We start from the raw sequence: 229,970 nt of genomic DNA, 5'->3' as shown, positions 1-229,970 counted from the left end.
ACCGGTGTGGACGCGAGTCTAGAAACGTGTGGACTAGAGGCTTGGTACCGGTGTGGAGTAGAGGATAGGAACTGGTGTGGACTAGATTCTGGATTAGTGGTGCTGGAAGAGCACAGCAGTTCAGGCAGCATCCAAGGAGCTTCAAAATCGACGTTTCGGGCAAAAGCCCTTCATCAGGAATAAAGGCAGTGAGCCTGAAGTGTGGAGAGATAAGCTAGAGGAGGGTGGGGGTGGGGAGAAAGTAGCATAGAGTACAATGGGTGAGTGGGGGGAGGGGATGAAGGTGATAGGTCAGGGAGGAGAGGGTGGAGTGGATAGATGGAAAAGGAGATAGGCAGGTCGGACAAGTCCGGACAAGTCATGGGGCCAGTGCTGAGCTGGAAGTTTAGAACTAGGGTGAGGTGGGGGAAGGGGAAATGAGGAAACTGCTGACGTCCACATTGATGTCCTGGGGTTGAAGTGTTCCGAGGCGGAAGATGAGGCGTTCTTCCTCCAGGCGTCTGGTGGTGAGGGAGCGGCGGTGAAGGAGGCCCAGGACCTCCATGTCCTCAACAGAGTGGGAGGGGGAGTTAAAATGTTGGGCCACTGGACGGTGTGGTTAATTGGTGTGGGTGTCCCGGAGATGTTCCCTAAAGCGCTCTGCTAGGAGGCGTCCAGTCTCCCCAATGTAGTGGAGACCGCATCGGGAGCAATGGATACAATAAATGATATTAGTGGATGTGCAAGTAAAACTTGGATGGATGTGGAAGGCTCCTTTAGGGCCTTGGATGGAGATTGAGGGAGGAGGTGTGGGCACAGGTTTTACAGTTCCTGCAGTGGCAGGGGAAAGTGCCAGGATTGGAGGGTGGGTTGTTTGGGGGCGTGGACCTGACCAGGTAGTCGCGGAGGGAACGGTCTTTGTGGAAGGCGGAAAGGGGTGGGGAGGGAAATATATCCCTGGTAGTGGGGTCTGTTTGGAGGTGGCGGAAATGTTGGCGGATGATTTGGTTTATTACCTCGGTGTGGTCTAGAGGCTAGGCACTGGTGTGGGCTAGAGGCTAGGTACCGGTGTGGGTTAGAGGCTAGGCACCGGTGTGGAGGAGAGGCTAAGTACTGGAGTAGGCTAGAGACTAGGTACCGGTGTGGACTAAAGGCTAGGTACTGGTGTGGCGTAGAGAATAGGTACCGGTGTGGAGTAGAGGCTAAGTACCGGTGTGGAGGAGAGACTAGGTACCGGTGTGGACTAGAGGCTAGGTACCGGTGTGGGCTAGAGGCCAGGTACTGGTGTGGTCTAGAGGCTAGGTACCGGTGTGGAGTAGAGGCTAGGTTCTGGTGTGGAGTAGAGGCTAGGTACTGGTGTGGACTAGAGGCTAGGTACCGGTGTGGAGTAGAGGCTAGGTTCTGGTGTGGAGTAGAGGCTAGGTACTGGTGTGGACTAGATGCTAGGTACTAGTGTGGAGTAGAGGCTAAGTACCAGTGTGTAGTAGAGGATAGATACCAGTGTGGACTAGAGTCTAGGTACTGGTGTGGGGTAGAGGCTATGTACCGGTGTTGGAGTAGAGAATAGGTACTGGTATGGTCTAGAGTCTAGGTACTGGTGTGGACTAGAGGCTAGTACTGGTGTGGACTAGAGGCTAAGTACCGGTATGGGCTAAAGGCTAAGTACCGGTGTGGGTTAGAGGCTAGGCACCGGTGTGGAGTAAGGGCTAAGTACCGGTGTGGAGTAGAGACTAGGTACTGGCGTGGACTGGAGGCTAGTACTGGTGTGGACTAGAGGCGAGATACCTGTGTGGAGTAGAGGCCAGGTACCGAAGTGGACCAGAGGCTAGGTACCGGTGTGGACTAGAGGCTAAGTACCGGTATGGGCTAGAGGCTAGGTACCAGTGTGGGTTAGAGGCTAGGCAGTGGTGTGGAGTAGAGGCTAGGTATCGGTGTGGACAAGAGGCAAGGTACCGGTGTGGGTTAGAGGCTGGCCACCAGTGTGGAGTAGAGGCTAAGTACCAGTTTGGAGTAGCGCCTAGGTACTGGTGTGGGCTAGAGGCTAGGTACCGGTGTGGAGTAGAGGCTAGGTATCGGTGTGGGCTAGAGGCTAGGTATCGGTGTGGAGTAGAGGCTAGGTACCGGTGTGGGCTAGAGGCTAGGTACCGGTGTGGAGTAGAGGCTAGGTATCGGTGTGGAGTAGAGGCTAGGTACCGGTGTGGGCTAGAGGCTAGGTACCGGTGTGGAGTAGAGGCTAGGTATCGGTGTGGAGTAGAGGCTAAGTACCGGTGTGGGCTAGAGGCTAGGTACCGGTGTGGAGTAGAGGCTAGGTACTGGCGTGGACTAGAGGCTAGGCACCGTTGTGGAGTAGAGGCCAGGTACCGGTGTGGGCTAAAGGCTAGGTACCGTTATGGAGTAGAGGCTAGGTACCAGTGTGGAGTAGAGGATAGATACCAGTGTGGACTAGAGTCTAGTTACTGTTGTGGAGTAGAGGCCAGGCACCAGTGTGGACTAGAGGCTAGGTACCAGTATGGGCTAGAAGCTATGTACTGGTGTTGGAGTAGAGAATAGGTACTGGTATGGTCTAGAGTCTAGGTACTGGTGTGGACTAGAGGTTAAGTACCGGTGTGGGCTAGAGGCTAAGTACCGGTGTGGAGTAGAGACTAGGTACTGGTGTGGTCTAAAGGCTAGGTGCTGGTGTGGACTAGAGGCTAGGTGCTGGTGTGGAGTAGTGGTGAGGTACCTATGTGGAGTAGAGGCCAGATGCCTGTGTGGGTTAGAGGCTAAGCACCGGTGTGGGCTAGAGGCTAAGTACCGGTGTGGGCTAGAGGCTAGGTATCGGTGTGGACTAGAGACTAGGTACCAGTGTGGAGTATAGGATAGATACTGGTGTCGGCTAGAGGCTAAGTACGGGTGTGAAGTAGAGGCTATTTACCAGTGAGGAGTAGACTCTAGGTTCTGGTGTGGAGTCGAGGCTAGGTACCATTGTGGGCTAGAGGCTAGGTACTGGTGTGGGTGAGAAGCTAGGTACCGGTGTGTGTGAGAGGCTAGTTACCAGTGTGGGTGAGAGGCTAGGTACTGGTTTGGGCTAGTGGCTTGGTACTGGTGTGGGCTCGAGTCTACACACTGGTGTGGAGTAGAGGCTAAGTACTGGTGTGGACTAAAGGCTAGGTACCAGTGTGGAGTAGAGGGTAGGTACCGGTGTGAGCTAGAGGCTAGGTTCCGGTGTGGAGTAGAGGATAGGTACCGGTGTGGGCTAGAGGCTAGATACTGGTGTGGAGTAGAGGCTAGGCACCGGTGAGGAGTAGTGGCTAGGAACCGGTGTGGACTAGAGGCTAGGTACTGGTGTGGGCTTAAGCCTAGTAGCAGTGTGGAATAGAGGATAGATACCGGTGTGGACTAGAGGCTAGGTACCAGTATGGAGTAGAGGATAGGTACCGGTGTGGGCTAGAGGTTAGATATTGGTGTGGGCTAGAGGCTAGGTACCGGTGTGGAGTAGAGGCTTGGTATCGGTGTGGACTAGAGTCTAGGTACTGGTATGGGCTAGAGGCTAGGTACTGGTGTGGGCTAGAGTCTAGGTACCGGTGTGGGCTAGAGGCTATGTACTGGTGTGGGCTAGAGGCTTGGTATCGGTGTGGACTAGAGTCTAGGTACTGGTGTGGGCTTGAGGCTAAGTACCGGTATGGGCTAGAGGCTATGTGCTGGTGTGGGCTAGAGGCTTGGTATCGGTGTGGACTAGAGTCTAGGTACTGGTGTGGGCTTGAGGCTAAGTACCGGTATGGGCTAGAGGCTATGTGCTGGTGTGGGCTAGAGGCTATGTGCTGGTGTGGGCTAGAGGCTAGCTAGTGGTGTGGACTAGAGGCTAGGAACCGGTGTGGAGTAGAGGATAGATACCGGTGTGGGCTAGAGGCTAGGTACCGGTGTGAACTAGAGGCTATTTACGAGTGTGGAGCAGATGCTAGGTACCAGTGTGGAGTAGAAGCTAGGTACCAGTTTGGAGTAGCGCCTAGGTACTGGTGTGGGCTAGAGGCTAGGTACCGGTGTGGAGTAGAGGCTAGGTTCTGATGTGGAGTAGAGGCTAGGTACTGGTTTCCTAAAGCAGGGTGACCAGAAATGTTTGCAGTTTTCTAAAAGTGGCCTCACCAATGTCCTGTCCTGATGTTGGTGTTTCGGGCGATGGGCCAATGAGAAACAGTAATGGCCATTCTGGAGCTTGCTCCACCATTCAGTTTGAACTTGGCTGATTTACACCACATTTCGGGCGGCACGGTGGCACAGTGGTTAGCACTGCTGCCTCACAGCGCCAGAGACCTGGGTTCAATTCCCGGCTCGGGCGACTGACTGTGTGGAGTTTGCACATTCTCCCCGTGTCTGCGTAGGTTTCCTCTGGGTGCTCCGGTTTCCTCCCATGGTCCAAAGATGTGCAGGTCAGGTGAATTGGCCATGCTAAATTGCCTGTAGTGTTAGGTAAGGGGTAAATGTAGGGGTATGGGTGGGTTGCGCTTTGGCGGGGCGGTGTGGACTTGTTGGGCTGAAGGGCCTGTTTCCACACTGTAATGTAATCTTAAAAAAAAACAGCTCCTATCCCCTCCTGTTCAGTACATCCTGAATCTGTTCCTGAATGGTCTAAGTGCTAATTCAAAGATTCTTGCTGAGAGGGAGATACATTGCCACAACTGTTTGTCCTGCACTCACCAGTATCAACAAAAGACACCTGAATTTCAAAGAACAGCCACCATTTATAGCACTGGATAAAAAAAAATGGTGCTGGTTAATCTGTCAGTATGCCCTGACTGACCTGCAGGATTGCCATGCAGAAAGCAATGGGCCATAAGAGGATCCCCAAGATAACTCAAGTTCCAATTTTCATTCACTCAGCAATGTTTTCTCTTGCAGTTTAAATTGTTGGGGTCATGTGAAAATTGGCACTCTTGCATGTGTCCTGATGGGTACAAAATGAAAAGCCTCAGTCCTACCAAATGACAGTTACAACCGATCAAATCCAAAATCGCTTGATCTAGATTCATTATTTGATGGAAATAATTTATCAGTGTCTTTGTTGTGAATTCTGTTGAAGATCTTAAGCACTCTGAAGTGATCGATGGATCTTTGATACCTGGGGAGTAGAAGGTTACATTTGTACAACCTTCCTCAGATAACAAGACGCTAAAACATAGTTAGCTATATTTAATTGATAATTCAACTAATGATCGGATCATAGAAAATTGTAGTTCAGAAGGAGGCCATTCCACCCATTGTACTGGTTCCTGAAAGAGTCACCCATCTACTCCCATTCTCCAGCCCGATCTCCATCACCTTCAAAATTCATTATTTCCAAATCCACATCCAGCTCTGTTCTGAATCCTGCAGAATTCAGCTCCACCTCTCTCCCAGGCAGTGCATTCTGGTCCTGTTTCCATCACATTTCCAGGCAGTACATTCCAGACCCTGACTACTCCCTGAGTGATAACTTTTTTCTACATATCGCCCTTACTTTGGTCGCACATCTCTTCAAGTTCTGTCATTTCTCCCCTCGAGCTCTGATTGACGGGTGTGGCTTTAATAATTGAGCAATTATTTGGCAATTATTTTTACCAGAAGCTAAACGTTAGCCCCCTAAGAAAGGTCTTCACATCGCTGTTATCTGAGTGGAAAGTTCCAGCTGTAAGAATCCTTGGGATTTACTGGGATCAAGTGATGAGCCTGAAATGAGTATTCCATCAATGGAAAAACAAACCAGAACAAGAAGCAGTGAACTACAGCCGAGTTGGATACATGAAAGCTGACTGATTACAGCCTGGAGTTGCATCCGCACTTGGAATTAATGCTTTGGGAGGCCGTTAGGTGCTGCCAATTTACTGAAATAAACATGCCCTTGTAACCACAAGCAACATCCCCAACAACAGCACTGCCACGCCAAATAGTGATGCCTGTGTTCTTCATTATGTTCTAACGAAGTAATTGAAAGATAATAACATGCGCCTCTATTTCAGCACTCCAAGTATAGAATGAGTTCCTTACCTTCTGCAATGTTTCTTTGCGGACGGACTGGGTGGTCCAAGATGAGCTAGTCCCCACTGTGTGCCAACTCCCCGGCGGGCTGGTCAGTGGTCAACCCCATAGACGTGGAGCCCACTGTTAGGAAGGGTGTTTCAGCCACAGGAGTAAGAGCCAGATTAAAGGCAGTTCAGTTCCCACTCAGGATAGTGCTGAGATGGCACAGGCAGACGGACTGGGATGTTATCTCCTGCAGTCTATTTTCGGAACGTTGTCCCACTGATCACAGCTGCTATCAGAAGCTGTGGCTTATTGTGATTGGAAAGCTCATGTGGGGAAAAAGTGACAGCAGCAATGAGTCAGATACAAGAGTTAAAGGCTCTCCCACATGCTCAATTATTAAAGCCACACCCGTCAATCATAGCTCGAGGGGAGAAAGGACAGAATTTAAAATGTGTGCAACCGAACTAAGGGCGATGTGTGAAAAAACATTATCACTCGGGGAGTAGTCAGGGTCTGGAATGTACTGCCTGGAAATGCGGTGGAGGCAGGTACAACTGGGTATTCAAGAGGTGTGTGATGCTGGAAAAGCACAGCAGGTCAGGCAGCATCCGAGGAGCAGGAGAGTCGATGTTTTGAGCATAGATCAGGAATACCATTCCTGATGAAGAGCTCACACTCAAAACATTGACTCTCCTGTTCCACGGATGCTGCCTGACCTGTTGCGCTTTTCCAGCACCACACTTTTTGACTCTGATCTCCAGCATCTGCAGTCCTCACTTTCTCCCTGGGTATTCAAGAGGGTATTGGATGGCTATTTGGATCAAAATGATGTGCAGAGGTATGGAGAAAAGGCAGAAGATTGGCACTAGGAGATAGAATGGTGCAGGCACAATGGGCTAAATGGCCTCCTTGTGCGCTATAATAATTCTGTGATTATTGTTATTAAGTTGAAAGCATAGACTGTACCTTTAAGAGAGAGTGAATGCTGTTCTGAACTGAGAGATTACAAGCACCTGTGTATATGACTAGATGGCCGTCCCAGAGTGTACTGGAAAATTGAAAATATGTAACATTTGGCTGTGAAATGGATACCTGAGTTTTGGATGCTGTTTTGACAACAATTCAAATTTAATCAGTTTAAATTATGCCCCAGAAACTAAAATCCAATCAAGTTTGAATAAATTGTTTTGCCAACATTGAACCAATGAGACGATTTGATGCTGGGGAGTATAATAATGTGAATGTTTTGAAAATTGGCCAGAGAGCAACTGCCAAAAGAGAGAGAAACTGCTGGAAAGCTAATTGTCCATCTAACAACTTGCTTTCCAAGAAATTAGAAAACACTTGCAATCAAAAGGACCTTTTCATGTGAAACATCCGCGCAGTAAAAAGAAAGAAGACAACTCAAGGAGACCAGCAGCCAGAAAAGTGAAGACACAGAAGAAAACAGAGACTGTGTTGTTTTCAAGATTGAGCTAATTTTAATAAGTGTCTTATTGGAACAACATATCGTTACAGACGTGGAGTCAGAGAGTGAGCAGTTTAGAGAAAGAGAGGCTTAGATTTGTGAATAGTTTTTTTTGTTTAATGTTCACTTTTGGAGTTAGAAAACAAATTGATGTTATTTTCTTTAAATAGTGGAATTTGGTAGTTCTCTGGGTGAGCTTTTCTGGGTGTTTGGTTTAATTAACCGAGGGGGTTTGCTACTGTGTCGTAACATCAGGTTAAAGATCCAGGTTTGAGATCAGCTGTTTCTCCCATTTAGTCTTTATTGAAGTGTCATTTTTACAGAATTATCCTTGGGATTTTAAGGAATGTTGTGCTTTCTTAAATCTGATGCTCCCTCATTGTTGCTTTCTGAGTTGTGCTGTAAGGTGGGGAGAATGGGGCAGTGGTCATGTCTCTCGCCTGGTAACTCTGAAGCATTGGCTACTGCCCAGGGGGTGTGGGTTCAAAGGATTCCATGGCATAATTTTGAAATGACTAAGGGCGTTCTCTCCTGAAGCCTAACCAATCCTAAGGCAGATTTTTTTTATTATTCAGACTCAGGATCAGGGCATTTCTAGTTAGGCCTGCACTTATACCCAGAGGGCCAGTAAGCATCAACCACATTGCTGTGGGTTTGGAGTCACATGTAGGCCAGACTGGGTAAGGAGGGCAGATTTCCTTCCCTGAAGAACATTAGTGACCCAAGTGGGGTTTTCTCAACAATCAATGATGGATTAGTGGTCATCGGTCGACTCTTAATACCAGGCTTCATTTTCAAATCAGTTTCAAATTCCACCACTTCCCATGGCAGGATTCAAACCCAAATCCCCAGAACACTTCAGAGGAAGGGCCACTGGATCTGAAACATTAACTCTTGATTTCTCTTTCCAAAATGCTGCCAGACCGACTTCCAACAATTTCTGCTTTTGTTTCTGATTTCCAGCATCTGTAGTTCTTTCGGATTTTGTTTCTCCAGAATACTACTTGAGTCTCTGGACTGACCAGTCTAGCAATGATGCCACTAGGCTATCCCCACTCTGTCACCTCTTCTTGTTGCCTGTGGGAGTTTGCTGTGCAGACGTCGGCTGTCATGGTCCCAGTATTACACGGTGATGACTTTAGAACAGTACTTTGGGACGCTGGAAAGTGTTTTGGCACATCTCCGATGTTGTGAAATGTGCTATATAAATGTAAAGCCTTTCTTTGAAACCTCAGTTTGATGTCCTTGGCCTGGGACTTTAATGGCCTGGAAAGCTCTCCTTTTTGTGACTCAGGGATCTTTTCCTGTGTCCTGACTCAGTCTCACATTACATCAGCAGGTGCTGCAAGATTCTTGCCTCTTGTCCACACAACCCTTAATCAAAATCAATATGGTGAAGCTGCTTAGACTGATGAGGACCTTGTGCTCAACCACAATAGAAAAAAAACCTTTCAGACAAGACCAGACCGAATGGAAAATGATGCAGAGTCTATAGCCCGGAAATTGGTCATTGGGCTTTTTGGTCCATGATGGTGCTGGCATGACCCTTCTCTCCTACTTTATCAATGTACCCCATTGGCCCAACCTTGTACTTTCCTCTTCTCTGGTTGTTTATCTGTCTTCCACTTAAAAGATGTCTTCCACAATGTTTAATGTTCTAACCCTCCTCTTGGTAAAGATGTTTTCCTAATCTCCCCATTGGATTTATCAATGAGATGCTTATGGCCCTTAATTTTGCTCTCCCTCAGTAGTTGGAACATCCTCTCTGCATCTGTAGTGATTGTAATGGGATGAGGCAAGTGGACCTCAGAGGGTTAGATAGGGTGGACAGGGAGAGCCTTTTTCCAAGTATGGGGACAGCAAACACGAGGGGGTATAGCTTTAAATTGAGGGGTGATAGATATAGGACAGATGTCAGAGGTAGTTTCTTTACTCAGAGAGTAGTAAGGGTATGGAATGCTTTGCCTGCAACAGAAGTAGATTCGCAAACTTTAAGTGCATTTAAGTCGTCATTGGACAGGCATGTGGACGTACATGGAATAGTGTAGGTGGGATGGGCTTCAGATTAGTATGACAGGGCGGTGCAACATTAAGGGTCGCAGGGCCTGAACTGCACTGTAATGTTCTATGTTCTATGAATATGAGTTCCCCGATTGGGGCTGTTAATCTGGTCCAATCAGGGAGCCCTGGCTGACAGACATGAACAGAGGTGTCAGGGGATCTGTTCACTCAGAGCTGGCTCTGAAGAAGCTGGATTGGTGTCAAGGGATTTCCACGCGTGAATAAAGGGTGACTGAGTGTGGAGTTATTTCCTTACCTATCCTTTCAAAATCCTTTGTGATCTTAAAGACCTCGAATAGGTCATGCCCAAGTATTTCTCTGGTGGAAGGAAGACTAGCCGACTGAGTCTTTCCTGATTGCCCCAAACTCTCAGGTCTGGCATCATCTGCTTGCGTTAACGTTTTCACTGTCTCGACATTATAACACCAAGGCCAGAACTCTTTGTCAAAACCCCTACGTTGTTTGGCACGTGGATAAAGTTGTCATCTAATTGGCACACTCAACGTAGCCACACTTCCACCGACTAGAGTCCACTTGCTAACTAAAATCAGAAGATTTTGCTGGCTGAGAGGTATTATGGCTGGACTATTCATCAGGTGGTGTTCTGGGGCCATGTTTGAATCCCGCCATGGCAGATGGAGAAACTTTAATTCAGTAAAAATCAGGAATTGAGAGTTTAATGGGGACCACGAAACCTGTCGACTGTCAGGAAAAACCCTTCTGGGTCACTAATGCCCTTTAGGGAAGGAAACTGCCATCCTTACCTGATCTGGGCCTACAAGTGACTCCAGACCCACAGCAATGTGGTTGACCTTTAACTGCCCTCTGGGCAATAAATGCTGGCCTGGTCAGTGATGCCCTCATCCTGTGAATGTATAAAGAAAATCAATGGTCAGGTTGTTCTCACACACGACTGGAAAATGTTGCTTCCTATGACACTGGTATTTCTTACAAATGTCTTAATGAGTGCAAGATGGAAAGCATCGTCAAACAAGCAATAGTCTACACCCACGTATGAGTCATGTTTAGAGTACCTGCTCTGTTGTTCAATCCTGTCCCTTTAAAAATAAATCCAAGCAGCCTTTAGCCTTCACTCACGTAGTCTCATCATGTGCGGCACTGTTGCCTCACAGCGCCAGGGGCCTGGGTTCAATTCCCGCCTCAGGCAACTGTCTGTGTGGAGTTTGCACATTCTCCCCGTGTCTGCGTGGGTTTCCTCCGGGTGCTTCGGTTTCCTCCCATGGTCCAAAGATGTGCAGGTCAGGTGGATCGGCCATGCTAAATTGCCCGTGGTGTTAGGTGAAGGGGTAAATGTAGGGGAATTGGTCTGGATGGGTTGCGCTTCGGCGGATCGGTGTGGACTTGTTGGGCCAAAGGGCCTGTTTCCACACTGTAAGTAATCTAATCTAAATTAATATGCATTGGTAACCTTCGCAACGGTTTCATTGGAAACTTCACCGATAGAACCAGAGAGAGGTGAACCTGGAGTTGATGGCAATGTCTCTCTCTCTCTCCTGCCATGCTGCACCACACCTCAAAATAACTCTGGCTTGCAAGCAACAGGTCTCACTCATGTCAACGTCAACGTTTTTAGACTGAATTTCACAAAGTCGACTTTGAGGGGCGTGTTATCTCCAAGGGACTGAGGTGCAAGCATGACTTAGGCTGAAGAGAAATCCAAGATCGATCATTGTGAAGGAATAAATTAAAACAAAATAAATAATTCATATCAATTATAACACGACTCAACTGCAGGTTCCCCTCCAAGTTGTGCGCTATCCTGATGTGGAACCGTATACATAGAACATAGAACATTACAGTGCAGTACAGGCCCTTCGGCCCTCGATGTTGCACTGCCCTGTCATACCAATCTGAAGCCCATCCCACCTACACTATTCCATGTACGTCCATTGCCTGTCCAATGATGACTTAAATGCACTTAAACTTGGCGAATCTACTACCGATGCAGGCAAAGCATTCCATACCCTTACTACTCTCTGAGTAAAGAAACTACCTCTGACATCTGTCTTATACCTATCTCTCCTCACTTTAAAGTTGTGTCCCCTCATGTTTGCTGTCCCCATACTTAGAAAAAGGCTCTCCCTATCCACCCTATCTAACCCTCTGATTATCTTGTATTATCTGATTGTCTCTATTAAGTCACCTCTCAACCTTCTTCTCTCTAACAAGAACAGCCTCAAGACCCTCAGCCTTTCCTTGTAAGACATTCCTCCCATACCAGGCAACATCCTAGTAAATCTCCTCTGCACCCTTGCCAAAGCTTCCACATCCTTCTTATAATGCGGTGACCAGAACTGTACACAATACCCCAAGTGTGGCTGTACCAGAGCTTTGTACAGCTGCAGCATAACCTCCTGGTTCCGGAACTCAATCCCTCTATTGATAAAGGCCAAAACACTGTATGCCTTCTTAACAACCCTGTCAACCTGGATGGCACCTTTCAGGGATCTGTGTACATGGACACCGAGATCTCTCTGCTCATCTGCACTCCCAAGAATCTTACCATTAGCCCAGTACTTTGCATTCTGATTACTCCGTCCAAAGTGTATCACCTCACACTTGTCCACATTAAACTCCATTTGCCACCTCTCAGCCCAGCTCTGCATCCTATCTATGTCTCTCTGCAACCTACTACATCCTTCGTCACTATCCACAACTCCATCGACCTTAGTGTCGTCTGCAAATTTACTAACCTACCCTTCTAAACCCTCATCCAGGTCATTTATAAAAATGATAAACAGTAGTGGACCCAACACCGACCCTTGCGGGACGCCGCTATTTACTGGACACCAAGATGAACATGCTCCATCAACTACAACCCTCTGTTTTCTTTCAGCAAACAATCCCATTCCTCTGCATTTTGTATAATAGCCTACTGTGGGGAACCTTATCGAATGCCTTGCTGAAATCCATATACACCACATCAACCGGTTTACTCTCATCTACCTGTTTGGTCACTTTGTCAAAAAAGTAAATAAGATTCGTTAGGCACGACCTACCCTTCACAAAACTGTGCTGACTGTCCCTGATCAGATTATTCTTGTCTAGATGGTTATAAATCCTATCTCTTATAACCTTTTCCAACACCTTACCAACAACTGAAGTGAGACTCACTGGTCTGTAATTACCAGGGTTGTCTCTACTACCCTTTTTGAACAAGGGAACCACATTTGCTATCCTCCAATACTCTGGCACTATTCCTGTAGACAATGATGATGATTTGAAGATCAATGCCAAAGGCTGGGCAATCTCTTCCCTTGCTTCCCAGAGGATCCGAGGATAGATCCCATCCGGCCCAGGGGACTTGTCTATTTTCACACTCTGCAGTATATCTAATACCTCTTCCTTGTGAACCTCAATCTCTTCTAGTCTCGATGCAAGTATCTCTGTATCTTCCTCACCAACATTTTCATTTTCTATAATGAACACTGTCGAAAAATATTTATTTAGTGCTTCCCCTATCTCCTCTGACTCCACACACAACTTCCCACTATTATCATTGATTAGCCCTAATTTAACTCTCGCCATTCTTTTATTCCTGACATACCTATGAAAAGTCTTAGGGTTAACCCTGATCCTATCCGCCAACAACTTCTCATGTCTCCTCCTCGGTATTCTGAGCTTTCTTTTTAGGTCTTTCCTGACTTCCTTGTAACCCTCAAGCGCCCTAACTGAGTTTCCACATTTTGTCCTAACATAAGCCACCTTCTTCTTCCTTGACCATGGATTCCACTTCCTTAGTAAACCACGGCTCCCACATTCTATATCTTCCTCCCTGCCTGACAGGTACATACTTATCTAGGACAGACGGGAGCTTTTCATTGAATAAGCTCCACATTTTTAATGTGCTCATCGCCTGCAGTTTCCTTCCCCATTCTACACTTCCTAAATCTTTCCTAATTGCATCATAACTTCCCTTCCCCCAGCTGTAAGTCTTGCTCGGTGGAGTACACCTATCTCTTTCCATCACTAAAGTAAACCTGACAGAATTGTGATCGCTGTCTCCAAAGTGCTCACCTACTTCTAAATCTAACACCTGGCCAGGCTCGTTACCCAGTACTAAATCTAACGTGGCTTCGCCCCTTGTAGGCCTGTCTACATACTGTGTCAGGAAGCCCTCCTGCACACAATGGACAACAACTGACCCATCTATAGTACTCGTACTGTAGTGATCCCAGTCAATATTTGGATAGTTGAAGTCCCCCATGGCAACTACTCTGCCTCTCTCACTCCTATCGAGAATCATCTTTGCTATCCTTTCCTCTACATCTCTGGGACTATTCGGAGGCCTATAGAAAACTCCCAGCATGGTGACTTCTCCTTTCCTGTTTCTAACCTCAGCCCATACTACCTCAGTTAACGAGTCCCAAACATCCTTTCTACAACTGTAATATTGTCCCTGGTCAACAATGCCACACCTCCCCCTCTTTTACCATCTTCCCTGTTCTTACTGAAACATCTGAATCCCGGAACCTGCAACAGCCATTCCTGTCCCTGCTCTATCCATGTCTCCGTAATGGCCACAACATCGAAGTCCCAGGTGCCAACCCACGCTGCCAGTTCACCCACTTTATTTCGGATGCTCCTCGCGTTGAAGTACACAAACTTCAATCCAGGTTCTCACTTGCCAGTATCAGATACTTGATTTGGGAACTCTCTCCTCTCATCCTCTTCTGTACCTGTCCTACAATTTTGATTCCCATCCCCCTGCTGTATTAGTTTAAATCCACCTTAATAGCTTTATTGAATTTCCCCCCCAGGATATTGGTACCCCTCTGGTTTAGATGAAGACCATCCTGCTTGTAGAGGTCCCACCTACCCCAGAAAGAGCTCCAATTGTCCAAAAACCCAAAACCCTCCCTCCTGCACCATCCCTGTAGCCGCGTGTTCAGAGGAACCTTGATTATCCATCAGTAAATTATCCAAATATTGGAGAATCCAGCAAGATCGCAAGGTCCTGATCCTTGGTTAAACTATGCCATCCGGCACGATTATCTGGAATTTGATTAACCGAATGAAATACTCCCTCCTGTGTCTGACTCAGTCTCACATTACGACAGCAGGTGTTGCATAGTCAATGTCCTTGCCTGTCGTCCACACAACCCTTAATCAAAATCAAAATGGTGAAGCCGCTTAGACTGATCAGAACCTTGTGCTCAACCACAATAGAAAGAATTGAGGTTCCTTTGTAACTATTCATTCATTGGGTCAAAGTCCTGGAACTGTCATCCTGTCAGCACTGAGGGTATACCAGAGCGAAATGCAGTGGATCCAGAAGTCAGCTCACCCCCACCTTTGCCCCGGTGACCAGGGATGGTCGATGAATACCAGCCTCAGTGTACGTAAATAGTGTCTGGAGGTGGACCGAAGGGTCTGTTTTCCATCACTTTGTCTCTCCAATGCCTTTGGTTCCTGCAGCTGCAGGGAATGACAAATTCCAATGTTTGTTCATGACACCCAAGTACTGTACGGAACAGCTTTAGTACGTGTGAATGTAGGTAAAGATTCTTTTATGAATAAAATCGATTTTTGTGAAGAAGAACAATGAAGGCTGGCCAAGGCGCTGTCAGCAACATCCTGGGAGTGAATTTAAAAAGATCCTAACCTGGTAACGTGAATGACTTGCAAAATTAAATACAAACACCCAAATGGATGACATTTTTTACCTTATTCATTGAAGAGATGATGCCATCACTTGTGCAACATTTCATCAGCTGTTACTTGGTGTAACTCACTCAAGCCATTGTTCAATGGATTTGCCATAGAAGCATGTATTACTGTGAGGTTTAATTTCTCAAGAACTGTATACAATATGCCAAATGGGCCTAAGTAAAGTTAGATACTGTATATGACTGCAATGTGACTTGTCATTTGTACACTCTATGCCCCAACTGTTGAAGATGAACATGCCATATGGCTTCTTAACCACCTTATCCACTTGTGTTGCCACGATCAGGAAACTGTGGACCTGTATGCCTAGATCCCTCTGTATGTTGATGCTTCTGTCATCGACTGTATACCTCCTTCCTGGATTAGCCTTCAAAAATGCATCACTTCCCATCTGGCTGGATTAAATTCCATCTGCCCAAGTCTCCAGCCCTATCTACATCCTGCTGTATCCTATGGTTGCCCTCTTCACTATCTGTAGCTCTTCTAATCTTTGTGTCATCCACAAACCTACTAATCAGACTAGCTCCATGCTCCTCCAAATCATTTATGTATTTATTACAAACAACAAGGGCCCCAACACTGATCCTGTTCTGCCCACTGTTCTGCATTCATCAATCATCTTTGATTTTATTAAGTCGTAAGATTTGATGTTGATGACTGGCCAGCATTTATTGCCCCGTCCCTAGTTGTCCCCTGGAGAAGGTGGGGGTGAGCTGCCTACTTGAACCGCTGCAGTCCACCTGCTGTGGGTTGACCCACAATGCCATTAGGGAGGGAATTCCAGGATTGTGAGCGAGCGACGCTGAAGGAACAATGATATTTTTCTAAGTCAGGATGATGAGTGACTTAGAAGGGATCCTGCAGGTGGTGGTGTTTCCGTATATCTGCTGCCCCTGACCTTCTCAATGGTGGAGGCTGTGGATTTAGAAGTCTGCCTAAGATCCTTTGGTGACTTTCCTCAGTGCTTCTTGGAGATTGCACACACTGCTGCTCCTGAATGTCAATGGTCAAAGGAGCGAGTGTTTGTGAATCTGGCGCCAATTAAATGGGTTGCTTAGTCCTGGATGGTGTCAAGCTTCTTGAGTGTTCTTGGAGCTGCACCCATCCAGGCAAGTGGGGAGTATTCCATCCCACTCTTGACTTGTGCCTTGTAGATGGTGGGTAGGCTTTGGGAAGGCAGGAGGTGAGTTACTTGCTGTGGTTTTACTAGTCTCTGACCTGCTCTTGTAGCCACTGCGTTTATGTGGTGAGTCCAGCTGAGGTTCTGGTCAATGTTGATTGGAATGTTTGCTTTGAATAAAATCCCTACAGTGTGGAAACAGGCCATTCAGCCCAACAAGTCCACACCAAGTCTCCGATGAGCATCCCACCCAAACTCACCCCTCTGCACCCTATCCATGTAATACTGCCAACACACCAAACCTGCGCAGTCCTGGACACTATGGGATAAGTTAGCTTGGCCAATCCACCTAACTTGCACATATTTGGGCTGTGGGAGGAAACCCATACAGACATAGGGAGAAATGTGAAAACTCCACCCACACAGTTGCCCGAGGTTGGAATTGAACCAGATTCTGGGTGCTGGAGGTAGCAGTCCTAACCACTGAGCCACCATGCTGCCCTCAGGATCGTAACCTCAGGATGCTGATAGTGGAGGATTTAGTCATGAATGGCAAGGGAGTGGCACAGTGGCTCAGTGGTTAGCGCTGCTGCCTCACAGCACCAGGGACCCAGGTCCGATTCCAGCCTTGGGCAACTATCTGTGTAGAGATTGCACATTCTCCGTGTGCCTGTGTGTGTGTCTGTCCTCTGTTTCAGTTTCCTTCCACAGTCCAAAGATGTGCAGGTTAGATGGATTGGCTATGCTAAATTGCCTATCATTTCTAAGGATGTATAGGTTAGGTGGATCATTTGTGGGGTTACAGGAATATGGTAGGGAGGTGGGTCTGGGTGGGATGCTCTTGGAAGGGGTTAGCATGGCCTTGAATGGCCTGCTTCCACACTTTTGGAATTTTATGACAGTTTGATTCAATCTCATTGGAATGTTGTGACCATATAACTGCTGCCCTTGTCTTTCTTGATAGTTATGTCCTTCAATGAAAGCAGGTGGATCTTTTGTATCTTTTGCCCCTATTTCTGTCCTCGTTGTCTAGGTCTCCAAATAACAATTCTGCCAATTGACCCTTCACACAGTTTCTGTCGAGTTCAATCCAGTTAATTAGCTCCTGAGATATTCAAAGGCCAATTTAAGTCTTCAGCCATAAACACAATACTTTCTTGATGTTCATCCTTATCATCTTCACTCTCGAGTTCCTTCATCTCCCCTCATCCCAGATCCAATCTTCCAACTCAACACTGCCCTCTTGATCTTTCCTACCTGTCCATCTTCCCCTCCGATCTATCACAATTACCCCCCCACCTACACCTACCTATTGCCTTCCCAGCTACCTTCTCCCCAGCCCCACCCCCACCCTCCTATTTATATCAGCCTCCTCATACCCCCCCCCCCCCCGCTCCAACATTCCTAATGAAGAGCTAATGCTTGAAATGTTGACTCTGCTGCTCCTCGGATGCTGCCTGACTGGCTGTGCTATTCAACTCACAACCATCTGTTTTATGAGTTGCTTCAAATACATGACCCTGTGTCCTAAGCTAATTCCTGATATTGAAAAAGTATAGTCATAGTCCCAGAGGAGAGAGGGAGAGAGAGAGACACACACACAGATGACTGGTGTTAGTGTAGCCTGAAGATGAGGGGAGAGATTGAGAACAAAGAACAAAGAAAATTTACAGCCCAGGAACAGGCCCTTCGGCCCTCCAAGCCTGAGCCGATCCAAATCTACTGTCTAAACCTATTGCCCAATTCCTAAGCATCTGTATCCCTCTGCTCCCCAATCACTCATGCATCTGTCTAGACGCATCTTAAATGAATCTACTGTGCCTGCCTCTACCACCTCTGCTGACAATGTGTTCTAGATGCCCACCACCCTCTGTGTGAAGTACTTATCACATGTATCCCCCTTAAACTTTCCACCTCTCACCTTGAAAGCGTGACCTCTCGTTATTGAACCCTTCATCCTGGGAAAAAGCTTGTCTCTATCCACTCTGTCTATACTCATCATGATTTTATAAACCTCAATCAGGTCCCCCCTCAATCTCCTTTTTGCTAATGAAAATAAACTTAACCTACTAAACCTTTCTTCATAGCTGGCACCTTCCATACCAGGCAACATCCTCATAAACCTTCTCTGCACCCTCTCCAAAGCGTCCACATCCTTTTGGTAATGTGGCGACCAGAACTGTACACAGTTCAGGAGAATCTTTTGTGGTAATCTCAGCCAGTGCAGGAATCGAACCCACACTGTTGGTGCTACTCTGTGTTGCAAACCAGCTGTGCTGCCACCTGAGCTCCTGATACAGTGAGCTGTTCCCTGGGGATTTCACTCATTGTCAGCCATCACCCCAATTCTGCACTTTCCGCTGACTCAGAGATGTATCGAAATGTATGCCACTGTGTTTTGGGCGACTGTCTGTGTGGAGTCTGCATATCCTCCCCATATCTGCATGGGTTTCCTCCCACAGTCCAAAAATGTATAGGTCAGATGGATTGGCCATGTTAAATTGTCCATAATATTAGGTGTGTTAGTCAGAGGGAATTGGGCCTGGGTAGATTACTCTTCAGAGGCTCGGTGTGGACTTGCTGGGCCCAATGGCCTGTATTCAAACTGTAGGGAAATTAAGGAGAACAGCTGCTTTCTTTTCACCCTGCTTTGCCTCTCATAATCTTAAACATCTCTCTAAGGTGCCTCTTCAACATTTTCAGCTCTGAAGAAAACAACATGAACTTATTCAGCCTCCCTCCAGAGCTGGTATACCAGGTGAAGTCTGTGCCACAATCCAATTGCTTGAATACCAGCCCAGAATTGCAGAATCATATAGTACAGAAAAGGCTCTTCCACCTTTGTGTTTGGCCATGTTTGGGTTTGTGCTGCTAAAATATATCAACACTCGTCCTACTTTCCAGCACTTGGTGAATCTCCTCTGCACTCCCTCCAGTACAATCACATCCTTTCCTTACTGTGCGACCGGATTTACACACACTACTCCAGCCTGTGGCCTCACCAAAATTCTGTGCCGCTCCCACATAATCTCCTTGCTCTTGTAATCTATGCCACGACTGAAAAAAGGCAAGTATTCCTTCTTAGTGACCCAGTTCAGGAGAACTTTTATATAAACCAGTCAAACTCTGTTGTAATGTTAAAAGATTAAATTGGAATATCTCTCTCGACATTAATGTAATATTAGAGGGTTAAACTGCACTGACTGAACATTCTGGAAGTGGGTGCAGATGACATTCATGCAGGAATGCGGATGACTCCCACTCCATTTAGACAGATGGATCAGTCCGTGTCCCCTCTGTAAGGAACGCAGATAGATCAGTCCATGTCCCCTCTACAGATGCGATGGATCGAATGGCCTCCTTCTGTATTGTAAAATTCAACGATTCCCTTCCACGCCCAATGATTGTATATATGTGCTGTATGTGCATGTGTCTGTGTTTCTCTGGGTGTTGTATGTAGAATGCATATGTGTGTGTCTGTATGAGTGTGTACACTGTGTGTGTGTTGTACATGTGTGTATGTGTCTCTGTGTGAGTGCCTAATGTGAGTATATTTGTGGTCTGAGTGCTCTATGTGTGTCTGTGTGTGTATATTCTGTCTGTCTGTGTGTTGGTGTTCCTCTGTGGTGAGTGAATAATGTATGCATGTGTGTGTGTCTATTTGTGTGTGTATGTGTATGAGTCTGTGTGTATGTGTGGTGATAAACTTCTGGAAGAGTGTGTGTGAATAAATAGCACTATCAGATTAATAATCTAAGAACGCTTGTAGTTTATGACTCTGCAAAAGTTGACAAAAGCCAACCAGGAGTTTGGGAACACATGCCAGCCTTATTGAAAATGAGTGACCCTGGTGACAGACTAAAGGAGAAGGAATCTCTGCCTTTGTGCCGGACTCAGTCCCCTGTCTGCTCTGGATCGATTTGAACAAAAGCAAAGGGTGGTGTCCTGACTTGAACCTGGATAAACAGAAACTGACATCAGTTCCTGGGAGAATCTGGAATTATTTCAAACTTAATGACAACAAATTCTTGAGTCACGATACCATCTAGTGCCCAAACTGTAAATATCAGCTCCATGTGTTAGAACCTGCAACATCAGAACAGCAAAGAGCACTGTCCTGGCTATTGACTGGGAGCTTCCTCTTTCATTTCATTTCCGTAACCTTTTCCCATATTTCATATGATGATTATAGACCAGGAAAGGTTCAACTTCCCTTCAGTCCCCTGTAACTGATTCAAAACCTCAGAGTGCTTTACTTTTCACAGGGCGACAGAATTGTTACTGTACAAAAGGAGACTCTTCAGCCCATCTTGCCTCTCCTGGCTCTTCAAATAGATATCCATGACTTAGTGCCAATCTCCTGCTTTATCCCAAACCTTGCACAGTATTTCTATCTAACTTATCATCCAATGCTCTTTTGAATGCCTCAATTGAACCTGTATCCACCACATCTCCAGGCACACTTTAGAGACTGAACAGGCTGGGGTTATTTTCCCTGAAGCATCAGAGGCTGAGGGCTGACCTTGTAGAGATTTATAAAATCGTGAGGGGCATGGATAGGATGAATAGACAAGGTCTTTTCCCCAGCGTAGCGGAGTCCAAAATGAGAGGACATAAGTTTAAGGTGAAAGGGGAAAGACTTAAACCGGACCTAAGGGGTAACTTTTTCACACACACGATGGTGTACATATGGACTGAGCTGCCAGAGAAAGTGGCGGAAGCTGGTACAATTACAACATTTGAAAGGCATCTGGATGGGTATATGAATACGAAAGGTTTAGAGAGATGAATGGCAATGGGACTAGATTAATTTAGGATATCTGGTTGGTATAAAAAATCAACGGTTAGACAATGACCCAATGATTAGATAAGTTGCTAGTCTTAATGTTTCCATTTCAAAAGGGATTTGGGCATTTTTACCTAAGTGTTATAATTCAAGAGTGATTAAGGGGTGGCACGGTAGCTCAGTAGTTAGCACTGCTGCCTCATAGCTCCAGGGTTCCAGATTCGATTTCAACCTCGGGCAACTGTCTGTGTGGAGTTTGCACATTCTCCGCCTATCTGCCTGGGTTTCCTTCCATAGTCCAACGATGTGCCGGTCAGGTGAATTGGCCATGCTGAATTGCCCATAGTGTTAGGTGCATTAGTCAGAGGGAAATGGGTCTGGGTGGGTTACTCTTTGGAGGGTCGGTGTGGACTGGTTGGGCCAAAGGGCCTGTTTTCACACTGTAGCGAATCTAATCTAATGCACTGTCACAGAGTTCTGTTTAAAAAAGGACATATTGGATCAGGTGTGATAATGTAACTATTTATCAGCTAAACAGCAAGTGCTTGATCAGAGGATTGAACTGCGTAAATACCCTACAGTTGACCAGATGACATCAAGGTGGCAACAAAGTGAGCCAGCTAACGGTAAGGTCAAAGTTTGTTAAAACCCAGAGATTAGCCTCTCTTTCCAGGGAGGCATAAACAACTCCTAATGAGTAATTGACCAAATTGGCCATGATACAGTCAGCCTGATCAAATCACTGGACAGTGTTAAAGCTGAATGCACAGCCTGAGAATGTGGAAGCAGGGAATATACGAAAGCTTGTCTCACAGCACAGTTAGCCAGCTCAGGAAGATGTCTGATCAACGGCCAGAGGGTGACCACCTGTTTCTGTCTGATCCCTGGACAAATCCCAATGAACCACTTTGTTTTTGATTGCAAGTATTGCATGGGTAAGCATGAGACATTACTGCTCTTGCAGTATTTTATCACGCACTTTAATGAAGAACGTTGGGTGTATCTCATTGTTAGAACAGACTTGGGTTACTGATATTCAAGGTAAACTTGACAGATCATGGAAAGTAGCAGTAAAAGCTGACAATACCAAGACTATTTGCTGTGCAAAAATGTTTTCCTCATCTTGCATATGCTTCTTTTGCAAAACACTTTAAATACTTCTGGTCCTCAATTCTTTTACAAGGTGGAACTGAAGAACTTATAAAGAAGGGTTTTACGACACAAGGCAAACCCGTCCGCTAATTCAAACCAGCAACACAGAAAAGATTCACCCCGTGTTGTAATCTGTTAAAATTTGAGAGACAAAGCACTATCCCAAAGGTCACTATTTAAAGTAAACACAAACAACTTTTATTCTTTAAGTTTAACAGAGAATACTTAGTAACAACTATTTACAACTCCTTCCTCTTAAAGCTATCTTTTCTCTCCCACTCTCCAATACTAGTCAGATTTTAAAAATCCCGATTATGATTTATAAAAAGACACGTTTCAAAACCAGTCAGCTTTGCCAAATCGTCTTTGCAGATTCTCTCCAGGTTGGTTTCAATGTTTTGCTGTGCAAGCGTCTTCCACAGACAGGTACCTCTCAGAGAACTCTTAAACTAGCAGCCTACATCTGTTGGTCTTTTGAAAGTTCTCTCTCAACTGTTCAAAAATGTCCAATATGTATGCCCCAAAACATCAGGTAGTTTAATTGGTTTTAATATTATCAAAATACTAAATTCAAACGCGATTGGAGTTTGGTATCTTGGGGCATAATTTTAACTGATTGCCTGAATTTGAATTTGTTTTTGTTTCATGGCAACCCATCTACTGCTAGCTGTTTCAACCAAATATTACATTGTTATCTTGTTCAGAACACTTTGTGCTGTGTCCGTCAGGCCTTGCTAGCTTTTCAATTCTCTTAGAAGTACAGGACCTGTATACTTTCATACCAAGGGTCATACAGTCAGAGAGATGTATAGCACAGAAACAGACCGTTCAGTCCAACTCCATGCCAACCGGATATCCCAATGTAGTCCCATCTTTCAGCATTTGGTCCATTTTCCTCTAAACCCTTCCTATTCATATACCCATCCAGGTCCATTTTAAATGTTGTAATTGTACCAGCCTCCACCACTTCCTCTGGCAGCTCATTTTATACACTACCATCCTCTGCATGAAGAAGATGCCCCTTAGGTCCCTTTTATATCGTAACCCTCTCACCCTAAACCTATGTCCTCTAGTTCTGGACTCCCTCATCCCAAAGGAAAGATTTTGTATACATACCCTATCCATGCCCCTCATGATTTTATAAACCTCTATAAGGTCACCCCTCAGCCTCCAATGCTCCAGGGAAAACAGCCCCAGCCTATTTAGCCTCTCCTTGTAGCTCAAATCCTCCAACCCTGGCAACATCCTTGTACATTTTGCTGAACCCTTTGAAGTTTAACAACATCCTTCCTATTGGAGGGAGTCCAGAATTGCACACAATATTCCAAAGTGGTCTAACCAATGTCCTGTATAGCCGCAACATGACATCCCAACCCTGATACTTGATACTCTGACCAACTGGACCTGAAATGTTAACTCTGTTTCTCTTCTGCTCATTGACTTCAGCTCCACCTTCAATGCCATTATCTCTTCCAGACTGACCTCAAAACTCCAAGACCTAGATCTCGCTCCGCCGTCTGTATCTGGATCCTTAGCTTCCTGACAGGCAGACTGCACTCAGTGAAGGTAAGGAACTGCACCTCCTCTTTGATAATACTCAACACTGGGATGCCCGCCAGGCTGTGGTCTCAGTCCCCCACGGTACTCCCTGTACACCCGTGTAGCCAAAGTCCAAACAAACACCATCTGCAACACCACCCTGGTAGGATGGATATCAAATAACGATGAGTCACAATACAGAGAGGTGATAGACGGCTGGGTGTCGTGGTGCAATGCTAACAGCCTCCCTGAACGTCGGCTGACCAAAAGAACCGATCGTTGACTTCAGAAAGAAAGGTGGAGAACACGTCTCCATCTATATCAATGGAGCTGAGCTTGAGAGGGTGGGCAGCATCAGGTTCCTCAGAGTGACGATCACAGACAACCTGCCCTGGACTTCTCATGTTGAAGTGAAGGTCAAGAAGGCACAACGACACCTCTCCTTCCTCAGGCAACTCAAGAAATTTGACATGTCCATAAGGACCCTCACCAACCCTTACAGATACACCACTGAAAGTATACACCCGGGTGCATAACAGCCTGGTATGACAACTGCTCTGCCCAGGGCCGTAAGAAACTATAGAAGGTTGTGTGCACAGCCCAGACCATCACAGAAGCCAACCTCCCATCCATGGACTCCATCTACACTTCTCGTTGCTATGGAAAGGCTGCCAACACCATCAAAGACCCCTTCCACCCTGGTAATGCTCTCCTGCAACCTCTTCCATAAGACAGAAAGTACAGAAGCCTGAACACTCGCACCAACAGATTCAGGATCAGCTCCTTCCCAGCCGCTATTTGACCTCTCTAACTTCAAATAATGTCGATCTTGCCTCGCATCCTTCCTGTGTGGTGTAACTTGCATACCTCACTCTATTCCAAGGATGTTTTCACCTTATGATCAAAATGTCCTTGATTACTATGATCTGCTGTACTGCACATTAACAAAGCTTTTCACTGTATATAGGTACATATGACAATAAATCAAATCAATCAACCAATCAATCTCTCCAACAATACTGCCAGACCTGCTGAGTTTCTCCAGGAATTACACACTGCTGATACTGGGCTCGGTGGTGGAGGGAGTGAATTGCTTGTGGATGTGCCTGCTTTGACCTGGATGGTGTCAAGTTACTTGGGTGTTGTTGGAGCTGCACCCATCCAGGCAAGTGAATTGAATTGAATTCATTGTCACGTGTACCAGGGCACAGTGAAAAGCTTTGTCTTGTGAGCAATACAGGTAGATCACAGAGTCAAATAGCATAGATAAGTAAATAATAGGTAAACAGCAGCAAAAACAAAAGCACAGATATAGGCGAATGTTAAGAGTTTGTGAGTCCATTCAGTATTCTAACAACAGTAGATTAGATTAGATTACTTACGGTGTGGAAAGAGGCTCTTCGGCCCAACAAGTCCACACTGACCTGCAACCCATTCCCCTACACCTAACACTACAGGCAGTTTAGCATGGCCAATTCAGCTAACCTGAATATTTTTGGACTGTAGGAAGAAACCGGAGCAAACCCACGCAGACAGGGGGAGAACGTGCAAACTCCACACAGTCAGTCGCCTGAGGCGGGAATTGAACCCAGGTCTCTGGCGCTGTGAGGCAGCAGTGCTAACCACTGTGCCACCATGCCGCCCACTAAGTAGGGCCAAAACTGTTACAAAACCAGCTAGTGTGTGTTCAGGCTTCTGTACCTTCTCCCCGATGGTAGAGGTTGTAGAAAAACATTGTCAGGGTGGGATGGATCTTTGAGAATGCTGGCGGCCTTTCCTTGACAGTGGGCCTGGTAGATGGATTCTCTAGATGGGAGGTTGGCCTTTGTGATTGTCCAGGCTGAGTTCACCACTCTCTGTAACTGTCTCTGATCTTGAATGGTACAGTTGCCATACCAGGTAGTGATACATCTAGACTGAATGCTGTCGATGGCGCACCTATAAAAGTTAGTAAGGGTGTTCGCCATCATGCCAGGTTTCCTCAGCTACCTGAGGAAGAAGAGACGTTGTTGGGCCTTTGTAACCAGTGCATCCACATGAAGAGTCCAAGAAAGCTTGTGGTGGCTAACCACTCAAGAGGGGAGTATTCCATCACACTCCTGACTTTTGCCTTGTAGATGGTGGATGGGCTTTGAGGAGTCAAGAGGTGAGTTACTTGTTGCAGGATTCCCTGTCTCTGACCTGCTCTTGTAGCCATTGTGTGTTTATGATGTGAGTCCAGCAGAGTTTCGTGTCAATGGTAACTCCACCTCTTCTGTGCTAGAGGTATTGTGGCATCATCTAGCTGTCTTAAATAGTGCCTTTCTGAGATTTGATACAAGTTGTAATAAAACACTACAAGTCTGGAATAAATTTCAAAGACCTTGGTCATGTCACTGCCCTCGGACTTCCCTTTTCCAGTGAAAAGTGCCCCAGTCCATTCCTGCTCATTGTTGTTGAAGCCTGACTCAGTTTGTCTCGCCATCCAGGAAGGCCATAGTCAACCTGATTGTTACCCCTAACTCCATTTCCCAGCTCCTCCCCTATCCCAACAATCCCTGACTCTCTTATATATCATAAATCTTTATAACACACCATGACTTAATGGAGGTACAGTTCTGTTGGGAAATGTTCGTGGACTGGTAACCCAAATGTTGAGATTAATGGTATGGAGTGTTGGATTCAAATCCCACCCAAGGCTAGAGGAAATTAATTTCAATAGGTAATTTCAATAGGCTGGACAGGACATTGGTTAGACCAATTCTGGAATACTGCATTCAATTCTGGTCTCCCTGCTGCAGGAAAAAAATATTGTTAAACTTAGATGGGTTCAGAAAAGATTTACAAGCATGTTACCAGGGTTGGAGGGTTTGAGCTATAGGGAGAGGCTGAATTGACTGGAGCTGTTTTCCCTGGAGCCTCAGAAGTTGAGTGGTGACCTTCCAGAGCTTTGTAAAATCATGAGGGGCATGGGTAGGGTGAATAGCCAAGGTCTTTTCCCTGGAGTGGGGGAATCCAGAAGTAAGGGTCATAGGTATAAAGAGAGAGGGGAAAGATTTAAAAGGGACCTAAGGGCCAACTTTTTCACACAGAGGGTGGTGTGTGCATGGAATGAGCTGCCAGAGGAAATGATGGAGGCTGGTACAATTACAGCATTTAAAAGGCATATGGATGGGTATATGAATAGGAAGGGTTTGGAGGGATACGGGCCAAATGCTGGCAAATGGGACTAGATTAAGTCTGCATAATTAGTAGTCATTGGGATCACAAATGGCTTTTATGGATGCATATCTGTTATCCTTACCTGGGTGATCAGTGATGGTAGTTGGCATGGTAACCATCAACAAGACTAGCATGACCTTTCAGGCTGCTCATTCACTGAATTCAACTTCAGGTTGCTGTGCCAATGGGATTTGTACACATGCCAACAAGGCAATCTCTGGATTATTGTCCCAGTCGATTTACTGCTCTGCTACCATTTCTATCTGGATGCAGACGGATTGCTACGGCAACTGCTCTGCCCAGGACCATAAAAAAAACCTACAGAGTTATGAACACAGTCCAGTCCATCATGCAAGCCAACCTTCCCTCCACTGACTCCATCGACACTTTTCACTGCTTCAGAAAGGCAGCCAACATCATCAAAGGCCCCTCCCATCCCTGTTATAGTCTCTTCCAGTCTTTTCAATCAGGCAGAAGATATAAAAATTTAAACACATGCACCAACAGGTTCAGGAACTCCTTCTCTGCTATTATTAGACTTCTGAATGGACATCTTACATTTCAAACTTAATATTGATGTCGCTGTTTGTGCAACCTCTCTGCAGCTCTGTATTGTATTCCTCGCTCTGTTCTATTACCCTCATGCACTTTGTATGGTAAGATCTGCTTGAACTGCAAGCAAAACAAAACTTTTCACTGTACCTAACATTGAAAAGTTGGTGTTTGTAAAATTGTAAAGTGGGGAAAGCATTGCATGGTCCCGTTAAACGATGGTGTGTCTTTTCCTGTGTTTTGAGATTTGGAAGGGGATATTTGTGAGCAGCAGCTTGGGGCTTTGCAGGTGGACAGAGAGCCCGAACTGAAACATATGTGTCAAAAAGCCGTACAGTTAGCAGCCCGAGCAGCATTTTTTGAATTTAGCCAATCTATTTGAATCAGGCCCTCAGCTACCAAAACCTATTAAATGTAAATCTGACGGTTTTGACAACATAGGATCAATGCTATTGTTAGAAATTGATATATCATCAGGGGTGTAAAAGAAGGGGCAGTTGCACAGAGCCCTAGAGCTAACTGTCATCTGTTAAGAGATAACAGCTCTCCGCTCTTAGAGAAAGCACCATGTATTTATCATGATACCGTAACACACCAGCTAAACTCCTGACAGAAGAATCTGCAGAGAATATACTTCTGACAGACAGTTCAACAGAGAAGACGCAGAAAGGCTGCAATTTCGAGAGACTAAATTCTATTGTTTTGTTATATAAGTGGGACTTGTATTTATTGGAACAGCATATTAGAATCTTAACTATTAGAATCTTACGTTATTCAGGGCTAGTTAGTAGTTAGAGAGGAGAATTGTTCGGTCTGTTAAAAGTTTAGTTAATTTGATCTCTGTCAGAGTTAGATAAATAAGTTGTTACTTGTGAATTGTAAAGTGAGTGTCAGGGATTTCTTTTACTCAACCACTCGACGTTGCTGAAAAACCAGATTATGTCCCTTCTCACACTCCTTTTTGGATGATAGGGCATGGTGCTCCCGTTTGAGTGAGTCGGTTTTAGTTCACGGGGCAAGGGGGGGGGCGGGATCAACTTCCGATTTATAACACCAGGTACATACGACGATAATAAATCAAATGAAAATCTTCTTGCAACGTATGCGGCCTGAGATTGAATGAAATGGGTGATTCCCTCATACAAAAGGTGAGCAATATATGCACGGAACAGAATTGGAGGCTGAGCTGCCAGACGAGTTTTAACTAGTACCTTGGGTTTATCTCCCTCTAGGAGTTGCTATGTGTTCTTTTTTGGATGGGGTGGAGTGTGTACACTGTGAAAGAGGAGGTAGTGTAATTTATGGGGTCGATTGTACCTAAAGTGCCTTTTATTGTCCTGAGATTGTTTGTCCTGAGACACTTTATTAGTTGCAAAACTGCAGTTATCGTACAAAGAGAAGATAATTAAAGATACAAGCAGGAGCTGAGTGAAAGTCTGGGATTTGCGAATGAGAGAAAGTGAAAATTCCACATGCAGCAACAAAAGTAAGTTATGGGGCAATGTAAAAGGTTGTTTTGGCACAGTTTCAAACAGGCTGCTCATATTGCAATTGCTCCCCTGTGCTCCTTTAACATTATCACAGCCGGGGATCGGATTGGAAGACCTTTATAAGAAACAAAGTCACTAAATGGATCTTAATCTATGCAAGGTCTTTTGGCTTGGCTGTGAAACTCTATGGTTAACTCTTGCTCCAGCACGAGTTGCCTGCAATGGGGATGTTCATAAGAGCATAAGAACTAAAAGCAGGAGTAGGCCATTCAGCCCCTCGAGCCTCCTCCGCCATTTAATACAATCATGGCTGATCTCACTTTGGTCTCAACTTCACTTTCACACCCATTCAGCATCTTGCTTCACCCAGTTACTAATTAAAAACCTGTCTATATCCTCCATAATCAGAATCTCTGTCCCAACATTCAACACATTCTCTACCTTTTGAGAGAAATTATTCCTCTTCAGCTCCCTTTGAAATCTGACATCCCTTATCCTAAAACTATGGTCTCCCATTCCAGATCGTCCCACTTGACAACATTGTCTTGACGCCTACCTTGGCAATCTCCTTTGGCATCTTAGATACCTCAATGAACTCTCCGCTCACCCTTCTAATCTACAATGAGTATTGGCCTAAACTGTCCAATCTCTCCTCATAAGAGGAAGATGATTGATAAAGGTAGGGCAGTGGGTGTTGTCTATTTGGATGTTACTAAAGCATTTAACAAGGTCCCTTATGGTTCAGAAGATGAAGTCACATGGGATCCATGGTGAGCTGGTAAATTGGACACAAATTTGGTTTAGTCATGGAGACAGAGAGTAGTTGTGGAGAGGTTTTTTCTGTTTGGGAGCCTGGGACCAGTGATGTTGCACAAAGATCAGTGCTGGTGTCTCTGCTGTTTGTAATATATCTGTTTATGTATATATAAATAATTTGGATGAAAATATCAGATCTGTAAGTTTGAAAAGTTGATGCAGTTGTGGGTAGTGAGGAAAGTTGTCAAAGGATGTAGTGAGATACAGATCAGTTAGGAAGCTAGACAAACGTATGATGGCTGAATGGGTAGCACTGCTACCTCACAGCGCCAGGGACCTGGGTTCAATTCCCACCTCAGGTGACTGTGTGTGGAGTTTGCACATTCTTCCTGTGTCTGCGTGGGCTTCCTCTGGATGCTCCGGTTTCCTCTCACAATCCAAAGATTGGCCGGTCAGGTGAATTGGCCATGCTAAATTGCCCAAAATGTTAGATTAGATTACTTACAGTGTGGAAACAGGCCCTTCGGCCCAACAAGTCCACACCGCCCCGCCGAAGCGCAACCCACCCATACCCCTACGTCTACCCCTTGCCTACACTATGGACAATTTAGGATGGCCAATTCACCTGGCCTGCACATCTTTGGACTGTGGGAGGAAACCGGAGCACCCGGAGGAAACCCACGCAGACACGGGGAGAATGTGCAAACTCCACACAGTCAGTCGCCTGAGGCGGGAATTGAACCTGGGTCTCTGGCGCTGTGAGGCAGCAGTGCTAACCACTGTGCCACCGTGCCACCCACAATGATCTGTTAGGTGCAATAGTCAGGGGTAAATATAGGGTAGGGGGAATGGGTCTGGGTGAGTTACTCTTTGGAAGGTTGGTGTGGACTTGTTGGGTGAAGGGCCTATTTCCATACTGTAGGGAATCTAGACGTGTGAGGTGATGCATTTTGGGAGGTCAAGTGCGAGGGGAAGGTGTACAGTAAAAGGCAATACTCTTCGGGGCATTGATATACAGAGGGATCATTGTGCCAATACAAGTGGATAAGGTGGTAAAGAAGGCACAAGTACACCATGTACTTGTCTTTATCAGTCAGGCCACTGAGTATAAAGGTTGGCAAATCATATTGCAGCTGCATAAACCTTTAGTTAGGCCACATTTGGAGTATTGTGTGTAGTTCTGTGCATTGTGTGCAGGTGGGAAGGATATGGAGGCTTTACCAGGATATTATCTTGGTTGGAATGTATTAGCTACGGGGAGAGGTTGGATAAACTTGGATTGTTTTTTGCAAGAGGTTTGAGGGGTGGTCTGATAGAAGGATATAATATTATAAGAGGCATAGGCAGGGTGGATAGTCAGAGTCTTTCTCCCCAGGGTGGAAAGGTCAAATACTAAAGTGAGGGGCGGGGGGGGACGAAGTTTCAAGTTGATGTGCGAGGGATGTTTTTGACACAGAGGGTGATAGGTGCCTGGAACACATTGCCAGGGGAGGAAATAGAAGCATATATATTCCTTATACACTCATGACTGTGTGGCCAAATTCTGCCCCAACTCCTTTTCCAACTTCGCTGACGACACCACCATTGTAGGTGGGAATTCAAACAACCATGAGACAGAGTACAGGAAAGATTGAGTGCTTGGTGACATGATGTCAAGACAACAATCTCTCCATCAACATCAGCAAAACAAAAGAGTTGGTCATTAACTTTTGCAAGCAGGGTTGAGGGCATGCCATGGTGCTGGGGGAAGGTGCTGAGGTGGAGGTGGTTGACAGCATCAAGTTCCTGGGAATAACTATCACCAACAATCTGTCCTGGGTCATCCATGTCAATGCAACAGTCAAGAAAGCACAACAGCGCCTCCACTTCCTCAGGAGACAAAGGAATTTGGTGTGTCTACAAAGACTCTGAACAATTTTTATAGATGCCCCATAGGAAGCATTCTTTCTGGATGCACCATGGCTTGGTTTGGCAACTGCTTTGCCAAAGACCACAAGAAACTACAGAAAGTGTGAACACAGCCCAGTGTATCACACAGAGTAGCCTTCCGTCCATTGACTCCATCTACACCTCCCACTGCCTTGGGAAAGAAACCAACATAATCAAAGACCCCTCCCACCCCAGTTATACTCTTTTCCACCCTCTTCCACTGAGCAGAAAATGTAAAAGTTTGGATACACAAATGAACAGATTCAAGAACAGCTTCTTCCCCATTGTTACCAGACATTTGAATGGACTTCGCAAATGTTAATGTTGATCTCTCTCTCTCTGTCTGTCTCTCTGTACCTTCTCTGTGGCTATAACACTGTGTTCTGCAGGCTGTTCTGCTACCCTGATGCACTTTGTATGGTATGATCTGCCTGTAGATTATGCACAATAACACTTTTTCACTGTGGCTCAATTCACATGACAACAATAAATCAAACATGATAGCAACATTTAAAGAAGCATTTAAACAGATACAGTGAACAGGCAGGGAATCGAGGGAGACAGACCATGTGCAGGCAGCTAGGATTGGTTAAAAATGACATCATGGTTGACATGGACATGTTTAGGCATGTTCTATAGTCTAAGACAATCAAGAACTCAATTCAGTGAAGCTTCTCTGAACTGCCTCAAATAAAACTTCATTCCTCCTCAAGTAAAGGGATGGAAATTGTGTGCAATACTTAAGATACAGTCTCACTTATGTGTTATGCAATTGCATTAATACTTCCTTCCTTTTGTACTCTATTCCTTGAGCAATAAATGCTAAAATTTGATCTGACTTCCCAATTGCTCCGTACTTACACACTAGGTTTCTGTGAGGACACTCCAATCTGTTATGGACCAGGCCAAACCCCTCCCCCCCCACCCACTTAAAACATATCAAGAAAGCAAGGTGGACCCTAACTTTGCTTATTGTTTTAAGCATGTGTAGAGTGGATGATCTAGGAGGGATACAGCCAGCCCAATGACTTAATTCTAAAAAAAAACAGAATTTATTTGCAAGATTACTGTATGAACCACAAACAAAAGAGAACAGAGTACTGAATAACTTAACCTATCCGAAAACCCAATAGACTATCCTAATTTAATGATGCTGTTCCAAATGCTTGCAACAATCCCAAAAAGCACCCCTTTGCAAACAAAGGTAAAATCAAACACAGGTTCTTATCGGATAGATGTCCGAGAGACAGGGTATCAGCACGAATCTGCCTCTTTGGGTCACAACTGACTGACAGCTTTCAGTGAACAGCCAGACCGCTAAAACCAAACCAAACCAAACCAGAGTGAAGCTGAGCTGGGAGAACTGGCCACTCTCCTTTCACGGTACCAGTGTCTGTTTTTAACCTTGAAAGCCTTTTTTCTCAGGCAGTATCTGTTAGCTGTAATCAAACTGACCCTAAAACCCTTCACTTTCAGAATCGTTGCATTTATCACCTCTCTGAAAAAAAAACCCAAGGGCAGTATAGTCTTGTTAAAGGATCAGCATTGTCACATCACCACCCCCTTAAAAAAATGAACCATCACTATCCAAAGACAGCTTCATTTTAAAACCCCTTAATTTTAAATTGTTAGCACACTCCAACACCAATATACATTATGCTGACAACAATCATGCCAACATGCACTATTATATTTTGTTTCAGTCTGTTTAATTCCTGCCCCTGAATGCCTCAGTTCCTTTCTCAACACTGCGTCGGCAATCACGTTTTCTCAACCTGCCACATGCATAATTGCCAAAGTGAAAGACTGTAACAACAAGCTCCATCTAAACAGGCTGGCATTTTGTCCTTAAATTTCTCCACAAACTTCAATGGTCAGTGTATATGATCAGTGTATATACACTTATGATCAGTGTATATGATTTTCTCAAATATACTGCTGGTAACATAAACTTTGAAATGTTGCAATGCCAACACCAAGCTCAAAGTCTCCTTAACTGTTGAATATTTTTTCTGATGAATGTTCAATTTCCTGGAGAAATACTCAATAGGTCTTTCCATCTTGTCGTTCCTGTAAGAGAACAGCACCAATACCTACATCATTTACATCAAAAGAATAGCTTTGCATAATTAAGTGTAGCTAACACTGGGGAAGTGGTTAACACAGCTTTCAGGCTGTCTAATACCTTCTGACAGTCTGCTGTCCACTGACACTTCTTGCCTTTCTTTAGCAATTCAGTGAGTGGAGCAATCATACTGCTAAAACTTGGTACGAATTTTCAATACAATCCACTCAATCTCAGGAATCGGAGTACCGCTCTTTTTGTTGATGGTGTGGGGAATCCTCAGTTGCTTTTGTTTTCACATCCCATGGGGCCATTTGTCCATGTCGAATACCAGGGCCCAGGAAGGTGAGTTGAACTTTAGCAATTTCACTTTTAGCCAGGTTTATCACCAAGCCTGCCTTCCGAAGTCGATTGAATAGTTCTGATAAATGTTGTAACTATTCCTTCCATGTGTGACTGAAAAGGTCATCCATATAAACAACACAGTCGGGTAATCTGGAAATGACTTTATTGGATTAGTCTCTGAAATGTGGCTGGTGCACTTTTCATGTTAAATGGCATGATTTTAAACTGATACAGTCCACTTGGCGTTATGAAAGCCAAAGTTGTCTTTGCTCTTTCAGATAAAGATACCTGCCAGTACCCTCCAACTGAGTAAGTCCAACTTAGAAATGTAAGTTTCTTGTCCCCTCTCTTCAATACAATCTTCCAACCGTGGAATTGGATATGCATCAGTCTTCGTAATTGCATTGACTTTGTGATAGTCCATATAACCACTGGGTACCATCTAGTTTTGACACCATTACAATGGTTGAGCTTCAGTCACTATAACTCACTATGGTTACGTAGTCTTGGAGCATGCATTCAATTTCCTTCTGAACCAGTACCAACTTTAAAGGGTTATGCACATAAAGATGTTGCTTAATCAGAAAAACACTTCCTTTCTCTACATCATGCATAATTATTTGAGAATGTGGTGCTGGAAAAGCACAGCAGCTCAGGCAGTATCCGAGAAGCAGGAGAATCGATGTATCGGGCATAAGCCCTTTGTCATGCATAATTAGGTTAGCACTGCATGGATAATTTCCAAATATCTCCCCATGTGACAGTAATAACTCTTTCAGATCATTTTGATTTTTCTCTGGAAGGTAACTCCATAATTATCCTAATTTTTGACAGCCTCCTCATTGTCCAATTTAATTTGAGGAATGCCTGATTCAGAATCCTCTGAACTTGGTTCTTCCACCTGTGTTGTAGTTATTAGCATCTCCTCCTCTTGCTTTCCATCCCTGTCATAATACCTTTTGAGCATATTCACACCTTGAGATTTCTTTCTGTCTGGAGTCCTTATCAAATAGATCACCTTACTTAATTCCCTTTCAACTTGATAAGGTCAACTAAAGCTTGTTTTGAAAGGCTCACCCATCACTGGAAATAACACTGACACCTTTTATCCGATCGCAAAATTGCGAGTTTTTGATTTCTTGTTTGCTTCCTGTTTCATTGTATGCTGTGATACTTTTAAATGCTGCCTAGCCAACTCCCCAGCTCCATTTAATTGTTTTTAAAAATTAGACACATAGTCCAAATGTGTGGTCTCTGAATTCAGACTTACCAATTTCTCCTTTATCAATTTTAATGGTTCCCTTACTTCATGCCAAAAACTAATTCAAATGGACTGAATTTGGGTCAATTCATTTGGTGCATCTCTAATGACAGAAAGTACAAATGGAATTTCCTTATCCCAATCATCTGGACAGATTTGGCTATAAGCCCTCAACATGATCTTTGATGTCAGATGATACCTTTCTAGCATGCCCCACAACTCTGGATGGTATACTCCAGATTAGAATTGTTTTATTCCTGAGCTGTCCATAACTTCCTGGAATAATTTCAATGTGAAGCTTGGCCTTTGATCTGGTTGTGTTTCTGTGGGTAGTCTGTATCTAGTGAAAGGTTTGAGTAATTCCTCTACAACCCCTTGAGCTATGATATTGTGTAATGGAACGGTCTCTGGAAATCTAGTCGATATATCCATTATTATTAACAAATACTGATTCCCACTTCTTGTTTTAGGTAGGGGTCCTAAGCAATCAATTAAGACTCTTGTGAAAGGTTCCTCAAATGCAGGAACAGGTATCAAAGGTGCAGGTTTTATTACTGCCTACGGTTTTCCGATTACCTGAAATGAATGACATTTCTGGTAAAATTCTATTACATCCTCGTGTAATCCAGGCCAGTAAAAATGTTTTTGTATTTTAGCTTGAGTTTTTCTCACTCCTAAGTAACCCCCTACCACTTGCACCACTTGCAACACTTCCATTCTATAACCCACTGGCAAAACAACTTGATGAATTTCTGCCCATTTCTCATCTGTCTGAATATGTGATGGTCTCCATTTCCTCATTGATACATCATTTTAAAGATAGTAGCATTCAAGGATACATTTGGATTCTTTTCCCATGTATGCCTTTTGATACAAATGCTTTAAATTTTCATCTTTCTACTATAACTCAGTTAATTTATCTGAGCTGAAGATGTCTGCTGTGTCATCTATTTGCTCCTGGTTTCTATCAACCATCTGATCAAACAGGGTCTCTGCTAATTCCCATTCAACTTTCTGTACTCTTTGATCTCTCCTGTTTCAACTTTGTGACCTTGTTACCAAACATCAAGAAAATTCTCAGGGTCTGTGTCTTGCAATAGTTCAGTTGCCTGAGTTTCCACTGGCTTTTCAACCACAGTAGGCAGCACTCCTTCCTGTGAACTAGCTATATCATTAGCAAGGGCAAATTGTAACCCTGGAATTGAGAGTTTTTTCCAGTACTCCTACCAGGACTTCTCCACTCTTCACTGAACACTCTAACCTCACTTTACATAACTGAGCACTTCTTGTCTCACCGTGAATTCCCATTATTAGTACCTTTTCTGGCAATAGTCCTTCTGAAGTACATATATCCTCATCTTTCAACATCACAGATTGAGAGGATCCTGTGTGTCTTAATATTGTAACCTCTTCACTTGCTGCTCTTCTTTACCTTTGCAGGTGTAGGTTTTAAGAAGATCTGACACATCCTCTTAACCAACCTCTGACCAGGTTGTATATTCTGGTGCAGCTTTCTAGCCTCCACTGTGCTTTCTGTTACCACTCCAACAAAATTCACTGGTTTATCCTGTTTTCCAACGTTTGGCTTCCCAGTGCTTTTCCTAATCCACCAGCACTGTGATTTCATGTGGCCTACCTTATTGCAGTGAAAACACCACAGCTTTTTAACTTCTCTGTCCCCTTCAAGGGTTTCCTTTTTTTGTCCTGTGGTGAGTTATCCTCACGACCTTCACTGAGATCTACCTTTCCCTTTCCACATGAAGATTTCTCTTTGCCCCAGTTTCTATCCCTCATGAGTTGAGATTGATTCTGGGAGCCAATCTTTGCTTTATGGACCAGCTCAGAATCATGAGCCATTCCAGCTGCTAACCTTGTTGTTTTGACCTACTGTTCTCCCACATGAGTTCTCACTAATTCAGGAAGTGAAGTTTTGAACTCCTCCAAAATAATCGTCTCTCTAAAAGCGTCATTGGTTTGCTCTATTTTTAATGCCCTTATCCACCTACCAAAATTACTATGTTTCAAACTCAGTGTAGGTTTGACTCAGTTCCCTCCTTAGATTCCTGAAATATTGTCTGTAGGCTTCTGGGACAAGCTCCTATGCAGTTAAGATGGCTTTCACCTCCACATGCACCCCAGATACCTCCTCTGATAATGATGCAAATACCTCACTCACTCGACCTACAAGTTTTGTTTGGATCAACAAAACCCACATGGTCATTGGCCACTGCATTTGTTTAGCCATTTTTTTCAAAAGAGATGAAGAAGGGTTCCACATCCTTCTCATCAAATTTGGGCAATGCTTGAATATATTTAAGCAGTTCCTCACTAGGCCTTTGGGTACGATGGGTTTGCTCATCCTCACTCTCTTCCTCACTCAGCTTACCTTCAGCCTTCATCTCCATCCTTTAAGTTGACTGTCCTGTCTAAGCACCAATTTCCGAAGTTCAAACTCCCTCTCTTTCTTTCTTCCCTTCCTCTCTCTTTCTCTATTTTTTCTTTTTGTTCTGCTAGAGCGATTTGTTCTTTTTCTCTCTCCTCTGCTTTTAATCATAACTCATACTGTTTCGTTTCTGTTGCCCTTTCCTTTTCTTTTGCTTTTAACTCAAGTTGTTTCATTCGCAGTTTAATTTTAGCCATCTCTAAAAACTCTGGTGGCGTTTCCAGCAAATTTAAATGCTGAGCTATTGATGGAATTATCTCTCCTTTCCTCACGGAAGGAGGAAGCTCAAACCCCAGCTTATCTGTTTATTCCAGCAGCTTGGCATTAATGTTTTGTTAAACCCCAAAGTCACTTCTTCCACACCCAGGAAACTTTTGGTGACTGAAAAAGCCATTGCTATCCCAAGCACCGTTTAAACCAACCGAAATCAACACCTGGAATAAAAGAGGCAAACACCTACCACTTGCCGCTTTCAAGTCCAGCAAGTCTAATACCCAAATTGGAACTAGAGAACAAATCCCGATGAACCCCAATCTGTTATGGAGCAGGCCAGACCCCCTCAAAACATTTCAAAAGAGTAGCCCAGACCCTAACTTTGTTAGTTGGTTTAAGCAAGTGTAATGTGAATATTCCAGGAGGGAGACATCTGGCCCAACCACTTAGTGTTATACAAAACAACTTATTTGGGGAGGAGATCCAAGATGGCGGTAACTCAGCAAGTCTGAGTCTATAGTGCTCCTATGGAGATGAAGGCTGAAGGTAAGCTGAGTGAGGAAGAGAGTGAGGATGAGCAAAGCCATCGTACCCGAAGGCCTGGTGAGGAACTGAGAACCTAGGCAAAGTGGACCACCTTACCCCACTACACTCACCAAATCAACTAAAAATAGTTTTTATTTAATGTAATTAGTGGCTTAGTACTAAATTTATACAGTTCAGTCTCCTGTAAATGACTAGGGGGAAAGGAGCCCCTCCCCCACCCTCCCCAGTTGCAGCAGAGGTGTCCGCAGCCACCCTGGGGGACTTACCTACGATGGTGAGCCTCGCGGAAATAATCTCCAATCTCAACGCGAAGATTGATTCTTTCATAGAAGAGTCCTGAAGTCGGTGGAATTCACTCTCGGCCGCGCTACATAAGCACGGCCGAGACATCGAAGAAATTGAATGCCGAGTCGGAGGGGCAGAGCTAAAGGCCGCGACCTCCGAGGCCATTGCAGAATCGGCCGTGGATCAGGTTCGGACTCTCTTCCTGCAAGCCCAGATCTTAGAGAACCGCATTGACGACCTCGAGAATCAAGGTCGTTGAAAAAAAATATTCGTTTGCTGGGCCTTCCCGAACAGGAAGAAGAAAGCCAGTTTACAAGGTTCCTTGAATAGTGGCTTCCACAGTTATTGAATCTGGAGGCTGGATCAGGCCAGGTAAGGGTAGAATGGGCCTACTGGGTCGTAATACGCGGGCCCGGCTCGAACCAGCGCCCATGGCCCGTCCTGCTCCGGCTGCAGAGCTATAAGGTGAGGCAAATGCTTTTGGAAGCCTCCAGAAATCTTGGGAAAGATCCACAAGCCATGACTCATAAAGGTTCCAAGATTATGTTATTTCAGGACTTTTTCCCAGCTTTGGTTCGAAAGAGGAAGGCGTTTGATGAAGCAAAGAAGTGTTTAAGGGATGTAAACATTCAATACTCCTTGCGCTATCCAGCAATACTATGCTTTAGCCATGAAGGGTCCGTGTATAACTTCGAATCACCGGAGAAGGCCAAGGAACTTTTGGACTCTCTTAGACAAACTATAAGAGTTAATTGATATTGTTTTGCCCTACCCCCACCCCGGTCTACCCCCTCCCCCCTTTTTTTCCTTTCATTATCTTACTGTTTAAAATTATCTCGGGGGCGGGGGTGGGAAGAAGGGCTTATTTATTCATCCTTTACTTCGTGATTTTCTTTTCTCCCCTTTTTTTATATATAGGCCAGGGGGTGTCTAGTTAATGTAGATGGGGGGAAAGTGGCTACCTTATTTTATTTTATCTTTGTCCTTGGGAGCGGGGTTGTTTTCCCCTGTTATTTTGTATTAATATAAGTATTATTTGCTGAGACTGTAATTTTATAGTCATATATGTTCATATATGGTATTAACATTACCAAATATATCCAGGTGTTGGTGTGGGTGGGGGAATAGTTCTAGTTCAGCAGTGTACTTGAATTTTCTTTATTCTATTGTGGAGTGTCTGGGTCAAGGGGGGGGGGCACTGTTTGGGAGAGTTTATGATGGTTTTTTTGGAAAGGAAGTGATGCCCCCTGGGAATAAGGGGGAAGATCTCCACTTAAATACATTTTATACTTTTTTTTACTATTTAGAAATGGGTTTTTTTATTACATTGATCTGAATGTACTAAAGAGCTTTTATTTTTGTGAATTTTATATGCTCTATGCTCGGGATGTTTTGTTGTGATCTGATGTTAACACATTTTGAGCATGTATATCACTGCTCAATTTATGTGTTAACCATTGGATTTTTCTTTCTCTTGAATAATGTAAGAATTTTAATGATACACTCTGGTTAGTTGTAAGTTAGATGAGTAGTTAGTTGAGTTTTGTCTTTTTTTTTCTCTTGGTATTTCTGTTTTCTTGTTTGATAGATTTTGGTTATCATTTATTTAAGATTTAACTGTATATCAATGTTTATACTTGGGTCTTTTGTTTTAGTTTTCTTTTGTAAACTTGTGGAAAAAAAAGAAAAAAATCAACTTATTTGCAAGATTATTAAATGAAACACAAACAAAAGAGACCAGGATATAAAATAGTTGAATCTATCTGAAAACCCAATAGACTATCCTAACTTTATAATGCTGTTCCGACTACTTGCAACAATCCCAATAAGCATCCCTTCACAAAAAGAAAATGAAAAATCAAAAACAGTGTCTTACAGGAGAGATGTCAGAGAGAGGGAGGGTCAGCATGGACCTGCTTCTCTGCGTCCATCAGCTTCACAACTGCCTGCCTGCTAAAACCAAACCAAACCAGAGAAAAGTTGAGCTGCAAGAACTGGCCACTCCCTTTTCATTGCACAAGTGGATTCTGGGTAACCCAAGATGGAGGATGAGAACAATTTCTGGCTGTAACAGCCGCTCCTTCTTTGAGGTATTTTAGGCATTGGAGGTGATTTCCTTGAATTCCAGAAGCAGCAAATACTGTTTTATAGGCTGTTGTTTTGTTTTGGAACCTTGGAGAGAAAGAAAGTCAAAATAATGGCACTTTTAAAAGGGAGAAGGACAGACAAAGGCAGCACATGGTCAGTGAAGGGGAGAGAGAGAGAGAGAGAGAGAGAGAGAGAAACCCACACTGCTAACTGACACAGCAGTGATCCTGCACAGTTACTGCCTTTGCTGTTTGAATTCATGTATCTCCGGATATCGGAATGTGTCTAGGAATATTTAACAAACAGTGGAATTCACAACTGATCTTGGAGGAAACTGTTTGGGAGAGGTCACAGCACAGAAACAGATAAATGCATAATTTTAAGTGTAGGCTTTCTGTAAATGTGTAATAGAGAGTAGAGTGAGTTATCTTCTGATTACATGTTTTATTGAGATCTGTCCCTTGATTAAATTTTAAAAGTATAAGCCATAATTATTAAGTTACCCTGGAGCAGTGTTTTGTAGAGCAATAAGACGGTGCTATTTTCTGGGTCTGTAGATTGTGAAGGAGCAAAATGGCCATTGGTAGAGTAATATGCTCTTATTGTTGGATGTGGGAGTTTTGGGAGAGTTTATGTGTTACTGAGGATTACGTCTGCAATAAATGTTGTTGGTTGTGAATCCTATCAGATCAAATGGATTAGTTGAAGTGACAGTTAGAGGCAATGAGGAATTTACAAGACCAAGGGGGTGTGATGGATGACAGTTATAAGAAGGGAGAAAAGCCGCAGATACAGTCACAGAGATGAGTTAACTCCAAGAAAGGTAGGAGAGGTAGGCTATCCCCATTTCAAACAAAATGTTGTTTTGGAAAATGTAGGGGATGATGGATTCTCAGGGGAATGTAGCAAGAACAGCCAAGTTTCTGGTATAGAGACTGACTCTAATGTAAGGAGGAGTACGTTGGGTTCTAAGCGATCGATTGTGTTAGGGAGCACTCTAGTCAGGGGCACAAACAGAGGATCTGCGGCCAGCAGCGAAAAATCAGAATGATGTGTTGCCTCCCTGGTTAGGAACATGGGACTGGGATATCATAGCAATTATAGAAACGTGTCTCAGGGATGGACAGGACTAGCAGCTTTATGTTCCAGGATAGAAATACTACAGGATGGACAGAAAGGGAGGCAAGACAGGAGAGGGAGTGGTGTTTTTGATAAGGCATAGCATTACCACTGTACTGAGGGAGGATATTCCTGGAAATACATCCAGGGAAGTTATTTGGGTGAAACTAAGAACTAAGAAAGGGATGATCACCTTATTGGGATTGTATTATAGACCCCCCAATAGTCAGAGGGAAATTGAGAAACAAATATGTAAGGAGATTTAAGTGATCTATAAGAATAACAGGGTGGTTATGGTAGAGGATTTCTGCTCCTGAAATAGTTCCAGATTGCAATAAACAGTCTGCTATCCTCACAACCACATCAACAATGCATTTTGAGACAAACAAGCAAGGGTGATGTTGAACAAAAAAAGATTGGTGCTTCAGTTTGTCTGTCCTTAAGACTTTTGGACATTTACCCATGTGGTTACAGTTCTGTATTAGCTGGTGAAGTGAAACGAAACTTAAGAAGATCATGCATTATGTAAACAGCTTCAGTTTCGATTTCCTGAGTGTGTTTAACTCCTGCTGTAACCCTCACACTGTACTCACCAACGTCAGTGTTTGCATAATCAGGATTAGTAGTCAGCAAAGAAGGAAGGAGGGTGTAGTCTGGGGCTATTGCTGACTGCTTTACAGTGGAGAATCAAGGCAATTTTGTGCAATCTGTCCTTGCTGCAATTAATAAGGAGGTGAGGCAGTTAGAAAGGGGGAGTCTTGGACAGGGTTGGGGGTCTGAGTCTCCAAGTGACATTCGTGTTGAGGAAGAGGACTGACGGGGGGGTCTGGAAACTGACTGAAACATCCCCCCAGGTCAGAACCCTCCATCATGCGCAGGAGGGGTAAGGCTCAACAATGGCGGGGCCCCGTTGAGGCGACGGACCATTCTGACGAGGAAGCCAATGTCAGCTTCAGTGAGGAAGACAGTCTGGATGAGGATGAGGCAGAACCCTTGGATGAGGAGGCCATGGTGAAGATGAAGTTGAGGCAGCTGAGTGATGCTGGAGAGGAGGCGAGGATGGATGAGCTACTCCACAGGACCATGACTGGAGAGCGTGACCCTTCACAGAAGGGAGGTAAGGGCTTCAGAGAGCACGCCAATGTTTCTTCGGGTAAACAAGGCACTGTTTCACTTCGTAGGTGTGGGTTGGTTATTCTATCCCTTCCTTGGTGAATATACAACAGTAAGGTGCAAATAACAGGACACATGGACCCCAGTGTGTTTAACTCTGAGCATTGAAACTGTGTTTTGACTCATCATAGGCAGGGCAGATGACTGAGGTTTCAGTGGGGGAGCACTTTGGGGCCAGCGACCGTAATTCTATTAGATTTAAAATAGTGATGGGAAAGGATAAACCAGATGTAAAAGTTGAAGTTCTAAATTGGAGAAAGGCCAATTTTGACGGTATTAGGCAAGAACTTTCAAAAGCTGATTGAGGGCAGAGGTTCGCAGGTAAAGTGACGGCTGGAAAATGGGAAGCCTTCAGAAATGAGATAACAAGAATCCAGAGAAAGTATATTCCTGTCAGGGTGAAAGGAAAGGCTGGTAGATATAGGGAATGCTGGATGACTAAAGAAATTGAGGATTTGGTTAAGAAAAAGAAGGAAGCATATGTCATGTATAGACAGGATAGATCGAGTGAATCCTTAGAAGAGTATAAAGGCAGTAGGAGTATACTTAAGAGGGAAATCAGGAGGGCAAAAAGGGGACATGAGATAGCTTTGGCAAATAGAATTAAGGAGAATCCAAAGGGTTTTTACAGATATATTAAGGACGAAAGGGTAATTAGGAAGAGAATAGGGCCCCTCAAAGATCATATACTGGATTAGTGGTGCTGGAAGAGCACAGCAGTTCAGGCAGCATCCAACGAGCTGCTCGTTGGATGCTGCCTGAACTGCTGTGCTCTTCCAGCACCACTAATCCAGTTTTTACCCCTCAAAGATCAGCAAGGCGGCCTTTGTGTGGAGCCGCAGAAAATGGGGGAAATACTAAATGAATATTTTGCATCAGGATTTACTGTGGAAAAGGATATGGAAGATATAGACTGTAGGGAAATAGATGGTGACATCTTGCAAAATGTCCAGATTACAGAGGAGGAAGGGCTGGATGTCTTGAAACGCATAAAGGTGGATAAATCCCCAGGACCTGATCAGGTGTACCTGAGAACTCTGTGGGAAGCGAGAGAAGTGATTGCTGGGCCTCTTGGTGAGATATTTGTATCATCGATAGTCACAGGTGAGGTGCCAGAAGACTGGAGGTTGGCTAACGTGGTGCCACTGTTTCGGAAGGGTGGTAAGGACAAGCCAAGGAACAATAGACCGGTGAGCCTGACGATGGTGGTGGGCTAGTTGTTGGAGGGAATCTTGAGGGACAGGATGTACATGTATTTGGAAAGGCAAGGGCTGATTAGGGACAGTCAACATGGCTTTGTGTATGGGAAATCATGTCTCACAAACTTGATTGAGTTTTTTGAAGTAACAAAGAAGATTGATGAGGGCAGAGCAGTAAATGTGATCTATATGGACTTCAGTAAGGCGTTTGACAAGGTTACCCATGGGAGACTGATTAGCAAGGTTAGATCTCATGGAATAGAGGGAGAACTAGCCATTTGGATACAGAACTGTCTCAAAGGTAGAAGACAGAGGGTGGTGGTGGAGGGTTTTTTTTAGACTGGAGGCCTGTGACCAGTGGAGTGCCACAAGGATTGGTGCTGGGTCCTCTACTTTTTGTCATTTACATAAATGATTTGGATGAGAATATAAGAGATACAGTTAGGCAAGTTTGCAGATGACACCAAAATTGGAGGTGTAGTGGACAGCGAAGAGGGTTACCTCAGATTACAACAGGATCTGGACCAGATGGGCCAATGGGCTGAGAAGTGGCAGATGGAGTTTAATTCAGATAAATGTGAGGTGCTGCATTTTGGGAAAGCAAATCTTAGCAGGACTTATATATTTAATGGTAAGGTTCTAGGGAGTGTTACTGAACAAAGAGACCTTGGAGTACAGGCTCAGAGCTCCTTGAAAGTGGAGTCGCAGCTGATAGGATAGTGAAGGCGGCGTTTGGTATGCTTTCCTCTATTGGTCAGAGTATTGAGTACAGGAGTTGGGAGGTCATGTTGCGGCTGTACAGGACATTGGTTAGGCCACTGTTGGAATATTGTGTGCAATTCTGGTCTCCTTCTTATTGGAAAGATGTTGTGAAACTTGAAAGGGTTCAGAAAAGATTTATAAGGATGTTGCCAGAGTTGGAAGGTTTGAGCTATGGGGAGAGGCTGAACAAGCTGGGGCTGTTTTCCCTGGAGTGTCAGAGGCTGAGGGGTGACCTTATAGAGGTTTACAAAATTATGAGGGGCATGGATAGGGGAAATAGACAATGTCTTTTCCCTGGAGTCAGGGAGTCCACAACTTGAGGGCATAGGTTTAGAGTGAGAGGGGAAAGATATAAAAGCGACCTAAGGGGCAACTTTTTCACACAGAGGGTGGTACGTGTATGGAATGAGCTGCCAGAGGATGTGGTGGAGGCTGGTACAATTGCAACATTTAAAAGGTATTTGGATGGGTATGTGAATAGGAAGGGTTTGGAGGGTTATGGGACGGGTGCTGGCAGGTGGGACTCGATTGGGTTGGGATACCTGGTCGGCATGGACGGGTTGGACTGAAGGGTCTGTTTCCATGTTGTACATCTCTATGACTCTGTGACTCTACCATAATGCAAAACAATAATATTTATTTATTTGTCACAATTAATACTTTAACAACAAAATACACTATAAACTAACAATTTACACTATGTATCTAATTAACTATCTTGTGCTTTAACTTCACTCTGGATGGTCATATCCCATCATACCGGATCTTCTTTGTGATCCACGTGGCGATGATTATCTGGCTATCTTCTCCTGGTGGTCCCAGGGGTGTCTTCACTTCTCGGTGGTTGTTAACTGAATTTCAACTTCTTTGTCTTTCCCTTTAGCCTTTCTCTTCTCTCTGTGACTAATGATAGTGGGATCTTGATATTACACCATCTGGAAATATTCCTAGGTATTTTTCTTTTAAGTCCTCAGTTCCCTGGTCTTCCTTTGGCTTCTCCACAGCAAGGGGTGTCACTCCCACTTTGGATCCTGCTAAATCGTTCCCAAGAACAAAGTGCATTCCTGGAACTGACACTCTGTCAATCACTCCCACTGTTAGTTCCCTAGCCTTGATCTTCCATGGGGAAATGCTAAATTTCGGTCCGTCTATTCCACAAGTTACCACTCTCTCGGGTAACACATCAGAAAGAGTGCAAATCTTTCAATATTAAAGACTGATTAGATCCTGCATCTCTTAAAATTATAATTTGTTCTTCACCCTGTTCTTCCTGAGTAAATTTTACCCACAGAGGCAAAGTCTTTACAGAGATTTGGCACTAACTCAATACCCAGCCCCTGCCTAGGCTGTGCATTCTCCTGCAGCTCCTTGACTTTTCTTGGAGTTTCCTTTACTACTTGCACTATTGCTAGGGGCTTAGCCTCTTTTACCATATCTTTTCCCATAATGCCTTTCTTTCACGACCAGCACTGTGACTTTACGTGTCGCAGGAGAAAGTGAGGACTGCAGATGCTGGAGATCAGAGTCGAGAGTGTTGTGCTGGAAAAGGAGGAGCAGGAGAGTCAACGATTCGGGCAAAAGCCCTTCATCAGCGTCGTCAATTCTCCTTTATGTGTCCCACCTTACCACAATGAAAACACCTGAGGCCTTTCACCTCCTTTTCACCTTGTTGGGCTTTTTCATTCAGCTGTGGTAAACTATTACCAGTGTTCTCTACTCTTTGTTTTGTAGTGTAGGATCTCCCCTTCTCCCAGTTTCTATCCCTCACAGGACAAATTTCTTGCCAGAAGCTAAACTTTGCCTTATGCACCAATGAATATGCACCAATCTGTCATCTCTGCTGTTCTTCTCACTTCTTAAACTTTCTGTTCATCCACATGAATTATTCTCATCTCTGGAAGTAAGTTTTTAAACAGCAGAAAAATTTCTCTTAGAGCCTCACAGGTCTTAACTATTTTTAAGGCCCGCACCCATCTATCAAAATTGCTATGTTTAGTATTTTCGAACACAACATAAGTCTGACCTGATTCCTTCTTTATGTTTCTGAACTGCTGTCCATATGCTTGTGGTGCCAATTCATAAGCACTTAAAATAGCCTGTTTAACATCTTCATAATCTCTTGATCCCTCATCCAACAGCGTTGCAAATACCTCACTCGCTCTGCCAACCAGCTTAGTCTGAACTAGCATACCCACAAGTCCTCTGACCAGTTCATCTGCCTAGCCAATTTTTCAAACAAAATAAAGACAGCTTTGACATCATTCTCATCAAAATGTGGCAATATTGTAACATATTTGTGTACATTACTACCTTCTCTCTTCATCTCCATCTTGTTAACTTGAGTTTCCTGACGGATTTGCAACTTCTGAAGTTCAAATTCTCTCTTCCTTTCTCTTTCTTCTCTCTCTCTTTGCTCAGCTAAGAACCTTCTCTCCGTTTTTCCTCTCTTTCTTTCTCTCTTTCTCCTGTCACGGCTCTTCTTTCCCTTTCTTTATCTTCTAACTCCATTTGTCTCAATTGCAGTGTACATTTTTCTAACTCTGCTGCACCTGTCTGTTTCTCTGACAAACCTAAGTGCATGACCAACGCCATTACAATTTCAGCATTCCTTTTGTCCCTGGTTAAACCCAATTCTAAACTATTTGCTAATTCTAAAAGTATATCCTTCCTCTGTCTTTCTAAACTTTCTTGGCAAATTTGGGAAACATCTTCCAACCCTAGAACCTCTAGCAATCTTAAGAGCCATTTCACTGACTTTCGGTTTAATCAACCACAAGTAACCAAAATTAAACAAAATTGTGTCACCTACATTTTATTTAATGATCTAGGGCACTAATCGACAAGTGTATAAATCTACTGGACCTTTCATACCCCAAATCTGTTCAAACCTGTCTAAGTCACGGACCCAAGCTCCCAAACTGTTATGACATCGTGGTATCCATTCTGTTAATTAAACTGAGCATCCAGAAAAGCTCACCTCGCATTGTAATCTGTTAAGATATGTGTGACAGAGAACTTGAAAATTCCACTATTTAAAGAAAATATCAAGTTACTCTTTAACTCTAAAAGTGAACATTAAACAACAACCATTCACAGTTTGAAGCCCCCTTTCTCTTAACTGCTTATTATCTGTCTCCAACTCTATAACAATATACTGTTCCAATAAAACACTTATTAAAATAACATCAACATAATTCAAAATCGTATAGTGACTGTCATCTTCAAAGTCTTGCTTCTTCCAGCTGAAGATCTCTCTGGATCATCTTCTTTCTTTTTACTGGGAATATATTTCATATGAAAAGGTACCTTTGATAGAGAGTGTTTCCTAATTTCTTGGCTCTATGCTGATGGCAGTTGCTCTGTCTGATTTTCAAAATGCCTGCCGTTTTTATATCCCCAAAATTGGATCATCTCATTGGTTTGATGTTCGCAAAACAATAAATTCAAACTTGGTTGGGTTTTAGAATCCTGAGGCATAGTGTAAACTGATTAGTTACATTTGAATTGTTGTCAAAACAGCAACCCACTCAGGTATCCAATTTACAGCCAAATGTTAGGTATTTTCAATTTTCCACTACACTCTGAGTTTGCTAGCTAGTCATTTGACAGGTCATGTAAGCTCTTAGTGAGAAACAGTATTCACTCTGTTTTCAAGGTACAATACATGCCATCAACTTCATAATACTCCTCACTTTAAGAAATTCCTCCTCACTGGAGTTCTAAAAGGCCTACCCTTTATCCTTAGATTGTAATCCCCTGGTTTCAGAGCCCTCAACCAATACTAGAACGTAGGCCCAGAGATCCTGATAATGCCATTATAGCTCATCCCACCAACAACTCCACCACCTCCACCCCCCCACCCCCATACTGCACAAGTAAACAAAGATCAAACCAGGTTGGTCAAAGAGATCTGTTCATCTGGACTGAAAGGAACACAGGGCAAGAAGGCAATAGGTTCTGAGCTTAATTTTTTTTTTAACCAAGTTCTGAGTTAGAAATTGGAGATCAATAGTGTTTCCAAATTGGGGTAAAAGAGGCACCAATGGCACCAATAGCATTATCATCAGACCCTGCCAATGATCTGGTGAGCTGAGTTCAACTCCTGCCATGGCAGAGTGTGAACTTGGAATTCAAATAAAATTCTGGAATTAAGAGTCTAATGATGGCCATATTGACTCTCTGTATCTGGTTCACTCATGTCCTTTAGGGAAGGAAATCTGCTATCATTACCTGGTCTGGCTGACATGTGAACTCCAGACCCACAGCAACGTGATTAACTCTTAGCTGCCCTCTGGGCAATTAGGGATGAGTAATAAAGGCTGGCCTAGCCAGGACATCCTTATCCCGTGAATGAATGAGAAACAAGGGCTCGGGTTCAATCTGACAAACTGTACACTTGAAGACAGCTGAGGGCAGATCTGATAGGGATATCAAAATCATGGGTGGGCTGGATAGATAGGGAGAAAGTGTTCCCGGCTGGAAAAGCAACAAGAACGGGATGACATCGATCTAACGTGATGTGCATGCGAAGCAAGTGTGATGTGAGAAAAACATTCTCACAACATGGGTAGGCTGTGTCTAGACTCTACTGCCTGGAAACGTGATGAGGCAGGTTCAGTTAAAGCATTCAAGAGGGGCATTGGAAGCTAATTTGGGTAGAACTAGCATGCAGGGAGGTGGGGAAAGGCAGGAAATTGGTGCTGGGGAATAGCAGGCACAATAGCCTCAATGGCATTCTGCTGTGCCATAACAATTTGGTGACCCGATGTGATTTCAAATCAAATGAGCCAAACCAATTGAGACAGAAAAGTATATGGATAGAGTTGATAAGCACCCTTTCCATTGGCAGTAAGATAAAGACAAGAAGGATGTTAATGATACGAGACTGGCAAAAGCAGTAATGGGGACCTGAGGAAATCTCCCTCTTGCAACAGTTTGAATCTGGGTTGCACGATCTGCATTTTCTGCCTTCAAAAATTAATTGGATGAGCTTTATTGTCACATGTACTCAAATCAGTACAGTGAAAAGTTTACGATTGCAGCATCACAACATTATCTTAGGTACAAAGGTACCTGGATACAGACACTTAAAATCAAATGCTTAGGAAACAAAGTAAGATTAGGAAAGTAAAGAAATAAATACAGTCAGTTCTTCCAGAATACGTTCCTGTGAGACCCCGCGTGATACAAACATTGTGCAATACAAATATACTTAAAGTGTTGGTGATGTAATCGCATTAGCCAACACACACTTTAAAAGTTCATGCTTTAGAAATGTGTTCTCTATTCACCCAATTGCGTTACATCCAATTTGCATTAATGAAAGACGTATTGTAGCAGAGCTGATGTAGTCCAGCATGATAGATCATGGGAATAAGTTAATAAATAAAGAAACAAAAAGTTCAGAATATCAGTCTTTTTGATCCAGCCCATGCCAGCACCTAGCCCTGAAGAGAGACCTCCACCACCTCACTGTTACCTGCCTCCGACCCACCAATATAGAAGCCCACCCACTTTAGGTGCCATCTCTTTGCCAATGCGCCTACTTGGCTGATGCTGCTGAATCTACACTCAGCCCACAACCAAGAGTCCCAGGCTGCATCGCCAGGCCAGGCCAGGCCAGGCCACCAGCAGCCGGCCCACGAGCCCCACTGCAGCTGCACATGTCACTTTGCCAGTGCCGCCATCTTGAAAAGGCCCCAGCTACCCCACCCAGGCGCCCCAGTCCTCGATCTCTGGAGGACTTTCGTTGTCGCTGCTGTAGGCCCCGTGAGAATGCCAGGAAAAGGATCTCATTGCCCCCCATCTGCGATCACCAGGAGGAGCCATGTCTGCCACTCTGGGTGGCACGCTCTCACTGCTATGTCCGTGCTGCCAACGCACCCACCACAGAAACAAAGAAACAACACCAAAAGGAAAGGAAAATAAAGCACAAGAAAGGAATAGGGGCAAAGGTAAAATCAAGGGAGGCAGGTGGGAACAGCCAGGCCTGGCCAACATCCCACATGCAGCCCAGTTACCTGCCACCGTCTTGCACCAGAATTGGATGATTATCTGAATTGGAAAAGAACGGTGATGGGAAGGTGAGCAAATGGAATGAGGTAAAAGAGAGCCGGCAAGGATATGATGGACCAAATGGCCTCATTGAGTGTTGAAATTTTCATCTAAAATGAGAGGCCATTGTTTGGTAGATATATAGCGGTGAGGAGGAGGAATTTCCTGAAAGGCTCTGTGGAATTTATCTGCCTGGAGTGTGGTGAATGTTGGGACATTGAGTCAATTTTAGGAAGAAGGTAGGCAGGCTTTTAATTAGTGATGGATTCAAGAGTTATGGAGAGCTGGGCAGGAAAGTGGAGTTGAGATGGAGAGGAGATCAGCCATGGTCGTATTAAATGGTGGAGCAGGCTCAATGGGCTGAATGGCCCTCTCCTAGTCCTTACCTTTGATGATTCTATTGGAGTTGACACACTGGAAATGTAGCCTGTCCACCTTCTTACTCAGCTATCAGCTCCACCCTTCCCATTGACCAATCACAACCACCCTCTACCTGCATTCACCTATCACCATCCCACCTACCCTTCCCCAGCCCCACTCCTCTCCCTTTCTATTTCACTGCTGGGCTCCTTTACCCTCCCCTGTCCTGGTGAAGGTTTTCGACCTGGGACATTGACTATCCTGCTCCTCGGATGCTGGCTGACCCGCTGCGCTTTTCCAGCCTCACATCTGTTGACTCTGGAAACATAGTTTTGTTCTACCCTTTGGTTTCTCTCCAGCCAGGAACTGCTCCGGTGTGACTTTTCCACATTTGTTTCTAACGGACTTATTGGTCGGGTTGGCTTGCTTGGGCAGGTAATAAACTGTCCGAGAGTTTGGCGCCTGCTCCAAGGGTCATGTTTGTTTTCCAAACCATTATGGTCCAAATCGATTAGACTTCCACAGTGAATCTGATAAGCAGAGCCCTTTCAACAAGCTTGAACATGCGATATCAGATATCCAATTAATGTCTTGTTGCATTGTGCAACCCATGGTCCACATCGTTCAGGCCTTATCAGGTAGCACAAATATTTATTGTGCATTTGCGGTGCCTATAACCATTGAATCAAGGTCTTTGCTAGGAGGTGTACCAACAAGTTTCTTCTTCCTAAAGTCATTCTTGAGGTTGTGGATGCCTACTCTATTGCCCACAGGGTGATTTAAATATATCTCAGATCATTAGGTTTGCTTTATTTGCCCAGAAGCAGATCCATCATGCTATTGCAGATTTTTATTTTAATTAACCAAGTCAGGGATGTTAAGATACATTACTAGAGGGGGTGGGACTTGAACCTAGCCTCTGCAGGTGGTTAGGGACACAGTCACAAGAGTCCTGTTATGTCGACATATTCCTTCTTAATGGCATCTGTCTGGTCAGTCACCTCATGCAGCTACAAGATTCCATCTCCAATGGTCCAGTTGCTGGGAGCACAGAGTCATAGAGTCATACAGCACAGAAACAGACCCCTTAGTCCAACCAGCCCACGCCGACCATAATCCCAAACTAAACTAGTCACGCCTGTCTGCTCCTGGTCCCTATCCCTCCAAACCTCTCCTACTCACGTACTTATCTCAGTGTCTTTTAAACATTGCAACTGTGACCGCATCCACCAAATCCTCAGGAAGTTCATTCCACACATGAACCACCCTCTGTGGGAAAAATTTGCGCCTCCTGTCTTTCTTAAATCTCTCTCCAGTACCTAGGTAGAGTGAAAAGTTTAGTTTTGCATGCAATGTGCACTATGCAAAGTGCATCAGGGTAATAGAACAGAGTGAGGAATACAATGTTACGCTGAGAGGCAACGTGCACAAACAGCCAGATCAACATTCAATTTAAAATTTGAGAGGTCCATTCAGAAGTCCAATAACAGTGAGGAAGAAGCTGTTCTTGAATCTGTTTGTATGAGTACAAACTTTTGTATCTTCTACCTGATGGAAGAGGATGGAAAGGAAGGGCTTTAAGTATGTTGGCTGCTTTCCCGAGGCAGTGGGAATTATAGATGGAGCCAATGGATGGAACGTTGGTTTGTGTGATGGACTGGGCTGTGTTCACAACTCTCCATTGTTTCTTGTGGTCTTGGGAACAGCAGTTGCCATACTATGCTGTGATGAAGGAATGAGATTTGTTGGGCTATGCTAATTGATCTGGTGAATGGGACTGACCGGATTGCCCTACGGAAGCTGACGTATTCCCAGCAGGAGGAATGACAAAGGCCCTGAATTTTGTCTGAGCCAACCTGGGGGGGGTGGGGGGGGGAGGGGGTCAGTTAGCTTGGATGGTTTATAATGCAGAATGATGCCAACGGAGTGGGTGTAGTTCCCATAACACATGAGCTTATCATGAAAATCCTGGTGTTGAAGTCTCACCCCTTGCCTGAGGATTGGTCACCCTCAGGTCAAACGCATCACCAGTCATGTCTCTTGAATAAGATGGTCCTCTGGGACAATGGTAACTTGCCCTTTACCATTGCAATATTAGTTGCTTTGACCGGTGGAGGCATAGAATGATGGAATGATGCTGCTCAGAAGATCACCATTTTGCCCAATATGTCAGTGTGGGGTCTTTCGGAAGTGCTCTCCAATCAGACGCATCCTCCTGTAAACTATTCCCCTTTAAGTGTTTATCCAGTCTGATGTTGGAAGTTCCTTTCAAACCTTTCCTCCATAATTTGGTGGTTTTGAACATTCCCATTGACCTGTCCCACAGGCTCTCACATAACTCAGGCCCCTCCTAGTGCGAATAACACTGGGACCTGTAACATGCAAACCCGGGATATGGTAAAGGCAACTGGTAAAATTCCAATTCCATTAATAAAAAAAAACATCTGGGACCAAAGTTTGCCACAGATTCAATGATGAACGGACTAGCCATGACGAAGTGATGATCTAGTTGCATAGTTGCTGGACTGTTAATCTATTGAGATGAAAATAAGAACTGCAGATGCTGGAGATTAGAGTCGAGAGTGTTGTGCTGGAAAAGTACAGTATGTTAGGCAGTATCTGAAGAGCAGGAGAATCGTCGTTTCGGGCAAAAGCCCTTCATCAGACTCTTGACTGTTAATCCATCGATCCAGAGGATGATTTGGGGACCTGGATTTGAATCCAGCCCATGGCAAAATGTCGGAATTTGAATTCAAAAGACAAAAATATGGAGTTGAGTCTCATGATGACCAAGACACCACTGTCAGAAAAATCCATCTGGTTTACTGATGCCCCTACCTGGTCTGGCCTCCATGTGACTCCAGACCGACAGAAATGTGATTGGCTTTTTAACTGTCCTCTGGGCATTAGGAGTGGGCAATAAATGCTGGCCTGGCCAACACAGCCACATCCCATTAATAAATTTTAAAAAGTGCAGGGGGATCCAAGATGGCGGCGATCTAGGAGGTTCGTGTTGCAGAGCTCTGCACTGCAGCAGAAGCTGGATAAATTCCTAACCCGCCCATCCCAGAACATCTCAATATCCTGGGGCTCTCGAAAGGTCATGGAGTCCCAGGAAACTGTGAAAGATTGACTTACCTGTGTTTTGCCATCCAGAGATGCTGAAGAAGGGAGGAGGAGAGTCCGAGGTCTGGCCCACGGCCCAGCCTGCTGGATCCTTGGACTCGATTACCTACCAGGTCCTGGTGAAGGAGCTCGTGAAATCTCGCGAGATGTTGCGTAAACAGATAGAGGAGAAGCTGGCCCTGATCTCCATCTTGCTGCAGAAGCATGAACAGCAGCTGGGAGACCTGGAAAAGAGGACGGATGAGGTGGTGCATAGGGTCATAGTGGTAGAAGTTGATCCCAGTTCCTCCAAGGATAGGATCCAAGCTCTGGAGGTCTGTAGTTTGCATGACCAAGCGGATGATTTTGAGAACAGAGGCAGAAGAAAAAATATTCAGATTGTCGGTCTGCTAGAGGGTTAGGAAGGTGAGCAGCCAGTAGAATTTATTGAGGACTGGTTGCCAAAATTCCTTAACATGGAGGCTGGCATGAGAGGCTTGAAGTTTGAGAGGGCTCACCAGATCATGGCATGGAGATCAGGTCTTGGTCAATGTCCTTGTCCTCTCCTGGTGCTGTTCCATCACTACAGAGGAAAGGAGAGAATCGTGCATGCTTCCAGAATCCAGGGGAAGGATCGAAGCCCCTAATTTACAAGGGCTGTAGGATCATGTTCTTCCAGGACCTCTCAGCAGTGGTGATTCAGAAAAGAAAATCTTATGATGATGTCAAGAGAAGACTGAGGGAACTTGGGACCCAGTATCTGAGGTATCCAGTGGTACACTGGATCACCTTAGATAGATCCATACATCTCTTTGATATGTCGGAGAAGGCAAGAGACTTTGTGGACAAACTAACCTAATCTGATCCATTTAGTATGTACAAATAGTAGTGTTGTTGGGTATGTCTTTGTTTTTATTAAAACAGGAAGTCTGGTTGGGGCTTTCTTTTCCTTTTTTTATTATTAGTAGTAATTTGGTTTGGTGGCAGTTGAGATGTTTACTTTCAATTTCTAAGTTAAGTTATACCAGAGGATGGGTGGGGTATTTACCCCTTTTCTCTTTAAAAATATTTTTGTTATTCATATTGCTATTCCATGGTGTATTAACTTTCTTTGTTGCTTGTATTTGTGGTGCGGCTCTAGCTAGGAGGAGGGAAAATGGTTGGAATGGCTAGATGCCTACTTACAGACAGTTTGGGATGGGTAGTTGCCCCCTTTGGGTAGGGAGTGAGTTCCTGTATTCAGCGCTGTTGGTGTTTTATTTGTTGGTTTGTTTTTTTGGTTTTTGTTGCTTTTAATCTTTGATTGTTTTGTAGGTTTGTTAAATGTAATGGTTTTAGTTTATGTAGTTTTTATATTCAATGGATCATATGACACTAAGGCTCAGCAATTTGTGGTTTGAGTTCCTCCTCTCTGGAATTTAAATGTTACTGGAGAAGATTATGGCTAATGACTTGATTAATTGGTGTAACTGGAACATCAAGGGGAGTCACTCACCAATTAAGAGGAAGAAAGTACTTTTGAGTGTTAGAAAGGAGAAGGTGGATATTGCTTTGTTACAGGAGACACACTTGGATGATAGGGAGCATTTGAAACTATAAATGCCGGAGAAAACAGCACAGAAGCGCTTCACAGGAGGCTCCCAAGTACTGAGGATGTCACCTAGACAGGGGACGAAACGTTTGCAAGACAAATTCCCAGCTTGGCGAACAGAGCCACAGCAACGAGCACCCGAGCTACAAATCTTCTCCCAAAATTTGACACTACAGCAGAATGGCATTGGTCGGGTTTGCTTTTCATAGTTTAATACCAGTAGTAATGGAGTGGCTATATTGGTTAGGAGGAATCTTCCATTTAAGTTAATGGAGTCTGTTAAAGACACACTCGGGAGGTTTGTACTTCTTTAAGCTCTGATAAATGGGGAAAGAACATGATGTTATAACTACTTATTGCCCTCCAGCTCATCCCCTCAAGTTTTTGGTCGATGCATTTTCAAAACTGATAAGTCTCAAGTCCCGGCACATCATTACAGGGGGAGGTTTTAACTGTCTCATGGATCCCACAGTAGACAGGTTGCCCAAAGGCCCTCTGATACCCTCTGTACAAATTAAACAATTAGTGGATTTGTGCGTGGAGTTAGGATTGGTTGATGTCTGGAGGCGTCTCCACCTTACAGGCAGAGATTTTACATTTTTCTCCAATCCGCACAGATGTCACACCAGGACTGATTTTTTTCTGACCCCTGTGGCAACCCTGGACTGGGTGACATCTTGTATGATTGTTAATATTACCATCTCTGATCACACTCCAGTGTACCTGTTGGTTAAGATTAAGGACGTTACAGTGGGTTTGAGGTACTGGAAAATGGATCCCTCTATCCTCAAGGATAATAAGTTTGTGAAGTATTTCTGTCGGGAATTTCAGGTGTGCAGAGACATGAACTCAGACTCGGTTAGTAGCCCATCTGTCCTTTGGGAAACTGCCAAAGCCTAGGCCAGGGGGTTAGTTATTTCCTACTCTGTCAGTAGGAAGCAGCAGAATGGTAAGCAGCAAGGTCTCCTCGAAGCACAGTTGAAGGCAGCCAAGAAGGCTTACTTTAACAGGCCCTTGTTGGTCAATCTACAGAGGATTACAGTGCTGTGGTCTGCATTGAATTCCGTGCTCACACAGACATCAAAGAAGGAGCTTACTCTTGCAAAGCAAAGGTTATATGAGCATCGTGACAGGCCAGGCAAATACCTAGCATATCTCACCAGGAAAAGGAGTGGCCCTCAAGCCATTACGGTGATTAGGGAACCTAACATGTGACTCCAAAAAGATTAATGTGGTATTCCAGAGATTGTACTCTCAGTTATACCAATCTGAGGGCTGTGAGGAGAAATAGGCCAAAATTAAATTATTTTTTAAGGATCTGGAGCTCCTTGGGCATGACCCCTGAACAAGAGTCTTTTCTCAATGCCCCAAGAGGTGCAGGAGGCTGTGAAGCAGCTTCAGAGTGGAAAGACATCCAGTCCTGATGGACCTCCCAGCGAATTCTATACAGAATTTATAAGTGTATTGTCAGGCCTGATGCTCAATATGTTTAATGACTCATACAGCCATGATTGTCTTCCGCCATCTCTGAGAGGCCAATATTTTGCTTATTTTTTAAAAAGGGAGGGTCCCGGAGGACTGTGCTTAATACAGGCCCATTTCACTCTTAAATGTGGACTTTAAAATCCTCTCTAAGACTGTCGCGTTAAGGCTGGAGACTGCATTACCTCTATTGTTCAAGAGGACCAGACAGGCTTTACAGGGCGGCACAGTGGCTTAGTGGTTAGCACTGCTGTCTTAGTGTACCAGGGTCCCAGGTTCAATTCCAGCCTCGGGCAACAGTCTGTGTGGAATTTGCACATTTTCCCCGAGTCTGTGCAGGTTTCCTCTGGGTGCTTGCAATCCAAAGATGTGCAGGTCAGGTGAATTGGCCATGCTAAATTGCCCATAGCGTTAGATGCATTAGTCAGAGGAAAAGGGGTCTGGGTGGGTTACTCTTCGGAGGGTCGGTGTGGACTGGTTGGGTCAAAGGGTCTGTTTCCACACCGTAAGGAATCTAATCTAATCTAAAAGGGCTGCAGATCCTCCAGTCATGTTAGGAGGCAGCTTAATGTAATTCAAACGGGTTGATACAGGGATTGGTGATTTCTCTTGATGTATTTGACAGAGTTGAGTGGCCATACCTATTTTATACTCTGAAGCAGTTTGGCTTGGGCGAAGTCTTTATAAGATGGGTAAATGTTCTCTATGGTGGCCGTCTCACAGTGGTTATCACCAATAGGGTACGATCAAGCAGTTTTAACATTTTCAGGGACTGCCGGCAGGGCTGTCTCCTTTCACCACTGTTTTTTACGTTGGTGATTGAACTATTGGCAGAGGCCATTCGGAGGGATCTCAATATATCAGCTCCAAAAGTGGGATCAAAATTACATAAGATTTCGTTGTATGCAGACGATGTCCTAACTTTTTTGTCAAACCCAGCAGTTTCGATGCCTCAATGTACAATGTATCTGCACGTTTGACACCTTTTCAGGGTATAAGATTAATCGTGCAAAATCAGAGTCTATGCCAATGGTGGTCTTACGAAGGAGCTAGGTCTTGAGGGCGAATACCGATTCCCATTTTGATGGTCACAGGGGGATTTTGTGTATTTGGGCACATTCATTATTACAGTTCCGGATTGGCTGTTCGAGGCCAATTTTGTTTAATTATTTGACAAAATCAAACAAGACTTTCAAAGGTGGGAGGCGTTTCCGATCTCGTGGTTGGGTCGGACATCGCTTATTAAGATGAATATTCACCCTCGTTTGCTATACTCTGTACGGATGCTCCCCTGATTTTCAATAAGCAAATATTCTGGAGACTGAACAGCTAGTTCAGCTCCTTTATTTGGCATCGTAAGCGGCCCCTCATTAAATTAGTTCAACTGTAATTGCCTCACAGATTGGGGGGAGTGAATCTTCTGGACATTAAAAGCTACCAAACAAGTTTGCTTTTGTCCTACGTGAGTGATCGGGCCTGTGGTTAGATAGCAAAACCTCCCAGGCAAGGTGCCCCCCTCCTAGTTTGCTGTTTCTGGACAATATGAGGACAGTAAGGGAACATTATCATAAGCCAATTGTTATCAATACTGTTAAAGCATGGAGGGCAGTTGCACAGAGGGAAGGCAGTATTGGCAAAACAGCTTCCTTTACACCTGTAGTCGGTAGAGCAGATTTTCAACCGGGGATGATAGATTCAGGATTTAAACGTTGGGCAGCTAGGGGTGTGTCTTGCATGGGCGATTTATTTGAGGGAGACACAATGACGTTCCTCGATCAGTTAGCACGGAAATACGAGCTAACAGGGACCACTTTCGTTTTTTTTCCATGTTAGGGATTTTATTTTTAAAAAATTACACTTTTGACTGATCCCCCCAAATCCGACACAGAGAGGAGGGTGCTCAGTGCTAAGATGTATTTGTTGTATTATTTAAAAACAATTTTTTAAAATAAAAATACGTTTAAGCAAAAAGTGCAGACTACAGGGATGGGGCTGGAGTTGAAATGGGAGGGATGCCCTTCAGAGGATCGCTGCGGACTCAATGGGCTGAATGGCCAGCATCCAGCATCCACACTGTAGGGATTCTATGATTCTAATGGTGACAATGAATGAAACTAAAAACCCATCTGGTTCACTAAAGCCTTTGAAAGGCAGAATTCTGCATCCTTACCTGGTTTGGCCATATGGTTGACTCTGGTGAGACCATACCTGAACTGAAGGATGTTGTGAAACTTGAAAGGGTTTGGAAAAGATTTACAAGCACGTTGCCAGGGAGAGGCTGAACAGGCTGGGGCTGTTTTCCCTGGAGCATTGGACGCTGAGGGGTGACTTTATAGAGGTTTACAAAATTATGAGGGGCATGGATAGGGTAAATAGGCAAAGTCTTTTCCCTGGGGTGGGGGAGTCCACAACTGGGGGGCGTAGGTTTAGGGTGAGAGGGGAAAGATATAAAAGACACCTAACGGGCAACATTTTCGCACAGAGGGTGGTACGGGTATGGAATGAGCTGCCAGAGGATGTGGTGGAGGTTGGTACAATTACAACATTTAAAAGACATCTGGATGGGTATCTGAGTAGGAAGGGAATGAAGGGATATGGGCCAAGTGCTGGCAAATAGGACTTGATAAATTTAGGATATCTGGTCAGCATGGACGAGTTGGACTGAAAGGTATGTTTCTGTGCTGAAAACCTCTATGACTCAGAGTATTGAGTGCGGTTTTGGTACCTTCTTACCCAAGGAAGGATGTTCTGGTGATGGAGGGGTTGCAACAGTGGGCTACCAGACTGATTCCAAATGGAGGGACTGCCGAATGTAAAAAGAGATTGGATCAGTAAGGATTACCTTCGCAGGTGTTTTGAAGAATGGGGTGGGTGGTCACCTCATTGAAACCTATAAAACTCTAACAGGATGTGATAGAGTAAACACAGGAAGGATGTTGCTGATGACAGAGCCTCCAGAGCCACTGTTTAAGGATAGAGGGGAGCTCTCTGATGAGGAGAAATTTCTTCACCCAGAGAGTGGTGAACCTGTGGCATTCACTGCTACCAAAAACAGTTGAGGACAAACCATGGAATGTTTTCAGGAAGGAGTTTAATATCGATCTTAGGGCTAAAGGGATCAAAGGGTGTCGGGGGAGGGGAGGGGAACGTGATAACAGGGAACTGAGTTGGATGATCAGCCATGATCAAATTGAACGGTGGAGCAGCCTCAAAGGGCCGAATGGCCTACTCCTGCTCTTATTTTCAATGTTTCACTGTCCCCTGAAACAGCTGAGCAAGCCACTCAGATTAAGGGCAATTGTGGGTGGACTATTAATGCTGAGTTTGCCAGTTGTCCACTGTGCCCCCTGAGCAGGGTGGCCATGCGCGCAGTCAATCCTACATTTCAAGAGTGGTGTTTGACAGCAGCATTGACATCCAGTACCAGGAATCACTGCCTTCACCAGTCTCAGAGCTCCCAGCGGGTACATAGATGAGAGAGAACGCTGCGGTTCATACGCACAGCCCATGAAAGAGTTATATTTTCTTAAAAGATCCCAGGAGTCATTTTAGAAACTCTCCTCTGAACTGTCCCTATGGCCTGGATATTCTTTCTAAAATGCAGCAGCCTGAAGTGAAAACGCCAATCTATTCCAAAGCAGCGATTGATGGTTTCTTATAAAAGCCATTTTTACAATGTGGGTGATGCTGGCTGGGCCAGCATTTATTGCCCATCCTTAGGTGCCTCAAGAAGATGGGGGTGAACTGCCTTCTCAAACCGCTGCAGTCCATGTGCCTTGTAGGTTGTGGATAGGATTTGGGGAGTCAGGACCTTAAAGGCCAGGAGCACGTCAGGTAAGCGTCTCTTCTTTTTGACTTTGTGACAAGGGGACTAGCAGGGATGGCAGTGCAGGGCAAGCAATGTTCCTCCTGCATGATGTTTGAGGGGAGGGACGCCATTAGTATCCCGTCCAAGTACATCTGCAGGAAGTGCACTCAACTCTCGCTCCTCCGAGACTGTGTTAGGGAACTGGAGCGGGAGCTGGATGAACTTCGGATCATTCGGGAGGCAGAGGCTGTGATAGATAAGCATTACAGGGAAGTAGTCACTCTTAGGCAGGAAGAAAGGTGGGTGACTGTTTGAAGGGGGAGAAAACAGTCAGTGGAGGGATCCCCTGTAGTCATTCCCCTGAAAAACATGTATACCATTTTGTATACTGTTGGGGGGAATGACTTACCAGGGGTATGCAGTGGGGTGCAGGTCTCTGGCACAGAGCCTGTCCCTGATGCACAGAAGGGAAGGAGGGAAAGGAGGAGAGTGTTAGTCATTGGGGACTCAATAGTTAGAGGGTCAGATAGAAGGTTTGTTGGGAACGAATGAGACTCACAGTTGGTGTGTTGCCTCCCAGGTACCAGGTTAGGCAGCATCCAAGGAACAGGAGAATCGACGTTTCGGGCATCAGCCCTTCTTCAGGAATACCCGAAACGTCAATTCTCCTGTTCCTTGGATGCTGCCTGACCTGCTGCGCTTTTCCAGCTCTGATCTCCAGCATCTGCAGTCCTCACTTTCTCCTCTCAGGTACCAGGGTCCGTGATGTCTCGGGTTGTATTTTTGGGGTCCTGAAGGAAGAGGGTGACCGGCCTCAAATCGTGGTCCATGTAGGTACCAACGACATTGGTTGGAAAGAGGGATAGGGATGTAAGGCAGGATTTCAGGGAGTTAGGGTGGAAGCTGAGAGCTAGAACAAACAGAGTTGTTATCTCTGGTTTGTTACCCGTGCCACGTGATAGCGAGGAGAGGAACAGGGAGCACATGTGGCTGCAGGGATGGTGCAGGAGGGAGGGTTTCAGGTATATGGATAATTGGGGCTCATTCTGGGAAAGGTGGGACCTCTACAAACAGGATGGTCTTCACTTGAACCAGAGGGGTACTAATATCCTGAATGGGAAATTTGCAAGTGCTATTCGGGTGGGTTTAAACGAGCTCAGCAGAGGGATGGGAACCCGTGGTGCAGTCCCAGTGTACAGGAGAAGGATGTGGAAACATTGGAAACAGAGGAGATTTACCAGGATGTTGCCTGGTCTGGAGGGAAGGTCTTATGAGGAAAGGCTGAGAGACTTGGGTCTGTTCTCATTGGAAAGAAGAAGGCTAAGAGGGGATTTGATAGAGACATACAAGATGATCAGAGGATAGACAGTGAAGGTCTTTTTCCTGGGATGATGACATCAGCGTGTATGAGGGGGCATAACTACAATTTGAGGGGTGATACAATTTAAAATTACAATTTATAGAACATAGAACATAGATAGAACATAGAACAATACAGCACAGAACAGGCCCTTCGGCCCACGATGTTGTGCCGAACTTCTATCCTAGATTAAGCACCCATCCATGTACCTATCCAAATGCCGCTTAAAGGTCGCCAATGAATCTGACTCTACCACTCCCACGGGCAGCGCATTCCATGCCCCCACCACTCTCTGGGTGAAGAACCCACCCCTGACATCTCCCCTATACCTTCCACCCTTCACCTTAAATTTATGTCCCCTTGTAACACTCTGTTGTACCCGGGGAAAAAGTTTCTGACTGTCTACTCTATCTATTCCTCTGATCATCTTATAAACCTCTATCAAGTCACCCCTCATCCTTCGCCGTTCCAACGAGAAAAGGCCGAGAACTCTCAACCTATCCTCGTATGACCTACTCTCCATTCCAGGCAACATCCTGGTAAATCTTCTCTGCACCCTCTCCAAAGCTTCCACATCTTTCCTAAAGTGAGGCGACCAGAACTGCACACAGTACTCCAAATGTGGCCTAACCAAAGTCCTGTACAGCTGCAACATCACCTCACGACTCTTGAATTCAATCCCTCTGCTAATGAACGATAATACTCCATAGGCCTTCTTACAAACTCTATCCACCTGAGTGGCAACCTTCAAAGATCTATGTACATAGACCCCAAGATCCCTCTGTTCCTCCACCTGACCAAGAACCCTACCATTAACCCTGTATTCCGCATTCTTATTTGTTCTTCCAAAATGGACAACCTCACACTTGGCAGGGTTGAACTCCATCTGCCACTCCTCAGCCCAGCTCTGCATCATATCTAAGTCCCTCTGCAGCCGACAACAGCCCTCCTCACTGTCCACAACTCCACCTATCTTTGTATCATCTGCAAAACAGATATCAGAGGCAGGTTCTTTACTCAGAGAGTGATAAAGGGGTGGAATGCCCTACCTGCTAATGTAGTTAACTCAGCCTCATTCGGGATATTTAAACAATCCTTGGATAAGTAGGATTCTGGGTAATCCAAGATGGAAGACGGGAAAAATTTCTGGCTGTAAGAGCTGCTCCTTTTTTTTGAAGTTTTTTAGGTGTTGGAGGTGATTTCCTCGAATTCCAGGAGCAGCAATTACTGTTTTATAAGCTGTTGCATTGTTTTGGAACTTTGGGGAAAAAAAGTCAAAACAACAGCCATTTAAAAGGGAGAAGAGCAGACAAAGGAAGCACATGGTGAGGTCAGTGCAGGAGAGAGAGAGAGAGAGAGAGAGAGAGAGAGACAAAGAGACAAAGAGACAGAGAAAGAACCTGCACAGTTATCGCCTTTGCTGTTTGAATTCGTGTATCGCTGGACATCGGAGTGTGTCTGGGAAAATTAACAAACAGTGAAATTCACAACGAATCTTGGAGAAACTGTTGGGCAAAGTTCACAGCACAGAATCAGAGAAGTTAATTGTTTTAAGTCTGTCCAAAAGAAAGGCTGCAGTAGTGAGTGTAGTGGATTCTTTCTTGATTATATGTTTTTGGAGATAAGTTTCTTGATTAAACTTAAAATATAAGCCATAGCTATTAATTTAACCTGGGGCAGTGTTTGTAGAGGAATAAGACGGTGTTATTTTCTGGGTCTGTAGATTGTGAAGGAGCAAAAATGGCCTTTGCAGTGAGATGTACTTCTTGTCAGATGTGGGAGTTTAAAGAGAGTTTAAGGGTTACTGCGGATTATATCTGCCATAAATGCTGTTGGATGCGAATCTTATCAGATCGAGTGGATCGGTTGGAGAGACAGATAGAAGCGATGAGGAATTTGCAACAGCAACAGTATGTGATGGATGGCAGTTATAGGAAGGGGGAAAGTCTCAGATACAGTCACATAGATGGGTTAACTCCAGGAAGGGTAAGAGAGGTAGGCAGGTATTGCAGGAGTCTTTTGTGGATATACCCATTTCAAACAGGTTTGCTGTTTTGGAAAATGTAGGGGTTGATGGATTCTCAGGGGAACGTAGCACGAACAGCCAAGTTTCTGGTATTGAGACTGGCTCTAACGCAATGAGGGGTACATCGGCTTCCAAGAGATCGATTGTGTTAGGGGATTCTATAGTCCGAGGTACAGACAGACGTTTCTGTGGCCAGCAGAGAAAAAGCAAAATGGTGTGTTGTTTCCCTGGTGCCAGGATCAAGGATGTCTCAGAGAGGGTGCAGAATGTTCTCACGGGGGAGGGGAGCCAGCAGGAGGTCATTGTACACATTGGAACCAATGACATTGGATGGGAAAAGGTTGAGACTCTGAAGGGAGATTACAGAGAGTTAGGCAGAAATTTAAAAAGGAGGTCCTCAAGGGTAGTAATATCTGGATTACTCCCAGTGCTATGAGCTAGTGAGGGCAGGAATAGGAGGATAGAGCAGATGAATGCATGGCTGAGGAGCTGGTGTATGGGAGAAGGATTCACATTTTTGGATCATTGGAATCTCTTTTGGGGTAGAAGTGACCTGTACAAGAAGGACGGATTGCACCTAAATTGGAAGGGGACTAATATACTGGCAGGAAAATTTGCTGGAACTGCTTGGGAGAATTTAAACGAGTAAGATGGGGTGGGTGGGACCCGGGAGATAGTCAGGAAAGGGATCGGTCTGAGACGGGTACAGTTGAGAACAGAAGTGAGTCAAACAGTCAGGGCAGGCAGGGTCAAGGTAGGACTAATAAATTAAAATGCATTTATTTCAATGCAAGGGGCTGAACAGGGAAGGCAGATGAACTCAGGGCATGGTTAGGAAGATGGGACTGGCATATCATAGCAATTACAGAAACATGACTCAGGGATGGGCAGGACTGGCAGCTTAATGTTCCAGGATACAAATGCTACAGGAAGGATAGAAAGGGAGGCAAGTGAGGAGGGGGAGTGGTGTTTTTGATAAGGGATAGCATTACAGCTGTGCTGAGGGAGGATATTCCCGGAAATACATCCAGGGAAGTTATTTGGGTGAAACTAAGAACTAAGAAAGGGATGATCACATTATTGGGGATTGTATTATAGACCCCCCCCCCCAATAGTTAGAGGGAAATTGAGAAACAAACTTGTAAGGAGATCTCAGCTACCTGTTAGAATAATAGTGTAGTTATAGTAGGGGATTTTAACTTTCCAAACATCGACTGGGACTGCCATAGTTTAAAGGTTTAAAGGAATTTCTTCAGTGTGTACAAGACAATTTTCTGATTCAGTGTGTGGATGTACCTACTAGAGAAGGTGCAAGACTTGGCCTACTCTTGGGAAATAAGGCAGGGCAGGTGACTGAGGTGTCAGTGGGGGGGCACTTTGGGGCCAGCAACCATAATTCTATTAGTTTTAAAATAGTAATGGGAAAGGATAAACCAGATCTAAAAGTTGAAGTTCCAAATCGGAGGAAGATCAATTTTGATGATATTAGGCAAGAAACTTCGAAAGATGATTGGGGGCAGATGTTCGCAGGTAAAGGGACGGCTGGAAAATGGGAAGCCTTCAGAAATGAGATAACAAGAATCCAGAGAAAGTATATTCCTGTCAGGGTGAAAGGGAAGGATGGCAGGTATAGGGAATGCTGGATGACTAAAGAAATTGAGGGTTTGGTTAAGAAAAAGAAGGAAGCATATGTCAGGTATGGACAGGATAGATTGAGTGAATCCTTAGAAGAGTATAAAGGTAGTAGGAGTATACTTAAGAGGGAAATCAGGAGGGCAAAAAGGGAATATGAGATAGCTTTGACAAATAGAATTCAGGAGAATCCAAAGGGTTTTTACAAATATATTAAGGACAAAAGGGTAACTAGGGAGAGAATAGGGCCCCTCAAAGATCAGCAAGGCGGCCTTTGTGTAGAGCCACAGAAAATGGGGGAGATAGTAAATGAATATTTTGCATCAGTATTTACTGTGGAAAAGGATATGGAAGATGTAGACTGTAGGGAAATAGATGGTGACATCTTGCAAAATATCCAGATTACAGAGGAGGAAGTGCTGGATGTCTTGAAATGGTTAAAAGTGGATAAATCCCCAGGGTCTGAACAGGTGTACCCGAGAACTCTGTGGGAAGCTAGAGAAGTGATTGCTGGGCCTCTTGGTGAGATATTTGTATCATCGATAGTCACAGGTGAGGTGCCGGAAGACTGGAGGTTGGCAAACATGGTGCCACTGTTTAAGAAGGGCGGTAAAGACAAGCCAGGGAACTATAGACTGGTGAGCCTGACCTCAGTGGTGGATAAGTTGTTGGAGGGAATCCTGAGGGACAGGATGTACATGTATTTGGAAAGGCAAGGACTGATTAGGGATAGTCAACATGGCTTTGTGTGTGGGAAATCATGTCTCTCAAACTTGATTGAGTTTTTTGAAGAAGTAACAAAGAGGATTGATGAGGGCAGAGTGGTAGATGTGATCTATATGGACTTCAGTAAGGCATTCGACAAGGCTCGCCATTGGAGACTGATTAACAAGGTTAGATCTCACGGAATACAGGGAGAACTAGCCATTTGGATACTGAACTGGCTCAAAGGTAGAAGACAGAGGGTGCTGGTGGAGGGTTGTTTTTCAGACTGGAGGCCTGTGACCAGTGGAGTGCCACAAGGATTGGTGCTGGGTTCACTACTTTTTGTCATTTACATAAATGATTTGGATGTGAGCATAAGAGGTACAGTTAGTAAGTTTGCAGATGACACCAAAATTATAGGTGTAGTGGACAGCGAAGAGGGTTACCTCAGATTACAATGGGATCTGGACCAGATGGGCCAATGGGCTGAGAAGTGCCAGATGGAGTTTAATTCAGATAAATGCGAGGTGCTGCATTTTGGGAAAGCAAATCTTAGCAGGACTTATTCACTTAATGGTAAGGTCCTAGGGAGTGTTGTTGAACAAAGAGACCTTGGAGTGCAGGTTCATAACTCCTTGAAAGTGGAGTCACAGGTAGATAGGATAGTGAAGAAGGTGTTTGATATGCTTTCCTTTATTGGCTAGAGTATTGAGTACAGGAGTTGGGAGGTCATGTTGTGGCTGTACAGGACATTGGTTAGGCCACTATTGGGATATTGCGTGCAATTCTAGTCTCCTTCCTATCAGAAAGATGTTGTGAAACTTGAAAGGGTTCAGAAAAGATTTACAAGGATGTTGTCAGGGTTGGAGGATTTGAGCTACAGGGAGAGGCTGAACAGGTTGAGGCTGTTATCCCAGGAGTGTTGGAGGCTGAGGTGTGACTTTATAGAGGTTTACAAAAATATGAGGGGCATGAATGGGATAAATAGGCAAAGTCTTTTCCCTGGGGTCGGGGAGTCCAGAACTAGAGGGCATAGGTTTAGGGTGAGAGGGGAAAGATATAAAAGAGACCGAAGGGGCAACTTTTTCACATAGAGGGTGGTACGTGTATGGAATGAGCTGCCAGAGGATGTGGTGGAGGCTGGTACAATTGCAACATTTAAAAGGCATCTGGATGGGTATATGAATAGGAAGGGTTTGGAGGGATATGGGTTGGGTGCTGGCAGGTGGGACTAGATTGTGTTGGGATATTTGGTCGGCATGGACGGATTGGACCGAAGGATCTGTTTCCATGCTGTACATCTCTATGACTCTGTGACTTTAAGTACATGGATGATGATGGGATAGTGTAGGGGGATGAGCTGAGGATAGTTCACAGGTCGGCACAACATCGAGGGCCAAAGGGCCTGTTCTGCCCTGTATTGTTCTATGTTCTCTGTTACTTGCTGCAGTATTCCTAACCTCTGACCTACTGTTGTAGCCATTATGTTTTTGGTTGAAGTTCCGGTCAATGGTAACCCCCAGAATGTTGACAGTGGGGGATTCAGCGGTGACGTAGCAATCAAATGTCAAGGAGCAGATTGGAGGTAGTCATTATCTGGCATTTGTGTGGCACGACTGTTACTTGCCAATAGTCAGCCCAAGCTTGGATATTGTCCAGACCTTGTTGCATTTGAATATGGACTGTTTCAGTGTCTGAGGTGTAACGAATGGTGCTAAACATTGTGCAATCATCAGCAAACATCCCCAGTTCAGACCTTTGGATGGAGGGAAGATCACTGATAAAGCAGCTGAAGATGTTTGGGTCGAGGACGTTACCCTGAGGAACTCCTGCAGAGATGTCCTGGAGCTGAGATGACTGACCTCCAACAACTACGGCCATCTTCCTTTGTATCAGCTATACCTCCACATGTGGCAAGTCCTGGAGCACATGTCTTCAGCACCATTGCTGGAATTCTGTCAGGGCCTGTAGCCTTTTCCAGTTCCTCCAGCTGTTTCTTGACATCACATGGAGTGAATCAAATCGGTCGATGCCTGGTCTCCACTGGAGGAGACAGTCCTGTCTGACGATTGTTGCGAATGGTTCAGCCTTTTCTTTTGCACTAATCCGTTGGTCTCTGGCATCGTTGAGGATGGGGATGTTTATGAAACACCCTCTTCCTCAGCTTTCCTGCTTTTGTACTTTCTCCAGGCAAATTTGTACATAAATACTTTAACACACGCACATATTTTAACTTCTCGACTTGTTTGTCTTGGCACCTCTTGAAGATTCTGGAATTGCACTCACGGTCCCTCTCTGTTTCTACAATCCCTTGAAAATTGTAACCATTATTTAATATTGTCTAATCTCATTCAATTGTCCTACCAAACTTCTGAGAGGCGCCAACAGAGTAGATCATGAGAATCTTTTCTTGGCTGACTTGTTGAAGACGAGAGGACGCATGATGAGGTGTGAGTGGTCTGGAGATGATCTGAGGTAATATTCTTTCACCAAGAGGTTAGTGGATATATGGACCATGCTGTCTGAGACCAGGGTGGGGGTAGGTACTCTTGCCACTCTGGATGAGCCGTTAAAATACCAGGGCACGGTAGGCTATGGAGCAAGTGTAAGTAAATAGGATTAGTGTAGTTTGATGTTTGTTGGGCGATGTAGACATGGTGGGCCGAAGGGCATGTTTCTTTGCTATATGACTCTGGCTATGTCACTCTTCAGTATGAGCTCAGACTCTTTTCATTGGAGAAAAGGAGGAGGAGAGAGGACCTAATTGAGGTGTACAAGATAATGAGAGGCATAGATAGAGTCGATAGCCAGAGACTATTTCCCAGGGCAAAATTGTTCACACAAGGGGTCATAGTTTTAAGCTGGTTGGAGGAAAGTATGGAGGGGATGTCAGAGGTGGGTTCTTTACACAGAGAGTTGTGAGAGCATGGAATGCGTTGCCAGCAGCAGTTGTGGAAGTGAGGTCATTGGGGACATTTAAGAGACTGCTGGACATGCATATGGTCACAGAAATTTGAGGGTGCATACATGAGGATCAGTGGTCGGCACAACATCGTGGGCTGAAGGGCCTGCTCTGTGCTGTACTGTTCTATGTTCTATGTTCCAAAATAAAATAAAGAGCTGCCAACCTGAAAAAAACAGAGATTGCTGGAGAAACTTGGAAGGTGTGTAAGGGGAGAGACAGTCCAATGATTCAATCGAAGACTGTCAGTGCCCTGTTAAAATGTGTTACTATCCTCCTCATTGCTTACCATATTTATTTTGAAAAGATACCCTGCATTCTTGAATCAGGATTATTTATATATGTGAGCAAACTTTCAGCCATCTCCTCTCATACATCCCTATGTGGCTCAGTTAAAAGGTGAATTGAATGGGCTCTCAATGCGCAGCAGTAATGTCCCTATCTACAGGCAAATGGGAGCAGTTTAATTGTGACAACTAGATGGTATGGACAAGTTGGGGCGAAGGGTCCGTTTTTATTCTAAGACTCTATCCCTGCCCTGAAAGTTTTGGGTTCAAGCCCCAGCTGCAACAGACGTGTGTGGTAACATGTCTTGAACAGGTGATAACATCATAGAATTAGAGTCGATTGAAAACAGATTAAAAGTTGCTTGAATTAGGTTCATTCAATAATAGAAATCAGTAAAGTTTAGTTCTGTTAATATTTGTATTCCTCCATAAGTACTTAAGTCGTAATTTGGGGAGTTACATTAACTCTGATTCTGAATTTGACTGAATGCATGTCTGAAGATAACCACCATCATTCTTTAATTACTTTTCAGAAGTATCAAAACCTCAGAAGACTTTACATTATTTGTCACAGTTATTGCTCATCAGCTTTACAAAAAGCCAGTAAGTGAAACGTTGGTTATATTCAAAGGCCAGTTGCACATTTATGAAGAAGTCTTATACTGAAAACGATTGGAGATGCAATTGTTTATAGGGCAAGCCAGTCTGTGTGTGAATGGCACTGCACAGCAGTATGGGAGTGGAGACCGCACGTACATGTGTTTGTGATAATAATGGTTGTGTAAAGTTGGGTGTGGAAGTATAAGGTTGGATATGTGTGTGTGCGTGCGTGTGTATATTAATGGTAGTGTACAATTGTATGTGTGTGTGTGTGTTTGAGTGTATTAATGATTGTGTGCCTGTGTATATTAATAGCAGTGTACAGTTGAGTGTATATTAATGACAGTATAAGATAAATCTGTAAGTTAGCTCGCTGAGCTTGAAGGTTTGTTTTCAGACGTTTCATCACCATAGCCAGGTAACATCACCAGTGAGAGTCTCTGGTGAGGCACTGGTGGTATGTCCCACCTCTCTATTTATAGGTCTTAGTTTCTTAAGGTGGGTGATGTCATTTTCAGTTCTGTTTTTCAAGGGAAGGCAGATAGGATCTAAATCGATATGTTTATTGAGGGAGATCTGGTTAGAATGCCATGCCTCTAAGAATTCTCATGCGTGTCTTTGTTTCACCTGTTCTAGGGTGTGTGTGATGTCCCAGTCCAAGTGGTGTCCTTCTTTGTCTGTATGTATGGAAACCAGTGAGAGTGAGTCATGTCTTTTGTGGCTAGTTGGTGTTTGTGTATCCTGGTGGCAAGTTTCCTGTTAGTTTGTCCAAGGAGTGTTTTTTACAGTTCTTGCATGGTATTTTGTAAATGATGTTAGTTTTGCAGGTGGATCCTTTAGGTTCATTAGTCACTGTTTAGGTGTGTTGGTAGATTTGTGAGCTACCATAATGCCAAAGGGTCTGAGTAGTCAACAAGTCATTTCTGATTTGTCATTGATATAAGGTAATGTGGCTATAGTTTTGGGTTGCGTTGTGTCTGCTTGTTCAGGTTTGTTTCTGAGGTATCGGCGGATTATGTTTATTGGGTACCTGTTTTTCTTGAAAATGTTCCATAGATAGTTTTCTTCTGCTGTTTGCAGTTCTTGGGTGCTGCAGTGTGATTTAGCTCTTTGAAATAATGTCTTGATGCAGCTCTGTTTGTGGGTGTTGAGATGATTGCTTCTGAAGTTAAGTATTTAGTCTGTTTGTTGTTTTTCTGTAGACGTTGGTTTGAAGCTCTCCATTAACTGTACGTCCAACTGTCACATCTCAGAATGGGAGTCCGTTGTCAGTTCTCCTCCTCTTGTGAATTTAATGCCTGTCAGGATATTGTTGATGGTGTTATTTGTTTCTTCTAACTTGTTCCGTTTTGCAATGACAAAGGTGTCATCCACTTTGCGGACCCAAAGTTTGGGTTGGGTAGATGGGAGGGCAGTTTGTTCAAGTCTCTGCATTACTGCTTCTGCTCTGAGCCCCGATATTGGTGACCCCATGGGTGTTCTGTTGACTTGTTTGTAGATTTTGCTATTGAATGTGAAGTGGGTATAGAGGCACAGGTCCACTAGCTTCAGGATGTTGTCTTTGTTGATGTCTGGTGTTCACCTGGTGTATGTGGTCCCGGTTTTCCTATTAGTGAAGCTGAAGGTCTCAAACCCCGAGAAGGGGTCTCTCGGTTCTGCGATCAGTCATGGTCTGCTTTAGCAAGATTTCACACTTTAACAGCTGGGCACAGGTTTGTCCAGCAACACAGAGGTTAAAAGCTTCTGTGTTCCTTGAAGAAACTACGCAATTCATTTGGAACAAAGGCAATTTTTATATGTTTCTTAAGAAATAGTACAGCCGTAATTGTAGAGTATAACCAATAAAATGACATAACAGACAGTGGGTTAACCCAATGATACTTCCTGGGAAACAGCATTGTTTCCTACACATTATCTCAGTGTACTGTATCTGCTTTTCAAGATTAGCTAAGATGGTTAGTAATGTCCTATCGAGCTTAGTTAATTCCATACTGTGAAGGCTCCATTGTCTGCTTTTTCTTTTGTTTCAGTTGGCTCAGCAAGGCAGGAATGCAGCTTTTCGCAGGGTGAGAAGCCATTTTAAACACAGTGTTAATTTGCAGTCTGAAACCATTTTGTTATGTTACTCTGCACTGAGAAGCCATTTTGTGGTTAATAAAAGCACGCTTAAAATGGTTACTCCTGACAACAGTCTAATTCCTGATTTTGGATCCTTATCGCCAGTGTTTCTTTGGCCAGGTCGATGTTAATTGATGTGAAAAGGGCTGTAACATCAAAGAGGACCATTATTTCATCCTCTTCTATCTTGGTGGAGTGGCATGAATCTTTAGTTAGGTGTTTTAGTTTTTGGTGGAGTTCCTTGGCTTGTCTGTGTGTTGGTGTACCAAGTAGGGAGACTATGGCTCTGAGGGGGGCCCCAGGTTTGTGTATGTTTGGGTCTGGGGTGGGGTGGGGGGGGGGGTGTGTGTGCAGGGCAGGTTTGATTACATTACAGTGTGAAAACAGGCCCTTCGGCCCAACAAGTCCACACCGACCCTCCGAAGCGCAACCCACCCATATCCCTAATCCAACATTACGGGCAATTTAGCATGTCCAATTCACCTGACCTGCACATCTTTGGACTGTGGGAGGAAACCCACGCAGACACGGGGAGAATGTGAAAAGTCCACACTGTCAGTCGCCTGAGGTGGAAATTGAACGCGGGTCTCTGGCGCTGTGAGGCAGCAGTGCTAACCACTGTGCCACTTTACCGCCCATGCGTTTGTGTATGTTTGGGTCTGAGGGGGGGCCCCAGGTTTGTGTATGTTTGGTAATCCGCAGAAGCGTGGTGTCTTGGACCCATCTGGTGTCATATTTTGGAAGTCTGTCCTGTTTAATTCTCCTGAGTTTTGAAGTCCTGTTAGAAAGGATGAGGTTCTGTTTAGTAGTTGTGGGGTCTGGTCTATTGCCACCTGCTGGTAAGTGTCAGTATCTGCAAGCAGAGCATTTGCCCTTTTAAGATAGTCGGGTTTGTTTAAAATAACGGTCATGTGTCCCTTGTTCTGCAGGAATTATTTCATGTTTTTATCATTTTTAAGCATTCCTGAGGTGTTATTTTCTTGAGCAATAAGTGTGTTTCCTTCCTTTTTTATTCAATGAGCTACATCATTTGTGGGCGGCACGGTGGCACAGTGGTTAGCACTGTTGCCTCACAGCGCCAGAGATCCGGGTTCAATTCCCGCCTCAGGCGACTAACTGTGTGGAGTTTGCACGTTCTCCCCGTGTCTGCGTGGGTTTCCTCCGGGTACTCCGGTTTCCTCCCACAATCCAAAGATGTGCAGGCCAGGTGAATTGGCCATGCTAAATTGCCCGTAGTGTTCGGTAAGGGGTAAATGTAGGGGTAGGGGTATGGGTGGGTTGTGCTTCGGCGGGGCGGTGTGGACTTGTTGGGCCGAAGGGCCTGTTTCCACACTGTAAGTAATCTAATCGCTCTGCAGCACTCAAGAACTACGAAAGCAGAATATATAAATACAACGTTTCCAAGAAAAATGGGTACCCAATGAACATAATCCACTGATTCCTCAGAAGTGAACCCAAATCAGCAGACACAATGCAACCAAATCTATAGCCACATTTCCTTACATCAAAGACATATCAGAAATGACTTCCAGACTATTCAGACTCTTTGGCATCATGGTAGGCCACAAACCTACCAACACGCTTAAACAGTGACCAATGAACCTAAAGCATCCATGAGATAATATGCGAAAACTAACATCATTTACAAGATACCATGCAAGAACTTTAAATAAACACTACATTGGACAAACTAACAGGAAACTAGCCACCGCGATACATGAACACCAACTGGCCACCAAAAGACACGACCCACTCTCACTAGTTTCCATATATACAGACAAAGAAGGACACCACTTAGACTGGGATAACACACACATCCTAGGACAGATGAAACAAAAACACGCATGAGAATTCGTAGAGGCATGGCATTCTAACCTGAACTCCATCAATAAGCACATCGATTTAGATCCGATTTACCTTGAAATGACATCACCCACCTTAAGTAACCAAGACCTGTAAATAGAGAGGCGGGGCATGCCACCAGCACTTCACCAGAGACTCTCACTGATGGTGTTACCTGGCTATGGTGATGAAACGTCTGAAAAGAAACCTTCCAGCACAGCGAGCTAACTTACATGCTTATCAACCTGAGCTACAAATCTTCTCCAGAATCACTAATAGTATAAGATAGTGTCTGTGTGTGTGTGTGTGTGTTTACGTTAATGGCAGTGTAAGATTGTGTGAGTGTGTGTTAGTGGCACTGTAAGATTGTGAGCGTTTGTGACTATGTGCTAATGCAGTGTAAGGTTGTGTGTGTGTACGTGTGTGTGTGTTAGTGACAGTGTAAGAAGGTGGTGTGATCAGATTTCATGTTGAAACCAAACTGAGAGAGGATGTGATATCAGGGCAAGCAGCTGGTGAGCAGTTCAGTTTCCATTCACAGGATATGATCGTCTGCTCTTTCCCATCCTTGGTTACCCTGGTGAAGGTGGTGACAAGGCTCTTTCTTCAAATGTTAGGCAGTCTTTGGACTGTAGGGATGCCCTTACTGCTGTTAGTTACCCATGTTCATTCTTTTATTTGGACTTTGTAATTGCAACTGAATTGGTTGCTAGGAAATTTCAGAGAGTAGTTAAGAATTAACCATACTCATGTCAGGAATCACATGTGGGCCAGACCAGGGAGGGATATATGATTTCCTTCACTCAAGCCCAAGTAATTTTAGAAGATGGTTAAGGCATGAAGATGGGAAACTAAACACATTGAAAAGGAGAAGGAAACATATCAGGAATGATGCTGAAACTAAACTCTTTTGGGTACATTTGGAATAAAATGTCCTACATTTTGAGCTTATTCCTTTATTGTTGACAGTGCAGGTTTCAGTGTGATGTACTTTACAACAAAGCTTTGTCAGATAATCACACAAAACCTGGTCGTTAATATTAGGCAACTGTCATTGCTTCAGGAGACACTGCACATAGAAAATGTTTATCTATCAGAGGCAGAGCAGAGAGAACTCATGGAACTGGATCTCTGACTTTAAGGGGCTTAAATAATGTGGAAAATGGGGATATCTGGCCTCTGCTGTATAGAAGAGAAAGCCTTAGAGACGAGCTTATAGCAAAGAAAACGTTTGTCAACAGTATTCCACTGATTGGTCCTGAAAAATGTTTATTCCAATTTGTTGGACAAATAATTTCAGAATTAAATTAGAGAAAAAAAAATGTAACCGATGAAAGAGATCTCTTCTTTACACAGAGCCATCAAGATTTGGATCAGACTTACTGATACAGTAGGCAACAAGACCACAGTTTGGGGTGCCTCAGAAAGGACCAGGAAAGACAGCGGGAGAATTTTATTGCCTCCTTTTCCCTGGTGCAGGGCACATCAAATTCTTCCCATCTTTCAGAAGGGAATATGAGAAAGGAGGATTTTGACAGGCTACAGGGAAGAGGGTGGGGAATTAGCATAGCTCTTGGACAGAATGGCCTCCCTGCTGTAGCATTCAGTCCTGAGATGTTGTGACTGTGAGTGTGATGATGGATGCAAGACGGTACAGATCATTCATTCTCTGCTCTTGTGTGGAGCTCTAACAAGTGGATTCCATGTTGCTATCTCTTCTGACCAGGAACGTGAGCTTGCTCCGTGACTTTGTGGAGTCTGAGTTCTTTGTCATTGACGGTGACTCCTTAATGATGGCATACATTCATGAGACTACCCTCGTCCCTGGGCAAAATTTACATTTCTTTTATCTGGTGGAGAGCTTCTTGTTTGACCTGACACAGAAGAAGGCAAAGTTTATCATTACGTTCTTTAAGGTAAGAAATGTGTACTTGTGTGGTTTTATATAAATAAGTGTGGACACAGTTCTGGGAACCGTATGAAGGATTTGCACAGGATTAGAATCTTACAGAATGAGGCCACTCAGCCCATCGTGCCTCGGCGACTGCTTTGCCTGCTCCCTTTCCTTAGGGTTGTAAAGGTTCACTTCAAAATATTCAAATGTTTCAGCTGCCCTCACAGGAAGGTAGCTTTTGAAAGAGTGCAAGGTTTAAAAAACTAGCCTTGAAAAAGGCATTAAGAAAAAGCTTTCAGCAATTTACAGGGGTTTAATCGGGAGTTTAGCACAACAGGAGGAACCTTTCCAAGTTCAGAAGCTGCCATTTGAGAGGAAGAATACAGGCCAAGTGCAGGGAAATGGGGTTGGTGTGGATGGATATTATGGTCAGCACGGACCAGTTTGGGCCAAAGAGCCTGACTCCGTGCTGTAGGATTCTTTGACTCTATAACCCAGCTCTTTTCCCATATGCAGTGTTGACAGGAATGTGTTCACTGATGTCATTTGCAATGCCTAGGTCAATGGCAAGTGGTCCACTCAGTTTCATTTCTTTCTTGAGACTTTCGAGTGATTGAGCAGCCTTGCTGGACCAGGTCAGATGGTAATTAATGACATTCCTGATGAAGGGCTTATGTCCGAAATGTTGACTCTCCTGCTCCTCGGATGCTGCCTGACCTGCTGCGCTTTTCCAGCACCGCACTCTCCACTCTGATCTCCAGCATCTGCCGTCCTCACTTTCACCTAACAAATGTTGGCGCAGCCAATGACACTGAGTAAATAGCAAAAGGAAAAGAATCCTGATTTAACTAATTTTGGTTTTCCCCACTGTATCTTTATAGGATGCTGAATGCATGTGGAATCAAAGTTGCCTTTGCCTCTCTGTAAGGACTGCACTGATTCTCCACCTTCAACACAACACCAACATCCCAGTCGTGACAGACTTCTCGAACTGCTTTGATCCGAAATGGAAGGACTTTTTGGTTGAGAACCATCCGTATTTCGTGGTGATGTCAGACAAAGCTTTCACCAGCGGTTGGAGTAGCAAGTGTGCATCTGGAATGTTCCACATATTTATGCTCCACACGCTAGGGGCAGGAATAAACATCGTCCTCTCTTCTGGAATGAGCTGGGACATTCTCCGAGTTTATGGGTATCATATTTGCAGCAGTTCATACCTGAGATCGAGTTTTCAGACGGTAAACAACAATTGCATTGAAATCTGGTCTTCTTGAAAGGGTTCAGAAAAGGGTGCTGCCAGGGTTGGAAGGTTTGAGCTATAGGGAGAGGTTGAATAGACTGGGGCTTTTCTCTCTGGTGTGTACGAGGCTGAGGGGTGACCTTATAAAGGTTTATAAAATCGTTAGCGGCATTGGCAGCCAAGGTTTTGTTCCTAGGGTGGGTGAGTCCAAAACAAGGTGGCATATGTTGAAGGTGAGAGGGAAATGATTTAAAAAAGAACTGAGGAACAACTTTTTCCTCAGAGGGTGGTACATGTATGGAATGAGCTGCCAGAGGAAGTGGTGGGGGCTGGTACAATTATAACATTTAAAAGGCATCTGGATGGGTATATGAGTGGGAAGGGTTTGGAGGGATATGGGCCAAATACTGGCAAATGGGACTAGATTAGGTTAGGCGATCTGGTTGGCATGGATAAGTTGGACCAAAGGGTCTGTTTCTGTGCTGTACATCTCTGTGACTCGATATATACTTAACTTTCTTTCTGTTAATTACTAAGGGGATTGATAAATAAATAGGTCCATAACTAAATTAAGTTGTAAAGCCAAATGTGTACATATTTTTCATATGACCATAAGACATAGGAGTGGAAGTAAGGCCATTTGGCCCATCGAGTCCACTCCGCCATTCAATCATGGCTGATGGGCATTTCAACGCCACTTACCCGCACTCTCCCCATATCCCTTAATTCCTTGCGAGATTAAGAATTTTTCAATCTCTACCTTGAAGGCATTTAATGTCCCGGCCTCCACTGCGCTCCGAGCCAGAGAATTCCACAGGCCCACCACTCTCTGGCTGAAGAAATGTCTCCTCATTTTCATTTTAAGTTGATCCCCTCTAGTTCTAAGGCTGTGCCCATGGGTCCCAGTCTCCCTGCCTAACAGAAACAACTTCCCAGCGTCCACCCTTTCTAAGCCATGCATTATCTTGTAAGTTTCTATTATATCTTCCCTCAACCTTCTAAACTCGAACGAATACAATCCCAGGATCCTCAGCTGTTCATTGTATGTTAGGCCTACCATTCCAGGATCATCCATGTGAATCTCCACTGGACACGCTCCAGTGCTAGTATGTCCTTCCTGAGGTGCGGGGCCTAAAACTGGACACGGTATTCTAAATGGGGCCGAACCAACACTCACATCGCTGTTCTCATTTTTCGACAATAGCCCAATTCCCTCTTCACCACACTCTCTGGCTGCACGTTTCAGATCCTAACCACACACCCTGCTGTGTGAACAGGTTTCTGCTTGTGCCATCGTTATTTCTTTTGATAAGGACTTTCAATCTCTGACTTTACGTCCTCAAGCCTTCTGTTGGAGTTGTTCCTTTGTAGAAAGCTAGGGTATGCCACATGATGAAGCAATGCTCACGTTACCTCTTGTGAAATAAGAAACTAGTTGTAGATAATGTGGTATTAAAAGATCCAGTTGGGTGGCATAGTGGTTCAATTATTATCACATAGCGCTAGGAACCAGGTTCAATTCCACCCTTGGGCAACTGTCTGTGTGGAGTTTGCAAATCCTTCATGGATCTCCTCTAGGAGTGCTGGTTTCCTACCACAGTCCAAACTTGTGCAGGTTAAGTGGAATGGCCATGGGAAATTGCCCATAGCATCCAGGGATATATGCAGGCTAGGTGGATTTGCCAGGGGAAATGCAAGGATGGGATGGGTCTGTGTGGGATGTTCTTTGGAGGGTTGATGGGCTGAATGGCCAGCTTCTACACTGCAGGGATTCTTTTATGGTTAGCTACTACATTCACAGGTACATCAGTGTCTGAGTTGAAATTAGTCTATTAAGTCACTGCAGGAGAGCATGTTTCTCATAACAGGTCATGCTTCAAGTTATCCCAGTTAAGATGGAGTCTGAGACCTTTAGGTCTATATGTGGTGATGACCTTATGAAGATGTCTCTGAAAGGCATACTGTATTACTGACCATTAGGAATGAATTTCCCTATCTATTCTATCATGACCCCTCATGATTTTGAATACCTCCAGTCAATATCTCCTTTGTATATGGGAGTCTGGATGAAGGATCCTGCCTGAAACGTTGACTCTGCTGCTCCTCGGATGGCGCCTGACCGGTGTGCTTTTTCCATGTTTTATCAACTCTGGCTGTCCAGCATCTGCAGTCCTCACTATCTCCTATCACCTTTGTATATATTTGTTCTTAGGATGCAGACATCAATGGCTCGGCCAGCATTCAATACCTACCCCTCATTAGGAGAAAGTGAGGACTGCAGATGCTGGGGATCAGAGTCAAAAAGTGTGACGCTAGAAAAGCACAGGTCGGCATCCAAGGAGGATAAGCCCTTCATCAGGAATTCCAGATATCTTAAGAAATTGGCGGTGATGTCTTCCTCTTCAGTTGATGGAGCAGTCTGAGAGAATTCGGTGACTGGTTTGGACTTCAGGAAGTCAATGATTACTTAGTATAGAAAAAGGAAAATGTCAAATATCCTGAAATATTTTTGCCTTTCCTTCTGCCTACCAGCCATTAAAGGACGATTGAATTATGTCAAGAGTGCGGTGCTGCAAAAGCACAACAGGTCAGGCAGCATCCGAGGGGCAGGAAAATCGACGGTTCGGGCAAAAGCCCTTCATCAGGAATGCCAGATAAAGGCTTTTGCCTGAAACGCAGATTCTCCTGCTCCTCGGATGCTGCCTGACCTGCTGTGCTTTTCCAGCACCGCCCTCTTGACTCTGATCTCCAGCATCTGCAGTCCTCACTTTCTCCCAGCTGATTTAATTATGTACCTGTTTGTTTATTAACCTGATGGATTATACATTTTCCACCAGGATGGTGTCGGACTGAACTCACAGGAAGGGGAGGAAGGCAAATGGGAATGTTCACCTTTATCGGAAGAGGACTTGAGTACAGGAGTAGTGGCTTCTTCCTCCAGTTGTATAGGAGCTTGGTTAGACCGAATCTATGTGTAGTATTAAACTCCTTATTTCAGGAAAGATATAATTGCCATAGAGGGAGTGTAGCAAAGATCCACCAGACTTGAAGAGAAACTAGGCATGTTGTCCCTACAGTTTCGAAGAATGTGAGATTAAAAATTCAAAATAAATAAACAGAGTAGATACAGGCAAGATATTTCTTCCTTTTGTGGTTCTGTTCGCTGAGCTGGGAATTTGTGTTGCAGACATTTCGTCCCCTGTCTAGGTGACATCCTCAGTGCTTGGGAGCCTCCTGTGAAGCGCTTCTGTGATGTTTCCTCCGGTATTTATGGAGCCGTTTGGGAACCAGGGGACACAATTTTAAACTAATGTAATTTAGTTCTGAGAGAAGGAGAATTGTTCTTACTCAGAGTTGTGAAAGTTTGGAATTCTCTCCCACTGAGGACTGTGGAGCTTCAGTCTTCGATTGTGTTTAAGGTTAGATAGGTTTCTGCTTATTAGTGGCATGCAGTGGATTGGATGAGTAAAAGACGTCAAAATGTGAGATCAACCATTATCTTACTGAATGACAGGATACGCTGTATAAGCTGAATGACCTACTCCTGTTCCTATCTTCATATGAAAACTCTGATTAGGAAAGTAAATTTTGTTTTATGTTTCACAGTTATCACGCAGTGTACCTTCAAGAGACATGTTCATGAACTTATCACCATATCTGTGCATGTGACCTAAGGGAGTAAAGGTCTCAGACCCCATCATAACCTGAAGCATGACACACTGAACTGCTCCTGTCTGTAACTGAACAGCTCAGTATTTACCCAGATGTTGAAGTGTCTGTGTGTATAATATCTGTATATACCAGGACCTGTACTAAGTGCCTGTTGAATCTTTCAGTAACATGTTACCCATGCATATTTTAATGTTATGGGAGCTAACAGAGGCATTGCCAATCAGGAAGTAAAACCTGGGTGGCAGCCCAAAATGGCAGGCTACTTTCCTTAAAGAAGGCCATAAGACATAGGCAAAGGAACAGGGGTAGGCCATTCAGCCCATTGAAACAATCTAACAGCTTCATGGACAATTTTTTTTTTCAGATATTAACATTCATTTCCAGCTTTGTTCATTCATGTTTTCAAGCTGGTGTTAAATCTGCCCACCCTGGGTCCATATCCCTATCTTCCTTGCATATTCATGTACTGATCTGAAAGCCCCTTAAATGCCTTTATTGTATTGCCTCCAGCGCCAGACTCCTACCACACGCTGTATAAAAAAACTTGCCCCTCACATCTCCTTCCCCCTCTCACTTTAAACAGACATTTCAACTCTTGGGGAAAAAAAAGTTCTGACCGTCAACCCTATCTGTGCATCTCATAATTTTGTTGACTTCTATCAAGACTCCCCTCAGCCTCCGCCACTCCAGAGAAAACAACCTGAGTTTTTCTTGTCTCTCGGGCTCAAGTAAATTGTCTCCTCTTTCTCTGCACCGCAGTGTTGTGTTGTTCAGAATGTACATGCTTCAAGTGAACGTGTTTTTCATTGCCGAGCTGTCAAGTTGACTGGAGTTTTTCTTTGTTCCCTAATGCTGCAGCACGCAGTCGATTTAAAAAGTGCCCAGAAGTGGCTCGTGCAAGTTGCTCCTTCCATCTACAATCAAGTGTTTCATATCCCAAATAAAGAAAAACTGGCAAAACAAATGCAGAAAGAGGTAGGATTGCTCTCTGTCTAACTGGGAAACATTGACTGAAGCATGAAAATTATGTTATTTAAAACTAAGATCTTTTGCATCTGAGAAAAGGCTATTTTTTTTCCCATATACTCTACGGTTGCTCCCTTTCTTCTTCATCATTATCTACTTGTTTCTTCATAACTTGCCTCAAATTTCTCTTAGGTGATCTTCGGGATATCCGAAGATCCTCATATGTATGACGCAAGTCCAAGTCTTTCTTTATAATTCTCTGTCAAGTTACATTCCTTCAATGGGGGGTGGCTTGGTGTCTCACCAGTTACCACTGCTGCCTCAAGGAAGCTGGGTTCGATCCCACTGTCAGACAATTATCTGTGTGGAGTTTGCACGTTCTCCCCGTGTCTGCGTGGGTTTCCTCCGGGTGCTCCGGTTTCCTCCCACAGTCCAAAGGTGTGCAGGTCAGGCGAACTGGCCGTGCTAAATTGCGCATAGTGTCACGTGCAATAGTCAGAGGGAAAAGGGTCAGGGTGGGTTACTCTTTGGAGGGTCGATGTGGACTGGTTGGGCCGAAGGGCCTGTTTCCACACTGTAGGGAATCTAATATAATCTAAATTGTCAACTGCATCCAGGGTTCTGCAGGTTAGGTGGATTGGGCATGGGAAATGCAGGGAGGGGGTGGGTCTGGGTGGGATTGTGTTTGGAGGGTGAGTGTAGACTTGATGGGCTGAATGGCCTGTTTCTGCACTGTAGGGATTCTATGAATTATCTTTCTGCATCTTTCAGTCTGTGTTTTGCTCTCATTTTCACATTTTACCTATTCCTTCATGGGAAATGTGTTGCCCATTCCTAATTGCCCATGAACTGAATATCTTTCTAGGGTCATTTCAGGGGGCAGTTAAGGAGCAGCCACATTCCTGTGGGTTTGGAGTCACATGTAGGCCAGACTGGGTAAGGATGGCAGATTTCCTTCCCTGAAGGGCATTAGTGAACCAGATGGGTTTTCCCAGTTATTGGTGATGTGCAGAGTTATGAGAGGTTATCTGTGGTAGACAAGAGTGTGGAGTTAAGGTTAGAATCAGATCAACCATGATCTTATTGAACTTGTGAAGCAGTCTGAAGGGGGGCTGAATGGCTTACTAATTTGCACAAATGACAGAGCCATGGTAAAATCACTGAGGTGGGCTTTTCAAGCAATTTGAACACGTGGTTGTCAAAACATTAGCCTGGGCACCTCAACTACTCGCCCTGGGTCAATGCAGCAATGCCAATGGCACTCCGTCTGGTGGTCAGGCCAGTGTTTGTTGGCGGTTCTCAGAAAGTGCAGGTGTCAGTCAGGATTGGTAAACCTTTCTGTCGAACCTTTGTAGGGATATTCCAGCTGAGCTTGCAAGGTGACTTCAAGCAGCAGCTTAGATGGAGGGATAAAGAGGAATTTCTTCCCCTTGAATATAATTGAGTCTGAATCGTACAGACTGCTGATTGAGAAGGCATTGCAGGGTTATGGGCGGCTGGGCCAGGCAAGTGGAGTTTAGGCGCGAGTATATCGGGTGTGGTCCAACTGGTTGGCGGAGCAGGTTTGAGGGGCTGAGTGGCCTGTTTCCATTCCTTATTGGTTTGTGTTCAGACTGGCTGGACTCATGCTCAGAACCAGCAGATTGCCTTCTGAGGAAAGTCTGGACAGGTTCAGCCACAGCGATAGCCGAAGGTACAGGGAGTGTTGAGGGTGCGGGGGAAGGGGCTGCAGGAGCACTTGGAGGTTAGCAGCGTGGGCAAGCATGTGTCAGGTGGATCACAGTGTGGGAAAGTGTGAGGTTATGTACTTTGATAGGAAGATGGGCAGCACGCTGGCTCAGTGGTTAGCACTGGTGCCTCACAGCGCCAGGGGACCCGGGTTCAGACCAACCTCCTCCAAGTCCTGTGCAAGTGCCCAAGGGCTGTCAACCTTGCCAGGTGAGAAACACAGCACAGCAAGATCCGACGAACAGAGACTTGACTGATCTCTCTTGGTGACTTTGTTGCAGGGATAAATGTTGAGAGCACTGTGCAAGGACTCCCTTTCACTCCTTCGAGGCAATGTCTCGGCATCTTTGATGTTCCCCACAGGACATGAGGTGAATTTTGTCACCAAACTGGGTGAGGGGAATTGGTGGTGGTGGGGGTGTGGGGTGGGGGTGGTGGCAGGTGGGAATACCCTGGAATGTTTTGCCCGATTTCTTGAATTGGGAGCTTGAACCCGGAAGCATCTGATTCATTGTGGGGGCAGGAGCCTGGAGATAAAGCAGTCATCTCATTGGAATATTGCCCAGGAAAGACAAGTGGCTGTGTGAGACAGACAGGAAAGTATGATCAGGCTGGACACTTCATGTGGAGAAATAGATAAGGTGAATGTTCTGTTTCCTTGATGCATTATTTATTTATTTAATTTGTTTAAAACTAGAGGGCTTGGTTTAGGGTGAGAGGGGACAAATATAAAAGGAATCCAAGGGGCAACGTTTTCACACAGAGGGTGGTACATGTATGGAATGAGCTGCCAGAGGAAGTGGTGGAGGCTGGTACAATTGCAACATTTAAAAGGCATCTGGATGGATATATGAATAGGAAGGGTTTGGAGGGATAGGGGCCGGGGTGCTGGTACATGGGACTAGATTGTTTCGGGATATCTGGTTGGCGTGGATGAGTTGGACTGAAGGTTCAGTTTCTGTTCTGTACATCTCTATGACTGTGACTGTAATCTAACTTACTGCATTTGACTAACAGTGGGAGCACAATCTCTTTCACGCACATCAGTCAGAAACCGACACTCTGTATTCTTTCAGATTCAGCACAGCCTCTCCAAGCTGAAAGGTGTATGGCCCCAGGGATCCGACATCAGCAGAATACTTTGCATTGTGTCCTGCTCAGTGGCTCTGAAGATGTACGCTCAGGAGTTGGCGATGGTTGGGTCTGCAGGCAAAAAAGATGGAAAGGCAGAACCTCACAAGGTAACTCTGCCTTTCGAGACCTGTAATTATTGAGAAATATTTTTGGACCGAGAAGTTCCTCAAGGAGTGGTTGGCTTCCTGGATGGATAACTTGCTTTAACAGGTTGAAACCGCATTCACCTGTTAGTGGAAAATGTCATTCATTCAATTAATTCATGGAACATGGGCATCCCAGGCTGGGCCAGCATTTATTGCCCATCCCTAGCTGCTCAGAAGCATCCATTTTGGTCTGGAGTCACATGTAGACCACATCCTGGTAAGGATAGCAGACTTCCTTCCATAAAGGACCTTAGCGATCCAGATTGAATTCCAATTTCATTACCGCGATGGGATTCAATCCGCACAGGGAATACTGATCCTAGTGCTGGTCACCCGTAGAATGATGAGTCAGAACCAGTGCAGACAAGGATGTCTAGACTAATACTCGGAACCAGCAGATTGCCTTCTGAGGAAAGGTTAGACAGGTTTGGCCTTAGTGACAGGCGAAGGTAGAGGTACTGCTGAGGGTGCGGGGGAGGGGCTGCAGGAGGACGTGGAGGTTAGGAGAGTGGGCAAAAAGGTGTCAGGTGGGTTACAGTGTGGGATAGTGTTAGGTTATGCACTTTGATGGGAAGATGGGCGCCAAGGTGGCTCAGTGGTTAGCACTGCTGCCTCATAGCACCAGGGGACCTGGGTTCGATTCCAGCCTCAGGCGGCTGTCTGTGTGGAGTTTGCACATTCTCCCCGTGTCTGTGTGGGTTTCCTCCGGGTGCTCCGGTTTCCTCCCACAGTCCAAAGATGTGCAGGTTAGGATGGATTGGCCATGGGAAATTGCCCATTGTGTCCAGGGATGTGCAGGTTAGGTGGGTTAACCATGGGAAATATAGGTTAGGGGGATGGGTCTGAGTTGGATGCTGTTCGGGGTTGGTATGAGCCAGATGGGCCGAATGGCCTGTTTCAAAAAGTGTGGTGCTGGAAAAGCACAGCCGGTCAGGCAGCATCTGAGGGGCAGGAAGGTTGACATTTCAAGCATAAGCTCTTCATCAGGAACATTCCTGTGCTTTTCCAGCACCACAGTTTTTGACTCTGATCTCCAGCATCTGCCGTCCTCACGTTCTCCCCAATTGGCCTGCTTCCCACGCAGTTGGGATTCTATTGTTGCTGTGAATTGAGGCATAGTCTATTTTCTAAATGGGGAAAGGCTTTGGAAATCTGAAGCCCAAAGGGACTTGGGATTTCCAGTTCAGGACTCTCTTAAGAGTTAACATATAGGTTCACTTGGCAATTAGGAAGGCAAATGCGATATTAGCATTCAGTCCGAGAGGGCTGGAATACAAAATCAGGGATGTACAAAATCTGAGGCTATGTCGGGCTGTGGTCAGACCGCATTCGGAATATCATGAATAGTTTTGGGCCCCATATCTAAGAAAGGATTTGCTGTGCTTGGATTTGAATTGGATTGAATTGAATTTATTGTCACATGTACCGAAGCACAGTGAAAAGCTTTGTCTTGTGAGCAATACAGGCAGGTCACAGAGTTAAGTAGCATGGATAAGGAAATAATAGGTAAACAGCAGCAAAAGCAAAAACACAGATACAGGCGACTGTTAAGAGTTTGTGAGCCCATTCAGTATTCTAACAGTAGGGTAGAAACTGTTACAAAACCGGCTGGTGCATGTGTACAGGCTTCTGTACCTTCTCTGCTGGAGCGGATCCAGAGGAAGTTTACAAGAATAAGCTCAAAAATGAAGGGCTTGTCATATACAGGGCGTTTGAGGATTCTGTGTCTGTACTCAATGGAGTTTAGAAAGATGACAAGGATCTGATTGAAACGCATAGAACACTGAGAGGCCTGGATAGAGCGGACATGGAGAAGATGCTTCCACCAAGAGGAGACATTAGGACCCCAGGGCATAGCCTCAGGGTAAAGGGATGACCCTTTCGAACTGAGATAAGGAGGAATTTCTTCAGCCAGAGGGTGGTAAATCTGTGGAAACTATTGCCACAGAGAGCTGTGGAGGCCAAGTCATTGAATGTCCTTAAGACAGACGTAGGTAAGTTCTTGATTGGTAACAATTCTTAATGGTTATAGGGAGGAAGCAGGAGAATGGGGTTCAGAAACATATCAGGAGAAAGTGAGGACTGCAGATGCTGGAGATCAGAGCTGAGAATGTGTTGCTGGAAAAGCGCAGCAGGTCAGGCAGCATCCAAGGAACAGGAGAATCGATGTTTCGGGCATGAGCCCTTCTTCAGGAACCTGATTCCTGAAGAAGGGCTCATGTCCGAAACGTCAATTCTCTTGCTCCTTGGATGCTGCCTGACCTGCTGTGCTTTTTCAGCAACACATTTTCAGTTCAGGAACATATCAACCATGATTGCATGGTGGAGTGGACTCGACAGGCCGAACGGTTTAATTCTGCTCCTTCATCGCAAAGACCATTCCCTCTGTGACTACCTGGTCAGGTCCACACCCCCCCAACAACCCACCCTCCCATCCTGGCACCTTCCCCTGCCACCGCAGGAATTGCAAAACCTGCGCCCACACCTCCTCCCTCACCTCTATCCAAGGCCCTAAAGGAGCCTTGCACATCCATCAAAGTTTTACCTGCACATCCACTAATATCATTTATTGTATCCGTTGCTCCCGATGCAGTCTCCTCTACATTGGGGAGACTGGTCGCCTCCTAGCAGAGAGCTTTAGGGAACATCTCTGCGACACCCACACCAATCAACCACATCGCTCTGTGGCCCAACATTTCAACTCCCCCTCCCACTCTGTTGAGGACATGGAGGTCCTGGGCCTCCTTCACCGCCGCTCCCTCACCGCCAGACGCCTGGAGGAAGAACGCCTCATCTTCTGCCTCAGAACACTTCAACCCCAGGGCATCAATGTGGACTTCAACAGCTTCCTCATTTCCCCTTCCCCCACCTCACCCTAGTTCCAAACTTCCAGCTCAGCACTGTCCCCATGACTTGTCCGGAGTTGTCCTACCTGCCTATCTTCTTTTCCATCTATCCACTCCACCCTCTCCTCCCTGACCTATCACCTTCATCCCCTCCCCCACTCACCCATTGTACTCTCTGCTACTTTCTTCCCACCCCCACCCTCCTCTAGCTTATCTCTCCATGCTTCAGGCTCACTGCCTGTATTCCTGATGAAGGGCTTTTGCCCGAAACGTCGATTTTCCTGCTCCTCGGATGCTGCCTGAACTGCTGTGCTTTTCCAGCACCACTCTAATCTAGAATCCTTCATTTTATGGTCTTACAGAGTTTCGAAAAGTCAGAGGTGATCTAATTGAAACATCCAGCACCCTGTGGGGACTTGACTGGCTGGATGTAATCTTCTGAGGAGGGGTCACTGGACCTGAAATGATAACTTTGATTTCTCTCCACAGATGCTGCCAGACCTCCTGAGTTGTTCCAGCAATTTCTGTTTTTGTTTCTGAAGGAACGATGCTGTTTCCTCCTGCAGCAGAATCTAGAAATAGGTGTCGGAGATAAAAAAAAAGAGAGGACAACCCATTTAAAACAGTGGTGTGGAAATACATTTAATTGCTATCCTCAAAAGGCACTGGATAAAGAATTTTTAAACATTTTCACGGTAGCGGTGGATGGATTCTTGATTGCCAGTCTCTGTCCAAGGGGTCTCCATAGCAGACCAGCATAGGTGACCTCAATGTGGTCTAACCACTGGAGCCCCTGCTCTGCACTAGACCACCACCCTGCACTCCACACCGGACCACCACCCTCCATTCCGCACTGGAGCACGATACCCCCCACTCCACACCGGACCACCACCCTCCATACTGCACTGGAACAGTGCACCCCCCCACTCCACACCGGACCACCACCCTCCATACTGCACTGGGACATTACAGCCCCCCACTCCACATCGGACCACCACCCTCCATTCTGCACTGGAACAGTGCACCCCCACACTCCTCACCGGACCACCACCCTCCATACTGCACTGGGACATTACAGCCCCCCACTCCAAACCGGACCACTACCCTCCATTCAGCACTTGGACACTACAACCCCCCACTCCACATCGGACCACTACCAGCAATTCTGCACTGGAACAATACACACCCCCCACTGCACACCGGACCACTAACCTCCATTCCGCACTGGAACACTACACCCCCCACCCCCAACCCCAGCCACTCCACACTGGACCATTACCCTCCATTCTGCTCTGGAACACTACACCCTCCCACTCCACACCGGACCACTACCCTCCATTTTGCTCCGGAAAATTACACCCTCCCACTCCAAACCCGACCACTACCCTCCATTCTGCACTGGAACACTACACCCCCACACTCCACACCGGACCACTACCAGCAATTCTGCACTGGAACAATACACACCCCCCACTCCACACCGGACCACTACACTTCATTCTGCACTGGAACAGTACACCCCCAACTCCACACTGGACCACTCCCCTCCATTCTGCACTGGAACACTACACCCCCCACTCCACTCCACACCAGACCAATACCCTCCATTCTACACTGGAACACTACACCCCCCCCCCAATCTACACAGGACCATTCCCCTCCATTCTGCACTGGAACACTGGCATTCCTATGTCTTGCTGCTGTCCCCACTTCAGAGGCTGGCAGTGGGAGTACAGGGCTGGGTAGTCCGAAGGCTGAGAATGAAGACAAAAAAGCAAGGAGAAGAGGAACGGGCGGAGTAGTGGAGCTCTGGATGGTGCGTCCTACATTCCCACCATCTTACCGCATGGCCACCATCCAACTATCAACCCCACCGCCCTGCTCCTCATTTTCAAATCCTCCCACCTACTCATTCACAAAACATGTTGCGCGAGCATTTACTCCCTGGAGGGCACTAAGTGCTTCCTCCACAGCCCCACGGCACCTTCCCCTGCCACCGCTGGGGCGGTAACACCTGCGCATTTACTTCCTCCCTGCTCAGTGTGCAATGGCCCAAACACACCGTCCAGGTGGAGCAGCACATGGGCTTTTGCCCGAAACGTCGACTTCGAAGCTACTTGGATGCTGCCTGAACTGCTGTGCTCTTCCAGCACCACTAATCCAGAATCTGGTTTCCAGCATCTGCAGTCACTGTTTTTACCAGCACGTAACACAGTCTAGTCTACTACAATCGCTGCTCCCAATGCTGTCCATCTCTATGACTCTATGACTCTCTGTGGCCTGCTTTCCATTGGGGAAGTGAAGTTTAGATTGGGTGACCGCTTTGCAGAACATCAATGCTCTGCCTTCAACAAAGACGCTGAGCTTCCAGTTGCTGACACTTTAACACAGCACCCTGGTCCCCGGCAACATCTATGTCTTCGGCTCGCTGCAGTGCTCTAATGAAGCTCAGCGCAAGGTGGGAGAACAACACCTTATTTCCCACTTGGGAACCCTGCAGCCTCTTGGATTCAATATCGAGTTCAATAACTTGGGGCTTGAACTCCCCCATGTATTAGCTTCCTACCCCACACACCAAGCCTTGTTATTACACACAGTCTGCCATTACACACTACCTATTATTAGTCACTAACAATCCCCATTAACAGTTATTCACCATCCCAACCAGATCGTTATCCACTCCTTTGTCTGTCCGACACTTCCTCTCTCTCTTCGGGCTCTATCCCCACCTTACTGTTATTCCTTACTAATCCCCTGCCTATAAACTGACACTTTCTGAGCTACCATCAATTCTGAGGAAGGGTCACCAGACCTGAAACGTTAACTTTGATTTCTCTCCAGAGATGCTGCCAGACCTGCTGAGCTTTTCCAGTAATTAAGAAGGCATACAGTGTGTTAGGTTTCATTGGCAGAAGGATTGAGTTCCAGAACCGCAATATCATGCTGTAACTATACAAAACGCTCGTGCGGCCACACTTGGGAATATTGTGTGCAGTTCTAGTTGCCCCATTACAGGAAGGATGTGGAAGCATTGGAAAAGTTGCAGAGGAGATTTACCAGGATGTTGCCTGGTCTGGAGGGAAGGTCTTGTGAGGAAAGGCTGAGAGACTTGGGTCTGTTCTCATTGGAAAGAAGAAGGCTAAGGGGGGATTTGATAGAGACATAAAAGATGATTAGAGATTAGATAGGGTAGACAGTGAAAGACTTTTTCCTGGGATTATGACGTCAGCTTGTACGAGGGAGCATGACTACAAATTGAGGGGTGTCAGATTTAAGATAGACATCAGGGGCATGTTCTTTACTCAGAGAATGGTAAGGGTGTGGAATGCCCTACCTGCTAATGTAGTCAACTCAGCCTCATTAGGGAGATTTAAACAATCCTGAGATAGGCACATGGATGATGATGGGAGAGGGGAACGAGCTGAGAATAGTTCACAGGTCGGTGCAACATCGAGGGCCGAAGGGCCTCTTCTGTGCTGTATTGTTTTCTGTTCTATGTTCTGTTTTTGTTTCTGATTTGCGGCATCCACATTTCTTTTATTCAAGTCAACCACATTGGTGGGTCAGGAGTCACATGTAGGCCAGGCCAGATAATGATGGCAGATTTCCTTCCCTTAAGGACATTAGTGACTCAGATTAGTAGTGATCACATGATCACCATTTTATTCCAGGGTATTATCTGTATTAAAGTCTCCTAGTGTCCTCAACTTCATAGAGACCATCCTCTTCCAATTATCTTGAAGAAGTTCTCCTCTGGTGTCAATAAGGATCTCAATATCTCCCCCACTGCACCCCACCCCACCCCCCCAAGTCATCTCTTCTGCCCTGTAGCACCACCCTCATGACCTGTCCCACTTGTCAATTTTCTTTTCCACCAATCTGCTCCATCCTCCTCCCTGACCTTTACCCCCACCTCCATCCACATGCTGCACTCTCAGCTACCTTCCCCCCCCAGCCCCATCCACCCTCCCATTTATCTCTCTCCCCCCAATCCGAGGATCCCAGCCTCATTCCTGATTAAGGGTTTTTGCCTGAAACGTCGATTCTCCTGCTCCTCGGATGCTGCCTGACCTGTTGTGCTTTTCCAGCACCACACTAATCTTGACTTAGATGGATCCTGGCCAAGTAATTCCCATGTTCCTAATAAAAAAACTTCCCCTGCCACCACCTTCTGAAAGCAACTGAGGGTTGGCAATTTTGGTCACCTTTTCCAGTGATGTCCGTGTCTAAGACGACATAAAGGTGGTGGCTTCAAAATAAATGATTAGGCTGGCATGGATGTGATGGGCTGAATGGTTTGCTTGCCTCCCACAAGATCTCCAGTGAATTCCATTTGACACCTGCGCAGTTCTTCCCACAGAGCGCCCCCTTGTGAAACTGAGTTGACCGAGCGGAAAGTTGGTGGGACTTGGAACTGCTGTGTGTGTGGGGGGGGGGTGAGACTTTTCCAAGAAACATGAGGCGGAGATCAAGTGGTCAGTCCCTGCAAAGCCGCAGAATATCTCCAGGAATGTGTCTTTCAGCTCGGTCCTTTGTATCCAGGCGGATTGCAATAGAGGTATCACTTGTGGGTTTCACTTTAACATCGGATAATGGCAATGTGTGAGCCGAGGGAGTGGTCAGATTGCATCTCTTTCATTGTTAATGGTGGATGGACAGGAACATTTACAGTGGAACCATCTTCTATAAAGGGTGAGGTGGACATTGAACTCAGTTTCAACTGCTCTTGCTTGTGTGTTCGAAACAGGAAGGACGCAACGAATTGACTGTTCAGTCGGCAGCAGACCTATGCAGGATATACTGCCTCCATGTGACACTGCTACGTAATCTACCCTTATCCAGCAGAGCCCTCCAAAAAGATTTTTCGTGGATTGATTTTGCTGACCGCTTCTTATTGCTGGTAAGTGCTGGCACTGGACAAAACACAGTAATGGGGTAAATAGCATCTCCCCTTACTTTTAAATTGTTCTCCCTTGTTCTCAACTTCCAGCTGAACTGTATCTGACCTGTCTATCGCTTTCATATTTTGTTGGTTTCAATCAGATCTTTGAACCTCGATGTTAACAACATCTTTCCTGAGATAACAGAACGGCGAGTTATTGGCACGTGTATTTTTCCAAAAAAAACAATGAAATCTTTTATATGTCACCACAGTGCGGTACCCAAGCTAATGGTAGAAGTAATAAATAAAAAGGAAAAGAGGTAACTTCACAGATCAATTAACGGCCCCAGGGATCGGGCTACGCTAGAAAACGAGGCTTAGACAGCCATGCAGAGCCAAGAACTCCACGCCAGGACAGCAGCTCCACGCCAGGACAGTAGCTCCATGCCAGGACAAGAGCTCTGTGCCAGGACTAGAGATTCGTGCCAGTCCTAGAGCACCGTGCCAGGACTAGAGCACCATCGCATGACTAGACGTCTGTGCCAGAACAAGAACTCTGTGCCAGGACTACAGCTCTGTGCCAGGACAATAGCTCCACGCCAGGACAAGAACTCCATGCCAGAAAAACAGCACTACGCCAGGACTAGAGCTCCATGCCAGGACAAGACCTCTGTGCCAGGACTAGAGCTCCGTGCCAGGACTAGAGCTCCACACCGGGACCAGAGCTCCACGCCAGGACGAGAGCTCCGTGCCAGGACTAGAGCTCCACGCCGGGACAAGAGCTCCATGCCAGGACAAGAGCTCCATGCCAGGACAAGAGCTCCATGCCAGGACTAGAGCTCCACGCCAGGACGAGAGCTCCGTGCCAGGACTAGAGCTCCACGCCGGGACAAGAGCTCCATGCCGGGACAAGAGCTCCACGCCGGGACAAGAGCTCCATGCCAGGACAAGAGCTCCATGCCAGGACAAGAGCTCCACGCCAGGACAAGAGCTCCGTGCCAGGAGTAGAACTCCATGCCAGGACTAGAGCTCCGTGCCAGGAGTAGAGCTCCACACCAGTACTAGAGCTCCCTGCCAGGACAAGAGCTCCGTGCCAAGACTAGAGCTCCGTGCCAGGACAAGACCTCCGTGCCAGGACAAGACCTCCGTGCCATACTCGAGCTCCATGCCAGGACTAGAGTTCCATGCCAGGACAAGAGCTCCGTGCCAGGACTAGAGCTCTGTGCCAGAAGTAGAGCTCCGTGCCAGGGCTAGAGCTCTCTTCCAGAACTAGAGCTCCACACCAGGACTAGAGCTCCGTGCCAGGACTAGAGCTCCGTGCCAGGGCTAGAGCTCTGTGCCAGGACTAGAGCTCCGTGCCAGGACTAGAGCTCCATGCCAGGACTAGAGCTCCATGCCAGGACAAGAGCTCCGTGCCAGGTCTAGAGCTCCACACCAGGACAAGAACTCCGTGCCAGTACTAGAGCTCCATGCCAGGACTAGAGCTCTGTGCCAGGACAAGACCTCTGTGCCAGGACTAGAGCTCCGTGCCAGGACTAGAGCTCCACACCGGGACCAGAGCACCATGCCAGGACTAGAGCTCCACACCAGGACGAGAGCTCTATGCCAGGACTAGAGCTCCGTGCCAGGACTAGAGCTCCATGCCAGGACAACAGCTCCATGCCAGGTCAACAGCTCCATGCCAGGACTAGAGCTCTGTGCCAGGACTCGTGCTCTGTGCCCGGACTAGAGTTCCACACCAGGACAACAGCCCCGAGCCAGGACTAGAGCTCCGTTCCAGGACTAGAGCACCATGCCAGGACTAGAGCACCATGCCAGGACAAGAGCTCCATGCCAGGACAAGAGTTCCATGCCAGGACTAGAGCACCATGCCAGGACAAGAGCTCCATGCCAGGACTAGAGCTCCTCACCAGTTCGAGAGGTCCGTGCCAGGACGAGAGCTCCACACCAGGATGAGAGCTCCATGCCAGGACTAGAGCTCCATGCCAGGAGTCGAGCTCCGTGCCAGGACAAGAGCTCCACACCAGGACAATAGCTCCATGCCAGGACTAGAACTCCGTGCCAGGACGAGAGCTCCATGCCATACATCAACTCCACGCCAGGACAACAGCTCCATGCTAGGACTAGAGCTCCACACCAGGACGAGAGCTCCATGCCAGGAGTAGAGCTCCACTCCAAGACAAGAACTCCATGCCAAGACAAGAGTTCTGAGCCAGGGCAAGAGCTCCATGCCAGGACAAGAGCTCCACACGAGGACTAGAGCTCCGTGCCAGGACTAGAGCTCCATGTCAGGACTAGAGCTCCATGCCAGGACTAGAGCTCCACACCAGGACTAGAGCTCCGTACCAGGACTAGAGCTCCACGCCAGGACAAGAGCTCCGTGCCAGGAGTAGAACTCCATGCCAGGACTAGAGCTCCGAGCCAGGACTAGAGCTCCACACCAGGACAAGAACTCCACGCCAGGACTAGATCTCCATGCCAGGACTAGAGCTCCGTGCCAGGACAAGAGCTCAATGCCAGGACTAGAGCTCCATGCCAGGACAAGAGCTCAATGCCAGGACAAGAGCTCAATGCCAGGACTAGAGCTCCATGCCAGGACTAGAGCTCCATGCCAGGACAAGAGCTCCACGCCAGAACAATAGCTCCACGCCAGGACTAGAGCTCCACACCAGGACAACAGCTCCGTGCCAGGACTAGAGCTCCACGCCAGGACTAGAGCTCCACGCCAGGACAAGAGCTCCGTGCCAGGACAAGAGCTCCACGCCAGGAGAAGAGCACCATGCCAGGACAAGAGCTCCGTGCCAAGAATAGAGCTCCGTGCCAGGACTAGTGCTCCATGCCAGTACTAGAACTCCATGCCAGGACAAGAGCTCAATGCCAGGACTAGAGCTCTGTGCCAGGACAAGAGCTCCGTGCCAGTACTAGAGCTCCGTGCCAGGACGAGAGCTCAACACCAGGACGAGAGCTACGTGCCAGGACTAGAGCTCCATGCCAGGACTCGAGCTCCGTGCTAGGACTTGAGCTCTGTGCCAGGACTAGAGCTCCACACCAGGACAATAGCTCCACGCCAGGACTAGAACTCCGTGCCAGGACTAGAGCTCCATGCCATACATCAACTCCACGCCAGGACAACAGCTCCATGCTAGGACTAGAGCTCCACGCCAGGACTAGAGCTCCACACCAGGACGAGAGCTCCATGCCAGGACTAGAGCTCCACGCCAGGAGAAGAGCACCATGCCAGGACAAGAGCTCCGTGCCAAGAATAGAGCTCCGTGCCAGGACTAGTGCTCCATGCCAGTACTAGAACTCCATGCCAGGACAAGAGCTCAATGCCAGGACTAGAGCTCTGTGCCAGGACAAGAGCTCCGTGCCAGTACTAGAGCTCCGTGCCAGGACGAGAGCTCAACACCAGGACGAGAGCTACGTGCCAGGACTAGAGCTCCATGCCAGGACTCGAGCTCCGTGCTAGGACTTGAGCTCTGTGCCAGGACTAGAGCTCCACACCAGGACAATAGCTCCACGCCAGGACTAGAACTCCGTGCCAGGACTAGAGCTCCATGCCATACATCAACTCCACGCCAGGACAACAGCTCCATGCTAGGACTAGAGCTCCACGCCAGGACTAGAGCTCCACACCAGGACGAGAGCTCCATGCCAGGACTAGAGCTCCACGCCAGGACTAGAGCTCCGTGCCAGGACTAGAGCTCCATGCCAGGACAAGAGTTCTGAGCCAGGACTAGAGCTCCACGCCAGGACTAGAGCTCCGTGCCAGGACTAGAGCTCCGTGCCAGGACAAGAGCTCCGTGCCAGGACAAGAGCTCCACACCGGGACCAGAGCTCCGTGCCAGGACTAGAGCTCCACACGAGGACAAGAGCTCCGTGCCAGGACTAGAGCTCCATGCCAGGACTAGAGCTCCGTGCCAGGACTAGAGCTCCACACCAGGACAAGAGCTCCGTACCAGGAGTAGAACTCCATGCCAGGACTAGAGCTCTGTGCCAGGAGTAGAGCTCCACTCCAAGACAAGAACTCCATGCCAAGACAAGAGTTCCGAGCCAGGACTAGAGCTCCACACCAGGACAACAGCTCCATGCCAGGACAACAGCTCCATGCCAGGACTAGAGCTCCATGCCAGGACTAGAGCTCCACGCCAGGACAAGAGCTCCGTGCCAGGACTAGTGCTCCATGCCAGGACTAGAACTCCATGCCAGGACAAGAGCTCAATGCCAGGACTAGAGCTCCATGCCAGTACTAGAGCACCACGCCAGGACTAGAGCTCCGTGCCAGGACTAGAGCTCCGTGCCAGGACTAGAGCTCCATGCCAGTACTAGAGCACCACGCCAGGACGAGAGCTCCGTGCCAGGACTAGAGCTCCACACGAGGACAAGAGCTCCGTGCCAGGACTAGAGCTCCATGCCAGGACTAGAGCTCTGTGCCAGGACTAGAGCTCCACACCAGGACAAGAGCTCCGTGCCAGGAGTAGAACTCCATGCCAGGACTAGAGCTCCGTGCCAGGAGTAGAGCTCCACTCCAAGACAAGAACTCCATGCCAAGACAAGAGTTCCGAGCCAGGACTAGAGCTCCACACCAGGACAACAGCTCCATGCCAGGACAAGAGCTCCATGCCAGAACAATAGCTCCCCGCCAGGACTAGAGCTCCACACCAGGACAAGAGCTCCATGCCAGCACTAGAGCTCCATGCCAGGACTAGAGCTCCACGCCAGGACAAGAGCTCCGTGCCAGGACTAGTGCTCCATGCCAGGACTAGAACTCCATGCCAGGACAAGAGCTCAATGCCAGGACTAGAGCTCCATGCCAGTACTAGAGCACCACGCCAGGACTAGAGCTCCACACCAGGACAACAGCTCCGTGCCAGGACTAGAGCTCCACGCCAGGACAAGAGCTCCGTGCCAGGACAAGAGCTCCACGCCAGGAGAAGAGCACCATGCCAGGACAAGAGCTCCGTGCCAAGAATAGAGCTCCGTGCCAGGACTAGTGCTCCATGCCAGTACTAGAACTCCATGCCAGGACAAGAGCTCAATGCCAGGACTAGAGCTCTGTGCCAGGACTTGAGCTCTGTGCCAGGACTAGAGCTCCACACCAGGACAATAGCTCCATGCCAGGACTAGAACTCCGTGCCAGGACTAGAGCTCCATGCCATACATCAACTCCACGCCAGGACAACAGCTCCATGCTAGGACTAGAGCTCCACACCAGGACGAGAGCTCCATGCCAGGTCTAGAGCTCCAAACGAGGACAAGAGCTCCGTGCCAGGACTAGAGCTCCATGCCAGGACTAGAGCTCCATGCCAGGACTAGAGCTCCACACCAGGACAAGAGCTCCGCGCCAGGACTAGAGCTCCACACCAGGACGAGAGCTCCGTGCCAGGACTAGAGCTCCACACGAGGACAAGAGCTCTGTGCCAGAACTAGAGCTCCACACCAGGACAAGAGCTCCATGCCAGGACTAGAGCTCCATGCCAGGACCAGAGCTCCACACCAGGACAAGAGCTCCATGCCAGGACTAGAGCTCCATGCCAGGACTAGAGCTCCACACCAGGACAAGAGCTCCATGCCAGGACAAGAGCTCTGTGCCAGAACTAGAGCTCCATGCCAGAACTAGAGCTCCGTGCCAGGACTAGAGCTCCATGCCAGGACTAGAGCTCCACACCAGGACAAGAGCTCCGTGCCAGGACTAGAGCTCCATGCCAGGACTAGAGCTCCACGCCAGGACGAGAGCTCCGTGCCAGGTCTAGAGCTCCACACGAGGACAAGAGCTCCGTGCCAGGTCTAGAGCTCCACACGAGGACAAGAGCTCCGTGCCAGGACTAGAGCTCCATGCCAGGACTAGAGCACCATGCCAGGACTAGAGCTCCATGCCAGGACTAGAGCTCCACACCAGGACAAGAGCTCCGTGCCAGGACTAGAGCTCCATGCCAGGACTAGAGCTCCATGCCAGGGCTAGAGCTCCACACCAGGACAAGAGCTCCGTGCCAGGACTAGAGCTCCACACCAGGACAAGAGCTCCATGCCAGGACTAGAGCTCCATGCCAGGACCAGAGCTCCACACCAGGACAAGAGCTCCATGCCAGGACTAGAGCTCCATGCCAGGACTAGAGCTCCACACCAGGACAAGAGCTCCATGCCAGGACAAGAGCTCCGTGCCAGGACTAGAGCTCCATGCCAGGAGTAGAACTCCATGCCAGGACTAGAGCTCCGTGCCAGGAGTAGAGCTCCACGCCAAGACAAGAACTCCATGCCAAGACAAGAGTTCCGTGCCAGGACAACAGCTCCACACCAGGACAACAGCTCCATGCCAGGACTAGAGCTCCATGCCAGAACAATAGCTCCATGCCAGGACAAGAGCTCCATGCCAGGACTAGAACTCCATGCCAGGACAAGAGCTCAATGCCAGGGCTAGAGCTCTGTGCCAGGACAAGAGTTCCGTGCCAGTACACGAGCTCCACACCAGGACTAGAGCTCCACACCAGGACAACAGCTCCGTGCCAGGACTAGAGCTCCTCGTCAGCATTAGAGCTCCATGCCAGGACTAGAGCTCCACACCGGGACTAGAGCTTCGTGCCAGGACAAGATCTCCGTGCCAGTACACGAGCTCCACGCCAGGACTAGAGCTCCATGCCAGGACTAGAGCTGCGTGCCAGGACTACAGCTCCACACCAGGACAAGAGCTCCGTGCCAGGAGTAGAGCTCCACTCCAAGACAAGAACTCCATGCCAAGACAAGAGTTCCAAGCCAGGACTAGAGCTCCGCACCAGGACAACAGCTCCGTGCCAGGACTAGAGCTCCATGCTAGAACAACAGCTCCATGCCAGGACAAGAGCTCCATGCAAGGACTAGAGCTCCGTGCCAGGACTAGAGCTCCGTGCCAGGACTAGAGCTCCATGCCAGTACTAGAGCTCCATGCGAGGACTAGAGCTCCGTGCCAGGACTAGAGCTCCGTGCCAGGACTAGAGCTCCACGCCAGGACTAGAGCTCCATGCCAGGACTAGAGCTCCACGCCAGGACTAGAGCTCCATGCCAGGACTAGAGCTCCGTGCCAGGACTAGAGTTCCACGCCAGGACAAGAGCTCCGTGCCAGTACTCGAGCTCCACGCCAGGACTGGAGCTCCAGGCCAAGACAAGAGCTTTGTGCCAGGTCTAGAGCTTTGTGCCAGGACAAGATCTCCATGTCAGGACTAGAGCTCCATGCCAGTACTAGAGCTCCACGCCAGAACTACAGCTCCGCACCCGGACTAGTGCTCCGTGCCAGGACTAGAGTTCCGTGCCAGGACAACAGCTCCGTGCCACGACTAGAGCTCCATGCTAGAACAACAGCTCCATGCCAGGACAAGAGCTCCATGCAAGGACTAGAGCTCCGTGCCAGGACTAGAGCTCCGTGCCAGGACTAGAGCTCCATGCCAGTACTAGAGCTCCATGCAAGGACTAGAGCTCCGTGCCAGGACTAGAGCTCCGTGCCAGGACTAGAGCTCCATGCCAGGACTAGAGCTCCACGCCAGGACTAGAGCTCCACGCCAGGACTAGAGCTCCACGCCAGGACTAGAGCTCCACGCCAGGACTAGAGCTCCGTGCCAGGACTAGAGTTCCACGCCAGGACAAAAGCTCCGTGCCAGTACTCGAGCTCCACGCCAGGACTGGAGCTCCAGGCCAAGACAAGAGCTTTGTGCCAGGTCTAGAGCTTTGTGCCAGGACAAGATCTCCATGTCAGGACTAGAGCTCCATGCCAGTACTAGAGCTCCACGCCAGAACTACAGCTCCGCACCCGGACTAGTGCTCCGTGCCAGGACTAGAGTTCCGTGCCAGGACGAGTGCTCCATGCCAGGACTAGAGCTCCATGCCAGGACAAGTGCTCCATGCCAGGACAAGAGCTCCGTGCCAGGACTAGAGCTTCGTGCCAGGACTAGAGCTCCACACCAGGACAAGAGCTCCGTGCCAGGAGTAGAGCTCCACTCCAAGACAAGAACTCCATGCCAAGACAAGAGTTCCGAGCCAGGACTAGAGCTTCACACCAGGACAACAGCACCGTGCCAGGACTAGAGCTCGATGCCAGAACAACAGCTCCGTGCCAGGACTAGAGCTCCATGCCAGTACTAGAGCTCCATGCCAGGACTAGAGCTCCACACCAGGACAAGAGCTCCACACCAGGACAAGAGCTCCATGCCAGGACTAGAGCTCCATGCCAGTACTAGAGCTCCATGCCAGGACTAGAGCTCCATGCCAGGACTAGAGCTCCGTGCCAGGACTAGAGCTCCACACCAGTACTAGAACTCCCTGCCAGGACAAGAGCTCCGTGCCAAGACTAGAGCTCCGTGCCAGGACAAGACCTCCGTGCCATACTCGAGCTCCATGCCAGGACTAGAGTTCCATGCCAGGACAAGAGCTCCGTGCCAGGACTAGAGCTCTGTGCCAGAAGTAGAGCTCCGTGCCAGGGCTAGAGCTCTGTTCCAGAACTAGAGCTCCACACCAGGACAAGAGCTCCGTGCCAGGACAAGAGCTCCGTGCCAGGACAAGAGCTCCGTGCCAGGACAAGAGCTCCGTACCAGGACAAGAGCTCCGTGCCAGGACTAGAGCTCTGTGCCAGAACTAGAGCTCCGTGCCAGGAGTAGAGCTCTGTTCCAGAACTAGAGCTCCACACCAGGACAAGACCTCCGTGCCAGGACTAGAGCTCCGTGCCAGGACAAGAGCTCCGCGCCAGGACAAGACCTCTGTGCCAGAACTAGAGCTCCATGCCAGGATGAGCTCTGTGCCAGAACTAGAGCTCCATGCCAGGACTAGAGCTCCATGCCAGGACTAGAGCTCCGTGCCAGTACTAGAGCTCCGTGCCAGGACTAGAGCTCCGTGCCAGGACAAGAGCTCCGTGCCAGTACTAGAGCTCCGTGCCAGGACTAGAGCTCTGTGCCAGGACCAGAGCTCCATGTTAGGACAAGAGCTCCCTGCCAGGACAACAGCTCCGTGCCAGGTCGAGAGCTCCGTGCCAGAACTAGAGCTCCATGCCAGGACAACAGCTCCATGCCAGGACAACAGCTCCATGCCAGGACTAGAGCTCCACACCAGGACGAGAGCTCCATGCCAGGACTAGAGCTCCACACCAGGACTAGAGCTCCATGCCAGGACTAGAGCTCCATGCCAAGACAACAGCTCCATGCCAGGACAAGAGCTCCATGCCAGGACTAGAGCTCTGTGCCAGGACTCGTGCTTTGTGCCCGGACTAGAGCTCCACACCAGGACAACTGCCCCGAGCCAGGACTAGAGCTCCGTGCCACGACAAGAGTTCCATGCCAGGACTAGAGCACCATGCCAGGACAAGAGCTCCATGCCAGGACTAGAGCTCCTCACCAGTTCGAGGGGTCCGTGCCAGGACTAGAGCTCCATGCCAGGAGTCGAGCTCCGTGCTAGGACTTGAGCTCTGTGCCAGGACTAGAGCTCCACACCAGGACAATAGCTCCATGCCAGGACTAGAACTCCACGCCAGGACAACAGCTCCATGCTAGGACTAGAGCTCCACACCAGGACGAGAGCTCCATGCCTGGACTAGAGCTTCATGGCAGGACTCGAGCTTCATGGCAGGACTCGAGCTCCGTGCCAGGACAAGAGCTCCATGCCAGGACAAGAGCTCTGTGCCAGGATGAATGCCACTCCAGTCCAAGACTATTCCTGGTGGACAAAATCGCCTCAACGGGTGAGCACCATACTGGGAGAGCACCACACCAGGAGACCACCACTCCAGGAGAGCACTCCACCAGGAGAACACCACACCGGGAGCGCACCACACCAGGAGATGACCACACCAGGAGATGACCACACCAGGAGAGCACTCCACCCGGAGACCACCACACCGGGAGACCACCACACCGGGAGCGCACCACACCAGGAGATGACCACACCAGGAGAGCACTCCACCAGGAGACCACCACTCCGGGAGCACACCACACCAGGAGATGACCACACCAGGAGAGCACTCCACCAGGAGACCACCACTCCGGGAGCGCACCACACCAGGAGATGACAACACCAGGAGAGCACTCCACCAGGAGACCACCACTCCGGGAGCGCACCACACCAGGAGATGACCATACCAGGAGAGCACCACACCGGGAGTGCACCACACCGGGAGTGCACCACACTGGGACAGCATAACACCAGGACAGCACCACACTGGAGCACACCACACCAGGACAGCACCATACTGGGAGACCACCACACCAGATGCCAAGCCTATACCGCCATTCTGGGCCATTGGAAACCATCTTGTCGCTGGACCTGGGTTGAGAAAAGATATAGAATCAAATAAAATCCCTACAGTGTGGAAACAGACCATTTGGCCCAACAAGTCCACACCAACCTCTGAAGAGTAACCCACCCCGACCCATTCCCCTACTGTATTACTCTACATTTCCCCTGACTAATGCACCAAACCAATACATCCCTGAACACTATGGGCAATTTAGCATGGCCAATTCACCTGACCTGCACATCTTTGGATTATGGGAGGAAACCGGAGCACCCGGAGGAAACCCACACAGACAAAGGAAGAATGTGCAAACTCCACACCGACGGTCGCCCGAAGCTGGAATCGAACCCGGGTCCCTGGCACTGTGAGTCAGCAGTGCTAACCACTGAGTCACCATGCCACCCTTAGATGGAGTCGTTAAAATAGGGAAGGTACCACAATAAATGGAAACATTAAAAGAAAAGCGTAGGAAGAAAGAAAAAAGTTAAGTGGACAGAGACCAAAACAGCACACAGTACTCTGGGGGCAGTCTAACCAAGCTCCCATCCAAGGGGACCAAGACCTCACTACTCCTGTACTCAATTCCTTTTGTGATAATGCCTAACAGTCCATCAACTTCCCAGGAGCCTTCTGCACTGACGTATTAATCTTCGATGGTTTATTGACAATGAAATGTTTTGCACACCTACATTTTCCAAGCTCTCACCATTTAAGAAATACGAGTGTTCCTCAGAACAAAGTTGATAACCTCATCTTTGCACATGGAATATAATGTGGGAAATGTTCTTGCCAATTTACTAAGCTTGAGCAAATCCTCCTGAAATTTCGTTGCATCTTCTTCACAACACGCATTCCCACTTAGCTTTGTGTCGTCCACAAGTGTGAAGTTATTCCATTTGGTCCCCACTGCCAAATCATTGATCGATGTTCTGAATAGTTAGGGTCCAAGCACTGATCCTTGTGGTACCCCACTTGTCCAAGCTTGCCAATGTCAGAATGGCTCATTTATTCTCTCTTTTCTTTATCAATTTTGTCAGTAACCTCTTCAAAAACTCTCACAAGTTTGTCAACAGGTCTCGAGTGCATGATTTTCTCTCTCAATTCCTCCTTAAATATTAGGGTGACATTTGCCACTTTCCAATCTACGGGAATCATTCCTGAATCGAGAGAATTTTGGAAAATTATGTCCAATGCAATGACCATCTCTAGAACTATTTCCTTCATCACTCTGTCTTAGGGATTTATCATCTTTCACCCAACTAATTTCACACGACAATCTTTTTACGAAAGTGAATTTCCTTCAATTTCTCATTCTCCTTGCCACGTGGACAGTTACATTTGGGAGATTCCTGGTGTCTGCCTTAGTGAACCAAACACAAAATAATAATTTCGCTTCTCTGCGATTTCTCTATTCTGCTATTTCTGGCAACTTTACAGAGCTTCTCTTTTCATCTTATGCTATCCTGAATTTCTTTTACTTGACTTTTTACTTGCACTTTTACACCTTGTAGTATAGTTTATTGGACTTCTTTTAATCAGGAAAACAGATTTCCCACAGGCCAATCAAGTCCACACTAACTCCAAAGAGCATCCCACCCAGACCCTATAACCCAACATGTTGCCATGGCTAACCCACCCAGCCTGCACATCCCTGGATATATGGGCAATCCATCCGACCTGCACATGGTTGGATTGTGGAAGGAAACCCACAGGGAGAACATGTGAACCCCACACAGACAGCTGCCTGAGGATGGAATCAAACCTGGGTCCCTGGCATTGGGAGGCAGCAGTGCTGACCGCTGAGCCACCATACCACCCACGTGAAAATGATGCACTGAGAGTGACCATTTGAACAATTGTACATGTATCTGCTCTTTGAGGGTGAAATCTCTCCAACCTGGTAGTGGTCATTGGGAACGTGAGGAGATTCATGTCTGTGAGGATAGGGGCAAATCACACCTTACCCCCCCCCTTTCCCAACTGGACAATCATACCAGAGAGAGGTGGCATTGGTGGGGGAGGGGAGAGGTGCGGGTCTCATAAAGGTATTAGTTCCTTATCCAGAAGCATCTGATTGCTCTGTTGGATAATGAAGTTTCCATTGGTGGACAGGTCAGGCCTCCTGCTTGGATCATATCACGGAAAGCCAACAGCAGGAAGTGTCTTGCGACAGCTCGCTGGCCTTGGGGTTGGGTTGGTCTCTGGGCCATTGGGAGGGGGAGAGGGTGATATTTCCCTCACACCCTCCCTGCCCACCATTCCCCAAGCACCTCCTGCCATAGCAGTGCCTACCTCCACCATTGGAGCTGATACCCTTCTAGGTCTGCAGACTCCTGATTGGGCCTGTAGCCTCAGAAATAGCCAGTGAGGTGTCGATCTCCTTCGTGACCCTGGGAGCGTTCACGTCACCGTTAAGTATGAGGTTGGGATCTTCATTAAAGGGGTAAAGTTTCTGTCCTGAAAGAGCTTCACACTAACACCTCATCCAGCCCCTGACCCCCTGCTGTTAGCCCTGACCTGAAACTATCCTGTTCGATTCCTTATTGCAATTCCTTTCACAACTTCCTTTGGAATCTGCTTCCTGCAGACAGTGTACTCCAGATTCTAGTAATCAGCAGGAAATCACTTCTTTTCTTTGCAGAGAAGACTGGCAGAATATTGCATTCTGAAAACACTGCTGGTCACTGGATGGAAAGTTGACGTGACTTATCTGAGTGATCTGAATGATGGGCGTCTGTTAAGGACTGTCGCAAAAATGTGTTCTGAAATGCCACGATGTACCGGTAAATCTCCCAGACACTGGGTTACTGATTTCTTCTTTACTTCCTACCCAAGCATTGAGCTCCGCCTCCCACCCACTCACTGCGTTTCTCTTCCTCCTAAACCTTAAAGCTGAATCTCTGCTCCTTGTATCTAATGGGAAAAGCCTTTCTTCTCCAACTTGGCCATAATCTTGCACCTCTATCAGATCTGCTGTCAATTCCCTCTTAAGGAGAGAAACCCTAACATCTCCAAACTTACTTTGTAGCTAACTTTATCCACAGGGAGGGCAGTGGCTGAGGGATACTAATCCACACACCCAGGTAATGTTTGGGGGACTTGGGTATAAAACATCCCACAACGAATGCTGGAATTTGAATATGATAGAAAACTGGAATTGGGAGTCTAATGATGACCATGAATCCATTGTCAGTTGCCATGAAAAACCCATCTGGTTTCCTAATGTCCTCTAGGGATGGAAACCGACAGCCTTATCTGGTCCGGCCTACATGTGACTTCAGACCCATGGCAATGTAGTTGACTATTAACTGTCCTTTGGGCAATTAGGGATGGGCAATAAATGCTGGCCCAGCGAACAACATCCTCAGCCGTTAATGAATTAAACAAAAAATCATTCATGGAATGTGGGAGCATTCATGAATATTGTTTAGACCCATTCCTAACTCCCCAGAGGGCAGTTAATAGTCAACTACATAGCTATGGGTCACATGTAGGTCAGACCAGGTAAGGACATCAATTTCCTTCCTCGAATGACATTTGAGAACCAGATGGAAAATCAAGTATGGTTTCATGGTCATCATTAAACTCCAAATTCCACATTATCATTAAATTCCAATGTCACCATCTGGCATGGCGGGATTCAGACTCTGATCTCCAGAACATTATTGGCTAATTGTCAGTGTTTACCATCCAGGAGATGCACTGCAATAACTTACCAAGGCTCCTTAGACCAACATTGAGAAGGGCAAGGGTGGCAGATACATGGGAACACCACCTTCTGCCAGTTTCCCCTCCCAGTCACAACTATTCTCATTTAGAAATATTTCACTGTTCCTTCAGTGTGACCAGGTCAAAATCACTATACTGTGGGTCTACCTACTACCTAATGGACTGCTGTGGCTCAAGAAAACATTTCCGAACCAACTTCTTGAGCATTTAAGGACAGGCAATAGATGCTGACACAGTGTGTCACAACTTGTGCAAGAATTTTAAAGTTAACAAGTATCACTGATCAGTTAAAATATTGCCCACTTTCCATTTCCCATCCAAGATGGAAGAATGTTCTCGTTGGAGGTCAGGGATCTGACAGTGTTTAGTTCTGGTCTGTAATGGATGGCAATTTCCCAGCATGAGCTGGAATTGAATATGACGTAGATAAATGGACATTCACCTTCAGAAGAGTCAAGTGTGGCCTAGCGTCGTTCCAGGCCCAGAGATAGCCCTCTCTTCTCTGAGTTGAGAGGGTGTGAGTTTAAAGTCCTGCATTCAATTGACTTAACCCTTAACCAACATCTGAAAATACCCACCAGTCATCTAGTCATTAATGAACCTTGTGACTACACTTCATGCAAACATTGTACATTACCAGCTGCTGGTTGCAAAAATCCGCCATGATATTTTTTTTTGTCTGTGACATTGGTTTGTGCGGTGGTTGGAGTGGTCCAATAATCCTGTGAGGTATACCTGCTGATTAGTGTGGAGTACTTATTGATGAAGTGTAACTGCAGTATAATTATAATGATTGCCCTAACATGGGTTTCTGTTTAACAGACACAGAGGACCAGTTAGGCAGTAAGATTGGGAGTGAATACAGACATATCTGGGAAACCGTCGCTAAGATATCACCTGAACTCGATGTAGGACAAGCTTTCCCAGTGACATGTACGTCAGCGGTATTTCTGAAACCAGCAAAGCCTGAAGGTATGCTTAACAGCACAGTTCACTCTTACTTTTTGTTAACTTTAGACACTCCATTTAGTGAGTATAATTTACTGCTTTTAGAAATCTAGGAAACTCCAGGAGAACAACCCCCTTAAGCCATCTAAACACTCCCATCTGTGTGTGATTCCTCAAGTAACGATAGCAACGTTGCCCTGTCACATAGTAAACTATCTCATTCAAAAAAGCGTTATCACACAAGATAGTGTAATTGATTTCTTTCAGGGAGCACAGGGAAGGGTGAGGCTGTGGGGGGGGGGGGGCGCAATGTAATACAAGATTTCACGGTAAAAAGAAAACATTTAATTAGATTACTTACAGTGTGGAAACAGGCCCTTCGGCCCAACAAGTCCACACAGCCCCGCCGAAGCGCAACCCACCCATTCCCCTACATCTACCCCTTGCCTAACACTACGGGCAAATTAGCATGGCCAATTCACCTGACCTGCACATCTTTGGACTGTGGGAGGAAACCGGAGCACCCAGAGGAAACCCACACAGATACTGGGAGAATGTGCAAACTCCACACAGTCAGTCGCCTGAGGCAGGAATTGAACCCAGGTCTCTGCCGGTGTGAGGCAGCAGTGCTAACCACTGTGCCACCGTGCCACCCTCAATAGCGCTGACGTACAGGAGAGGTTTCCATTCAGCAAAGTGGCCTCAGCTGCTTCACTGGACAGGGAATTCACAACCCTGTGGGTGGAGAGGTTCCTCCTCAGCTCAGTCCGAAACCTGATCCCCCTAGTTTGGAGGCCATGCCGTCTTGTCCTAGTTTCACCCTCCAGTGGAAATAACCTCGTTGCTTCCATCTTATCTATTAACGCTACCTTGTTGAATGTTTTTAAGGCAATTGTAGATTGACTTTTTGAACAGTAAAGAATTAAGGGATGCAGTGAGAGCGCAGGTAAGTGAAGCTGAGGCCAGGAAAGATCAGCCATGATCTTATTGAATGACAGAGCAGGGTCGAAGGGCCAGATGGCCTACTCCCATGTTTGTATCTTCAAAATAAAACCTAGAAGCTGGGAGTAGCCACTCATAAATTCAACAGGGAAATACAGAGAAACAGAAAAGCTAGAGATTTGAATCAAGCAAAAACAGAGATCACTGGAGAAACTCAGCAGGTCTGGCAGCATCTGTGCAGAGAGAAGAACAGAGAAACAGAAACAGTTAATATTTCGAGTCCAGTAGCCCTTCTTCGGGTCCGTTCCAGCTGTTCATTGGTTATACAGTCTATGACCAAGTATAATAGATCGAGTCATTGTCTCTCAGGGAATAAGAGTGTCTGTTACAGAGTATTAATGTAATTAACCAGTCTTAAGCAGTTGTCTTAATATTATATCATCAATTACATTGTGTTATTCAAGTGCATGGGTCTTCTGCTGAGCATAAGAACCAGGAGCAGGAGTCGGCTGTCTGGCCCATCGAGCCTGCTCCACCATTCAATAAGATCTTTTCATAGACTCAGCTCCACTTCCCTGCCCTCTCACCATAACCCTTAATTCCTTTATTGATCAAAGATCCAGCTATCTTAGCCTCAACTGCTTCACTGGGCAGGGAATCCACAGGACATATTAGTGGTTAATTGTTCGCCATTTAATATGAGTACTCATGTGTCGATTTGTATTACAAGAAGAGTTGATGGCAGCCGATCTGCCCTGGCGTAGCCAAATGTCAACTGCAGGTATCTCTTGCCCAACGCTATTCATGTTCCACTTCCCAATCAGCATTTGACTGGAGTATACACAGGTCTGGACTCCCCTGGTTCAAGAAGACAGCTCAGCACCACTGACTGAACGAGGGGACGGGCAAGTAATGCTGGGCCTAGCCAGCGATGCCCACACTTGTGAGTGAATGCAAGGTTGGAAAATGGAGGAGAAGTAGGCCATTCAGCCCATTGAGTCTACCCTGCCGTTAAATGAGGTCATGGCTGATCTGACAATCCTCAGCTCCACTTTCTTGCCTTTGCCCTTTAACCCTCGATTTCCTTCCTGACTAAAAATCGCTCTATCGCTGCCTTGGATACATTAACGACCCAACCTCAGCAGCCCTCTGTGGTAAAGAATTCCATTGATTCATTACTCACTAGAAAAAAGAAATTCCTCCACCTCTCAGTCTTAAATGTGTGAAGCTTTATTCTGAACTGATGTCCCTGGTCCTAGAAACTCCTACAGGGTGAAACAATCTCTTTTCATATATTCTGTCAATTAACCACCAATATATTCTCAGCAGAAGAGGCACATACTAGAATCACAAGGGGTAACTTATATTATTAAGACACAAGCCTTAAGACTGGTTAATTACACTAATACTTGGTAAGGGTCACTCTTAGCTACTGAGAGGTAATGATTCAATCTATTATATAATCATAGAATCCCTACAGTGTGGAAACAAGCCCTATAACTCAACACCGACCCTCCAAAGAGTAACCTTCCCAGACCCATTTTCCCTCACTAATACACTTAACCTCCACATCCCTGAATACTAGGGGCAGTTTAGCATGGCCAATTCACCTAACCTGTACATCTTCGGACTACAGGAGGGAAACCAGAGCAAAATGGCACAGGGAGAATGTGCAAATTTCACACAGGCAGTGGTCCAAAGCTGGGATTGAACCCAGGTCCCTGGCAGTATGAGACAGCAGTGCTAACCATTGAGCCACCACTATTACATATGACCATGCACTGTAGAACAGCTAAACCTGTCCTGAAGAAGGATTACTGGACTCAAAATGTTAACTGTTTCAGTTTCTCTGTTTCTGTCTTCACAGATGCTGCCCGACCTGCCGAGTTTCTCCAACACTGTAAGAATATTAAAATAAAAACAAAAGATTGCAGGTGCTGGAAATCTGAAATAAAAACAGAGTTCTGGGCAAACACAACAGGTCTGGTAGCACCTGATGAGAGAAAAACAGTGTTGAAATTTCAGGGATATTACTGGAGAAGGTTCAGAAGAGATTTATCCGAATGTTGCAGGGAATGGAGGGTTTGAGTTGTAAGGACAGCATGGAACTTTTTTTTACTGGAGTGTAGGAGGTTGAGCAATAAACTTGTAGAAGTTTATAAAATCATGACAGGTGAATGATAGTTATCTTTTCTCTAGGGTGAGGGATTTCAAGACATTAGTTAGGCCACTGTTGGAATATTGTGTGCAATTCTGGTCTCCTTCCTATCGGAAGGATGTTGTGAAACTTGAAAGGGTTCAGGAAAGATTTACAAGGATGTTGACAGGGTCGGAGGATCTGAGCTACAGGGAGAGGCTGAACAGGCTGGGGCTGTTTTCCCTGGAGCATCGGAGGCTGAGGGGTGACCTTATAGAGGTTTACAAAATTATGAGGGGCATGGATAGGATAAATAGGCAAAGTCTTTTCCCTGGGGTGGGGGAGTCCAGAACTTGAGGGCATAGGTTTAGGGTGAGAGGGGAAAGATATAAAAGAGACCTAAGGGGCAACATTTCACGCAGAGGGTGGTACGGGTGTGGAATGAGCTGCCAGAGGAAGTTGGTATAATTGCAACATTTAAGAGGCATTTGGATGGCTATATGAATAGGAAGGGTTTGGAGGGATATGGGCCGGGTGCTGGCAAGTGGGACTAGATTGGGTTGGGATATCTGGTCGGCATGGATGGGTTGGGCCGAAGGGTCTGTTCTGTGCTGTGACTCTAGAACTCTATGACTGGGGGCATATTTTTTAAGGTGAAAGGAGAAAGATTTTAAAAAAACATGAGGGGCAATTTGTTTTTACATGTGTGTGGAATGAACTTCCAGTGGAAGTGGTGGATGTGGGTGCAGTCACAACATTGAAAAGAAATTTGGATAAATTGATGAGTATGAAATGTTTGGCGAGATCTGGGCAAAGTGCAGGCAAGTGGGACTAGTTCGGATTGTGGTTTGTTTCTGTGCTGTATGACTTTATGACCATGACTCTATGAGTTCAGTGACCCTTTGTCAGAACATGAAACTCGGTTTCTCTCTCAACCGAGCTGCCAGGCTTGCTGGGTTTCACGAGAAATTTCTGCTTCTGCGCTGCTACAAATAGCGTAAGGTCACCTCCAATTCTCCAAAAGCCCAATAAGTTCAAAAATGGAGATGACTTTGACTTAGAACTCTGCGCTATGGCGACGAGTCACAACTCTCATTCTCGCTTTCCTTTATCCAGCTGCATCCATGCAGAAAATTCCTGCCACTGGGTTAATACCAATAAAGTCAACATTAGTTGAAGAATTCATTGGGGATTTACTCAAGCAATTGCCACAACTGAGCAGGTAAATGAAAGATGACTGGCTGATGATATTGTGTTTGGTGTTTTCACCCTTAATAACCAACCATAATTCTCTCTGCCCTTAGTGAGGACCTGGAGCATGAACCACGGTATAAGCTGAAAGAGTTTGACGAGGTTTTACATTGGCACTCCAGAAAACCCATTTTATCTACTCTCGAAGACCATCGTGAGAAATTGAAGGAGCCAATGAGAAGTAAATAATTCATCTTAGATATGTGTATATACATTTATATTATAATCTCTTGGTCATAGCAAACGTGAACATTGCTGAGCAGAGAGTGGCAAAGCTGAAACTTTCCACCTTGTACTCAGCAAATGTAAGAATGCCAATTTTTTCAGACGATCACAATGTTTATAAGGAGTAAGGATGCTGGTTGGTTGACAACAGAACTGCAACTGATGGGAGTGTCAGGTTCCTAGGAGTGACGATCACCAACAATCTGTCCTGGACTACCCATCGAGATGGGGTGGTCAAGAAGGTACAACGACGCCTCTTCTTCCTCAGATGGCTCAGGAACTTCAGCATGCCCACAATGACCCTCACTGGCTTTTACAAATGCACCACAGAAAATATTCTATCTGGATGCATCTCAGCCTGATACTGCAACTACTCTGCCCAGGACAGGAAGCAACGACAGAGAATTGTACACACAGACCGGTCCAAGCTCCCATCCATTGACTCCATCTACACCTCTCACTCCCTCAGAAAGGCAGTCAGCATCCTCAAAGACCCCTCCCATCCTGGTTTTAATCTCTTCCAACCTTATCCGTCAGGCAGAAAATACAAAAGCTTAAAGACACATATCAACAAACAGTTTCTTCCCTGCTGTTATTAGACTTCTGAATGGGCCTCTCAAATTTCAAATCGAATGTTATTCTTGTTTTTGTCCACCTTCTGCACAGCTGTAACTCTATATGCCTTGCTCTGTTCAATCACTCTGTGACCTGTATGACCTTGTAGGTTATGATTTGCTATACTGCCTGCAAAGCACAACCTCTCACTGTACTTAGGTACAGTTAACAACAAAAAGGGAAATCCAATCAATTAGCCACGGCATTGCCTTGGGCAAAGCAGTATCTTCTACTAAATATGACTCCCGATGATAGCACAGCGCATCTGGCCGCAATTGAATTACGAATCAACTTAAGATAAGTTGAGGATCTTGTAAATTGGCTGATGTACACTTGCTAGTGGTGACACACATTCATATGCAGGGACCCGTCCTCCACAAACAAAAGGGATATGTTCAAGCCTTGTGGCTTCTTTGAATAATCCAGGAGCTTGTATAGTTCATAGTTCTCAGTATCCAGGCTTGGGCTGACAAGTGGCAAGCAGTGAGTACACCTTCTGTGGGCTACAGCTGTTTAAGAAGGAAGTCCACCATCACATTATGCCTGAAATGTCGACTCTCCTGCTCCTTGGATGCTGACTGACCTGCTGTGCTTTTCCAGCACTACACTCTTCGACTCTGATCTCCAGCATCTGCAGTCCTCACTTTCTCCAATCATGCACAGAAAGGCAATTAGCGATGGGCAGATATGTTTGCCTAACCAGCCCATGTCTAGTGAATGAATGAATGACCGATAAAAAGGTTTCTCTCCCGTCAATCAGCACAAGGCAGTGTGCTGTGATCGGTGTCTGTCCAGTGTATGCTGTTTTCTAACAAGTCAAACATCTGACTTCCTTTTGTATTTAACCCACTTCTTACCCACTTTATTATCTGTTAAAGATCCAAAGCAATGGAGAAACCAGCTACGCAGTCAGCAAAAGCTTGTTGCATTTGAGCGATTTTATGCCGAATCCCTGGATGAAAAGGCAGCGGTGACAATTGTCACCAGTCAGTCAGCGGTCACTGATGACTCGGTAAAGCAGCAACATCAGCCGAGAAAGGGAAACGGCAGCAAGGCAGCGGTAGGTCAATCATCAGCATCTCCCGCTGGCCATTCCCCCTTCAACTCTCCTTTGTCCTGAAAGGCATTGACTCCTCACTGGGGCTTGGCTGGTTGCTGGGTGACTGTTTATGTGTGCAAGACCTGAAACTGTGTTTAGGCTGTGATAGAGGGACCAAAGAACCAAGCCTGGTATTCGACTCAATGCAAAGGCCATACTCACTGGTACAGGCAAGAGACTAGACACACAACACCATTCTTATACACCCACACAGACACACTCATACATACACACACTCTCACACACACACACACACACACACACACATACACAGATGCACACGCACAGGCACACACACACACACAGGCGCACACAGACACACACACACACAGGCGCGCACACACACAGACACACTCATACACACACCCAGACACACACAAGCACAGGCACACACACGCACACATACACACACACACAGACAGACAGACACACAGACACACATGTACACACACACATACACAGACACACACGTACAGGCACAGGCACAAGCACACACACACACACATACATACACAGGCACACACAGAGGCACACACACACAGACACACACAAGCACAGACACACACACAGGCACACACACACAGGCGTGCACACACAGACACAAACATATACACATACACAGACACACACAGGCACAGACACACATACACACATACAAACGCACACACATGCACAGACACACAAGCACAGACACATACACACATACACATGCACACACACATACACGGACACACATAAGCACAGACACACAATAAACACAAATACACACACATGCGCACACACAGACACACACATGCAGACACACTCAGACAGACAGACACACACACACAGACAAACACACACACACACAGATACCTCCTCCTCCCCATCCCATGCATACTCTCACACATTAAAGGGCCTGATTTAATTTAATTTCCTGGGTAGGTGGGTTCTGTGGGGCAGAAATGAGGAGTGAGAGTGGTGGGGTCATTTGGTGGGTAAGGTCAGATCAGGTTCGATGGCAGATGTGCCATGGCTATCACTCAGTTCCCTCCTTCTGGAGTTCTCCTTATGTTGGGTGAGCTGTTAGATGGCCGGCCTGCCATTCAGCTAACTGATAGGCTGACGTGGTGAGTTGATGCCCAGTTGACCACTACACCCCATCATTGCTGGGATTGTACCAGAGGCAGAGGATGCCTTTGCCACCTGGACAAGCAGGAAGAGAAACTCTGGAGTCCTCACCATGGACCAGCTGGGCTAGAGGAGAGGGTATTGCTGGGGGAAGGACAGGATGGGTTCTTCGACAGTCACCAATGCCCAGTGGTGGCACCTACAACTAGTTCCAATTGGTTACTCCCGCCCGTTCCTCCAGGCTGGTTAGTCGATCACAAGCAGGTCAAACCCCTGACCTTCCCTCCATCATGTTCCGAAATGGGATGTGTGCTGCTGCACAATGTTCAGCACCATTTGTGACTTCTCGCGTACTGAAGCATCACATGTTCAAATGTAACAAGATCTCGATAATATCCAGACTCAGCCTGACAAGTGGCAATTAACACTCGTGCTGGCAATGGCCTGCAGCTTATGTAGACACACCTTGCTCCCAGTTAGGGGGTGAAGCCACGACCCTGTGCCAATTGTCAGAGAGAAACCCATTAAATCATTTCCATGGAGCTGGGCTGGTATGGTGCCTCACTGACGTGCACAATCCCAGCTGCACATACACACACATGTGGGGTACAGACTGGCACAGGTACAGCCTCATGCACATTCACTTATACACACTCACTTGCACACATTCACTTATACACACTCACTTACACGTACTCATTTACACACACTCACTTACACACACTCAATTACACACACTCACTTACACACACACACATCTTACACACACTCACTTATACACATTCATTTACACACATTGACTTACACACATTTACAAAGACTCACTTATGCACATACACATCCTATACACTCATTTATACACGCTCATTTACACACATCTTATGCAGACTCATTTACACACACATGTTATGTCGACTTACTTCTGCATACTCATTTTCACTCACTCACTTCTACACTTCTACACGTTCACTTACACGCACCCATGTATACACACACACCACACACACACACACACACACACACACAATAACAGCCCGTAGTGACTTGTGTCTGACTCACTGTCCTGTCTCATGAAGCCTGCTGCCCTAGCCCTTGGCTTCTATCAATCCACCTTTTCACACTCTCTGTGTTTCTCCATGGGATATTTGCCCTGAGTCTGTCACCTCTGCTGGACTGTAGCATAGGGTAAAGGTTGATTAAAATAGTTTGCTGACACCAATCCTTCTTTGTTAATACTGTGCCTGGGGCCTGTCAAATGATCAGTGGTAAGAGAATAGGCCCCAGGTGAGTTCAAACAAAAGGCGCACTTGTCCGAGTTAACAAGACGGTTTATTGCATGGTGCCAACTTACATTACCAGAGAGACATATTTACAAAGGGCCATTGGGAGCTTACCTGAATAAATCTACTCCTTATGAACGTCAGGACTTCCTCTTCCCACTCAAAGACAGTGTACGACACCATCAGATTGGGTAGAGCTAGTCCAATGTTAATGTTAACTCTTTTAAGGGCCATTAGTTTACACAATGCTCCACGATTTTATTACATGTTAAGCTAATGTTAACAGCCATGAATATGCCCCCTCTAACTAACATGCTTTGTATAAACTTTCTCTGAGAAAGAAGAAGAAAAGTTCCGAACTCATCATCGAAGCTCATGAGAAGAAGAAGAAGGAAGAAGAGGAGAGAAAGGCCAAGGAACGCTGGAGCTCACTGCAAGACTCAATTCAGAAGGAGCTGAGCAATGATATCGACAAAGGGATTAAGACTCTGGAGAAGTTCCTGCAGACCTGTACCAGTGATAGTGTGAAAGTAACCGCTGAGATGGAGGCGAGTAAATACTGCTACAAGGCTTGGGCTGAACACTGCAGATCTAAAGGTAAGAACAACTCAGTCACTTCGGTTTCAATGATGTGTAATATTGTGTAAAATGGCTGCCAAGGTTCCTATGGCAACGAAGCTTCGCAAGTACCTTCTTGGCCGTCAAAGGCCTGCGTGTTGTGAGGTTGTGAATGGTGCTACTGCAATGCAAGTTCTTTGTGTTTTTGTTTTGGTTTGACCCTAAACATTCTCTTGCAAGTGTCAAGCTCCAGGTCACATGGTGGAGAAACTGATATCGGGAGGTCAGGGGTCACTCCGACAGAGTGGAGGTGTTCCACAGGACAGCATGATGCTTCAGTGGGCATCACAGTGGCTCAGTGGGGTGGCACAGTGACTCAGTGGTTAGCACTACTCCCTCCCAGCACCAGGGTCCCAGGTTCGATTCCTGCCTTGGGCAACTGTCTGTGTGGAGGTTGCACATTCTCCTGTGTCTCCGTGGGTTTCCTCCAGGGGCTCCAGTTTCCTCCCACAGTCCGGAGATGTACAGCTTAGTGAATTGGCCATACTAAATTATCCATATTGTTCAGGGATGTGTAGGTGAGGTGTATTAGTCAGAGGTAAATATCAGGTGGGGGGGGGAATGGGTCTGGGTGGGTTACTCTTCAGAGGGTCAGTGTGGACTTGTTGGGTCGAAGGGCCTGTTCTCACACTGTAGGGATTCTATTCTATGAATCAATCACACAGTCGGTGCTGGGTTTTGCTAATGGAAAGGAGATCACAGTGTGAGTGGTGGCTAAATTAGATTAGTTTGAAAGAAGTGCGAGTGAAACTTGCTTTCACCTGGAAGGTGTGTCTGGGGCCTTGGACAAAGAGGCAGAGGTGAACGGGCACAATTGGCTGGGAATGTATTTCAGAGGAATGAGCAGATGTTTGGGGTGATGGAGGAATGGACCAGGGTGTCACCGAGGGAATGGCCCCTGCAAAATGCTACCAGCGCTGGGGGGAGATGTGTTTTGGATGTGGCATCCTGCAGGAACTGGCAGAGGATGATCCTATAGACCAGTGAGGTGGAACAGGGGAACCCAGTTGCTGTCCTGGAAAGGAGTGGAAGTGGTAAGGGCAGAAGGTCGGCAGATGAGTTGGACATGGCTGAAGACCCGGTCGATAACAATGGGGAGGGGAAGGATCTTGGTTGAGGAGAAAGTCAGTCTTCTGGAAGGTGGCACCATTCCAACAGATGTGAGGGACGAGTTGGGAGAATGGGATGGAATCTTTGGAGAAGGAAGAGTGTGAGGAAGTGTGGTCAAGGAAACCAGAGGAGTCGCTGGGTTTGTAAACTTGTGCGCTGTTACTCACAGCAACTGGAGAGCAACTAGATCCTTTAGCGTCAAGTTGGATCACTCTTGATTCCTAGGTCTGATATTTTTACACCCAATAAAGTGAGTTGTCCACAGAAATGCTTTATCTTTACAAGAGAACAATACTTTTTCAAGTACACTCATGGTTTTTCTGTCCTGTAAAAGTACAGGTAGCCCCCACTTTTTGAAAGTTCATTTTATGGCACTTTGGTATTAAGAAAGGCCAACACTAACCAATAAAAATCCAAAGAGGATTTTCATTTTTATGAAAAAAGGTGAAATCTTTCCCATGTAAGTGAATACTTCTTTGCTTTGCGTCATTTCGGCTTACGAAAGGTTTCACAGGAACGCTTTACAGATAGCGGGGGATACTTGTAGAGTCCTACCAGATCATAGGGCTGCTGTCTCATCAGAGAGAGAGAGAGAGACAGAGAGAGAGAGAGACAGAGAGACAGAGAGACAGCTGATTTAACCTGAGGGTCACCACGCCTCGTATGAGATGGAGAGTCTTTGATGGTAGCCTCCGCCGACGATGGGGATAGAAACCATGCTGCTGGCATCATCGTACATCACAACCCAGCCAAGTGAGCTCACTGAGCCTCTCTCAGAGCAGGGCCCTGCTGATGAGGTGAGAGACTGTTAGATGATCCTGGAATCCCTATCAGACTCGGAGTCTACCCTCAGATTGACGAGCACAATAATATCATCCATTGCGTGGACTAATGACGAAGGGAAGTAAAAGCTGTTGAATGACTGTTGAATTGATTTTAGAGAGGGACGAGCAACCCAGAGGGGCCCGGCTAATATTCAGTGCACATGGTGGGGCCGAATGCCACTTTAGCAATTGGTCAAATTTAAATCCATTAATAAATCTTGAGCTGCTGTGGCCTCAGGTGGTCTCCCAGTCTTGAGCTGTGATCTCCCAGCCTCACAAACCTCCAGGTAAAGCCTGGCATAATCTGAAGCCAAGACCCGATGTGGACAGGAGACCTGGTGCCAGTGTGGTTGGGTTGGAAGACCATACTTCTGAACGTTTATTTCTGCAATGCTTGGACTATTTATTTCTCTGTTTTTCTAAGATTTTGTAACTGAATAATCTGTACCTAGGGACTTTGTACCTAAGGCAGCATTGTAAGCGGTGATTTATAAACTTTTCATTGTACTCAATAAAGCTAATTCTAAGTCTAATTCTAACTTCTAAAATCTGGAATTGAAATTTAGTCTCCGTGACGGTCATCCAAAACACCCATGTCTCTTTAGGGAGGGAAATCTGTTTCCTTTCCCTGGTCTGGCCTACACATGACTCCAGACCCACAGCAATGTGACTGACTCTTGGCTGAGCAAGCCACTCAGTTCAAACTCAAAAAGGGATGGATAACAACCATTGACTTTGTCAACGATGCCCAAAGCTCACAAAATTTTAAACCAAATCAAACTTAATGCTATTTGTTTCTTCCTCCTGAGGTGCAGGTTCTTCAACAGATGTGAAGATCGCAGTGCTTTTGATGCGAAGAATTCATAGTGTTCTGTACAGACATAAGGATCAGCTGAGCCCTAAAGAACTCAACGAGTTGGCACGTTACCTCAAAAATCTGGGATTCCCGAACCTAAGAGATACAGTTCTGGAGATGATAGACGAAGAACAGGTAATACTCAGTATCTCAGAGGGCTGGTGGTGTTGAGTGGCAATATGACAGGCCTACTAATCCAGAATGCCGCAGTAATGTTCTAGAGATGTGGTTTCGAATCCCACCACGGCTGACAGAGAAACTTGAAGTCAACAAAAAGTCTGGACTACAACGCCAGTCTAATGGAAACCATTAGGTAAAAACAATGACTGCAGATGCTGGAAAAACCAGATTCTAGATTAGAGTGGTGCTGGAAGAGCACAGCAGTTCAGGCAGCATCCGAGGAACAGGAAAATCGACGTTTCGGGCAATAGCCCTTCATCAGGAATAAAGCCTGATGAAGGGCTTTTGCCCGAAACATCAATTTTACTGCTCCTCGGATGCTGCCTGAACTACTGTGCTCTTCCAGCACCACTCTAATCTAGAATAATGGAAACCATTGCAAATTGTCATTTAAAAACCATCTGGTTCACTAGTGTCCTCTGGAGAAGGAAACCTCCTGTCCTTACCTGGTCTGGCCTACATGTGAGTCCAGACCCACAGCAATATGGCTGACTTCTAACTGCCCTCTGACATGAAAGTAGTTCAAAAAGGGGACTGTCCATCATCGTCTCCAGTGTTATTAAGGACAGGCAATAAATGCTGATCTACTCAGCGATTCCAGCAATGAATTTAACAAAAGAGACTCCCTTTGCTTTCTCAGTTTGATATGAAAGATTGCATTGCATTACTGATGTTCTGGCCAATATTTATGTCTATCTCAACATCAGCTACCACAATGCCAGATTATCTAACCCATTCCTTAAATTTCTTTCCTGGGATAAGGGTACCACCGGCAAGACCTGCATTCACAGCATCCCTACAGTCCAGATAGAGGCCAATTGGCCCATCACATCTGCGCCAACTCTCTAAAGGGCATCCCACCCTATTTCTGTAACCCCTGCATTTCCCATGGCTAACCCACCCAATGCACATCCCTGGACGCTATGGGACAATTTAGCATGGCCAATCCACCTAACCAGCTTATCTTTGGATTGTGGGCAGAAACAGGAGCATCCGGAGGAAACCCACGCAGATACAGGGAGAATGTGCAAACTCCACACAGGCAGTCACCCAAGGCTGAAATAGAACCCAGGTATCTGGCACGGTGAGGTGGCAGTTCTAACCACTGAGCACCTTGCCACATTTATCTGAATGCTTTTGAAATTAATCAGTGATAGTTTGTGGTCTTCATCACCAGCACTGGATTTGAGATCCAGTAGTTGCTCTGGTGGGATTTGAACCCATCTCTTCAGTTCTTGAGGCTACAAGTTACTAGAGTAGAGAGAGAGAGAGAGAGAGAGAGAGAGAGAGTAGCTTTTTATTTGTCATTTCTACTGTATACAACTGATACAGTAAAAACGAGGCAGCTTTCCTCCAGGACTAAGGGTGCTGCATGGACAGCACAAACTACAGAATTGTACATGGCATAAAGTACCTGAGAAGTACAAAACACACAAGTTATAGTGTAATAGAAGAATGATAAATAATAGACATTGTTCTAGCAGCAATTCAAAGTCATGCAAAGAATTTCAGATGGGAAAGAGTCTGATCTAACAGTGTTAAGGAGCCTAATGGCTTGGGGGAAGAAACTGTTGCCCAGTCTGGCCGTGAGAGACCGAATGCTCCAATGTCTTTTGCCAGATGGCAGGAGGGAGAAGAATTTGAATGAGGGGTGTATGGGGTCTTCCACAATGCTCTCAGCCTTTCGGATGCAGCGTGTGGTGATGTCTACTAGTCCAACTACGTTATTACCACAGCCCAACTCTACCAGCTTGATGTGTAATCATCGTTTAGTTGGCTTCAAACCTCTATGGGCTATCTTGAAATAGTGGACCACAGCCAGAGAAACAGTTATAGTCTTCTCCTCCAGGCGATATTATTCATTTACTCCACTCTGAACTCTACCACAGTCACCTCTTCAACTTCAGTTCTTTTCCTCTCTGTAAATTGCCCAAAATTGGCTCATTAAAAACAAACTGAAAACTTTACTGTAACAACCAGAGAGTGACACAAAATGTTAAATCATTTTGTTTCTGAACAAATCTCCAGTATTTATTTGTTAGTACACTATAGAATATGAGGGTTGCTGGCTAGGGCAGTGTTTATTGCCCATTCCAAATTGTTCAGAGGGGAATTAGGAAACAACAACATTGCTGGGGGCCTGGAGTCACATGTAGGCCAGACCAGATAAGAACATTAACCTGAGGTTCTGGATTGTTAGTCCAGTGACATTACCACTAGGCCCTTAAGTTAACTGCTTTATAGGCAGTTACTTTAATTTAAAAAGTGATTGAGAAGCCTGTGTACATAGATTGTGTCACTCCTCACTGGGTAATGTGCTGGAAATCAACCCCCAATATTCCTGGAGTCATCACAGATAAGTTTTTTTGAAAGAAAAACTCAAACTCATCAAAAACTATTGGATTCTTAGACCCAGGTTGAGAGAAAAGATCAGGTTTCTGTACTGAACAGGAATCACTATTTAATAAAGCTCATTGGAATCTAGCTACAAGTACACAATTATAAACTGGTAGCAAAGAATACAACAAAAGAAAATCACCTCTTATAAACTTTCTGTCTCACATACACACACACACACACACAGACACATTGTCTCTCATATACATACAGACACACTCTCTCTCACATAGAACACAACAAAAGAAAATCACCTCTTATCAACTTTCTCTCTCACATACACACACACACACACACATAGACTCTAATATACAGACATACACACACATTCACACAGATACATACACTTTCACACAGCCACATACAAACTCACAAATGCACACACCCACATGCACACACACTGATACATACACATACACTCACTCTCTCTCTCACGCACACACACACAAAGAAGGAACAAAAACACTTGGGTGGAGGGAAAACTGGTAAAACAGTTCCTTAGGTTTTGTTCACAAGATCTGTTGATTTTGTTGGTTTTTGTTGATTCGGAGATTTCTCCTCAACCTTCCTTTTTACGAATGTTTCTACTTGTTTGCAAGAGGCACGGGGTAGCTGGGTCACTTATGAAAGATCTTTAATTTATCTAACTCAAACTTACAGCTTGGAGCATCTGCTGAAGGAGAGGTAAGTTGGTTTTCTTCAGGTTTAAAGTGGCATATCACAGAGATCTGAGAGTTCCCAGCTGCCACAGATCTACTGGGTTCTCCTCTGGCCTGAACTAGCTTCTGTCTGTCTTGCTCACAGCCCAACCTGCTCAGCTACCTGACAGCCAATCACATAGCTGTTGCCAGGCAGAAGACCCTTTGGCATTGATAACTGGCCCCTCTTTGATTAACCAATCAGCTTCACTACCCATTGGCTTCAGTTCATCTGCACGTTGCTGGAACACAGCTACACAGACAGGGTTCACAATAAATATTGAATTCCTTTCAAATCACACAGCCACCCTTATAGATCACTGGGTTTCAAAACAATTTGTTCTCATTTCAGTTTCAGAAGGCACAAATATAAGAATACATGGTCTTTATAGCTGCAATTGAAAGGGATAACACTTATTCATGGTAATAATCTTAGATTAGCAACCCAAATATTATGTCACCACAGGCTCAAATCCTTGGTGTTTAACTTCAATGATTGTGATAATAAAAATTATGTTATAGTCGCGATTATTGTGTAATTTAAGCTGATTCTGTGAAAGTTTGAATGTCGAAAGAAAACCATCAAAGAAAACCATGAAAGCCGACAGAATTGTGAATGATGTAAGTCAGAAACCAAAACAGAAATTGCTGGAAAAGTTCAGCAGGCCTGGCAGCATCCGTGGAGAGAAATCGAGAGTTAATGTTTTGGGTCGAGTGACCCATTACTGAACCCAAAACATTAACTCTGATTTCTGTCAACCGATGCTTCCAGGTCTGCTGAGCTTTTCCAGCAATTTCTGTTTTGGTTTTGGTTCACTAATGCCCTCTGGTGAAGGGAAGGAGATCAGCCAAACTGACCCGGTCTGGCCTACACCTGGCTCCAGACCAAACTATTGACCGTGAACAATCCTGTGAAATGATGTCTCAGTTTAAGGGCAAACAGAGACGGACAGCAAGTGCTGGCTCATATCTCACAGAAGATTAAAGACAAGGCATTGACCCGTTTCTGTTTGCCAATCCAGATCACAATAAACTCACGCTTCATAAAATTTCACCACAGAAGCAAGAAATGAAAACAAAATCGAAGAATGATCCCAGGTTTCCAGTCGGTGTGGGGGCAGCCCGTTTTCAGCTGGAAAATATGGGTCCTTATCTATTCCGGGAGGAGAGGAAAGATCCGGATCCAAGGGTTCTGCACTTTATACCAGATTCATGGCAGGTAAAGTACTGCAATCAGTAGAACAATGCACAGCATTGTTATAAACCACTGTCCACTAATTTGAACAGTCAAAAATCTTTCTGAGTTGTGACCTGAATAGAAGCAGCCTGGTCATGTTGGTGATAATTGTCTAAATATCAATCGCTCCTCAAGGATTGATCCATTCTGTGGGTTACTTTATTTAAAGCAGCAAATAAAATGGTTTGTCCCATGAGGTGAGGTTGGGCAGGTTAAGTCTGTACCCACGACAGCTTGGAAGGATGAGAGGAGATCTAATGGAAACGTGTGAGATGCTGAAGGGGGGGTTGACAAAGTAGGTATAAAGAGGACACACTTCCTCACCTGGGGCAGAGTAGAACGAGAAAAAGGAAGCTTTAGGATAAGGGGCAGCAGATTTAAAACCGAGATGAGAAGAAATAGCGTCTCTCAAAGGGTCGTGAATCTCTGGCTTTCGCTCCCCCAGAGTCCCGGGGATTCTGAATAAATTTCAGGAGGAGACAGAGATTTTTAATTAGTAATGGGTTAAAGGGTTTGGAGGGCGGCCAGGGAAGTGGAGCTGGGGATGAGATGAGATCAGCCATAATCATATTAAAAGGCTGAGCAGGCTTGAGGGGCACAATGGCCGACTCCTGCTCCTAATTATTTAATGTCTTTAATGTATATTATAAAGCAGTCATTACCACTATGTATGCAGCACTGCAATCCCATAGCGGACTAAATGGCAGGCAGTATCGCAGCATTGTAGATACAGACAGATAACCGAATCCTGCATCGTTAAGGCGAGAGGAGGAAGATTTAAAAAGGACGTGAGAGGCAGCTTTTTTACACAAAGAGTGGTTTGTGTGTGGGATGAACTTCCAGAGGAAGTGGTGGATACAGGTACAGTTACAACATTTGAATAAGTCCATAAATAAAAAAATAATTGGTGGTATATGGGTCAAGAGCAGGCAGGTGGGACTAGATTAGCTTGGGAACATGGTTGGCAGGTGGGGCGAGTTGGACTGAGGGGTCATTTTCTGTGTTGTATTCCTCTCTTAAAGATAAGGTGCACATACAACAGGCAGGTGCTTAACACATTGCAGGATGGATTTTTAATGAGGGTTCTGATTGTGGTTTACGTGGGGTTAACGACAGCATCTGGAGTTGAACAGATGTAGGGGACATTAGTCACCACTCGAGAAGAACAAAGAAAATCAAATTGCTGCATTTTTCCTGAGAGTTTCACTCAGCTGCCCTGCTGTTTGCAATAAATGTTGGTGTTCCTTGTCTGATGAAACAGTATGTGGTTCATATTTCACAAGTTTGAGGCCCATTTTCAATAACGAATTAGCAAGATGAAACATCCCTGATGTTGTAGACTGTGGCAAGGTGCTTCACAGTATCAACATTAATCAGGTTTTGACACTGAGCTATATTCCCAGCCAGATCATGAAAATGTTGGTCAGAGGAGCAGAATATTATTTAGAGAGAGTTTAAAAGGCAGAAAGGGAGGGAATTCTGAAGGTAACTGAAGGCTTGGCCATCACTGACAAGGGAATTTGTGGAGTCCCCAACATGGCCGCTGTCTACTTTGGCTGCTAGGATTGGTCAGGCAGCTCCTAAACCCCCCGGAGGTGCACAGAGTCACTAAGCGATTCTTGAGCTCACCTCCTGCCTCATTAGAATCCCTACATTGTGGAAAAAGGCCATTCGTCCCATCGATGAGTATCCCTGCTAGACCCAGATCCCCACCTCCATCCCCAACACCCTGGAATTATGCCATTACAAAGTGTAGCAAGAATGGATTTGGGGTCGGGATCCAGAAATTTGACTAAATCTCAGGATCCCAGAAACACCGTGTTCCAATTTTGCTACTCAATCAGAAATTAGGCTGAAACTTGCTAACACACTGCCTTTGTGGAGGCCAGCAACATCTCCTGCCCTGAGCACCCCTTTGTGTGCACTTCTGGTCTTGTACCTTGAGAAAGGACAGTCTTCCTGTAGAGAGAGTCCAGCGAAGGTTCACCAGACTGATTCCCAGGTTGACAGGACGGATATATGAGGAAAGACTGGATCAACTGGGCTTGTACTCACTGGAATTTAGAAGAATTGTGGGGGTGGGGGATGATCTCATGGAAATGTATAAAATACTGACTGGACTGGATAGGCTTGATGTGGGAAAAATGTTCCCGATGTTGGGGAAGTCCGAAACTAGGGGTCACAGACAAAGAATAAGGGGTAAACCATTCAGGACTGAGCTGAGAAAGAATGTCTTTACTCAGAGAGCTGGGAACCTGTGGAATTCTCTCCCACAGGAAGCTGTTGGGGCCAGTTCATTAGATATTTTCAGGAGGGAGCTGGATATTGTGGCTAAAGGGATCAACAAGCATGAGGAGAAAGCGAGAAAGGGATACTGAGATTGCATGATCATATAGAATGATGGTGCAGGAACAAAGGGCCAAACGGCCTACTCCTGCACCTATCTTCCATGTTTCTATGTTTTTCTATGATGACAAGAGGCAGGTGCTGGAAGCTTGACCAAACTGTTACCAGGAGTGAAGGACTTCAGGAGATTGCACTATTCTGCAGAGAGCAGAAACTGTGTTGTTCAAATCATGTGTTTGCTCCCTTTCCCCAACTTTGCAATGGCTCTAAGTCCACTCCCCTGTAAAACATACTTCACCTCAAGGAAACCTCATCCACAAAAATATCTGCTTCTAGCACAGAACCTGAATATAACGATAGCCTGTGGTATTATTGTTAGACTAATCACTCAGAGTCCCAGGTAACATTGGATAGGCATATGGAGGATAGTGGGCTAGTGTAGGTTAGATGGGTTGGATTGGCGCAACATCGAGGGCCAAAGGGCCTGTACTGCGCTGTATTGTTCTATGTTCTATGTTCTATGTAACGTCCTGGGGACTCAGGTTCAAATCCTGTCATGGCAGATGGTGGAATGTGGACTTGATTTTAAAAAAAATTTGTGCTAGGAATCGAATGAATCCTTTGCCAATTGTTGGAAAAACCCACCTGGTTCACAAATGTCCATTCGGGAAGGAAACTGCCATCCTGACCTGGTCTGGACTACATGTGACTCCAGACCTACAGCAATGTGGTTGACTCTTAACTGGCCTCTGGGCAATTAGGGATGGGCAATAAGTACTGGCTTGGCTAGCAATGACCTCATCTCACAAATTAATAAAAAGATAACAGAATCTCCCTTCTTGTGACAGACACACCGGGGGTGGTGAAGATGCGTGTTAAGTTTGAGTGTTCCCTGATGTTTCTGTGGTTGAATTTCAGAGGGAGCTGTTGGATGCTGTGGACAACAATGAATCTGCAGTGATTGTAGCACCAACCTCATCAGGGAAAACCTATGCATCATACTACTGCATGGAGAAAGTACTGAGGAGCAGTGACACTGGCATTGTGGTGTACGTTTCACCTACCAAGGTAAGGAGTCTCCTCCTAAACACAGCTGGGCGACAGAGAAAGAGCATTTATGAGTCAAAGTGTTTTACAGCAAGTACTTTCCAAGTGCAGTCATTGCTGTAATCTAGGAAATGGAGTAATTTCCCTGCAGATTTGTTTTTCTACACCCTTCCTCCAGTGGGTGCTCTATGGACTACAATGTAATTGTACGCTTTTCATTTCTTAGCTCGAGACAAATCCATTCTGTCCTTTAATCTTCTTGGACTTCCCCTTTCTCCAGCCTGCTATGCTCTCCTCAATCAAGATGTGGAGGAGCTGGTGTTGAACTGGGGTGGACAAAGTTAAAAATCACACAACACCAGGTTATAGTCCAACTGGTTTATTTGGAAGCACTAGCTTTCGGAGCGTTGCTCCTTCATCAGGTAGCTGTGTCAGCACTCCAAACGCTAGTGCTTCCAAATAAACCAGTTGGACTATAACCTGGTGTTGTGTGATTTTTAACTTTGTCCTCTCCCAAATCAACACAACTACCCTTCCCCTTATATTTCTTTCTTTGCTGAGCACCTTGTACCCAGGAATACTTAACACTCAGTCAGAGAATTGTAGAATCCCTACAGAGTGGAAGCAGGCCACTCGGCCCGTCGAATTCACACTAATTCTCCGAAGAGCTGAGCTGTTAGTATTCTCTGAATATGCGATCCACACATCATTAAATCTGGCGGACGTAACATAGTGTCTCTAGCTATTGCTTGAGCTCTGAAACCTGGAATCCCGTGTTTCTGCAGCAAGCGTTCTTCTAGGACACTGGTAGTGTCCATGACTTCCCATTTAATTATGGGCCATGCATTCCACTCGACTGAGCTGAGCTACCATATCTTACAATTACTTCCATTATGTTAACTTTACTCTACTTTGGATTACTTGTATGATTTTGTTACATTCACCCTGACTTTTTTTCCTCATTTCTTGAGTTTCTCAATGAAATTTTCTTTAAAAATAGTACACTTCTAACATTTGCAGTAGTTCTAAAACAGTCCTGAACAACACTGTCTTCCCAACCAATGACTTTGTAGATTTTCTGTGATGTCCTGAATGTCTTTTTCTCTACTCTCCCTTTGAACTCAGAGTAGACCAGATGCATGTAGTTGAATGGTTTAATCTCTCCAACTCTGTAAGCGATGTCGGCCTCAAAAAGGTATGGCCACTCTGCACAGCTTACTGTTCTGAGCTGCTCCCTCACATTTTTCTGAAGCTGACTCCCTGGCAATGTTCCCTCTATATTGTGCCATTTGTATGTGAATCTCGAGGATCAACGCATGTTGGTTGGCAAACCAGCGTTGCTCGCAGTATTGACGTTTTGTTTCCGTAATTTACCTTGGGGGCTCACTCAGGGGAAATGACTTAGTGGTATGCTGCTCCCTGGTAAATTAACGTTGACTTCCTCTGGGTGCTCCTTTCATATACTCATCAATAGCAGTCCCAGCAGAAACGCTTGCCTTATGGCGGCGTGGTTGGCACGGTGATTAGCACTGCTGCCTCACAGCACCAGGGACCCGGGTTCAATTGCCGCCTCAGGCAACTGTCTGTATGGAGTTTGCACATTCTCCCCGTGTGTGCGTGGGTTTCCTCCGGGTGCTCCGGTTTCCTCCCAGAATCCAAAAAAAAAGTGCAGGTTTGGTGGATTGGCTATGGTAAATTGCCCGTAGTGTTAGGTGAACGGGTAAATGTAGGGGAATGGGTCTGGGTGGGATGCTGTTCGGAGGGTCGGTGTGGACTTGTTAGGCCGAAGGGCCTGTTTCCACACTGTAAGTAATCTAATCTAAACACAATTAAACTTTCATTGAAAGTAGAGTCTCAGATAATGAAGAAGGCCTTTGGTATGCATTCCTTTACTGGTCAGAGAGTTGAGTATATGGGTTGGGAGGTCATGTTATGGCTGTTAGGCCATGACATCGGTTGGGCCACTTTTGGAATATTGCATGCAGCTCTGGTCTCCCTCCTATTGGAAGGATGTTATGATACCTAAAGGGTTCAGAAAAAATTTACAAGGATATTGCCAGGGTTGGACGATTTGAGCTATAGGAAGAGGCTGAACAGGCTGGAGCTGTTTTCCCTGGAGCGTCGGAGGCTGATGGGAGACCTTAAAGAGGTTTATAAAATCATGAGGGGCATGGATAGGGTAAATAGATAAAATCCTTTGCCTGGGGTGGGCAAGTCCAGAACTAGAGGGCATAGGTTTAGGGTGAGAGGGGAAAGATATAAAAGAGACTTAAGAGGCAAAGTTTTCACACAGAGGGTGGTACGTGTATGGAATGAGCTGCCAGAGGATGTGGTGGAGGCTGGTACAATTGCAACATTTAAGAGGCAATTGGATGGGTATATGAATAGGAAGGATTTGGAGGGATATGGGCCGGGTGCTGGCAGGTGGGACTAGATTGGGTTGGGATATCTGGTCGGCATGGACGGGTTGGACCGAAGGGTCTGTACAGCTCTATGACTCTATCATCTGCTTCCTTTTGTTAGGCCCTTGTCAATCAAGTGGTGGCAACTGTCTATGGAAGATTTACCAAATCATTACCCAGTGGAATGGTGGTGTGTGGATACTTCACGAGAGATTATCGTGATCATATTCATGACTGCCAGGTGAGTTTGTGATTCTAACAGAACATAACAGTTGGTTGGATGGTTCTAAATTCCCAAAGGTAGAAGAATCTTCCGAATCCAATTATGCTTTGAATATAATTGTGCTTTGCATACCCACATGTATCGGGACTAAGGAAGGGGTCAAAGGTATCAGAGTTGGCAGGAATCAAGACCAAGATCAGGTCAGAATTGTTACAGTGGAGATGGAGGAGAAAGTGAGGACTGCAGATGCTGGAGATCAGAGCTGAAAATGTGTTGCTGGAAAAGCGCAGCAGGTCAGGCAGCATCCAAGGAACGGGAGAATCGACGTTTCGGGCATAAGCCCTTCTTTTATGCCCGAAACGTTGATTCTCCTGTTCCTTGGATGCTGCCTGACCTGCTGCGCTTTTCCAGGAACACGTTTTCAACAGTGGAGATGGAGCCATTCAGCCCACTCTGCCTGCTCTGCTATCTCCTGCCAATCTCCTACTCTCCCCCCATACGGTCACACATCTAATAACCACCCAATGCCTGCCTTACTGACCCTGCCTCCACCACATTTCCCGGCAGTGCATTCCAGACCCGAACTATTCGCTGACTGATCTCACGGATTGGTGGAGCAGACCGAGAAGTGCCAACAGTTGCTCATGTATGTGCATCCCAATCCTACTGGTACCATGGCGATGCCACGGGCTCAACCCCTATCAAGTGGGTCTGGAGTCATGAGCACATCTAGACTGGAGAGGGATTAACTACCTCTGACTTGTTAAGCAATCAGGTTGTCATTTTGCCCTCGTAGTCTTAAATTATGAGCATAGGATCTCTGAGTTGCTGACCCTCTAGGCTGCAACAGCCATGCCTTTTATTTCTAATTTCACTGTGGTGTAAATAAAGCACAAATTACTGATGATGATTAATAGATATAAAAATACAGACAAGTACAATGATAGTAATAAATCCTTAGCTATAATAACATTAACTTGCCTTTATATAACACCATTACCAGAGTCAAACTTCCCATGATGCTTCACAACAGTATGATCAGACAAATTTTTGACATTACTCTAATGGAAGATTTGAATATAACAAAAGTAAAAAGGTCACAAAACAGTGATTACATGTTCCACTAGCTCCAGGTAATTACAAACCAGAAGGGGATTTAAGGATGATAAAGCAGTATTTCCATTATATAAGTTGCATTGTGCCGAGGAATTTGTTTGCCTACCTACTCTCCCTTTCCACCAGAAACATTCTTTCTTTCCCAGTGAAAGACCATTCCAGCCGTCCTGTCTCTCCATCACCTGCTGTTCCATGAGAACGAGGTGATCAATCAGGGCGATTGGAAGGAGTGAGTTAGGACCCCTGGAAATGCATTTCACAGAAGGACGCCAATCTGCCCATCCACCATTGCTCCCCCACCCCCAATCCCCGTTTTTGAAATCAGTAACCCCGTGAGTTCCTCGTCCTCAAGTGCCCTTTGAAATTTATTTTTGGAGAAGAATTCCGAAGTTTGTGATCTGGGCATCTGCAGCCCCAGCTGGCTGAAGGAAGCAGGATTGCAGGAAATGAGATGTTTATTTGGCGGGCTGAAAGAGGAGAGAAGAGTCAAAAGGTACGGCGCTGGAAAAGCACAGCCGCTCAGGCAGCATCTGAGGAGCAGGAGAGTCGATGTTTCGGACATAAGCTGTTCATCAGGAGGCTTGTGTTCAAAACGTGGACTCTCCTGCCCCTCGGATGCTGCCTGACCTGCTGTGCTTTCCCAGCGCCACACCTTTTGACTCTGATCTCTGATCACCTGCAGTCCTCACTTTCTCCTGAAAAAGGAATCAGCACAACTTGAGAGCATGAAGGTGCTGAGGGCCTTGAGAACATAGGTCTGAATTGGGAAATGGAGGTCTGCAGGGACTAGGAGTTGAGTGAAGCTTGGTGGGCAAGAGGCTGTTGGAAAACAAGGCGTGGTCCTTTCTGAAAAAGTACATCCTTTTGTGAGTATTATTGGAAAGGCTAAAATTTGTTGTCCATCCCTAATTGGCTTTACATGAGTAGATTGCTTGGCCATTCCAGAGCTTTAGAATATTAGCAATAGGAGCATTAGTATCTGGTCCCTAGAGCCTGCTCCACAATCCCATAGGATCACGGCTGACCTTATCGTGACCTCAGGTACACTTACCCTCCCTCTTGCCATAACCCTTAGTTTCTTCACTGTTCAAAAAATGATCTATCTTAGCTTTAAAAACATTCAACGAGGTAACCTCAACTGCTGATTTTCCTGCTCTTCGGATGCTGCCTGACCTGCTGTGTTTTTCCAGCACTACTCTAATCGAGACTCTGGTTTCCAGCATCTGTAGTCCTCACTTTTTGCCCAGGGAATTCCACAGATTCACAACCTTTTGGGTGAAGAAGTTCCTCCTCAGCTCAGTCCTGAATCTGCTCCCCCTTATTTTGAGACTATGTCCTCTAGTTCCAGTATCACCTGCCAGGGGAAAGAAGCTCAGTGTTCAGCTGAGAGTCAACCACATCGCTGGCTACCTGGAGTCACATGTAGGGCAGCTTGTCATTAAGCTGACAGGTAATTCACAGTTCAATTTCTCCATTGGTTAAGGTCACTATGAAGGCTTTAGCTTCTCAACCTTGATCCTTGCCTGAGATATCTCTCTCTCTCTCTCTCTCTCTCTCTCTCTCTAATGAGAGAGCGGCCCTATTGTCCCCTGGCCTTCAGTGGGTTTCACCATCAGACTAGCTAAAGATTTCCATCCTCAAAAGGCATTTGTAAGTGGTTGGTGATGCTTTGCCTGTGTAAAAACAATGACTGCAGATGCTGGAAACCAGAGTTTAGACTAGAGTGGTGCTGGAAAAGCACAGCAATTCAGGAAGCATCTGAGAAGCAGGAAAATCGACGTTTCGGGCAAAAGCCCGAAAATTCCTGATGAAGGGCTTTTGCCCAAAACATCGATTTTACTGCTCCTTGGATGTTGCCTGACCTGCTGTGCTCTTCCAGCACCACTGTGGTCTAAACGATGCTTTGCCTATCACGAATACTGAGTTGAGCTTCAATTCTGGATTTTATCAATTGAATTCAAATTCTACTGGCAACCATATTGGGATTTGAAACTATGTGTACCCAAATTATTTACCTGGGCAACGACATTATCACTTTTCTGCAAATATCCCACGAGTATTCACTCCTTATTTTGGATCACACGCAGCAATGAAGCCTGGTTTTTGTGGAGAATGAAAGATTTGTAGTAAACGATGATGAACTCTGTGTTGACATATCCTTTACTTACAGATCCTCATAACAGTCCCGCAGTGTCTAGAAATTCTCCTGTTATCTCCTCATCTACAGGACTGGGTTAAAAGGATTCAATATGTCATTTTTGATGAGGTAAGGAAAGACAAGTGGAACGTTGGTCTTTTGGAGTATGTTAAAGTTGTACAAGGCACACGTCGGACCCCAGCTGGAGTACTGTGGAAAGTTTTGGGCCCGTTATCTAAGGGGAGATATGCTGGCATTGAGGCAGTCCAAAGCAGGGTCACGGGACTGATCCTAGGGATGGAGGGACTGTCTTATGGGGAAAGGATGAGGAGATTGGGCCTCAACGTGTTGGAATATAGAAGAATGAAAGGGGACTTTGTTGAGTCACACAAGATTCTTAGGAGACTTCACATGGGCGATGTGGAAAGTTTGTCTCTCTCTCTGTGGGAGAGTCAAAGACCAGAGGGCGTCATCTCAGAATAATGGGGGGGGGGGGGGGGGGGGGCATGAATAAAACAAAAACGAAATGTGGAGGAATTTCTTCCCTCCGAGATTGTGAATCATGGGATTCTTTACGGCAAAGGGTTGTTGAGGCTGGGTCATTAAGTATATTGAAGGCTGACACAGACAGATTTTGACTCAAGAAAGGAACCAAGGGCTATGGGGATAAAGGCAGGAAAGTCGAGTTGAGAACGATCAGATCAGCCATGGTGTCATCGAATGGCAGAACAGACTTGATGGGCTGAATATCCTGCCTCTGCCTGCCTATGTCTTACAACCATCATGGCAGCCCAGTTGGTTTCCTGGGATGGCGCCCCCATGAGGATGCCTTTCCTGCACACCCCTAACATCCCCGACAACATCCAGGTGGGGTGGAAGGGGTATTGGGGGTGGAGGAGGAAATCTACCTTCTTGATCCCGGAATAGTCGGTAATAAATTGTACCAGCTCTGAGAGAGCGCATAAGGCTCTGTTATGGCTTCCTATGTAGCAACAGCCTCAGATGGAGCTGGCAGTGTTCAGTGGTGCTGGTACCCTCCTCAGATGGACACAGGTCCTAGTGGCAGCCACTTAATTGGTTGTTGCCGGTAAAATGCCACCTCCTACCCTGTGGTTTGAGTAGGTTCTGGCCTACATTTACCAGTGAGTTTCCAGAATAAGAACAGCTGTTTGGATCCACTGAAACATGTTTGCAAAGAATTTACAGCACAGTAACAAGCTATTTGGTCCAAACGGTCCATGCTGGTATTAAAGGATAGCATCAGGCTCACCCTCCTCCCCCTTCTCCCCCACCCCACTATTCATCTTCTAACTTCATCCATGTATCCTTTCCCCTTTCTGTGCTTAGCTTCCCTAAACTGCATCTGTTAATTCATCCAACTATTCCCTGGCGTTGACCAGGTCTACATTGAACAATGGAGATGACTGGATGGGATGAATGGCCTACTTCTGCTCCTGCATCTTCTTCCAACCAGTCTTTGGGTGAAGATGTGTCTCCCGAATTCTCTACGGGTTTTGTTAGTCATTATCTTATATTTATCTTTCCATATTCCGCTGTCGCCTACAACTCCACAACCACCTGATGAAGGAGCAGCGCTCCGAAAGCTAGTGCTTCCAATTAAACCTGTTGGACTATAACCTGGTGTTGTGTGATGTTTAACTTTGTCCACCCCAGTCCAACACCGGCACCTACACATCAACCCTTTCATAGTTTTCAAAATCTACATCGGGTGATGCTTATCCTGGTCCTGACTGGAGAAAATAGCTCCAGCTCATTTGGTCTTCTCCATTGGAGGTAACTCCTGGTTTTCCTAACAGTCAGGCTCTGGTTGTGTGTAACAGTAGTTTTGTTTGAGATTCCTGATCTCTGCTCAGTTTGCTCTGTTCAGCTGAGATGTTATTGCAGCAACTGATGCCCCGAGGGGAGGGAGGGTCCTGCTCTTGCTAGTCATTTAGTTGAAGCCCTGCTAGATGTTATAGAGACAGCTCAGTTTTGTTGGTGATTACAGGTGGTCCAATCCCCATTTACCAACCCTATTCCTGCACATGGCCAACTTTCAGTGCTCCATCCATCTCCCCCAACTAATCCTGACTCTCTTGCTACAGTTTCTGCCTCAGCCATTAATTCTGGAAGCTACCTTCACACTGTCACAAATCTCTGTAAAAAGAAGTAACTGCTGCTCTTTCTCATAATCCTTCTGAAAGAGTGACCTTTAAACCTTTAGTTCCTCTTTAGATCAGTTTAAACATGTATTCATTCACGCCTGGGAAATGTACCCATCAATAGGTGCCGTACAGCTTTAACTTTATATAAAAAAAAGTATTATTTCTACCGATAATAAGGTGCTAATTACTTATTTCTGCATAATAGTTTCTGATCAAAAAGGTTATTTACACATACCTATCAACATCCAATAGATTTTTAAAAATTCATTCATGGGATGTGGACATCACTGGTTGGGCCAGCATTTATTACGCAGAGAGCAGTTAAGAACCAACTACATTGTTGTGGGTCTGGATTCACATCTAAACCAGACTGGACCTCACACTTTCCTGGATTAAACTCCATCTGCCATTTCTCCAACTGACATCCTTTGACAACCTTCTTCACTCACCTTAACTCTACCAATTTTAGTGTCGTCGTACTAGTCAGACATTTTTGTCCAAGTCATTAATTATATATTATAAATGAATAAATAGAAGGAAAACCTTAGTTGTGTATTTCTTAACAGTCTTAAGCAAGATTATCCGTGAATCTTTCTTATTGCTTCCCTAAAGGACCTTTAGGGAAGTTTCCTTCCCTAAAGGACCTTAGCAAACCAGATGGGTTTTTCCCCTAACAATTGTTTCCTGGTTATCATTAGCTTCTTAATTCCAGACTTTAACTGAATTCAAATTCTACCATCTTCTATGGCAGGATTCAAACCCGAATCCCAGGAATATTACCAGGGTCTCTGGATTAATAGTCCAGCAATAATGCCATTAGGCCATTACCTCCCCATAAACATGTTCACATATCACCGGGAGTTCCTTCCTCAAATTTATTGTGGCTTAACCTATATGACATGGTTTGCAACAGATCAATCAGGCAGCTCACCATCACCCCCTCAAGGACAACTAGGGATGGGTAATAAATGCTGGTTTTGCTGGGGATGCCTTAATATATAACATAAAACATCGAACAGGACAGCACAGGGATAGGCTGTTCGGTGTACTATATCTGTGCCAGCCATGTATCTAAACTAACCCCATCTGCCTGCTCATGGTCTGTATTCCTCTATTCCCTATCTCTATATGTGTTTGTCTAAATGTCTCTTAAAGGTTGCTATTTTATCTGCTTCTACTACCTCCCCTGGCAATGTGCATTCCTGAAGAAGGGCTTAGGCCCGAAACGTCGATTCTCCTGCTCCTCGGATGCTGCCTGGCCTGCTGTGTTTTTCCAGCACCACATTTTTCAACTCAGGTCTCCAGCATCTGCAGTCCTCACTTTCTCCCAATGTGTTCCAGGCACCTACCACCCTCTGTGTAGAAAACTTTCTTTGCTTTTTTTAACTTACACTTTTCCCCTCTCATTTTAAACCTATGCCCCCGAGTATTTGACTACCGAACCCTTCCATGTCTCTCATAATTTTATGTGCTTCTATCAGGTCACCCCCTCAGTCACTGTAGCTCTGGTGAAAACAATCCAAGTTTGTCCAACCTCTCCTTGTAGCTAATATGCTCCAATCCAGGCAACATCCTGGTAAAGCTCTTATACACCTTCTCCGACACCTCCTCCAAAGCCTTTACATCACCACAGTGATCAGGACCACGCACAGTACTCCAAGTGTGGTCTGACTAAAATTTCGTACAGCTGCTACATGACTTGCCAACATTTATACTCAATACCTTGACCGATGAGGGCAAGCATGCTGTACACTTCTTTTTTAACCACCTCACCCACTTGTGTTGCCACTTTCAAGGAGTTATAGGCTTACACCCAATGATCCTCTGTATATGACTGCCCCAGAGAATAGTCATTTACTGTACACTTCCTTCTTGCATTTAACCTCCCAAAATGCATCACCTCACACTTTCCTGAATTAAACTCCATCTGCCATTTCTCCAACTGACATCCTTTGACAACCTTCTTCACTCACCTTAACTCTACCAATTTTAGTGTCGTCGTACTAGTCAGACATTTTTGTCCAAGTCATTAATTATATATTATAAATGAATAAATAGAAGGAAAACCTTAGTTGTGTATTTCTTAACAGTCTTAAGCAAGATTATCCGTGAATCTTTCTTATTGCTTCCTCACCATTGACTGTGTGATGTGAAAATGTGAAAACTTTTGTGTTACAGGTTCACTGTTTGGGTGGCGAGATTGGTGCTGAAGTCTGGGAACATCTTTTGGCCTTGATCCGTTGCCCTTTTCTGGCTTTGTCAGCAACTATCAGCAATCCAGAAGATTTGACTCAGTAATTTCACGACAAACCATTTTACATGATCATCTAGAGTTAGCTACACCATTTCATGTCTTGTTTCATATCTGCATAGTAGATGAAGCCCTCACTACCCAGGTTTCACCAGTGTGACCAGCCTTGCAGTGATCTGGAATTCTTGGCTGAAAGGATACTGGAAAAATATTCGATCAATCAATCAGATCTAAAGTAGGATTGGAGAAAGGCAGGAGAGCGGGAATGATTGGATAGTCCTTTCACAGAGCCGGCACAGACAGAATGAGCCAAAAGGTCTTCAACTGTGCTGGATCACTCTATGATCCTGAAGTTAAAAGTCACACAACACCAGGTTACAGTCCAACAGGTTTATTTGGAAGCATTGGCTTTCGGAGCGCTGGTCCTTCATCAGGTAGCTGTGACCTGATGACAACTACCTGATGAAGGAACAGCCCTCCAAAAGCTAGTGCTTCCAAATAAACCTGTTGAACTATAGCCTGGTGTTGTGTGATTTTTAACTTTGTCCACTCCAGTCCAACAATGGTTCCTCCAACCTATGACCCTGAAAGCAGCTTGCCATGACCTCCTCCAGAACACAGGCCAGGAATGTGAAAATGAAGCGTGGAAAGAAAGAGTTGTTCCTCTACGTGGAAGGATTGACAACCATAGAGTCATAGAGTCATACAGCACGGAACTAGACCCCTCGGTCTAACCAGTCCATGCCGAGCATAATCCCAAACTAAACTAGTCCCATCTGCCTATTCCTGGCCCATTTCACTCCAAACTTCTCCTATTCATCTACCTATCCAGCTGTGTTTTAAACATTATAATTGTACCGACATTCACTACTTCCTCAAGAACTTCATTCCACACACAAAATGGCTTCTGTGTTAAAAATGTGCTCCTCATGTTTTTTCTAAACTTCTCCCCTCTCACCTTTAAAATGTGCCCCCAGTCTTGAAATCCCCCATCCTAGGGAAAAGACAATGACCATTAATCCTATCTATACCCCTCATTATTTTATAAACCTCTATAAGGTCACCTCTCAACAAAGGAGAAATGGTGATCTAATGATGAGAAATCTTTGTACACTGTGAGTCGATAGGATCTGGAATAATCATAGAATCCCTACAGTGTGGAAACAGGCCCTTTGGCCCAACATGTCCACACCAACCCCCGAAGACGAGACCCAGACCCATTCCCATTCCCCTACCATATTATCCTGCATTTCCCCTGACTAATGCATCTAACCCACACATCCCTGAGCACTATGGGTAATTTAACATGGCCAATTCACCTAACTTGCACACCTTTGGCCTGTGGGAGGAAACCCACGCAGACAAGGGGAGAATGTGCAAACTCTACACAGACAGTTGCTTGAGGCTGGAATCGAACCAGGATCCCTGGCGCTGTGAGGCAGCGGTGCTAACCACTGAGCTGCCTCCATTGCTGTTGCTATACTTGCACCCGGGTATCCTTAGAGAAGGAGCATGGGATTCCAGCAACACCTTTCGGGGTATTTAGAGACAGATGGGCCCTGTGGGGGCTGGAGTGCATTGTTTCCCACTCCAACTTCATTTTAATTTGAACCTCCCCTCCTTTCCTCTCCTCCCATTAATTGTTTACCTTGTTAAAAGGGTGATTTGATAAGTGGACTATTGAAAAGAAAAGGAAAAGCAAAAACAAAAGAAAAACTAAGACACTGTAGGTGGCACGGTGACTCAGTGGTTGGCACTGCTGCCTCACAGCACCAGGGACCTGAGTTTGATACCAGCCTCGGGCAACTGTCTGTGTGGAGTTTGCACGTTCTCCCCGTGTCTGTGTGGGTTTCCTCTGGGTCCTCTGGTTTCCTCCCACAGTCCAAAGATGTGCTGGTTAGGTGAATTGGCCATGCTAAATTGCCCCATAGTGGTTAGGTCATGGATAAATATAGGGTAGGGGAATGGGTCTGGGTGGGTTACTGTTTGGAGGGTCATTGTGAACTTGTTAGCCCGAAGGGCCTGTTTCCATTCTGTAGGGAATCTGCAGTAAAGAAAGAAGCCAGATAAAGATGTGGCAGAAAGTTGGAGGATGCGATGCTGACAGGGTCAAAGGTGTGAGAAGGGTCATGTGAAGCTAAGCACCAAAGTACAACAGTGGGCCTTCTTGAGGTGCAGTGGTAATGTCCCTTATTCTGGACTGGGAGGCCCGTGTTCAAGGTGTATCTGCTCCAGAGATGTGGAATGACATCACTGAACAGATTGATTAGAGAAGTAGGTGAAATGTTGCGACTGTGGCATCGAATGGCCTGGCTTAGTGCTGTTAATTTTATGTTAAGAGCACGAACATTTTACAAAGCTTTTCTAACGCTATGATTTTATTAACAGATGGCTGCAGTCAGTGAAGACATACTGGCAAGGGGTGGAAAGCAGCTCAGACCAACCAGCTTCAACAAACGTGAATAAGAGAAGCAAAAAAGGACAAAAGACTGAAGCTCACAAAAGGAGACAGTCCTTCAAAGTGAGACTAGGTATGGACACAAGGGACGTGTTCAAAGTGAAGGCATAACTTAGAGGGGATAGAGCTGTACAGCACAGAAACACAGGAGAAAGTGAGGACTGTAGACGCTGGAGATCAGAGTCGAGAGTGTGTTGCTGGAAAAGCACAGCAGGTCAGGCAGCAGCTGAGGAGCAGAAGAATCGACGTTTCGAGCCAGAGCCCTTCATCTGGATGATGAAGGGGCTCCGGCCTGAAGCGTCGATTTTCCTGCTCCTCGGATGCTGTCTGACCGGCCGTCCAGCAACACACTCTTGAGCACAGAAACACGCCCCCCCTCAGCCCAACTTTGCCACTTCCACCAGATATCCTGCGTTAATCTAATCCCATTTGCCAGCATTTGGTCCATATCCCTCTAAACCCTTCCTATTCATATACCCATCTAACAATCCAAGATTGTTAGAGGATTGTTGGAGCACCCGGAGGAAACCCACACAGACACTGGGAGAACATGCAAATTCCACACAGCCAGTCACCCAAGGTGGTAATCAAACCCAGGTCCCTGGCACTGTGAGGCAGCAGTGCTAACCACTGAGCCACCGTGCCAACCACGGTGTCTTGGTTTTCCTTTCGTTTTTGTTTTGGTTTCTTTTTCTTTTCAATAGCCCATTTATCAAATGCCTTTTAAATGGTGTCATTGTACCAACCTCCACCACTTCTTCTGGCAGCTCATTCCATACATGCACCACCCTCTGTGTGAAAACATTGCCCCTTAGGTCCCTTTTAAATCTTTCCCCTCTCACCTGGAACTTGTACTGTCTGGTTTTGGACTCCCCCATCTCGGGGAAAAGACCTTGACTATTCACCCTAACTATGCCCCTCATGATTTTATAAACCTCTGCCAGGTTATCCATCAGCCTCTAATGTTTAGGGAAAAGAATCCTCCCCAAATTTGTCAATATGTTTCCCATTGTTACTTTGCACTTCACTGTGGTGAACATACTTGGTAGCATCAGAACCAGTCACTTTGTTCATAATGAGTGGAAATCCTACTTCACAAGGGAAAGACCTTATGTTGTGACTCCATGAGACCTGGATTTTTTTTGTCACTGAAGTTTGGGTCAGGAAATTTCCTGTTCTGCATTGGGAAAAGGTTGTGATCATTGCTCTGGGTGGTGTGGGCACAATGCTGGTTAGTGCTGGCCATGCCAAACCCAGAAGCAGAGTGTCGGCAGCCTTTAGTACTGAGATGGACCTCTGTTATAACATTTCCTATCTCTTATACCACCTGCCCTGCTCATGGGGTTTTATATCTTTCAGACCAATTCATGCCCCTCTCATCCAATCCTTATGGTCCTTAATACCCCTCATTCCAGCCCACACCCTTGGCTCCTTACATTCACCATGCCAACTCTACTTCATCACTCTTTATGCCCTCCATGCCAACTCATGTCTCTATACATCACCAAGAACCTACTTACCATCCATATCAATTCATAGGGGCATAGATTGGACAAATGCTTATAGTCTCATTCCCAGGGATGGGGATTTGAAAACTGAAGGGCATAGGTTTAAGGTGAGAGGGGAAAGATTGTTTCTCCTCTAACTCCACCCACACTGTACTATTTATCTCCAATGAGGAGCAGCTCTGTGACATCATATTCCTGATGAAGAGCTTATGCTCAAAACATTGACTCTCCTGCTCATCGGATGCTGTGCTTTCCCAGTGCCACACGTTTTGACTCTGATAGTGTTATAAAGAAACCCAAACCCGAAGACAATTCTTGACCTTGTCCTCTTAATGACTGATCTGTCTTGAACTTAAACAGATGGATATGGGCATAAAAACACTCAGCAAAAGGTAATGGGCATTTTCTTCCTCTTTTATGTCAGCAGGAAGGTTATTCTGTATGTTTGACTTGTTGCTTTGTCTTTTAACCAATTGCAGTGACATATGAGGAGCGATACAATGACCTTGAAAAATTTCTCTGTGACTTTGAAAACAACGAATGCAAGTTCATTCCCTACCACCCCTGTGCTGCTTTAACAGTGAATCATGTAAGTTTGAAGTTGGCTGGACTGATAATCACATGTTGTTTGCGATAGCACTTTAGTAATCCATGGGGCTTAAACACGTAGACTGAGAAGGATGGGAGTTAGTATCTCACTGCAATGGTTTGACAATGTCAATTTCGTTTGAAATGCTACAGAGCAGGTCATTACTACTGTATAGACTGGGAGCTGATGAGGCAGAACGAGAAACAAACTGAGGCAAGACTCTTTCACTCATTCTGAGCACTGTTGCTTGTGAACGATTATCGTTAACTGAAGGAAGTAAGGACATGAGCAGATTGGTCTGATGGGAAGGTCAGTGGCAGAATGAATTTAACCCTGAAAAGTGTGAGGTGATGCACCTTGGAAGAAGCAACAAGACAAGGGAGTACTCGATCAATGACAGGACTCTGGGGTGACTACAGAATCCCCACAGTGTGGAAACAGTCCATTCAGCCCAATGAGTCTGCACCAGCCTTCCAAAGCGCATCCCACCCAGATCCATCCCCTACTCCTATATTTCCAATCGCTAACCCACCTAACCGACACATCCCTGAGCACTACGGGTAATTTAGCATGGCCAATCCACCTGACATGCACATCTTTGGACTGTGGGAGGAAACCCACGCAGACACAGGGAGAATGTGCAAACTCCACACAGGCATTCGTCTGAGGGTGGAATCGAATCCAGGCAGCAGTCCTAACCACTGGGCTCAGGGGATCTTGGGGTGATTACCCACAGATTTCTGAAGGTAGCAGGACAGGTTAATAGGATGGTTAAGAAGGCATCTTACCTTTATCAGTCATTTAATTGATGAGAAGAGCAGGGAGGTGAGTTTGGAATTGGACAGGCATCTTCTGTACTGTCTCTGATTCTCTGAAGGAGTACGGCATGAAGAGAATTGCTAGACTGATTCCAGAGATGAGACATCTGTCTTATGAGGAGAGATTGAGCAGTTTAGGTCTACATTCTCTGGAGTTTAGAAGAATGTGAGGAGATCTAATTGAAGAGTATTAGATGGATTGATAAAGTGGACGTAGAGAGGGTGTCTCCTCTTGTGGGAAAATGAGAGGCCACAGTGTTCACACAAGAGCCAGCAGATTTAAAACAAAAATGAGGAAGAATTATTTCTCTCAAAGTTTCAGGAATCAGTGGAATTCACTATCCCAGAGTGTGAGGGATGCTGGGACACTGAATAAATTTAAGGAGGAGACAGACCAATTTTTAACGAGTGAAGGGTTGAAGGGTTATGGAAAGTGGGGCAGGAAAGTGGAGTTGAGGCTAGGATGCGATCAGCCATGATCGTATTAAATGGCAGAGCCATCTCGGGGTGCTGAATGGCCTCCTCCTGCTCCTGGTTCTTATATTCTCCTTATTAGATGGTGACATTGCTTATCCAATTGTGCCTGTTGGCAATTATAATGAAGGTGCCTTTTTGTCTTTTAGATTGAAAGATATGGGATTCCACCTGACCTTGTACTTACTCCATCTGAGTCTCTCAGACTCTATGATGTCATGGTCTTTGTGTTCCCTGAGTGGCCCAGAGCACAGGTAAGTAAACAATAGTTCAGGCCAGACTCAGGGTGAGATTCCTCAATTTGCTACAGTTCCAGATAGAATATCCCAAGTTGTTTAGCTCCCAGGGTGAAGGGGAATGGAGCAGCACCTCTTTATTTCACTGGTTGACTCGCAACTGCTCCTTGGGTGATTATGGATGGGAATTAAACACTGGCACAGCCACCGATGACCAATCCTTTGATGGAATTTTAAAAATCACTTACCCCCAAGTTGAAATGGTGGGCTTGATATCTAAAGGTCTGGAGAGTAAAAATGCAAATGTTATGCTATAATGAACAATCGCCATCTTGCTGAATGGTTCATGCCTCTTTTCGAGTTTTAAAATGTCGCTTGTCGACGTATTTTGGTGACCCCTATCTCGCTTTACCAGGTGTTGTTTAGCAGGGAATGGTTCCTATCATCACAGCAGAAGCACCAAGTGGGAAGTGAGCCAGACTTCCAGGACCTACAGTTTAATAACCACTAGTCAGCATCATTTGTTGTGTAGTTGGTGAGATTTAATATTAACACCCACCCTCCAACCTTACAGTGCTTAAAACCAATCAACTTTATTACTGAAACAATTTAAAATTATATACTTATCCAAAATAGTTAAAATAATTAAAATTAAAACAATCTATTTAAAATATTAAAAAGATACTAATATAAACCTAAACATAAGGGAGCATAAATTAGTCCAGTTAAGAGTCCATAAAAATCCGTAGACGTTCCCACGTAAGGGAGGTTGTCAGACTGCTCATTTCTTGGGAAAAAGTTTTAAAATAGTTTATCCCAAGCGATTTCATTAATTTGCTATCCTTACTGGATCATTTTCCTCTTGCACCCATAATGAATCCATGAAGCATAGCATTAGTTCCTTTTGTTAAGTCCACAATTTCTTCCTTTAGATGTGATATTTCGCAGTCTTTTCTTCCCATGCCTGCTCTAGTGAATTATTGTCGTTTTCAAATCTAACTGTTACATCTATTGCCATCACTTGAATGTCTTTCGTTATAATTAGATCGGGTATCCGTAACTTATCTTCCTTCTCCTTAATGCGAGATTCGATATAACAGGTCCAACCGTTCCTTTTAACAAATTTTATTAATACTTGTATTATCCTAGAATGTATTTTAATCCTGATATTTTTGACAGCCGGACACCATCCCGATATATGTGCTATGGTCTCCATAGTTAGCTTGCATCTTCTACAATTCTTGTTATTGAGGGGTCTTCCATACAACAGAGTGGATTTGGTGGGGTATAGGTTAGTTCTGAGAAGAATCGTATTAATAACCTTCGGTATTTTCATTTTTGTCCATATATTCATCCAATTATTTGAATATTTATCACCCTTAAAATATTGACTGCCTGTTCCCTGGCAAGGCATTGCTATTCAGCTCCGAAATGCCACCTCTCTCCACTTGTCATAATTGCTACTAATATTATCCTTTATATCATCCTCATTTATTGCGTTACACAAAATGATAGATCTCTCTGATTGAATATTTAAACAAGGATTCCAAACTTCCGATAAAACTTTTAAATTACTTAATTCTATTATCTTATTTAAAATCTTAGTCACTCTAAAACGGAATGATTCTTTTAAAACTTGATCGGAAGATTTTTCATATGCCTTGTATTTTCGGATAATTGCAACTGGGATCATTATTTCTAACTTATTAATCCTTACACCCCCCCTTCTCTATTCCGGGCATATAATATGCCATCAGTAATAGATTGCGGCAAATGTAAAATATCTTTTATAAAAACCCTAATCAGTGCATCCAATTTCATTAAATAATTTTGAGGGGCCTTGGACAGTATTAGGTAGTAATTCATTCTTGGAATAAAATATGTTTTAAAAACTCTGCTTTCTATATGGTCTTTAAATATGATTTCTTTAAATTCTCCATCCAATTCCTAAGTGTCTCAAGCCATTTCATTGGCACTTCCCCTATCCATAGATCGATTTTTGCTCCTAGATGCTTTTCTATACTACCTGGCGCAATGTATTCTATTATATTTCCATTGAATTTACAATTTTCTTTATTATTATAGATAAATGACTTATTTGTATAGATGAAGTGAAATCCTTTAGTTTTCTTTATGTTAATATCTAGACTGGAGTTCTCACAACATTTTAAAACTATTTTTAAATTATTTGCCATGCCCTCCTATGTATTACTGATGAGAGCAATACCATCGGCGAAGGCAAGTGAGGTGGCTCCTGTTGTCATTGGGAATCTAAAAACACCCCCTTCTTACTCTCTTCTAATGCACTTATTAATGGATCTAGTGCTATATTAAAAAGAATTGGCGAAAAGGAATCTCCTTGCTTCACCCCCTTCAAAATTTCAATCTTACTTGTTTTACACTTAAACCCTTTGCTGACTGTATAATTATTTGTATATAAATTAGTTATTAACTTAATAAATTCCACTGGTACTGATATCCTATTTAACCGCTTTTGCAATAGGCTTGCATCCAATTGAGTCAAATGCCTTGGCCACATGAATGAATATTATAGACAGCTCACATTTCTTCCTTTTAGCTCCTGTAATATTATTCAAAGTTTTAATATTCTGATCACAGCCGGACACTCCTTCCAGGAATTCCTTCTGTCTTTCATTCAATTTTATTACTTGACTTAATCATTTGGCCATTATTTTAGTAAATATCCTGAGCAGGATGGGGCCAATAGTAATGGGCCTCCAATTATCTATGTGCTTTAGTCCTTCTTTATTATTTGATTTGGGAATGAGCACAGACCTCCTAACTTTGGTCCAATCCGTAAATTTGCCAGTTTTTATCCAAATCGAGAAGATTCTGAATATTATGTTGTTATCTTTATTAAACGCTGCAATTATATCCTTAACTCCCATGCCGTCCAGTCCAGCAGCAGATTTTTGATTCATCACTAAAATAGCTTGATTCATCTCCTCTGCAGTTACTGGTCGATTATGAAAGTTCCTTCTTGATTTGCCTTTCTGTACTTAGCAAAGTTTCTAATTCTGCACCTATCATTCGCTATTGATAATGTTTTGTGAAAAACTCTTCTAGCTCTTCTTCTTTAAGGGGACAGTTATGGTTTGTGGGTGTTCCCATTATTTTTCTTGCGAAGTACTGTCTTTTAAATTTGAGTAAAACTTGAGCCTCTCTGTACTTACACTTCTTTTTAATGTATCTCTTCCTAGCATTATTTATTCTAGAGTTATATCCTTGCTTGATTGGCCTTCTATTAACTTTAACCATCATTTTCTGCTTCTTTTTCTTATCTTCCTTTTTCATCATTCTATTAAGTACCTCGTCCATTATTCTGTTATTTATACTAGCTCTATTTCGTTTACTATTATTAATATTTTCTTCTATTAGATCAAGAAGATCTTTATTCTTTATTCTTTATTCTTATAACTATTATCGTATAATGTTTCCTCTGCCTCCCTATTTTTATTTTCTTCACCATTTTTGATTTCTCCTTCATTATCACTCATATCTGATTCCACTATTTTTTGATTACATATTTGTTTATCTAACTTGATTCATTTCCTATATAACCTTTATTCTTTTGATTTACTAACAACCTTCTCTGCTCAGATATTTGCTTAGGGATTTTACTCTTCAATTGTTCAGCAATCATTTTATTGATAAATTTACTTCCTGAGAATTTCTTCTCAAGTTCAATCAGTTTATCTGTTTCTTCCTTAGTCCAGATTCCTTGTTTATTTTTACAACTATTTTTATTGTGATTACTATGATCATTCTTATTTACTTTTACATTTTGAATTCTCTTACTATTCCTAAAGGGAGAATGGTTATGTCTTTCATGCTGCCCCAAGCCTATTGCTGAACTAAATTTAAGAGGACAAATTTCACATTGAAAAGTCTCATTTATATTATTATCTTTAGTACCATTTCATTTTGAATAATGGCATGGCACTGCATGGTACTCTGCTTCCCATTTGCATTTACTACATCTTACCCTTACAGATTTATGGGCGGCACGGTGGCACAGTGGTTAGCACTGCTGCCTCACAGCGCCAGAGACCCGGGTTCAATTCCCGCCTCAGGCGACTGACTGTGTGGAGTTTGCACATTCTCCCCGTGTCTGCGTGGGTTTCCTCCGGGTGCTCCGGTTTCCTCCCACAGTCCAAAGATGTGCAGGTCAGGTGAATTGGCCATGCTAAATTGCCCGTAGTGTTAGGTAAGGGGTAGATGTAGGGGTATGGGTGGGTTGCGCTTCGGCGGGGCGGTGTGGACTCGTTGGGCCGAAGGGCCTGTTTCCACACTGTAAGTAATCTAATCTAATTTAATTCCATTGCAACTCTTCAAGTGTTTCCTAAACTGCCCTTCCATACTATAAAAATTTAGGCATGAATCACATCTAAAATTATCTCAAGGGTATTCAATAATAATATCTAATTTACCGCTATTAACAGGCATTGATTCTACAATTAATGGCTCACTAGAGGTATACGCCTCCACACTTTTATGCTCTTTGTTTGTCTTAAAATTGAATGGCCTTTAAAATTAGTGTTTAAAAATCGTCTTTGTGTTAAGAAGGCCATCTGGGAGGGGCCATCTCTCCAGGGTGTTCCTCCTTTTTATATTCTCTCTCGGTCATCATCGGGGCTACCTTGTGACTGCCCGAAGGCAGCCAGACTGAGAGTATCTTCACTGCCTCTTCCATCTGCATAGCAACGGATGACTGTTTCCTTGTTTTGCAAGTATGTTTGGCATACGGTGCTGCCAAAAGCAACCAGGCGGGACGGTAATGTTTCCCACCCAACCGGAAAATGGAGAATTAAGCATAATCGCCATTCTTCCAACAAGGGTTATTTCCAAATACAAAAATTGACCATAAGGTCACCAGCCATCTTGTATTTCTTCGAGGTCATATTAGCCGACCTGGAAAGAGTAATACTCTGGAAATGGAATGAATTAGCTAAAAGCAGTCATTGCAGTTAAAATCAATACACAGATAAAATCCAAGCTGATAAAAACCATGATAAAATGGTTAAAACCACTCATCCATTTATTGAGCTTCCTCCACCAGGCCGTTACCAGGGGCAACCATGAGAAGGTTCAACCAACTTTACAGCCGATCAAAATACGTAAAAATGTCTGTGAAAGTGATTACTCAGGCAAGCCATTGGGAGACCAACCAAAACACCTGTAGTCACACGCCCCCAGTAACAAGCCCCTAGTTAGACCCCACTTGGAGTACTGTGAGCAGATCTGGACACCACACCTTGGGAACGACATATTGGTCTTGGAGGGAGTACAATGCAAGCTTGCAAAAGTGAAACCTGGACTTCAGAGGTTAAGTTATGAGGAGAGATTGTACAAATTAGACCCGTTTTCTCTAGAATTAAGATGCGAGTCCAAAAAGATGAAAGTTTAAAAAAAGCAGATATACAGATCAGATTTTGAATTGTTGATGAACAGTGAATAGTTGAACATTAAGGATGTTGCAGTCAGAGTTTTCAGTAGCATTGACCTTGCCATTTGTGGTTTTGTTGGCTGATTGGAATTTCTTTGTCCTGATCGCTCTTCTATAAATGCAGCACACAGAGTGGAAGAGAGTTTTCCTTCTGTAATCCTGCTACACAGGGATAATTAGGGTACACTGTCACAGAGCACTGATATTGAATGCAGGCTGGTACATGTGACAGCACTCAGGCTCACTAGTCCACTCTGGTAGAGTTGAAACTATCTCTTTAGGCCTTGTATTTCTGCATTGCTGGCGGGTAAAACAGCCATGTCTGTAAGAAGTGGCTTTCTGCTGAGAAGGGCAGAGATAGTGAACCCTCCCTCATTGTCTCTTCTGGTTCGGTCTCTCCCTGTTTTGAGGTTTTTCTCACAGCTTATACGTGTGACGGTTCCTGCGTTTCACACAGGGATTTTCCAGAAAGTGACAAACTTAAATCCTCAGTTCTTCTGGAGCAGTCCTTTTAAAACCATTTTGGTATGAAAAGTGAAAAATGGGTACCAATCTACTGTGGTTCAGGTACATTATCTTAAAACAGTGCATCACAGAAATGTCCAAAACTTAGAATTTACTGCAGAGAGAGAAAGAGAGAGAGAGGGCATTCAGCACAATATTACTAGTTTCATATTTGCCTCTTGGGTATCAACCATTGGATTCAATGTTGCTCTTCTCAAATCACCCTCCCACCCCCACTGTTCCAATTGTGGAAACCGTCTGATGGCCATTAACATGAACGTCACCGGCACAGTAGTTAGCATTGCCGCCTCATAGCGCCTGGGCCCCAGGTTCGATTCCACCAACGGGTAACTGTTTGCATGGAGTTTGCACATTCTCCCCACATCTGCGTGGGTTTCTTCCCACAATCCAAAGATGTGAAGGTTAGGTGAATTGCCCGTAGTGCTCGGGGAAGTGTAGGTTAGGTGCATTAGCCAGGGGAAATGTGGGGTTATAGGTTGGGGGGTGGTCTGGGTGGAATCCTTTTCAGAGTGTTGGTGATGGACCAGTGACCTGTTTCCACATTATAGGAATTCTATGAAATTCAAAACCTTTCAAGATCAACTCAGTCATGTGTGTGCAGTCTCAACATGGAGTCCTGAATACAATAACTGAGGGAGTGCTGCATTATCCGAAGTAATTTCTTCCTTGATGTGTGATGGAACACTCCTCATTTGCCTAAATGGGTGCAACTCCAACAACACTCAAGAAACTTATTCAAAACAGCCAATTGTTTGGTATCACATCCACTTTCTCCACCATCAATGGTCAGTTACAATCATGTGTACTATCTACAAGATGTGTTGCAGCCACTCGCCAAAGATCTTTAGACAACACCTTCCCAGCCCATGGCCACTTCCATTCCACAGGACAAAAGCAGTGGATATATGGGAATGCTGCTATTTGCAAGTTCCCCTCCAAGCCCCTAACCACTCTGGTTTGGAAATATCTTGCTGTTCCTTCAGTGTCATTGAGCCGTGACAGCACAGAAACAGACCCTTCGGTCCAACTCATTCATGCTGACCAGATATCGTAAATTAATCTAATCCCATTTAAAAGCATTTGGCCCATATCCCTCCAAACCCTTCCTATTCATATACCCATCCAGATGCCTTTTAGATGTTGTAATTGTACCAGCCTCCACCACTTCCTCTGGCAGCTCATTCCATACACGCACTACATTCTGTGTGAATAAGTTGCCCCCTTGTTCCTTTTTAAAGCTTCCCCCTCTCAGCCTAAACCTATGCCCTCTCATACTGGATGCCCCAACCCCCGGGAAAAGACTTTGTTTATTTACACTATCCATGCCCCTCATGATTTTATAAATCTCTATAAGGTCACCCCTCAGCCTCCAATGCTCCAGGGAAAACAGCCCCGGCATATTCAGCCTCTCCCTGTAGCTCAGCAACAGAGTAGAATTTTCGTTGATTTTTAAAATGTTGCGCATGTGCAGATTGAAGAAATGGAAGGGGAGCCAGTCTATTGGGCATTCAGTGTCAGATTGTTGGTGTTCGCAGATGTTATGTTAAAAAGAAACTGATCCTGGTTTCTCTCAGGTTGAAGTTGATATCTTGAAGTTGATATCTGGCCCCATAATTTGTTTGAGGGTGCTGTGGGTGACTGGCTTACTGAATTTGCTTGATTTCCTGACTGATATTTATCCTCCCCCTCACTTCATTCAACTCATGACGAGCACTGAGATTCAAATCAAGTGGAGTTTGTAACCAACATTAACACTCCAGCAAGATTCCATTTGTAATTGTTTGGTTGTACAGAGGGTGAGATTTGTTGAAATAATATAGAGATTTGGCCAAAGATTTGCAAGTTGCATCTGTCAGGGCCATACTCTGATTTAAAGTGGGGTGGGGGGAGGGAATCAAATGACAGGAGAGTGCTGATTGGTTGGTAAGTAGATTCTGATTGGTAGAGGTGTTGCCATGAAAAACTCACTGAAATTTGAGCAACAGATGACGCTAGCAACAGATACTGCAACCATAATATGGGTGGTGTTCACCCAACAGGATGTTAACGTCAAGTGATAACATTAGTAAAATGGTATGTGAATTTTAGTGTTGATGTGATGCTGATATATGTATCACAAATACTGGCTGATTGATTCAAATATTACCAGCTATACCCAATCAGCCTTCTCTTGTAAAACCTGCAGCACATTATCCAATATTAGACACGATTCTGCAATTGGAGAGCATTTTGCTCAATAGTCCTGAGTGCGTGAAGAATTATGCTGGCAGCCATTTTCAGATTGTCAGTCAGGCTTGCAGCGTAGGGCACTTTCATATACTGGATGTTACATTATTACCATACAGATTCTTGTTCGTCACAGATGTAGAAGTATGTAAACGAACGCATCTATTTCGACTCAACAACATACTCATAATCATTGAGTAGGCCTTGAGCAATTAGAGTTAACATGCCTAGCTTAAAATTTCAACAAAGCCTGAAGTTCACTGGCACTCACCTTTCACCAGTGCCTTCAGATGGTAATTCCTTAACTAGTCAAAGACCACTTAGCCACAAACAGAGTCTAACTATCGTTGTCTCCTATACATCTGTATCCTTGCGAATTATCCTAACGAATACAGGATGATCTTATGTATTTTGTCAGCAATGTTCATGACTCTGTTATTAATTTCCAAACACTCTCTCTGCTCCTTTAACCCTCCGCAGAGCCATTCTCTACTGTGTGGTCACTGTTGTCTTTGCCTCTCGTTTATGATCTTGGTTTTATTTCAGGAATTTGAGCCCGAGGAATACAAGTCATTCAGGAACAAAGTCATCATCAGGAAGAGCGATGTGAGGGAATATGAAGCTGAGCTGAAGAGAGAATTTGTCGGATGGTTGAAAGCAGGATGGAAAGACAAAGTAGGTTTTCTCGTTGTCAAAGTGATTATTTCAATATGTCCTTAGAATGTGTGCCGCCCTGGCAAGGCCAGTATTTGTCAATATTCTCAAAGGCTCTTGAACTGAGTGACTCACAAGGCCAAGTATGAGCCAACCACATTGTTGTGGGTTGGGAGTCACAGTTCGGCCAGACCAGGTAAGTATGACAGACTTCCTTCCCTAAAGGGCATTAGTGCACCAGATCTTGCTTAAGTAAAATAAAAGCCACCATCAGAGACTGTAGCATCACATTTATTCACTCTATTTAAGTTGCATCAGTGACAGTGTGGGATTTGAACCACTGTTCCTCTGGATGGTTTGTGCTCTCTAGATTACTGTGCAAGGAATGGCACCACTCCACCACCAGCTCCCCATTAGGTAGCAATACCTAGAATGAGCAGTATAAAAGGCCCATGTTTGCGTTTACATTACACATAGACCACCTTTCATCTCTCTTCTGCCCTATAAGCATTTTCTTTCTACTTACAAATACATAAAATCCCAAAAATATCCAATACAGGAAAAGGGATAGTCCATTCAGCCCTTTGAGCCTGCTCTGCTGTTCCACACGACCGTGGCTGATCTTGGGCTTGAACTCGAACTTCCCATCTGCTCTCCATTTTCCTGAGAGGTCAGAGGTCCAACTATCCCAAACTCAAATGATTTGTGAATTTGATTTGATTTATTATTGTCACATGTACCTAGGTAGAGTGAAAAGTTTTGTTTTGTGTGCAGTACAGGCAGATCATACCATATAACGATCATTGGTTGATTGAACAGAGCGAGGGGTATGAATTTACGGCTGCAAAGAAGGTGCACAAAAAGCAAGATCAACATTAGGTTTGAAATTTGCGAGCACCATTCAGAAATCTAATAATGATGATGGATGGTGCTGACAAAGGAACAGCTTGTGACTTCAAATGATTGTGTTGGACTATAATCCTGGTGTCTGACAAAGTCTGATACCAGCGGGGAAGAAGCTGTTCTTGAATCTGTTGGTGCACGTGTTTAAGCTTTTATGAAGGGGCATCCTTGGCTGTGGGTAGTAGAAAATGTCAAAAGGTACACAACCTTTTGTGTGAGGGGGGGATTTCTCCTCATCTCAGTCCTAAATGATTAGCACCTTATCCTGTGGCTGGATGCCCATACTTTATCTTCCCAGTGGAAATAATGTCTCATCCTCCTTCCTGTCAAACCCTTTCCAAAATGGGAATGTTTCGATGGGTTCCCAGTGAACTGCTCAGTGTGGTCCCTCTGCACCTCAGAGTTCAGTGCAAAGTCTCACCCCTTTGATGACAGCTTGGATCACTTCTAGCATTTACCTTGAAGAGGCTCCTATTTGCTTTCAGTGATCTCTAATTATTGTTCTGCGTTCTGACGCACATAGGAAAGTGAATAGGTTAACAGCAATCTTTTTATGTAGTAAGCATTTAGGGTCTGGAGTGTAATTCCTGCAATTCAGACATTACTGAAGATTTCAAAATTGGAAACAGGAACAGAAATTCCTGGAAAAACTCGGCAGGTCCAGCAGCATCTGAGCAGAGAAATCAGAGATAACATTTTTGGTACTGTAACCCTTCTTCTAAACAGCCTTTTTGATACAATAACCAGACAGGGACTGTCAAGTTAAAAATGTGTAACCTTTCTTTCTAAAACTTCCCTTTCTGCAGAGGGGTCACTGGACCCGATATGTTAACTCTGCTCTCTTTCTCTCTCCACAGAGGCTGCCAGACCTCCTGAGTTTCTCCAGCAATCTCTGGTTTCGATTCTGATTTCCAGCATCTGCAGTTCTTTCCATTGTATTTGAAATTGGATTCCTGGCAGAGAGAAAAGCGAAACTATTTGCAACTTGAAAGGGAAGGGACTTGGGAATGGGACGATGTGAGTTGCAGAGGGCCAGTATGGGTACAGCAGGCTGAATGGTCTGTCTCTGTGCTGTAACCATGCCATGGTTCCATATGATGAAACCTCTGGGAAAATACTTCAGCAGAGTTGGTACCTTAAATAATTGAGGTGGAAATTAGAAGAAATGTCTTTTTGCTCAGAGGGTTACAAGTCTGTGGAAGTTGCTTGTTGGGACTGAGGTGGAGGCAACATCCTGAACTACTTTTCTGTATCAGAGATGGATAGATTCTTGACTAACAAGGGAGCCATTGGGTGTTGAGTAGATGTGAAGTTGTGACCACAATAAGATCATCGTTGAGTTTATTGAACAATGGAGTAGGTCATCATGAACAGGTAGCCTATTCCTGCTTCTAATTCATGTTGTATTTTATCATGTGATTCCTAGGATAGTGAAAGATAAATGGATCTTGGTGTCTTGTGTATTTTGGGTCTCCAGAGAAGACAAGGCTCATCTCTTCAGGATTGCTAGTTGGAGATGCCATATTGTTATGCATCACAGAATTGTCACCACACTGAAGGAGGCCATTTGGCCCATCATGCCTACACTGGCTCTTCAAATGAGCATTGTGACCTAATGCCAATTTCTGGCTTTATCCCAATATTCTTACACACTATTTCTAATCAAATAACCATCCGTTGCCCTCCTGAAGGCCTCACTTGAAGCACCACATTTCCAGACAGCGTATCCCAGACCCTGACTACTCGCTGAGTGAAAACATTTTTCCTCATATCACCATTGTCTTTTTTGCAGGTTACTACAAATGCAACTCTTGCTCTTGTTCCCTTTACAAACAGCAACAGTTTCTCCCTACTCCATCCAGAGCATAGAATCATAGAATTCTGAGAGTGTGGAAACAGGCCATTAGGCCCAACAAGTCTACACCACCCTCCGAAAACCCTTTAAAAAGAAACTCCACCAAGTCTCCTCTCAGCCTTCTTCTCTCCAAGGTGAACAGTCCCAGCATCTTCAGTTGTTCTCATCACTGAAACTCTTCATTCCTGGAATCATTCTTGTAACTTGCTTTCCAACGTGATCATATCTCTCCTACACTGTGGCACCCTGAACTGTACACAACACTCCAGATGAGGTCAACCATGTCTCCTACACCTTTGTGCTCTTGTACCCCTGTCACTAAAGCCAAGGGTAGGGTTTGCTTTATTAGTCACGCTCTCCAGCTGTCCTGCCACCTTCAATGATCTGTGTACACATACAAGGATGCTGCCTGAACTGCTGTGCTCTTCCAGCACCACTAATCCAGTATGTGTACACATACAGCCAGCTCCCTCTGCTCCTGCACCCCCTTCAGAATTGTGCTTCTTGTCTGAGATTGTCTTCCAATGTTCTTCCTCTCAACATGCGTCACCTCACACTTATCTGCATTGAAGCTATGAAATGTCTGTGCTGTTTATCCCAGGTGGAAAGGGTGCTGCTTTTACTGAATCCGAAAGCTAAAGGGACATTTTGCATCAATAAGAAGAGAAACTTTCCACTTGTGGTTGAAACGCTTCAAAAGATGGATTTGTTACCTGCTTTATTTTTTGCGTAAGTGCCTTGGGACTATCACATGGCGGTAGTGGGGGGGTGGGGGGGGGGGGGGGGGGGTGGAGGGAGGGGGGGGGGGTTGGCAATGGAATTGTTGCTGTGCTGGAGGGAAATGATAACACCATTTGAAAAAATACGTGGCTTATTTCACAATGTGTGTGGAGCCTGAATTTCTGTGGGGCTTTGGCAGCAGGTCCGTCATAAAATCAGAGGCAGCTTTACAATCCCCCCCGTGCCCCCCCCATCCCATGTAAGAATTAGGAGTAAGAGTAGGCCATTCAGCCCTTCGAATCTGTTCTGCCATTTTATTAAGCATGACTGACCTCATCTGGGCCTCAACTCCACTTTCCTACCCACTCTCCATAACCCATTACTAATTTAAAAATCTGTCTATCTCTTTCTTAAATTTATTCAGCATCTACCACTCTCTAGGGGAGCAAATGGCGCAGATTTATGACCCTTTGTGAGAAGTAATTTCTCCTCATCTCTGTTTTAAATCTGCCACCATTATCCTAAAACTGTGGCCTCTCGTTCCAAGACCCCTCATACGGTTGCTCAGTGGGGAATGGGCCTGGGTTCGACTCCAGCCTCAAGGGACTGTTTGGGTGGAGTTTGCATGCTCTCCTTGTGTCTGTGTGAGTTTGCCCCGGTTTCCTGCCACAGTCCAAAAACATGCAGGTTAGACAGATTCACCATGGGAATTGCTCAGTCGCTGCTCATAAGACAAACCCACTACCTCGGGAGTTGGTCCATTGAACCATTGAACTGTCTCCAACGCAGTTACATAAATGGCACAGATTGGCCGTCCGAATGCCAAGAGACAGGCAAGCAGCATCATTTGAATTTAAATCCATGTTCTTTAAAGCCTTAGCTTCCATTTTCCCCCATCCCCACCTCATCCCTTCCCACAATTCCCTTCCCAACGCCTCTTGTAGCCTTCTCCACCATCAACACCCACTCCACAATACCTCCCTACCCCTCCACCCCCCCCCAACCCCCCAGTACCTGACAGAGAGAGACTCTAGATCTGTCAAAAGGCCTGGATGGAATCATTGAGTGGCAACTCCCCACCTCATAGTCAGTCATTCTTGGCCTGAGATGGATCCCAATCCTAGGCTCAACAAAGGTAGCATTCCTCAAACCTACCACGCACCCACCTATCCTCAGCACCCCAACCCAACCACTATCTGCTGTTCCTGTCCTCTGGATTACGTCTTCACTGGCGACTACCTCATTGCTACCACTTACTTACCAACTTCCCACTGCTCATCCAATCAGACCACAGGGCATAGGACAGATGTAGGCCATTCAGCCCATCCAAATTACATTGCCATTCAGTGAGATCATAGCTGCTCTGATAATCCTGAGCTCTACTGTTCCTGCCTTTTCCCCATGACCTTTTGATTCCCTTCCTGTCTATCTCTGCCTTGACAATACTCAATAACCCAGCCTCGACAGCACTCTGAGGTTAAGAATTCCACAGATTCACAAGACTCTAAGAGAAGAAATTCCTCCTCCTCTATGTCTTAAATGTGTGACTCCTTACTCTGCAATTGTACCCTCTAGTCCTAGACTCTCCCCACAATAGGAAACAATCATTCCGCATCTTCCTTGTCAAGTCCCCGAAGAATCTTCTATGTTTCAATAAAGTTGCCTCTCATTCTTCTGCATTCCAATGAACTCAGGCCTAGTCTACTCAACCTGTTCCCCCATATGTGGGATCATATGAGGAGCATTTGAGGACTCTGGGTCTATACTGGATGGAGTTCAGAACGATGAGGAGGGGTCTAATTGAAACTTAAAGAATACTGAATGGCCTGGTCAGAGTGGATATTGGGAAGGTGTTCCCATTGGTAGGAGAGACCAGGACCCGAGGGCACAGCCTTAGAGTAAAGGGAAGACCTTTTAAAATGAAGATAAAAAGAAATGTCTTCAGCCAGAGAGTGGTGAATCTGTGGAATTCATTGCCTGGAAGTCAGGTAATTGACTATATTTCAGACTAAGATAGATAGGTTCATGAGTATCAAAAGGATCAAGGGTTATCAGGAGAAGGTGGGAGAATGGGGTTGAGAAACTTATCAGCCATGATTGAATGATGGAGCAGACTTGATGGGCTGAATGGCCTAATTTCTGCTCCTATGTCTTATGGCTTTATGGACTTATCAGCCGAGTGAACCTTCTCTGGACTCCCACATTTGTTGCTGAGAGCTAACCTATCAGCAATGAGAACTGGAGAGAACCAGTCAGTGATTGGAGATGCACTATTTACCTCCTATCAGGATGAGGATAAGGAGATAAAGGAGTTAGGGTGGGGGTTGACCTTCTCTCATAGGCGAATTTCTTGGATCTTCTGAAGACCTCTGTGGTCAGATTCACACTCCTGAACACCTCCCTTGTACTGTGAGCATTGATCAGCTGTAAAGTGCTTTGGGATGTCCAGAGGTTATAACCATAGATTCCCTACCATGTGAAAGCAGGCCATTCAGCCCACTGAGTCCACACTGACCCTCTGAAGGGTATCCCGCCCATCCCTGCATTTCCCATAGTTCATTCACCTAAGCTGCACACTACTATGGGTAATTTAGCGTGGCCAAACCACCTAACCTGCATATCTTTGAATAGTGGGAGGAAACCGGAGCACCCGAAAGAAACCCACACAGACACGGAGAGAATGTGCAAACTCCACACAGACAGTTGCCCAAGACGGGAATCGAACTCAGGCCCCGGGCACTGTGAGGCAGCAGTGCTAACCACTGAGCCACCGTGAATGAAAGTTGTTTCACTCTTCAGCACCCCCACCATCCCCTGCTGCTGCCACGACAGCGTAATATTGGTTTCAAACACTGCTTTGCCTTTTCACTGTTGTAGATTTGACATTTCGTTGGTTGAGAGCTTTGCCGCTGAGCTGCTGAAACACTTGATGGAAAAGACGAAAAGCAAAAGGAAACCAAATAATGAGAAGGAGAAACAGAAACTAGAAAATAAACTCCAGAAGCTGTCAAAACACCTGGAGAAAGAAGATACCTCGTAAGTCTTTTATTGGAGAAAATATCCACCCCTACTGTTTTCTAGGGTACTGGATTAGAATTGTGCATAGTTGAGGTCACAATTTGATGATGTTGATGAATATAACAGGAGAACTGACTCCGTCAGAATTTTGTGGGCCCCATATCTAAGGACGGACGTATTGGCCAATGGTGGGGATCCAGAGGAGGTTTACACAACTAATCCCGGGAATGAAGGGCTTGTCATATGAGGATTGGTTGAGGATTCTGGGTCTGTACTCAATGGAGTTTAGAAGTATGAGGGGGGGGAGTCTGACTGAAACTTCCAGAATACTGAGAGGCCTGGATAGAGTGGACATGGAGTAGATGGTTTCCATAAGTAGGAGAGACTAGGACCCAAGGGCACAGCCTCAGAGTGAAGGGATGACCTTTTCGAACTGAGATAAGGAGGAATTTCTTCAGCCAGAGGGTGGTGAAGCTGTAGAATTCATTGCCAGAGAGGGCTGTGGAGGGCAGGTCATTGAGTGTTTTGAACACAGTGATAGATACGTTCTTAATTAGTCAGGCGATCAACGGTTATGGGAGAAGACAGGATAATGGGGTTGAGAAACGTATCAACCTTGATTGAATGGCAGAGCAGTCTTGATGGGCCAAATGGCCTCATTCTGGTCCTATATCTGACCAATTTATGGACTCAGAAGGGATCAAACATCAATTCAGAAAGTTAAGTCCCACCACAGCAGAAAGTTGAATTTGAATTAAATAAGAATCTGGAATTAACAGTCTAATAATGACCATGAAGCCATCATTAATTGTCAGAAAAACCTATCTGATTCTCTAATGTACTTTTGGGAAGTTTCAGGAATCGCTAGGATCAGGGAGGGTCCCAGAGGACTGGAAAATTGCTAATGTGACACTCCTGTTTAAAAAGGGAGTAAGGCAAAAGACGGAAAATTACAGACCGATTAGCCTAACCTCGGTCATGGGTAAGATTCTGGAATCCATTGTGAAGGATGAGATTTCTGAATACTTGGAAGTGTACAGTAAAATAGGGCAGAGTCAGCATGGCTTCATCATGCCTGGCAAACTTTCTAGAATTCTTTGAGCAAGTATCAAGCAGGTTAGACCAAGGAGAGTCAATGGATGTTACCTACCTGGACTTTAAGAAGGCCTTTGACAAGGTGCCGCGCAGGAGGCTACTCAGTAAGAAAAGGGCCCATGGTGTTGAGACAAGGTGCTCGCATGGATAGAAGCTTGGCTGTTGGGCAGAAAGCAGAGAGTGGGGATAAAAGAGTCTTTCTCAGGATGGCAGCCGGTGACAAGTGGTGTTCTGCAAGGCTCAGTGTTGGGACCACAACGTTTTACTTTATACATTAACTATCCAGATGAAGGAATTGAGGGCCTTCTGGCTAAGTTTGCAGGTGAGATAAAGATAGGTAGAGGGACAGGTAGCATTGAGGAGGTGGGGAGGCCACGGAAGGATTTAGACAGGTTGGGAGAGTGGGCAAAGAAGTGACAGACGGAAAGCATGAGGTCATACTCTTTGGTAAGAAGAACAGAGGCATGGACTGTTTTCGAAATGGGGAGAAAATTCAGAAGTCTGAAGTGCAAAGAGACTTGGGAGTTTTAATCCAGGATTCTCTCAAGGTAAACTTGCAGGTTGAGTCAGTAGTTAGGAAGACAATATAATGATGGCATTTATTTTGAGATGACTTGAATATAAGAGCAGGGATGTACTCCTGAGGCTGCGTAAGGCTCTGGTCAGATCACATTTGGAGCATTGTATGCATTTTTGGGCCCCATATCTCAGGAAGACGATGTACTGGCCCTGGAGCATGTTCAGAGCAGGTTCATGAGAATAGTCCCAGGAATGAAAAACTACACGTCCAAGGAACGTTTGAGGACTCTGGGTCTATACTGGATGGAGTTTAGAAGGATGGGGGGGCTGGTCTAATTGAAACATACAGAATACTGAATGGCCTGGACAGAGTGAATGTTGGGAAGATGTTTCCATTGGTAGGAGAGACTAGGTCGAGAGTGTGTTGCTGGAAAAGCACAACATCCGAGGAGCAGGAAAATCAATGGTTGGGGCTGGAGTCCTTCATCAGGAGTGAGGCTGGGAGCCTCGGGGGTGGAGAGATAAATGGGAAGGGGGTGGGCCTGGGGGGAAGGTAGCTGAGAGTGCAATAGGTAGATGGAGGTGGGGGTGAAGGTGATAGGTCAGAGGGGAGGGTGGAGTGGATAGGTGGGAAGGGAGGTAGGCGGGTAGGACAGGTCATGGGGACAGTACTGAGCTGGAGGTTGGAACTGGGGTGAGGTGGGGGAAGGGGAAATGAGGAAACTGGTGAAGTCCACATTGATGCCCTGGGGTTGAAGTGTTCCGAGGCGGAAGATGAGGTGTTCTTCCTCCAGGCGTCGGGTGGTGAGGGAGTGGCAGTGAAGGAGGCCCAGGACTTGCATGTCCTTGGCAGAATGGGAAAGGGAGCTGAAATGTTAGGCCATGGGGCGGTTTGGTTGATTGGTGCGGGTGTCCTGGCAATGTTCCCTGAAGCGCTCTGCAAGAAGGCGTCCAGTCTCCTCAGTGTAGAGGAGACCGCATCGGGAGCAACGGATACAATAAATGACATGTGTGGAAGTGCAGGTGAAACTCTGATGGATGAGGTTGCTCATAATTCTCAACCACCAAAATCGCTGACTTCAACTCCTTGCCTTGGATCTTTGGTCATCTGGTTCTTTGTTCATTTTTGTTTCGAAAGGACTGACCTCACCCGAAAGCAAAGCGAGCAACTCGTGCTTTACCGTACCGAATACGACATGTTAGAGCAAAGATATCGGAAACTTTGTGAGCTGCCACCAGGCTGTACTTTTGCAGAGATTTCAACAGCTGATGAGCAGGTAATGGGCTAGATCGTGATGGAGGAGGAAACCTCACAATGCACGTAGAACCATTGAAGGGGTCTGGGGAGGTGAAGCTGTACTGGTCATGTCATTGGATGAATAATCCAGAATCTCAAGCCTGTTGTTGTGCCATCATTGTTTTAGCAGACCATAGGGGCTGCTCTCTTATGAGAGCAAGGGCCACCAGACCTTAAGAAGGAGAGTCCTTCATGGTAACCTCAAACCGATGATGGGAATTGAACCCACACTGTTGGCATCACACTGCTCTGTAAACCAGCAATCCTGCCAATTGAGCTAAACCTATCACATCGCAAGCCTAATGCTCTGGGAGTATGGGTTCAAAACCCACCATGGGAGCTGATGTGTTCAATAAAACAGGGTACAAAAATGTTTTAATGTCGATCATTATTGATTGTTATAAAAACACATCTGGTTCACTAGAATCACAGATATTGAGTGACACAGGACCAAATTGGTTACTGATATTGGCTGATATGATTGGTCTTCCAGAGGAGTTAATTATTAAGGAAATAGTAATTAGAGGTATTCACGGAGATTAAAACCAGTGTCTGGTCTAAACAACTCACTGGAGGAGGAGGCTCCACAAATATCTCCATCCTCAATGATGGAACAGCCCAGCGCATCTGTGCAAAAGTAAGGATAAAGCTTTCACTGTAATCTTCAGTCCAAAGTACCGAGTGGATGATCTATCTCGTTCTCCCCCATTGATCCCCAGCATCACTCCACGTGATATCAAGAAATGGTTTGAGACACTGAATACTGTGAAGGCTACAGGCCCTGACAACATGTCCTGTATATAAAAGTCAGGACAAACCTAACCCGCCAATTGTCTCACTCTCGATCATCAGTAAAGTGATGGAGGGTGTCATCAACAGCTACCAAGCAGCAACAACCTGCTCAGCAACAACCCACCCAGTGACGCCCAGTTTGGGTTCCACTAGGGCCACTCAGCTCCTGACCTCATTACAGCCTTGATCCAATCATGGAGTGGGAGAAAGGGAGGACTGCAGATGCTGGAGATTGGAGTCAAAAAGTGTGGCGCTGGAAAAGCACAGCAAGTCAGGCAGCACCTGAGGAGCAGGAGAGTCGATGTTACGAGCATAAGCCCTTCATTAGGAATGTGGGGGGTGGGGGAGTGCCCAAGGGGGATGAGAGGTAAATGGGAGGGGGGGTGGGGCTGGGGGGGGAAGGTAGCAAGGAAGGCGATAGGTAGATGAAAGTGGGGGTGAAGGTGATAGGTCGGAGAGGAGGGTGAGTGGATAGGTGGGAAGGAAGATGGACTTTGTTCAATAGAGAGGATGTAATGTGGTGGCGATGCAAATTCTTAGAGAGTGAATCAGATTTCCTGTGGGAAATGATTTGGCAGATTAAAAAATATTGGCCTCACCAAGGGTATGGTAACAACCAACAAAGGAGACAATTCAAGGAGAGCATCCTGGATTGTTACCTGACTGTCTTGTGACCAGATCTCAGACCCATAGAATTAGCAAGAAGAAGAAGAGTCGATGAAACAGGGAGATGATCTGGAGCTTTATGGTAGCTCAACAGTGGAGGAGTGGACAGGGAACAAACAATGAATTAAATAACAAAGTTTAATCAAACAATCCCACTTCTGTTCTTGTAGTTCCGGGATAAGATCTTCTTCCGTATGCGGAAAGCAAACTGTTCCAAATATTTTCAGGCAATGTTTTTCCGAGGCATTGGCTGTCATCATGCGTCACTGAACAACAAGATCAAACAAACTGTCGAGATGTTATTCAGACGAGGCTATATCAAGGTCAGTAAATATTTAACGTTGCAGTATTTGAAAACCTTTCTTGTGTTGAGGGGTTATGGATGGCCCTCGGATTAACAGGCTGAAGACGGACTGGCTTCTTTCTCGTTTGTGCTTTGGACGTGATGTCACCATTTAGGTCAGTGTTTGTTAACAATCAGTACTGTTTCTGGGGACCAGACCACATAAGGATGGCAGATTTCCTTCCTGAAAGAGCATCAGTGAACCACAGGGTGTTTACGATGATTGTTACATGGTCGTCATTGGGTTAGCCTCAAATACCAGATTTTATTTTTATGTTGAATTTAATCTTCATCATTTGCAAATGGATTCGAACCCTTGTCTCCAGAACCTTAGCGTGGGTTTCTGGATTATTAGTGGCTCGATCTCGTTGACTCCCTGTTAATAGGGCAAACCCACCCAAGAGGAAGATTGGGCTGAATATTGGGATCTTTTTTCCCAGAACTGTGAGTGAGTGTTTACGTAAGCTGCTGGTTCTGTGATGGTTGCTAACTCTCCACCTGCATTCAGGATAACGCCAGACTTTTCTCATTTAAAGGATGTGGGCATGGCTGCCTGTGCCCTAATTACCCAGAAAACCAACCACGTTGTTGTGGGTCTGGAGTCACATGTCAGCCAGACCTGGTAAGGATGGCAGTTTCCTTCCATAAAGGACATTACTGAACCCCATGGGTTTTTCCCGACAATTGGCAATGGTTTCATGGTCATAATTGGATTGTAATTCCAGATTTTATTGCTTATTGAATTCAAATTCTACCAACTGCCATGGTGGGATTTGAATCCGGATCCCCAGAACATTACTTGATCTCTGAATTAACATTTTGGTGATAATACCACTAGGCCATTGCTCTGGAGAAATCTGAATCATAGAGACATACAACACGGAAACAGACACTTCAATCCAACCATTCCATGCCGAACACAATCCCAAACTAAACTAGTCCCAGCTGCCTGCTCCTGGCCCATCTCCCTCCAAACCTCTCCTATTCATGTACTTAACCAGGATGTTCATTCCATGCTCAAACTACCCTTTAAGATAGCATCATGTAAAGTAATGAGTGCCCTAGTCCATGTGATCTCCTGGATGAGTTTTAATCACCTGAGTGGCCTAGTGGATAATTTGTGGTCCTCATATGTGAGAGAACTGCACAGAGGCTGGTATCGCATCACCAAGTCACCCTTTATTTACTTGTGCACAGTACACTCGCTGGGCCCAGCCCAGCTCCGAGTCAGTCCCTGAAGTAAATTGTCTCTCTCGCTTAGAGGAAGCACGTAGCAGACATTCCTGCTGCTGTTCCAGTATGTTTGCAGCTCCCCAGGAGATTACGTGATTGCGGGGAGATGGGCGGGGAGGTGAGTCTTGGGAGATGGGGGAAATAGCAAAAAGAGGAAGGCCATTCACCCTCTCGGGCCTGCTCGAGGATCATGGCTGTTGTTTCATACCAATACTCCAGGAACCATAGCATGAGGCAGTGTGTTGTAAGAGTCAGTCTTTCCTTGTCTGTCAATCTTATTTATTTCTGTGTTTTTATCTCCTAGCCTGACTGACGGAGAAATAAAACTTGCCGTTATTCTTTAAACAATGTACAAAATGGCCTCAGGCATTGAGAATTACAAAACATTAGGGAAAGGTTGGATAGGGCCAAGTGCAAAGGGATGGTTAGCTTGTGATATTAATTTTTAATCGAGACTTGCATCAGAGATCTTGAGTTGCTTAAAAAAAAGAGCATAGTGTGGAGGCTTTTCATTATGTACCCACCTATTATTCTTGTGAAAATGAAGTCTGAATAAGATGACATGTAAATTTCTCATGAAGAGAGAGTGCAAAGTGTAGGGCTGGGGAGGCATTAGAATATATTACTTTACCCACTGTGTGATAAAACTTATGGCCCATCAGTTTCAGTGAAAATTGAATTCACTGATAACCTTGCACCATACAGTTGACACTGAGCCCACGTGTAGTTAGTTACAGTAATAGTTATTTGCACATTTATTGGCAATTACAGCAACTTCTATCTAATCATTTTGCAAGAAGGTCAATAATTGCCTCTGAACTCTTTTAATTGTCTGAAATAGCTTAAATTTATAGATGAAAACAGCCACTCATTCATGCAAAGCTCTGAGAAGATGCCTATTCGATCTTCATATCAATGAAAATGGTTAAAGCTGTTTCTTTTTTTTGTTAAGGTGGTTAGTTCTACATCGACACTTGCTTTGGGGATTAATATGCCTTGCAAGACCACTGTCTTTCTTCAAGATTCCATGTATCTGGATTCCCTCAATTACAGACAGGTAGGCGATACAGGTTGTGGTCAGATCATTATCATTTCTTTATTCCTCCACAGACTGTGGGAGTCACTGGCTATCCCAACATTTATGGGCATTTACTGCCCATCCTTAATTGCCCAGCGGGCTGGTAAAAGAGAATTGCATTGGTCAGACTAACTAAGGATGGCAGATCTCCTTCATAGAATACATTAGCATCAAACTTTTTTTTGGCAACAGTCAATAATAGTGTCACTGTGACTATTTTATTTTTTAAAACAAATATTCAATATTTGTTAATTCAATTTCACCACTGGCCATGGTGGGATTTGAACATATGTTCCCCCCCCCAACAAGAATTAGGCCAGACCTCGGGGATACTGGGATACTGACATTGCAACCGTGCCATGGCCTCCCCTAAATGCAAGCGAAGAGTGATATTTTCTACATGGGTGAGGGTTGTCAGCTAAAGCATGGTCCTGAGCCCAATACAGATCTCTAGTATGGTCCAACATAAAAATATGGGGCCCCTGGAGTGCATGGTAACAATACAGGTTTTCTCTGGGTCTCACTAGGTGGCATTGACCCTCTCTCACCCTGACATTTCCCATCAAAAGGTTTCACTAGGTTTTTGGCGCTGAGATTACTTCTTTACCCCAAATACCTCTTCCCATTAGTTGAACGGTTAGACCAATCTTAGGGGTCTTCTATTGTGTTCTTGTTCTTCTAACTGAATCAATGACTGAGCTACTCAGTGACTGAATATCAATAGCACTCTCGGATCAAGAATTCCAAAGACTCTCAGTCTTCTGAGTGAAGACATTTCTCCTCATATCAGTAAAGACAATGACTGCAGATGCTGGAAACCAGATTCTGGATTAGTGGTGCTGGAAGAGCACAGCAGTTCAGGCAGCATCCAAGTAGCTTCGAAATCGACGTTTCGGGCAAAAGCCCTTCATTAGGAATAAAGGCAGTGAGCCTGAAGCGTGGAGAGATAAGCTAGAGGAGGGTGGGGGTGGGGAGAAAGTAGCATAGAGTACAATGGGTGAGTGGGGGAGGGGATGAAGGTGATAGGTCAAGGAGGAGAGGGTGGAGTGGATAGATGGAAAAGAAGATAGGCAGGTAGGACAAGTCCGGACAAGTCATGGGGACAGTTACTGAGCTGGAAGTTTAGAACTAGGGTGAGGTGGGGGAAGGGGAAATGAGGAAACTGTTGAAGTCCACATTGATGCCCTAGGGTTGATGTGTTCTGAGGCGGAAGATGAGGCATTCTTCCTCCAGGTGTCTGGTGGTGAGGGAGCGGCGGTGAAGGAGGCCCAGGACCTCCATGTCCTCGGCAGAGTCGGAGGGGGAGTTGAAATGTTGGGCCACAGGGCGGTTTGGTTGATTGGTGCGGGTGTCCAGGAGATGTTCCCTAAAGCGCTCTGCTAGGAGGCGCCCAGTCTCCCCAATGTAGAGGAGACTGCATCGGGAGCAACGGATACAATAAATGATATTAGTGGATGTGCAAGTAAAACATTGATGGATGTGGAAGGCTCCTTTAGGGCCTTGGATAGAGGTGAGGGAGGAGGTGTGGGCACAGGTTTTACAGTTCCTGCAGTGGCAGGGGAAAGTGCCAGGATTGGAGGGTGGGTTGTTTGGGGGCGTGGACCTGACCAGGTAGTCGCGGAGGGAACAGTCTTTGCGGAAGGCGGAAAGGGGTGGGGAGGGAAATATATCCCTGGTAGTGGGGTCTGTTTGGAGGTGGCAGAAATGTCGGCGGATGATTTGGTTTATGCGAAGGTTGGTAGGGTGGAAGGTGAGCACCCGGGGCGTTCTGTCCTTGTTACGGTTGGAGGGGTGGGGTCTGAGGGCGGAGGTGCGAGATGTAGATGAGATGCGTTGGAGGGCATCTTTAACCACGTGGGAAGGGAAATTGCGGTCTCTAAAGAAGGAAGCCATCTGGTGTGTTCTGTGGTGGAACCGGTCATCCTGGGAGCAGATCTGGCGGAGGCGGAGGAATTGGGAATATGGGATGGCATTTTTGCAAGAGGTAGGGTGGGAAGAGGTGTAATCCAGGTAGCTGTGGGAGTCGGTGGATTTGTAAAAATTGTCAGTGTCAAGTCGGTCGTCATTAATGGAGATGGAGAGGTCCAGGAAGGGGAGGGAGGTGTCAGAGATGGTCCAGGTAAATTTAAGGTCAGGGTGGAATGTGTTGGTGAAGTTGATGAATTGCTCAACCTCCTCGCGGGAGCATGAGGTGGCGCCAATGCAGTCATCAATGTAGCGGAGGAAGAGGTGGGGAGTGGTGCCTGTGTAATTACGGAAGATCAACTGTTCTACGTAGCCAACAAAGAGACAGGCATAGCTGAAGCCCATACGTATGCCCTTGGCTTCCCCTTTGGTCTGGAGGAAGTGGGAGGATTCAAAGGAGAAATTGTTAAGGGTGAGGACCAGTTCGGCCAAACGAATGAGAGTGTTGGTGGAAGGGCACTGTTGGGGACGTCTGGAGAGGAAAAAACGGAGGGCTTGGAGGCCCTGGTCATGGCGGATGGAGGTGTAGAGGGATTGGATTTCTCCTCATATGGCCAGCTCCTTTACCCTAGCTCAATGACTCCTGTTCTTGTTTGTCCAGCCCAGGTCAACAGACACCCGGCATCGACAGGGGAAGAAATGTGCTTGGAGACATCAATCCTTGATGACTATTCTTCCCTCACAACCTATGTGTGAAATATAATTATGTTTCTTCACTTTCCAGATGTCAGGAAGAGCTGGGCGTCGTGGTATGGATAATATCGGGAAGGTCATTTTTCTGAACGTGCCTTTGCCTAAAGTAAAGCGACTGATAAAAGCTAACGTCCCTCAACTGAAGGGCCAGTTCCCCCTGAGCATAACGTTTGTGCTCCGTCTCATGTTATTAGCAGCTAGAGCTGATGACAAGATGGATGCTCAGGCCAAGGTATTTTATTCAGTGCTCCTCTCCTTTTGTTCGTGTCCTTTTCCTGTTCCCTTTCTACATTGCCATCACCAAATCCAAAAAACCTGTCACGCCTCTGGTCCCTGTCCAGTAAGCCTCAATTTTATGATTCTCCTTGTTTTCAAATCCCTTCATGGCCTTGCCCCCAACTCCCAGTCTCAGCTCAGCATCACCTCTGCTCTCTTCCAATTCCAATATCTCCATTTTGAATCATTCTGTCTTTGCAATCTTTGCTTGGACACTAACTCCTTGGATTCCTTCCTTAAACCTCACGGTCTCACTCCTCTACTCCTTTCATTTGGCTTAGTACCAAATTCTATTTGTCTCCACTCTAGCGAAGCAACTTGCCAGGATTCACTCCATAAAAAATGGCATAATTACAGATTGTTTTCCACTGAGTGAATGAGGTTTTAAACAGAGTGGTGTTTAGAATAGAATCAAATCCCTACAGTATGGAAACAGGTCGTTTGGCCCAATAAGTTCACACTGACTCTCCTGATGAGTATCCCACCCAGACTCATTCTCCTACATTTATTCCTGACTAATGCACCTAATCTATACATTTCTGAGCACTATGAGCAATTTAGCATGGATAATTCACCCAACCTGCACATCTTTGGATTGTGGAACTGAAGCACTCAGAGGAAACCCACACGGACACCGGGTGAATGTGCAAACTCCACACAGTCACTCAAGGCTGGAATTGAACCCAGATCCCTGGCGTTGTGAGGCAGTAGTACTAACTACTGAGCCACCATGTCGTTGGGTCAGAGGTTATGAGTTGAATGTAGGAGAATGAGGCTGAAAAACCATTTAGCATGATTGAATGGTGGAGCAGAGTCAATGGGCTGAATGGCCTAATTTCTGCTCCTATGTCTTATGGTCTTACGGTTAGGGTTTAGGACTTGTGCAGAAGATAAAGATCAAGTCAGGACTGGTTGTGACATTAAACCTCTACCCCTTTCATAATTACTGGGTAAATTCAACAGAAATTGAAGGATTTTTGTCAGGTCAGGTTCTAAGGGCTGTGAATCACGTTGGGCAGATGGAGCTAAGCTGCAGGTTAACCATCACTGTCATGAGGGGCTGAATGACCTTTCTCTGCTTCGTATGTTTCTTTGTTTCTTCCTAATTAATTCTATCAGGCAAGTGATTGAGGCTCACACTTCCTTTTTATACAATTTATTCAGAGGATGTGGGTGTCATTGGCTGGGCCAGCATTTATTGCCTGTCCCCAGTTGTTCCTAACTAGATGGTGTTTGTTGTGATTGTAACATGGTAAGCCAGGTGGACCTCAGACAGTGTGAGTTCCCTGATTGGGGCTGTTAACCTGGTCCAATCAGGGAGCCCCAGCTGACAGAAATGATCAGGAGATTTAGAGAGCCTCTTCGCTCTGAGAGTTGGCTCGGAGGAAGCTGGATCTGTGTCAAGGACTCTAAATGTGTAAGTCAAGGGTGACTGGGTGACAGGATACTATGTGGAGTTATTTCAGTGGTGAGCTGCCATCTTGAACATGCTGTAGTCCCTGTGCTGTGGGTAGACCCACAACGCCCTTAGGGAGGGAATTCCAGGGTTTTGACACAACCAGCTATATTGGAGGTTACTTTGGGCTGTACAACAGTGACCAGACTTTGGAAGTACTTTACGGTCCTTCAGATCAATGCATAGTGATGGGACATAAGGTGTACGGACTCAAATTGCCATCGCAACATAGAACAAATAATGAATGGGGAAAGATTTGTTGCACGTGTAAAGCACCCTGAGGATACACTGCTGACCTGAAACGTTGCTATTCAAATGCAGAAAATTTCCCCCAAGTACCAATAAAGCTATTTCAATTTGTTCCATATTGTGATGACACTTTGAATATGTACCCCTTATGTCCTATCACTATGCATTAATCTGAAGTAATTCTACTTTCTATAATTGCTGTATCTAGACTAATTGAGCTAATTTTCAGCACTCTTTACCTCTCCTGCATTCTGACTGTCAATAGTCATTTATCTGTGGTAATTCTGCAGCGCTGCCTTGGGTGCTATTAAAGTGAACATTTTTAAAACATTTATCACTTTGCCATTCCTGTTCTGTTTAATAGGACAGGGTTGACTCATAATACCATCAGGGAGGGAGTTTCAATTTTCTCTCTCTCTTTCTCAGTCTTACTGTCACGCTCTCTCTCTCACTCTTTCTCTTGTTCGTTCCTTGATGCCTAATAGTTTGGAGTGAAGGCGAGAATGAGAGTTGCTGTCTGAATGTGAGTGCACTTCTAAGAATGAAAGGATGGTTATGGATGAGTAGCAGGATGGGAGGAAGGAGGGGAGATAGGTGAATGGAGGACAGGGAAGAGCAGTGGGAACCACAAGAGTTGAGAAGGAGAACAAGACAGCTGAGGTCATGAATGGGATAAACTGGTGAAACACTGAATGAATGTCTTTCTCAATAATATGAAGTTTATCTTACAGTGTTCATTTTTAAAATAATCTTTTGTTCTGACAGGTACTCTCAGTGCTGCAACACTCTATGATGACCTTCAACCAACCCAAAAAGCAGAATATTGTTAAATTATACTTCCTGTTCGCTCTGCAGTTCCTGCTTAGACAAGTGAGTTGATCAGTTTCTCATAAAATCTATCACCTCATCAGAATTCCCCGGGTTTTGCAACACTCTGCCTCAAATAGTTAGGATTATGCTTTCTATCCCTGGTGTTCCATTGCTGGAAATGTACCTAAATTCCCAATCTCCTCACATATGGAGTCATCCAGCACGGAAACAGACCCTTCGGTCCAACCAGTCCATGCCGAGCATAAGCCCAAACTAAACTCGTCCCAGCTGCCTGCTCCTGGCCCATTTCTCTCCAAACATTTCTTGTCCATGTGTCTTTTAAACATTGTAACTGTAACCACACCCACCACTCCCTCTGGAGGTTTATTCACACACAAACCACACTCTGTGTAAACATGTTGCCCCTCATGTCCTTTTTCTCAGTCTTTCTCCTCTCACCTTAAAAACATGCCCCCTAGTTTTGGACCCCTCCAGGCTAGAGAAAAGTTACCTGCCATTCATCTTAACTATACCCCTCCTGATTTTATAAACCTCTGCAAAGTCACCCCTCAGCCTCCTCCACTCCAGTGAAAAAAGTCTCAGCTTCTCCTCACATCTCAAACCCTCCATTTCTGGCAACATCTCGGTAAATCTCTTCTGAACCCTCTCCAGCGTAATAATATCCTTCATGTAACATTCCCGTGAAGTTAAAGCTGCGGCAAGGGCATCAGCTCCTAGAATTCCCGGGTGAATGTAACACTACCTCTCAATCCCCTCTGAAGAGGGAAAGCCACTTTCAAAAGTTAGGGTTAACCCGGATTTGTCCGGTACGTCTGAAAATGAGGTTGTAATTGACACACTGATGGATGAGCCTCATAACACCAGCTCCAAACCCCAATCATTGCACCATTGTGTGTATACTTGTACAACACCATTACAAATCCAATGGCAGGTGTAATGGACCAGATCAGATCCTCTCAGAAGATGTTAAGAAGATAGCTAAGACCCTAGCATTTTCTTATTTAAAGGTAGAGTTGAAATGCCTTTCTCCTGATGCAATGCAACTGGTCAAACCACTCGGCGTTAAGTAAAACACAATTTATTTGAACACAACAGTGAAAACACAACAAAAGAAAGGGAGAAACTATCTCTGGTACCCCAAAAGGGAATTATTATTTCTCAGCCAATATTGGGCAGCTCTTTCAGCCAGTTTCTGTGAGCAGCTGAAAAATGTGTTGCTGGAAAAGCGCAGCAGGTCAGGCAGCATCCAAGGAGCAGGGGAATCGACATTTTGGGCATAAGCCCTTCTTCAGGAAATCAGGATTTCCTGAAGAAGGGCTTATGCCCAAAATGTCGATTCTTCTGCTCCTTGGATGCTGCCTGACCTGCTGCGCTTTTCCAGCAACACATTTTTCAGCTCTGATCTCCAGCATCTGCAGTCCTCACTTTCTCCTGGTTTGTGTAAGCAGTATGAGAGAGCTTGCTGTGCACAAACTGGCTCAGTGGTTAGTGCTGTTACCTCACAGCGCTAGAGACCCAGGTTTGATACCAGCTGTGGGTGACTGTCTATATGCATGGGCTACTGCTGGATGGCATGGTGGCTCAGTGGTTACTGCTGTTACCTCACAGTGCTAGGGACCCAGGTTCAACATAGACATAGAATAATACAACGCAGTACAGGCCCTTTGGCCCTCGATGTTGCGCCGATCCAAGCCCACCTAACCACACTAGCCCACTATCCTCCATATGCCTATCCAATGCCCGTTTAAATGCCCATAAAGAGGGAGAGTCCACCACTGCTACTGGCAGGGCATTCCATGAACTCACGATTCGCTGAGTAAAGAATCTACCCCTAACATCTGTCCTATACCTACCACCCCTTAATTTAAAACTATGCCCCCTCGTAATAGCTGACTCCATACGCGGAAAAGGGTTCTCATGGTCAACCCTATCTAAACCCCTAATCATCTTGTACACCTCTATCAAGTCACCCCATAACCTTCTTTTCTCCAATGAAAACAGCCCCAAGTGCCTCAGCCTTTCCTCATACGATCTTCCTACCATGCCAGGCAACATCCTGGTAAACCTCCACTGCACCCGTTCCAGTGCCACCACATCCTTCCTATAGTATGGCGACCAAAACTGCACACAATACCCCAGATGCGGCCGCACCAGAGTCTTATACAACTGCAACATGACCTCAGGACTCCGGAACTCAATTCCTCTACCAATAAAAGTCAGTACGCCATATGCCTTCTTCACCGCACTATTTACCTGGGTGGCAACTTTCAGAGATCTGTGTACATGGACACCAAGATCCCTCTGCTCATCCACACTACCAAGTATCCGACCATTAGCCCAGTACCCCATCTTTTTGTTAGTCATACCAAAGCGAATCACCTCACACTTACCCACATTGAACTCCATTTGCCACCTTTCTGCCCAGCTCTGCAGCTTCTCTATATCCCGCTGTAACCTGACACATCCTTCCTCACTGCCAACAACTCCACCAACTTTTGTATCATCCGCAATCTTGCTCACTTAACCTTCTAGCCCCTCCTCCAGGTCATTTATAAAAATGACAAACAGCAATGGTCCCAAAACAGATCCTTGCGGAACACCGCGAGTAACTGCACTCCAAGATGAACCTTTACCATCAACTACTACCCTCTGTCTTCTTCCAGCCAGCCAATTCCTAATCCAAACCTCCAACTCACCCTCAATGCCATACCTCCGTATTTTTTGCAGTAGCCTACCATGGGGAACCTTATCAAACGCCTTACTAAAATCCATATACACCACATCTACCACTTTACCCTCGTCCACCTCCTTAGTTACCTTCTCAAAGAATTCAATAAGGTTTGTGATGCACGACCTGCCCTTCACAAAACCATGCTGACTATCCTTGATCACATTATTCCTATCCAGATGTTCATAAATCCTATCCCTTACAATTCTCTCTAAGACTTTGCCCACAACAGAAGTGAGACTCACTGGCCTATAGTTACTAGGGTTATCCCTACTCCCCTTCTTGAACAAGGGAACCACATTTGCTATCCTCCAGTCTTCTGGCACTATTCCGGTAGACAACGAGGACCTAAAAATCAAGGCCAATGACTCTGCAATCTCCTCCCTTGCTTCCCAGAGAATCCTAGGATAAATGCCTTCAGGCCCAGGGGACTTATCTATTTTCACCCTTTCCAGAATTTCTAACACCTCTTCCCTACATACCTCAAAGCAGTGCATTCTAATTAATTGTGACTCAGTATTCACAACGGCAACTATGTCCTGTTCCTGTTCCTGTTCCTGAGGTGACTGTCTGTGTGGAGTTTGCACATTCTCCCCATGTCTGTGTGAGTTTCCTACTCACAGTCCAACGATGTGCAGCTTAGGTGAATTGGCCAGTGTTCACAGATAGACGTGTTAGTCAGGGGTAAATGTAGGGGAATGGGTCTGGGTGGGTTACTCTTTGAAAAGTTGGTGTGGATGTGTTGGGCCGGAGGGCCTGTTTCCACACTGTAGGGATTCTATTATTCTGATTTCCTCCCGCAGTCCAAAGATTTGTGGGCTAGGTGGATTGGCTTTGCTGATTTGTCCAGGTGTATGTAAACTAGCTGACTTAGGCATGGGTGGGATGCTCTTTTAAGGGTCAGTGTAGACTTGATGGACTGAATGGCCTGCTTCCACACTGTAGGGATTCCATAATTTTGGCTGGAACATGTTTTAGGATATCACTTCAGAATGCAAGTCTTTCTCTTTTTGATCAGAGAAAATGTACATTCGAAGTGAATAGTAATACTGTGATCTGAGCTAACGGGACGCTATCTGAATTCAATGATTTGTCACTGCAGGGCTATCTGGATGGAGAGGGTCAGCCTCAGGGATTTGCGGGCCTGGTGATGCACACACACTACCATGAACCAGCCAACTTTGTCTTCATCCACTTCCTGGTGGAGCATCTGCTGCACAAAATCTGTAGGCCTCTGAAAAAAAGTGAGTTAAAAACAGTCGCTGGGGAATTCCTGGGGATGGGCTGAGGAGCACATTATTGGAAATACTGCATGCACGTGTAAGATGGTGTTTCTATCAGTCACGACGGGCCAAATGGCCTCCTGCTGTGTTTTAAGGTCTCCATCTCACACCCCAATGCCCCATGGGAAAAGGGTAACTGAGCTGAGAATCTGTTCCCCAGCCCTCCCCCGCTTCAGGTCAGGCTATTGAATAGATAACCTGAAATGTGGTTGAGATTGTCGCCTTGCCTCAAAGGCAGTGCCTTCAGCAATGCAGCTCTCTCACAGCAGTAACCCTAACCTGGCTGGACAAGACCTGAACACATCACCTGTTCAGCAAAAAGGCATGAGTGCTAGAGACCGAGCCAAACAAGATTCTGCACAGCAGGGAAGAAATATTCCTGAATGTTGGAAGATCGGGATCGCCGGTGAGCTCAAACGGTCCCTCAAAGCTGTTTCAGCATCATCAGGGTCTGCGTGTTCTGAATGAAGATTTCTCGACTTCCATGTAACTTCCCACAAGAAAAGGGGAGAACGGGAGGAGAGCCATTAAAGGGGAAAAGCAAAATTCCTGAGAATTTCTATCCTAACCCCCCACCAGGCAAATCACATTCATGGACCAAGCATTCCATCAGATTGATCTCTGTCTTAGCTAGGAAGGGCTGGCCCAGTTCTTTCACACACACACTCACACACACTCTTACACACACACACTCTCTCTCACACACACACACAGACACTCACTCTCTTACACACACTCCCACACATTCTCTTACACACACATTCTCACACACGCACACTCACTCTCTTACACACACTCACACACACACTCACCCTCACACGCATACAGGCACACTCTCACACAAACACACTCACAAGTCGCACTCACACACACACACGAACACACATAGAGCCATACACCCCCTCACAAACACACACTCACCCTCACACACACAGACAGATACTCTCTCTCTCTCACACCCACACACACACACACAACCAAAATATCAGTGCGCATTGGCGAGGATGTGAAATTGAACTGAAATGAAGATGCTTGAATGACTCTCCATAGCTTTGAGAAGTTATTGCTGCATTTGAATTTGTATTGTGGATAGGTAGATGTTTTTAAGATCTAAGGACTTCTTCATTCTTGGAATTGTTTTTGTCCTCTCTCCTATGAAAATGGATACAAAATGCCTCTTCAAAACCTTTGCCGTTTCCTTGCTTCCCATTATTCATTCAGCAGACTCACTTTCTAAGGAACCAATGCTCACTTTTGTTAATCTATTCCTTTCTATTTACTTGAAGAAGCTTTTACTCTCCATTTTCACATTTCTTGCTGACTTTATCTCCTACAGCTCTCCCACTTTATTATGTTTTCATCATCCTTCGCTGGTTTCTAAAACTTAACCAAACTTTTATTTTATTTACTTGATTTACTGTTGTCGCATGTACCTGAGTATAGTGGAAAGTTTTGTTTTGCGAGCAGTACACGCAGATCATAACACACAAGGACATACAAATCACAGGGTGCTTAGACAGAACGAGGCAGATAAGGTTATGGCTGCACGGGAGATGCACAGAAGCAAGACCAACATTAAATTTGAAATTTGAGGGGCCCAGTCAGAAATCTACTAACAGCGGGGAAGAAGCTGTTCTTGAACCTGTTGGTACATGTGTTAAAGCTTTTGTAGCTTCTGCATGATGGAAGAGGTTGGAAGAGAGTGCAGCCAAGGTGGGAGGGGCCTTTGATGCATGTTGGCTACCTTCCATGGTAACAAGAAGTGTAAATGGAGTCCATGGGGGTGGGAGGTTGGCTTCTGTGATGGTCTGGGCTGTGCACACAACCTTCTGTGGTTTCTTATGATCCTGGGCAGAGCAGTTGTCGTATCAATCTGTGGTGCACTTGGATAAAATCCTTTCTATGGTGCATTTATAACGGTTGGTGAGGGTCCTTCTGGACTTCTGAGCTGCTGTTAAGTTTCACCACATGGGCGGCACGGTGGCACAGCAGTTAGCACTGCTATCTCACAGCGCCAGAGACCTGGGTTCAATTCCCACCTCAGGCAACTGTCTGTGTGGAGTTTGCGCATTCTCCCCGTGTCTGCGTGGGTTTCCTCCCACAGTCACAAAAATGTGCAGGTTAGGTGAATTGGCCATGCTAAATTGCCCGTAGTGTCAGGTGTAGGGGTAAATGTGAATAGATCTGGGTGGGTCGCTCTTCGGAGGGTCGATGAGGACTTGTTGGGTCGAAGGGCCTGTTTCCACACTGTAAGTAATCTTAAAAAAAAATTTGTGTATATTTTCTTTCCATTTGATATTATCCTTCTTCACATTCTTAGTTGATCATGGTTGAGATGTCTCACTGATGATGTGACATACAGCCTGTGTTAATAGCAGCTTTCAACTTAAAAGATTACTATTTAATCCTATGAACAGATTCAAAACAGTTTTCAGAAAACGTGATGGAAATCTTAGTTCTCATATTGGCAAACCTATTTGGAAGAAGATATCTCCCACCCTGCTTAGAAAAAGAGAAGCTGACATTTGAACAGTCGAAGGTGAGTGGTGGGTGTAAGAATGTCGTTAACAGTCCGTGCATGCATTCCTCTGCCCCTCTCGTAAGTTAATTCTTTGACAGAAGGACCAGAAATTAAGGGAAGCTTGGCTGTTGGGTTAAGGGCTTCCATATCAGAGTGGCACCGTGGTTAGCACAGCCACCTCATAGCACCAGGGTCCTGGCTTCAATTCCCACCTCAGGTGTCTGTCTGGAGTTTGCACATTCTCCCCCCTGTCTGCGTGGGGATGCTCTGGCTTCCACCCACAGACCAAAGCTGTGCAGGTTAGGTGGATTGGCTATCAGAAATGCAGGGAGGAGAAAGTGAGGACTGAAGATGTTGGATTTGGAAATGCAGGGTTAAGAGGATGGGCTGGGGTGGTCTTTGAAGGGTCAGTGTGAACTCAATGGGCTAAATGGCCCCTTTTATGCACTGTAGTGATTCTAAACAAGGTACTCTTCAAACAACACTTTGCCACAGCCCTCATTTGGAAACTACGTGCCATGTCAATTTTAGAAATGCAAGTCATAGAGTCGGAGGCTGAGGGGTGACCTTATAGACGTTTACTAAATTATGAGGGGCATGGATAGGATAAATAGGCAAAGTTTTTTCCCTGGGGTTGGGGAGTCCAGGACTAGAGGGCATAGGTTTAGGGTAAGAGGAGAAAGATATAAAAGAGACCTAAGGGGCAACTTTTTCACACAGAGGGTGGTACGTGTATGGAATGAGCTGCCAGAGGGAGTGGTGGAGGCTGGTACAATTGCAACATTTAAGAGGCATTTGGATGGGTATATGAATAGGAAGGGTTTGGAGGGATATGGGCTGGGTGCTGGCAGGTGGGACTAGATTGGGTTGGGATATCTGGTTGGCATGGACGGGGTGGACCGAAGGGTCTGTTTCCATGATGTACATCTCTATGACTCTACGATTCTATATGGTCAAGCTGAACAGCTCTAAATTTGATTGAGAGCAGGTTATGCTCATTGTACATTGAATTGAAAAGTGGGATGCCTCCCAACTTCCAACTCCATTTTGATGTATCTCCTTGCCCTTCTCCCTACCTCTCTCTTATGCTTGATGGCTTGCCTTGTCTTGAACTGGCTTTGCATGTGAATTAATCATTTGGGAAACACAAGTGGTGGTTAATTAAAAAGAAAATGCAGTTTGGAAATGGGATAAAAGGAAGTTCAACTTGTGTAAGAGCACTTCTGGACATTGAAGAGAAAAAAATAAAAAAGAGAGAGACAATGAGTCAGGCTTCCAGAATTGAGGCAGTGGTAACATCACTAAACTAATGTTCCAGACCACCCAGATAATATTTGATAGGAGATGGGTTTGATACCAACCGTGGAAATGGTGAAATGTGACTTTTTTAAAAATTGAGATCTGAACCAAAAAGGCATTAAATGAGTTGGCTCTGGTGGGAGTTGATCGCCTAATGATACAATTGCTAGATTATTAAACCAGAGACCCAGATAACATTTCGAGACATGGGTTCAAATCTCATCATGGGATGAGGTGGGATGGTGGAATTTGGATCCAATAAAAACCTGTCTAATGATGACCATGAAACAGTTGTCAATTATTGGAAAGCCCCACCTGGTTTACTAATGTCCTTTCGGGAAGGACCCTGCTGTCCTAACCCGGTCTGACTGACATGTGACTGCACACCCACAGCTGCCAATGTGGTTGATTCTTTTTTTTAAGATTAGATTACTTACAGTGTGGAAACAGGCCCTTCGGCCCAACAAGTCCACACTGACCTGCAACCCAACCAGAGCCATTCCCCTACATTTTCCCCTGTCCCTAACACTACGGGCAATTTAGCATGACCAATTCACTTAACCTGTACATTTTTGGACTGTGGGAGGAAACCGGAGCAAACCCACATAGACACGGGGAGAATGTGCAAACTCCACACAGTCAATTGCCTGAGGCAGGAATTGAACCCAGGTCTCTAACCACTGTGCCACCGTGCCGTCCTAGCCACTGTGTCACCGTGCCAACTCTTAACTGCCCACTGGGCATTTGAAGAGGGCAATAAATGCTGCTCTAACCAGCCACGTTTATAACCTGCGATGAATTAAGAAAAAATTAGTTGGGATCCAATTCATCCCACCCCCTATCTCCCTACCTCTCCTTCATCTTTAGTGTTCTGCTAAATCCTTAAGGGGAAATTGGAATTATCAACTGGGAAATTGGGGACATTTACTGACAATGGTTAATAGATGGAGCAAGCACCATGGGTGACTTGGTGATGGGAGAAAGAAATTGGCTATGTGACAGCATTATGTCAGATTGGGATCTGAGGGCAAGTGGGAATGTAATGGGAACATCATTGCATGAGCAGTAATCCATCCCAGGTTAACATTAACATTGTGGGTTCAGTCCCGATGTTGCAGGTGGTGAAATTTGAATTCAACTTTTTTTAAAAGACTAGAATTACAAAGCTAAACCCAATGGTAGCCATGTAGAAACTCATTTCATCTGAGGGGGCAGGAGAGTGAAGAAATTGCAATTTGAAGGGTGTGTAGTGTAGTGGTAGTGTCCTTACCTCTGATCCAGGCGGCCTGGGTACAAGTCCCATCTGTTCTAAAGTGTGAAGTCACATCTTTGAACAGGATGATTCAGCAACCTGCCCCTGATGAGCAGTGTTTAATTGTTCCTGTTCAGTTATTCAATTTTGGTGGTGGGTTTTCAAATGAAAGCTTTGTTTTCTTGAAAGCAAAGAGCTGTGTTCCCCATCGTCGCTTTACCCGCCCACCCTAATTTTTCCTGGAGCTCTCCATTTGTTCTAGTTTGCTATCTGATAAACTGCCCAGTTGTCCTGACTCTCTATTTCATGTTAGGTGGTGTTTCTAATTATACAGGTCAATAGATCACACTCACTAACAAAAGCTTGTTTTCTTCTGATGCCTCATCAATTGCTTTTTGAAAATCCAACTCGACACCTCCTACTGGTCCCCTTTCGTCACCATGCTTGTTACACAGTTGAACAACAGCTGTTGATTCATCAAACATGATTTCCACTTCAGACAACCATGCTGACCTTTGCTTGATTGAACTATAATTCATTTTTTTTGGTGATCTGCTCCTTCACTGTAAATTCCAACATGCAGGTTCAGCAAGGCTTCAGAAAAGCAAATGCGATGTTGGCCTTGAATACAAAAGGGTTTGAGCTCAGGACATTGGAGAGACACCGTTTAAATGTAGATTAGAGTGGTGCTGGGAAAGCACAGCAGGTCAGGCAGCATCCAAGGAGCAGGAAAATTGACTTTTCAGGCAAAAAGCCCTTCATCAGGAATGATGTTGCCTGACCTGCTGTGCTTTTCCAGCACCACTCTAATCTAGTCTCTGATCTCCAGCATCTGCAGTCCTCACTTTTGCCACCATTTAAGTGTAGTTAACGCCATAAGAGGGAAGAGCGGAAGTAGACCATTCTGCCCATTGATTCTGTTTCACCAATCAATGAGATCTTGACTGACCTGATAATCATTTTCCTGCTATTTCCCCTTATCCTTGGTTGCATTTCTGATTAAAAATTCATCTGTCTCAGCCTTGAAGTCACTTACCTACCCAACATTGACAACCAACAGTGATAAAGAATTCCAAAGATTTGCTACCCTCCGAGAGAAAAGCCTGGCCCTAAATCCTGTCCACCATCTACAAGGCCCAAGTCAGGAGTGTGATGGAATGCTCCCTAATTGACTGGATGGGTGCAGCTCCAACAACACTCATGAAGCTTGACACCATCCAGGACAAAGCTGCCCACTTGATTGACACCACATGCACAAGCACCTACCATGATGTGGAATGGAACAAAACGTAATTCCTCCCCATCTCTGTTCTAACTGCTGGGCCCTTGGTCTGAGATTTCTCCCTCTTCTCAAGGGGAAACAACCTATCCACATCTATTCTGTCAAGCCCTTTAAGAATCTTGCATATTTCAATAAGGTCACCCACTCAATATTCTGAACTCCATTGAGTACAGACCCAACCTACTCAATGTCTCTAATAAGACAGTCCCTCCATACCTGGGATCAGCCGAGTGAACCTTGTGTGGACTGCCTCCAATTCCAGTACAATTTTCCTTAGGTAAGGAGACCTGAACTGTTCACAGTATTCCAATGTGGTCCAACTGGTGCTTTGTATAGTTTGAGCAAGATTTCCCTATTGATATAGTCCATTGCCTTTGAAAGGAAGGCTGACATTCCCCAGCTTTCCCTATTACCCGCTGACCAGGCGTGCTAATGTTTTGTCAATCATACATGACAGCTCCCAAACACCCCAGAGCAGGAGCTTTCTGCTGTCGTTCTCCACTTAATTTATAATCAGCTGCTTTATTTGACCTACTGAAGTGCATGACTTTACATTTTCCAACATTATATTCCACTTGTCAAGTTTTTACTCCACTTGCTTCTCCCTCTGTCGACTCTTTGTGTTGTCCTCACCATTTATCCTCCCAATTATTTTTGTGTCATCTGCAAATTTCAATATTGTATATTCACTTTCCTCATCCAAGTCATTAATATATATTGTCAATATTTGTGGTCCCAGCACCAATCCCTGCGGCACTCTACTGGTTAAAACCTTCTGAAATTGGCACCCTTGGATTAGATTAGATTACTTACAGTGTGGAAACAGGCCCTTCGGTCCACACCGCCCCGCCGAAGCGCAACCCACCCATACCCCTGCATTTACCCCTTACCTAACACTACGGGCAATTTAGCATGGCCAATTCACCTGACCTGCACATCTTTGGACTGTGGGAGGAAACCAGAGCACCCGGAGGAAACCCACACAGATACTGGGAGAATGTGCAAACTCCACACAGTAAGTCGCCTGAGGCGGGAATTGAACCCGGGTCTCTGGCGCTGTGAGGCAGCAGTGCTAACCACTGTGCCACCGTGCCGCCCAGTTAGCTCAACTCTCTGTTTCTAATCCTCTATCCATGCTAATATAGTACCTTGAGCATCATGGACACCTGTTTAAGTAGCCAAACGTGAGTTTCCTTACCAAATGCTTTCGGGTACTCAAAAATATTACATCTACTACCTCTTCTTTATCAATCTTGTTTGTTGCTTCCTCAAAAGAATTCTAGTAAATGCCGCAGGGTATGATTTCCTCTTTGTGAAGCCATTGCTAACTCTGCTTGATCATGTTGCATATTTCTAAATACTATTGCATCCTTTATAATAATCTCTAACATTTCCCAATAACAGATGTTAAGCAAACTGGCCTGTAGTTATCATTTTTAATCTCCTTCCCTTTTTGAATAAAGATGTTGTATTGACAGTTTTCCAATCCTCTGAAATTTTTACCAGAATCTAAGAATACTTGGTAAATTAATACCATCCCACAATGATCTCTGTAGCTACTCCATTTAAAATCCAAGAGTGCATTCCATCAGGTCCAGGTGGTTTATCGGTCTTTAGCCTCATTAGTTTCTCTGGTACGTTTTCTCTAGTGATAGTCATTGCATTTATTTACTCCTGTTTATGCTCCCTGATTATTAAGATCTTTTGGAGTGTTATTAGTACCTTCTCGAGTGCAAAATATTTATTCATTTTGTCTGACATTCCTGGTTCCCCATTTATATTTCCCCAGCATTATTCTCTAAGAGCCCAATGTTTACTTTGGCTTCTCTCTTTGTAATTTAAGGAGCTCTTGCTATCTGTATAATGCTAGCTCATCCTGTTTACCAGCAATCTTGGACACATTGTACGTAATTTCTATTTGATACTTTCTTTAAGTTCCCTCATTAACCATAATTACATTATTCCCTTCATGGTACCATTCTTTCTCAGTGGGACACAACTTTGCTATGAGCCATGAACTATTTTCTTAAATACATGCCATTGTTCCTCAATGGTTTTTGTTCCTAATATCCTTGTTCAGTTCTCTCCAATTAGCTGTGCTCCCATTCCATTCTCATTACCCTTATTTAAGTTTAACACAATTGCTTCTGACCCACATTTCTCCCGCTCCAGTAATATCCATTGCAGGTCTCAATCCTGAAGAAATATCATTCCTCTCTCAAACTTTCCAATCTTTTCTCCAGGTAGGGGAGTGCAAAAGTAGAGGTCATAGGTTTAAGGTGAGAGGGGAAAGATTTAAAAAGGACCGAAAGAGTACCTTTTTCACGCAGAGAGTGGTGCGTGTATGGAATGAGCTGCCAGAGGGAGTGGTGGAGGCTGGTACAATTACAACATGTAACGGCATCTGGATGTATATGAATTAGAAGGGTTTAGAGGGATATGGGCCAAACGCTAGCAAATGGGACTAAATTAAAGTAGGATATGTGGTCATCATGGATGAGTTGGATGAAGAGTCTGTTTCCATGCGGTACAGCTCTCTGACTCTATGATGCTTCCCATGATGCTGAGACTTTTTTTCAACAAGTTCTTTCTGAGTTTGATGGCATGAAGCTTTCATAATTACGATGCCTAAAATTGTTCTGTTCTGGCAACTTGAATATTTACATTCAGATTCTTCCATCTTGGAAGCTCCATACAGTAGATATTACTTTTTCTGAAGTGACTTATTTTACTGAAATGAACTGAAAATGTAGTCCTATTGCCAAGAGAAAGGTTATTCTCATCGAAGTGAATTCTGAGTTCTTAGTAACAAAATATTTTGAATTTTCTTTTCTGAAGTCAAAAATAAACTCTGCCTGTCATAAACGCAACACACTAATGCAGTCAGATACTATCTTGGAGCAATTATTGTTTTTGTCACTGTTCCAAATGGAATTTCTGACCTTTGAAAATAAAACCTACAGAACATACCCACACCCATTTGTCTCTATGTTAAAGTCCAATTTGCAAAATGTAGAATATATTATGCATGGTGAACACCTCCCCCGAAGAAAAAGGGGAGGCAGTGGATTAGTGGCATTATTGCTGGACTATTCATCCACAGACCCAGGTAATGTCCTGGGGCCCTGGGTTCAAATCCTGCCATGGCAGATAGTGAAATTAGAGTTCAATAAATATCTGGAATTAAGGAGTCTAATGATGACCATGAACTCATTGTCAAGTGTTGGAAGAAACCATCTGGGTCACCAATGTACTTTAGGGAAGGAAGTTGCCATCCTTACCTGGTCTGGCCTACATGTGGCTCCAGACCCACAGCAATGTGATTGACACTTAACTGGCCTCTGGGTAATTAGGGACGGGCAATAAATGCTGACCCAGCCAGTGATGCCCTCATCCCGTGAATGAATAAATAATGAATAGGTATGTTTAAGGGTCATTTTCATTTCCTATCAAGATATTCTTTCTAACACTGAGGTGCATTGGTTGTCAGGGAATACTTCAAACGGTCACAGTGAATGACAGAATTGCCATTAACCCGAATTGTGAAGACCCTGCATTGGCTCAATTATGTACCTTACTGCTTTAAAATTTCTGTAAGCTTGCAAGTGAGGGGAAATGGATATCTTTCTTTGATTCTGATTATAGACAGTATCTCATTGAACTTATATTTTTAGGTATTTCTTGATGATCTTCCTGATGAGTTTGCAGCCTCAGTTGAAGAATACAACAAGACAGCACGTCAGGTCTTTGGGAATTTCCTGCTCTCTGTTTCCAATCAGTGCAGGTTGGAAGATGAATACAAGCTTCCTCTCTCAGGCACATGTAAGTATTTATTAACACCAGAACTGGTTCATTCTATGCAGTTCAGGCGCAGGCTTTTGTTATACTGATTAGTTAAGATCATACAGTGCAGATAAAGGCCATTCAGCCCTGCGAGTCAATACCGATCCTCTGAAGGACAGCCCACCCAGACCCATCCTATCCCTGTAACCCTGCATCCCCCATGGCTAATCTACCCAGCCTGCACATCCCTGAACATTACGGGTAATTTAGCACGGCCAATTCACCTGACCTGCACGTCTTTAGACTGTGGGAGGAAACCGGAGCACCCGGAGGAAACCCACACAGACACGGGGAGAATGTGCAAACTCCACACAGAGAGTCACCCGAGTGTGGAACTCGGGGCCAGGCGCTGGGAGGCAGCAGTGCTAACCACTGAGCCACTGTGCTGTCCCAATGTAGTGATGAATCTTGAATTTGATGTTCCAGCTTCAGTGATGATTTGGAGGTGCCGGTGTAGGACTGGGGTGTACAAAGTCAAACATCACACAACACCAGGTTATAGTCCAACAGGTTTAATTGGGAGCACTAGCTTTCGGAGCGACGCTCCTTCATCAGGTAGCTGTGGAAGACATCATTGTAAGACACAGAATTTATAGCAAAACTATAACACTGTAAACTTTTGCTATAAATTCTGTGTCTTACAGTTGTGTCCGCCACCACCACCCGATGAAGGAGCAGTGCTCCGAAAGCTAGTGATTCCAATTAAACCTGTTAGACTATAACCTGGTGTTGTGTGATTTTTAACTCAGCTTCAGTGACCCATTGTGCAACACCTCTGTGGTATATCCCGTCTCTTGCTTGTGCAGTGGTGAGAGCATGAGGTGGTGAGAAGTACGTTCACTGCCTACACTACCAGCTGCCTTGACTATTATATCATTGAGCCAAGCTGACTATGCTCAATCATATCACATTTTCCTAAATGCTCTGCTACTACATCCTTGACAATAGACTCCAACGTTTTCCCACTGATGATTATTAAGCAATTGTCCTATAGTAACTTGTTTTTTCCTCTTAGGGTCAAAGGTTATGAGGCGAAAGTGAGAACAGGGTATTGAGTTTTGCGATCAGTCTTGATTGTATTGCATAGTGAAACTGGCTCAAAGAGCCTACTCCTGTTTCCTATGTTTGAGAATAGAATATCTTTTATTACACCTTCCTTGTAGCTATGTCCTGGCTCATTGAGTAATCCAGTTATGTATTTGTTTATAATTGCTGGTGAATTTCTGAAACCAATATTCATGTTTTTTGGTCCAGCGTTTATGGGTCCCAAGTTACCTGAAGCCAGTGTCATCACTAAGAAGTTGGCCAAAACAGTGAATTGTTCTGCAGTGTCACCATTCGTCTGTTTATCTGGACACACTGACCTTAACCTATTCGTACAGAATGATATCAATCCAGTAAGTATATTTATGGACCTAATAGCTACATTACCAGGGGCAGAAATTGAGAAGTGAGAAACTCCCAAGGAATGATTGCAGAGCTCGTTGTAAGACCTGGAACCGAGGCACTGTACCAAACACCTCCCTCTGTGCCTGTTTAGACTCAATGAGATACTGTACCTCTACATTAGTAAGTCGGAACGATAACTGTCAGATCAGAATTCACTGTACCCAAGACCAGAATAGATGTTACCTCGGGTTAGCAGGAAACATCTCACCTGAGTCAGAAGGTTATTGGTTCAATGCCAGCTCCCGGAGTTGGGACATTGGTCATATTCAATGCAAAGCAGGCTAGAGGGGCTGAGTGGCCTTCTGTTTTTCCTTCTGGATAGCACACACTGCTGTTACTGAGTGTTGGTAGCAGAAGGAGTGGATGTTTGTGGATCTGGTGCCAATCAAGCGGGCTGCTTTGTCCTGGATGGTGTCAAGCTTCTTGAGTGTTGTTGGAGCTGCACCCCCATCCAGGCGAGTGGATAGTATTCCAACACACTCCTGGCTTGTGCCTTGCAGCTGGTGGGCAGGCTTTGGGGAGTCAGGAGAGGGTTTACTCACCATAATATCCCTAGTCCCTGACCTCCTATTGTAGCCATTGTGTTTATATGGCAAGTCCATGTGGGTTTCTGGTCAATGATAACTCCCAGGATATTGACAGTGAGGGATTCAGTGATGACAACACCATTGAATGTCAAAGGGCCGTGGTTTGATTGTCTCTCACTGGAGATGGTCATTGGCATTTGTGTGGCACAAATGTTACTTGACACTGTTCCATCCAAGCCTGGATATTGTCCAGATCTTGCTGCACAGGGACATGGACAGCTTCCGTATCTGAGCAATCATTGGCAAATGTCCCTTATTTCTGACTTTATGATGGAGGGTAGGTCATTGATGAAGCAGCTGGGCCTAGACCATTTCCTTGAGGAAATGTGTACTAGATGCACTGCATAAATTCACCAAAGATCCTCAGACAGCACCTTCCAAACTCATGACCACTTCCATCTAGAAGGACAAGGGCAGCAGATACATGGGAACACCACCCCCTGCAAGTTCCCCTCCAAGCCATTCACTATCCTGACTTGGAAATATATTGCTGTTCCTACGCTCTTGCTGGGTCAAAGTCCGAGAGTTCTCTCCCTAAGGACATTGTCGGTGTACCCAAAGCAGGTGGACTATAGCAATTTGCATAGGCAACTCATCACCGCCTTCTGAAGGAGGAACCTAGGGACGGGCAATAAATACTGGCCCAGCCAGCGACACCCACATCCCGCAAATGAATAAATAAAAAAAAACTCCTGCAGGCAGATCATGGAGTGGAGATGACTGACCTTTAGTAACCATGACCATCTTCCAATATGTCAGGTATAACTCCAACCAGCAGAGATTTTGGCCCCGATACCCATTGGCTCCAGTATTAGGAAGGTTCCTTGATGCTGCACTCAGTTGAATGCAGCCTTGATGTCAAGTTTTGTCACTGTCACCTCACCGTTGGAATTCAGCTCTTTTGCCCACATTTGGTACTTCCCCAATCCTAAAACTTCTGAGTTGCAGCCTGGCCTCTTTGCCTTGCCCCTGAGCTAACTTACCCCTGCTTCACTGAACCGGCCTTAAGTTTGATCAGCACCCGGGTCCCCGATCCCCATGGAAACCGCTGCATGAATACCGAGTACGGCCTGGGCTGCGTGTAGCCATAGCGAGTCATGGGGTGCACATGTGTTTATTTCTCCTGATGCGTAGCTGTGCACCCACACACAGAGAACATTGGTAAGCGGGTATTGCCTGGGGAAAGATCCCACAGTATCTCCCTTACACACTGCAGCTCTCTAATGTGTAACAGCCACCCGGGGCATCATACCTCACATTGTATCAACGTGGATGCACTTTCTGCCACCTCCAGATAATTTTCCGCACGCTTGGAATTCATACAAACAACGTTCCTGTTCTGCAACTGAAGTGCTTTGACAAACAAGGCAGGAGAATGCACCTGAATGCCTACGCCCTTGACTTCTACAAGCATGGCTGTTTAGATGCTTTACACACCGATAATGGGTGAGTAATGATTGTCTATTTATGTATTATATAGAATGAGGAACCAAATGAAGTGATGTATGAATGTTTTAGTGAGGAACACGTTCACAGTGGCAGCTTGATAAGCCTGTAATATGTCAGAGAACTGGGTCTGGCTATGGTGTCGGAACTGGCTGTCTCTCCTGTATCAGCAGCCAGCAGAGTTCTTACACCTTGAAAACTGTAGTGTGACTATTTAAGTCACATAGAATTCAAATCAACATATCACCCGGTATTCGTCGGCTATATGGGGGAGGCAGTGGTCTAGTGGGACTATTGCTCAATGTATTAATCCATAAACTCAGCAAATATTCTGGAGACCTGTGTTCAAATCCTGCTACGGCAGGTGAATGGAATCTGGAATGATTAGAAGTCTGGAATTGAAAGTCTAATAATGTTGATTGTTTGGAAAAGCCTATCTGGGTCCCCTAATTTCCCTGAGGGAAGGAAATCTGCCATCCTTACCTGCGCTCTGGCCTACATATGAATCCAGACCCCGAGCAATGTGGTTGACTCTTAACTGCCCTCTGGACAATGAGGCATAGGCAATAAATTATGGCCTAGCAAGAGTTTCCCACATCCCATGACCATATAAAAAGAAAATCCTGATGTTGGATACCTTAATCAATGCAAATTGTACATGTCTATCACTGTCCTGCTTCAGTACCTCTGTTGCTAAAACCTCTCCTCCATGCCTTTCCTAACTCATTGACTGATTTGTCCAATAGTCTCCTGGTTAGCCTTCCATCTTCCATGAAATTGAACTTACCCAGAACTCTTCTGCCCTTATCTTAACCTGCACCAGTCTCCTTCCCCAATCGTAAAGGTAACCCTGATGAGGAGAGGAAGCCCATGAAGTTTGCAAGTGACACACACACACACACACACACACACACACACACTGATCTGACCTGTTTCTATTCCTCAGCACAGTGCTCAAAACAAGTATCGCTGTTTCCTGTCATCCTCCTAGGCTGCTCCCTCATTAGAGATGGGGATGACCAGCAGTGAGTTTAACCTGAGGGTCACCACACCTCAGGCAAGGGGGCAAAGGTGAGAAGGTGTGACCTTCATGATGACCTTGGCTATTGTGGGAATTGAACTTACACTGTTGGCATCACTCCACAGGCAGCCAACTGAGCTAACCAACAGCCATTGCCTCTATACTTGCTGGCCTGCACTTGCTCACAATCCGGCCAAGAGTCCCTTCCTTATTTTCCAATTGCCCCATAGCCTTGTTGTTCTTTAACCAACTCTACAATTTGCTGAGGCCCTAATTCCCACATCCTGTACATTGCTGGTCTTAATAACCACCATTGATCCCATTCCTTCAGTTGTCAAAGGTCTAACCTCTGAGATCCACATCCTCCACTCACCTCTCTCCATCTCTTTCTATCTTGACTTACCTTCTTTAAGACACACTTCACTCTTCACTGGCTGTTAGACCTAATATGTCCTGATGTGTCCAAAATTCTTTTTGATGATAACTCCTATTGTATGGAACACACTGTACAAATATAAGTTCTTATCATTTTTAACAACTGTAATGTAATATTGTTATTCCCTTTTCAATCCATCAGGTTAAATCGAGGAGAGGCCTTCAATCTGATCAAAGATTTCTTGCTGGTTATTGCTTCAATCAGGTAAAACATCTTCATTCTTCCAAAACATTTCCATTTAGAAAGATTCCTTCTGTTATTTAATTCATAGTTAATTTAACTTTGTTTTACTTTAAATATATTTAATGGATGATTAACAGAATTGAAAGTAGGCATGTAGGAAGGAACAGGATTATAAGGCACAGCAACAGAGGAGGTTAAACATTCCTTAAGACTGTCTTGCTAGACAATTAGATCATGGTTTATAGAATCACACAGAATCATACAGGACAGAAGAGGCCCATCGGCCCATCTAATCTACATTAATCCTGCTTTCCCATACCAGGCCCAAAGCCTTGCATGCTATGACATTACGTGTGCTCATCCAAATAATTTTTAAAGGCTGTGAGGTTTCCTGCCTCGAGAAGGAATGATAATGTAATGTTGTCTTCTCCACCTTCTGATGCTGCCTGGCTCACTGTGTTCTTCCAGCCTCCTGTCTGTCAACTTTGGATTCCAGCACCTGCAGTCTTTTTGCCTTCAACTACCCTCCCAGGTAGTGCTTTCCAGACCCCCATCACCCTCTGGGTGAAACTTCTTTCTATCCAATCCCCTCTAAACCTCTTGCTTTTCACCTTAAATTTATGTCTGCTTGTTATTGACCCTTTGACTAAAGGGAACCCACCCTGACTAAACCCCTCATAGCCTCATACACCTCCAACATGTTCCCTCTCAACCTTCTCTACTCCAAAGAAAACAACCTGACCTTATCCAGCCTCTATCTCTCCATCTCTTAAATAGACAATAGGTGCAGGAGTAGGCCATTTGGCCCTTCGAACCTGCACCACCATTCATTATGACATGGCTGATCATCCACAATCAGTATCCTGTTCCTGCCTTATCCACATAACCCTTGATTCCACTATCTCTAAGAGCTCTATCCACCTCTTTCTTGAAAGTATCCAGAGACTGGGCCTCCACTGCCTTCTGGGGCACAGCATTCCCACACACCCACCACTCTCTGGGTGAAGAAGTTTCTCCTCATCTCTGTCCTAAATGGCCTACCCCTTATTTTTAAGCTGTGTCCTCTGGTTCTGGACTCACCCATCAGCGGAAACATGTTTCCTGCCTCCAGAGTGTCCAATCCTTTAATAATCTTATACGTCTCAATCAGATCCCCCCTCCGCCTTCTAAACTCATGGGTATTCAAGCCCAGTCGCTCCAATCTTTCAACAGATGATAGTCCCACCATTCCGGGAATTGACCTCGTGAACCTACGCTGCACTCCCTCAATAGCCAGAATGTCCTTCCTCAAATTTGGAGACCAAAACTGCTGACAATACTCCAAGTGCGGTCTCACCAGGGTCCTGTACGGCTGCAGAAGGACCTCTTTGTTTCTATACTCAATCCCACTTGTTATGAAGGCCAGCATGCTATTACCTTTCTTCACTGCCTGCTGTATCTGCATGCTTGCCTTCATTGACTGATGTACAAGAACACCTAGATCTTGTTGTACTGCCCCTTTACCTAACTTGAGTCTTTTTAGATAGATGCCTTCCTGTTCTTGCCACCAAAGTGGATAACCACACATTTATCCACATTAAACTGCATCTGCCATGTATCCGTCCACTCACCTATCCTGTCCAAGTCACCCTGTATTCTCATAACAGCCTCCTCACATTTCACCCTAACCCCACAGCTTTGTGTCATCAGCGAATTTGCTAATATTACTTTTAATGCCTTCATCTATATCATTAATGTATATTCTGAACAGCTGTGGTTCCAGTACCGAACCTTGTGGTACCATTCCGAAAGGGACTCTTTGCTTCCTGTCAGCCAGCCAATTTTCAGTCAGTATTTTGCCCCCAATACCATGTGCCCTAACTTTGCTCTCTAATCTCCTACGTGGGACCTTATCAAAGGCTTTCTGAAAGTCCAAGTACACTACATCTACTGACTCTTCCCTGTCCATCTTCATAGTCACATCTTCAAAAAATTCCAGAAGATTAGTCAAGCACGATTTCCCCTCCGTAAATCTATGCTGACTCTGAACTATTCTGTTACTGCAATCCAAATGAGTCGTAATTTCATGTTTTACAATTGACTCCAGCATCTTTCCCACCACTGACATCAGGCTAACCCGTCTATAATTCCCTGTTTTCTCTCTCCCTCCTTTCTTGAAAAGTGGGACAACATCAGCCACCCTCCAATCCGCAGGAACTGATCCTGAATCAATAGAACATTGGAAAATGATCACCAGTGTGTCACGATTTCTAGAGCCACCTCCTTAAGTACCCTGGGATGCAGATCATCAGGCCCCGGGGACTTATCAGCCTTCAGGCCTAATAGTCTCTCCACACCATTTCCTGCCTAATATAAATTCCCTTCAGTTCATCCATTACCCTAAGCCCTTCAGCCACTGTTACATCTGGGAGATTGCTTGTTTCTTCCCTAGTGAAGACAGATCCAAAGTACCTATTCAACTTTTCTGCCATTTCCTTGTTCCCCAGAATAAATTCACCTGCTTCTGTCTTCAAGGGCCCAATCTTAGTCTTAACCATTTTTTCTTTTCACATACCTAAAAACGCTTTTACTATTCTCCTTTCTAATTTTGGCCAATTTGCCTTCGTACCTCATTTTTTCTCCGTGTATTGCCTTTTTAGTTACCCTCTGTTGCTCTTTAAAAGTTTCCCCGTCCTCCAGCTTCCCGTTCATCTTTGTTATGTTATACTTCCTTCTTTTTTATCTTTATGCAGTCCTTAACTTCTCCTGTCAGCCACGGCTGCCCCTGCCTCCCCTGAGGATCTTTCTTCCTCTTTGGAATGAACTGATCCTGCACCTTCTGCATTATACCCAGAAATACCTGCCTTTGTTGTTCCACTACCATCCCTGCTAGGGTATTGAACCATTGAATCAGCTTCGTAGCTTCCTTTGTTCAACTGCAATACTGACACTCCCGATTCTCCCTTCTCCCTCTCAAATTGTAGACGAAAACTTATCATGTTATGGTCACTACCTCCTAATGCCTCCTTTCCTTTGAGGTCCCAGGCAACATCCTGGTGATTCTCCTCTGCACACCCTCCCAGTTTATCTGATTCTAAACTCCCCCACTTCCCCTGGTTCCACTTCACTCAATACCTCTGTCATTGAGCACAGCCAAGGCTAAGCCTGATGGATTCTTCAAAACTAAGGGATTTGAGGAAACGAGGAAGCGGGGAGGAAGGAAAGGTCAGGTAGAAGATCAGCCAGAATCACACTGAACACTGTGGTTACAAGAACAGGCCAGTGGTGAGGAATCCTGCATCAAAGGACTCAGCTCCTGACTCCGCAAAACCATCCACAAGTCAGGAGTGTGGCATTATTGCTAAAGGAATAGAGTATAAAAGTAGGGAAGTGTTGCAACTGTCTAAGGCTACGTCTGGAATACCTTGTATAGTTTTCTCCCTCTTGCTTGAAGGAGGATGTGATTGTATTGGAGGCAGTTCAGAGAATGCTCACTTAATTCATTCCAGAGATGAAAGGCTTGTCTTATGTAAAACGATCGAGTAGTTTAGGCCTAATACTTGCTCGAGTTTAGAAGGATGAGAGGAGATCTAACCGAGGCAGATAGGATAGTAAAGAAGATTGATATAGTAGATGTAGAGCAGGTGTTCTCCCATAGGCAACCTAGAACGAGAGTTCATAGGCTGAGGAAAAGGGGGTGACAGAACTAGGACAGATGAGAAGAACTTACTTCTCTTGAAGGGTTGTGAATCTATGGAATTCAGGACCCTAGATTGTGATGGATGCTGGGATGCGGAATTAACTTAAGGAGGAGATTAGGAATGAGTTATGGAGAATGGAATGAGTTGAGAGCCAGATGAGATCAGCCTTGGTTGTGTAAGATGGCGGAACAGGCTCAAAGGGCTGAATGACTTACTCTTGTTGATGATCTTACGTCCCCCATTTGCCTGGATCCACCATCCAGGACACTCGATTGATGCCTCATCCATTACCTTGAATCTTCACTCCCTCCCACCATGGTGTACTTTTAGCAGTGGTGCGTTCCATTGACAATTATAGAATCCCTACAGTGTGGAAAAAGGTCCTTCGGTCCACACCGACCCCCCGAAGAGTAACCCACCCAGACTCATTCCCCTACCCTATTACTCTATATTTGCCCCTGACTAATGCACCTAACCTACATATCCCTAAAGCTTATGGGCAATTTAGCAAGGCCAATTCACTTAACCTGCACATTTTTGGACTCTGAGTGGAAATGGGAGCACCCGGAGGAAACCCACGCAGACACGGGGAGAATGTGCAAACTCCACACAGCCAGTCGCCCGAGGCTGGAATTGAACCCAGGTCCCTGGCGCTGTGAGGCAGCAGTACTAACCACTGAGCCAGCCCAAGGTGCAAACCAAAACTCTTTTGTCAGTACCTCCCAAACCCAAGACCTCTGCCACCTGGAATCAGGGATCCTGTCTTAGAGCCTGCAGGCCTTATATGCAAAATGTTTTATATGGCCCAACGTGTGCCATCTCTCAACAGACTGGCACAGCCCAGCTTCCATATTTCCATTCTGCCAAGCCAGGGTTGGGCTGCAGTGGGACCTGGCGTAGTGCAAATGGACGATCAGTATGGTGTGGAGGTGGAAATGGCCGCCTCATCCCTGGACTGAAGAATGGCTCCAATCCTCCTCTCCTATTGGAGATCTTCACAAATGCTGCATCTTAACGCAGAACCACGGAAATGATACACCACAGTGGGAGGCCATTCGGCCCACCTTGACTATGCCAACCCAAAGATACCAAGATGCCCTTTCCAATCCCATCTCCCTGCACACGGGCCATAGCCCTGCAGCTTAAAGTGTGGATCCAGTTAATTTTAAAAGAGTTTAGGATCTCTGCGTCCCCCAGCAAATTCTAAATACCCACCATCTGCTGCGTAAAAATATTTTTTTTTCACCTCCCCTCCAATGTTTCTGCCACATAGCCTGAAACCTCTGGTTTTTGAACTCCCTGCCAACAGGAAACAGGTTCCTCCATCCCTCGCAATTCTGTATAGCTCAATCATGTCCTCCCTCAGCCTGCTGTGTCCCAAGGGAAACAGCCCCAACCTCTCCAACCCCTCCCTATCTCTACACGTCTCTTGTGGCTTCCGGTTAAACTTTGTCCTGTGAGTACTCAGTGTCATTGCTGGTGAATGCACTGTTATGTAATGAACAAAATGGAACAGTGAGCTCCCAACACCTTGTGTTATCAATTTCTCAGACTATCTCAGAAATCGCAATCATTCAGAGAGCATAAAACTTTTGACCAGGCAGATGTTTTTCTATTTTTTTCACCTTCTGTAAAATGAAGAGTTAAACAGTATCTATGAATAAAACTATTTTAAATATGGTCATATGAACCGGAGGAGGAAAAGAAATTGAAGTACATAAAATGTTAGTAAACTGATTTCAAATTGATGGGCATCCGAATACTGAATGGCCTGCACAGAGGAGATGTTGGGAAGATGTTTCCATTGGTAGGAGAGACTAGGACCTGAGGGCACAGTCTTAGAGTAAAGGGAAGGCCCTTTTGAACGGAGATAAGGAGAAACTTCTTCAGCCAGAGAGTGGGGAATCTATGGAATTCATCACCACAGAAGGCTGTGGAGGCCCGGTCATTATTTATATTTAGATTAGATTCCCTACAGTGTGGAAATAGCCCCTTCGGCCCAACCAGTCCACAATGACCCTCCAAAGAGTAACCCACCCAGACCTACTTCCCTCCAACTAATGCCACTAACGCTATGGGGCAATTTAACCAGGCTAATTCACCTGACCTGCACATCTTTGGACTGTGGGAGGAAACTGGAACAAACCCACGCAGACACAGAGAGAATGTGCAAACTCCGCACAGACAGTTGCCCAAGGCTGGAATCGAACCTGGGACCCTGGTGCTGTGAGGCAGCAGTGCTAACCACTGAGCCACCATGCTGCCCATTTAAGATGGAGATAGAGGGGCTCTTGGGTATCAAGGGGATCAAGAGTTATGGGGAAGAAAGAGGGAGAATGGGGTTGAGAAACCTGTTGGCCATGATTGAGTGGCAGAGCAGACTTGATGGGCTGAACGGTCTAGTTTCTGCGCTTATGTCTTATATTCTTATGGACATTAAACATTAGTGAGTATCTTCATAGTTTTTACAATTATGTGAGGTTTTCTGAAATATATCCTTGCGGCCTGTGGGGTGGCGTGGTTTGGCACATGAGATCAGGTTAGGTACCTCTCACCTTAAAGGACAGGGACAAGCAGATCCCAGATACTTGGGAGCACTACCCACTGCACATTCCCCTCCAAGTCCCTCACCAGCCTGCCTTGGAAATTTCATTTCTCAATTGTTGAAGGTCTGAGGGTGTCACTGGAGATAGACCAGCATTTATTGCTCCCTCCTAATTGCCCTGAGGCCAGTTAAGGGTCAACCACGATGATTGCTTCCCTAAAGGACATTAGTGAACCTGATGGGTTTTTCTAACAATCGGCAGTGATTACCATTAGCCTAGCTTCCTACCATGACAAATAGGAACGGGAGTAGACCATTCGGCCCCTCAAGCCCGCTCCGACATTCAAGAGGGTCATGGCTGATCTGACACTCCTCACAAGCACCTCCCTACCCTTTCCCAGTAACCCTTGATTTTCTGACTGATCAAGGACCTATCTATCTCCTGGAATTGCCTCCCAATGGGCAGTGTGCACATGGACTGTAGCGGTTCAAGAAGGCAGCTCACCCCCACCATCTCAAGGGAGAGGTAATAAATGCTGAGTCATGTTGCCCATATCCCATGAGTGAATAAACAAAATCTCAGCTTTAAATATACATGAGGACTCTGCCCTCACCAGCCCCCTCTGTGGCAATGAATTCCAAAGTCTCATAATCCTCTAAGAGGGAAAAATTCTTCCTCATGTCAGTCTTAAATTGGTGCTCCTTAATTCCAAGAGTATTCCCTCTGGACCTACTCTCACTCATGGTGGGAACTATCCTTTCAGCATTTACCCTATCAAGCTCCTTAAGAATCCTATATGTTGCAATGTGATGGCCTCTTTTATCGTGGTGACTCAGTGTTTAGCACTGCTGCCTCACAGTGCCTGGGGCCTGGGTTCAATTCCAGCCTCACGTGACTGTCTATGTGGATCTTGCAAATTTTTTCTATGTTTGCTCTCACGCTCCAAAGGTGTGCAGGTTAGGTAGATTGGCTATGCTAAATTTCCCTGCAGTGACCAGAGATGTGCAAGCCAGGTGGAAGAGTTGGGTTAAAGAGATTGGGTGAGATGTTCTTGGAAGGGTCAGTGTGGACTCGATGGGCTGAATGGCCTGCTTCCACATTGTAGGGATTCTATTCGATGGTGCTTCTGAGCTCCAGAAAGGAGAGTTGCAGCTGTTTAACATTTGCTCATAGGACAATCCCTCCATATCAAAGATCATCCTCTTCCAGACTTTTATTGAATTCAAACTTGACCACCTGGCATTGTAGGATTTGAACCCATTTTCCCAGAGCATCATCACCTTGGGTCCTATCGGCTCACAACTCCAGTGACGTTACCATTGCACCACCACCTCTGACTGAATCGTCTATAACTGTTGGCTCACTGACAAAATTCTGGAGCTCGCTTCCAGACAGCCCTTACACCTCAAGGACCCACAATGGTTCAAGTAGGCAGCTCACTATTACCTTCTCTGGGGCAATTAGGGATAGGCAGAAAAGGTTGGCGTAGCCAGTGGTGCCCACATCCCATGAAAAAATTTGAAAATAAACAAGTTTGAGTGGCTGATGACTATATCCTGCCCTTATACATTACATTCTTATAACTCTATATTGATGTCAAGGGTGGCACAGTGGCTAAGTGGTTAGCACTGCTGCCTCACAGCACCAGGGACCCAGGTTTGACTCCAGCCTCGGGTGACTGTCTGTGTGGAGTTTGCATGCTCTCCCTGTATCTGCGTGGGTTTCCTCACACAGTCACAAAGATGTCTAGGCTAGATGAAATGGCCACGTTAAATTACCCCAGAGTGTGCCGGCTGGATGGGTTAGCCATGGGGAATGCAGAGTTACAGGGATAGGGTGGGATGCTCTTTGGAGGGTTTGTATGGACTTACCCAGGCTGGATGACCTGCTTCCACACTGTATGGATGCTATGATTCCATTCTATGAAGTAACTCCTGGTGTAGCCATTGGTGCCTTTTAGTCACAAGGGTGTTCTGTTTTGGCAGCACCTCTCTCGAAGACCTGTGCCACAATGAAAGTGACCCTGTCGTAATGGCATTCCAGCAACTACACAGAAGCTACCAAAGCAAGTTCGAGGCCGTTTGGAGCTAATATCCCTGACGTCGGAAGGTTTGGCCTCAGCAACGATGAGCACGTGCTCAGGATTTCGACTCTGCTGTTAGGAGAGAAAGTGAAACGTGCTTCAGAACTCAGCTCTTGAATCTTCGCAGCTGAGGCCCTGATGATTTATGTTTTTAATCAACTGAAGCGAAAATGAATGCTTAATGTGTTTTATACTGCTGCCATAAATCCAAAAGCACAAGCATCTTGTTCCATGAATGCCCCAGGGAACTCTCATGAGGACCTGATGGCAATCACATGTCTTCTCTGAATTCACTCATGTCAATGTTGGTGATTAATCTTGTAGTTGGGTGGGGGTGATACATTTTGGGAGGACGGGTAAGGCAAGGGAGTTATGTGTTGCATGGGAGATGGTACAGAGAGCCAGAGAGAACTTGGAATACATGACCACAGATCCTTGAACGCTCAAGGACAGCTGGATAAGGTGGTGAAATTGGCAGATAGGATACTCGCCTTTATTATTCCTGATGAAGGGCTTTTGCCCAAAACGTCGATTTCGAAGCTCCTTGGATGCTGCCTGAACTGCTGTGCTCTTCCAGCACCACTATTCCAGAATCTGGTTTCCAGCATCTGCAGTCATTGTTTTTACTCGCCTTTATTAGTCCAGACACTAAGTATAGGAGCAGGGGGATTACAAATTGTATAAGACACTAGTTAGACACACATGGAATTATTAATCAGAGTGGTGCTGGAAAAGTACAGCAGGTCAGGCAGCATCCGAGGAGCAGGAAAATCGACGTTTCGGGGAAAAGCCCATTCCTGATGAAGGGCTTGATTTTCCTGCTCCTCAGATGCTGCCTGACCTGCTGTGCTTTTCCAGCACCACTCTAATCTTGACTCTAATCTCCAGCATCTGCAGTACCCACTTCTGCAGAGATGGAGTACTGTGGGCAGTTTTAGCGACCAAACTACAGGTAGGGTGTGATTGCACTGGATGGACTTCAGGGGCGATATCTCTGAGAAAGGGTCACTGGACCCTAAATGTTAACTCTGCTTTCTCTCCACAAATGCTGCCAGACCCGCTAAGATTTTCCAGTGATTTCTGTTCTTGTTACTGATTTCCAGCATCTGGTTTTATCGATGCTGTCCAGATGGAGCGATTCAGCGATGAAGAGATACTCAATACTCTGGGTTGTTTTCCAATGAGCAGGGAAAGCTGAGGGGTGGGTGGTGTGGCTGAGTGAGGTGTACAATGTTATGAGGGGCATGGATAAGGTAGATAGGGAGACAGTTTTCCTTTCAGTGGTGGGATCAGCAACCGGGGTGGGTGGTGGTGGTGGTGGGGAGGGTGGGGGTGGGGGGGGGGGGGGGGCAGGGGGGCAGCACAGTTTGAAAGTTTGGAAGAGGATTTTAGTCAGGATTTGAGAATATATTTTTTTTCACCCAGAGGGCTATGGGTATCTGGAACTCACTGCCTTAAAATGTTGGTAGAGGTAGGAACTCTCAAAGCACTTCAGAATTGTTTAGATAAGCTCTTGAAACATCATAGTACCCAAGGCTGGAAAACATGCTGGAAAATGTCATCAGAATTGATTGATATTTGATGACCAGAAGAGTCACAATGGGCCAAAGGGCCTCTGTCAGAAAAACTCTGATGCCATGACATTTCAAATGCCTTTTGTATCTCTTATACTTTGGTAATAGTTTCTATGACACTGGAAACATGGACTGGGAAACATGGTCTCCGAGCTTTGCTTTATAAATTTCTCTTTAATTCACATCCAATAAAATAAATGAACAAATGCTTCCGCTGTCATTTTTTGGTCATAATTTTTGCTAAAGTTGCTGTGTCATGGAGTCCTGTCAACACATCTATAACTGTGAACTGATACAGAGTCCTATACCTGGGTTTCAGCTGGATGTCCAACACAGTTAATTCAGAACCTAGTAGTTAAGACCAAGAGACCATAAGACATAGCAGCAGAAATTAGGCCATTCAGCCCATTGAGTCTGCTCCACCATTCAATCATGGCTCTCAACCCCATTCTTCTGCTTTCTCCAAGTAACCCTTGATCTCCTTAACAATCAAGAACCTACATCGAACTTAGAATGTTATAGAACATTACAGTGCAGTACAGGCCCTTCAACCCTTGATGTTGCACCGACCTGTGAAACCAGACTGAAGCCCATCTAACCTACCATTCTCATCAATATGTCTATACAATGACAATTTAGATGCCGTTAAAGTTGGCAAGTCTACTATTGTTGCAGGCAGTGCATTCCTCGCCTCTACTACTCTGAATAAAGAAACTACCTCTGACATCTGTCCTAAATCTATCACCGTTCAGTTTAAAGCTATGTCCCCTTTTGCTAGCCATCACCATCGAGGAAAAAGCCTCTCACTGTCCACCCTATCTAACCTTCTGATTATCTTAGATGCCCCCACTAAGTCACCTCTCAACCTTCTTCTCCCTAATGAAAACAGCTTCAAGTCCCTCAGCCTTTCCTCGTAAGACCTTCCCTCCATATCAGGCAACATCCTAGCAAGTCTCCTCTGAACCCTTTCCATACAATGAGGTGACCAGAACTGTATGCAATGCTCCAAGTGCGGCCGCACCAGAGTTTTATACAGCCGCAGCTTGACCTCATGGCTCAGAAGTTCAATCCCTCCACTAATAAAAGCTAACACACATATGCCTTCTTAACAACCCTATCAATCTGGACAATTTTCAGGGATCTGTGTACATAGATATCAAGATCTCTCTCTCATCTACACTACCAAGATTCTTTCCACTAGCCCAATACTCATTATTCCTGTTACTCGTTCCAAAGTGAATCACCTCACACTTTTCCACATTAAATTCCATTTGTCACCTCTCAGCCCAGCTCTGCAGCTTATCTATGTCCCCCAGTAACCTGCAGCATCCCTCAGCACTATCCACAACTCCACCGACCTTAGTGTCATCTGCAAATTTACTAACCCATCCTTCTATACCCTCATCCAGGTCATTTATAAAATTGACAAAACAGCAGTGGCCCCAAAACAGATCCTTGTGGTACCCCACTAGTAACTGAACTCCAGGATGAATATTTCCCATCAACCACCACCCTCTGTCTTCTTTCAGTGAGCCAATTTCTGATCCAAACTGCTAAATCATCCTCAATCCCATGCCTCCATATTTTGTGCAATAGCCTACCATGAGGAACCTTATCAAATGCCTTACTGAAATCCATATACACCACATCAACCACTTTACCCTTATCCACCTGTTTGGTCACCATCTGAAAGAATTCAATAAGGTTTGTGAGGCACAATCTACCTTTCAAAAAGCGCATTGACCATCCCTAATCAACTTATTCCTTTCGAGATAATTATAAATCCTATCTCTTATGACCTTTTCCGACACTTTACCCACAACCTAAATAAGGCTCACAGTCCATAATTACCAGGGTTGTCTCTTGAACAAGGGGACAACATTTGCTATCCTCCAGTTTTCTGGCACTATTCCTGTAGACAATGATGACATAAAGATCAAAGCCAAAGGCTAGGCAATCTCCTCCTTGGCTTCCCAGAGAATCCGAGGATAAATCCTATCTGGTCCAGAGACTTATCTATTTTCACACTCTCCAGAATTGCTAATACCTCCTCCTTGTGAACCTCAATCCCACCTAGTCTAGTAGCCTGTATCTGAGTATTCTCCTCAACAACATTGTCTTTTTCCAGTGTGAATACTGATGAAAAGTATTCATTTAATGTTTCCCCTATCTCCTCAGACTCCAAGCACAATGTTCCACTTCTATCCTTAACTCATTCTTTTATTCCTGATATAACTGTAGAAAGCCTTATGGTTTTCCTTGATCCTATCCACCAATGACGTCTCACGTCCCCACCTGACTCTTCTTTGCCCTCTCTTTAGGTCTTTCCTGGCTAAATTGTAACACTCCAATGCCCTAACTGAACCTTCATGTCCCATCCTATCTTCTTCCTCTTGACAAGAGATTCAACTTCTTTAGAAAACCACAGCTCCCTTGCTTGACAACTACCTCCCTGCCTGAAAGGTACATACTTATCAGCTGTAGTTGTTCCTTGAATAAGCTCCACATTTCAATTGTGCCCATCCCCTGCAGTTTCCTGCCCCATCCTATACACCCTAAAACTTGCCTAATCACATCATATTACTTTTCCCCCAGCAATAAATTTTGCTCTGTGGTATACATCTATCTTTTTTATCACTAAACTGAATTGTGGTCACGATCACCAAAGTGCTCACCTACCTCCAAATCTAACACTTGGCCAGGTTCGTTACCCAGTATCAAATCTAACAAGGCCCGCCCCTTCTTGGCCTGTCTACATACTGTCAGGAAACCCTCCTGCACACATTGGACAAAAACTGACCCATCTAAAGACTATAGTGTTTTCAGTCAATATTTGGAAAGTTAATGTCTCCTGTAACAATTACCCTATCACTCTCACTCCTATCCAGAATCATCTTTGCTATCCTTTCCAATACATCTCTGGAACTATTCGGAGGCCTATAGAAGACTCCCAACAGGGTGACCTCTCCTTTCCTGTTTCTAATCTCAGTAATCTTACTACCTCAGTAGACGAGTCCTCAAACATTCTGCAACCGTAGTGGGCAGCACAGGGCAGTGGGCGGCACAGCGGTTAGGACTGCTGCCTCACAGCGCCAGAGACCCAGGTTCAATTCCCACCTCAGGCGACTGTCTGTGTGGAGTTTGCACATTTGTACCATGCTGCAAGTTTACCCACTTTATTCTGGATGCTCCTGACATTGAAGTAGATCCACTTCAAACCACCTTCCTGCGTGCCGGTGAACTCTTCCAATCTTGAAACCTCATTTCTGACCTCACTGTTCTCAACCTCCTGGACACCAGAGCTACAATTTCGGTTCTCATCACTCTGCTGAATTAGTTAAACCCTTCCTGAAGAGCATTAGCCAATTTTCCCACAGGATATTGGTATCCGAAAGGTTTCTGAAGGTTTGTAGCTCAGGTTGAGGTTTAGGGTGTACGTTTGCTCGCTGAGCTGTAGGTTTGATATCCAGGCGTTTCATTACCTGGCTAGGTAACATCATCAGTGGCAACCTCCAAGTGAAGTGAAGCTGTTATCTCCTGCTTCCCATTTATATGTTTGCCCTGGATGGGGTTCCTGGGTTTTGTGGTGATGTCATTTCCTGTTTGTTTTCTGAGGGGATGATAGATGGTATCTAGATCTATGTGTTTGTTTATAGCATTGTGGTTGGAGTGCCAGGCCTCTAGGAATTCTCTGGCAGGTCTTTGCTTAGCCTGTCCCAGGATAGATGTGTTGTCCCAGTCGAAATGGTGGTTTCCCTTTCATCCGTGTGTAGGGCTAGGAGGGAGAGAGGGTGGTGTCTTTTTGTGGCTAGCTGGTGTTCATGTATCCTGGTGGCTAACTTTCTTCCTGTTTGTCCTACATAGTGTTTGTGGCAGTCCTTGCATGGAATTTTGTTGATGACGTTGGTTTAGTCCATGGGTTGTACTGGGTCTTTTAAGTTTGTTAGTTTTTGTTTGAGAGTGTTGGTGGGTTTGTGTGCTACTAGGATTCCGAGTTTGGCTGTCATTTCTGAAACTTCTCTGATGTATGGTAGTCTCGTAGCCCTACACACGGATAAAAAAACCCACCATTTCGACTGGGACAACACATCTTTCCTAGGACAGGCTAAGCAAAGACATGCCAGAGAATTCCTAGAAGCCTGGCACTCCAACCACAACGCCATAAACAAACACATAGATCTTGATACCATCTATCAACCCCTCAGAAAACGAACAGGAAATGACATCACCACAAACCCCAGGAACCCAATCAGGAGAAAGATATAAATAGAAAGCAGGAGACAACAGCTTCGCTTCACTTGGAGGTCGCCACTGATGATGTTACCTAGCCAGGTAATGAAATGTCCAGATATCAAACCTACAGCTCAGCAAGCAAACCTTTACCCTAAATATTGGTATCCCTCTGGTTCAGGTGTACACCATCCTGTTTGTAGAGGTCCCACCTATCCCACAATGAGCCCCAATTATCCAGATATCCGAAACCCTTCCTGCTGCACCATCCCTGCCACCACGTGTTCAACTTCTCTCTCACCCTATTCCTCACTTCGCTAGCACGTGGCACAGGCAACAAACCAGGGGTTACAACCTATCTCTCTCAGTCTTAAATATACAGAATGCCCTGGCTCCCATAGCCTTTTGTGGCAATGAATTCACCGTCTCTGGCTGAAGTTCTAAAAGGTCTTCCAATGGTTCTTGGAAAGTTGGTATTGGGTTTGAAAGGCATAGGTTTAGTCCAGGGAAGGTGTTTCTCCATGATCTGACAGGTACGGCACATCTAGCTAAATTTTGCCACATCTTTACATAACCCAGACCAGTTATAACACTGGCTCATCTTAGCCTGGCCTTTCTTAATCCGTAATAGAACTTCTGCTGGCATTTTGTGAGCTGCTTATGAAATTTCATTAAGACACGTAGCTGGGACGACCAGCTGATGGACTGCCGCCCATTTTTCTTCGACTGGTATTTGAGGGGATGTCTATATCCTGGTCAGTGCTGTGTGGGTGGTATCTTACAGCGAAGTGGGCTATGGCAGGAGATTCATGTGAGAAGCCCAATGAGATCTATCTTGATGTTGGGCCCAACTCCGATGAAGATCCGAGTGTCAAGAAGTGATTCTCACTAGGATAGCAGTGGGATTACCGGGGATTGTTTGTCTGTTAACATAATCAATAGTGTGGTACCATGCTTCACTAATTCACAGATCTCTACCCTGCTGCCGGACACAAGGAAAACCGTTATTGACTGTCCCCATTATCAGGTCAGACATCCTGGATGGTACATGATGCATAATGGAGCCAAACTTGATTGAGAAGCTGCTGGGGCCATGTGTAGGCAAGGTCTGTGTTGTCTTTACAAAGGCCTCAATTGTTGTTTCACTGGGCTCAGTGGCCAGTGGGGTTGGTCTTGAATGAAATGGTCAGCAATGTTTGGGACAGTGAGATGCACAGCACACAACCAGCCAATGGCCAAGAGTCACCAGGGATCGGGAGCCCACAGGTGGTTTTACCTCTTCACTGCGATTGTTTCATTCATTTGTTGGCATCGCTGGCTGGCCCAGAATTTACTGCCCGTTCTGAGTCACCCTTGAGAAGGTGGGGGTGAGCTGCCTTCTTGAAACACTGCATTCCACCTGCTGTGGCTTGACCCACAATGCCCTTAGGCAAGGAATTCCAGGAGTTTAACCCAATGACAGTGAAGGAACATCGATATATTTCCAAGTCAGGATGGTGAGTGGCTTGGAGGGGAACTTGAAGGTGGTGGTGTTATCATGTATCTGCTGCCCTTGACCTTCGGGATGGAAATGGTCATGGGTTTGGAAGGTGCTGTCTGAGGATCTTTGGTGAATTTCTGCAGTGCATCTTGTAGGAGAAAGCGAGCTACTGCTACTGAGTGTGGGTGGTGGAGGGAGTGGATGTTTGTGGATGCTAGGTAAAAACAATGACTGCAGATGCTGGAAACCAGATTCTGGATTAGTGGCGCTGGAAGAGCACAGCAGTTCAGGCAGCATCCAAGGAGCAGCGAAATCGACGTTTCGGGCAAAAGCCCTTCATCAGGAATTGCCCGAAACGTCGATTTCGCTGCTCCTTGGATGCTGCCTGAACTGCTGTGCTCTTCCAGCACCACTAATCCAGAGTTTGTGGATGCTGTGCCAATCAAGCAGCTGCTTTGTCCTGGATGGTGTCAAGTTTCTTGAGTGTTGTTAGAGCTGCACCCATCCAGGCAAGTGGGGAGTATTTCCATCACACTCCTGACTTGTGCCTTGTAGATGGTGGACAGGCTTTGGGGAGTCAGGAGATGAGTTACTTGCTGCAGTATCCCTAGCCTCTGACCGGCTCTTGTAGCCATTTTGTCCAGTTGAGTGTCTAGTCAAAGGTAACTCCCAAGGATGTTGATCGTGGCAGTATTATGTGTTTCACTGCACTATGGAGATCGTACTGATCCCGATGGTGAATTCTGGACCTGATGAAGAAGCAGCGCTCCGAAAACTTGTGTGGTTTCAAATAACCTGTTGGACTATAACCTGGTATCATATGACTTCTGACCCTGTCCACCACTCTCCCACCCTCACATCCACCCAATCTGGTCGAGTCCGGTGGGGTGGCCTGCTCAGCTGGTGCTAGGTAAAGAGGGCATCCTTCCTGTGCCCCACTCCATCGAACAGGACTTCCTGAACCCTGTCTGCAAGGTGGGACACCAATTTCCACTCATCTACCGTGTCCAGGGAGAAGGTGGCAGAACACACACGGATGTTTCAGAACATCAGTGCTCGGCCTGGCAAGCAATTGTGTTTTAAACGTGGCTCCAGGAATGCTGATCCAGTCCCGAAAATCCGGTGAATGGTGAGCTATTTCAGTATTCCGGGCACTGCATCAGACAGGTGGGGCATCATGGGATGGGCTGGATAGTTAATAATGAGGGTTGGGAGGGAGGACATACTCGTGGATTAAAATTGGACAGATCCCCAGGCCCAGATGGGAGACAAGAGAGGGGAAAACAGGGGTCTTGACATTCACTTTCGGATCCTTTCAGCCAACAGGAAAATTATCAGTGGACTGGAGGACAGCTAATGTGGTACTATTATTCAAGAAGGGTGGTAGGGACAAACTAGGGATCTGTAGGGGAGTGGGAAAAATTTTAGCCACAATGTAAGTATTGCAAAACAGTCTGTGGGACAGATTTTTTAATTAGAATCCCTACAGCATGGAAACAGGCCCTTTGGCCCAACAACTACCCTCCAAAGAATAAGCCATCCTTCTAACCCTATTACTCCAAATTTCCCCGAACTAAAGAATCTAACCTACGCATCCCTGAATGCTATGGGCAGTTTAGCATGGCCAATTCACTTGGCCTGCACATTTTTGGATCGTGGGAGGAAACCAGAGAACCCTCAGAAAGGGAGAACATGTAAACTTCACACAGGCAGTCGCCCGAGGCTGGAATCAAACCCAGGTCCCCAGCTCTGTGAGGCAGCAGTGCAGACCACTGAGCCACCGTGCCACCCCAAAGGAGAATGTCAGGAGTGGGAGAGGTAAGGATGAGTCAGGGATAATCAGCAAGGGGGAGATGATCATGCATGAAATGTTTGATTGAGTTTTCTGAGGAGGTGACCGGAGGTACTTTTGAGGATAGTGCAGTGGATGTAATCTGCATGGACTTTGGTAAGGCTTTTGATAAGTTCTCTCACTGGCTGGTTAGGGGCTAACACCTCATGGGACCAAGGGAAATGTGGAAAATTTGGGAAGACTGGATTGAAGCAGACAAAATTATGAAGGGGATAGATGGAGTAGGTAAGAAGAAACATTCCCCCTTAGTAGAGGTATCAAAAACCATAGATTTAAGGTAAAGTGCAGGAAGTATAAAGAAGGATATTTTTCAGTCAGAAAGTGGTGATAATCTAGAACTCACTGGATGGTTGGGCTGAATTGAATTAAGGAGGTAAAAACAATGACTGCAGATGCTGGAAACCAGATTCTGGATTAGTGGTGCTGGAAGAGCACAGCAGTTCAGGCAGCTTCACTTGGATTCTGCCTGAACTGCTGAATTGAATTAAATTAGCTTCATTGTCACATGCACTTAATGGGTGTTGTAAAAAGTTTAAAATATTGCCACTTATGGTGCCATCTTAGATATGGGGTACCTGGGTACAGATACTTAAGTATTTGATACAAAATTGAAATATTAATAAACAAAATCTAAGATAAGAATAAAAAGGAAGAAAAAGTACTCGATTTTCAGTCCTTATATCCCAGTCTGTCCAAGCTGGAACCCTCATAACATTTAAAACATAGTTAGAAGATGGAGAGGGAAGCACTAAAAACACTAAGAAATGATAAGAACATAATCATACTACCAGCAGACAAAGGCAGAATGACGGTCATCCTGGACAAAGCAGAGTACATCCAGAAAGCGCAACTACTTGCAGATACCAACACTTGCAGATACCAAAAGAAAGAGTTTGACCCCACCTCACAGCTCACCAATAGGATAAACAACACACTGAGGAACCTACAAAAAAAAAGGATAGATAATCAGGTTTGACCCACAGAGAATGAAACCTGAAAGCAACAACACCCCCAGATTCTATGGACTACCCAAAGTGCACAAACCAGACATCCCACTCAGACCCATCGTATTGCTACCAGGGACACCATCACACAAACTGGCTAAAGAACTCCAGCAGAAACTGAAACACCTGATCAGCGGATCCAGACACACTATACAGTCAACACAGGAATTCTTGGACATCAGAAATATACACATAGACAAGGAAGAAACTATGGTCTCATTCAATGTAACGGCACTGATCACCTCTATCGACAAAACCCTAGCCAGAGAAACAATAGCCAACCTGCTGACATACAGAACAGACAACAAGACAGGGAACCTATCACACTCAAGCTACTGGACCTGTGCCTCACAACACACTTCACATTCAACAACCAAATATATAAATAAATCAACAGCACACCCATGGGCTCACCCATCTCTGGACTCATAGCAGAAGCGGTAATGCAAAGATTAGAACAAACAGTTTTACCGCAAATTCAACCCAAACTCTGGGTCAGATATGTAGATGACACCTTTGTAATCATTAAAAACACAGAAATAGAGAACACACACCGGATCATCAACGCCACACTCACAGGAATCAGATTCATTAGAGAGGAAGAAAAGGACAACCAACTCCCATTCCTAGACGTGATGGTACAGAGAACACCGAACGGAGAATTCACCACAAAGGTTTACAGGAAAGCCACACACATAGACCAAGTCCTGAACTATGAAAGCAACCACCCAAACATACACAAACGAAGTTGCATCAGGACACTATTCAAAAGGGCCACAACACACTGCAGCACACCAGAACTACAAAAAGAGGAAGAAGAACACTTCTACAAGGTATTCACCAAAAATGGATACCCTCGCAATTTCATCAACAGATGCCTAAGGAAAAGACAACGGAATGAGGACATGCCACAACCCAAAGAACTAGCCATGTTACCATACATCAAGAACATTTCTGAACTGACAGCCAGCCTACTACGACCACTAGGACTCCTAACAGCACACAAACCAACAGCCACTCTCAGACAACAACTCACCAGGACAAAGGACCCGATACCCAACATGAGCAAAACCAATGTAGTGTACAAAATCCCATGCAAGGACTGCACAAAACACTACATCAGACAAACAGGAAGACAGCTAATGATCCGCATCCATGAACACCAACTAGCCACGAAACGACACGACCAGCTATCCTTAGTAGCCACACACGCAGATGACAAGCAACATGAGTTCGACTGGGACAACACTACTATTATAGGACAAGCCAAACAGAGAACAGCCAGGGAATTCCTAGAGGCATGGCACTCATCCACAGATTCAATCAATAAGCACATCGATCTGGACCCAATATACCGGCCACTGCAGCGGACAGCTGGAACTGACAACCGGAATCAGCAGAGACAAACCACTATAAATGCCGGAGGAAACATCACAGAAGCGCTTCACAGGAGGCTCCCAAGCACTGAGGATGTCACCTAGACAGGGGACGAAACATCTGCAACACAAATTCCCACCTCGGCGAACAGAACCACAACACCCCCATAATCCTGAAGAAGGGCTTATACCCGAAACGTCAATTCTCCTGCTCCTTTGATGCTGTCTGACCTGCTGTGCTTTTCCAGCATCACACTCTCGACTCTGATCTCCTGCATCTGCAGTCATCATTTTCTGTCTCTCTCTCTTTCTTTCTTTCTCTCTCTCCCCCTCTCTCTCTCCCTCTCCCTCTGCTCACCATGTTGAATGGGCAGTTAGTGTTGGAGCTCACTGTGGGCTTGGTTTGCTGCTTTTGGATGGGCACCTACACAGCCCAAAGGTGTGGTAGAGGGAAACCATTTTCTAGTTTAATTATAACAGGCTTTGGCCTTCACCAAGATGTGGTTTATTGCAGTTTAACAATGTCCAGGTTACACACTGGGATTGACACCATTATGGAAACTACAAAGAGGGCATTGACCTTCCAGGTACCAGCCCTCAATGTTAACCTTTTCAGACCCTGATATCTCTTTCCAACAGAGGATGAGTACAGAGTGAGAGGGAGAAAGGAGGGAGAGGAGAGGTCGAGGGGGAGAGTATGGGGGAGAGTGAGGAGGATAGTGCAGGGAGAGACGGGTGAGTGAGAGGAGAGAGGTGAGTGAGGGGAGAAAAGGGAGAGACGGAACAGTGAGGGGTGAAGGCTGAGGGGAGAGGGAGGGGTGAGGGGAGAGTGAGCGGTGACAGGAGAGTGAGGGGTGAGGGGAGAGTGAGGGGTGGGGGAGAGTGAGGGGTGAGAAGGGAGAGGGGTGAATAAGGGAGTAGTGAGGGGTGAGGGTTGAGGGGAGAGTAACAGGAGGGGGAGAGTGAAGGGTGAGTGAGGGGTGCGTGAGGGGAGCGTGAGGGGAGGTGAGGGATGGGTGAAGGTGAGTGAGTAAAACAAACTGGTCTGAATCAAGGACATCTCAGTTAGACTGTTGCTCATTCAGTTCCCTGTTTGCACAGTAGGGGGTGGTATTGCCATAAGTTGATGCACCATCCTGCAGCTTGGTAGAACCCTTCATTGCCAAATTAATTGTGCTTTTTACTTTGTCAACAGTTGCCTGATTTTTTTATTCCTGAGACATTTTGCAGAAACTCCATTTTATTTACAGAAACACTGGATGAGCGTGATTGGAGGGGCTGTGTTAATCTCACTGTCCCTGGTAATATCCACCTTAATGGGTTTTGAACTCCCCAAGGCAGCTGGTGGAGTTAAAATTCAATTTCAATTCAAGTTAAAACTCATTGAAATTTCAGGGAGTCAGAGGGAACCTTATTGTAACATACACTGTTCTTCGGGTTAGATGTACAGAGTTCGTTTCCCTAGAGAGACTAGGGCCATCTCAGAGGAAGGAGTCACTCATCTAAGACAGAGATTAGGAAAAATACCATCTCCCAGAGGTTGGTGAATCTGTGGAATTCTTAACCAAGGAGAGCTGCCGAGGTTGAGTTATTCTGTGTATTCAAGCTGAGGTAGATTACCAGTCAGTAAGGGAATCGAGGGTTATGGGGAAAAGGCAGGGGAAAGGAGCTCAGGATGATCAGACCAACCTTGATCTCACTGAATGGACTCGATGGGCTGAGTGGCCCAATTCTGCTGCTATGACATGTGATCTTTGGATTTAATGCAAGCTGGAATGAATGATGGAGGAGTAGATTAGAGTGGTGCTGGAAAACCACAGCAGGTCAGGCAGCATCCGAGGAGCAGGAAAATCGACGTTTCGGGCAAAAGCCCTTCATCAGATGCAGTCCTCATTTTCGCCTGAACGATGGAGGAGTCTGCCCACATTTGGCCTCAAAGCCAGAGGGGAATGAACTATCTCGGCCTCAGTCCGAGGGCCCGTCCTGTCCAACAGATAGGTACTGATAGGCAGCTACAGGGAGGCGGAGTGATAGTCTCCCACAGTGTCCTGCCCCCTCACCTTCCCCCTGTCAGTGACACCCCCCCCGAGCCTCCAGCAGATGTCAATCAGAAACAGTGTTCAGCACTTCATGGGATCAGGTCACCAAACAGTCAAAGCGGATTAACCAATTGGGCAGCATTTAAAGGGGCACACGCACTAAAGACAAACAGATCATTCTTTCCAGCAATCGGCACAAATGTCAATTTTGTTGAGATTCATGGCGGGGTGGGGGGAGGCTGTTTCTTTCCACAAGACCTTGTAAGTTTTCTCACACACTATCATTCCAAACGCGCTTCGTTAAGGGGAGGTGATGGCCTAGTGGAGTTATCGCTGGCCTGTTAATCCAGAGACTCAGATCATGTTCTGGGAACTCAGGTTTGAATCCCACCACAGCAGATGGTGGAATATGAGTTTGATTAATCAATTGGAATTAAGAGTCTAATAATGATCTTGAATCAAATGTCAGTGAGGAAAAACCCATCCATCCTTACCTGTCCTATTAAAGGTGGTTAAATCCCCAGGACCTGATCAGGTGTAGCCAAGAACTCTGTGGGAAGTTAGAGAAGTGATTGCTGGGCCTCTTGCTGAGATATTTGCATCATCGATAGTCACAGATGAGGTGCCGGAAGACTGGAGGTTGGCTAATGTAGTGCCACTGTTTAAGAAGGGCGGTAAAGACAAGCCAGGGAACTATAGACCAGTGAACCTGACCTCGGTGGTGGGCAAGTTGTTGGAGGGAATCCTGAGGGACTGGATGTGCATGTATTTGGAAAGGCAAGGACTGATTCAGGATAGTCACCATGGCTTTGTGCGTGGAAAATCATGTCTCACAAACTTGATTGAGTTTTTTGAAGAAGTAACAAAGAAGATTGATGAGGGCAGAGCAGTAGATGTGATCTATATGGATTTCAGTAAGGCATTCGACAAGGTTCCCCATGGGAGACTGATTAACAAGGTCAGGTCTGATGGAATACAGGGAGATCTAGCCATTTGGATACAGAACTGGCTCAAAGGTAGAAGACAAAGGTGGTGGAGGGTTGTTTTTCAGACTGGAGGCCTGTGACCAGTGGAGTTCCACAAGGATTGGTGCTGGGTCCTCTACTTTTTGTCATTTATATAAATGATTTGGATGTGAGCATAAGAGGTACAATTAGTAAGTTTGCAGATGACACCAAAATTGGAGGTGTAGTGGACAGCGAAGAGGATTACCTCAGATTACAACAGGATCTGGACCAGATGGGCCAATGGGCTGAGAGGTGGCAGATGGAGTTTAATTCAGATAAATGCGAGGTGCTGCATTTTGGGAAAGCAAATCTTAGTAGCACTTATACACCTATATTCCTGATTAAGGGCTTTTGCCCAAAACGTCGATTTTACTGCTCCTTGGATGCTGCCTGAACTGCTGTGCTCTTCCAGCACCACTAATCCAGAATCTGGTTTCTAGCATCTGCAGTCATGTTTTTACCTTATACAGCTAATGGCAAGGTCCTAAGAAGTGTTGCTGAACAAAGAGACCTTGGACTGCAGGTTCCTAGCTCCTTGAAAGTGGAGTCGCAGGTAGATAGGATAGTGAAGAAGGCGTTTGGTATGCTTTCCTTTATTGGTCAGAGTATTGAGTACAGGAGTTGGGAGATCATGTTGCGACTGTACAGGATATTGGTTAGGCCGCTGTTGGAATATTGCATGCAATTCTGGTCTCCTTCTTAGTGGGTGGCATGGTGGCACAGTGGTTAGCACTGCTGCCTCACAGCGCCAGACACCCAGGTTCAATTCCCGCCTCAGGCGACTGACTGTGTGGAGTTTGCACGTTCTCCCCCTGTCTGCGTGGGTTTCCTCCCACAGTCCAAAGATGTGCAGGTCAGGTGAATTGGCCATGCTAAATTGCCCGTAGGGTTAGGTAAGGGGTAAATGTAGGGGTATGGGTGGGTTGCGCTTCAGCGGGTCGGTGTGGACTTGTTGGGCCAAAGGGCCTGTTTCCACACTGTAAGTAATCTAATCTAAAGGAAAGATGTTGTGAAACTTGAAAGGGTTCAGAAAAGATTTACAAGGATGTTGCCAGGGTTGGAGGATCTGAGCTACAGGGAGAGGCTGAACAGGCTGGGGCTGTTTTCCCTGGAGCGTCGGAGGCTGAGGGGTGACCTTCTAGAGGTTTACAAAATTATGAGGGGCATGGATAGGGTAAATAGACAAAGTCTTTTCCCTGGGGTCGGGAGTCCAAAACTAGAGGGCATTGGCTTAGGGTGAGAGGGGAAAGATATAAAAGAGACCTAAGGGGCAACTTTTTCACACAGAGGGTGGTACGTGTAAGGAATGAACTGCCAGAGGATGTGGTGGAGGCTGGTACAATTACACCATTTAAGAGGCATTTGGATGTGTATAGGAATAGGAAGGGTTTGGAGGGATATGGGCTGGGTGCTGGCAGGTGGGACAAGATTGGGGTTGGGATATCTGGTCAGCGTGGACGGGTTGGACCAAAGCGTCTGTTTCCATGCTGTACATCTCTATGACTCTATGTGACTCCAGACCCACAGCAATGTGGTTGACTCTCAACTACCTTCTGGGCAATTAGGGATAGGCAATAAATCTTGACCTAGCCAACGATGCCCACACCTGCGCGCGCACACACACACACACAACATGGATGCTGGGGAAAATAAGCACTACCGCTGTTTGGCAATAGTGTGGGGGTTGATAAAATAAAAATATAGTACCCCTCTTGTCCAATGGTAGCCTGATTTTCTCACTTCCTGTGAGTATACGTCCACAGTGTTGTTGACTGTCTGGCACTAGCCCACCATTTTTGACCCATAGCTACACACCCGGTCAAACATTGGCAAGTTCAAAGTTGCCCTTCACTGTCACAGCAACTGCAAACCGACACCACCCATGGCACACAGAGTTGGCACATCTCCTTGACCAGCCAACTGCGTGTACAATGTAGGACGATCGGGTACAGGGGAATGTTCAAATCATTCATTTTACTCACCGACGCCAGAATTGATCGGATAATTAGAGGCTGAATGGGCCTCTCAGGACTGGGTGCTGAGTCAGTGACAATAGCTTTGGCAGTCGGTGAGTGGTCTGTACACCCAGCCCTCATTGACTGGGTCTGACTGTCTGTTAAGTCCTGTCTGGCCCATTACAGCTGCACTCTGAAGGTGATGTGCCTCCTGCCCAGTAAATCTCACCCTTCCCTATAGACTCTCTCAGCACATCCCTTCCCTGCTTGCTCCAGTTGCACAGATCACAACATGGTAGGATGATGCATCGCATAAAATTAAATCGTGCATCAGCAAACTCAGGGCAATGAGAGGAAGAAACCTTTATCACACAGTGAACCCGTCTGGAAAGATCTGGAACACACTGCCTGGTAATGTGGTGGAGGCAGGTTCAACTGAGGCATTCAGGAGGTCATTGGATGGTTATTCGGATGGAAATGGTGCTCAAGAACATGGGGAAAAGGCAAGAGATTGGCACTGAGGGATAGAACCAGTGCAGCCATTATGGGCTGAATGGCCTCCTACTGCACCGTAATGATTCAATGAAATCCATTTTAACCGAATTAAAGTGCATCGGCCTGTGTAGAGAACACTAGGACCAAACAAAAGCCCTCAAATGAACATAAATTGAATCGTTGTGAGTACTCCACCCGCTGCAGTGCCCACCAGTCTAGAACGTGGGAGTGGGCATAGCACATTGCTCACTAAGGCCAGCCGGGCACGGGGATGGTGGTATCCATAAAAGAGGGGTGGAGCAGTTAGGCCCAGAGATCCCCTCGAACAGCCCCACCTCAGCCAGGAGCAGAACCACGAGGAGGAGCCCATAATGTACCACACCATCACCCCCGCACCCCCCAATACCTCATCATCAGCAGGTACGGTGGGTAAAAGGATGGTCTTTTAAAAGGAGATGAAACCAAATTGGACCTGTTTCCCAGTCACCCACCCTGTGGCCCCAACGCCGACCCTGTGTGGGCCAGTGACTGGGTGCTGTGAGCTGGGTCGACACACGGTCTAAGTAGGAATCGAAGGTTCGTGCTGACTAATCCCTCGGCTCCTGACGACTGGAGGCAAACCTTGAGTGATTTCCCATTCCTGGCGTGAAATCCGCCCCTTTCCAAAAATATGTCCTGTTTCCTCACCCCACCACCACCCCCTTTCAGAAGGTGATTAATGTTTGAATCAATACGCGAGCTTCAGACTTCAGATTCATCCACGGGATTTGTAAGCTCCCCAACCCTGCCCCTCCCCCCTGTTCTTCATGTCTCTGACTGCAGCACCATTCCTGTTTCTTCGATAACCCTTCACCCCCTCAGAACACCACACAACCACAGTCAATTTCCCCACCCCACCCCTCCATCACTGCCACCATGATGGCAGCCATTTCCTCAGTGAGACTGATATGAACAGGCCAACCCCACTGCCCATCCTACCCGACCCCCTGAAAGGAGCTGCCACCAGACTCTCGATGAAGCCACGGAAAGATCGCTGAAACTCCTAACCTCCCCCCCCACTCTCAATTAGGTATGGCACCCCCCCCCCGGCCTCCTAGCCTCCCCCAGCTCGTCCACCCTGACTGACTGTAACCCAGCCCTGACCAATGGCGACTCTGCCCATGAATAACCTTGGAGCTGGCACTGACTGAAGAGCTGCCAACAACTGACTTTCTCTGCCCTTCAGGACTGACCCTGAGACCAATCTCTGGACTGAACAGATCCCTGAACACAAGCTGGACCAATCGGTGAGCCACCCCCCTGGCCTATAGCTAGCCCAGGAGAAAGTGAGGGCTGTAGACGGCTGGAGATCGGACTCAGGTTGGTGGGATGGGGGTGGGGCGAGTGGGTGGTGTTTCAGTGATCCATCTGTGGCTTCATTGAGAGTGTGGAGGCAGCTCCTGTCGGGGCGGGGGGGGAGTGGGGGAGAGCCGCAGGATCGGCCTGCTCATATTGGTCTCACTGGGGGGATTCCCTGATGAAGGGCTTTCTCCCGAAACGTCGATTCTCCTGTTCCTCAGAGGCTGCCTGACTGGCTGTGCTTTTTCAGCGCCACTCTCTCACCTCCAAAAAAAATCTCAACCAGACCACCCAGTTACCTGCTCCCTGTAACCCTACATTTCCCTTGGTCAACCTGGCGGGCACATCTTTGGACTGTGGGAGGAAGCCGGAGCACCGGAGGAAACCCACACAGACACGGGGAGAACGTGCAAACTCCACACAGACAGTCACCAGGGGTGGAATCGAACCTGGGACCCTGATGCTGTGAGGCAGCAGTGCCAACCACTAATCATATTGAAACGGCTGCTTCTTGATAAACGTAACAAACTACCAGAAAGTTGCTCCAAATCCCTGGCTGCCTAGACTAGATAACGCTCAGGATCATTGAGAAGCTTTTACTGATGACAACACAAGCTACAGACTCACCTGGACAGGAAGCCGCAGACCAGAGTTCATAGCCCAGCCAGTCAGTTGATGTCGAGACTCTTGATTGGGCAAGAGATTAAATCAGAAGGGGAAGATAATTCAGGTGATTTGCATAATTAATGAGCTGTAAATGCGTGGATATGGACCTCTCACTGTTTGATGCTATCTCAGGAGGCAGGCTATCTTGGTGGTGAGATTTCTGATTTTTGAGCAATTAGGTTATAACACCCATTCTCTCCTCCTCAGGGATTGGAACATTGTGCCTTTACTCTCTCTGTGTGATGACCATAACACCTTTCATCGGTTATTGGAGAAACCAATTTGGCTCACTCATCTGCTATTCGGAGGGAAATCTCTCTCTCACTCTCTCTCACTCTCTCTCTCCATCTCTCTCTCTCTCTCTCTCCTCAGGCTGTTCTCCACACCAATCTGCATGCCAAGCAATATGGTTGATACACATCAGCTCTGGGAAGTGGCAACTCAAGGACAATTAGGGATGGGCAACAAATGCTGGGCGAGCCAATGATGCCCTCAATCCGTGTAAGATCAATGAGAATGCAGGGTAGGGATCGCACGCTGGGTGGTCAATAATGAGGAGGCAGATCCTGAATTCATCTGCAGAGAGACCATTCACTGAGTACTTGGTCAATCTCTGGAACAGGAGCACCCCAGGAGATCTGGCAAGGAAAGGTCTATTCAAATGTAAATTGAATAGACTTCTTTTAGGATATAACCTTTCAAACACAGTCATTTAAGAAATGTAGTTAGAGCCATAGATTAGATTAGATTAGATTACTTAGATTACTTACAGCGTGGAAACAGGCCCTTCGGCCCAACAAGTCCACGCCGACCCTCCGAAGAGCAACCCACCCAGACCCATTCCCCTACCTTTACCCCTTCACCTAACACTAGACCTGGAAGGGCCAGGTGATGAGCTGGGGGTTAGAGTGAGTGTTAGGGGATTGACTCTGATGGCCCTTTGCCCCTGAGTGAACATCACGAGGACGATCAGTCAGTGACTGAGTTTGGAACTCTTCACTGGCTTTTGTCTTTGATATTTTTCACCATTAACAACCCCTTTGGTTTCACATTGTGCCTCCATGCCATCTGTTCCCCTCACTCTTCCTCCACCTCTGTCAAAAGTATAAGAGCCACTATTTCACAACCACTTTCATTTCTGAGGAACAGTCATACTGGACTCGAAAGGTTAACTCTGTCTCTCTGTCTGTCTATCTGTCTATCTCTCTCTCTCCACAGATGCTGCGGAATTTCTCCAGCTTTTCTTGTGTCTGTTTAATGTGCCTGTCTTTTCACATCCCCGACAGAAGTTAAGTAGCTTCAAATGGAAAAGCAAAAAGAACATTCTTGAAACGACCATTCCACAGAGAGTCCTCCGATCTCCTTCAACAAAGCAAGCAATTTGGCCCTGAGTCATTCAGCAGACCATCTGAAGGCTGGAGACATTGCAGAGCCAAAACTGTGTCTGAAGTTGAAAAATCTTTCAATTTGCGATGCATGTCTTTATCAAGGCTTATCAGTGGAAAATTCAGCCAATTCCCTTGATCCTCATCTGGATGTTAAGAAACTTTTGTTGGGATAAAGGAAGGATCTCATTCATGGCTTAGCCAGCATTTTACATTTCCTAATGGAAGCTTTATTTCAGAATCTCTCTCTGGCAGGAAGATTGCATCAACCCACTTTAATATGCAGGAAAATGCTTGTGAATCGTTCTTGGAAATTCTTTGAGCATTGTTGAGACTCAAGAGGATTTTTGTGCAATAAGGAGTTTAAAATGAACCAAAGCTAGCATTAAGTGAAGCTTATTGTCTTACTTTGCTCCTGCCAGTGGTCAAACTTTGAAACTGATATTCACAGACAAAATTATTTAATGGTTTGCCGTGATAATAAAACTTGGTTAAAGACAAACAAAAGAACTGCAGATGCTGAAATCCAAAGTAGACAGGCAGGAGGCTGAAAGAACACAGGAAGCCAGGCAGCATCGGGAGGTGGAGAGGTCAGTGTTTCAGGTGTAACCCTTCTTCAGGGCTGGGGGTGGGTGTGGGGGGGGCTGCAGGTAAAGGGGGTGGTGGGGGCAGGGTGGTGGAATGGGGACAGGTGAAGACAGGTAGAGGGTATGACCTGATTGGTCGATGAGAGGGATGAATCTGGTTGGTGGCAGAGAAGAGTGGAAGGGAGGGGAGAGGCTTGGAAAGGGAGTCGGGAGATGGGTAGAGAGGTTATTTGAAATTGGAGAACTCAATGTCTAGATTAGAGTGGTGCTAGAAAAGCACAGCGGGTCAGGTAGAATCCGAGGAGCTGGAAAATTGACGTTTTTTTTGGCTTTTGCCTGAAACGTCAATTTTCCTGCTCCTCCGATGCTGCCTGACCTGCTGTGCTTTTCCAGCACCACTCTAATCTTGATTCTGATTCTCCAGCATCTGCAGCCCTCACTCTCACATTGGAGAACTCAATATTGAGACCTCCGGGCTGGAGGCTGCCAGGCAGAAGGTGAGGTGTTGTTCCTTCCTTTTGCGCTGTGGTTCATTTTGGAGATGGAAGAGGTGAAGGATGGTCATATCTGAAAGGGAGTGGAAATGTGAACTAAAATGGACGGTGACTGGGAGTTCCGGTCAGCTCCTGTGGGCCCGGCTGAGATGCTCGGCAAACCGTTCCCTCAGTTTACATTTGGTCTCCCTGATGTAGAGAGGACCACATCGGGAACACCTGAAGTAGACGAGGTTGGAAGAGAGGCAGGTGAACCTCAGTCTCCCCTGGAAGGACTGTTTGGGGCCCTGGATGGAGGTGAGGGGGGTTGGTGGTGAGACGGCAGGTTTTGCATCTTTTCTGGTTGCGGGGGATGGTGCCTGGGGTTTGGTGGGGAGAGTGACACAAACTAAGGATTGTGGAAAGGAACGGTCTTAGCAGAAATCAGAGAGGGATGGGGAGGGGAAGATGTTTTTGGTGGTGGGGTCTAGTTGGAGTCGGCGGAAGTGTTTAAGGATGTTTTAGAGCAGTGGTGCGGTGGAGGGCTGTCTCGATGACAGAAGGGTATAAGCACATTGTTGAAAATAGGTGGACATCTGGGATGCTCATGAGTGGAGTGTCTCCTTGTCCGAGAGGAGGCGGTGGAATTGGAAGAATGGGATGGAGCTCTTGCAGGATACTGGTGGGAGGAGGTGTAGTCCAAGTAGTTATGGGAGTCTGTGTGGGTTTGATAGTAAGCGTCCGTCTGGAGACTGTTGCCAGAGATGGAAATAGTGAGGTCAAGAAAGGGGAGGGAGGTGTCTGAGATGGACCGAATGAGTTTGGGGGTAGGGTGGAACTCAGGTGAAATGTTTGCTTTTCAGACAGAAAGGGGCATAGAGTCATCGTGTGGCATGGAAACAGACTCTTCAATCCAACCAGTCCATGCCAACCAGCTCCCTTGCTGCTCATGGTGTTTTATCAATGACTAATTGGATTTAGGTCAGCAGTTACCATGTTATAGTCCAACAGGTCTGTTTGAAATCACAAGCTTTCGGAGCGCTGCTCCTTCGGCAGGTGAAGTCCTGCTCGTGTTTTCAAATAACCTGTTGGACAATAACCTGGTGTCTTGTGACTTCTGTCCTTATCCACCCCAGTCCAACACTGGCACCTCCACATCGTGGTTGGATTTAGGTGGAGTTGGTGTGTTTAACAAGATTGTGGATGACACTAAAGGAGACTGCAGGAAGTTATCAATGGACTGATCATCCACGGGCAGGGAGGTGGCAATCGGTTCCAAAGAATGGATCTTTGGAGGGTAAACAAGACAAAGAAATGCACAATGAAAGGTCGGATGCTGAGGAGCATTGTGTTGTATTCCTCAGAGGCTGAGGGGAGATCCGAAGGGACGTTTTCCAAATCATGAGAAGCCTAGACAGGGTAAACAGAGGGAAGATGTTCCCAGGCTTGGAAGGATCGTGAATGAAGGGGCACAGATTTACAGCAATTGGTAAAAGAAGCCAAACTGAGATTGGAGGAAACAACTTTTCGTGAAGCAAGTGGTTAGAGTCTGGAATGCATTGTCTGAAACTGAGGTGAAGGCAGGTTCAGTCGAAGCATTTAAAAGGGAATTCAATAGTAACAGAGGGGGCAAGACAGGACAATGAGACACTAGGTAAGATGTTCATGTGGAGAGCCAGTACAGGCACGATGGGATGAATGGACTTGAAATTGTGCGGTTCGCTGAACAGAGGGGACTGATACAATAGTCCTTGATGCTGACAGGCCAGAAACATCAGGAGATTAAGGCACACAGCATCCTGCCATTAATTGACTGTGGCGCAGGAGCTGGAAGGTCATAGTGGAATAATACAATCCCCTTCCAACCCACTCACTATCCTGAGTTGAAAATATATCATCATTCCTTCAGTGCCGCTGTGTCAAAATCCTGGAATTCCTTCCCGAAAGGCATTTTGGTCAACCCACAGCACATGGACTGTGGCAGTTTAAGAAGGCAATTAGGCAGAATTTAGGATGCGCAGGCTGGGGAAGGAAACTGCAGGGGAAGGACACAATTGAAATGTGGAGCTTCTTCAAGGAACAGCTACTGTGTGTCCTTGATTAGGATGTACCTGTCAGGGAGGGAGGAAGTGGTCGAGTTCAGGCTTACCAAGGAAGTTGAAGCTGTTGTCAAGATGAAGAAAGCTTATGTTAGGATGAGATGTGGAGGCTCAGTGAGGGTGCTTGAGAGTTACAGGTTAGCCTGGAAAGATCTAAAGAGAGAGCTAAGAAGAGCCAGGAGGGAACATGAGGCGTCATTGGCGGCTAGGATCAAAGAAAACCCTTTGGCTTCCTATAGGTATATCAGGAATAAAAGAATGACTAGGGAAAGATTAGGGCCCATCAAGGATAGCAGTGGGACATTGTGCTTGGAGTCAGAGGAGGTAGGGGAAGAGCTAAATGAATCAGTACTCACACTGGAAAAAGACAATGTTGTCAAGGAGCATATCAGGATAAAGGCTACTGGACTAGATGGGATTGAGGTGCATAAGGAGGAGATCTTAGCAATTCTAGAAAGTGTAAAAATAGATAAGTCCCCTGGGATGGATGGGATTGATCCTATGATTCTCTGGGAAGTCAGGGAGGAGATTGCTGAGCCTTTGGCTTTGATCTTTATGTCATCATTGTCTACAGGAATAGTGCCAGAAGACTGGAGGACAGCAAATGTTGTCCCCTTGTTCAAGAGACATCCCTGGTAATTATGGACTGTGAGCCTTACTTTGGTTGCGGATAAAGTGTTGGAAAGAGTTAGAAGAGATAGGAATAAGTTGATTAGGGATAGTCAACACAGTTTTGTGAAGGGTAGGTTGTGCCTCACAAACCTTATAGAGAAGGTGACCAAACAGGTGGATGAGGGTAAAGTGGTTGATGTGGTGTACATGGATTTCAGTAAGGTGTTTGATAAGGTTCTCCATGGTAGGCCATTGCACAAAATATGGAGGCATGGGATTGAGGATGATTTAACGGTTTAGATCAGAAATTGGCGAGCTGAAAGAAGGTGGTGCTTGATGGGAAATATTCATCCTAAAGTTCAGTTACTAGTGGGGTACTGCAAGGATCTGTTTTGGGGCCACTGCTGTTTGTCATTTTTATAAATTACCTGGATGACGGCATAGAAGAATGGGTTAGTAAATTTGTGGATGACACTAAAGTCGGTACAGTTGTGGATAACGATGAAGGATATTGTAGGTTACAGGGGGACATAGATAAGCTGCAGATTTGGCTGAGAGGTGGTAAATGGAGTTTAATGCAGAAAAGTGTGAGGTGATTCACTTTGGAAGGAGTAACAGGAATGCAGAGTACTGGCAACAAATGCTGGACTTGCCAGCGACACCCACATCCCTGAAAATGAAAATAACAGACACAAGTTAGGTCAGAGTTAGTTCACTGTGCCAACACTGTCCCATCACTGCACTGCAAGAATGTTATGATCTGTAAGGCTTGAAACCAGCTCTCCCAGGTCCTTACCCCTTACTCTAGGTATCAATGACGCAAAACATGGAAGCAGCCTTTACCTCCTGGGGAACTCCTTCCTGCACTCACAAGGCAATAGTATGTCTTTGCAACACCAATTGTTCAGTGCGATCCCATGTGAAGGAGACTGTTCCTGGTGGCTACTCTACTGAATGAACTCTCTGCTTGATTTCCCGTGACCAATCCCATCACACATCCCTGGCTGGAGCATGTAGTGATGGCTTTGTCTACTGCAGATTCGTCCTCACCCTGCTCCCTTGATGCATCCCAAATCAGACCACTCAGCTGTTTTCTAAAATACATTCACAGTACGTGAGAATCATTTATTGCCATTCCATCATTATTCAGAGGGTTGTTAAGAGTGGCTCTGGAGCCATGTGTGGGTCAGGCCAGGTACAGACGGCAAATTTCACTCTTTAAAGGATTTTAGTGAACCGGATGAGTTTTTCCCAACTATTGCCATTAGTTTCATGCTCACAGTTAGAATCTTAATTCTAGATTGTCTTCAGATTTCACTGTCTGTCATAATAGGATTTGAACACAAGTCCCAGGATTGAGTTACAAAATCTTATCATACCCACCATGCAGGAGTCTCTTACCTGTGGCAACTTTCCTATCCTGGGCAGAGGGTATTTCTTGGGATATCACCAAAGGACCTCATATCAGCTTCTCATTAATACAAGTAAAAAAATCCTCTCAGATCCTGAGATCAATGGCACTGTACATTGTATAGACAGTGTGCATATGTGTGTGTATATCTGTCTATGTGTGTCTATGACTACGTGTGTGTTTGTGTGTGTGTATGACTGTGTGTATCTGTCTGTGCCTGTGTGTGAATGTGTTTTGTGTGTGTGTCTCTACGTGTGTGTTTCTGTCTGTGTTCGTTTCTGTGTCTATGTCTGTGTGTATAACTGTCTGTATAACTGTGTGTATCTGTGTATGTCTCTGTCTGTGTGTGTGTATAACTGTGTGTATAACTGTGTGTATCTGTGTGTGTTTCTGTCTGTGTGTGTGTGTTTGTGTGAATATGTGTGTATCTGTGTGCATGTCCGTGTGCATTTGTGTGTGTGCATGTGTGTGGCTGTATATGTCTGTGTGTGTATGTCTGTATATATATATATGTGTGTCTGTGTGCATTTGTGTGTGTGTGTGTGTGACTGTGTGTGCGCATGTGTGTGGCTGTATGTGTCTGGGTGTGTGCGCGTGTGCATTTGTGTGTGTGCGTCTGTGTGTGTGCGTGTGTGTGCATGTGTGTGCCTGTGTTTGTGTCTGTGTGTGTGTGTGTCTGTGTGTGTGTGCGCCTGTGTGAGTGTACGTGCCTGTGTGTGCGTGTGTGTGCCTGTGTGTGTGTCTGTGTGTGTGTGTGTGTGTGTGTGTCTGTGCGCCTGTGTGAGTGTATGTGCCTATGTGTGAGCGTGTGTGTCTGTGTGTGAGTATGCGTATGTGTGTCTGTGTGTGTGTGTGCATAACTGTGTGTATAACTATGTGTATCTGTGTGTATCTGTGTGTGTTTCTGTCTGTGTGTGTGTTTGTGTGAATGTGTGTGTCTGTGTGTAGGTCTGTGTGCATTTATGTGTGTGCATGTGTGGCTGTATATGTCTGTGTGTGTATATGTCTGTATATATATATATGCCTGTGTGCATTTGTGTGTGTGTGGCTGTGTGTGTCTGGGTGTGTGTGCGTGTGCATTTGTCTGTGTGTGTCTGTGTGTGAGTGTGTGTGTCTGTGTGTGAGTATGTGTGTGCGCGTGTGTGTGTGTCTGTGTGTGTCTGTGTGTGTGTGCGTTTGTGTGTGTGTGCCTGTGTGTGAGTGTGTGTGTCTGTGTGTGAGTATGTGTGTGTGTGTCTGTGTGTGAGTATGCGCGTGTATGTGCACGTGCCTGTGTGTGCGTGCCTGTGTGTGTGTATGTGTGTGTGTGTCTGTGTTTGTATGTGCCTGTGTGTGTCTGTGTGTGAGTATGTGTGTCTGTGTGTATGTGTCTGTGTGTGAGTGTGTGTGTCCGTGTGTGAGTATGTGTGCCTGTGTGTGTGCCTGTGTGTGTATGTGTGTGTGCTTGTGTGTGTGTGTGTCTGACTGTGTGTGTGTATGTGTGTCTGACTGTGTGTGTGTGCGCGCGCCTGTGTGTGTGCATATGTGTGTGTTTGTGCGTATATGTGTGTGTGTGCCTGTGTGTGTCTGTGTGTGTATGTGTGTGTGTGTGCGTGCATGTGTGTGTGTCTATGTGTGTATATGTGTGTGTCTGTGCGTATATGTGTGTGTGTGCCTGTGTGTGTATGTGTGTCTGTGTGTGTATGTGCCTGTGTGTGTGTGCCTATTTGTGTGTGTATGTGTATGTGTGTGTGTGTATGTGTGTGTGTATAGAACATAGAACATAGAACATAGAACAGTACAGCACAGAACAGGTCCTTCAGCCCACGATGTTGTGCTGACCACTGATCCTCATGTATGCACCCTCAAATTTCTGTGACCATGTGCATGTCCAGGAGTCTCTTAAATGACCCCAATGATTCTGCCTCCACAACTGCTGCTGGCAACGCATTTCATGTTCTTACAACTCTCTGTGTAAAGAACCCACCTCTGACATCCCCTCTATACTTTCCTCCAACCAGCTTAAAACTATGACCCCTCATGTTAGTCATTTCTGCCCTGGGAAATAGTCTCTGGCTATCGACTCTATCTATGCCTCTCATTATCTTGTATACCTCAATTAGGTCCCCTCTTCTCCTCCTTTTCTCCAATGAAAAAAGTCCAAGCTCAGTCAACCTCTCCTTATAAGATAAGCCCTCCAGTCCAGGCAGCAACCTGGTAAACCTCCTCTGAACCCTCTCCAAAACATCCACATCTTTCTTATAATAGGGCGACCAGAACTGGACACAGTATTCCAAGTGCGGTCTAACCAAAGTTTTATAGAGCTGCAACAAGATCTCATGACTCTTAAACTCAATCCCCCTGTTAATGAAAGCCAAAACAGCATATGCTTTCTTAACAACCCTGTCCACTTGGGTGGCCATTTTAAGGGATCTATGTACCTGCACCCCAAGATCCCTCTGCTTCTTCACACTGCCAAGAATCCTATCCTTAATCCTGTACTCAGCTTTCAAATTCGACCTTCCAAAATGCATCACCTCGCCTTTATTCAGGTTGAATTCCATCTGCCACCTCTCAGCCCATCTCTGCATCCTGTCAATGTCCCACTGCAGCCTACAACAGCCCTCTGTACTGTCAACGACACCTCCAACCTTTGTGTCATCTGCACATTTGCTGACCCATCCTTCAATCCCCTCAACCAAGTCATTAATAAAAATTACAAACAATAGAGGCCCAAGGACAGAGCTTTGTGGAACCCCACTCACCACAGACTTCCAGGCAGAATATTTTCCTTCTACTACCACTCACTATCTTCTGTTAGCCAGCCAATTCTGTATCCAGATAGCTATGTTCCCCTGAATCCCATTCCTCCTGACCTTCTGAATGAGCCTACCATGGGGAACCTTATCAAATGCCTTGCTGAAGTCCATATACACCACATCCACAGCTCAACCCTCATCAACATTTCTAGTCACATCCTCAAAGAACTCGATAAGATTTGTGAGGCATGACCTGCCCCTCACAAAGCCGTGTTGACTGCATTTAATCAAGCCATGCTCTTCCAGATGGTCATAAATCCTATCCCTCAGAATCCTTTCTAGCACCTTGCAAACGACAGACGTGAGACTTACTGGTCTAATTGCTGGGGATTTCCCTATTTCCTTTCTTAAAGAGAGGAATTACATTTGCCCCTCTCCAGTCCTCAGGTACGACTCCAGTGGAGAGCGAGGATGAAAAGATCTTCGCAAGTGGCGAAGCAATTGCATTTCTCGTTTCCCAAAGCAGCCGAGGACAAATCTGGTCCGGGCCTGGCAACTTGTCAATCTTAATGTTTGACAAAATTTTCAGCACATCAGCTTCCTCTATCTCTATCCATTCCAGCATGCACACCTGCTCTTCAAAGGTTTCATTCACTACAAAGTTTGTTTCTTTCGTAAAGACAGAAGCAAAAAACTCATTTAGGCCTTCCCCTACCTCCTCAGATTCCACACACAAATTCCCTATGCTATCCCTGATTGGCCCTACTCTTTCTTTGACCATTCTCTTATTCCTCACATAAGTGTAAAATGCCTATATGTTCTCCCTAATCTGTTCTGCCAAGCCTTTCTCGTGCCCCCTCCTGGCTCTCCTCAGACCATTTTTAAGCTCCTTCCTGCCTGCCTTTAATCTTGTAGAGCTGAGCTTGACCCTAGCTTCCTCCACCTTATGTAAGCTACCTTTTTCCTTTTGATGAGAAGCTCCACCGCTCTCGTCATCCAAGGTTCCTTTATCTTACCCCTTCTTGCCTGTCTCAGAGGGACACATTTATTCATCACTTGCAACAACTGTCCCTTAAACAGTCTCCACAGGTCTATAGTGCCTTTACCGTGGGACAATTGCTCCCAATCCATGCTTCCTAATTCATATCTAATCGCATCATAGTTTCCTCTTCCCCAATTAAATATCCTCCCGTTTTGCCTAATCCTCTCCTTCTCCATAGCTATGTAGAATGTGA

At 45.6% G+C, this 229,970-nt stretch overlaps 1 protein-coding gene across 1 annotated transcript; it reads left to right on the top strand.

Annotated features, from left to right (window-relative positions):
- Positions 1-71,112: 71,112 nt before the first annotated feature.
- LOC140494784 (probable ATP-dependent RNA helicase DDX60) lies at positions 71,113-201,184 on the top strand. The gene is made up of 36 exons (XM_072594382.1): positions 71,113-71,177; positions 76,861-77,050; positions 77,910-78,266; positions 82,799-82,915; positions 85,711-85,875; positions 93,508-93,660; positions 106,530-106,671; positions 108,440-108,589; positions 112,761-112,866; positions 112,949-113,076; positions 114,614-114,795; positions 117,566-117,821; positions 120,592-120,767; positions 124,968-125,126; positions 128,409-128,558; positions 131,061-131,180; positions 134,449-134,544; positions 138,759-138,874; positions 141,220-141,362; positions 143,277-143,386; positions 144,828-144,932; positions 153,679-153,807; positions 157,146-157,273; positions 160,142-160,300; positions 163,035-163,173; positions 164,822-164,974; positions 167,180-167,284; positions 169,995-170,195; positions 172,710-172,814; positions 176,606-176,747; positions 179,204-179,325; positions 186,815-186,962; positions 188,238-188,380; positions 190,314-190,465; positions 192,064-192,126; positions 200,317-201,184. The coding sequence occupies exons 2-36, from the start codon at positions 76,925-76,927 to the stop codon at positions 200,420-200,422; spliced, it is 5,052 nt and encodes a 1,683-aa protein (XP_072450483.1). The 5' UTR covers positions 71,113-71,177; positions 76,861-76,924; the 3' UTR covers positions 200,423-201,184.
- The last annotated feature ends 28,786 nt before the right edge of the window (positions 201,185-229,970 follow it).

The sequence above is a fragment of the Chiloscyllium punctatum genome, chromosome 2 (genome assembly GCF_047496795.1).
Source record: "Chiloscyllium punctatum isolate Juve2018m chromosome 2, sChiPun1.3, whole genome shotgun sequence".
Taxonomy (NCBI): Eukaryota; Metazoa; Chordata; class Chondrichthyes; order Orectolobiformes; family Hemiscylliidae; genus Chiloscyllium; species Chiloscyllium punctatum.
This window is presented reverse-complemented; position numbering and strand designations above follow the sequence as displayed.

What these genes read in the sequence shown, in the direction of transcription:
- LOC140494784 (XM_072594382.1), top strand. Translation starts at nt 76,925, where the DNA reads ATGATGGCATACATTCATGAGACTACCCTCGTCCCTGGGCAAAATTTA. An exon ending in TGAACACTGCAGATCTAAAG is followed by an intron (nt 117,822 to 120,591) that starts GTAAGAACAACT and finishes CCTGAGGTGCAG; the next exon opens with GTTCTTCAACAGATGTGAAG. An exon ending in ATTCCCTCAATTACAGACAG is followed by an intron (nt 167,285 to 169,994) that starts GTAGGCGATACA and finishes TTCACTTTCCAG; the next exon opens with ATGTCAGGAAGAGCTGGGCG.